This window comes from Pholcus phalangioides, unplaced genomic scaffold (assembly GCF_987345545.1).
Source record: "Pholcus phalangioides strain wild (caught in Gottingen) unplaced genomic scaffold, Ppha-v1.0 ptg000013l_1, whole genome shotgun sequence".
Lineage (NCBI taxonomy): Eukaryota > Metazoa > Arthropoda > Arachnida > Araneae > Pholcidae > Pholcus > Pholcus phalangioides.
The window spans coordinates 25,466,720-25,755,077 of record NW_028301606.1 but is presented as its reverse complement, the minus strand read 5'-3'; the positions used below and the strand labels follow the sequence as shown (position 1 = coordinate 25,755,077).

General features: G+C 35.9%; 7 protein-coding genes and 1 non-coding gene across 12 annotated transcripts; 4 read left to right on the top strand and 4 right to left on the bottom strand.

The window, feature by feature from the left end:
• Positions 1 to 42,003: 42,003 nt before the first annotated feature.
• Positions 42,004 to 94,222, top strand: LOC149078858 (uncharacterized). The gene is made up of 5 exons (XM_089240459.1): positions 42,004 to 42,503; positions 47,116 to 47,343; positions 65,773 to 66,215; positions 87,819 to 88,050; positions 92,309 to 94,222. Exons 1-5 carry the CDS (start codon positions 42,033 to 42,035, stop codon positions 92,780 to 92,782), a joined length of 1,848 nt encoding a protein of 615 aa, XP_089096585.1. The 5' UTR covers positions 42,004 to 42,032; the 3' UTR covers positions 92,783 to 94,222.
• A 17,149-nt stretch (positions 94,223 to 111,371) lies between these two features.
• Positions 111,372 to 119,381, top strand: LOC149078857 (COMM domain-containing protein 3-like). The gene is made up of 8 exons (XM_089241024.1): positions 111,372 to 111,617; positions 114,045 to 114,150; positions 114,356 to 114,419; positions 115,714 to 115,748; positions 115,869 to 115,929; positions 117,416 to 117,472; positions 117,742 to 117,801; positions 119,205 to 119,381. Exons 1-8 carry the CDS (start codon positions 111,500 to 111,502, stop codon positions 119,262 to 119,264), a joined length of 561 nt encoding a protein of 186 aa, XP_089097150.1. The 5' UTR covers positions 111,372 to 111,499; the 3' UTR covers positions 119,265 to 119,381.
• A 310-nt stretch (positions 119,382 to 119,691) lies between these two features.
• LOC149078856 (BRCA1-associated RING domain protein 1-like) lies at positions 119,692 to 131,966 on the bottom strand. The gene is made up of 11 exons (XM_089241023.1): positions 131,786 to 131,966; positions 131,614 to 131,670; positions 128,140 to 128,476; positions 126,663 to 126,878; positions 126,118 to 126,198; positions 125,765 to 125,937; positions 124,070 to 124,181; positions 123,817 to 123,943; positions 123,350 to 123,451; positions 122,281 to 122,402; positions 119,692 to 121,155 (listed from the first exon to the last, which is right to left on the bottom strand). The coding sequence occupies exons 1-11, from the start codon at positions 131,857 to 131,859 to the stop codon at positions 120,817 to 120,819; spliced, it is 1,740 nt and encodes a 579-aa protein (XP_089097149.1). The 5' UTR covers positions 131,860 to 131,966; the 3' UTR covers positions 119,692 to 120,816.
• A 1,794-nt stretch (positions 131,967 to 133,760) lies between these two features.
• LOC149078855 (RING finger protein nhl-1-like) lies at positions 133,761 to 146,278 on the bottom strand. 4 transcript variants are annotated; one of them, XM_089241021.1, is made up of 5 exons: positions 146,106 to 146,253; positions 139,195 to 139,261; positions 137,866 to 138,338; positions 136,285 to 136,512; positions 133,761 to 134,294 (listed from the first exon to the last, which is right to left on the bottom strand). In XM_089241021.1, exons 3-5 carry the CDS (start codon positions 138,316 to 138,318, stop codon positions 134,118 to 134,120), a joined length of 858 nt encoding a protein of 285 aa, XP_089097147.1. In that variant the 5' UTR covers positions 138,319 to 138,338; positions 139,195 to 139,261; positions 146,106 to 146,253; the 3' UTR covers positions 133,761 to 134,117. The 4 variants fall into 4 exon arrangements, with proteins under 4 accessions (XP_089097147.1, XP_089097148.1, XP_089097146.1 ...); XM_089241022.1 differs by lacking the exon at positions 139,195 to 139,261 and adding an exon at positions 139,878 to 140,165 and having other exon boundaries at positions 146,106 to 146,240; XM_089241020.1 differs by lacking the exon at positions 139,195 to 139,261 and adding an exon at positions 140,026 to 140,165 and having other exon boundaries at positions 146,106 to 146,237.
• Positions 146,279 to 150,417: 4,139 nt separating this feature from the next.
• PAN2 (PAN2-PAN3 deadenylation complex catalytic subunit PAN2) lies at positions 150,418 to 213,078 on the bottom strand. Of its 2 annotated transcripts, XM_089241016.1 has the most exons (28): positions 212,927 to 213,078; positions 210,616 to 210,695; positions 210,292 to 210,513; positions 204,284 to 204,453; positions 202,474 to 202,672; positions 200,276 to 200,394; positions 191,151 to 191,295; positions 183,316 to 183,460; positions 182,956 to 183,032; positions 182,209 to 182,333; positions 181,058 to 181,215; positions 180,795 to 180,952; positions 180,366 to 180,494; positions 179,275 to 179,424; positions 177,845 to 177,882; positions 176,898 to 177,040; positions 176,411 to 176,517; positions 175,864 to 175,959; positions 174,440 to 174,570; positions 173,916 to 174,021; positions 173,365 to 173,589; positions 172,877 to 172,967; positions 170,561 to 170,718; positions 169,272 to 169,357; positions 167,670 to 167,727; positions 160,688 to 160,867; positions 156,067 to 156,160; positions 150,418 to 150,996 (listed from the first exon to the last, which is right to left on the bottom strand). In XM_089241016.1, exons 3-28 carry the CDS (start codon positions 210,502 to 210,504, stop codon positions 150,821 to 150,823), a joined length of 3,477 nt encoding a protein of 1,158 aa, XP_089097142.1. In that variant the 5' UTR covers positions 210,505 to 210,513; positions 210,616 to 210,695; positions 212,927 to 213,078; the 3' UTR covers positions 150,418 to 150,820. The 2 variants fall into 2 exon arrangements, with proteins under 2 accessions (XP_089097142.1, XP_089097143.1); XM_089241017.1 differs by lacking the exons at positions 150,418 to 150,996; positions 156,067 to 156,160; positions 160,688 to 160,867 and adding an exon at positions 165,593 to 165,807 and having other exon boundaries at positions 212,927 to 213,075.
• On the bottom strand, positions 158,371 to 158,443 carry TRNAT-UGU (transfer RNA threonine (anticodon UGU)). The gene has a single exon. It is a non-coding gene; the product is annotated as a tRNA-Thr (tRNA).
• A 205-nt stretch (positions 213,079 to 213,283) lies between the features above and the next one.
• On the top strand, positions 213,284 to 228,692 carry Rpt5 (26S proteasome regulatory subunit Rpt5). Its single transcript, XM_089241015.1, has 13 exons — positions 213,284 to 213,415; positions 214,186 to 214,266; positions 215,340 to 215,465; positions 216,876 to 216,983; positions 219,021 to 219,083; positions 220,224 to 220,270; positions 222,625 to 222,715; positions 223,097 to 223,169; positions 224,401 to 224,610; positions 226,828 to 226,934; positions 227,067 to 227,212; positions 227,714 to 227,795; positions 228,484 to 228,692. Exons 1-13 carry the CDS (start codon positions 213,365 to 213,367, stop codon positions 228,592 to 228,594), a joined length of 1,296 nt encoding a protein of 431 aa, XP_089097141.1. The 5' UTR covers positions 213,284 to 213,364; the 3' UTR covers positions 228,595 to 228,692.
• Positions 228,693 to 231,243: 2,551 nt separating this feature from the next.
• LOC149078851 (cartilage oligomeric matrix protein-like) lies at positions 231,244 to 287,856 on the top strand. The gene is made up of 25 exons (XM_089241014.1): positions 231,244 to 231,563; positions 247,601 to 247,771; positions 250,287 to 250,504; positions 253,570 to 253,708; positions 253,828 to 253,904; positions 254,260 to 254,314; positions 254,406 to 254,561; positions 254,646 to 254,866; positions 256,061 to 256,201; positions 261,522 to 261,596; positions 266,222 to 266,374; positions 266,945 to 267,049; positions 268,288 to 268,395; positions 270,977 to 271,151; positions 275,872 to 275,990; positions 276,801 to 276,853; positions 276,945 to 277,030; positions 278,569 to 278,664; positions 280,455 to 280,633; positions 283,496 to 283,544; positions 283,707 to 283,794; positions 285,456 to 285,639; positions 285,762 to 285,859; positions 286,958 to 287,097; positions 287,181 to 287,856. The coding sequence occupies exons 1-25, from the start codon at positions 231,458 to 231,460 to the stop codon at positions 287,384 to 287,386; spliced, it is 3,198 nt and encodes a 1,065-aa protein (XP_089097140.1). The 5' UTR covers positions 231,244 to 231,457; the 3' UTR covers positions 287,387 to 287,856.
• Positions 287,857 to 288,358: the final 502 nt, after the last annotated feature.

Here is a 288,358-nt window from a genome sequence, read left to right as displayed (position 1 = left end):
GAATCCAGACAAAAGAGCATCAGAAAAAGTTCTTTGCCTGATGTGACCAACGATAGATGGCGCCTTCATTTCCCACCCGTCTCTACTAGTTGGAAATTGCCGTATGGCGATATATGACAGAAGTTGGCGTTCGGTAAAGTAAATTGATTAAATCGTTATTTACTAAATAATTTCTCTGAAAAAAATCTATTTTTTTTTTGTATTTAGAGAACTTAATTGTATTACTTAAATGACCTAATACAAATTTTCATGATAATCATTTCATTTCTTTATAATGTGGTACTGAAAGTGTTGATAAGACTAGAAGAGAAAGGTACGCGAGGTTTCACTTCCCTTTTTTAGGTTGGTTTCCTGTATAATTTTGTTAATGCTGCCAATAATATGCCAAGATATGAGCTAAAATGCATTTTTTTACGAAATTTCGGATCCGTTCCTCAAGTGAGGAATATTCCAATTGTAGCAGTTTAAAAGAAAAGTGCAAGTATTATCAGAAATGAATTTGATATCATATGCATAAAGTCAGACAAAAAAGAACGAACAGTATTCATTCGAAACCGTCTCTATCAGTTATAAAAAATGTAGATAAAAAGGTAGATTTTCCATATACAGTTGAATCCCGTTTTAACAAATACCATTATAACGAAAATCTCGTTTCAACAAACACTTTCTGATCCCCTAGATAAGTTCACATAGGAACAATGCAAAAACCTGGAATTTCGTTATACCGAAATGAAATTTTCTCTGGTCCCTTGGAGTTCGTTATAACGGGATTCGACCGTATTGCTTGAATTTGATTAAAATATGATATTTTAAGATTAAAAAATCGCAATGCTCTCTCTCTTTTCCCTTATTAAAAATTTCACTTCCAAAGTGCTAGAAGCAACAGGTAGTTTTAATCCTGAAAATTCTATTGTATCGTAAGTATGTTCTTATTTGAATATACCGTACAACACATGCACATGAATAAACTGGTAAAAATTTGAAAATTCTCAAATCAAAAGAATCTAAAAACTTTTTAATCCTACACATATTTTCTTATCTTAGTATTTTTACAGATGTTCCAAAAAAAAAAAAACCGCTTGAAATAAGCTTGTTCTATCAGATGAAGAAAAGAAAAATTGTGAATTTAATGTCAAAGGTGTTTAAAAAGAAGAATATATTTTTTTCTGATATATAGCAAAAGACTGCATATACTGAGATGAAAAACAATTCTAAAATTAATCGGCATTGATTTTCACTGAAAAATATGCGAAACACGAAACCTTCAAACCACTTTTTTATTTACTCATTAATGTTTCCTGAAATTTGCATTAGTTAGTGTTTTTATATGAAATCTTGAAACGTGTTCCGATTCCTTTTGACGTCAAGATGCCTTTTAGGCACTATTTTTCTAGTGAATAATTATGGTGTTTTTTGTTTTTTGGTAATGAAAAACTCAAATCGCCTAAAATGATGTATGAGAATACTGTTACTTTGAAGATATTTCACTTCAGTTCATTTTTTGTTGGTGTACTCGTAAGATTTTTTTTTCTTTAAATTTTTTTTCAATTCTTTTACTACTCAATATTAAGATCGAGAATCTGAAATCTTCGCTGATTTACATATTCACTAAAAAATAAAATTGAACTAATATAGCTTAGTTTCTTAGTTCATATAACAGAGAACTTCGATCTTTCACTACCCATAGTTCGGGTTTAATCTGAAAAATGGACAAATTTTTTTTTTTGGAAAAGGACTAGAAACATGATATGAATTGTTTGTCAAGGAAGGGATATGATTTCTTAATTCGTTTTAAAATTCAAGAAGAATATGAAAAATGATGAGTAAAGAAAATAAGTGTTCTGCGATTGTGTGATCAAAGAAATACCAAAAATAATAATTGAAGAAAACACAAAAACTAACGGCCCCAATCAAAAATTGTCCAATAGTAAAATTTGCGCCCTCTGTCTATCCCTGATGTTTTGGAAATTCAAAATTTACTGAAATATCAGGGATTGATATTCTTGATTTTTTGCCATTTTCAAATGCCTTACATTTTTAGGCCGGTATTACACTATAAAAGTTTGATAAAAGTTCTTTTACAAACTTGAAAAATGCAGCCAATAAGACTATTGATTACAGTTTCTAGAATGTAACCAATAATCTTATTGGTGGCATTTTTCAAGTTTTACAAAAGTACTTTTATCAAACTTTTACAGTGTAATCCCTGCCTTATACATTCTTTACACGAAAAACAACAAAAATAAGAGTTTTAAACGCGGATATCTCTGAGAATTGCTATTAGTATAATATCATTTGAGAGTAGGTACTACTATACACCAAGTTGGATATGAACAAATGTGTGATGATAGGGCTCACAAATCTAGATATCCCATCAAACACGAAGATCATCATAGAGCGACAAGATTTATTGCGCCAACCAAGTATTTGGGCGTCACCCTGGATGAAACACTCAACTTCAGGATCCATACCCAAAAACAAAATCAAAAAAGGTTCAGATCCTCTTGGAGAATCTATTGAGGTTCTGCGATCTGAAATCCGAACTCAGTTTGAGGAACAAAGTTTTGATGTACGAACAAATCATTCGCGAAGTGTTAACACATGGTGCCTCAGCTTGGCGTTTCGCATATAACAGCAACATGTACAAACTACTACGATTCCAGAATCGCGTCCTCAGGCGCTTCACTCTCTGGAGCACCAAAATTTTCCTCCTCACTGAACTACACAAAGTTTTGGAAATGTCGTCGATGTATTCCACATCAAGAAACTTATTCCCACATCAAAAGACTAGCTCGAATCTACTTCGAAAAACAAGAAAGGTCGTGTCGCCAACATCTGAAAGAGATCTCCAATTATGATGCTCGCGAGTTTCTGAAACATCTAAGGCCTAAAAACCTACAACATACGAAATATGTCTTCTAATTCGGAAAAATGTGTGTGCGCTTGTGTACATGCAGGATGGTAACTATCGACTTCCCAATAATTTTGCACATGTGATTCCTTGTCAAAAAATAATACAGAAAAGTGTTTTCCGTTTTAGGATCAGACGAATATTCAATGAGTTATAACATTTTGAATTTTTGTAACTGTCAGTTACGCACCAAACAAAATCACGGAAAGTAAAATTCTTCCTCAGCAGAGGGTTGCACGCTTTTTGAAAATGAACTGAAATATTTATTCCCGTTAGGAACCAAGGTCAGTTATCTTCTTTCATGATTGGCGCTTTTTCCTCTTTGTATAGAGTAATGTTAACCTTGTTATTCCGTGTTACATTCGCCTCCAACATATTGGCAAATTTATCACCAGATTTCTAAAATGTTAGCCAAACGAGATGTATTGTAAATTTTTTTTCCCAAAAGCAACACTTTTTTTTGCCAAATTGGTGATAAAAAAATAAAACAAATATGGTGATTTGTTCTCCTTCAATATCATGTCAAATTTTTTGAAGCAAGGTGCATAGTGTTTACTGAGCGATCGTTTTTTTTTTCACGCTTCGTTTTGATCAGATTACATATGTTGATTAATAAAACAGGACAATATTTTTTGTTATTTTAAAAGGTCATTGGAAATGTTATGCGTGAAAATCTTTAACGAAGATTGTAAAAATGGTAGTTAGACAGCAGTGACTGGTGCAAACAGTGAAATAATAACAACGGTTTATATATATAAACAGAAACTTTTAATCTCAAATTAATTATTTTATGAATTAATATATTACAAATAATTAGGGGTTTTGGGTTTTTTCTATTGATTATTCATCGAGGTTACATTGTCATACGAAAATCTTCATGTTGCAACGAACGTTTTGAATATCTTTGGGACTGCAATTGACTTTATCACTCACATGTTAATAAATTTGCTTTACCTTCAAACACACACAAGAAAGATTTTGAGGCACGACTTCGAAATTTATTTCAGCCTACATGATTCGAATAGACCATAGAAGTTAGCCATTTTTTTTCAGGTGTAGCTTCTTTACGGGTGTATTTATAAAGAGAGCTGTTGCCCCCGGCTCTTAGCAGAGACGAACTTCAGGCTCTCACCGCCCTAGGCACTACTAATTTTGAGATGATCTTATATATTCCGTTTCTTCTTCTCATTATTATTTTTTTGGAAAGAAAAATCACACCCTCCCCATCATGAAAGCCAACTCTTTACTGTTTGTTTTTCTAAACATGGATTTTGATATTGTTTCATACACGCACTCATAACATGAATGAGATGCCATAAACATTTTAAACTGTATTTGTTAGACCCCCATTGTAACTGTGATCGATAACTAATTTGTAACTGTGATCGATAACTAATTTGTAACTGTGATCGATAACTAATTTGTAACTGTGATCGATAACTAATTTGTAACTGTGATCGATAACTAATTTGTAACTGTGATGGATTTCATTCAGCAAGTGCTGTTAATCAAGTTAATTGTGTTTCAGAATGACAATCTCTCGAAAGCAGTGATGTTACATGTAAATCTTCCAAAACTGAATTTAAAAAAAAAAAAATCTCGTCTCAAAATTGTTAGGGATAGCCTATTTTATTCATTTAAAGAGGATGTCGTGATCCCTGAAGTCGATTTTTTAAGCATGACTTTCAAAAATATTTCATTCAATTGAAAATCTAATGCAAAATATTTTTCGATTCAATCGGGTTAATTTGTTTTTCCAAAATAAGATAAAATGAAATAATGAATTATAGTGTAAACGTAAACAAGAAAAAAACAGTTTGAACGCGATTTTCACAAAATGCAGTTTTTGAGCTCTCACTCTCATTCGCGTTTTAATTTAAAAAAAAACTACTCTACCAAAAATTCTGAAATTTTTGTAGAAATATTCATACATGTGTTAGGCCGGAATTTTTTACACTATAAAAGTTTTGTAAAAGTTATTTTATAAAACTTGAAAAATGCAACTAATAAGCGTATATAGTGACGGACTCGCGATGCGAGGATCCGGGTTCGAACCCCACAGTGGTGGTCGGCTGAAGTTGGTTTTCTGTGGTTCCCAACTTCAAGGCGCAAATACGAGCCGATCTCCCCGTTAAAAAGTCTCGTCACAGAGAGCAACAGTCCTACAACGATAAATCATTCAATCATAACACTTCACTCATAGTTAGAAAAACTGGTGGCAGATGGCAGCACTACACATAACAAGCATTACAGAGAAACAAAAAACTTCACGTCAGGTTTCATTACACGTACACGCATATTCCCGCATGTACCGATTCGTTGGGGGTTCCGCGTGGCGCGGCGCATGTGTGGTGTAGCAGTAGTAGGTAGGGCCTCCAAAAAATGGCTCGGGGATCCATGATGTTCTTAAGTCAGCCACCTCTTTGGGCAATTTGCCTGTTGTGGCGTTGTATTTGTATTGGTTAGGGGTCATACAAGTATTACGTACGCAGATTTTCAGCCATTTTTGACACCCCCCCCCCCTTGTCAGCAAAAGTCAGCATAACACTGACCCCCTTCCCCCGTGTCAGCGAAATTTCGTCAGCAGCTTAGAATAAACAGGGGTGGTTGATGACGTAAGCAACCTTCAAACCCCCCCCCCTGCCCCCTTGTCATCAAAAGTCAGCAAATCCGAAACCCCCTCCCACCCCCCTCGATGCTGACGTAATATTTTAATGACCCCCTTACATTTAAGAGAATGTAACCGAATAGGCTTATTGGTTTTTTTTTTCAAGTTTTGTACAAGATCTTTTATCAAAATTTTATAGCGTAATCCTAAATCCTAACCTTAATGAAATGAACCTGGAACATCAATATCTGATCATTCGTTAGAATTTGTTTTCGCTGATCATTTTCATATTATTAAATAAACGACACAATTTCTATTTCTATCGAACACAAAATTATAACGATTATAATTGTTTTTTTCTATTCAGAGACTTTTTTTCAAATGAAATTATTCAGCAAAATGGATCCTTCACAGAAATAAAATACAGTAGAAAAGTAATAGAAAAAACTAGAAAAATAAGAATATTCTAGTGATGCAGAAAGAGAAATATTAGAGGACGACAAAACATATGAGAAACAAAAACAAAGTGATATTTCGAAGGTATTTTTGTAATCTGATTCCAAATCTTTTTTTTTTTTCCATTATTGGGACTCAAATAATCTTTCTTCCTGCATAAAAATACGCACATGAATTTATACAATATTCATTTCGATAGCTCTACGCGACCACACCATTGATTTTTATCAATAGAAGAAAAAAAAATTCATGTTCAATATGTCAAATAGTCAAATGTAAAGAGAGTAAACAGAAACGAGATCTCGAAAAAGTTCTCTTGACGTGATATGTTTTCTCTTAGACAGAGTTATCTAAAATGCATTAAAGAGAACGGGAGACGGCGTAGAAATATTGAGATGCGAAGAAACCCTAGAATTACGGGAGCGTATTTTCTCGTTCATGTTTACTGAAATTAGAACTCTGTGTACGTAACTTATATATACGCTCGTCTGGGACTCCCTACTACTTGATTCTTTCCGACTCAGTGTGCCCAGTCTGTGCATACCTAAAAATTCCTTTCCAAACACTGAAAATAAACGATAAATAAAACGAAAATTAGTTTATGGATTACTTTGAACCTTCTTTGTAAACACTGGATAACACCACCACCCCACAAGCCGTCCCATACTTTTTGGTCTGTGTTTAGTTTTTGAAAACTCTTATTTTTCAAAGACATTGATTCAAATTTTTTAAAGATTTTTTTTGGATATAAAAAGGATTTCTAGAAAAAAAAATGATTCTACGTTATTTTGTTGGCTGTACACCAATATAAATACAAGGCCACAACAGGCAATTTCCAACTAGTAGAGATGGGTGAGAAATGAAGGCGCGGTGGTCGCCTCAGGCAAAGAACTTTTTCTGATGCTCTTTTTCCTGGATTCGAACCCAAGGACCTTACGGAAACCTTCATATACAAATACAAATACAATGACACAACAGGCAAAATGCCCAACGAAGTGGCTGAGAAAAAGATACCCCAAACAAATATGGATGCCATATATTTCAAAAATACAGCAACCCAATTAAAAATGCAATTTAACAATATATATATATGATGAAATATTATACAATGCCCATAAGAATACGTATGGGTTGTCTTATTCTAAGTATGGATAACTTCTCAATTTACTAATCTCTTCATTCTGTATAAGTTTTAACTTTTTATGTTGAAACCTCGCCTAATATGGAGTCCCGAATTGAAGGTGTGCCCAACATAGGCGTACGCAGAATTTTCTCGGGGGGATTTCAGTTTTTTTTTCTTCTCAAGGGGGAGGTTTACGTTTTTTCCTGCAAAATAACACTATAATCTCGGCTTGGGGAAGTCAGAACCCCAACCTCCCCCTTTTCGTACGTCAGTGGTGCCCAACCACAAAATTAAAACGGTGAGTACAATCCTTGAAAAATTATACCTGCGTACTCCTCTCTGGGCCTGAATAGACTGTCTACATTTTTTTTGAAATTCCAACTTTTAAGGGTAGCGTGCCGGAAAGGGTTAACCGACCGTACATGCACCTCGTGTACATTCCTCGGCGGAATTTCTAATGAATCGGTACCCGCAGGAACGTATGTGCGTGCATATATATGCGCGGCTCTAACGTGTATTTATGTTGTCCGAGTTGTGTTTCGTGTTCTTGCTGGTGCTGCAATCTGCTTTCAATATTTTCGAGTGAACATGTTAAACGCTTGAATATTCATGTTATGTAAGTACTTTTGTCATATTTATTTTATTTATTCACAATAACCTGCTAGAAGGCATGAAATGAACTTATACTGGAAAAGAATGAATAAATAATAAAAATAATCAGAAATAATAATCAGAAGGGAAAGCCCTTCGCACAAGGAGTCAGGTCGAAATCCTCCATGTGTTGAAGGTCTACCTCCGGGGTTATTAGTCCATTTGTTGCGTCCCAAATTTAGTTCGAAAGATCTTCTTAGATGGGCCGTACATCAAAACAAACATTTCTTCAATCAGTAAGCATTTTTAAATTCCAAATAGAGCCATGGGTCGCGTTGTTGATTTTGGGTCGCAGCTAAAAAAGATTAAGAACACCTGGTCTACCTGCTGTCCGAGGAGAGACTTTTTCAAATAGGAGACCGGCTCGCATTCACCCCTCAGGAGTTGGAAAACCAGAGAAAACCAACTTCAGCCAACTATCACTGTGCTGTCAACGGTGGTTCGAACCTGGATCCTCGCAACGAGAGTCCAGTACGAGTTCGTCTTGGACTAAAGAATAAAGTTCCACTCTTTTGAACGGTATCATAATGAATTTATTGCATCCTGAAGTAGACAAATTAGAGGAAAAACCTACGAATCTGCAAAATACATAGTGTTGGAGTTACATTTTTATAGTGGGGAGGTATTTCAATTTATATAGCTCAGCTAATATTGCACTTGGAAACGAGGGATTTTTTTGGCTTTGGATGACACGGTACCAACTTACTGATTGGGTTTTTGCGGACAAGGTGTAAGTATAAAAAGTCAATTTTTTTTTTTTTTGTATTTTAATAACTTTTAATAACTTAACACAACCCGTTGAAACACGAATGACGTATATGCCTGAGGTCTTCACATTATTTGAATACTTTTTCTAATTGGAAGTATGCCTCTGGGATCAATGGTTCGTCAGTTTTGAGATGCAAAGGTTTAGCTGCAGTATGCACTCTGCATATTTGGAATCTTATCAAAAGGTAATTTTATGATCAAGCAGGTTGAAACGTGGGTGACCATATGAAGTACCTGAAAAACCGGGACAAATCGCGGAATTCCTAATTAAAAACCAGGACAAAACGCGAAATCCATTAATAAAAACCGGGACAAAACTGGGAAATTTTAGAAACAATTTTTGGACGGACATTACACAGTATAAAACTGCAAACTTACAATGTATTACGAAAATATTATCGCACTGCTATATACAATACAAAACTAGCTACAATAGCCGGCGCTACCCGGGTTTTTTTTAATGAGGCTTTTTGGATAACGTGATATCTCCATCTATCCATCTGCCCGTTTCAGCTTTCAAAATGCTTAATTAAAGCTGTGTAAATTTTTCGATGTACTTTACGGTCCCATGAAAAATTTTAAATTATCCTAACCCACATGAATTTATGCAGTTGAGTATCAAAATACAATACGGAAACATTAATTTTCATGCTTGAGAAGATATAAAAAGTTGAAATCAATGTTATTGCATGAATACCAAACTCAAAACTAGGTCCGGCTAATTACTTCATGTTTAATCTCCTGGGCTTCATATATATCTCTAAGCGAACTCATATTTCAAAAATCGAGAATTCTATACAATTTTTAAAATTACTGATGTGGCGGAAAACCCCACTGAATTTCCGCATTTCTACAGTAAAATCGGCAATTTTAACACTGATTGCTATGGGGGATCATCCTTTGCCTTACCCTCAAAGTGATGCTGATAATGTTTATGGCATCTATTCAAAACACCTCATTACTGGGAGGATTGAAAAAGTGGCAAACCATTACAAAGGCATAAACTATTATACATATATTAAAAGGATTAGAGAAATGACAAACCATTGTAAAGGCACATATACACGTCTGAAACGCATTGCTAGGGAACCACGGTAACAAAAAAAACCGTTCAGAAAGTGATTGTTGAGGCCCAAAAACCATTGTTGCCCGACCGAATTTTAAAGTAGCCTATCGTTCAAGTCGGGTCCCATTTGGTATATATGCAAAATTTAGTGACGATAGATCTAAAGTTATAGATTTGTATAGAGAACACACGCACTCAGACATACAGAAAATCAATTTTGTATACATAGATTTCCAAAATGAGTAAAACATCAGGGTCAGGCTATGAATGTCGAACGTCCCGTACATACGGGATTGAAGGGCGTGCACGTGAAGGGGAGAGGGTTCTCTTTTATTTCATCAAACTTTTTACCACACATTAAACCAAAGCTTTTAATTAGTTGAACAAACAGAAATACTTTCTTTTCGGGATCATTTTTCTGATTTTAAGATATTCCAAGATATGGCATTTGTTGCAGACTTTTTACTTTCATTGAAAATGTTAGCGCCCTCCATATTGGCTCTACAGAGAACAAAAATAAAACAAAGTAATGGAATGTATGTACTTGAGACAGCTTAGACAGTTCAAGTCCTAAAGTCTGTGTTTATTAAGTCTTAACTGGCAATATATTTGTCATAATTTTCAAATGTTTTATCTAATAAAAATATTATGGCCATAGTGGTACATTTACAGTTGTCGTGTGAATCATTACATTCGTTTTAACGGGGGAAAAGTTGATATATATGTATAATTAAGCGGAGAACCTTAAAATTGCCCTTACGGGATAAATTTTGGTTGCAAAGGATTTTATCCGTTATTCAATTAAGCGGGACGGATCGTATTTGCATGAGATTCTATTTCATTTTATCTTTGATAGCACAAAGAAAATCTGGGACAAATAGGCGTTCCGCAATCCTTTTTTCAGGACAGTTAATTTAATTGCGAAAAACCGGGACATCTGGCAACTACCCAAAAGCAATTTCTACATATAGTTTCTAGACTAGTGATGGGCAAGAGGTTCGATCCCACCGCCGCAGATTTTATAATAATAATCTGAAAATTTTCAATTTCATTGTTTTAAAAAAAAATTCATTTAAGCGGTTGTTTTACATTTTTTGCACATGCAAAATATAGTTGTGAGAATTTAAATAGATTTTTTCTGAATTGTAAAAAAAATTGTCTTCATTGAGTTTTATAAAAAAATTATATTGACCTGCCAATTTGTTTTTTGTTCCGCTCCTAAGAAAGTTAACACGTATAACTGGTCTAGACCAGTTAAAAAATAGTTTTTATTTATTGCATCTACAAGAACCAAATCCAAGTTTGACAATGCGGACTGTCTATCCATATGATCCTCAGATAAAACATTGCTTAGATATAGGTTCAATAATCCGAATATATTTACATCACATGAAAATCGACTTATAAGATAGGATGGACCATGTTTGTATTTGTTTATGTCATGGTTGATATAAATTGATCAGAAAAGCTTTCAGGTACAAATACTTGCCTTTTTTTTTTTTTTTTGATATAATACTTGATGTCATTTCATTTCAAATTTGTTTTCTTCGAAGTCTATCGTAATGTTGCGTTTAAAAAAAATTTCGGCAAAAATAACATTTTAACAATATAGTGTTGACAACGGTCGAAATAGTGATGATGGCCTTTGTCCGAGTCTCCGGGGATAACAACAACAAAATGCCTTCTTTCATGTTTCCACACATTCCCTTCTTTACTTTCTCTAAGATCTAAAGAATGTGACAAGATAACAAATGACAATCGTCACAAAAGAATAAACCAAAAATTAAAATACAATTGTTATAGAGAAGAAGAAAAAAACAGCTTTATATATATATATATATATATATATATATATATATATATATATATATATATATATATATATATATATATATATATATATATATATATATATATATATATATTTATTTATTTATTTATTTATTTATTTTATGTGTAAAGAACTGAAAGGGATGATTTTATTCATATTCTTTTGTTATCATTACTTCGCCCTGAAGCATGAAGTTGGAACATGAAAGTTGTTGCACTTTGATCATCATCATCATCTCGTGTATAAAGTGTTATTTATTTTATTTTTTCGATTATCAAAGAAAATGTTAAGAGAAATAAGAGTAGAAACTGTCATTTCCAGGCGAAAAAATTTTTCATTGAACTGGAAAAATGCCAAAATGAACGTAAAAAGAAGAACCGAATTATGAGAATCCTATTTTTCTAATAAAAATTTTAAATTAATAAAAAAATTGTGAATGAAAGTTTTTTTTCTTTTTAGTATTATTAGCATAACCGTTGTTACATAATGAAAGTTTTATTTTCGGCGAAACAATTAGAGCAAAAAATAGAGGAAACACCTGAATCTGAAATTTTTAATAACTTATATAAGATTTTTTTTTTTTTGATGTCCTGTTTCGTGATGAATGTTCAGTCTGGGATATTATGTAAAAGTGTCGATTTTTTCATATACAATCGGATGTTTCGACTGCCACCGTGAAAGTTATTGTCAGATAGTGAAGTAATATTTAGTTTTCAGGAATAAAATAGTAACATAGAAGAATTACAAATTTTTCTTATACTTGCTCATTTGAAGTGCATAGTATTTACAATACTGGTGGTTTTTTGAATCATTAAAAGTTTGAAGATAGCTTGATATTTTTCAAGTTTTTAAACCTTTGGCAATATCTTTTTTAAATGCGTGGTTTCGTATTTTCAATGTACAGTGTGTTTCTATTTCATATGCGGTGGGATGTTCATTGTTCTTAAAAACGGCCGTTACACGATACAAAGCGCACAAAAGTACTACTACTAAACCGCACATGTAACCGCGTAAACACTCTTCTTGAGGATTTCAAAGGAATTGGGTGAATGCCAAGAAATATATCTATACAGGATGGGCAAAAAGTCCGTAGAAACATTAAAAATTAATAAAAACCAAAAAAATAACAAGTAAAAAACGGTTTGCAGTGTTAGCATCGCTAGGTTACGGGAATTTTTTTAAGACAAGGGAAAAAAAACTCAAAACAACCGATAGGTGACGCTGGTACGAGCGACTTCGGTGGAAATATGCAAATGATACGGTTATAAGAACTTGCGCTCCTAATCCACAAACAGTTCACCGTTGTAAACCGTGTATGTGGACCTGCTGCACTATGACGTTGCTGGATTTGTGACTCGCCTGCAATGTGTTATCCCCTGTGGTGGTTGGTCACGTGCAACACATACTGATGTAATAAACGATTTGGAGGTATTCTGTTCATTAATTGCGTATCTTTTCTTTGCTTTGTGTAAATCAATGCCACCTATATATATATATATATATGGGCTGGTTTTTTTTAGTTATTTTCTTCCTGTCAAAAAATTCCCGTGACCTAGCGATGCTAACCCTGCAAACCGTTTTTTTATTTCGGTAATTTTTCCGGTTTTTATGAATTTTTAAAGTTTCTACCGACTTTTTGCCCACCCTGTATGTATGAATATACATATAATTTTTTTTTCTTAATGTGTGTATTAATGTGCGGCCCTTACGTATTTATTATGTGTGGTGATATGAAAGGGTTAAAGTTACAGTGGTGTATCATCATCATCAATCGCTTTCGCCCCAAGATGGAAGCGCTTAACAAATTTAGCCCATTGCTTTGACACCGAGTAACATAATATAAATTGTGGGTCATATAGATGTGAAAAAGTATCCTTCTCTTTGGGGAATTCTCAGAAGTTTTTGCAGCAGTGTTTGGAAAATTTATGGTAACTGTTACCATTCTGTTGAATACTAGAACCTGTGAGTGGAACATTAAGTGATACTTGCAAACGATATCGGCCATACATAAGTAACTGAAGAGGTTGCTCCTATCTGCGATACCCTTTCACCGAAAAAAAGGAGCAGAGATCTCTTATGGATAGGACGAAAACTCAACATGAAGATATTGAAAAAGAGCACATTAGATTGAATCAGAGCACAGAATTGATCCTCGCCATGAATTCAGGTGTTTAGCATAATTAAGAAAATTTTCCAAAAATGCTGGCTGCATTTACTGCTTCACTTAAAGTAGTTCCCTCTCTGAATATAGAATGCAGGGCATTGTTCTGCATAGTGGAGAGGAGTTTCTTCTTCCCCGCGCACAGGACAGACAGACGAATCTTTGAAACCGCAATTATGTGTGGATGTTTCGCCAGGTTCGCATGACCAGTGATTACTCAGGTGCAAGTCAAGTCACATTTTTAACATTTCTAAGTCCAGAAATGCAATGCAGAAGTGCTACACTGTTGGGGGAAAAATGAACTAAGCCACAAGTTCAGTAGTTCGCCACTAAATTGAGAAATCCCAAAATTTTTAACATGGGACTATATTACATAGGACGGTTCTATATTAAACCCTTCTTTTCCCCTCAAGATGAGGATAATTGACATACAACACTGGAACTATGACATAGCACTGTATATATCATGTTTCATACATTCTACAATTTATGTGCATAATTTTTGTTTTACATAATTTTGAAAATATTTTTCCTAAATGCAACCTGTAAGTCTCATTTTCAATGGGATTGCCACGTTTCTTATTTTCTATTTGATGCGATTTTGACTTACGAATGATTCAACTTGAGGTCGGTACTCGGAACGGATCCCGTTCGTAAGTCGGGCTGTGACTGCATGTAGATAACTTGATGAAAAAAAAAAAATCTCAAGCGTATACATCTATAAAAAAATCCCATATATTTTTTTTATACAGTATAAATGTACAATTTTATTTGCATTCATGAGAGTGAACACATAATCGATTAAGAAAAGGTTCTACATGTGCTGCAAGGTTCTACAAAAATACTTATTGAATAATACGTACTCACATTTAATAATAAAAAAGCCTAAGTTATTCCATATCTAGACTCCGATGTTGCGTAATTGCTTTGAAATGTATTTTCGGGAACTTGTTTGAAAGACGTTTGATGGTCTACTTGGGAGAGAAACGTGTTCGCAATTCAATCTCATTCTTAAATGATTCGTTCACTTGTAGTTACAAAGAAAAAGAGTATTTCTCAAATATTATGTGACATTTTTTCCCCCAAGAGATTATTTTTTACGATGGTTTTCACAGCGTATATACATGTATGAGTTTTATTGCGACGCTATTTTCACCGTTCAATTAAGAAAATGACACTTTCAATAGCTTCGGGATACGTAACATTGAACATGATGCCGAGTGAAAAGAGCTTCAGAATTTTCATCAGCAGCTCATTGAAATTTTATCACAAAAAAAAATTTCTTTCCGCATTGTGACGTAAAAATCTCTTTTTTTCTTATCTCATAAAGAAGAATCATTTTAAAATGAATCATGTTTTTATAAAAAATTATATTTTAATAACCAATTTGTTTTCAATAAGAATAATCATAAATGAGAACAGAGAAAAATGTCGATTTAAAATCAATTTAATCAATTTATCGTTGATCTCTAGAACTTTAATGACATGATATTTATACGTGCGAGTGAAATATGCAAACATACACTACATATCAAAGAAACAAATATTTTCTTTACTTCATGCCAAGGTGAACTCGGAAAGAAAAAGTCGTCTGGTCTCCGCCGGGACTCGAGCCAAGGCCCTCTTGCATTCCGAGCATGCTACCATCTACACCACTGGAAATCCTTATTTGGTGTCATCCACTAAACTTGATTCTCAGGGGTTTCCGAGATGGGTCTTAAAAATTTACTCAGTCAGGGATTTTTGAGCTATGGGTCACGACCCAAACTTGATTCGCAGGGGATTCCCTTTCCTCGAACAACAACCGATTACAACCTCCCGTCAAACATTATTGATTGTACATCAGTTTCTGATTTCCTTTGTAACATCAATCGTCTCTGCCACACTTCACCACTGCATTGCCTTGTATAGGCCTTGGCCAAACAATATTGTATGAATAAATCAATAAATGCACTTATGGCGTCACTGGTTTCACTAATTCCGAAAAACAAACATACCCATGGGTAGCTAATCTGAACTTGTTGCTGTTTTTGCGATATCTCTTTGAGATGGGAAGCGGAGTGTGTCCGGTCCTTCAATGTTCAATGCTGTTTTTGTGTCGTGGTTGAAAAAAGGTTAAGAACCTCTGGTGTAGAGAGAGACCTATCACATTTCATTGAGATGAAAATTGATAACTTTTTCCAATTATCATCAATAAGAGTTTAGCATAGTATCATTCTGAAACGATGCAGTGTGATAGAACACTTGAGAATAATCGATCAGACCGGTCAGACCGGTCACCGTTTCGTTAAATATTGACTAGTCCGCGAACTGGACGAGTCAATATTTAACGAAATTGGTCAATTCGCGAATTGACCAATTTCGGGATTTGGCGCAGTAATAGACGTTTAATTTTTTACGGGGCAGGCAGCGTCTCTCTCGCCGGGTATCAGCTAGTAATTCGAGAAAAACCAAACTGAAAACAGCGTATTACTGAAAGGGTCGGATTATCGAGAATCTATTGTACTGTTAAAATCTTCAAGAAAGTCCGTAACTGCAATGATTTCAATATAAACTATAAACCGGAGACATATTTTTTTCAGTCATCTCAAAAAAATATCTTTCTCCATACTATGTAATAGCTTTAATTAGAAGAAAAATAACTGATTTAATTTCGACTTAGCATGTGTGAAGAGTACTTCTTTTTCCCATCTCAAGAGAATCGTCAGTGGAATTTTTCGATCATCAAACGAGCGGTTAATTGTTTAACAACCGCGGAAAGTAAAATTATCAAGGGGGAAAAAAAGCCTTTTCGATCCATAGCTTTTTTGTTTTCTTATAAGAGCTTTCCAAAAAATCTAAAGCTATTATAATTGGGTAGCTTTCTTTTGTTTTTAATTATAGCTCATTATTTTCTAAAAACTGTTATAGTTCCTCCCCCACCCCCCGCTTGAACTCGAAAAACAAATAAAACAGAATATTTTAGAAAAATACGAAGTGAAGAAAATTCTCATAAAAGTAATATAACACAGAGAACCTTATATCCGACTGAATCCTTCACTTCATCGAATCGGTAAGAAACAACACAGGAATTCTTTGAAACAATTATTTTAGCACGTGGAGAAAGTGGCATAAAACAAAAATTTTCCATTTCTTATTATCTCATAGAGTTTTCATTTTACGAAGGTTTAATGAATTATTAGGTGAATTTTTATTTCGGTGTAATAGAGAAAGACTCAAGTTTCACTGACTAACAAATTTTTGATTGGAGAGAGTATAAAAATTTTAGTTTGCGTATAATTGTAAATTAATCATTTTTTGGAGCTTTGATAACTATCACAAAATAATTCTACTCTCTTTAGTTATCATTTTTCATATTTTCTCAAGAATTTTAAAATAAAGAGTAAAATTTATAAATTTTTTTTGTAAAATTTGGGTGAAAGTGTAAAGTAAGCCTTTATAAGACATCATGAATACGTATATGGGATTTTAAAGAATAATGGGTAGTGTGTGTGTTTTTTTTCCTCAATTTTGTAGTACATATGCATGAAAGTCTTAATTCGGTCTTTATCTCATCGAACGTTCATCGTAGAGGTATGGTTCTAGTTTAAAACACGCTCAAAATGCGTTCAGAAATCACTCTGTACCGCTCCCGAGAGTGAAAATGTCATAAAATAAAAATGTAGATTTTTACACGACCCCCTATCCTCTAACTTCCAATGAGAAAGTTTTTACCCTATCTCTCCTAAGCCCAATCAAAGAAAATTCCATGATTTTAAGTGCAATATTCGCCGAGGTCTTTGAATTCAAAAATTAGAGAAGAGTTGGGAAAGAACAGCATAAATGAGGGAAAGAAGCATTGTTGGTCAGTTTATGCTGTTCTTTCTCAACTTTTCTCCGTTTTTTGAATTCGAAGTCCTCAGTGACTATTGCACATTAGAAACATTAAATTTTTTTTTTTTTGGCCTCAATTAGACTGGGCAACAACTTCCTAATTGGGTTTTTGAGGGCAGGATGACCGTATAAAAAGTTAATTCTTATATTTCAATAACTATACAACCCTTTGCAACGCGAAAGACGTATCTGAGTTCCACACGTTATTTGGATACCTTTTTTTTTAATTGGAAAGATGCCCCCCTAGGAACAACGGGTCGAATATAAGTTTGAATACATTCTCTAATTGGAAGTATGCCTCTGGGATAAACGGTTCTCCATTAAAATGCAGCAATGAGAAATATGAAATCACCATTTATACTAAGAGACTAATGAGTAGGGCTCGGATTTCTGTGCTTTTTATTTCTTTTTTGCATATTTCGCTACTTTCATATGATGAAGCATATTTTCAAAATTTCGATGAAAAAGTAAAAATTTTTTCCCCCGCAATTCCAATTCCGTTTCAGACTGGTTTTTTTCGGTTTCCGCCTCTGTGACGAGAGCTCTTTCTTCTTCTGTTATATACTTAGCAACTTTTTTGAAAATCATTACACTAAATTTAGAGTGCACCATTTAGGGTCTTTCTTTCAAACCGAGTACAACTCAGGTCTATCACCATCTATGGGCTATTTACTACCTAGCGAACTGCACTGGAAATGTAACTGTGCGTCTAACTAACGGTCTGAGTGCGTATGTAGTGCTGTGTTGGAATTTTTCAGTGTCTATATTTCAGAAGTGAAGTGAGTGATGTGTTATGACTGAATTACATTTATATTGTTTGTAGGTCTGTTGCTCTCTGTTGCGAGACCGGCTCGCATTCGCGCCTTGAAGTTGATAACCACAGAAAACCAACTTCAGCCGACCCCCACTGTGGCGACGGTGGGTTTCGAACCCGGGACCTCACGGCGCGAGTCCGTCACTATGTCCACTCGACCACCACAGCGGCAACATAAACATCATTGCTGATTGGTAAAAGATCCAGAAATTCACGTTTTTTCACCAATCAGCAATGACAAGGATTTTTCAGAGCATGAAAATACTGGCTCTCCAAGGACGTCTTTGCAGAAATCGTTTCTGAATACGGGGAGAAAATTTTCGGTACAGATGAAAGAATATTGTTTTTGCAAACTGTGCGATACTAAAGTTGCTGCTGAAAGGAAATCCACTCTGTGTATTATTTTCCACATCAACACTGAAAAACATGAACGAGGTCTTCAATGACTAGAGGAAGAGGGAAAAAATCTGTTTTTTACATTAAAGAATGTCTATCTGTTTGGTACATTTACTGTACGGGAAAAAAAATTGAAAGCAATATGTTATTGATTTTCTGCCACTCGTAGTGGTCAGTAAAAGGAAGAATTTTTGTTGATACATTAATAATTTTTGTCGCACCACGTTCATTTTCTGCACACGAGGGCTAATTAGACCGGCACCAACAATTTATTGCCGTTTCCGAACGACAGGCTTGTTTTTTATACTCATCGAGAGGTTGGTGCACTAACCCATTGATGGGGGGCTCACTGCGGTAGAAATTTTTTCTGCGGTCATGTCACCGTTTTTGTTGTACCCCTGTGTCAAGAAAGTTTTCTGACAAGGAGGATATCGAACTCGCGACCCCTCTAAACATCCTTTGGTACTTTAGGCGAGCATCTTATACACCTGGGCTACCGAGCTCCTTTGCTATTACAATAAGTAATGGTGCAGAATAGTTTAAACCGCATCAACACGTCTCTACCATATTATTTTGCTAATGTTATCTGAGATAGGAATGAATTTTTTTTAGGCTATATACTTTTCACACAAGAATGACGTCACTCTCCACTAACATGCGGAGGTTTTTTAACTACTGGCTGTTGCGAAGATATATTTTGGAAAGAGAAAAAAATTCAACCTCCGCTGCGAGGAATCGAACCCACGTCCTTTCACTTTCCGGGTAAACGCCCTAGACCACTAGACTACAGAGTCACCGAATCTCTCAATCTTTCCTTGGAGCTCGTGTGCACTGAAAGAGACCGTACATGGACGGCCGGACCAGACGCAAGCCATACGAAGGTATGGTAGCGGAGAGTGTCGTCATCCTTGTATAAGTCACCACCTGATGGCAGCGTCAGCAGTTGTGAGCTTGACCTGAGTCTGGTCCGGCTGCCTATGTACGGTCCCTTTCAGTGTACACGAGCTCCAAGGAAAGATTGAGCGATTCGGTGACTCTGTAGTCTAGTGGCCTAGGGCGTTCACCCGGAAAGTGAAAGGACGTGGGTTCGATTCCCCGCAGGGGCAGTTGAATTTTCTCTCTTTCCAAAATATATCGTCGTAACAGCCAGTTGTTAAAACCTGTGTGTGTGTGGTAGCGGAGAGTGACGCCATCCTTGTACAGATTATATAATGAAAAAAAAAATCCTTCCCCCAAGTTGAGGGGTGGAGGTTATTTAATGTCTGCTTTGCCCAAGGCCATGGTCCTCACATCCTGGAGCAGGGCTCCCCAGGCTGGGATCTTTCACGGGCCCCTGTATGATGAATTTATAACGTGAAAAATACTGAGAAGCGTCCCAGGCCATCTCCTCTGTATTCCTGGGCCCTAGGGCTGGAGATCTGTCAGCCCCACCCTCGTGGGGGCCATGCCCAGGGCCCTTGCAAAAGTTGGTTCCTGAGGTGTATACCCCGAGCAGGGCCGCGATTAGATACATTGTAATCCAGGACAAGCCGGCATTTTGACGCCCCTTGATGTAGAAGAAACAGTTAAGAGGTGAATTCGGGCCCCCTTCTGGTTCGTCCACCCATGTACGGTCTTTTTCAGTGTACACGAGCTCCAAGGAAAGATTGAGAGATTCGGTGACTCTGTAGTCTAGTGGCCTAGAAAGTTCACCCGAAAAGTGAAAGGACGTGGGTTCGATTCCCCGTAGGGGCAGTTGAACTTTCTCTCTTTTCAAAATATATCTTCGTAACAGCCAGTTGTTGAAAAATCTTCGTTTTATAGGGTATAGTTACAGTTTTTTACGGGCATATATGCCTTGTTTTAGAAGTTTTCAGGGCATAAAAAACAGCCCTACTAATGAGAGATCTTTGTTAGCAAAGTTCAGATAAGGCAGAGTTGATATTTCTGCTAGTTTCATCATTTTAAGTTATATATAAGCCTATGTATATTTATTTTCAATATTCAACGAAGAAATTCGCGTATTTTTAGAAAAAATGGAAAAATATATGTTTTTATTTTATTTTATTTTTTTTTTAAATCATGAAATTATTTTAAAAGGGGAATGTAATAGGAGCTGATATACCAAGTGCTGCAATGGAAAAGATTAATCGATCGCTCGATAGCGTGGGAAAAAACAAAATAATGAAATAGTTTTGCAGAGACAACACGTGTCTAGTCACGGTCTAGGACAGACGGGACGGTTATATTTATAGAGACCGGCGGCTATTAATTATTATTATTATTATTTTTTTTTTTTTTTTTGTGGATTCCAAAATAAATCTGTCGGAAATGATGAAACTTTGGAATGTAGGAAAAGTGAAAATAAAGTTTTTCGTCTCGAATTGATTCTCCGAAAAATTCCAGATAACTCCAAGACCCTTCTTGGACGAGAGTAGAAGTAGTCGCGTACCGAGTTTGATAATTCATCTCCCATAGACGTGGATTTTTAAGCTCATTTAAAACTGCCACGCTCTAGTGATCAATAACGTCTGGAAAAAGTTTTCTTGAAGACACGCCAAAGCTTTTTGATGATGGTGATAGTCTGTGAAGATTAATTACGGTTCGTGTGATCTGTGATCATGTGTGATCTTTTTAAAAGAAAAGGGAAAAATCTCTCATCTCTTTACATATAAAAATATTCGTTCTCAATTATCATGATTGGTTTCAAACGCTAAAAATATTCTTTCGATTAACCATAAATTGATGGAGGCGGATCGAAATCATGACATAGTACTTATTCAGACGCATTACTTTAAAAGTTTAGATTTTTGTACTTGTTATTAGCTTTTATAATAGATTATACAGGGTGCGTAGCTAACGGCGCATACCGCAAATTACTACTGGTGAACCGTTGATCCTAGTGGCATACTTCCAATTAGGATAATTATCCAAATAACTTGTGGGCCTCAGATACGTCATTCACATTGCAAATTGCAAGGGTCTGTATAGATATTAAACTGAAAAAAAAATTAATAACTAATAATTGAATTTGATAACAAATTTAATACAAAAACACCCTATTCTCAAAAAGCCATGTTGAAAGTTGTTGTCCTTTCCCTCCTAAGGCCAACAAAAACAATCCACGTTTCTAAGTGCAAGTGCAATATTCACTGAGATATTTGATTTCAAACATCGGAGAAAAGTTGGGAAGGAACAGCATAAATGAGGGAAATGAGAAGCGTTCTTCCTCCTCGCCTTTTTCAGCGATTTTTTGAAATCAATCTAACTGCAGTTTTCTTCTTCAGGTAACTGTAAGATGGTCGTACGCGCGAATAGCGACATATGCTTCTCCTTCAGCGTATGCAGGAATTGTTTTAGCAATTTACAATTTATCTATTTTTCTTTTGCGAAAGATAGATGGCATTCAAACGCAGTTGTATGAATGGAACAGAAACGAGAAAAAAAAAGAGAGGGGAGTACAGTAGAAGCAATCCTGTGTCAGAGAAAAGAGGAACAATAGAAAAAAAAAACTAGAAGATATTCGTGCGCCATCTATACGTCATTTTTTAAGTTTCCTTAAAAATCCAATTCAAATCATCAGGAGATTATTGAGCAGACTGATAAGGTCATCATCAAGCTGTTCGCGTGCGTAACATCCACCGACAACAACTCACAACCATGCAATTAACCGGCAGGAAAATTTACCGACAAGTTGATATAGTGTCTGTATGAGCGAACCAGTGAACAAATGAGTGAGTGTGAATGCGTGTATGTAAGCAAGTAAGGGCCGTATTCACCGACATGGTTTAAACTGCAATCACAATTTTTGGATAAGAGATCGGCAGGGATTGGTTAAAAATCTGAATTCAACCAATATCCGTGTCGATCTCTTATCAAAAAATTGTGACTATAGTTTAAACCATGTCGGCGAATACCGTCCTTACCCGCAAGAGAGTCAAAAATTGGTGAATGAGCAGGTGAGAAAATGACTGAAGGAATAAATAGGTGAGAAAATGACTGAAGCAATAAATAGGTGAGAAAATGACTGAAGGAATAAATAGGTGAGAAAATGACTAAAGGAATAAATAGGTGAGAAAATGACTGAAGCAATAAATAGGTGAGAAAATGACTGAAGGAATAAATAGGTGAGAAAATGACTGAAGCAATAAATAGGTGAGAAAATGACTGAAGGAATAAATAGGTGAGAAAATGACTAAAGGAATAAATAGGTGAGAAAATGATTGAGTGAAGAGCAATGTGGAAGGAAGTGAGTAAGTGAAAGAGTTAATAACTGAGTGAATGAGTAAGCGCGTGAGTGAGCAAGTGTTCAAATGACGAGTGAGTGAGTGATATGATTGCTTACGTGCTCGTTTGTTCATTCTCACTAACTTATTCGTTAGCCCCACACACATTCATTAGGTTGTTCGCTAGCGCATTCACCAACTCATTCAATCACTCAATCGCTAGCGCATTCACCAACTCATTCGGTCGCTAAGTCGCTAGCGCATTCACTCGCTTGCTCAATCACTCGGTCACTCACTCTCTAGTAATGAACTGTTCATGGTGAATCTCATGGTGGGTTTAATTGTTGTCGGTGAATTTTCCTGCGATGCGTTTCCCGTAAATCTGATGATATCCCTACTGATGTCAGATGGGGATATGTTCACATTAATGTGACTCCACTGCATAATTTAGGAAACGTCGATGTGTGTGCGTGCTAAAATATCCAATAAATCATGGCTTGACTACATGAGACTAGATTTTTGAAAGAAATTCATGGTTTATCTTCGGTTAAGTGTACATTATGCACATTCTCGTCTTGAGCGTAACAATACTCGGAAATGAAGCACTCGATTAGCAAAGCTCCGACGAATTGTGTGTGATGAAACCTCACAAATGCACTTACGAAATGTCAAAACGCCGGATATACATACATTAATTGAGGAAAGCCGAGAGCACTTCTATGTCTCCACTGGTTTCAAAACGTTGTCATCGTCGTGTCATTACCGTCCGCCGCCATTATTTGTTCAGAAGGACGCGCGATAATGGCGATCAGAGGACGCCCGTTTATGTATCGCGACGATAAGAGCAATTTCCGAGAGTGATTGTCTATTGATGAACTTCTCTGCAGAAATCCAAGGGCGGAGCGTAGACTATATATACCTATTCGCGTATTAAATTCGATTACCACACATTCCGCTTGAAGCACCGCAGACCACATTCAGTTATGTATTTGCTCGGTGCTTGGAGGAGCCAGAGTTACGTCATTATACGCCACTGTCGGCGGGATTTTGTGAACGAATTGCTCTAATAACTTACTATAGTATTTACACACGCGACGCGTGAGAATAATTAAATAGTCTAGAACCGAATTACGCAAGTATACGCTGAAAGAAACTTTGAATATTTGATCGTGAGGGTTGAGTTTGGACTCCATTTCAAGCACCAAGAATGTGTTTTTCTCAGTCACCTCGTTGGGCATTTTTCCTGTTGCGGCCTTGCATATACATTTGTAATTGTGACCTTTTCGGCCCCTGGCTATCGATGACATAAAATACAGTATAGTAATTATAATTTCGCAAAAATTAAAAGAAATAAATCTCTTGCTTACTCAGTTGCTCGCTCACTCCCTCACTGACTTGTTCATCTTTTTTATTGACTTGGTTATTTTCTGATTTACTTGTGGTCACTTGCTCATTTACTTGGTCACTTGCTCTTTCACTTTTTATTGACCCGTCTAATCGCTCACTGACTCGCTCACTTAGTTCCCTCACTAGCCGGCAGACCCTCTTTCAATCGCTCACTGACTCACTTTCTCATTCGCTCACTCAATTGTTCATTTGATTATACGCTCACTCACTGACTCGGTCAATCGCTTATTTACTCACGAAATCACTTGCTTATGGTGTCGGCCATTGTCTCACTCACTTGCTCACAGCCACTAGCTCAGTTACTCGATCACGGAACCGGTCACTCACTTACTCAATATCGTTCTCACTATCTCAATATCGTTCTCACTATCTCAATATCGTTCTCACTATCTCAATATCGTTCTCACTATCTCAATATCGTTCTCACTATCTCAATATCGTTCTCACTATCTCACTACCGTTCACTTGCTCAGTTACTCGACTCATTTGCTCACGGACTCATCCATACGCTGACTCAGTTGCCCATGGACTTGGTCACTCGTTCACTCAATCCTTCACTTTCTGAAACATTAACTCACCGACTCACTCGCTTTCTCACTGACTTCGTAAGTCACTCTCTCTCTCTCTCATTTGTTCAATAATTCACTCACTCACTTGATCACATTATTCATTGACTCACTGTGCGAACTGTTGGCGGAGAATTTTCCGGACACAATGAAAAAAAAAGTTTCAGTATCACGGTTAAAACTCTCTCTGTTTAAATTGGGTAGTGTACGATAATCGATACATGGCAAAATCAATGCCGTCGGATTAAGTTGGGTCGTGTATGATCTAATGGAATTGATTTTGGGCGCTACGCATCGATTCAATTAAATAGTTTGATCTAGATTTTTTTCTTTCATGATGAAATTTAAGAGCCATTTCAAATGCATTCAAAAAAATTCGACTTCAACAAAAAAAAAAATCGTTTTTTTAGGACCTTTGATCTTCCAGTTCAAAAGATCTAATAGAACAAACACAGAGATGTGATGGAGAGTAAAACATAAGAAGAGCCTATTAGAAAGAGAAGACTTGGAAAATTAAATCAACAGCATTCTCTAAAACACTGGTTTAACGAGAGTTTATAAATTCCCCAATCTTCTATACACGAATAAATCCGGCATTGATGGACAAGGATTAATCTCGGTGCTACCGTCATATTACTAGAGTTTACAGGAAAAGCTTACTAGAGAGTGCTTGATGAAACTATAAACGTTTTGGAATTTTTAATGAACGGAGGATTTCCCAATTGCCTAACATTGTCATAATTTCGCGCTTAATGGAAGGAAATTGCTCGCGGGATTATTACTGCAAGTTTTCGGATTTCACAATCATGTACTGGTGTAATTTGACTTTTCGACAAACGTTCCCACTGAAATCTCCAAGAGTCCCTGAAACTTGAGAATATTGTTATTGTTATAGAGAAAGAGTTGCTTTTGCTAGAGATAACATATGATCCTTTGAAGAGATCATTCATTAATTTATGAACCAATTAGTCAATGATTGAATCAATCAACACATCTGACGGTTTCTGATTACCAAATTATAGAAAAAAATGCAATGCTTTTACTTTAAAATTTGACAGCTCTCAGAACATTGACGGATTCCTAACTGAATTACGTGTATTGCCAGCGGTTTTAGAACCGCTTCACCAAACGCCAAGTTTGGTCAAAACGCAATATTGCAATTTACTGCGATTAATGAGACGGGTTAGAAATGAAGGCGCTATCTATCGGTGGTCTCTTGAGTGTCCAGTGAAATATTCCCAGGTCACTCAAGTGGTTGCAGCACATTTACAAATCACTCAAGTCACCCGCGCCATATTTAGAGATCACCGCGGCACAGTTTCAGAGCGCTTAAGCCAACCACGGCACATTAAAAAATCTCTTAAGTGATCTGCGGCACATTTAAAGATCTCTTAAAAGACCCGCGCCACAGTTCCAGACTGGCTAAGTGCGCCCTAGTGGCGTGATGGTAAGATACTCGTCTACCCCATGAAAGTTGCTGTCACGATCCTGGGTTCAAACCCAAGGGAGGATATAAATAAGATATTTGCCCTAACGCACTTGAAGCGACTACCATTAGAGAACGCTTCATTTCCGACCCATCTCATTAATGGCAGTAAATTGCAATATAGCGATATGGCCAGAGTTGGTGTTTGATGAAGTAGACCATCAAAATGGCCTACAGCATATTTGCAGGTCACTGCGGCGCTATTCCAGACCACTTAATAGAGTAGCCTGCACTCTTCTAAATTGAGCACCCTTGGTTGAGATCACGTGCTTTTCACAAATGGAAATTGCTTCCATTTTGGTTAATACGTCTGTAACGAAAATTACCGAATATAGAGAACTGGAGATTCACATCTCTGTTGAGTTGCTCTGCATTCAACGAAAATAGGTGTCTAATGTGGCAACCTGTCAAGGCGACAAGTATAATCGGCCATCTATTTTTCTTACGCAACTTCACATTTAGAAGCCTATCAAGACATTTGCCAGGCTGTTCATAGCCTCACCCGAAGAGGATGGATGTGATCACTAGGAACAGAAAGACAAAGTGAAAAACCTGTTATGCATCTAATTTCGCAATGAGAATGACGGAGGAATCGCAGTGAAATCCTTATTGACGGGCAGCCCAACAGCCGATGTGGTGGTCGAGTGGTCAGAGTGACGGACTCGCATCGTGAGGACCTGGGTTCGAGCCCCACCGGCGTCACAGTGACAGTTGGCTGAAGTTGATTTTTTTTGTGGTTCCCAACTTCGAGGCGCGAATGTGAGTCGATCTCACCGTTTAAAAGTCTCTCCAGAGACAGCAACAGAACTACAACGGTACAAATATTCAATCATTGCACTTCACTCACAATTTTAAATATAGATGGCGGCACTAAAATGTGCAGAAAAAATTAGTTCAAATCTTGGCAAATTAGTTCAGTTAGTTCAAATTATAAGTTCAAATCTAAGTAAATCACTGGAAAGATGCAAATCAGAGTCGTATGAAATGCAGGGTGTTAGATTAACAGCTCGGTTTTCAATTTCCCTGTTACTAGCGCTCACATAAGGTTTTCATTATGATATCGACATTGGAGCTGTTTCACCTCAGCCACGGATAGCCAACGAAAGATTTATGAACGTTTCGAACACATAAGAGAGAGATTGAAGAAAGGTTCAGCTTCAATCACTCTGATAATTTTTTTTTCTGTACTAAAAAAAAAAAATCTCCCTCCGTAAGGATAACTTTTTTGCAAACAGCATTCAAATACACAAAAAAATTCCTTCAATTTTTATGAGTTTCCTAACTATTTACGAATTTATGGGACTCCTTGCGTGAACATTTTTCAGATTAAACTCCCTCAATCTTACATTCGCTGCTTCTGGCGATTTACAGTTCTTCCAGCTGTGAAACCAGTCAATACACACTTACAGTCTCAGCTCAAAGAAAATGCTGAACGAAGGAGCTTCATAACCCCCCCATAACAACGAAAACATGAGGAATTCATCGATGTCAGCGAAAGAAGTTGTTGACGGATCCATAAAGCCGAATGAAAATATTTCCCTCATATCTGTAAAAACGGCATTTATCGAACGCTTCACCCGAATAGTATAAATCACAGTAAACATACGAATTCGATACGTCGTAAATACCAAAAAAAGAAAGCTAAAAGTATTCTCTTCCCCAAGTCGCTGTATATCTCTCCTAGTGACTTCGATAAAAATACACGTATCGGACCAATGTTCATCGGCTATCAAAAAACATCGCCACGTTCGGCTCTCAAGTAACAAGGCCAAAGTAATGGATATATATGTGTGTGTATGTGTTTTCTATTTTCTTCGAGAAACACTAAACTTTTCCCCCAGAAAAAGAAACTGGATTTGGGAAAGAGATGGTGAAAGCTTTCGCTGTATAGAATGTCAGATTTATTTATCTTTCTTTATTTTTAAATTGAAACCTTAGAGATTGTCGATTCTTTTTCCACCAGAAAGGATATGTGAAGTAATGTAAAAAGATCACGAAAATGGGATTTTTTTTTTATATATTTATTTATTTGAGGTGAAAAAAGAAGTAATAAAAATGAGAGATTTCGAAGGTTTTCACACACGGGAGGTTTGGGGGGAAAGAAACTGTCCATTTCCAAGAAAAATGGACATTTCATAAGAAGATAATAGCAATAGAAAGAGAATCGGGGGGAGAACCAAAAGATCCGCCAGATGGACAAATTCGTTGTCATTGATTGAAAAGAAATGTAAGAGAAATTTCTGCAATATATAAAGGACAAGGTTATACGGAAATAGCTCTGTTTTTTATTGGCCGATCCCGAGGCGAAAATATTCTTGTTATCTTTTGTTGTTGTTTTTGTCTCACATCAGTATTATTTCCTTTCTCTTATTAATCTTTACGTTTTATTGCGAAATGTTCTTCTCTCGGGTATGGATTTTGTTATCTCGAATCACATCATCTTCTTGAATCTCACGGATGGTCACCTTCTTTGGACTAATATTCTTAGGTGGTCATTCGTGTTAGGAAACGTGTTACTTTTATCCGTGTTATATTGCCATGGATAGACGACGGCATGGTGTTGTAGACGAGACATGACGACAGCTTGACGTTTTGTGAAACTCTCGAGACGATCATTCATCATAGCTGTAGGTTTATTGGACAAGTATTTACAATTTAATTTAAAATATCAATCTTTAGTAGTATTTGTTTAGGGTTTCGTCTTGTATTTAATGGCTGGCCGAGAAGAATCAGATCCAGGTTGAAAAAACATAACTGATGGAAAATTGGTGATTCGTCCTGTTTTTCATTCGATTGGTCCTATCTATTTGGTCCCATTTTTGGTGACATATTGTTTGCCCTTATTTTACTTTAATTGCCATAATGACTTTATTTGTTACGTAACTACCGAGTCAATTACTCCTGGGTCCCAATTTGCAAAAATTGTCTGGATATCCCGCTCTTCCTAACGAGATCATGGTCCGTCGCAACGAAGAGATCTAAGCAGGTGAACGAAGAAGACCTGGGCTACGCTGGAAAATGCGAATGTATGTGTTGTGAACCAACGTAAAGTTTGTTCCTGTGTGATGCTTGTTATAGTGTGTTCTGCCATCTTCCATAAATTTTTCTAACTACAGGTGAAATGTAATGATCGGTAACTGTACCGTTGTAGGCTTTTTGCTCTCTGCGACGAGACTTTCATCAGCAAGGTCGGCTCGAATTTGGGAACCACAGGAAACCAACTTCAACCGACCACCACAGCGGCGACGGTAGGGTTCGAAAGACAAACCCGTCACTATAACCACTCGATCACCACAGCGGCTGTCCGGATATCCGACTTTCATTTCAAAGTATGATAGCGATAGTGATAGGAACCGAAAGACACCTAGGCTCTATCACACTACGTGATGTAAGCACGTTGTACTAAAGGGATTCGGGTTCCTCCGGGAAACATAACTACTTATTTAATGCATGAAAATAACTATTCAAAGATTAATCAGCCATGAAGACTATCATTTGCAAGTTGAAAATCTAGTAACTATGAATAGAGCGTTTGGCTTTTCCTATCGTCTTATAAATTATTCCTCCCGGAGTTTTCTTAATTTATGATAAAAACGCGACCTATAAATCTCCTCAACAGAAATTCAGTCACATTCAAATTCAGTCAAAATTTTAAAACCACCGATGCCAGTTTTCTTCTAACTTTTTCTATTTGCGCACCGTTGAGATCAAATGAATAATTTCACAGACCAGCATAAACGGAAAAATAATTTGTGAACCGTCGAAAAAAACTAATATATACGAGGAAATATTTTCCTCTAAAAAAAAAGCCTTCCAACTTATATTTTATCATGTGAGAAATGAGCTGGGGGCACCTGCTGCCACCTGTCTATTAAAAACAAAGCTATTTTTTATGATTCAAGTAAAATTCGTTGTTGATTTTAACCAGTGTGCAGAACGAAATAAATGGTATATGGTATGATAACATTTGTTTTTTATCTGCACATTTTCTGCGTCATAATACTGGTTACTATGCTTTTATGCCGACATATTTTACACACAGCAAAAAAAAAAAAAAAGCAGTTATGCTGCGACTCCTGCTGCCCCTATGAAATAAAAACAAACTAATTGGTGTAATTCTTCAAGTAAAACTGACTGTTGGTTCGGACCTACCCCCACTTGTGTTATACAAATACAAATACAAATACAACGCCACAACAGGCAAAATGCCCAACGAGGTGGCTGATAAAAAGATGCCCATAAAAATATGGTTGTCATATGTTTCAAAAATACAGCAACCCAATTAAAAATGCAATTAACACAAATTACAAACAATATATACACATGATAAAATATTATACGATGTCCATAAAGATTACTTATGGTTGTCTTATTCTAAGAATGGATAGCTTCTCGATTTACCCCAACATGTTTATCGTATTTCTTTTTAAACGTGTCAATTGTGTTACAATTTACTACCTCCGGGGGTAAGCTATTCCATTTATTAACAACCCTATTGGAGAAAAATTCCCTGCGACACCATAACCTTGCATTGTCCCTCACCAATCGATACTGGTGTCCCCTTGTAAAAGCAGTCGATTGGCGGTGTACATGGTCCATCCTATCCATCCCATTGAAAATTTTGAACACTTCGATCATATCTCCTCGACACCTGCGTTCATCCAATGTAAACATATTCAAAAAATGAAGTCTTTCTTCATAACTCAAGCCCTGTGTGCCAATAAGGACACGCGTAGCTCTTCTCTGCACCCCTTCAACCAAGTCTATGTCCCTCTGTAGGTATGGTCTCCAAAACCTTACAGCATACTCCAGTCCAGGACGAACTAAGCCTCGAAAAAGCGGAAGAATGACTTTAGGAGAACGCGAAGAGACCTTTTTGAAAATGAGACCAAGCATTCTATTCGATTTTTTGACAACCGCTGAACAATGTTCAGAAAACTTAAGTCGCTCGTCAATGAGAATTCCCAAATCGGTGACTCTAGTTGCATCCGGGATAGTGACACCATTCAACTCGTAAGAGAACCGTTGGTTGTTCGAACCAAAATGAGCGACCATGCACTTATCTACGCTAAACGTCATGCTCCATTCATTTGCCCATGCTGCAATCTTGTTTAAGTTGGTCTGGAGCAACTCCCTATCGCTTTCATTCCCGATTACCCCCATTAGCTTCACATCATCTGCGAATTTGCTAGTAATTCCATCGATACCCTGATCGAGTTTATCGATAAAAAGTGAAAAAAGTATGGGGCCAAGGACACTTCCCTGAGGAACTCCACTTGTGACGTCTGTCCAACCAGAGAATTCCCCGTTCACCATAACTCGTTGCGACCTATCTCTTAACCACGATTCTATCCAATTCAGCAAGTTGCCCCCTATTCCAATCTCGTGTAAACGCTTCAAGAGTTTGCCATGTTGGACCCGATCGAATGCCTTCTGGAAATCAAGGTAAACAACGTCGACATTTTTGCTCTTACCCAAAGCCTTAGTCACGTAATCATAGAAGCAAAGGAGGTTAGTTACACATGACTTCCCCTTCCTGAACCCATGCTGATTATCCGACAATACATTATTCTCGTCTATCCACTTCACAAACTGCCTTTTGATGATAATTTCCAAAATTTTCGAGAGGGAGCTCGTCAAACTCACTGGACGATAATTAGACACCACTTCTCTACTACCCTTCTTAAATATCGGAACAACGTTAGCCAGTTTCCAATCTCTCGGGACGATACCCTCAGCAACACTACTCCTGTATATCTGTGCGACTGGCCCCAACAATTCATTAGCACCTTCCCTGAGAACCCTGGGATAGATATCATCTGGTCCTGGTGCTTTGCTTGCACATACATTTCTTAGAAGATTTAGGACCTCCACGTCTTCCACTTGAATATCGTTGAGCGTTTTATTACCCCATGCAACACCCGTATATCGAATATCATTATCTCCATTAAAAACCGACGCGAAAAAGTCATTGAAAGCACTACACATGCCTACATTGCTCTCTACTTTTGAGCCTCCTATCGAGAGGGGGCCAACTGTCCCCTTACATCCATTATTGACGTATCGAAAAAATGATTTTGGGTCAGAGCCAATGTTATCTGCCAACCTAGATTCAACTTGCTTTTTACTATCCCTTATCGCTTTCTTCAACAGTCTTCTTTTATCAGTAAACAATGATAGGTCACCTCGTCCACTTTTATACTCTCTGAATGCTCTTTTCTTTTCAAGATAAAGGTTCCGCACGCTATCCGTGAACCATAGAATGTTATGAGTTATGAGAATGTTATGAGTGTTATGAATATTATTTTCCTCTTATTAACATTTTATTCTGAATCTTAATGTTTCATTGCGAAATGTTCTTCTCTCAGTGTGGGTGGATTTTTTTTCATCTCGAATCACGCCCACGTCAGCTTGAATCTCACGGATGGTCACGTCTTCGGACGATATTTTTCGGTGGTAGTTCGTGTTGGGAAACGTGTTATTCTTATCCATGTTATTGTCGGATAGACAATGAAATGTTACAGACGAGACAGGTTTCGTGCAAGCTTCAAGACGATTATTCTTCTTAGTTGTAGTTTCGATTGGACCCGCAAGTGTAAACATCTTAACTTGAAACTTTCATCTTGAGCAATATTTATGCTATTTCGGCAATAATGAATTCTTTGATATATGCAGGCTAGATGAAAAGTCAACACATTTCAAAAGTAAATGAAATCAATTCACTTAAAAAAAGTGTGGTTTGCACGAAATTGCTAACTATGGCGTATATTCCCCCCGAATTCGAAAGATGGTTAGAACCTCCCTCACAGATGACGCCGTATCATAAAATCTCCACATGGCACATAAAAAAGCGGCATATCTAGTGCAGGTCAGAGGTTCTTAACTTTTTCTGCTCCACTGACCATTTACGCAAATAAGACGAAATCCAGGAACTTCCTCCCCCTTCTGCATGTAAGATGAAAGAGAACTGTGACCGAGTGTTGTGAACGGCAAGATGCTTGTCTTCCATTCTGAAGGCTACCGTCACAGGTCCATGGATTCGAATTCGGGCAAGAACATCAGAATCAAGTTCTTTATTTACCGAGCCTGGAGCGACCACCAATAGATGGCGCTTTCATTTCCCGTCCAACTCAACCGGTTGGAAATTGCCGCGTGGCGATATTTGACCGGAGTTGGTGAGTGATAAAGTAGTAAGATGAAAGACATGGGCCCCTTTAGCGAATAATATTCAGCATATGATAATGCTAAAACAATAAGTTAATTGTCTCATCAAAGCTCACGGACCCCTGCTAAGACCTACCGGTGTAGATGGTGCTGCTTATATCTTTTCGTTGAGACAGAGATGAGACATGATCTGGTTAAGAGGAGGTGTAGATGGTGCGACAGATCAACAAAATTTGCAAACCTTATTTTTCGAGATAAAGAAATGAGCTGTGTCGGACTTTGGCTGGCTTGTTTTCAGCCAGTTGCTGAGCACAATGGAAATATTGCCAAATTACAATCTGAAAATATTGCCAAATTACAATCTGAAAGTATTGCCAAATTACAATCTGAAAATATTGCCAAATTACAATCTGAAAGTATTGCCAAATTACAATCTGAAAATATTGCCAAATTACAATCTGAAAATATTGCCAAATTACAATCTGAAAATATTGCCAGTAAACTGAACTACAATGAGTGCTCATATCGAAACGTGGTAGATTTATGTGAAGCAAATCGTAATGAACACGAGTTATGCACTGTTTGGGTCGCATTTTATGTGTCATGTCAAGTATTCCGTTATACAGTGTCACCGCTGAGTGAAATTTTGAACTACTTTTAAAAAAATATTTATGAAAAAAGTCTATTCTCTGATGAGTATTTTTATGTAAACTCTAAGTTTTTTTTGAGTCCATTGATTAATTTTTAAATTAATTTTTTCAATGTGTCGTGTACCCGTAACACCCTCATTTATGAGGCTTCCCAATTTCTTGGCGCTTTTGCGAATTGCAGACCCAAAGCAATTCACACAATATAAATTTACAACATCGCCGTATTCGCTAACAAGGTAAATGTGAAACAAGATGGCAGCACCACTCACATCTTTGTACATGTCCAATTTTAGGAGGAAGGAATCCGACTTAAGTAATATAAGGCAGATATAGCACACTACTACTCAACCATACAATGCACCTCTTCAACTCAGGGCCGTCTAAAGAACATCGTGGGTCCCCGGGCCAAGTGATTTTTCTAAGGCCCTACCTGGAAAATTATCGAAAAATACAACTACTTCTCGTTCGTTTTTCTGAGGCCCCTCTTCTCTTGAGTCTTCCGGGCCGTGGCTTGGTGGAACCCATGCGTTAAGACGGCACTGCTTCCACTTTCCTCTGGGGGAAATTTCTAAGAATTGTGGGGTACATTCCGGTACGTGTTGTGTACATCTATATCGTGGCCCTTAACGTTTTTATGCGTTCAAAGTTGTGCTTGTTTCTTGTTCTTGTTGGTGCTGCTGTGATTGAGTGAAGATGGTAAATTCTTGAATTTGCATGTCGTGTAATTATCGTGATAAAGGTCTGCCTGGTCTCTGCGGAGAGGCTTTTTTCGAATGGGGGAGTGGCTCACATTCGCGCCTTGAAGTTGAAGAACCATAGAAAACCAGTCCAAACATTGCCGTACTTGACTTCCAAACAGATTCCTCGGAAGAAAATTCTAGTATATATTTGCCTTGATATATATATATATATATATATATATCATGAATAATTCCTAAAATATTTATACCCGATGTTTACCATTAGCTTTTTTTTTAATGTTAATACATATGAACATCCCGTGAGATTACAGCCGTGCAAAGTTAATATTTTCTCAAGCTAAAAACATCGAAAGTACAAGCGAATAGAATTTGAAATTTTTGAAAAATAAAATAAAATTCCATATAAATTCAGGAATGTGAGGGATTTCATTAAAAATTGCTGTTAGTGGGCGTATAAACAAGTTATTTCAAGGACATACAACGAAATATAGCCTAAAAGAAAATTTTTATTATAAACTAATTATAATACTCGGCACTGCCCGGGTTTTCTTGAATTAGTGGGAGGATTTAAAAAATGCAAACCTATAAAGGCATAATATATATATATATATATATATATATACATAATTGATTATGCGTGCGTGCGTGTGTGTGTGTGTTCGTTCTATATACAAAGCTACAATTTAGGTCTATCGTCGTGTGAAATTTTGCACATATGCAAAACGGGACCCGACTTGAACGATAGGCTATTTTAAAACTTTGTCAGACCTGTGCAAATGCTCGAAATGGGGGAAAACTGCTGAGCAACAATGGTTTCTCGACCTCAACAATCACTCAATGTGGAACGGAATGTTTACTTTGGTTACCTAACAATGCGTTTTAGACAATAGTTTGCCATTTCTTTAATCCTGTTAGTATATGTATAATAGTTTATATGCCTTTATAATGGTTTGGCACTCTTCCAATCCTTCCAGCAGTTGAAGAAAACCCGGGCAGTGAAGAGTATTATAGCTGAATGAATGAATGAATGAATGAACGCCAGGGTCTCTGCCACCGGATTTACCCTGTTGCCGAGATCTCTTCCAGCCTAGCTTCGTGGCAGAGTCTGGAACAAAGTGAGTGTGCACCTCACCTAACAGTCTGAGTGTGTAGCGTGTCTGATATTTCAGTGCTGCCATCTATACTTCAATTTGCGAGTGAAGTGTAATGATTGAATATTTGTAACGTTGTAGGCCTGTTGCTCTCTGTGGCGAGACTTTTTAACGGGGAGATCGGCTCGCATTCACGCCTTGAAGTTGGGAACCACAGGAAACCAACTTAAGCCGACCACCACTGTGGCGCCGGTGTAGCCGGTGTAGCTAGTTGTAGTATAATAAACTATTAAAATAAATTGAAATTGAATTGAAAAATAATACTGGCACCATTAAAAAAGTGGCAAACCATTGTAAAGACATATGCATGTCTGAAACGCATTTCTAGGGAGCCACGGTAACCAAAGTAAACACTCTGAAAGTGATTGTTGAGGCCGAGAAAAACCACTGTTGCCCGACAGATTTTTTGCCCATTTCGGGCATTTGCGCAGCTCTAACGAATTTTCAAAGTAGCCTATCGTTGAAGTCGGGTTCCGTTTGGTATGTATGCAAAATTTGGCGACGATAGATCTAAAATTGCAGATTTATATAGAGAGAACATACGGGGTGATTATAAAAAAACTATCCCGACATATGGGCCCCTAACTATCATACCATTCACAGAAACTGAATGAAATTTTGGCATAAGGTATTTTGAGGTATGCGCTCAAGAATGATATGGAAAACAACAGGGTCACTCTAACAGTTACGGTTACAGTGAGAAAATTTCGAAAATATCAAATGGCAACACCAAGTTTTTTGTATTGGAATGCGATCTCCATACTGAAAAACACTAAATAGCGTTGGAATGGCACCTGTAGCACGAAAATCCCCGGAGCTAGGCAAGGAAAAAGTAAAAAGGACTTTGCCCTGCACCAGAGCATTAATGTTCATTTCATTCGGCTGAGATCCCAGCCTGATTAGTCCTCCACAAGGTCATGTGGAAAATTTGTGAAACACAATAAAATGCTTTATTTTATGCTGCTTCTCTGTCCTTATTGGTTGTCCTCACTTTTAGCCTATCTACCGCCGGTGATTTTCATGCTACAGTTGCCGTTCGAACGCTATTTAGGGTTTTTCACAATGGAGATCACATTCCAATACAAAAAACTTGGTGTTGCCATTTGATATTTTCGAAATTTTCTCACTGTAACCGTAACTGTTAGAGTGACACTGTTGTTTTCCATATCATTCTTGAGCGCATACATCAAAATACCTTATGCCAAAATTTCATTCAGTTTCTGTGAATGGTATGATAGTTAGGGGCCCATATGTCGGGATAGTTTTTTTATAATCACTCTGTACACAGATACACACAAAGAAAATCAATTATATATATATATAGATAGATAATCTTTTTTTTCTAATATTAAACGACTCAATCGATACAAAATTTGAAGATATTTCACCTAACACTTCTCTTAATTAAAATTTACAAATTTCTAGAAACGTAAAAACTTATTTAAACGTTACTTTTTTCGAAACGTAAAAACTCCTTATAATTAGAATATTGTATTGAGGGGAGTGAAAACTCTCATACAATTGCAATATACCAAAAAAAAAGTTTGTTCTGTTTAATTTCTCTTTTAGCAATAATAATACAATTCATTTAAAAAATACCTTATATTGATTTTTTTTTTAAATTTTTTGTGAATGAAGTAGAGGGAAATTTTTTCTAAATAGACGTATGTTTCTCAATTTCTAATCGTATAAATTCTCCATAAAAAAATTTATGTTCTTTAAAAGAATAAAATTCGAATTTCTTCAAGAAAAAATTCATTTTTTAAAGAAAATGATATTAGAGAATATAAATATGAAGATATTATAAATTTATCCATAAAAAAATAAAAATGTCTGAATTTTTTTTTGGCTCTTTATTTTAAACGTATATATAGTTTGTATTCAATATATACATAGAACATTAAAATTTGTGAATCTACTAATTTGCAGTTCCGTAAAGCTTCGTTAATCCGGAAAAATTTGGAAAGTAAATCTGGATCGTTAACGTTGTTTTCCAAGGTACACATAAGAAATTTTTTTTCGTCATTAAAACAATTCCAATAAGTTTACTTCTAAGAAAACTAATTAGGTGCAGAGTAGGGATTAGAATTAGTTCGTTTCTTGAGTTTCCATTGCGATAATATGGATCAAAGGATTATTTCATCTCATGCATTTTCATCTTAGAGTTATTAAACTTAAATTCATAGAAATTGCTTCATTTTCCACTGATAAAAATAACACATTTATATGTACGTGGTAACTAAGAATGTCTTGAAAATATTTTATATATTTTAAATTATTTAAAGAAATTTGTAGTATTCAGAGGTATTGGGTAAAGTTATCCATTGAGAAATCAACTTGAAAAATATCCAGGTTCGTCAATGCTGAAATAAGAGGCTTTTATGTAGGCGAGAAATCTCGTCATTGCCGCTTAAAGGGTTAAGTGAATGATTTCGCGAACCGGTATGAGAATGGGGGAAATAGTTTCCGAAACAGCAAAAAAAACAATTGGACGAAAATTTCATCTAACCTTTCTACTTATTATATTTCATCATGTGAGAGACATCGTTGAGCAGGGCAACCTGCTGGTGCCGCTGTGCAGTCGTGTGGACATCGTGCTGGTACTGTCATAGTGAGGATCCAGGTGTTCGAACTCCGTTGGCGGCATAGTGGTGGCTGGCTGAATTTGGTTTTCCGAATTCCAGGAGTGAATGCAAGCCGGTCTACCATTTAAAAAAGGCTCTCAGCAGAGAACAGGCATTCTTACAACACGATACTGACATAACATGAAAATTCAAGCATTTCATACCATTACTTCGAAATATGGAACACAGATGGCAGCGCTAGCAAATACACGGAACAAGCAAAAAAAATTGGACAACATACATATGTTAGGGCCATGCATATATATATACACTCACAGCAGCACGTTCCGACATGTACCGATTTGTTATAAATTCCTTATAAGAATGTGTTTGAGGTGTATGGTCGGTTTAGTAGTAGTAGTAGTAGGGGGAACCTGCTGCCACCATGCCCGTCATTTATATATATATACAAAAAAATATATATACATACATTGAGTACATGTGCTTTTGCCCCCTCTCCCCCTGGAAAAAGTTGAAATGACGGCTCTGGCTGCCACTTATCAAATAAAAGTAAAAACTATTTGTTATAATTCTTTCAAGTAAAACTGGTTGTTGGTTTCAAACACGTGTGCAGCAGGAAAATAAATAGCACATTAGTATGATACCCTATATATATATTCTTTATTTTCATGCTACAAAAATATTAGTGTTAATATTATACCGGTTACAATGTTTTTTACGTTTACCACAAGGTAATCTTACGGAAAACATGAAAATATAGTAACAACCGGTATTAATATGGTGCATATAAATCGGTTTACATCGGTATGCAGCAGGACAATAAAAAATATATGTATCAATCACTATTTATTTTCATCCTGCACATCGCTATGAAACCAACGTGGTTAGCTTGAGCATGTTACGTTGAATTGTCAAAATTCATCATAACATAACATTTAACTTAATCTTAAAATAGTTTTAATTGTAGAGAAAAGAAAAGATTATTATATATTTAATGGATTTTTCAATTTTTAGAATCAAAGGTAAAATGAATTGAGAAGGGAAAGGATCAAGACAGCGCTGTTTCTGTGAAATAAAGCGCTGCAACAACTTCCATCGAATACCTCTCATTACTGCTTTTCATTACTAATACAGTGGGCAATTTTTTTTCACGTGAATAGCATCTTCCTCACCCCTCAACAATGCAGCTCCCCCCCCCCCCTAATCGTGTTGTTGATTCAAGAATATCGAGAAATCTTTCGCAAGAATGGCAGGAAATTCCTACGAACTACGCCAGCGATTGAAGAACATTAACCTACATGATTAGATACGTTGGCGTACGCAAGGGAGGGGGGGGGGTTTATATAAAAACGTAACCCCCAGCCTGAAGGAAACATTTCCAAAACCCCCGGGAGAATATTCTGTTTACGCTTATGACTAGACATACAAAATGCATCCATGAAAAGCTTTCACAAATTGGGGTCTTCCTTCTGCATTTTTTTCCTTGTTTTATACAAATTTATCCGTATTTGCTTATATGCAGCTGCAGAGATATTCGGGGTTATGGGGGGGGGGGACTAATTTTCTGGAGGTAATCCATTTTCTAACACATTTTAGATGTTGGGTTGAGCAGGGGGAACGTAAATTATTCAACTGCACTCAATGATGAAATAGACCGTAAATATACGAGCGTGATAATAATAATTCAATCCGTATAATGGAACGTGATGCACCGAAGAATTCGTTTTCATATCGTTTACATAAGAAAGGATTATCACACGAGTTATGAAGTGCCCATTTTCAAAAAATCGAAGTAAATAGAAAATTTTATTTTATATATGAGACTAGCCATAATACCCGGCGCTTCCCGGGTTTTCTTCAATTACTGGGTGGATTGGAAAAGTGACAAACCATTATAATGGCAGAATTAAAGATTTGACAAACCATTGTAAAGGCATATATACACGTCTGAAACGCATTGTTGGGAACCACGGTAACCAAAGTAAACGTTCCGAAAGTGATTGTTGAGGCCCCAAAACCATTGTCGACCGACAGTTTTTTGCCCATTTCGGGCATTTGCCCAGCTCTGACGAACTTTTAAAGTAGCCTACGGTTCAATCCCGGACCTGTTTGGTATATATGCAAAATCTGGCGACGATCGGTCTAAAACTGTAGATTTGTATAAAGAGCATACATACATACATACATACATACTTTCACATTTATATATAAGATGTAGCTCATCATAATCTTCAGAACGAAAAATAATTTGAGGATTACGATACTCTACGCAAATGCGAATCCCTCTCAAATAATTTTAATTGCATTTTAAAGAGAGAATATTTTTAATTATTTCATAGAAGCCATGATTTTGAAGTGAAATAAAATGTAAATACGGTATTCGATACGATTAGTAATTAGATTGTGAACACAAGCGATATTTCACATAAAATCTAATTAAAAAAGACAATAAGATCATTAATTGGAAAACTTTTGTAATAATTTTTTTAGTAAAATTTCGTAATAAAATAACTTTTGTAAAATAAAATTTAATAATAGTATTTCTTTTATTTGAGAGATTTGTTTAGGAATTCTTATAATCCTTAGCAAAAAAACTTTTAAGGGGGTTGGTGCAAGCAAATTTTCCAGAGAAAACGCATTTTCTCGAATTTTTCAATTTTCAAATACTACGAAATTTTCTGCGTCTAACTGTGTTCAAGTTTTTCTTCTGCCTGTACTACAAGTATTTATTAAACATTTTAGTATAAACCGCTGGCAGGTATTACACGTGCTAATGCTTTTTCACTAAAATTCTTTTTTCTCACAAAACTAAGTTTTTTGTTAGATAAGGAGCATTTTTTTCGAACACCACTCATTCAAATGTCTTGAAACTTTGTGCGCCTCTCAACACTATGATGTTACATACTTTTAAACTAGAATTTTTTATTAAAATTATTTAAAACATTTTTTTGGCACAAAATTTTAGTGGGTAAATTTTAGTGATTTTTGAAAAAGTTGCATGTTGTTAAAGTGAAAATTCAAGAAAAAAATAACCAACAATTAAAAATCCTAAAAGTTCGTGATAAAGTATGTAACACCATAGTGTTGAGAGATACACAAAGTTTCAAGACATTTGAATGAGTGATGTTTGAAAAAATGTTCCTTATCTAACACAAAAAACTTAGTTTTGAGAAAAACATTAGCATGTGTAACGCCTGCCAGCAGTTTTTATATTGAAATATTTTGAAAATATTTTTAGTACAGATAGAACAAAAACTTTAACACAGTTGGACGCAGAAAATTTCGTAGTATTTGGAAATTGAAAAATTGGAAAATGTGTTTTTTGGAAAATTTGCGTGAACAAACCCCCTTAAATGGAATAAAGTTTTATAAATGTGAAGACAGCGGAAAACCATTCAAATCTTCGGTTATCTTGTTTCTAGAACATTCCACTCACAGAACAGTGCAATTCAGAAGGTCATGTTCAGCAGCAAAGAAAATCGCCTCGCAGAACTATCGACGTGTTCAGTGTGCCTTGAGATTCTGACCGATCCGAGGATGTTACCGTGTCAGCATACATTCTGCTTCCAGTGCATCAAGAAACTCGCGAATTCCCACAAGGACTCTTCGAAAGTGCGATGCGCTCAGTGCAGGGCTCAGTACGCCCTACCGAAGGGAGGACCGGCGTCGCTTCCTTCAAACTTATGCATCCAGTCTCTCTTGGAACTCGTACGGCTGGATGTTCCTCCGCTCCAACAGAAACATCAGAAACCTACCTGTGGGATCTGCGACACCGAATGCGACGTCAAATCTTGCAGGCATTGCTCGAAACCGTTCTGCGCCATCTGCGAACAGCGACACCTCCTCCATCTGGAACAACAGCTCAGAGACATGACGGATCAGCTTCTGCTAATGAAAGGAAGAATCCTAAGGAGGATTAAATCTTTCGCGGTAAGTATGAGATCCTACCATTCAATATTATGGTCTAACTCGGTTATAACAACATCAGAGACTCATCGAAATGTTAATTATTATATAACCGTTAACATTTTCAAGAAATTTTATAACGAAAAATATAATCAGGTAAATCAAATACTGAGCATTAAGTTGTTATTTCGTTAATGTGACCATATATAACCGAGTGAAATACAAGAAATTGATATAAATTCGTGACATCGCCGATTCTCACCACAAATATTTTCCAATCGTCAGCGAAATCGCCAAATATCTCTTTTAAATAACACTTGACGAGAAATACAGAGCTACAGCAAGTCTGCAGTGATTTTAAGAAATTTAACATGGGAAAATACATGTTAGACTATTAATACATATTATTTATAGTCATATTAGTCATACTAATTATCATACAATTTAAAAAAATATGCAAATTACCTTCATTCCTGACTCTATTAAAGACTATCAATCAAAATACGCTTCTTTGAAAATAATGGCATTATTAAATTTCCAAAAAAGTTAGGAATATCAAAATTACGAGAAGCCAACAAAAAAAATCGAAGCTTCCAAATGCAATATTCACTGAGATATTTGAATTCAAAAATCTGAAGAAAAGTGGGGGAAAGAACAGCATAAACTAACGAACAACACTTTACCTCATTTATGCTGGGTTTCTTTCTTTCCCTTTTTTCTCCAATTTTTGAAACACTATATCTTAACGAATATTTAACTTAGAAACGCGAAACTTTTTTTGTTGGCCTCAGGAAAGATAGGGCAACAACTTTCTATTTGGATTTTTCAAGACAGGGTGTCGGTATAGAATGTTTACTTTTTTATTTTGATAACTGTACAACCCCTGACGTATCTAAAGTCTACGCGTTATTTGGATACTTTTTACAATTGGAAGTATGCCTCTATGATCAACGGTTCGCCAGTAAACGGCGGCAAGAGGGAATTTAGCAACCACTCTCCCGTATATATCACTACTTTAATATATCATAAAAAATTTCTTTATATTTAATATTTTCAATACATTGCAATGCAAAAATTAATTATAACTACATTTGAAAAAAAAATCCAAAAATTATTTGTTTTATTTTGGAACTTCTTATTGAATTTATTATCCGATACCGCAAAAAAGCATACTCGCTGACATTAGATTTTAAAAAAAAATTAAATTCTTGATTCATTATGAACTTATAATAAACTTGAATAGATGTAGAAAAATATTAGGGGGAAATTCATCAGCAAAATAAAAAGAAAGAACCAAAAAAGTTCATATTAAATCCAGTGAGAGAGAAATGAGCATCTCAGAAATTTTCCAAATTGAAAAAAATAATAAGATTTTTTTGTTGTTTTTGTGACATGTAGGCTGGATTTTCATAATAAATATGAAAAATGAGGATTACGTAGCTCGTTAATTTCCCCATATATCCCACATACCTTTCCCGCAAAATGAATTTTACCGCGTCTTTTCTAATTCCTTTCTCGAAAAAATGTGCCCAGACAAAAAAAAATTAATTAATTAAACGAAAGCATTAAGCATATATATCCCCATTTTTTTTTAAATTCCGCCCATTTTTTTTCCGCCCATAAATTTTATTTCCATTTCTTTGAATTAAAGGATTTGTCAACGGGTAAACATCGCGTTATGCGACACTAGCCACTTACTTCTAGGTGATTGCTCTGTTAGCTTACCATTGCTCTGTTAACAGTTTTTTGTTTCGTTTTTTTACCTTAATAATAATGAAAATAAAAAAATTAAATGCACGTCAAGTTTCTTCGAAAGGATTAAGAGAATCGCGTGGGAATCCGTAGAGAAAAAGGGCGTTAATTATTTACTTTTTTCTGTGGTGTCAATTTTTTTTTAGAATTGTTTGATCTGATTTTGTTAAAATTGTGAATTTCAATTGCGGATTGAATTTAGTGTCATCATATGGTTAGCAGTATCCGAACATTCACTTTTATGAAATCAGAGATTCCTGTTCCACGTATTAACCGTTTGATGGCCAATGTTCGCAATTGGGAACACCGGTTTTAATTATTAGAAAAAAATATATTTTTCTTACATGAAAAATATTACCCCCACACCATCAAAAACACCATCTTAATACCAAACATACCAAATACAGCTCTCATTCATATTTTGTCACCTCTTGTTGCAGGTCAGTACTTTGTACATAAATTTATATGTTACTGATAAAGCACGAAGTTGGCTACTTTGTGAACTGACCGACCCAGATCACACCCAGAAAATAACCGAAAGTCGGGCTTTGGCCGGCCTCTATATATCGATCCCTACGTTTCGCGGTCACTGCCAAGTTGGCGTATTTTTTTTATTTTGTGATAATTATGGCTATTTATAATTAGCCATAGCATTAGCATAGATTTAATTAGATGAATTTAATTTTGAAATAATTATGGTTAGCTATGACAACCCTAACGATCAATCTTCTGAATATCGGTGTTTTAGTGATCCATGAGTAGGGATATATAGGGCTCGACATATGGGGAGGGGGGGGGGGGCAAAGCCCAGCAAAAGCATTGAATTCGGACATTGGCAGGATCAACTGACCGGCCGGTTCACGAAGAGGCCAACTTTTGGCTTTGGACAATAATGTAACTTCAGACACATAGTGTGAATGTTTGTTGTATACTGTACCGTACGTTTTAAAAATTTATTACAGAAAAAAAAAGGAAATTAAAAAATATAAATATTGTTACCATTATGCAAATAGTTCTTATTCATCATTATTATGCTATTTTTCACCAGTAAATAATCATTATCTCATGTAAAAATGAAAATTAACGCATTCCTCTGTAAATATCGCCATTGGCAACAAACTTAGGGAAGTTTGGCGATAGCTCCGATGATTTGGCAACATCATGGCGCCAAGAGATTAGGCTAGATAGTCCGAGCTGGATAATCGAGATTCTACCGTAATAATGAAAAAAAAAATTAAATACATGTCAACACCTTCTTCGAAAAGATTAAGAAAATGTTAATAAGTTCTTTGATTTCTCTAATCATGTGGAAATCTGTAGAAAAGGGAAATTAAATTATTTATTTTTTCCTGTAGTGTTAATTTTTGATTATTTTTTTGAAATTTTTGGATCTGATTTTAGAAAATAATGAATTCCAATTGTGGATCGAAGTTAGTGACATCATATGGCTAACAGTATCCGAACATTCACTGTTGTAGAATCAGAGATTCGTGTATTGGCCATTAGGAACATCGGTTTTACTTTTTTAGAAAAAAAAATTTTTTTCTTCTATAAAATCAAGGGATTTTTTCCCCCCGGAAGTCGGAAAAAGTGTGTTAAAAATATTCAAAACATTTAAATTTTTCAAATGCTCTATTTTTAAGAAAAAAATATGTAATTTAATTTTTTTGTTTAAATTTTAATGTTGCTTCTGTGAACATGGGCAAGTCCAGAAACATACAGGAAATTTTTTTTTCTCGTGAGTTTTATGGTTGATATCTCTAGACTAAAGGATCAGAAGGGAAAATTACGGGGAAAAATCTAAGAAAATCAGTTCACTTCTTAATTTGTCCATTAAAAAGGTTAATGAGATGTAGTTCCTTATGTTATACCTTTAGGAGAGTGCGGGCCACTTTAAAACATATCGCTGCTGCTGAATTAAGTGGGAACGTGCTGCCTGACACAAGCTGTTTTTAAATGTACCATGTGTCACTTGAGTAATCTATAACTATGCCGAGGGTCTCTTAACTGCTTTGGGGTCATTCAAGTATTACGTCAGTATCGGGGGGGGGGGTTAGGATTTGCTGACTTTTGATGGCAAGGGGGGGGGGGGTTGAAAGTTGCTTACATCATCAACCACCCCTTTCTGAAGATGTGAAATATTCTAAGCTGCTGACGAAATTTTGCTGACGGGGGGGGGGGGGGGGGGTGAGAAGGTCAAAAATGGCTGAAAATTTGCTTACGTAATACTTGAATGGTCCCTTATACTGTATCTCATCTCATCTTCAGAATGAATGAATAATATCAGATGAGATGTTAGCACTTGGAATTCTGCATTTTCTGAATTTCTGAAGTCAGATACTTATCCCTGAACGGTCGAGAGGTTTTTTCCACACTTCATTGGTATAGTTCGTACTATGTAGCGCCCCCTCCCCCGCAATGAAGAAGGCCCTTAAATATTTGTCCCTTCACGATTTTTTGTATAGCTCATGAGTTCTGCGACGAAGCCAAATTCACAGTAGGGGGGGGAAGGGGCTTTCTGCTATCGTAAGGAGCCATTTTAACGATGAAGTACCGTTGTTTTCTGATGTAATCCCATGTCGAGGGTGGGCCAAAACGTTGCACATGGAATTGTTAAGTGACCCGCGGCACATTTACGGATCACTTACGTGACCGCAAAAGATAAAGAAACACCGATATCACAAAGATCTTACTTTAGATTTCTACGCTGACTGTTTTAAAATTTGAACTCGCTGTTTTAGACTCCATTAGAAAATAATTTGTTTAATGTCACATATAATTTTTCGGCAACACCTACGACCCTCTCACCTCACACCGGTTGAAAAACACTGGCCTTTATGCAAATAAATAAAATAATAAATAAATAATAACTTATATTTTCCAGGAACTCTGTGATCAAGTGAAAGATAGCGTCCACTTAGAAACCCAGAACAGGGTCAAATTAATTCTGGAAACCGAATCGAAACTGGTGCGAGAAATAGACAAAATATACGTGAAAGGTAAGGTCACCGGGACCGAGACCATGAACAAACTCGAAGCAAACGCCGAGAGAATCAAAGAGCTGTTGGAAGGGGATTTTGAGCCGTCATCAACGAAGACCGCTTCAGAGAAGGTAAAAAAATATATTAATTCTAAGATATAAACAAAAAACATTTTTCGCTTTCTTTGCTAGTTTATTTTTTACGTATATATTCATTTTCTTTTGTAACGTTTTCGAAATTTCCAGCTATTTTTTTACGAGATTATTTTCTCTTAGAACTTGAGTTATCTTTGATCATATGAATCAAACATGAGCCATGAAAACTTTAAGGGTCTTAATTTCAAAGAAGTTATATTAGGTTCATTCAAGTGCGTATGAACAAGAAACGTTAGAAGAAATTTCTCCTCATTAGTTCTGTAAAGAAATTTATAAAACATGAGTAATTTGTTGCTTTCGATATTTTTAAATACATATTTCGAACGATATTATTCGTGAATACAAGATATACTTATAAAAACGGGCTAATTACGTACGGATTTTTGGTGAAATCCTCATCTCCGCCGCTATCGGGACACGAACCTGTGATCTCTTCATTACCCTGCCAACTAAGCTTCTTTCTTTCTTTCAAATCGAGCACAACTCAGGTCTATCACCATCTATGGGCGATTTACTACCTAGTGGGCTGTGCCGGAAGTGTAATTGTGTGTGTGTGTACCTAACAGTCTGAGTGCGTATGTAGTGTTGTGTTTGATTTTTCAGTGCAGCCATCTATATTGCCAACTAAGCTATAGTGATCGGTGGAATAACTCTTTTTTGGAGACTTTATATATGCTGAATACCGTGCGATGGCCGTTGCTCCAAAGAGGAAGTGACCTAACTGTCGCTATAGCTTAATTAGCAGAGTTCTCTACCGGTAATCGAGTCGAGAGACCCGGGTTCGAGTCTCGGTACCGGCAGAAACGAATTTTTTTCCAATAATCAATATATCAACGTAATTATAACCAACCCTAAAATCATACCTACAAAAAGTTTTTCCTTTCGGGAATATGTAAAACTAAACAAGTTTCATTGCCGTACGACAAATATTGACAGAGATATCAAATTTTAAAGTTTCAGAGGGGATTCGTTCATAAATTGAACAGCAAATTTCTATAAATAGATTCATTTCAGTGTATGAAACACAACATTCGAGTTAAATTAGTATAATATTAAATATTTCAATCAAAGATCGCGTTACGATACGCGTTACGTATCCCAAGGTAGCGGCTTCCTGTGGTAGAATCAGGCTAGTTGTGCACAAACCCGCAACACATGAGAAATAAAGTCTCTCACCCTATGAATAGTGGGGAGGCCAAAACCTGGCAATCAGGCCATCAATGGGCCCTATTTGCCGTGAGTTTAGGATAAAAAATATCATATTATCTTTCAAACCATTTTCTTACCTTAGTGATGAAAGGAAAGGAACAATGAACTGAAGGTACGTCCACATTCAGCAACAAGTTGAGCAAAAAATCACGCAACACGTGCTGCGGGACTTTTTGTATAAGCGTCGACGTGTTTTGCGACTTGTTGCTCAACTTTTCAAAGTTGCAGAACACGTCCACACTCATACACAAAGTTTGTTTCTCAACTTGTTGCTGAGTGTGGACGTACCCTAAGAGGGTGAAACAAATGGAAAAATGAAAAAGTTTAAGATCAGTAGTGTATTTACGGGTGGGGGGGGGTAGGCCTAGCGAGCTATAGCCCAGGGCGGCAAGTTCAGAGAAGCAGCAAATTTGAAAAATGAGTGGCCAAAAAAAAATTATTATAATTTGAGAAGGGAGAAAAAATTTGTATATAACACTAAATAAATCCGCCTCTGCCGAAACAGTAAGGGACTAGGTAAGTAAGTGATCATAAGAATGACCAAGAGAGTTTTCAAACACATGAGTGAGCAAAAGAGTGATTTCGAACGTGAACAAGTATGTGAATGACTAAAAGTTAGTTACCCCTACAGTGTGAGGGACCAGGTCAGTGAATGACGTAGAGCATGTGAATGACCAAAACAGCGCGCAAGCGTATGAATGACCAAAACAGTGTAAAAGTATGTGAATGACTTAAAGGGTGACTTCGACAGTGAGAGATCATGGGAGCAGTGCCTTGGTGATTTTTTCCGTAAAATTAACATCACGTAGGCCCCGGGTGTACTTTCAGGAGGTGGGGGAGAGGAGGCCAGGCACAGGGTGGCGAATTCGTGGAAAGAGTAGTCAAGAAAATTAGACTATAATGGGAGAAGGGTGCCAAAACTATAAATCCTCATCTACCTAAGATGTTTTTAGCCGATATAAATTGATGATATAAATTGTCATCACCCTTATTCTCTTATACCAACCATGGCTTCAATGCATTTACTGGCATTGCATGAAATGCAATACTGCATTTAATTGGCAGAGCAATGATGAAGGGGGTATGAGCTGTTAAAGTCTCATCTACGGCACCCCGATATACGAATGAAGGTTCAAAGATTAGCGATTTTTAATAGTTTTAAAAATGAAGATACGCATTTATGTAACTCTGGGGCGAAGGGGTTATGCATGGGTCTCGCAGACCCAACACGTGCACTCGAGGGTTAAAAGAAGAAAATTGCGGCAAACACCGATTAGATATCGTTCATAGAAATTAGTACGACGTGCACGTGCAGTTAAAATCATAATCAGAAAAAATTCATATTTTGTACAATAATAATCACAAATTCCACAGAGAGAGAGTAAATACACTATTCTAAAAAATGCAAACACAAAAATTTTCAAATCTTATGATAAAAACTGATTTCCAACTTTATGAGCTAGCGCCATCTTAACGTCAGAAAAAAACTCATACATCTCATGCATTTCATATAATCTCAGCAAATTCATGAGTAAAAATATTCACAGCCAAAAGCCACGAAACTAATAGATTCCAAAAGAAATCTTTGATCAAATATTCCAAATATAAAAAAAAAGGCACGTATTAAAAAAATTTTCGAGATCGATCCCCCCCTTGATCCAGGTAATAAATAAATGATAACCAGTACCAGGATAAACAAAACATTACAGTATCCAATGTCAACAAGACCGGGAGGGAGAATAAATACATACATAGAAGGTCTTGAATAATTAATAAAGAAACGAAAAAGAGATTCCATTTCTTATATATATATATATAGGTTTCTCGGTCTCTCTCTCTCTCTCTCTCTTATTATCGTACAAACAAATATATATGTATGTATTTCCAATCATACGTGTAGCTGTTACGACATCACAAAAGCGACACGTTTCCAAATCTAATATACATATGTATATTTCGTACAAAGGATAATAAACTCCGCATTTTTTTTTATTATTTGCTCCATTGAATCATTCCCCTTGAGACACTGGCGTATTTTTTCCCCTATTGATTAAATAACTCAAGACATTCATGAAAAATGTATGAAACGGAAGAATGTTTTAAAATCAAACGATAGATTTAGAGAAAGATTCGTCTCGGATTGTAACGTCCCTTTAATATAAGAGCAAAAAAAAAAAAAAGACTCGAGACTGAGTAAACATCTCAATCTTTACTCTTTTAGTGTTTCTCATTTTGGTTTTATTTTTCTTACGTTTTCTTTCGGATGAGATGTTAAAACTTGAAAAGCAAACAGTTCCCTCGTTTTAAGACGATTTAAAATACTTCTTTTTTTTTTATTACTATTATTATTATTATCGATCCGGCGAACACTGTGTTTGAAATGTTTTAAGTAAATAATGTCGTCCATTATCGTTTTTCCTTTGATCCGTGATTTTGATTTATCCATCTTTGATCATGAATGATTGATTGTGATCTCAGAGGCGGGTCGAGAAAAAAAAATCTTTACTCGTGCGGTATCTATTTTGGCTTTTTTCAACCACACCGACCACGTTTTTTTGGTCAACAAAGCTTTTTTATTTGTCTTTTCAAACGGATTTCGAGCCTCTCTTAGAGCGGTGACAACGTGCGGCCCCACGGCTCAAGAGCCTCTGATATTGTGATCTTATAAAAATTTTATCTTCACCTATACACCACTTACCCATTAGTAATGGAAGTCACGGCTGAAATTGTACTTAGAAGAAGAATAAAAGCAGAGGTAATCGAATTCAGGTTTCTTTTAGCGGTTTCTAAAATTTCCCTGATCCGCATTTTAACTGCCACATTGAAAATCACTAAACCATGCAGAAATTGCCACCTATTTTCAAGAAGAAGTTTCTTTTCTGATTGTGAGCTGATAAATGCTGTCCCCCACATCACAAAATAATAATAATAATAAACAAGGAAGAGAGGAATATATTTCATTATATTTTGCATATTTCAGCACAACAATGAATAGGGATTTCCCTATCCAAGCCCACCTGGCATATTGTTTCATTTCCCACAATCGGCAATTTTTCGACAATATGGGCAAGGTAATAATTGACGATTTTTCGTTGATATTAGTAACAATTGACAATTTCACTTTTCTCTGGGATCGTTTCTGGCAATGATCGACAATTTTTCGGAGGCATTAGCAACAGTTGGCAATTTTATTTGGGTGCCTTTGACATCGTTTTTAGTAATGATTAGTGATTTTTCGGTGATATTAACAACAATTTGTAGTTTCATATGTGTGCTTTTGGAATCATTTTGGACAATGATTTGAGATTTTCCGTTATTTATTCGAGAAAATATGGTCAGCTTTTAGGTTTTTACAGCATCTTTTAAGTTCTTTTAGGGTATAAATGAATTTTTTGTGAAGCATATTTTGTCGGTTTTTAGGTCATAAAAATCCTAACCATAATCATTATTATAATTTTGAAGAGTAATTTTGCAAACTTCTGCTTTAAAAAAAAAGCGAATTTTGTGAATGAAGTGAAATATATTGACTTGGTTGTATCATTGTTGGCAATCTGACCTCATTTGAAATCAAAAGAAGTTGCTTACGCTCAACTGGCATTCATTCTAGAAAATTAAAAAATATTGCCAATAAATATGGTTAGCAGGCATCATACGAAGGTATGAGCGAGAGAGAGACTATATTAACTCCAACTCTTTACTACAGTAACGAAAATAGCAAAAATTTTCAAAATGTGGTGGAAATAGTGATAGGAGTGAAACAAATTATTTTACACATTGGGAAAAAAAATTTTTTTGGCTACTTCTTCGGAGGTTTAGCAATATGACAGGACAAATATTATCATTTTTTTCGATGAAAAAAGACAATATTTTGTTATTCATGGGCTTCATGGTCCAGTGCGAAACAACATCGAAAGAATATTCCAACATGTTTTCATGTTCGAAAATATTTTATTAGTTTTCTATAACCTTTATATATATTCTTCGACATACGGTAGTAATATGAGAAGCGTGAATTTTTTATTTTATTTTTTACGGATTTATGAATAACAAAGGCAGATTCTGCATTATAATGACGTGGAAAAGCCTCGCATGCGTTCGGGTTGTTATTCTGCTCGTTCAAAAAGTAGTGAACTGAACTAACAAGTTCGAGTTTTCTCGTGATTTCGACTAGAAAAATTGATTTTTGACTTTAAGATAACATTTCAGTTGATAAATGCGAGAATTTTATGCGATTCTGAAGACGCCGTCTCTTAAAAACGTATAAAAATTATAAAGTTTTTTTATTTTCATCTTCATAGTTTAACAAGGTTTGACGTCTCTTCAGTTCGCACAAAGCAATAAATATTTTTCTTAAACTACTGCCTATAGGGTATGGGAGTTCCGGGAAATTCTTATATTTCAAAATTTAGGCTTGATAATGTTAGAGTGGAATAAAATGAAATTATGCTTGTAAAGTTTGAATATTTGTTTGAATTTAATTTTTCTGATTAAATTATCGATATTATATTATTATTAGGGAGCAGATTGTATGCACTAAAAAGTGACGAAATATGCTTTAAAAATATGCAAATATTCATTTAAAAATTCTCAGATATGCACTTAAAAATGCGAAGATGTGCATTAAAAACGGAATAAAAAACAAGTAAAAAAATTCCGAAATATATACAATAAATGAGAAAATATTCATTGAAAAATTACCTTCAAAAAAGTATATACGTTTTGAAAATCCGTTTTTTCCATTCCTTAGTGCATATTCATTTACAAAAACATATGCCCATATACGTATATACTACTGCTACTAAACCCGACATGCACCTCGCCCATATTCCTCTGCGGAACTTCTAACCAATTGGTGCATGTGCGTATATACGTGTAGTGAACCTTCCATAAAATTTGTCTCTGTGTATTGCTTGTTATTTGTAGTGCTGCCATCTTCCATCAATTTTTCTAACTATGCGGGAAGTATAGTGATTGAATAATTGTACTGTTGTAGACCTGTTGCTCTCTGTGGAGACTTTTTAACGGGGAGATCGGATCGCATTCGCTCCTCAAAATTGGAAATTACAGAAAACCAACTTCAGCCGACCACCACTTCGGACGCATGTATATACAGTAAAATCTCTCTTTTGCGGACACCGACGGGACAAAAAACTTCGTCCTTAAAAGAGGTGTGACCGTTAATCTGGGGTTTAAAATGTATACTTTTATTATACAAGGGGGAAATTATATTATTTGACCGTAGAAGAAGGTTGATCGTATCTGAGAGGTGTCCGTTAAGAGGGGTTTTACTGTAATGCATATTCAAATAATTCGTACATATTTTAATTTTGGCATTTTTAATTTCTAGTTTGTTGTACAAGCTCAGTAACGAAAATTCCAGTAGCAAAAGAATTTCAAAACAATTTCTAAAAAAAAATTGATCACTTTTGACATGTCTCTAGAAATAGCCTTACATTAGAACGGTTTGATATTTGGAAAATAAATTGCTACAAACATTCCTATTAATTCACTAAATCCCAACCGCGGGAAAGAAAACCCGATGTAGAGAAAATATTATGAGCAACATTTATTTTGAAAAATTATTTTAAAAAAATGTGAGTTTGACCTTTAAATAAATTAAATTAAATTAATTAAGATTAAATAATACGCACATATTCTGTAAATTCCTTGATTTTACGCATTTTTATGCATTAATGATTAAAAAGACCTAAATATGCAAATACATTTGCATATATAATCCGGGTTCTAATTATTACAATATTTTTAAAACCTAAATTACATTTTTATAGGAAATATAATGAATAAGAAATATCAAAATATGAAGGAAATTTATTTATATGATAAAGGAAAGTACTGTTTTGACAAATAAACGATAATTCGCATTTAAGTACCCATTACTTTTTCCCTTTTTCTCAATATCGTAAAAATTTTCGCAATTTTAATTCCAACTGCTCTGTTAATGTTCGGAAAATAATATAAAATATTTTCTTCGAATTTTCTTGAAAACTTTAAGAAAAATTGCTATTTATAAAAAAAAAAAAGCACTATATAAATAGATTTTTAAAGCGGGGGAAAAAGAAAAAATTAGTTTTCTTATCATACCTGTGACTCAAGTTAATAATCTTTCTGAATCCTATTATACAGAGAGATCCGAAAGCACTTAGGAAGAAGTAATAGTAATGACAAAATAAATCTTTTATTTCTGAAAGATGTCGACACGTTCTGAATTCATGGAAATCAACGGAGACAGAAAATAATAATGAAAGAAAAAATGAATGCAATTATGATATTTGATTTGATGGTATGAAATTATTTTTAATGATCTCATTACCTATGACAGCGACATCCATCGTACTTCGATGAAATGCATCGCTTTAGTGAAACGTACAGATTCCAGGCTAATTGGGACACTAAAACTTCCCGGTATATCTATACTATTCATGTAATTGGGTTTAAATATATTTCTCCTGCAGGTCTGAAACATAATTAATACGTATAATCCGAAAGAAGATTCGTTTTTATTTTTTGGGTCTAATCCGTTTAATTTAGTAAGAAAAAAGTAAAATACATAAATCACATAACTTGTTTTCTACGTATTTTTTGAGCATGAATATCAAATTTAAAATAACTACTTCAAGTAAATTTAACGTCTTACTTGAATTTCAAAATTATTGTTTTTAAAAAGTGGAAGAATTATAGTGTCGTATGTACATTGATCTAAGTTTTTATTTTTTTGCTATAAAATGTTGTTTTGAGTCAAAAACTTTGCAACATTTTAATCATTTACTTAATAGTAGAGAACTATGTTAAATTATTTAATTTATATATATACCATTTCTTTTGATAATAATCTCCGAGTGCTTACTTGTCAGATTCGCCTTTATGGCCGGACTCAAGGCCCAGAAATTTAGTTTCGTTCCTTCGCTGTAGAACCCTGCGATATTCTTGTATTATAAGCAAAATATTTCAAACCATATGGTTTCTTTTCTGAAGAGCAATGACCAGCCTACTTCTACTGAGCCGTAAATTCACCTCATAAATATTCCTCTGAGAAATTTCCAACGAATTGACGCACGCCTTAAAGTGTTGTGTGTGTATGTGAGTGCTTGAACGTTTTTACGATATCGGAGTTGAATGTGTTTCTATAACTCTGAACTCGAGAACTGCTTTCATCTGTATTTCGTATCAGAAGTGAAAGTCGCATGTTCCTGAATTTCCATGTTATCTACGTATCGTGTGAGGATTACATTCCCCTTTCATCAATATGTTTGATGTTAGAATCATAGCTTCGTTAATAGATGCACTACCTTCGGGCTCATCAGAAGTGACTAGGAATATAACCAGGGATGATTACCCTGGTGACTTCTACAGGGCCTTACAGAGAGACAAAGCATCTTATTTCGTCAGTGTAATATGCCAGTATTTTCATGACTACTAAACCACACATGCACCTCGTCCATATTCTTCTGCGGAACTTCTAGCGAATTGGTACATGTTGGAATGTGCGTGTGAGTTTTGTGAACCTCGCGTGTAGTTGGCTGCAGCGATTGGCTATAGCGGTAATACTAATGTCGCATTTCTCTCAAAGATGGTGTATAAGTCAGCGTTTCTTAATCTATAGTCCGCGAACCGGGATTGGTCCTCACAGATGGAAGGTGAATAGAAGAAGGTGGAATGAAAGAATGAATAGATGGTTCGCAGGTTGATTTAAAAATGTACTGTATATACTCATGTATAAGCCGAGTAGGTTGTTGAAAAATTCGTATACTTTTTTTTGTGCTGTAATATTTTGTGTGTATGAGATTCTGTGTATGTACATATGATTGTGTATGATGAAGTTTTCTCCGACACGGTCTCGACCATTCACGCGGGCAATCACTAAAATTGGCTAAAGCCGACAGAGCCTAGGCCTTGTTCGGTTTGAAAGAAAGCACTATATAACAAGCACGGCAGAAAAAAACTTCACGTGAGGTTTACAACTCATGCACGCACATTTTCCCTTTCTCCCGAGAATATATATAAAAAATTTTGACTCACACGATTGAAATAAGCCCGAATTTTTATAGACCAAACATTAAAATAATAACTAATGCAATGAAATGTGAAAACATTCCTCACGAGATAAAATTCAAGTAAACAGTCGGAAAGGAAAAGAAAAATCCAACTTTTTAGTTCTTCGGAAATCTTCTTTGTAGTTAAAAGCCATTACTTTCAGCATAATCTTTGGGATCTAACGCATATTTCGAAGAAAACAAATCCCTTGTTCTGTCTTTATACATTTATTCACGAATTCCAAGTTTTCCGTAATTGGCTTGTAAAGAGAGAGAAGGGAACAATATGTCCACATCATATCCATACACCTTTATTCGAAAACAAAATAATACATACATAAAAATTAGTAACGTCTGGATGCCTCCTGGAAAATGGATTCTCATTGGTAGTAAACAACGACTTTTCCCATTGATTTTTAGTTCCGGAAAATACCCAGGGTAAAGAGCTACTGGGATAGAAAGAAAGAAAAAAATTCATTCCCTTTTGTGTCTAATCCGTTTTACCTGAAAGAGAGGAAATTCGCTTTCGCTTAAGAGAACTCTTCCCAAAATTGGTAGATGTATCCTGTAATAGAAACGGAAAAGCTCATTCCTTTGACAAAAAAAAAGGAATGATAAAAAATATATATATGTGTGTGTATCCTTTATGGAGAAGTCGAAGTTTCGGATACATTGTGAATTCACATTTCCGAATCACGCAAGTTCGAATTTCTCTTATATAGAAGTATGGCATATTCTCTAAGGCAGAGGTCTTCAATATTTCAGACACGGCGGGCCAAATTGAAACTTCCCACGAATCCCATGGGCTACCAACTCATGTAATTTGGTGACATCTTAATAGAAGAATCAATCGGAGCCCCCCCCCCCCCCCCCCGAGTTAAATAGGGACGAAGATAATTTAATAAGATTTTTATTTATTCTGAAATTATTTATTTTTACTAATTATCAGTTTCGATTAATTCTGGAATAATTTTTGTTTTCACTCATTATAAAAAAAGTTTTTGATTAAATGCTGATTAAATTGATTTATTCTGAGATTAATTTTAATTTGAAATCACTTTGAATGATTCTGAAGTGAAAATTATGTAATTTCTCTTTTATTTATCGTGAAATAATTTCTATCACAAATCACGAAATTATTTTTCGAGTTGATTTATAAGTTTTTTTTCATTAATTTCGAATTTATTTGTTTCAAAAATTCTGAATTTTCATCAATTCTGAAATCATTTCTTTCAGTAATTCTGAATTTTACACAATTTATTCCAGAATTATTTCTTTTATTTATTCAAGAAAATTATTTCTTTTATTTATTTTAGAATTCTTTCTTTCATCAATTCCGAAATCAGTTCTTTCATCAATTCTAGAATTAATCATTTTTAAATGTTTTCAACCATTTTCTGAAAATGATCGGTGTGACACGACAAAAATCTCTGAGGGCCAAATGTGGCCCACAGGCCATGCATTGAAGGCCCCTGTTCTAAGGTATACTCGACTACGTGAATGCGGAATATATATAGATGCAACCACTATGTCGGCCATTTCAACCCTTAAATACATAGCTTTGCATACGTGCAAATGGTCCTTTTTACGTTCATTACCACAACCAGTTTGCAGATAAAGATTCAGAATCTCCTTTGCACTTAAAATGACGCTATATTCTTTCCATTTTATACTCTGAATTTGCTGGTAGATGTCCCAGTTAACGGCAACCTCAGTTTTTTGCGCAGCATGTGTGGCTGTGATTTCACTAATTCATTAAAGTGTATGTTTTGTTTGCATTTCTTTCTTTTTTTACATTGAAGTTTGCAACCAGTTTTTTTTTTACACTAAAAATGTGGTTATACACACATTCGGATAGCAATATAACTTCAATACATTTATTTTATGCTCAAATTTTTCAAGCTCTGTACGTCCTTTTTGAGGCCCTGTGCAAGCAGTACAATTCAAAATAAATGTTTTAAAATTGTTTTTTCCGGCTTTTAACTCATTAACGCCGGTTAGTAAGAAAATTTACCGTTCTAAATTTTAAGTATTTTCTTTGCCAATAAATGGTGGAAGTGGTTAGACTCATTATTTTTTGTTTTTAAATAAATCAAAGTCGTCGTCAACGTGTCATAATTATGAAAAAATTATCAGCTTGAAAAAAAAGATTTAGCATCTAAACGTTAAAACTTAACATTTCCTGTTATGACAATAATCAATAATAAATTGGTATTACATTTATTCTTCCGAATACAGAAATTATAATACAATAATTAGAAGAGAAAGAAAGTGTTATGTAATGATTATCTTCATTCGCAAATAATAAAGTGAAATCCGAAAATGAACTGATTATATTCCAGAGTTAATGAGGTGTTCACTAATTGGTGATGAAAGACTCATTTGTTTTAAACATTCCGAAATCATTTTTTAATGATTTCTTTCACATTAATTGCATGCACAGTTGTGTAATTAATTTAGGACCCTATTACGCGAAAATTGGAAATAATTCAATTCGAAATCTTGTAAAAAAAAAAATTCTAATCGGAAAATCGTTAATATATTTGCTTTTATATATATGTATAAATATTAAAAGCAAATATTTTAACGATTTTCCGATTAGAATTTTTTTTTTTACAAGATTCCGAATTGAATTATTTCCAATATATATATACACTGCTCAAAACAATTAGGGGAGCACATGGTTGTAACAAAATTACGCAAAGATGTGTACCGATAAGTAACATAAAATGAATCATCCATAATTTAAAGCCTAGCAGGAAACGGAAGAAGAAAACTTCATATGCGAATCAAAGTTCATGACGTCAAAAACCAGAAAAAGGAGATAAGGGCAGAAATCGGGATGTTGCAAAAACGTGTGTTTCACTGCCGTAACTGTGAAATTCGATTGCGCAGTATTTTTTTTTGAGACAAGGTGACTTGAGGATGTCTCAACAACGTGATTTACCGGAATCCATGGCATGGCGTGTTATAGGCAGACTGGAATCCGGGCAAACACAACGTAGTGTCGCGGACGCTGTTGGAGTCGCCAGAAGTGTTGTTGCAAGGCTGTGGAATCGATTCCAAGAAACAGGAAATGTTAGACGTCGACCAGGGCAAGGTCGGCCACGCGCCACTACAGCAACTGATGACCGGTATGTACGGTTAACAGCCCGTCGAAACAGAACAGAGAATGCTACGCAGCTGCAAAGACGGTTGCTCTTGGCAACAGGACGAAGGGTGTCCAGCCAAACAGTACGTAATCGGCTTCATGAGGGAGGGCTCTATGCACGTTGGCCAATGGTCTGCATTCCGTTGACCCCACGCCACCGTGCGGCCCGAAGAAGATGGGCTGCTGAACATCGAGATTGGGAGCAACATGATTGGAGCCAAGTGATGTTTACAGACGAGTCCCGATTCAGTCTGGAGCGTGACATCCGACGTGTTCTGGTATGGAGGGACAGGGGCACTCGAAATAACCCCGCATTCGTTCGTGAAAGGTCACAATACAGACGAGCTGGTTGGATGGTATGGGGGTGGAATCAGTATAGGCGGACGTACGGACCTGCATATCATTCGGAATGGCACTTTGACGGCCCGAAGGTATGCAGACGAGATACTGCGACCTCATGTCATCCCTTACGCTGGAGCCATTGGAGATTCCTTTGTTTTCCAGGATGATAATGCCCGACCGCATAGAGCTCGTCTGGTGGAGAACATGCTTGAAGCTGAAACAATACAGCGTATGGAATGGCCAGCGTGCTCTCCTGACCGGACGACGCATTGCTGCGCGACCAAGGCCGCCTATTACTGTCCGAGACTTGGCACTTCTTGAGGAGTGGAACAGGATTCCCCAAAGTCTGATCGATAACCTCATCGCATCCATGGCAAACAGGTGTGCAGCAGCCTTAGCTGTTCGAGGAGACCACACGCCCTATTAAAACTCATGCATCATGTCTAAACAGTACTTTTTTTTATCGTTTACATGTAACCAAATTGTTGCCTTAAATCATCTTTTCATGTTTTTTCCATATTTTCAAAGAATTAAATCTTAATTCCAAATTTTTTTACGTCTTTTTTCTGTATTGCGCATTGATACGCGTGTACTATCCATTGTATGCCAATACGTGGCTGTCTCGCACGGTTTTCTTCACTTTTTTGCTTACTCCCCTAATTGTTTTGAGCAGTGTATATATAATTTTTTTCTTTTTTGCAAAAATATTGTACGTGTCCCTCAAAGTTTCGTAAAATTGCATAAACTCATTACAAAAAAAAACAAATAGGTCTTGACAATACCTTCTATACATACTAATGTAATCCTCAGCCACATCGTTGGGCATTTTGCCTGTTGTGGCGTTGTATTTGTGTTTGTATCTAGGTGGTGTTGGTCTTGATAAAACAATTAAGTCGTTGCATAGAATAACTCAAAAATTATTTTTTTGAATACTCAAATTTTTTGTAAAAAAGATGTTTAATTTTTTTGAGTGAAAAGAATGCTATGCTCAAATGATAATTAATTTCCATCCAAGTACGTGTAGGCATGACACACTGTAGAGGCTCTGATTCGTTTTTGATAATTTTCAATAAACTGTAGGTTATAAGGTCCTGATAAATTACAGGAAAAAACCTTCTTGAGCTTTTCTAACGATAATTGCTGATTCCTTTGCTAAAGATTTGCTTATTTCTTAATAATGAATTTCTGAATTTAAACAGATTTGAATTTTAATTTTCATATTAAAATTCAGATCAGAACTTACGGCCAAAAATAATAATATATCCACGGAAATAATAATATCCACCATATTTATACCTGTTCGCCGCCTGGCAGTCGAGGTGTTAGCATGCTAGCCTTTGGCTAAGCTGGTCTGGGTTCGAATCTTGGTTCTCGTGCTACTAACACTAACAAATTCTCTTGGGAATACGTAAGGATCGCGTTATATTAAATATACATTCCGGACCCTGCTTAGCGATCACGAACACTATATTCATCATTCATTCCATTGGATTATAACTACTGTACGGTACGGACACAAACATTTTTTGTTTGAATGTGTTCCTCCTCCCATAATATTCCTTGTTTTTATTTTAAATTCGGCCCATAAGGGTGTCATAAATGTCATTTGGTTCAAAGGTGACAAACAGAAATCACGCCGAGCCGAATCCGCTGAAGCTATAGGTATCAAATTTGGTTCAGTAGTTTTAGTTTATAATTTAGAGACTCGCTACGATGTGATTTTTCAAAATTCATTCCCTAAGGGGTCATTCAAATATTACGTCAGCACCGAGGGGGGGTTTCCGATTTGATGACGGGGGGGGGGGGGTCTGGATAAGGCTTACGTCATAAACCACCCTTTATAAAAAATATGAAATATTCGTAATGGCATCCTGAACTGTGTGGTTTGTGGGCACCTGAACTAACAATCTCCCTATTGATAAAAGTCTCCTAGAGAGCCACTTTAGTAATCTCTAAATGTTTCGTGACTCCTTGAAGTGATCTAGAAATGTGTTTGGGAGCCGCTTAAGTGCTCTCGAACGCTGCCACGCTTCATTCAAATGATCCGTAATTATGCCACGGATCACTTAAGTAATCTGGGGATGTGCCGGGGGTAACTTGAGTGATGTAGAGCCGCACTAGGAGTCGCTTAAGTGTTCTAAAACTGCGCCAACTGTCACTCAAGAGATTTCTAAATGTGCCACGGATCACTTAAGTGTTCTGGAACTGTGTCGTGGGTCACTTAAGTGATCTGTGAATGTGCCACAGGCCTTCTTGTGTGATCTGAAAATGTGCCACGGGCCGCCTAAATGCTCTGGAATTGTGTCATAGGTCACCTAAGCGATCTGTAAATGTGCCGCTTAGTTCATTTCTACGAAATTTGGTTTGAGGGTTTAGACCACATCAGATAACCCCCGGGCCACATTTGCGGGTCGAGTGTTTACCATACATGGCTTGGAGAGTGGATCACAATGAATTTTTGAAAAGGAAATTTTGAGTTCTTAGCCTTCGAATAGTATTGAAATTAACAGAAATTATTATAACATACAAAGGTATTTTCTTCCGCAATTTAGGTTTTGAAAATATAATTATTTTGCATTTAAAAAAATTATTTTTTGATCGTTAGGGGAGGGGGGAACATATACATTTGATCATTTTTGTCGCACCATGATCATTGGGGAACATATGCAGTCTTTGATCCCATCAATATGTGATAGGGGGGTCAGAGATGACGAGATTTTGCTGACGGGGGGAGGGGTCAGAGTTTTGCTATCAATGGGGGGAGGCGAGGGGGTGGAAAATGGTTGAAAAATTTCTGACGTAATACTTGAACGGCCCCTAAGGGGGTCATAAGGCGGTTCGAAGATTATATGCGGCAATCAAAGCCGAGTCGAAAGCGTTAAGCTATAAAGATTAAATTTTTTCACTATTATATTTTATGATATAGATACGCAATAAGACGGGATTTCTGAATATTCAACCCTCAAGGAGGCCATGAAGCCTTCAAATGTTATATGGGGGAATCATGATCGAGTAATTTTCAGATTATCAAATCCATGCGAGAAAAGCCGCGAGTAACAGCTAATGTAAAATAAACAAAACATTAAATAAAAAATATATGGTGGAAAAAAAAACTCGCACATACAATGGACAGCACAAGCAAGAGCAAATTTTCTGAATTAAAAAATATATATACATAATTAAAGTGGCAAAGCTTTAGTGTAAAATTTTAATGCTCCTCCTAAAGTTCAAAATAGGAGTCTCTACATCGTCTATTGAAATTAAAAATTGGAATAATGCTTCTTTAAATGCAGCGTGTGTGGGGCCTATTCTGTATTTCTTATGGTAAACAATTAAATAATTTAAATAATAAATAAATAATAATTAATAAGCTAAACAATAAAAATGTTCACGAAAAATTTCTTTCCTAAAAGTAGGAATATGGTGAATTATATCAGGTCTTCTTTGGAGTATATATTGTCTTTAAAATAGCGTAAGTCTTTATTGCGGTTTAAGAAAACAATAATACACACACACGGAAAAGACCATTAGAGTGCAAAGAAAGTAGATTTCTAAAAATTGTACAACAATGAAAATGACCCCCCCACAACCAAATCAAAAGTATGAAAACTCGTTTTTGAAGTGAAAATGAAGGTGATAAATTAGTTTTATATTCGCCACCCCACACACACATATAATTGTACCGTAATTTATAAGTGAATAAAACCATGCATAGTACAGGTCTTTTAAAAAATTAGAGGAAACTTTCTTACTTATACAATAAAAATATATAAATTTTTTATTGTATAAATAATTCTCTCTAATTCTCTAATAGAGTTGTTAGTAAATTCTAACACAATTAACAAGTTTAAAAAGAAATAGGATAAGTATGTTGGGGTAAATCGAGAAGCTATACATACTAAGAATAAGACAACCATAAGTATTCTTTATGGGCATTGTATAATATTTTATCATGTACATATACTGTTTCTAGTTTTTGTAATTGCTTTTTTATCAATTAGGGTTGCTATAATTTTGAAGTATATGGCATCTATATATATGTTATGGGCATCTTTTTATCAGCCACCTCGTAGAGCATTTTGCATATTGTGGCGTTGTTTTAATATTGTGGCGATTCCCGTATCCATACCCAGGAAATCCACGGGAAAAAATGCAATCCGGAAACTAACTTTAGTGAAGCACAGATTTACTTTTCAAATAGCGTCTTACATGTTGACAAATTTCACTAACTTTATTTCCAGACATAAGAGAATTTTGTGAAAAGAGGTATCGGAAAGAGTACAAGCAACGAAAATTTGCCTTACAAATTGATCTTAAGTTGAGAGAAAACAAAATGTTTCGAATAAAATAACAAACAAAAAATAGATAAAATAAACAAGTACAAAATTGAATTCAACATTTTCAACAAAACAAACTCGAGTAAATCAGAAAACCTCTCTCTACACCTAACATAGAAACGCAATGAAATCTCGTTACAACTTATTTCCGTATTCCTTATGTATGAGAAGCGAAATTTCTTCACGTGTATGTAGAGCAGTCCAGAATAATTCAATACAACCCAAAGAGCGTTAAAAAAGGTAAATATTCACGAAGATCAGAATTCGATATTTTTCACTATTGGCTAAACGTGTTAAAATCTACGGCCAACTGCGCGTGAGAATTACCTAATATTGATCCGGCTTTTCTGGACTGTTCTAAATATAGATGCGTTTTACATTTGAGAAACTCCGAAGGAATAGAATTTACATGTAAAAGATTTACGAGGGTATTTCTTCGAGGTGGTTGTCTTTGTTCTTCCCGTAACAAAAGGAAAATTTTCCAAAAGTGAATTTGTTGTTTCACGTTTATATTATTATTTATCATCGAATATCATTTCTACGTTTGAATTTTCTCATCCAATTCGTTCTGTTGTTGGAAATTCTTCGCATAGGTGTATTTCCTTTCAATTCCCTTTTCTTTTAGATTTTCCGATGTCGGAATAATGATAACAATAGTAATGACAAATCTCGTTGGATTACAGGACGATATTTTTAAATCTTTTGAAAGCAGGTAATTGGCTTTCAGAGGTTCATTACGGAATACTATAGTCGGTAAAGAGCGAGACATATCAAATGAAATATCGTCAGAGATGGGGTCTCATTAAGGAGTCTCTTATGACTGTGATTATAGTTGAGTAATCAATTTAAATATCAGGTAGGATTTCGGGAATGGAGAATGACCGCAGTGTGTAGTGATTCTCCGCTTTGAGATTTTGCTCAGTTTTCTTTGATTGATGTGAAACGAGGGATTGTTATTTGTCTAAGTTCTGAATAATAAGCTTTATTATTCAGAACTTAGACAGTTCTAATACTAAGCTTTATTTATATATTGATCAAATGAAGCGCGTTCCAAGTAGATTTATTAACTCTTTAAGCGATTTTTAAAATTTCCCTGATCCACATTATAATAATTGCCACGGTGGAAATCACTAAAACTTTTTAAAATCACTTGTTTAGCTTTAAGGTGAACGCGTATGAGCAAACACACGTTCATATTCGCGCGTGCGTGCGTCTTTAATGCAGCCAGTACATGGGGGGAAAACCCGGGCAGTGTGTTTTGGCAATAATAATTTTTATATTATGTCTTCTCCCCTAGTTGTTCTTTTGATTCTAGGTCGCTCTGTTTCTTGAAGTGCATCGGGAAACGTCGACTTCACTGGCAAGTGCCGATTCGACTCTCCTCGGGACACTGACATTCTCTCCGGACGATCTGAAGATATCAATCCCTGACGAACTGGTTGACACAGAAAACAACAGCAGCGATAATGCAACAGATGGCCGCAGACTTGACGACAATCCTGATGAAAACGACGCTATCTCTGGCCCATCTTCGCCATCCAACAACGGTTCGGAGAACGCTCATTTCTTGCTGTACCGGAGCCGACATTTCCAGTACAAGACTAGGCTGGGTTCAGCTTTTTTACAGAGACCGGCCGGTGTTGCTACGTGTCCGTGGTCCAACGAGATATACGTCGTGTCGATGGATACTCATCGAGTGTACGTTTTCGATATGGACCGGAAAAAATCTCTACGATCTTTTGGTTGTCGCGGGCAAAAGTAAGCTACGCTTTACTAAATGAACAATTTTCTTACAAAATTTACTCACTTCTAAAATGGCCGTCACCCCCCCAAATTAGAATTTAAAACTTCCAGCGGCACTGACGAGATATCTCACCTCTTATTCTAGCATTGACCAGCCCAGATATTTTAGCATCCGAGCTGTGCAGTGTTAAGCTACCTAATTCCCCACACACCAACTCATACCTCACTGCAATTTACTGCCGTTAACTAGCAGTGTTAAGATGCTCGTCTACCACCAAGAAGATCACTATCAGGTCCGCGGGTTCAATCCTGGGGAAAAAAACATATATAACAAGTTCTTTTCCCTCTATAAAATTTATCAGTCACAAAATATGCTTTTCAGAAAACAGCTATAGAGAACAGGATGTATTATATTGAGAAACATCATTAAACTGGAACTAATTCTGCCATCTATCAAATAAAAAATACAACCGTTAATTCTTCGATTTGGTCTAGGTGACAGGTTTTCGATTAATGAGCCGCATTAAAAAAAATATAATATGATATTAATAAATATTTTATAAGCAATAATATTAGTTGAGTTGTTAAATTTGCCAAACTTTTAACAGTTTATATTTTTCTACAGTGTAAAGTAACATTAGTGTTATTCTCAATATGTAATTTTGGGTTTGGACTCTCTGCTAATGCTGCAGTTATTATCACCAACAACAGAAAATTTTCTGGAGACTGGTGTGAGGATAATGCTAAGTGTCAGTTCATCTGGCTAACAAGAGCCAAATTCACTACAGCACCAATCTACCTGTCAAGGAAGTGAAATATTTGGGATGTATTCTAAACCCCAATCATTATCCTTCGTTCCTCACATAAACCACGTACGAACTAAGGCTACCCAAACCATGGGAAATGATGTCACGCATTACATTTCCAAGTGCAAGACTAACTCTTGAAAACAGTCATATTGTTTAAATCAATCATTAGACCTATCATGACCTAAGCCGTCCCAGTATGGGCTTATGTTTCAAAAACCAACATGCAGCGTCTGCAAAGTCAACAGAATAAAATACTGAGCACCCTTGTGCGCGCCCGAAAGTACATCAGAGGGGCTGACATTAGAAGATTCCAACTACATCCAATAAATCTCAGAGGATCACTTTGAAAGGATGAGGAACTCAGAATACGAGCATCTGAGAGAGCTGGTCGATTACAACCCACGTCAAAGACTAAAATTTCTCAGGCCTCAAAACGTGCTGCACGTGCCGTGGACGGTGCGTGAGGGTATGAATTACTGAGCTGTATAAAATCTTTGTCTATCTATCATAATATTTTTGTACTTTTATCTTGCTATCGAAATTATTGATCAAGCAGTGTTTCTCAACCGCCGGGCCGCGACCCAGTACTGGGCCGTGAGAGTGATTCGCAGTTTAACTTTCCTCATTAATTTCTTGTTAGTTGTGTGTATGACCGGGCCTTTCACTTACACAAGAGATTTACCGGGCCGCGGGCTTACAAAGGTTGAGAACCACTGCTCTATTGCATAGAGTAACATTGTGGTTAAATGTGCATGACTGATCTTTCATTGCACCAATATGTATAATTTCGGCTAAAACACTTGTTTTTCTATTACTTCTTTTGTTGTATGTTAGATTTATTTATTATTATTATTTTCTCATGTTTAATATATATATATATATTTTTTACTACTATTGATTTTGCTGATCAACTCTATTGCATAGAGTAACATTTTGATGAAGTTTGGCTGATCTTTGTGTATTTTACTATTCTGATGGTTGACGGTATCGGACTGTATGTTTGTTTGTTTTTTTTTCAATTAACGTACAAGCACTTTACATCTACACAAACACGCACAAACTTGTCTATAACCCCCTTCATAGCTAGCAAGAGCAGTCTGTAGGTCGCCAGGCAGCCTCTTCGGGCTGGGCAGCGACGAGAAAAATTAAATTCTGTCTGTGTCTGTGTAATCGAAAGTCTCCTGAAATTCAAATAAAGTTTTTTTTCTGTTTGTATATTTCGATAGAACAGAATTTAATTTATTTCGTCGTTTCCCAGACCAATGAGGCTGTCTGGCGACTTACAAATAGCCTTTCTGAGGCTTTGTGAAGGAGAAAGACAAGTTTGTACATGTATGTGTAAAGCATGAGTGTGTGTTTGTGCAGAGTAAACAGAAGTCCAGTCCAACGTCATGTCCAAAGTACAAATGTAGTATTGTTCTCTCTGTAATGGGTCGTAATCCACTATCTCATTGAGATGGCCAAATAGCTCCTTGATGAAGTCCAGTATAAGGGGTGTATACCCAGGTTTTTCCTGATGTCAGCTCCCCGTATAAATTTAGGTGCCCTCACAAGAGACCTTAGGATCTTGTTTTGCTGAGATTGTAGTTTTTTCATGTTGGTATGATTTGCTTAGGCCCAGACGGGGCTGCATATGTCATAATTGGTCGAAGTATAGATTTATATAGTATGACTTTATTCTTTAAGGAGAGACGAGCTTGAGGAAATGTCATTTTGGAGAGCATGCCTAGGGCTTAGATGGCTTTGTACCTGACACAGTCAATCTGCGTGTCAAGATGTCATTGGCCGGTCTAGAATACAGCCTAGGTATTTTAATTTCCTCACTGGTTCCACACGGCCGCTCCACTGATATAGATGGGAGCGTTTCCTGGGTCCGTTTTTCTTGTGAACCAAATAAATTGGCACTTGCTGTGGTTTAGCTCAATGGCGTTGATGCAGACTATAACCTGCTTAGCGTCCCCCCCCCCCTTTCCCATAACAAAAATACGTGTCTGCGTCACTATCTTTCGGTCGTTCACATGCTTTCACAACCTCTAGATCACTGTTTTCGTCCCTTGCTGACCACATCATTCTTTTGATCCCTCACATACCACACACTGTTTTGGTTATTCACATGCTTCCACACGCCCTAGGCTAGTCATCCAAGTAGTCTGGATTTTTTGTTTTTTTTTAACGCGATGTGTTATCTCGTGAAAATTTAAAACAAAGAACAGCTTTGCGAATATCAGCAACAAGAAAGTTTTATTCTTTGAAAGTTCCCCTGTGCAGAGATTTTTGAGGGTACCGTGACGTTTGATCATGCGGAACCCCGAAAAAACTGTCAAGAAACGCCAAGGTTCCACGGAACACCAGTTAGAAACCCGTGTTCTAATAAAACCAATACTATTACTGCCATTAAGTTCTGGTAATCTTTCTTACATCGACAGGCTTTTCGATGTCACTTTGAAACTATGTACCTATTAATAATGTAAAGATTCTGGGGCTCCGGCCTAAAAGAATAAATTATTATATTGACAGGTTGAAATTTTATATTATTTACAAGTAAATAAAAAACAGATTTTTTTCCCTTATTAACTTCAGCTAATTTAGAAAAATAACCCATATTGGGACAATGTCACCCTTGTCTGTAGGTAACTTTGGCCTACTTCACACTTTTTCTTATCTTAAATCATTAAACGAAGAACTAAGGTGTTTCTTGAATCTGAGCTCGTTATTAAACTTCAATTTTTGAAAGAAAACTTGTATTTCAGCTTATTTTGATAATAAAAGTAGCAATATTTACATGTGTGTTCTTAAGTTTTACAAATTGAACAAAAAAAAAACCTCTTTTGACAAGTTTTGCAGGCTAAATTTCAACAAGCCCATAATCACACATTTTGTCAACAAGACTAGCAAATGCTTAGTTCCTAAATCCTTTTTCCTCAGCACTGAAAACCTTGGGATACCAGAAAATGCATTTTCAAATTTGTTTTTAATGGTGCTTCAGTACATTTTTAAGATAGCTTGCCTTTGGTTTATTTCAAGAAATCTAATTGCATCTAAACATCGAAGGTCATTGATGTAGTCTGCATAACTTCGATTTCCAGGCTAATGCTTTTATTTATAGTTCATTTATATTCCAATCTGGAAACAAAATCTTGAAATAGGATAGACATTTAAAAAGTAAATACAATTATTCGATGCATAATTATGTTTTTGAATGTACTCACAAAAAAATTACCAAAGGGGTTAAAAAAAACTTGAAAATACAATCTACTATGCCCCAAAATTTTGATGGGGCCAAAGTAGGTCACATTTCTGAAGTTTTACCCCAGAGCTTAAATTTTCAATTAATGTTTTCGGAAAAAAAAATGAAAATTGAACAAAATTTAGTCATACTACATTAAAAGCCTATACCTAAGCCATACTACCTAATTAAAAACAGAATCTAATTAGGTACCTACATAACTTGTCAAAGCTGGATTACACCCCTTCCCCTCTCCCCCACAGTTGAAAGTTTTTTGAGAGATGAAAAAAACGTGCAATCACAGCATACAAAACCACCACTTTTGCTGTCTAGTTGGTGATCCGTGAACTATCCAATGTTCTCAGTTCCTTGCTTAGTACCCGCTACCTAGTATAAACTACAAAAAAACTAGTTCCGAGTTTGTTTTTTTTTTTCCTACAAGTAATTAGAGTACGTTTTATTATTTTACTGTTTTGGGCGAAAAAAGGATCCCAAGGGCCAAAGTCCCGCGATTACGGTACATAAATTCCAAATTTCACTCGACTGATTACTTCAGTTGATTAAAATGTTATTAATTAACCGACGACATCAATTAGCCCCCAAAGTTGAATGGAAAAATTCTGTTCTCTTACAATTGATAATAAATAATTTCAATGATATCTAACGAGTTTTCTATTAGGACTGTTCTCGTACAACAAAAGAATCACAGGATGTTATTAATGGACACAGAGCAGAGAGAGCTAAAAAAAAATATATTGCAACAAACTTGAGAGAGAAGAGAGAGCTCTCTCTCTCTCTCTCTCTCCTAATTAAGTTTGTTTCTGGTGGTGCCGGAGTGTTTACGCGTTCCCCCGTCTGCGCTACGAGCTAAACTTTAATTGATTATGTTTAATTAAAGCATCCGGAGATCCAAGAAGTTAAGCCTGAAGTTGATTATTAATTAGCACTTGTTTTATTCCGATTTCCCTCTCCACCCTTTAAGGAACAAGTGACACCGGAAACACTCGGCAAATTGTTGTCGTGCCTTTTGCTGTAAATTAGAACTTGCCGTTAAGCTTGCAATTAGCTGCCGTTAATTTGCATATGCATCAACGCGATTGAATGGTAAGGGTTTTGTTCGTGTATGTACATCCTGAATATTTCCAGAAATGTGAGATTTCGGAACACTTTATCGTACGACGTATGAATGCTATTACGCGTTAAATGTGAAAAATCCGGTGATTATGCACAATCACCGACCATTTTTGTGAGTTTGATTTTTATGTAACGAATTCATAATATTTACCGGATTATGCATAATCGACATTTGGTGTTTGCAAACAGTAAATCAAAAAAAAAAAAAATTAACATTGCTGTGATATACAGGATCGTTCTGTATACAGGATGACCCGTATATTCGTGAACAGCTAAAAACTTCAGGGAAAAAATTGAAGGAATCGGTATATTTGAATGCGGTTTGCGAAAGGGTTATCTTCACAAAATTAGAGTATTATAATAATAATGACATTTATTTATTTATTATATATATATATATATATATATATATATATATATATATATATTATTTATTTATTTATTTTTATTTTATTTTATTTTATATATATATATATATATATTTTTTTTTTTTTTTTTTTTTTTTTATACAGAAAAAAATAGTGCAATGTTTTGTCGATAGATGACACTGCACGAGAAGAATCACTGGAAATATGCAAATCAGAGTCCTGTAAAATACAGGGTGTACGATTAACAGCTCACTTCTGAATTTTCCTGTCACTGGTTCGCAGGGCCGCAACTAGGGGGGCAGCAGGCTGGTCTCGTGTCCCGGGCGCTGGACCAGAGGGGGGCGCCAATTTCATTCTCAAACCTCTCCTTCAGCATTACAAGGGGGCGCAAAAATGCTCAATTGCCCCGGGTGACGAAGCATCTTGTTGCGGTCCTGCTGGTACGTACACAAGGTACAAAAGCACTAGTACTGAATTTATTTTACCGCAGCTAGAATAGCGCCGGCTAGAGCTTTACGAAGGTTTCGGACACAGAAGAGATTGAAGAAAGGTTCAGGTCCAATCCGTTGATTTTTTCCATGCAGCGCCCTCTATCAACAAAAGTTTGAACTAAATTTTGTTTCTGTACCAAAAAAAATCTCCGTGAGAAAATAACTTTTTCGCAAACAGCATTCAAATACACCGATTCGTTCAATTTTTATGAATTTTTTCAACTATTTATATACGAATCTAAGGAACACCTTGATGTCCGAGAACATAGCCCCGATATACTGAACTCCGATTTGCCAGTTTTTATAGGTTCTTGTGCGTATGCATTCAAACTCTGATGTGAAGAACTCTCATATTTAATTAATATTTTGTAATAACACCCCGATATCCAAAATTCTCATTTAACGAATTCTTTGATTTAATGAATTTTCACAGGTTCTTGTGCGTATACAATTTGACACCGATATAACGAATTCTTACTTGAAATGATTTACAATCAAATCCCTATGTAGCGGACTCATGTTTAAAGAATTTTTCAATTTAACGAATTTTTTTCAAGTACCCGTACCCTGATGTAAAGAATTACATCATTACGTTAGTGGTTGCACATTCTAGAAAATGCAACCGGTGACCTTATTGGCTGCATTTTTCAAGTTTTATGAAAGGACTTTTCCAAACTTTTACAGTATAATCTCGGCCTTACACTTGCAAATACAGTATTTAGGAGTAATCTTAAAATTAAAGAAATACAAGTGTTTTTTTTTAAATACATACGTGCACATTGGGTAAGTTTTCCAAAGTAAAAAACATGGCCGGTCGAAAATTTTACATTTCCCGGTCATGTCGGGCAATAGATTTTGGTAGCCCTGGCACATACTTTACAGCGCCTCCCCTCACCCACCATCACAATTGCAGGAAAGCCCCTGGTTGCTAGCTTTTTGCCTTTTTTGAATGACGCGTGAGGTCCCTGCATCGAAATGAACCCTCTTTACAGAGGAGGCGCTCCGAAAACTCTTATATGGTGATTTTTGTACCACTATATACATTAAATTTCATTCACAAACAAAATGCCCAACGGGGTGGCTTAGAAAAAGCCACGGATCATAATAAATATGGATGTCATATATTTCAAAAATACAGCAACCCAATTAAAAACTACCACTATGACCACTAATAGTAAAATGTAAATGGTAGATCATTATGTTCACACTCGAAATTCACGACCATCACAAACAGAAATATTTATCTTATGGAAATAATAAATTTTCACTTGTGAAACATAACTTCCAGCGAAATGTTTCTCGACAATATATATTCGAATATAGCAATACATGTGTGTACATTGAAATTGAATACCGAGTTTCAAAAGAGAGGCGTCACCTAGGACTTGAAGGAATTCATTAAAAATGACTGTCAGCGAAGGATTCCTCGGGGAGGAATGTGGGGAATCCATGTTTGAATGAATGGTTAGGGATTTTGGGAAGCGCTCGTTTTGATTAACCATCATAGTCCTAAGAAGAAATGCAAGAGGGGGGGGGGGGGGTTTTGGCTCCACCTCGCACACGCTTTTCGATTAACTCCTTTCGCAGATCGTGAATCTGCCAAAACTCGTTACAGAATTCATGAGAGAGAACGCAGGGTGTGGGGAGGATATTTTGCGAAAATAACCTTTCTCTCAAAGAGCTCCTGACTGCTGCGGTGAAACTCTGGTCCGCTTCAGTTATCGGGGGCTTTTCGCTCTCCCTCCAGCAACAGCGCGAGATGTATTTTTCACGCATATCAATACACAAATACCCACATTTTCTAAGGAATTTCTCACAGAAAAATGGGTAACAACAGTTCGAATTCAAATATTTATCACAGAAATGCGTATGTTTTAACCAGTCGGAGCAGTTTCAGAATTTGCTCTAATGATGCTTCTTATCCCACAGAATTTTATTTCAGAATCTAACAATGTTTTCCCTCTGTCAAAAGAGTAAGACTTGATTGATTTCATGCTTCAAGATTCCAAGAATAGAGACTACCTTCGATTATCACTGACATGTCTAACACATGTGGCCCAAGGGTACTCGACCTTTTGGGGAATGTGGGCCACTTCATTGGTTTTGGAAAGTGTCGCGGGCCACTTAAATGATCTGGGAATATGTAGCGTGCAATTTAAGTGAACTGTTAATATGTAGTGGGCCACTTAAGTGATCTGTAAATGTATCGCGTGCAATTTAAAGTGGTCTGGAAATGTGTCACGGGAAATGTAAGTGATCTTTGGAAATGTATCGCTGGCAATTTAAGCGAACTGCAAATATGCGTCGCTGGCAGCTTAAGTGATCTCGAAGCTTGCCGCTGACCAATCGAGTGATCTGGAAATGCGCCGCCAGTTACATGAGTAATCTGCAAATGTTCCATGAGCCAACTTAAGTGAACTGGAGGTGTGTGAGTAGTGTACGCGTCGCTTGACCGCGATAATGTCAATTTCCGCCACCAGATGGCGCCACCGGAAATGTTTTCGCGCGTTTTTTTTTTTTTAGCCGGACTTCGAACCAGATTACCTGACCGATATATTTCGAACCGGACTACCTGTCGACAGTGTTTATTTTCAAAATGGCGGTATTTTTTTATGTCACTGTCGAGACGTTATCTTGACCATGGGATGTTTTCTGTGGTTATCAACTAATTCCCGATAATTACTATACTCTCTTTGGAGTTCAAATCCAAAGTAAAACTAAAAGGGGTCATAGCGTTATCTTGACCATGGGATGTTGTCTGTGGTTATCAACTAATTCCCGATAATTACTATACGCTCTTTGGAGTTCAAATCCAAAGTAAAACTAAAAGGGGTCATAGCGTTATCTTGACCATGGGATGTTGTCTGTGGTTATCAACTAATTTCCGATAATTACTATACGCTCTTTGGAGTTCAAATCCAAAGTAAAACTAAAAGGGGTCATAGCGTTATCTTGACCAAGGGATGTTGTCTGTGGTTATCAACTAATTTCCGATAATTACTATACGCTCTTTGGAGTTCAAATCCAAAGTAAAACTGAAAGGGGCGGGGTCTTACTCGTCCAACTGCGAGGGTTCCTTGATTTAAAAAACGTCGCTCCTAATTTTGATGTGCCTATGATCGACGATCGTCCACGGAGTTATTGGTGAAAAGGGCGCATATTGTGAACCATATCTACTGTTTTTCAATTATTTTCCACGAACCATTTTTTTAAATAAATTTTTAAAAATTTTCTCAAGATGGTCGATCACGTGACCCACGTTGATGACGATACTAGATGGCAGCACTACCGATATTTAACTTCCGTGAAAATTATTCACTATGTCGTTATATAAAAAAATTTATGAAATGTCGTCCCGATTTTCTCTTTGGACATGAAGCTGTATTAGAAATGAATTTAAAAGAGAAAAAATTACGTCTCCAAATTACGGCGAAAATGTCAATTTTGGCACCAAACTAACCAAGATTTTTCTCTAGCTATTTTCAAATCTCAAGTTTGAAAAGATATAGTTCGTTTGTGGTTGATGATGATGCTAATTAACCACTAGTGTTCAAATTATGCTGCTTCGAGAAGACCCTTTTTATAAAAAAAATATCCAAGTTAATCAAACATGATCCAAAAAAAACGCTCACTTTCCAAGCGTTATTATTTTTACCCATCGTCTTTGGATCTTTAAGAGATTAGATACCAAAAATATGCACAAAAAAAAAAAACCACACACAAGTTTTCATTGTCAACATTTCTATATTTCCTTCCATAACGAAACGAGATTTGTAACTACACCCTTAAAAAGCTTATTCTTTAGACATCACTTCTTATACCACATAAATAAGAAAGATATTGTGTCTTCCCGCACTTTATTATTTTATTTCTATTTTAGTTTTTCATTATGTCACTTTATTCATGGCTTTTATTTTATTCACTTCAAACACTTAAAAATTTATTTATTTCACTTTATCCAACTTATTCTATATTTAATTATTCAAACTTTTATTCAAAAATTTTTAATATTTTCTTTATTTCATTATCTTTTTCATTTCGTTTATTTTTAATCATTCAAAATTTTATTTTTTAATGTTTCATCGTTATTATATTATCTATTTGATTTTATTATCTTTGTGTGAACATTTTATTTTCATTGATATTATTTTTTTAAATTTAAACCTACTTTTAGTTTTTCATTATGTCACTTTATTCATGGCTTTTATTTTATTTTTTATTCACTTCAAACACTTAAAAATTTATTTATTTCACTTTATCCAATTATTCTCTATTTAATTATTCAAACTTATATTCGAAAATTTAATTTTTTCTTTATTTTATCTATTTGATTTTGTTATCTTAGTGTCATAATTTTATTTTCAGTGTTAGCTTATTTTTTCATTTTTATTTTATTTTTTATTCACTTCAAACACTTAAAAATTATTTATTTCACTTGTTTTAGTTCACTTTATTTCCATTGATATATATTTTTTTAATTCAAGCCTTTCCAACTTATTCTATATTTAATTATTCAAACTTTTATTCAAAAATTTTAATTTTTATTTATTTTATCTATTTGATTTTTATTATCTTAGTGTCATCATATTATTTTCATTTCGTTTATTTTTCAATCATTCAAAATTTCATTCTTTAATGTTTCATCGTTTATCTATTTGATTTTTATTATCTTTGTGTCAACATTTTATTTTCTTTATGTTTTTATCGTTACTATTCATCTATATATCGTTTTTTCATTATTTTTGTTATTTTATTTTTATTTACTTAAAATTGTTTATTTTGTCGTTTGAAGATTTTACATTTCTTAAATAATATATTTTTAAATTAAAATGTCATGTGAATAAATTTCACGCGTAGTTCAAAAAATGAGACAGACTACAAGTTTATACAGTTCAAATATTTATTCATATCAAGATATCGATAGCATGCTCGATAAGTTTATACATTTGTCTGGAATTTAAATTAATTCCTTTTATCGTCGGTGTGTTATTGACAAAAACACGAATGTCATAAATTGTATTACATTTCGTGAAAAAAACACCATCACCAAGAGGTTGGGAACGAGAACAGTTTCCTCTAAATTTGAAGCTGGGGTCGTCGTACACATTCAATGCAAGGCTAGATAACGTGATAATCACGGACACAACGATGATCCCGATCAAGGCTTTCCTGGTCTCTTCACGGCTAAAAAATTTTCTCTGGGCCGTCACAGCGCTATCCTTTGATACGTCTTGCATAACTCTGTACTTATCACGATCTCCACTGGAAATGACAAATGCTAGCGGGATTTCAGCAATTAATATGCTTCATTATGAAAAATCGACGTGGTCTTTCTAGTGTTAAACTGTATTTACGTTGAATTGGGTATGAAAACCGTGTCTCTGACATGTCTCAATGAATAAAATTTTCATAACTTAAGAAAATATTCATTTCCCGGCGTTTTATGAAATATGAATGTTTCTTACATTTCTGCTGAAAAGATTTCTAATGTTTATCAATCCGGGAAGTTACTCCGGCTTACGTACTATAAAATATTATATCTGTATGTTTATTAGAGTTTTTTTTTTCATGAATTTTACGTTCCTTAGCAGACATTGTTATAACGAGAGGCATGTTTTTTCGAATAGTGATGAGAATAACAAAAGGCTAAAAATAAACTACTGAATCCGATATGACTGGTGTCAACTAAAGAGTGGACATGACATTTTAACTTTTATTCTTTCTCGCACCAATTTTCTCAGAAGCATGTGTGTATTAAATAAAATAATAATACTTTTATAAAAAAAGGGATAAATAACATGAAAAAATGATAAAAATGTTAAAACTCATAAAAATGATAAAAATGTTAAAACTCATAAAAATGATAAAAATAACCCACTAGGAATTTTTAGCCAGCAAGACTTCAAAATGAAAGTCCTTTTTTTACTGTTTCTAAATCGCATGTTATATCGTGACTTAGAACGTGATCTACGTGAGTGGCACTTATTACTTTCAAAGGTCACGCTTAGAATGACCAACTGAACACATTATTCCGCCCTAACTATTCAGTGTGAATCCATTGTTTCTTTCATAAAAGTTCTCACAGTGAATGCTTTCCAAAATCAGTTTTTGGTTTCCAATCTTTAATTCCGACATATTCAATTTCTCGAGATGGACGAATTCTCAGCTGTTTTCTCTCATTCAATTTACTATCTTTTTACTAATTTTAACATATTCTATTTCAAATGAAATTAAATTTATTATTTCTATACATACAGAAAAAAAATTGAATTATGGGAAACATATATACCATCTAGAGAAAAATGCCTGTACCGACGATTAAAAAAATTACATTGTTATTAAGGGATAAATAAAATATTTATAAAATTAACAAAAAAATATAAAAAAACACAAGACAAAATTACTGATGTCAAATAAAAAATAAGCACAGAAAAAACACAATATATAAGGGAAAATTCTTAATTTATGATGAAAAATGCAAGAGAAACAAGACAATTTTACGTTCACATAAAATTCCAAGATTTAACGAAATGAAATGATTTTTTCAGCTGTTGTCGTAAAGTACTCCGGATATCACACTATAAAACGAAATGAGTTTTTATATATATAAGTTATTCTTCTTAGATTATTTTCACAAATTCAACAAAATGGGATACATGTCGTTCTTTTAGTTTTTCTTAGATTTCCACAGTGGTTTCAAAGGATTCAACCTAAACTTTGCGCTAGTCAACTAGTTGATTTGTTCTCCCACCCCCCAAACAAGAGCGACAATAGAGAAGGTAGTATGGATACAGATGATTGCAATATCAAAGATGGATAGACGAAACAAATACAGAGATGTTTGGTTTATGGTGTATGGATGAGATGAATAATGGTTTCTCAAAACTGAATTGTTCAAATGGATAAAGTATTCACGTAATTTTCGAATGATGTTCAATATGATGAGACTTAACAAACCTCTTTTATTATTTCAATGCATTAATTCCTTTTGACATATTTTCTTTGATTTCGTGATTTTTCCCCTTTTCAAATTACCGATTTTTGATTAAAAAAAAAAGACACAGTTGTATCATTTTCATCAACTTTTTTAACAGAAAATACTTTAACTACCGTGAGCTAATAAAATATGAATTCGATTATTTTACTCTTCGTATGCTCATTCAAACTTTTCCTTGGACTCATCATTCGCGACGTTTCAAAGAATTATTTTCCGATAAAACTTGCATTTTCGATGAAAAGATTTTTCGTCGAGGTTTCTTCCCGCTATCTTTCTATTGTTTATTAACCTATTGCCGCGAAGATACTTCAGCTTTAATGTTATAAAATATTATCTCTGTACATTTCTTCGTGTTTTTTCATGAATTTTACGAGTCTCAGCAAAATTACATCGGTACTTGATAACTCTCATATCGAATTGTTGAACATCAACGAGGTCACGAAACCCCCCATACCACATTAAATACTCAATATTTCTCACCCATATGAGCGTTAATGCTGAGAGTAATACTTTGATTTAGACAAAATTTATCACTTTAAATTCACTTTGAACGTATACGCCTGATAAAAAAAATTTATTACCCATACCAGACTATTGAAAAAGACGATTAGGTCAACAAAATTTGGGCGTTCACTCTTAACTTCGAGAACTTTGATGTCCTATATTACGACACAATCTTGATCAATCGATGGGTTTGTAATCCAAGAATGTCGTTCAGAACGGGTACAAATTTAGGTGAAAAGACGGCATATATCATCAATATAGTGGAAGAGAAATTACATCAAGCACAAATATTATAGAAAGGCGTTTATTCAGTAAAATAATTATACTTTAAAATAAAAGAGGTCGATAAAAATGATTTAAAAAAACATTGAAAATGGTAATAAAGAAAAAATGGTAGAAAAAAATATTACAAATTTTAAAGAGGATGAATTTGAACAAAAAGTGTGTGGGAGACTGCCATGTGTCTGCCTTATCCACAGAGTAATAATACTTTATATCTTAAGTCTATGGCCTTATCCTTGCAAAGGACTATCAACAAAGATGGATGCCCAGAGAATGGAAGAAGGGGGTCATCGGTTGCTACAAGATCTGAGTACTATTGCGAATGACAATAGCTACCGATATATATATATCATTTAAGAAATGTAAAATCTTCAAACGACCGAATAAACAATTTTATTTTTTTTTATTCACTTCAAACACTTAAAAATTTATTTTTTCTTTATCCAACTTATTCTCTATTCAATTATTCAAACTTATATTCGAAAATTTAATTTTTTCTTTATTTTATCTATTTGATTTTATTATCTTACTGTCATAATTTCATTTTTAGTTTAACACTGAAAATAAAATTATGACAGTAAGTACTGATAGTACTCAGCAATAGTACTCAGATCTTGTAGCAACCGATGACCCCCTTCTTCCATTCTCTGGGCATCCATCTTTGTTGATAGTCCTTTGCAAGGATAAGGCCATAGACTTAAGATATAAAGTATTATTACTCTGTGGATAAGGCAGACACATGGCAGTCTCCCACACACTTTTTGTTCAAATTCATCCTCTTTAAAATTTGTAATATTTTTTTCTACCATTTTTTCTTTATTACCATTTTCAATGTTTTTTTAAATCATTTTTATCGACCTCTTTTATTTTAAAGTATAATTATTTTACTGAATAAACGCCTTTCTATAATATTTGTGCTTGATGTAATTTCTCTTCCACTATATTGATGATATATGCCGTCTTTTCACCTAAATTTGTACCCGTTCTGAACGACATTCTTGGATTACAAACCCATCGATTGATCAAGATTGTGTCGTAATATAGGACATCAAAGTTCTCGAAGTTAAGAGTGAACGCCCAAATTTTGTTGACCTAATCGTCTTTTTCAATAGTCTGGTATGGGTAATAAATTTTTTTTATCAGGCGTATACGTTCAAAGTGAATTTAAAGTGATAAATTTTGTCTAAATCAAAGTATTACTCTCAGCATTAACGCTCATATGGGTGAGAAATATTGAGTATTTAATGTGGTATGGGGGGGTTTCGTGACCTCGTTGATGTTCAACAATTCGATATGAGAGTTATCAAGTACCGATGTAATTTTGCTGAGACTCGTAAAATTCATGAAAAAACACGAAGAAATGTACAGAGATAATATTTTATAACATTAAAGCTGAAGTATCTTCGCGGCAATAGGTTAATAAACAATAGAAAGATAGCGGGAAGAAACCTCGACGAAAAATCTTTTCATCGAAAATGCAAGTTTTATCGGAAAATAATTCTTTGAAACGTCGCGAATGATGAGTCCAAGGAAAAGTTTGAATGAGCATACGAAGAGTAAAATAATCGAATTCATATTTTATTAGCTCACGGTAGTTAAAGTATTTTCTGTTAAAAAAGTTGATGAAAATGATACAACTGTGTCTTTTTTTTTTAATCAAAAATCGGTAATTTGAAAAGGGGAAAAATCACGAAATCAAAGAAAATATGTCAAAAGGAATTAATGCATTGAAATAATAAAAGAGGTTTGTTAAGTCTCATCATATTGAACATCATTCGAAAATTACGTGAATACTTTATCCATTTGAACAATTCAGTTTTGAGAAACCATTATTCATCTCATCCATACACCATAAACCAAACATCTCTGTATTTGTTTCGTCTATCCATCTTTGATATTGCAATCATCTGTATCCATACTACCTTCTCTATTGTCGCTCTTGTTTGGGGGGTGGGAGAACAAATCAACTAGTTGACTAGCGCAAAGTTTAGGTTGAATCCTTTGAAACCACTGTGGAAATCTAAGAAAAACTAAAAGAACGACATGTATCCCATTTTGTTGAATTTGTGAAAATAATCTAAGAAGAATAACTTATATATATAAAAACTCATTTCGTTTTATAGTGTGATATCCGGAGTACTTTACGACAACAGCTGAAAAAATCATTTCATTTCGTTAAATCTTGGAATTTTATGTGAACGTAAAATTGTCTTGTTTCTCTTGCATTTTTCATCATAAATTAAGAATTTTCCCTTATATATTGTGTTTTTTCTGTGCTTATTTTTTATTTGACATCAGTAATTTTGTCTTGTGTTTTTTTATATTTTTTTGTTAATTTTATAAATATTTTATTTATCCCTTAATAACAATGTAATTTTTTTAATCGTCGGTACAGGCATTTTTCTCTAGATGGTATATATGTTTCCCATAATTCAATTTTTTTTCTGTATGTATAGAAATAATAAATTTAATTTCATTTGAAATAGAATATGTTAAAATTAGTAAAAAGATAGTAAATTGAATGAGAGAAAACAGCTGAGAATTCGTCCATCTCGAGAAATTGAATATGTCGGAATTAAAGATTGGAAACCAAAAACTGATTTTGGAAAGCATTCACTGTGAGAACTTTTATGAAAGAAACAATGGATTCACACTGAATAGTTAGGGCGGAATAATGTGTTCAGTTGGTCATTCTAAGCGTGACCTTTGAAAGTAATAAGTGCCACTCACGTAGATCACGTTCTAAGTCACGATATAACATGCGATTTAGAAACAGTAAAAAAAGGACTTTCATTTTGAAGTCTTGCTGGCTAAAAATTCCTAGTGGGTTATTTTTATCATTTTTATGAGTTTTAACATTTTTATCATTTTTTCATGTTATTTATCCCTTTTTTTATAAAAGTATTATTATTTTATTTAATACACACATGCTTCTGAGAAAATTGGTGCGAGAAAGAATAAAAGTTAAAATGTCATGTCCACTCTTTAGTTGACACCAGTCATATCGGATTCAGTAGTTTATTTTTAGCCTTTTGTTATTCTCATCACTATTCGAAAAAACATGCCTCTCGTTATAACAATGTCTGCTAAGGAACGTAAAATTCATGAAAAAAAAAACTCTAATAAACATACAGATATAATATTTTATAGTACGTAAGCCGGAGTAACTTCCCGGATTGATAAACATTAGAAATCTTTTCAGCAGAAATGTAAGAAACATTCATATTTCATAAAACGCCGGGAAATGAATATTTTCTTAAGTTATGAAAATTTTATTCATTGAGACATGTCAGAGACACGGTTTTCATACCCAATTCAACGTAAATACAGTTTAACACTAGAAAGACCACGTCGATTTTTCATAATGAAGCATATTAATTGCTGAAATCCCGCTAGCATTTGTCATTTCCAGTGGAGATCGTGATAAGTACAGAGTTATGCAAGACGTATCAAAGGATAGCGCTGTGACGGCCCAGAGAAAATTTTTTAGCCGTGAAGAGACCAGGAAAGCCTTGATCGGGATCATCGTTGTGTCCGTGATTATCACGTTATCTAGCCTTGCATTGAATGTGTACGACGACCCCAGCTTCAAATTTAGAGGAAACTGTTCTCGTTCCCAACCTCTTGGTGATGGTGTTTTTTTCACGAAATGTAATACAATTTATGACATTCGTGTTTTTGTCAATAACACACCGACGATAAAAGGAATTAATTTAAATTCCAGACAAATGTATAAACTTATCGAGCATGCTATCGATATCTTGATATGAATAAATATTTGAACTGTATAAACTTGTAGTCTGTCTCATTTTTTGAACTACGCGTGAAATTTATTCACATGACATTTTAATTTAAAAATATATTATTTAAGAAATGTAAAATCTTCAAACGACAAAATAAACAATTTTAAGTAAATAAAAATAAAATAACAAAAATAATGAAAAAACGATATATAGATGAATAGTAACGATAAAAACATAAAGAAAATAAAATGTTGACACAAAGATAATAAAAATCAAATAGATAAACGATGAAACATTAAAGAATGAAATTTTGAATGATTGAAAAATAAACGAAATGAAAATAATATGATGACACTAAGATAATAAAAATCAAATAGATAAAATAAATAAAAATTAAAATTTTTGAATAAAAGTTTGAATAATTAAATATAGAATAAGTTGGAAAGGCTTGAATTAAAAAAATATATATCAATGGAAATAAAGTGAACTAAAACAAGTGAAATAAATAATTTTTAAGTGTTTGAAGTGAATAAAAAATAAAATAAAAATGAAAAAATAAGCTAACACTGAAAATAAAATTATGACACTAAGATAACAAAATCAAATAGATAAAATAAAGAAAAAATTAAATTTTCGAATATAAGTTTGAATAATTAAATAGAGAATAATTGGATAAAGTGAAATAAATAAATTTTTAAGTGTTTGAAGTGAATAAAAAATAAAATAAAAGCCATGAATAAAGTGACATAATGAAAAACTAAAAGTAGGTTTAAATTTAAAAAAATAATATCAATGAAAATAAAATGTTCACACAAAGATAATAAAATCAAATAGATAATATAATAACGATGAAACATTAAAAAATAAAATTTTGAATGATTAAAAATAAACGAAATGAAAAAGATAATGAAATAAAGAAAATATTAAAAATTTTTGAATAAAAGTTTGAATAATTAAATATAGAATAAGTTGGATAAAGTGAAATAAATAAATTTTTAAGTGTTTGAAGTGAATAAAATAAAAGCCATGAATAAAGTGACATAATGAAAAACTAAAATAGAAATAAAATAATAAAGTGCGGGAAGACACAATATCTTTCTTATTTATGTGGTATAAGAAGTGATGTCTAAAGAATAAGCTTTTTAAGGGTGTAGTTACAAATCTCGTTTCGTTATGGAAGGAAATATAGAAATGTTGACAATGAAAACTTGTGTGTGGTTTTTTTTTTTTGTGCATATTTTTGGTATCTAATCTCTTAAAGATCCAAAGACGATGGGTAAAAATAATAACGCTTGGAAAGTGAGCGTTTTTTTTTTGGATCATGTTTGATTAACTTGGATATTTTTTTTATAAAAAGGGTCTTCTCGAAGCAGCATAATTTGAACACTAGTGGTTAATTAGCATCATCATCAACCACAAACGAACTATATCTTTTCAAACTTGAGATTTGAAAATAGCTAGAGAAAAATCTTGGTTAGTTTGGTGCCAAAATTGACATTTTCGCCGTAATTTGGAGACGTAATTTTTTCTCTTTTAAATTCATTTCTAATACAGCTTCATGTCCAAAGAGAAAATCGGGACGACATTTCATAAATTTTTTTATATAACGACATAGTGAATAATTTTCACGGAAGTTAAATATCGGTAGTGCTGCCATCTAGTATCGTCATCAACGTGGGTCACGTGATCGACCATCTTGAGAAAATTTTTAAAAATTTATTTAAAAAAATGGTTCGTGGAAAATAATTGAAAAACAGTAGATATGGTTCACAATATGCGCCCTTTTCACCAATAACTCCGTGGACGATCGTCGATCATAGGCACATCAAAATTAGGAGCGACGTTTTTTAAATCAAGGAACCCTCGCAGTTGGACGAGTAAGACCCCGCCCCTTTCAGTTTTACTTTGGATTTGAACTCCAAAGAGCGTATAGTAATTATCGGAAATTAGTTGATAACCACAGACAACATCCCTTGGTCAAGATAACGCTATGACCCCTTTTAGTTTTACTTTGGATTTGAACTCCAAAGAGCGTATAGTAATTATCGGAAATTAGTTGATAACCACAGACAACATCCCATGGTCAAGATAACGCTATGACCCCTTTTAGTTTTACTTTGGATTTGAACTCCAAAGAGCGTATAGTAATTATCGGGAATTAGTTGATAACCACAGACAACATCCCATGGTCAAGATAACGCTATGACCCCTTTTAGTTTTACTTTGGATTTGAACTCCAAAGAGAGTATAGTAATTATCGGGAATTAGTTGATAACCACAGAAAACATCCCATGGTCAAGATAACGTCTCGACAGTGACATAAAAAAATACCGCCATTTTGAAAATAAACACTGTCGACAGGTAGTCCGGTTCGAAATATATCGGTCAGGTAATCTGGTTCGAAGTCCGGCTAAAAAAAAAAAAACGCGCGAAAACATTTCCGGTGGCGCCATCTGGTGGCGGAAATTGACATTATCGCGGTCAAGCGACGCGTACACTACTTGTGTGGATCACTCAAGTGAGATTTGGAAATGTGCTTAGGGTTACTTAAGTGTTCTTTATATGTGCATTTAACATGAGAGACTCTGGTGATTTGATAACCTTTCATGGGGGCCACATTAGTGGTTTGGGTAATTGTCACGGGCCACATCGGACATCGGGTTATGGATTGATCATGCATGATCTTGTCTTTAATTTGAGCATAGAACGGTGTTTTTCTAACTATTTTCACTTGCATTAAGCCTTCAAAAGAAAATTTACTATTGATATTGAAAAGCAAAAATTCACCGGTCAGTTCAATTAATCATTTGAATAAAATTTATAAGAACTGCAGAAAACATAAAAAGTCTCCCTTTGAAAATATTGTGATCTCAGATGGCAACACATAACCTAATCACAAGCCAGTACTCGCTATCAGACAATTGTGAATCTGTATTCGGTATTCAACTTTTATGCCAGCAATCTACAGCGAATGCAGCCGAAAACGTTTACGGGGCAAAAGGTTACGTTTATGAGGAAAGAGAAGATGAAAGTTGAAGACGTTTTCGCGCCACAAGCAAACGGATGAAACGTAAGGAAATAATGAAAAAAATTTACGGCCACCCTTTTCTTTTCATTAGACACCGGCTAAGGAATCATCTTACATCAACGCTGAATCCATGTTGTAGGAAAAATTGAATGCATCATATACGCGTTGTAAAGGACCCTTGAGCAAGTTGTAGGAGACTTTTGAATTTAAGACAAAAATGAATTCTCTATTAGAAGTGTTGAAATATTATCAACGTTTTAGGGCGCGGTATAGGAAACAGGATTGGAACGGTATCCATATCCTAAGAAAAAAGGAGCGCTGCCACAAAACCTTTAAAAATATATGCATGATTTTGGAAACCCCTGAAATGATTTGAACTTGTATTTTTGCATGTTCTGGGAAGCCTTTGATATCCTACTACCTCAGAGGATCATTAAAATTATATCCACGTTCTCTAGGGAACCATTGAAATGACATCTATGTTCTAGGAAACTCTTGCATACACAAAGGAAACCTTTGCAATCCCGTAACACTAAAAAAAAACTTTCTTCTCTGCTTTCCATTACCTTCCCCCCACCATACACAAGTCATATTACAACCTTTTCTTTGTGTAACCAAAACCGATACTTACTTCAACGATAATAAGGCGCCGTTCAAATATTACGTAAGCAAATTTTTAGCCATTTTTGACCCCCCCCCCTGTCAGCAAAAGGCAGCAAATCGCTGGCTCCTCCCCCCCCCCCCCTAGTCAGCAAAATTTCGTCACACCTCTGCCCCTCTGAATCCTAACTCATATTTTCATAAAGGGTGGTTGATGACGTAAGCATTATCCAAACCCCCCCTCCCCCTGTCATCAAAAGTCAGCAAATCGAAAACCCCCCTTCACCCCCCCCCCATCGATGATGACGTAATACTTGAACGGCCCCTAAGACTAAACTTTTTTTTTTACGAACGCACACACACACACACTCTAAATTATCGTCTACGCTTATTTTTTGTAGAACTTCTCTCAATAAAACTATCAATTCTCCTTTAGGCTCGGGGAATTCATGTGTCCTTATGGCATAGCGATGTCACCAGTGACCGAAGAGATTTTCGTGACCGATAAATGGAAGAACTGCATCCACGTGTTCAGTAGAACAGAGACGTTCATCAGACAGATCGGTTCCAAAGGAAGCGGCAAACTTCAATTCCGTAGTCCAGAATCAATCTGCGTCGACAAAGAAGGGGACATATTCGTATGCGATACAATCAACAACCGTATTCAGGTACGATCATTCATATACACTGTAGCTAAACACTTGAAAAACTTTAGTTATTTCAATCACTGAACGCATTTTGTGATGAATAAAAAATCCGCTTTTTCTAATTGAAACTTAACTTGCGTCATTAATAAATCATTTCATTCTGCGTCGAAGGCGGAGAAAACAGCTTATTATGTTATTGGTATCAGAACTCAATCATCCATAGTTAGCCGCTATGGAGTTTTTGTAGCACAAGGGGGTGTCAAGACCCCTGAAGCGGATTTTTCAAAAATGACTTTAAAAAATACCTCATTTAATAGCAAATCAAATGCAAAAATATTTATGTCAATCGATTAGTTTTTTTCTTTCAAAATAAGAGAAACAAGTAATGTGAAGCAGTGCAAATGTATATGTTACTGCCAAAGCCCAATATTGAAACATTTGAAAATTGTCCCGGCCAATGTCAGAATTTTGGGTTTTGGCCAGCCAATTCGAGAAGTTTCTACTACTACTACTTATCCGTACATGCAAAATACAGAATGAACCGAGCACGTCCAGGCTCTACCGCTATTGCAATTTAAGCACAGTGATCATAAGACCGCAGACGTGACGGGACCGGTTTTTCCGCCACGGGAAAAAACACACACAACCGTACATGCACCTTGTCACATTCCTATACGGAATTTCTAACGAATCGGCACATGTCGGAATGTGTATTCTGAGAGTGTGTGTGTGTGCGGCTTTAACGCAGGGGCTCTCAACCTGTGGGTCGCGAACCAAACTTGGGTCGCAAGGGCTTCCGTGATGGGTCGTACAAATCCACTTACAGCCAGGGATTCATAGGATACAGGTCATGACCCAAACTTGATTCACAGGCAGTGCCGTCTTAACACATGGGCCCACCCCGGCATAGCCCGGGGGACCTCAAGAGTAGAGGTAGTCCTCACAAAAATGAGATCTGGTTGAAATTTTCAAGAGTTAGCATTTCAATTTGGTAGGGCCTCCAAAAAATCGCTTTGCCGGGGGCTATGATACTCTGGCTTCGTGGCAATGTGTACAGGTGCTTCCGAGATGGGTCGTACAAATACACTTTCAACCAGGGATTCATTCATAGGCTGCAGGTCACGACTCAAACCTGATTCACAGACTTCCTAGATGCGTCGTACAAATCCATTTACAGTCTATTATAAATGCACAGCGTCACTGGTTTCAGTAATTTCGAAGAACAAACTCTCCCATGGATAGCAAAGCTGATCTTGTTGATCTTGGGACGTGACTGAAAAAGGTTAGGAACCCCTGAATTAGCTCATCCCAGTGAATAAAAAAAAAACATAAAGCTCGGGTTCGAATGCCGATCACTCATCTACCTGGTGTGACAGCAACAATGTTATTCAACAAATGGATATCACATTCTCATTCTTGAGTGATATCTTACAATGCGCTTCTGTATATTGAAACGTCTGTTGAAAATCATTCGAATATCAGATTTCACTCCGGCAAGACCGTTCGCGTCTGGTCTCCAAGGAAAGGCCTCTCTTTGAGGTCTAAACCTAGACTAAAGTAAGTATAACAGTTTCTTGTGCTCGGGGATTGACATGGTTAGGTAGCTTCGGGAGGATTTCCCAATGTTTTCGTTTGACGTTTTTGTGGCTCACTGTCCTCCCTGTTAGATAGGGCTCAGCTCTGCGGATCAGCGAGGTACCGAGTTTCTTGACCTCCTGGCTGGTTGAGTCGAGAACCCTTTGTGTTCCCGAATATCTCTCGCATCATTGGAGGTCAGGTGCTCAGCCACTTACACTTAACATCGTCGTGGCAATGGTAACACGGGCTAGTGTCTTCTAGTCACTGTGCCAGATGGTGCCGGGTTTTGAGGTGGTGGGCTTACTGACTCCAGAGCTGAGCTCAAAGCATTCAATTCAAAACTATATACAAATGAACACATTTAAAATACGGGATTCCGTAGCTGAGGCAGATGTTACACATCCGCTTAATGTGCCGGAAGACTTGCCTGGGAACCCGTGATATTGTTTAGACCAGTGGTTATTGACATTCGGAAGCGTGAGGCCCATTTTTTAAACTGGAACCATATCTCTACGAAGGATGGTTGGTCAGATAATGGCCGAATCAGGACTTACAGGACACCCTGTATAAACTGGTTTAATTAACGCTCGTCGTATGCATAAAATAAAATGATGTGATTTCATTCAAACTGAAGTCATTTCGTATTCTTGTTGCGATCAAAGTCCTATGGTTCTTTGTCGAATGCGAAAAGTCCACCAGGGGTCTTCAATGCATGGCCCGCGACTCACATTCGGCCCTCGGAGGTTTTTATCGTGGCCCGCAGATCATTTTCAGAAAATGATTGACGACATTGAAAACGATTATTCTGGAATTGAAAGAAATAATTTCGGAATGGATGAAAGAAATAAAGATTACGTCGACGGGGCTCCAGTGTGTTTTCCTATCTATTAACAGTCACTCCCCGAGACTTTTTTTCGGTTCCGAGGGTGTCCGCTATTCAGAAGTGCTGTTGTACATAGAAATGGGATTCGTACTTGTGGCGTAGAATGGAGCGATGTTGTCGGATAGGGATCACTTTCTATATAAATTAGGACTTCTTTCTATTAACCTATGGGTCCAAACTTAGAAGCCCATGTGACCCAAGTTTCCCTGGTAGACCGCATAGCTCAAGATTCCCTGGCTCTAAGTGGATATGTATGACCTATCTCAGAAGCCCATGTGACCCGAGATAGGTCATACATATCCACTTAGAGCCAGGGAATCTTGAGCTATAGGTCCCGAACCCACAATTGATATTATCACGTTTTAGTATTGATTCTTTTGTGTTGCTTTTCAAGAAATGTTCAATCGGATTACTAGTCAGAAGGGGGTTTGGGGGGGGGGGGTGCAAACCACGAATGGCAAAACGGGGGTACGAAAGTCCCATATGGCTACAACCACAGGGAGCAGTCAAAACTCCCACTATTAGTGATTATTAGAGCTCAGATTTTTATGCCCCTAAAGATGAAACGTCGTAGCTGATAGGTTGAAAAACCTGAATTTACCGATCAACTATGACGTTTCATCTTTGGGGACATAAAAATCCCCCTAGTGATTATCTTTATATTGATTCCATAAGATACAAATCATATCACCGTCACGATATGAGAGAAAAAACTATGTGTATATCATTATAATAAATAGAGGGTTTTTTTTTCTCTCGAATTTCGCTTTTAATCTCTCGTCCACATGGAGATAGTTACTCTATCTCATGATAGATATTCTATCACTCGGATCAAAAAAAATAGGTGTGGGGCCTATACCGGAACGTCTTGCGTCAGCACATCGAACATTGACCAGGAATCTCCAGCCATTTCACGAATTGGCCGGCCAAAGCCCGAATCATTTATGCAAACTGGTCTTTGGTCAAACATTTCGTGAATTTACCGCACTTCGTTCTTTGGCAGCACAGGGCTTTAGACTATACAGGGTGAATCCGACCTATGCTGCCAAACGAAAGGGGGGTGACAGACAAGCCCAAGTGGACCATGAAACACCCCGCCAACCATGTCCTATCTCGAACCGTTTTCGAGTTATGGTAGGTGTTAGATTATGGAAGAAATTGTGTCAAGTCCTAATAAAACCAAATTTGTGAAGTTTCTGTGAGACCTACACCCAAACTAATCTCATATTTTGAAAGCGCAGAAAAAAAAAATCCCATAAAGTCACATCAATTTCATTGAAATATCTGGATTTAATGGCGAGATAAAGGTGCTGAAAGGTTGGCGAAGTTCAAAATCGAATTGTCGCAAAAATTTTTAATTTCCAATTCCACAAACACCCTTCTAGTGTCAATCGGTGAAATTTTCCAAAAAAAAACTTGTCCATTCTACCAGCTAGACGCATTTTCCCTAATAATCGAAATTTCACCATAACTCGGAAACGGTTTTAGATAGGACAGGGTTGGTAGGGTGTTTCACGATCCACTTGGGCTCGTTTATCACCCCCTTTCGTTGGCAGAATGGGTCGGATTCACCTTGTATATACATTCACACACTATAACTCATTATTAACTTCCTTTTATTTCAAAAGGACAAATCAACGGATTGACACGAAATTTTTTGCAATTTGATTTGCAATGAAATGAAATATTTTTAAGTCATTTTTAAAAACCCGACTTCATGGGATCGTTACACCCCCCCCCCCCCCCCATTATAGTCTACATTTATATTGTCTATAAACCCTCTTAAACTAACTCGTTTTTTATGCACTTTCCATTAAGGTTCTCAGTAAAGACGGTTGCTTCCTGAGAGAAATTGGAGTTGGTAACCAATCGTCGACCCCAGTCGCTGATCGACAGCAACCGAAACGACCAACGGTCGTCTTCCAAGAACCATCCGGAATCGCAGTGACAAGTAGTGGCGACCGGTTGATAGTATGTGATTCCTCGAACCACAGGATACACGTGTTCGGCACCGACGGTGGACATCAACTGACCTTGGGCCAGAGAGGATCGCAAAGGGGACAGTTCAAAAATCCCGAATGCGTTGCCGTCGATAGTTGCGGGTTCATGTTCGTCGGGGACAGTGGGAACTGCAGGGTCCAGATCTTTCGGCCTGATGGACGGTTCGTCCGTTCTTTCGGCAACAAAGGATCTCTACCTGGTCATTTCAACTGGATCTCTGGCATCACGGTGACAAAAAGCCGGGAAGTGATCGTCAGTGACTTCAAGAACCATTGCGTTCAGGTGTTTTAGGTACACAGTCACACACCATATAATCCAGTGTTTCCGCGTGATATCCGTTACTGTCTTGCCTTGGTGATCATCATGGTGCTGTTCTCTCTTGACAACAACCATTTAGTAGGCCGGATAGGCAATGTTGGACTCTAATTGAATGTAATTTTATGTACATGATGTCCAATTCGTAAATAGTTTCAAAATTCATAAAAATTGAAGGAATTGGTATATTTGAATGCGGTTTGCGAAAAATTTATTCTCACTAAGGCCGGTATTACAATATGAAAGTTTCATAAAAGTTCTTTTACAAACCTTGGCAAATGCAACCAATAAACCCATCGGTTACATTCGAGGGAATGCAACCGATAAGCTTACTGATTGGTTTCATCAAGTTTATAAAAGGTTGAGCATCAAGTTTTATAAAAGAAATTTTTTAAAACTGTTATAGTGTAATACCGGCCTAAGGGGGATTTTTTTTCATGCAGAAAAAAAAATGTATTCAAATTTCGTCGATAGAGGTGCCAGGGAAACTGGTCGGCCCAACCCCCACGGGTAAAATCGGACTTATATCCCGGGAGGGACAGAGCCTGGGCCGTATCTGGTCAGTCGGAAACTAGTCGGGCCGGAGTGATTGGACCCTTTATTCAATCTGGGTTCTGTGTCCGAAAAATTCGTAAAACTTCAGCCACAGCAATTCGTGATTTCAAGTGTCCTTTGTGCAATACAGAAAGGCTGAAGGCTGATCAAGCGGATAGGGAAACTGGGCTGGAATGTGTTTTCTTCCCCCAGGCTGTTGATGATGAACTAGATGTATACTACTTTCCCTTGCCATCATTTTGAGTTACATGGACTATGATGTGTACCTTATGTGCAACTTCCCCTAGCCTTGTGTTACTTTCCCTATTTCATGTGCCTAAGACGGCTTTTTAACGATGTATATTATTTTATTTCTGTTCTGTGCAGTGTTATTTTGCACGAGTTATGCACAAATAATTCTCCAGAGTATATGTTATGCACAATTCGTAAATTTAATTGTTCGTACAGTGTTTTTGCACCATTTTATTTTATATCTATTTTGTTTTCTGATCTTCTTTTTCTGTATGCAATATTTCGAACCACGTTTGCATATGAACCACGTGGCATGTTTGAATTAATAAAATTTTCATTTTGGGAACCCGTGATGTCACCATGTTGTCCGCCACGGATGTTGTCCTCACGTAATTTTTTTTCTGTCCATCGCGTCCCCTATACGTAAGAAGTTGCTCAGGAATATTGACGTGGGGACGCGTTTGGTTCAATAATTCGTGGCTGAGATAAAAGAACTCCACCTCAATAGTGTCCATCCACAAATTGTAAACACCTTATTTAAGGGTCAGTAACTGGAAAAGTCAGAAAAGAGCAGTTAATCGTACATCCTGCATTTTATGACTATGGAATTGCATATTTCCAGTGACTTGCTCTCATGCAGCGTCCTCTATCGACCAAAACTTAAGTTTGTTTAAATATAAATTAAACATAAATATTAAACATAAATTAAAATTTATGTTTTCCCAAATTTAAAAAAAATCCCCTTTCTTGAGAATAACGTTCTTGCAAACCGCATTCAAATATACTAATGCCCTTCAGTTTTTATGAATTTAAGAGAAATTATTTTTATAAGAAATTATACAAATAAAATTGAATATATTATATGCGAGTGACATCTATAGGCATATACATCATTTAATGAATTTCATCCTCAAAAAAAATTCTTTGTCATCTCGGGATTTGAGCAGGCTGCTACGCTCACCATGAGTGTGTGTGTGTGTGGATGATGGGAGCATATTTCACCTCGTAAAACTTCCTCTAATTTCTAATGAATATGTTGCATGCAGGAATGTGAGTATATGCGTGGCTCTAACGTATTTACGTTGACAGAGTTATGCTCGTTTCCTAATTGTGCTACTACATTACTGAGCAATTTACTGCCGATTGAGTTGATTTGCTTCAACGGTCAGAAATGAAGGTGGCATCTATCGGTGGTCGCCTCGGTAGGGAATTTCTTATCTATGTTCTTCACCCCGGTTCAAACCTGTGGACCTGACAGTAGCCTTCATGGTGGAAGACGAGCATCTTTCCACTGTACCACTCGGGTACTTCATGCTACACTTGTGTTGCCACCTGTCTTCCATTTTTTGAACAGAAAATGATAAGCGCTTGAATTTCCATATTGTGCTAGTATTGCGGTGAAGTTCTGCCTACTTTCCGCGGAGAGACTTTTTCAAATGGGAGACCCGCTCGCGCGCGCGCGCATTCATTCCTTGAAGTCGAAAAAACCACAAAAAAATCAACTTCTGCTGACACCACTGTTGCTATCATACCCCCCCCCCACCACCAAAAGGATGGAGCTGACACACCCGGGATCTCTTTTTTTTTTTTTTCTTGTTCACATTATTAGTTCACTTCAATTTGACACGCCAAAGATCCCAGCCTAGGGGGCCCTGCTGTAAAATTTGGTCAGAGGCCCGTGGTCACTATAACACATGGGCATTACAACGAGCATCGACTGAATAGACACTCACAATCATCCCGTCTAATTAATAGAATTATATACTGTACTTACACCTATTTCATCTAATTATTGATTGCATTTACTCTACTCGTATTCATGTCATTTGTTCGATATAATTACATTTACTCCAATCACAGTGTATAACGATCCTGTCTTCGTAATCAGTACGTTTACCCAACTCTGTTCCTCTAGAAACCTCTCAAATATCATGCCTCACCTGCAATTAATGTATTCGCGTTATTCATGTACGTGATTTTCCAATTCATTCGAATAAAAACAGATTTTTAGTACATGGTTCTTGACGTCATAATGTTCAGATCTCAATTCCTTCATTGCTCAGCGTTATGATTTCTCATTTGAGAGGAATTAGGAAAAATTACCTTAATTCCTCTTAAATCTATTCACATCACGTATAAACTAACATCAAAAACTCTTTTTGCATAAATTACAGCGAGCTAATTAATGGAATATATATATATATATATACATACATACATATACACTTTTAAATTTTGAATCACAAAAAATCTGGAAAATGCAGATTCTTCTGATGATACTCGGAACATTTCATACTGAAAAGAAAAGGATCGACTTGATAAGAAAATTACTCTAAGGGATACTTTTCATTTATTTTCTTCAGTGAATTTGCATTAATCACGAGTAATTAACGTATCAAGTATTCACTTTTTTTTTACCGAGAGCTAATTAATTAGCCTAAATTAACTAGGATTGCATTTTTTTGTGTATATTACGGGTATAAGTGGGTATATTTAGTGCTTGGTTTCACTTAAATCGATATATCCGTGTTTTTCTCAATTAATTATTCTTCATCGTTTCTAAAGAAAGTTTACTTTCAATAAATATTTCTACTAAAAAAATTCGTTTAATGAATATCGGGGAAAAAATATATCGTGGTTTTTTTTTTATACGTATTTAGGCCTATAATATCCTATGGGAGCAAAAATGCCAGTGAAGAATGCAGAGTTATGAGGAAATGTTTTTAGGTATAGCAATTAGTCAAATTTATATGAATAAATGCAATTACCAATTACTCTAGATCAGTGATTCCCAGCGTGGGCATTAACACCCCCTGGGGAGTGATGGAATGTTTCAGGGGGGGGTGGTAGAAACTACGGGTTTAACATAGGATCTCCTATGGGTTAAATTGCGTTGGGGGGGCGATGGGAGAAAAAGTTTCTGAAGAAGGGGGCGATGGGACAAAAAAGGTTGGGAAACTATGTTCTAGATGTAATAATAGGACTTTTAATGCTTCACAAAATCTTTTATATTATTTAAGTATTAGAATTATTTTTTTTCTAAGTAAAGCATATCGTGAAATTTCAACGTTAGTTGTCAATAAAAATATAAAATAGATTATCTATTGAACTTGAATAAAATCTTTAATTAACATCTATTCTTTGACTAGATATAAACTTAGTCCTTAAAATTATTCATTGCTGATTGAATACTTATAAATATCAAATATTTGCACTCAGAAATGATTATAATCGAATAATTTTGACTATAAATAAGTTTTCCCTCTATAATAAGGTTTTTCCCCTCACAGACTTGAATCAGTTTTACACGTACTAAAGATTTGAATGATTTCAATCAGAGTTAAATCCACATGGGATAAAAGTAAGAAAAGTGAAATATTATAGCAAAGAGTATAATATCTTAATCTTATATAAAATCATTATCAAAAATATATATCAAATTATTCTGTAATGAATATATATACAGGTTGCATAGCAAACAGGGCATGGGGCATTTTACTGGCGAACCATTGATTCTAGAGGCATACTTCCAATTAGAAAAAGTTTTCGAATAACATGTAGTACTGAGATATGTCACTCATGTTTCAAGGGGATGTATAGTTATTAAAATAAAAAAATTAACTTCCTACATATTCCCTGTGTGCCCCGAAACCCAATTAGAAAGTTTTTGTCCTGTCTCTTCTGATGCCAACAAAAAAAATTCCACGTTTTTAAGTGCAATATTCACTGAGATATTCGAATTCGGAAAAAGGAGGAAAATTGGGGAGAAAAACGTTTTATATACCCGCATTTAAACGCTGTTTTTTCCCAAATTTCCTCCGTTTTTTGAATTCGAATATCTCAGTGAATAGTGCACTTAAAAACGTGGAATCACATATCTCAGTCCTACGCGTTATTTGGAAAATTTTTCTAATTCGAAGTATGAATCTAGAATCAATGGTTCGTCAGTAGAATGTCATGCGCCCTATTCGCTATCCATCCTGTATATACGTAATGTTAGTTTCGAAAGATAATGAGTATTAGATCCCCTAGTATATAATATCCTTCTCAATATCGTAAACAAAATTAATTGATACAAAAAGTTTTATGATTTTAAAAAAAATTGTCTTTTCCAATCTATTCTCTATTTTATATTTAAATTTTTAATTGTAATCCTTTTTATCAGTCATATCAATTGATAAAAAAAAAATTAGTAACTTCACCTTAAATTATAAAATAGGCAAATGCAAATCTTTAAAGATTTGTGTGTGCGCGATAGTGAAATTCCGGAATATAATTCGCCAGTTTTTCAACTAAATGAATTTTAGAAATCGTTCCTTTGACTCATATGATAAATTTACAGTTACATTACGTGATAGTTGAATGAAATAATTGGTCCAGTAATTCCCAAGAAAAAAAAAATTAAATGATAGAAACGATTCGCATTAATAAATGGAAGTACATTTTTTTTCCATTAGGGATTTTGAAAATTCTTCAATTTTTTTTAAAAGGAAAAAAAAAATACCTGATTCACGTCATAGTCATATAAAGGAAAAAAAGCCTTTCAATTTTATTTGCATACCACAGAAAAATTCTCATGGAAAAACAGAAAGGAAAATATCATAAGAGGTATATAATACACGTGGGCATTTATGCAAGAGACAAAAATACCCGGAGTTTCCAGAGTTTTTTCTGTACAATTCAGATTAAAGTTTTAAAAAAATCAACGATCAATGTAAAAAGGATAAACATGTCCCTGCATTATTGAAAATAAATTATTTAGTTATTTATATGTCACACTGCATATATGGAAGACTCTTACTGCATATGACAAAAATAGAGGGGAATACAATCAATAAGAACACTGAAAAAAAATTAAGGAAGTTAGAACAAATAAAAAAAGAATTTGAAAAATCCAACATATACACTGAAGAGCCAAAAAAACTGGTGGTACATCTGCCTAATATCGTGTAGGGCCCCAGTGAGCCCGCAGAAGTGCCGCAACACGACGTGGCATGGACTCGACTAATGCCTGAAGTAGTGCTGGAGGTAATTGACACCATGAATCCTGCAGGGCTGTCCATAAATCCTGTAGGGGGAGTAAGGGGGTGGAGATCTCTTCTGAACAGCATGTTGCAAGGCATCCCAGATATGTTCAATAATGTTCATGTCTGGGGATTTAGGTGACCAGCAGAAGTGTCTAAAGTCAGAAGAGTATTCGTGGAGCCACTTTGTAGCAATTCTGGACGTGTGGGGTGTCGCATTGTCCTGCTGTAATTGTCCAAGTCTGTCGGAATGCACAATGGACATGAATGGGTGCAGGTGATCAGACAGGATGCGTACGTACCTGTCACCTGTCAGAGTCGTATCTAGACGTATCAGGGGTCCCATATCACGCCAACTGCACACGCCCCATACCATCACAGAGCCTCCACCAGCTTGAACAGTCCCCTGTTGACATGTAGGGTCCATGGATTCATGAGGTTGTCTCCATACCCGTACACGTCCATCAGCTCGAAGCAATTGGAACCGAGACTCGTCAGAGCAGGCAACGTGTTCCCAGTCCTCAACAGTCCAATGTCGGTGTTGTCGGGCCCAGGCGAGGCGCAAAGCATTGTGTCGTGCAGTCATCAAGGGTACACGAGTGAGCCTTCGGCTCCGAAAGCCCATATCGATGATGTTTCGTTGAATGGTTCACACGCTGACACTTGTTGATGGCCCAGCATTGAAATCTGCAGCAATTTGCGGAAGGGTTGCACGTCTGTCACGTTTAATGATTCTCGTCAGTCCCGTTCTTGCATGATCTTTTTCCGGCCGCAGCGATGTCGTAGATTTAATTTTTTACCGGATTCCCGATATTCACGGTACACTCGTGAAATGGTCGTACGTGAAAATCCAAATTTCATCGCTACCTCGGAGATGCTATGTTCCATCTCTCGTGCGCCGACTATAACACCACGTTCAAACTCACTTAAATCTCGATAACCTGCCATTGTAGCAGCAGTAACCGATCTAACAACTATGCCAGACACTTGTTGTGTTAAATAGGCGTTGCCGACCGCAGCGCCGTACTCTGATAGGTTCCATATCTCTTTATTTGCATACGCATGCCTGTACCAGTTTTTTGGCTCTTCAGTTTATATATGTTACTGCCAAAGCCTGAAGTCGGCCACTTCGCGAATTGTCTTACCCAGTTGATCCGGCCAATGTCCGAATTTCGGGCTTTCACTTGGCTTTGGCCGGCTCCTATATGTCGATCCATATACATCCCTGTGTAAGGATCACTAAGATATCGATATTTAGATTCCTTTGATCGTTAGGGTTGCCATAGCTAACCATAATTATTATGGTTAGCTGTGGCTAATTATAAATAGCCATAATTATCACAAAAAATGCGCCAACGTGGGGGTGACCTTAAATCATAGGGATCGATGCATAAAAATTGGAGATCGATACATAGAAATTAGGGATAGATACATAGAAATTAGGGATAGATACATAGAAATTAGGGATAGATACATAGAAATTAGGGATAGATACATAGAAATTAGGGATAGATACATAGAAATTAGGGATAGATACATAGAAATTAGGGATAGATACATAGAAATTAGAGATGTAGATACATAGAGTTTAGTGATCGATGTAAAGGGGTCGGCCACAGCTAGGTGAAAGCCCGAATTTCGGACATTGGCCGGGTCAATTGTTCGGCCAGTTCGCGAAGTGGCCGACTTCAGGCTTGCGCAGTAACATATACAATAAAAAAATGAAATTCAGACAGAAAAAAAACCAATGCAGATAAAATTAACGTAGATAATATAAATATAAACTATAAAAACGTAATGCAGACATAAATATATATATATAGACCATAAAAACGTAATGCAGACATAAATACAGACCATAAAAACGCATGCATTGGAGAATTATAATACATATTGTGTGGAATTTTATTTAATTATACTGTAATATATCAAAATCTGTCAAGTTTTTTTATAATCAGTGTACATATATCCTAGGTAAATTATATATTTATCAGGAAATTTTTTTCTAATTCGATGGATAAATTTCATTTTATCGTTTTACAAAACGTTATTACTTTTTTCGTTCAAAACTTGCTTTATTGTCGAGATAATGCGAAAAAGTTCCTAAATACGCCACCAGGGGGCATTGTTGTCGCTTTCATATCTTAGCTCATGCCCAATTTAATACACTTGGTTCTTTGCTCCATCGCTCTATCTTCATCCATTCACAAGTTATGAACATTTTAAAGTTCCTCCTGTATTGAAATACGCGCAGCCTCTTGCAATCATTTCCTAACTCTTTTGGAATGCCCGAGAGCAAAAGGATAAATGTTTCAGAGGAATGCACAACATGGAATTTCATTTAAACTTCAATAACTCTCGAACTATAGCAGGCAGAGTCATGAGAGTAATGTAGTATTATAGTAAAACAGACACGAGCCAAACACGATGAAGCTACTTAAAACACCACCTGGTGACAGGTTCAGGAACTTTTCTGTGTGATCTTGAAATTTGAGCAAGATATCGAAATACTTAAACAACCACGTTGTAGAACAGCGTAAAATTAATTCAATAAATATACTTTGCTGAGAATAACGTGCAAAAAAGCTGTTAAAAATGAAATAATGTTGTTCAATGGAGCTTTTCAATACTATAATAATAAATTGATTTAAACGCAATTTCATGTTTGTTTTTTGTTGAGAAGAAAAAATTTAATGTATTCATTAAAAAATGAATATATATATATACAATAGTCAGATTTTGGTATAACGTCTGTACCGTTAACCATTGCCCCGCTTATAACGCCTGTGTTTAAAGATCTCTACAAACATAGTTACCAAATCGAGCTTATTCGTTATTTAAGATCACTTTACTTATGAAGTCGTTTTTTAATTTAGTTCAAGGAGAAACGTTAAATCGAGGTCTTACTGTAATATTTTTGAAACTTGTAATATTGTCCTAGGCCTCAATGGCAGTTATCCGGCAAAATAAATGCCACTTTTGGACTGTTGGGCTATAGTCCGAGAAATCCACACCCTGACGTTTCGCCTAAATCTGTGTCGAGCATCTTTGGAGGTTCACTAACGGGTAGGTCACAGAAAGAGTCGTATATTGGAACCCGTTGAAAATTCAGACGTGTGTCTATAGTCAAACCTCAGCATATATATCGTAACCCCTTGGAACCGAATAAAAATGACTTACTTGATGACAGGAAAATTACAACCCCCTTAAACTCAGGAAAATCTCTACCCCCAACGGTCTCTACCCCCACTGGGGGTAGAGACCGTTGAAAACTAACATTATAGGCAGGGTGACGTTAAAAGTGATGAATGTTATACCGAGTTTTTCCTGTATAAGGCTATTACTCTTAGTAATCAGATGTGCGAAGCTCCTGTCGCTGGCTGCGGAACAACGAGTTATTAAACTGCCGAGGAGTAATTTAGAAAATAATGAAAAAAGGAGTAATTTAGAATTCACAGAAATTTTTTTCTGAAAAATACGTTGATGGAAAAATAATTTCAGAATTAACGAAAAAAAGGAGTAATTTTTAGAAATTAATCAAAAAGGAGTAATTCAGAAATTAATGAAAACCAAGTAATTAAAAATTAATGAAAGAAATGTTCGGAATAAAAAAAATAATTTCAGAATTTTTGAAAGAAATAATTTCGGAATTATTGAAATTATTATTCCGTGATTTTTTTTTATAATTTCGTAAAATTATTTCGTAATTGAGATAAAACTTTCTGATTAATGAGAGAGAATTGCTAATTAATTATTTTTGAAACAAATATTTTCAGAATTTTTGAAAGAAATAATTTCGGAATTAGCGATAAAAATTATTTCATAATTGATGGAAAAATAATTCCAGAATTATTAAAAGAAACTATTTGAGAGAGAATTAATGAAAGTACACTAATATTTTTAGACTTACAGAATTACCGGAATAAGTAATTCTATTGAATAGTTGTAAATTAACTAATTAAAGTAATTTCAGAATAATTAAAATAAATGATTGACCAGAAATTTTTCCCGCAGAGAAAATGGTTTCAGAATTAATTAAAGGTAAATTTTCAGAACAAATGATGTCTTCAATTACTTTTGGCCCGTTGACCCTTTCGTTGGGATAAACACTAAATGTGAACTGCATCTTACAATTCTAAACGCCTCAAGTTGGTGGCCCGCGAGCTCTGTGGGAAGTTTCAATTTGGCCCACGATGTCTTAAAGGTTGAAAACCCCTGATCTGCAATTAATGCTAGAAATATCCGGATGCCTTATAGGTCCCAAAATCGATAGATACAATTAGAGGAACTTTCGAAGTCCATTCGGAGAAGAATGAATGTAATTCATGACACACGGTTCCTCAACTTCCATATTAGCTACCAGAAACGTGATTTAATATATGCGCATAAATTACACTTTCTAATTAATTGTCTGACCAGAAGTGAAGTAACATACAATATTAATGAATTTTAATCAGGATTAAGTGGGCATTCAACAACGCCTTCTGCATAATTCTCAATATGAGATTGAACTGTATGTCAAGCTACTCTATTGACCTTTCTGGTTGTAGCAAATATTTTTCGAGAAGAAGAAAAGATATAAGAAACTCATACAATTCTTCGACGATATTATATATTTTACGAGATGAATTATCAATGGGTTCGCATTACCTCGAACTCAGTTTTAATCCGAATGTGAAATTCAAATTGCGACAAGAACTTGGGAGTTGGAAATTCTCATTGCATAATATTGAAATTATTAATGCTTCAAACTTCAGGAGGCGTAAGTAACGCGTGGAAACTCTTATCGAACGAGAGTGCGTAAAGGACTTCAAAGGACATACGAAGGAAATTATCGATCAATTAGATGTCGAAAGCTCCGATTTGAAGCAACAGGCGAAAATCTGCTATCCTTAAACCGTGAGAAGATTTTTTGTGACTTTGTGATCCAAGTGGTGTTGTTGACAGAGCTTTATGTAGACCTAACCCTAATATATGGCACCTGTTAATAGATGTTTGCCATTGGCCATAATCCAGTCGGATTTTTTTTTTTTTTTTTGCTTCTTTATTGCAAATATTACATCACTTTAACCCGTATGAATCAGTAATGGGAATAGAAAAGTCGACTAGTAGACTTGTATCCCTCTTCGATTTCAGCAAATACTCCTTACGTAGTAATTATTTATTCGTCTGACATTAATAAATGTGTTCCTCTTGAACAGGCTCACGGTAAATAATGTATATGCAAGTGATCTCCTCGCGGCTTTTCTCTCTCTCTCTATCTCTCTCTCTCTCACATCCTTCGTCCGGCAGTAACCTAATGCTCCATCCGAATGCTTGATATTACTTGTTTGCAGAGTTACGCAAAGCAAACGCGGAAAAGTCCATTCGTTCAGACGCTGAGCACACAAATATCGCCAGCAAGTCCGAATCGTCTTTCCAACGGAAACACCCCCAAAAGTTCCTTTCCTGTAATTCACAATGTTTCGAATATCATCGAGAAGCAATCAGGCTATGTAGGCTGCTATTTTCAGTTCGAATATGCCATGAAGGGATATGAAATTACACGCAACAGAACTGAATTTATTACAATAACTCCATCTCTCAATAGCATATTATTTATTCCCGTTGATGTTACTTCCATATAGATACATTGAAACTTTCTTTCTTTCTAAATAATTACCTTTTCCCCGGGACATCTAATGCAGTGTAAGTTCCAGAAACTTAAGAAGTATGATGCCACGCATTCGTCAAGTCAAAATTCATTTCAGGGCACAATAGAAAATGCCCCTTATGGGGATATTTTCTAAGAATATGGCGCTGTACGAATCTGTTGAGACCGGGATTGAAGACTATTTTATTTATAACATCGCTGTCCTGTGACATCTACTCAGACAACGGTAAACCCTATATACCAGTTTCCCATCAGCTTTTCTCTCTCGATGTGAAATAAAGAACGAGAAGAAAGAAACCTTTTAAATCCTTAAAAAAAAAAAGAAAGGATCGTGATGTCAGAACTTTCAAAGATGGAGTAAATAACAACAAAAAAAAAGTGCTGAAACTACATATGATGTTATAGGTACGGAAGACGAACCACCCGCGTTCAAGGTTCCTTTCACAATTCTCCAAATAGAAACCATCTCGTCTTGATCGTTAGTTACTGGAAGTGACAGTATGTAGTGTTGTGATCCGGTGTATTATCCGGCGCAAGAAAACAGCAGTTTCGTCCATTCCATTCCCCCCCCCCCCGAATCCTTGTCTGTTATGTACTGTACATCCAGGAGTTTCCACCGACTGAGATTCGAATGTTTGTGAAACAAGCGCTGGCTAGAAAATATCTGTCATTGACATTATGAAAAGGTTTCGCGTTTTTCTCTTCTTTTTCTTTCGAAATATAAGAATTGCATAAAAATGGAATAAATATAGAAGATGACATTCTTGTCGTTGGTATATGGAGTTATTTCTTGAAAGTTTGTGTATGAGGAAAATGCATGTAACTATCAAACATTCTACTGTAATATCGTAATTTATAATCAGTAATCATCAATTAATTTAATATCAATACATTAAATTCATCTTGCTGCAAGTGGAAAATTATACTAGTTAACAACTGCTAAGAAAAAGCCCATTTTTCATTTTGTGCAAATTGCGTCTCAAAATTCTCATTTTGTGCCTCAGTAAGCACGTAGATGCGGGGAAAGCATTAAAAAAGGTGTTGTTGTTAAATTTTCATCATTTGCGTGAAAGTAAGTCATTCACTCTCGAAATAAGATGAAATGACATTTACGTCAGAAATCTCATTTTCTTACACACATGTTGTTATTCTGCAAATCTCCCTTAGGTATCGTGTGTGTGTGATTTTCACAACTGTTATCAGTTGCGGTATGCTTTCAGGACATCGCTTAAATAAAAATAAAAACATATCTTTGCATTCAGGAAATAACAAGAAGAAAGTTACTCTAAAAACATTCTTGTTTGTCTTTTCGTGGAGTCATGTGTGTGTCAAGCTTCGACATATGGACCAAAATGCTCGCTCACAGTGGAACGTTGAACATTGAAGAACAGGACACCTCCCCCCCCCCACTTCCCATCTCAGAGAGATATCGAAGCGTTCCCCGAGGAGGGGTGTATCCGGAAATTTTTCAATTTATGTGAAAACAAACAATGGTATTTCATATATATACATACAATTAGGGATCTGGAATAAAAACTGTGATCATAGCATCGTTCACAGTTAATCAGTCCGTAATCGTACCATCGTCCTTATGTGGATAAACGTACAATAATCTTGCCTATGTAATAATAATCTATGATAAAATCTGGAATTCAATTTATCCAATCTGGAATATAGCAATCTCATTTATTTTCAGTGTAAGCAATCACGCCGAAATAAGATATATATATTGTCGTCTATATGGCCGGCGCCTCCATTTTATTCACACCCGCCAGAAGTGGATGAAACAAAATGCTTATCTTCTTAGCCGTAAATTATTTACTTTTTAAGAAGTATCAGTACTACTTCTCTTGTTTTCTCATAAGACGAATCCTCTGAGCTTGAATGTCGACCACTTGTTTCTACAGCTCGCGTCTTATTGTGGAATAGATGTAAGTTATGGTCCAGGAATTGTGTCAACTTCTGTAAACGTCGAAAGTTCACTACTAACACTGCTATACGCTCGTGCACCTCGTAAACATTCCTCAGAGGAACTTCTAACGAATTGGTGCAGTGCGTAACATGCCGTGTATGTGTTCTGTACCTAACATGAAGTTTGTTTCTGAAGAATGCCTGCATTGTGTTCAAGAAATGCTGCCATCTGCCTTCCGAATTCGGAAGCAACAACGTGGCTAGTCATTTTACATGTAGTATGATGCGTGATTGCAAAGTGACTTGCAAAACATGTGAAGCAATTTCACACTAGTACTTCTGGAACACTGTAGTGGTCGCCATTTTCTCCATTGAAATATTTTAACTTCTGAAAAGCACTTTCTTCGCTGTCAGTTCTTTTGCTTACCACTTTTTCATGTACATGATTAATACTGGTGCGCTTCAACTTAGTTTATATTGAATTGGCGCCCAGACATTAAAACATAAATGTAAATATCATTCCATTCCCACGGTTCATTTAACCAATCAACTTGGACTTTTTATTTTTTTGTAAGTAGAAGTATCTCTAAGTTACTCTCACTTTCTAGGCGGCTTTGCGTGTAAGGGTTTGTGTATTGCGTAGTTTCCCGAAATGCTCACGATTTTTGTGAGCGGGGACCCCCTTCCCTCCACTTTAAAATATTAAGAATATAGTCAAAGGGCTGTTTGACCACATTGAGGACCGACCGGAAGGAGGACGGTTATGACCAGCCTTTGGTGAGTACATTTATCTGTGTGCGTACGTGCGTGTCATTTTATAATGTATATATCACATTACATTTATATTTGTGAATCATTTGTTTTATTAATTAATTGATTTAATGAAATTCTCGGCTCAAGCACAATTAAATATTTGTTCAATTTGGCTGATTAATGAAATGATGAAGTCTGGAGCTTAAATAATTGCATTAAAGTTAATTTGCGGCACAACGTGATGTTTACATGTTTTTCAATGTCATTATATGGTTTTTTTTTAATTTAAAATATATCGCGATCCGGCCTCACGACAACAGTGAGAAGAGCATGAAAAACTTTGATTTCGGTTCAAGGAAGCTTACTTTCTACTGACACCACAACATGTAATGTCATTCATAAGAAATATGACATTTTTAATTGACGATGACATTATGCTCTTTGGGGGTGGGGGGGGGCAATTCTTGTTTTGAGCTCCTTGAAATATCCCCTGATGCATACGGTACTCTGTATTATTTTGAATTTTATAAAGATACCAAAGGTCTCTTCTAGTGTGGATTAGTTTGTTTTTCCTTGAACAGAGTCCACCAGAAGTTATTGCATAAAACCTCTCGTTCCTTAACAATCTGTTAGTGAATAACGACAGTGCGTATTTTTGTGTGAGTTTTTGTATTCACCATAAACATTTATTCATTTAATCACTAACTTTTTCATTGATTCAAAAATTTGGAATGATGGTTTTCTAAAGAACCAGTCTCACTGGCACATTTTTTAAATTGAACACGGTGGTGTTCCCAAAGAGAATACGCATTTTTATCAACAAATGAAAGAACTTTAGAAAAAGTACCAGATTGTAATCGAAATGTCTCGATACAATAAAACGTTATTTTAATACAGTTCTTTCCTCCATGGAGATCGCCATCTCTGCGATAGAAAAACGATTTGAATCTCTCTCTCTCTCTCGGAGATTACTCTTACTCTACTTCTTAAAGAAATGATAATAAAAGCTGTTAGGAAAATATCCCTTGTGTGAACGCGTTCTAGGGATTAAACGCTCAATATTTCTAGGTTCAATCGATTTCCCTTTTTTCTTTAAAAAGAACAAAACGAAGTTTCTTTTTCTTACATCATTTTATTGTATTGAAGAAAAGAAAACCTATAAAAAAATAACGATGATAATAATAAATCTTTTTTATTATTATTTTCTTTATCTTCTTAAGATGTCTATAGTCGTAATAGTCACTTTCCGTAACCCACGGGATGTGATAAATAATTAAAGCTTTTAAAAAAAACAGGACTTCAATTAAGCAAACAGTTCGTGAAAATTTAATGGGATCGAAAGTAAGTTCTTTTTGAATCAGATATTCGAAACAAAACACATACAAATACCAGTAATGGGTTCACGAGAATTTCTCCCATTCACCATGGTTGTATTTGCTTTATACTTGAACAGATATTAAAGATGGTACCGAAGTCATCTCTAGAAATTTATAGCCTTTACTAGAAATGACGCAAATTTCATAGTATCTCCGAACCATCATGTTCGATGTTTGTAAATCTTATGTTGCTCGAGGATCTTAGGCTATTCAATAATAAATGAGAAGTGTCGGACCTTTTCAAAATAAAACATTTGGGGAAGTATCTGTTATCCTTAGACAGCTTTTTGTCCGAAGTTGAAACTGACTCGTAAATCAGTTAAGATTTCGTTCTCGTCTTTCGCAGAGGACTAAGGAATGAATTCTCGATGGGACGAGAGGATGAAATACTGTTTTTATCAGAAAGCGGTATTGTTCTCCTAAGAATATACAGTATTATATACAGGGTGTAACTAAACTGATGGTCAGAACTGAAGAGGTGATAGAACTCGCCCAAAACAAACAACTTTCATCATACAATGTAGGATCGGAAGGCAAGTGACGAGCCACGAGAGGACGCTTTCTCTATAGTGGATGAAACGTCGCCTTTCGCAAAATCTATCATTCAACTGCTATTCTTGCGTCAGTGGGTACCTGATTTACTACAAAGTGTACCAGCAAATTTCCGAGCGTGATTGGGTTTCCAGCACGAGGGAGTGCCAGCACATTTCCTCAGGATTTTGAGATTTTTGATTTTCTACCTATGCATTGCCTTTCCGAACAGAATTGGCCGCGTTGGGCCAGTTGCTTGGCCTTCCAGATCTCCTGATCTGTTCTGCCTGGATTTTTTTTTGTCTAGGAACAATTAAAAATCGTCGTTTACGAGACGCCCATCGAGTCCCCAGACGACCTTGCTACCCGAATTAGCAACAGCAGATGTTCTTGAAATGCCAGGGATCTTCCAGCATATACGCGATTCACTCTGTCGCCGATGTGACACCTGTATTGCCGCTGGTGGTCGCTCATTTGGGCATTCGTTGTAAAGTTTTCGATAATAAAGATTCTTTATCCTTTATTATTCGTCTTTACTGTGTTTTCCATTTTTACCACGCATGTGTCCTCTTGCGGCTCGCCACTTGCTTTCCGACCTCACATTGTATGGTGAAAGTTGTTTGTTTTGGCGAGTTCTATCACCCCTCATAGTCCTAACCATTAGTTTAATTATACCTTGTTCTGAGCCATTGAGCCCTCCCCCCCTCCGCTTTTCTAATGAATGGCATAGGTGTAAAGTTATTGAAAATATTTTCAGGGCTTGGAATTATTGTGGAGTAGGGGCTCAAACATGATGTTTCTGTGGATTATTATGGAGATGGCGGCACATGTTAGGGCGGGGAACTCGGGCCATGGGCTGGATACAAGTGTTTACGCCTATGGATATGTTGGTGAAATAATACCTTATTTTTCAAATTCGAATGCCTTATGTAAATAAGGATAGAAATAAGTGTTAAGATATTGCAAAATTCCATAAATGATTTCACAACTAGAACTTGAAATCCCAATGCTGACTCATCCGCCATCTTTGCACGAAGTGTGAGATCAGTATTATCGCTATACCCTATCCTGCATTTTTCTAATAATCAGCCGTCACTTGAAGCAACACCGTACTAGAGTAAGACTCCTAGAAATGAGTTTGGATCCATCGTCCTCCATCACTGCACAAAAAATTAGTTCGCCCGCTCCAAGGAATGCCTAGGGCTTGGCTTCTTATGCTCTAAAGATGAAACGTCGTTGCTGATAGGTTAAAAACCCTGAATTTACCGATCAGCAACGACATTTCATCTTTAAGAGGCATAAAAATCCGAGCCCTACTAATATGTAATCGATAAAAGAAAAGCATGATAGGGAACAGCGATTGATTTTAGTGATAATACTGACGTCACAATTCGCTCAGAGATGGCGAATGAGTCAGCCTGAGGTTTCAGAAACACTACTACAGAATCTGTAGTGTCATTCTGAACAAAAACCAGTTTTTTGTTCAAAGGCGAAGGTGATGGAAGAGATGCCTGCACGGCGAGGGTGCTCAACATTTAGGAGAGTGTGGGCCACTTCTTTCATCTGAAAATATGTCACGGGTCGCTCAATCACGTGATCCGAAACAGCGCTGGAGATTGCTAAAGTGATCTGTAAATGTGTCATGGATCGCTTAAGTACTCTAGAACTGTGCCGCGTGTCACTAAAATGATCTGGGAATGTCCCGCGCAACAATTAAGTGATCTGGAACTGTACCATGGGTCACTTTGGTGGCTTGTAAACTTGTCGCAGGGGTCGCTGAAGTGATCTACAAATGTGCTGCCGGCCACTTAAGTGCCCTAGAATTGTGACGCCGCGGGTCACTTAAATTATCTGTAAATTTGGGCCATTCAAATGATGTGGAACTTCACCGAGGGTCATTTAAGTGATCAGAAAATCTGACGCTTAATTATTTTTTACAAAATTAGGTATTAGGTTTACATCAAGAGCCACATTTGACTCGAAGATTGCGCATTAGGTCGCAGCCAAATCAGATGATTCCGAGGGCCACGTTTGGCCCGCGGGCCGTGCAGTGTCTTCTTAAGCCATGGGCCTACCGGGGGACGGCCAGGGAGCCTCAAAAATGAGATCTGGTTGAAATTTTCGACAATTCGTTTGGTAGGACCTCAGAAAAACCAATTGGCCCGGCGGCCCATGATATTCTTAAGACGGCCCTGGCATGAGCATGTATGCTTTACGGTGTCAAGTAATAGATTCAATGTCAAAAATCGTAAAAGATACATGTTCGATTGTTTCTAATAAACTTTAAGAACAGGCAGAGGACCTTCTCCCTCCCAAAATTAATGAACATAAAATTCAACGCATTCTTTTCGCCGCGGGCTCCCCTTTTTGATGCTCGAAAGACGCCGTGAACAGAAAAGTTAAAAACCATTGCGATAAATGTTAAAAACAACCCTCATTAAACTACTTATAATTCTAGTCACAAGATGTCAGCAGTGACGATCAATGAGATAAGTGATGGATATCCAATACCTTGGTCACGGCCGACTATATTTACATCTCGGGCATCGAAACAACTGTGAGGGCGTATATTTATACCTTGATTATACTTTATTTTTAATCTTCATTATCGACAGAAATAAGTTTGTAAATAAGCGCCAACCCACGTGTGTCTCCAAGAATGGATCTCTGTCGAAACTCTCTGAGTGGCGTGAGTGTCTTGGGTGACGGCTCTGTGTCCGATGAGGCTTACGCCGCTGTCTTGGCGAGCGTCTTTGCGTTTGACAAATCTTCGAACGGTATTCACTTCAATTCTCTATTTCTTTTATAATAACTATGGAACAGATACCGTATAATCCAGACATTCGTGATTTTTGGCGACTTTTTTTTCAGCGCCAAACACGTCGGACGGCCTGACGAAAGTCGCCAAACCCACGCTAGGGATGCCGGAAAAAAACCGCCAGCATGGAAAGCATAACCAAAGTGAAAACCAACAATAATATTATAAATAATACAGTCGAATCCCGTTTCAACGAATGCCAGTTTAGTGAAAAAACTCGTTTTAACGAACACTTTTCTAATCCCCCAGATAAGTTTACACAGGTGCAATGCAAAAACCTAGAATTCCTTTATAACGAAGCGATATATTCGGTGTTTTGGAGTTCGTTATCAGTGCTGTCTTAAGGCATGGGCCCACCCAGGCGAGGCCTGGGGCCTCACGAAAATTAGATCTAGTTGAAATTTCAGAGAATTGCATGGTAGGTCCTCAGAAAAATCACTTGTCCCAGGGGCCCTATGATCTTAAGACAGCCCTGTTCGTTATAATGGGATTCGACTTTATTACAAATAAATATTCTCGGTATAAAAAAAAATAAAACCCGGACTCTTTTAAATAATTACCCGATCAGGGCATAAGTCTCTCTGTGTGTGGGTACCCAGACTCTTTTAAATGAACAACGTTACATCCTGTTGTATAGATAAATATTCTCTGCGTAAGAAAATAAAACCTGGACTCTCGTTTAAGTAATAAACCAATATGACAACAAATATTAATCAATAATATTGTTACAATCTGTAAATGGTCAATGACAAATTTTTAAAGGGCTTCTCAAAAAGTATGACAGTTTTATGATGGCAACAGCATACTGGTCTAGTTTTCTTCTGTTTTTTTTTTGTACCACCGTCCGATTGGTTGAGAATGTTCTGGAGGGGTTTCATCCTCAGAAAGTGCTGCCACTTTCTGGAAAACTGGAGAACTCTCTAGAAGTTTCTTTGGATCTATAAAAGATGCAAAAACAGATCAAGGGATTAGAGTTAGACTGTATGAGAAGTCAGTTGGTTGGACTCTGTGAGTTGTTCGCTCTTTGATTAGCTTGCAAATACGTGTAAATTGCTGTTTTGTAAATAAATCTACATTTGTCTATCAAATTGCTTGTTTTGCAATCTTGAAGTCTTGTGGACAAAATATCTTGCTACCGCATTTTACGCAACACATTTGCGACTTAAGGAAAGTTTCAAATCAAGGTCAATAGAAATAACGTCCTGATATTTCTTGACCACGCTAAAAACAGAAGGCACGACAAAAACAAACAAAAGGCAGAAGTAGCAAAAAAATAATAACAATAAATATATGGAAACAATACATCCTGGTTACGAGACAGTGATGCATTTAGACAACGTAATATGACGCTATTTCAAATATTACACAAAGGAAGACACCCTTTGAATAGCCCTTGATACTAGCACCACCTAAAGAGAAAGATCTAAAAAAGATATACCAACCCAAGGCCAATCTTTTCTTTTAAAAAAGCATAAAGCTTCTGGAATTTTTTTACCCATTTGTAAGCTTGTGAAGAACCCGTGTGGATAAAATTATGAAATCAGGGAAAAGACTAGCGTTAGATCTCAAGGTTAGAATTGCAGAACACAGTCCACCTTCATTTAATTCCTGCCATGATGTTTAATGCTATGATTGTTATGGTAACCCTACCACACAGGGTTTTTCAGATTTCAGGTCAGGTTTTTCAGGTCATTTCATCACAATCAAGTCGCCAACGCATCGCCAAAAATAGATTACACAATGGCTGACCTTCAAAAGTGACATTCTCAGACTAAATAAGGGATCAAAAGATTAGAAATATCACACCGGAGCCCAGATATCGGATTGAAAATAATAAAAACCTGGATTCTATTTTAAATGCATCCATCAGGGCGGAAAAAAAAAATCTCTCTGGGTTCAATAAAAACATGATTGTGGGGTTAAAATTATAATGGTTAGAATACAGAAAATTAATAGAAATCTGCAATGTACAGCCTGATAAAACAAATCCGAAACGACATATTCCAACAGGAAAAACAATGTAACGTGCTGCTGGGAAAATGGTATATACCAACACAAAAAAATTTCAGAAAAAACTAAATCTTTAATGGATGTGATTCAAATGTGGCAGTCGAAAGTCACAAGTCGCTTGTACCAGCATCACCTATTGGCTGTTTTTTGCATTTTCCCCCCTTAAAAAAATTCCAGTGACCTAGTGATGCTAACCCTGCAAACCTTTTTTTATTTCTGTTATTTTTCCAGTTTTTATTCATTTTTTAAAGTTTTTACGAACTTTTTGCCCACCTTGTATAACTGTCATTGAAGCTCTGATGTGCCATCGAGCACAACTATTACATCATAACAAATCTAATTTTTATAATCTCTTGTCTGTTCATTGGTACTCCAGTGTCTGACAAGCATCTGCAAAGCACAGAAGCAAAACAAGCCCATGCAGGTCTTCTGACTCTTCTTCTCGAAGCTTGTAAAAATGACAGCGACTCCAACATTGTTAGGTAGTATTTTTTTTCCCCTTCTTTCTTCGATCATATTGAAACTTCATAAAAATGTAAGACTGCAGTTCAACTTTTTTATTCAGCAGAATTTTATAAATTTCCCATGTTGGTGAACATGCTGATGTAAGTTTTTGAAATGATTCGCTAGAAAATTGCCATAATGATTGCCTCATAGTATACCATACTTTTCCTTTGTTTCTTACAGTTCCATATTGGAGGACTGCAAAGTTCCAGCAGATAGATCTGCAGCTTTCGTCAAAAAATATTTGGTGAGTTTATTTACTCTAGGCTAGGAATGAACAACCTTTTCAGTCAGCAGGCCAGATTTATGGTATTTCTGCAGCTCACTGGCCAGATACTTGTACATATAAGGATGACACATATGACCCGCATTTTACGAGACATCCTTGTAATTTTGGTCAATTTGACTTTTTATAAAATGTCTTATTTTTCACCATATTTTCAACGAGTCCTGCTTTAATTTTTATTCTTCACTGAAATAATAATTGGATTATTTTCATGTTGTTTAAATTATAGAGGATCTCGTTTATAACGTTTTGCAAAAACTGTCATGAAAAAACATTGTAAGAGAAAAAGCACTTTAAACAGGAAATGTTAATGAGAATTACTCAGAGACCACACACAAAAATAAGTCGTACTAAGCAGGAAAACATTACTACTACTAAACCAAACATGCACCTCGTCCATATTCCTCTGCGGAACCTCTAATTAATTGGTACATGTTGGAATGTTGGTGTATGTATAGTGAAGTTTGTTTCTGTGTAATGCTTGTTATGTGTACTGCTGCCATTTGCAATCAATTTTTTAAACTATGAGTTTTTCCTCAACTCATGGAGCATGAAGTATAATGAATGAATAATTATAACGTTGTAGGCCTGTTGCTCTCTGCGGCGAGACTTTTTAACGGGGAGATCGGCTCGCATTAGCAGGGAAACACTGCATATTATCATGATTATGTGACTCTAATTATTGTATAAATATATTCGTGTCACATATTTGTCAAACATATATATTTTTTTAATATAGCTTTATAGCTTTTTTTTCTTTACATGATGATTTTTTAAATGCATATTTTCTTTTCTTTATATTTTTTTTACTTTTTGACTTTTACAAGATTTCTAGTGCATATTCTGGGATGTTTAATGCATATTTTGGCATTTTAAGTGCACATTTTGTATTTTATGTGTTTATTTTTGCATTTTAAGTGCATATAATCCGGGCTCTATTGATGAGTAAGTTGCAATTTGCAGACGTTCATGGATCCAGGATAAATTAATTGAATAATTCAAATTTTTTCCCAGTGACTTTGGACTTCAAATTCACCAAGTCTGACTGTACCTTTTAAAGAACAATTTTTAAAATGAGCAGATACATTCAAGAGAAAATTGATGGTTAAAAAAATTCTTCCATTAAGTTTAAAATATTTAATTTTTTAAAGTTAATTTTTTTTTAAATCTAACTCTATATATTTTAAATGAATTAATATGTGTTAAATATATTATATATGCATAATGGACAATTGAATTTTCTCTTCTCACTCAGGAAAATAAGAATAGAATTCAGAATATGTTATCAAGGTGAGCAAAAATATCACTAACTTCAATGATTTACACAAAACAGCTGGTACCAAAAAGAAAAATGCTGAATAATTCTTGTGAACAATAATTTTTCTTTCTCCTCTTTCTTATTGACATTAGGATAGGAAGATCTCATGACCATATCGTTGATGTTAATTGGAGACAAGATCTTATTATTAAGGTAAAGTATTTTTTTACCAAACAATTTATTTTAATACTTCTTTGAAAATGTTTATGAAAAGCATGAATATTTTCTCATCAATTTGCTTTAAAATTGTTGTTTCTGTAATGTGAAACATTAATACATACTGTCCCAGAGCTGCTCTCATCATCTGGGGTTGATACTCGAGATACCAATTAATTATTCAACCCTTGTCCTCAGGTTGGAGTAAAAGATTAGTTATTTACAGCTTTAACAAATAATGTATATATAAGGATGTTTTTAAATTACATACTTATAAATCAGTACATATGTTTTATGCTACTACTCCTTAAGCGAGAGAGGAATGGAGAAAGCAATAGGTCAAGACTTACCCCAGGCTTTCGTCATCTTCCGCTCCTTCCACTTTTACCCAAAACCGGACAACCACCTCTCATCAAGACCCAGTTCATTCTGTCCCTTTCAACCACCTTCTCTCGTCCAATTTCCTCCTGTTTCCCTCTCATTGGTTCCGTCTCCTAAACGTCACACCCCCTCCCCTTTGGGTCCCAGACTAGAATCCCTTACTGGAATCTCGCTGCTGCCCCAATGTCTACATACCAATGATAAAATCCATCTGCCACTCCTTCTCAAGGTACCACTGCCCAAAGGGCAGGGTCAATTCTGAGAATCTGCAAAAGGCGTTGGAGGTAACACCTGTGCATATAGGTGCCTCACCTATTTCTATACACGATATCTGAATAAAAGTCCAACCCAGTTCCCAGATTGTCTGGCGTTGTAAATAAAATTATATTCTAAAAGGCTTCATTAAAATTTAACTACAAATTAATGTAACAAGTTAGCGAGTAGCTTGTTACAATACTCATGTAACATTATCTCGTATCTGTGAAGTTTGTTCATTGATCATAAGTAATTCAGTAGCATTGAAATACCGTCGGACCCTAATATAACAAAGTTGAAAAAAAAAAGCAGTGAAAATGTAATTATCTCTCATGTGTATGTTTCTCTCGGTTATAAAGATTTCCAATGCTCAAGGTCAAATATATAGCATAATACTATTCACTTATAAGTCTCTCTTACTTATGTATCTTTTTTTCCCCTGTTCCCTTGCACCAATACATAAGTGAGGGATCACTGTAACCATTATACACGGAATTCGTTATATGTGTTCACTCGATAAGCAATACAAAATCCACATGTAATGGAAAAATTTTGTTATATGTGAATATATATATTACAAATTACATAAGCAAGTCTGACTGCATTTGACAAAATCCATGTATTTGGTGTATGTAAGAATTCAGTTGTTCCTCGCTGTGAAACTTGGTTTTTATGATGCCACAGATTAGAACATTAATAGGTGCCAGTCCTGGCTGATTCTCGCAGCGAATGAGATTAACATTTTTTTTAAGCCCTTACCTGTGTTCATGAAATTGCCAAAAAATATGTTTATTATTACTGTATTCAAATGTCACCAAATATTCATACAAGTTTTTGTGCATTTCAGACAAACTCTTGTGAAAGAATTGGAGAGCAGAGCTATATTATATCATTTAAAACTCTGGTATGTTAATAGTTCATCTATCATTATGCATACATACATGATTCATTATGTTCTGTTAGTCAAATCATATGGACTTCTTCACTACAAGATTTATGTACATAATTGTATGCACAAGATATAAATATGGTCCAACCCTAGTTTAATGAATAGACTGAGATCTCAACAGCTTTACTCATTGAATCGAATCTCTATACCTGTTATTGAAAAATATTATTTTTTCTGTGATTTAACAGATAAGTAATATGGTTTTTTTTTTTATGTACACACAGAATCCTGAAACCAATTTACTGGATGAAGTTACTTTTGGTTGCTCTCTGGGGCAGTTGCAGGTATACTTTTACCATCAGTAATGTACAATTAATAATAATGATTAATAGTGTATGTATCTAAGCTGTTCAGACCTACCAACTTTCTGGATTTAGCCAGGCAATGATTTTGCAACGTTTACAGGGCTTCCAGATTATGAATTTATATTGCTGGGTTTCAATTATTTTCATCAATATGAGAAGAAAAAAAATGCATTGAGTTTGTTGTTGTCCACTGCTACTGTTTGTTTTCTTCAGGAAGTAACCCCTACCCCCTTCCACAACTCCAGGTGCAGCATTGAGTTATGGGGAAACACATATTTTCCCTATAGCTCAGCGAGGGTACCCTGTATGAATGATAGCCAAAGACACCCAAATTGATGAACATAAGTGAGTATGGTGGCCTGTTCATGTTCAACATGAACAGTCTTTTAAATGCACGGTTGAGAAAAAAAATTTGGCATGCAAAAATATGTTTGCCAGATTTTCGTAAGGAAGTTATAGGATGTTTACCTTTTGAAGGTTGGCAAGTCTGGTTGTTTGGTAAGTAAGGTAAATGATTGTTCTGCTCTATGAGATAGCAGCACGATTGCTTTCAAATCACTGCAACTGTAAGTATCACTCTTCAAAACGTGTCATAACAAGTTAGAGCACAAAGAGCTTTCCGGTTCATTTTTTGGCATCGTTCCAAGTTCAGGTTATAGCAGTTATTTTAGAAACATATAATGATAAATGTCGTGCAATGGAAGGGAAAAAAACATTTTGATCTAAAATAGTTGAAGTTGCTCAAATCACAAAGCTAAATAGGAATAAGTTCATGGAGACTTTGCACCATCATTAAAAACCATTTACTTTTGGATCAAGGAATATAAACGGGCTGCACATCTACAAAAGCAGAGCGTCAGGTTTGGGCAACCACCTTAGAAATCATAAAGTTCATGGTATTGTCATGTAAGATCCAAAAAATGTTGATGTTACATACATTGCACGGCAAACAAAGAACATATTCTAACACTTCATTGAATCACAAATTACGTTTTGCATTAGTCATTAAAATAGCTTTATGAGGATTGGGGCAGAGTTGAATGGCTCATTAGATTCCTCTCCAACAAGCCCATAATATCTCAATTAGATATAGGTCTGGCCAAATCGAGTATTTAAACGATGTCTCACTCTTTTTAAGCCAGTGTTTCACAGGAAGTCATTAAATATGTTGAGACACCTTAGTTGACTTCAATTTTGTTTGCCACACTAACAGTCCCTTCTTTCATAATTGGTAAATTAGTATGGTACAATATACCATGCAGTGTAATTTACACTGGTCTGTATTTCAAGTAATGTTGACCATTGCCATTATATCTACCGTAATTGGTAGTTTCCTTATAATGTTATTAAAAATCACTTTAATTTTCTTTATTTCATTGTAGGATCTGGTTTTCAAATTGAAAGACGCCAGTAAATGTATTGAGAGAACTTCCACACACTAATTGTGTATATGAAGCACCTAAAGTATCAAGAATTCCATTCTCGAATGTTCAGTATTCAAACTTGATATAGATAAGTGTATATTGTGTGTACAGAATATTAAAAATTATGTAAACAGATGTGCTATAATTTCTAGAGTTTTTGCATGATTTATTCTTGTATAGGACTGTACTGTATAAATTTTTACTCTCATAAACAGGTTTTCATTTTGAATGGCTAAATCATAACTGTACTTTGATTAGTTTAAGAGAAATTACTATTTGCCTTGAAGCAAAAGAAGTCAACTCACCAGTTCAAAACCTTTACTCCATAGTTTTGATCTGGTAAGTTGATCTTTTTTTGGATTTTAACAATTTCATTTCAAACTGATGCATCACAAATGTACGGAATAATAAAAAAAAATCAAAAAATATTCTTGTTCAATAAAAATAAATCGAACACTAATTTACTGCAGCTGATCACAAAGTTAAAAACAAATGTGTGACGATGAATGTAATATATAAATTCTCTTTGACTACATTTCACATTAACAAAACATTGTTTCAAATTATTTTCACATACTCAAATTTTGTACCAAAAAAAAAAAAATCAGCTAGTTCCTACTACTATATTCAAAAAGTTCTGAGACTTATTTTATTATGGAAGAATGAGTACAGATAGCACCTGATATTTGATGTTTCTTTAGTAACTACTCTGTTCAATTTTGCATTTTTGCCATTGTTCATACAAAGATGTAAATCACTGGGGTTTTTTTCTGTCACATCCTCTAGTGCTTTCATCACTGCTCTTCTTTCGAACCTGAGAATCATTGCCCCTTAATCAAATTCTGTATCGGAGGAAAAAGTCACATGGAGCAAGATCAGGGAAAATAAGCAGGTTCCTAGAAGTATCAGAATATGTTTTGGCAGAGATAATCGGACACTAGGAGGGACTTGTGAGCCAGAGCATTGTCGTGATGGAGCAGTCCAAAGAGATCTGGTTGCTTGCATCTCACCAAATCATGCAGACGTTTAAGGAATCACAGGTCTCTCCTGGTGTCAGGTTACTATCAAAACATTAATTTCAACACTTTCACAACCAGCTTATTCTCCTGGTCTTGCCCCCCCCCCAATGGGACTTTTTCCTTGAATAAAGAGAAGACTTAAGGGGGGAAACATTTCTCATGTTCAGCCGAAGTGCAGTGAGCAGCAACCGGAGAATGTGACGAAGAAAGGCTTACAATCTTCATTTACATCTTTGTATGAGCAATGGCATAATTGCATAGGGTAATTACTGCGAAGGAAATACCAAATAAACAGGTTCTATCTGTACTTATTTTTCCATAATAAAATAAGTCTTGGAACTTTTGCTATGTAGTAGTATATCCTTGAACGGTATTCATAGTACACGTACATACTTGAAAGCAAAACTTGAAGATCAGTTTTTAGTAGAGCCACCGGGTCTATATAAACATAATTCAATACTGAAATCTACATCCTATCAACTACATTTTTGAGTATTTGTATTTAATATTTAAAAAAAAAAAAAAAATCTATTTCTCTATATACACACACATTACTTTTTGTTTATAACTTCAGTGTCCAACAATTTGAACTGAGATATGCAGGCTAAAAACCAGTGCACGCTCACTGTACAAATATGATTCCTTCTTACATGTACACCACGAGGTTTGTCCTGGTACAGAATGAAATATCCTATGTCTGCCAGAGGGCTGTCAATTGCATGAAAGGGAATGAGGTGTTGTTCCAAGCTGATAGTCTCTACTCTAGGCTCTCTGGCTAGCACCCGTCCACCACCAAGCTGGATCAACTGCGACAGGTCCTCTTTACCAGGCATGGGAGGATTGATGTTCCCATGGATATAAAAATTACAGCCATCAAACAGACGAGGACACTAAAACAAACAAAACGTTGATAAAGTTTATATAATTATCAATCACAAATGTCAGTAGCCTTGTTAATTTTTATTTTCTTATACAAGAAAAATTCTAATTGAGTATAGTACATAATGCTAATATCCTTTTATCTTGAGAATAGATTGTTACACTGAAAAGAGTGAATAAATGTTGAATTCTTACTATGAACAAAAATTTAAATGCAATTAATAATACAGAGAAACGCTTATACACGTGGTCCTAAATTGTTCACACAGCGAATATCTCCAGAGCCATTGACTTTAGAAAAATACTTCCAATTACAGGAAGTTTCAAATGAAGTGCAGTGTGACGACTCAAATCAAAATGTCTTAAATTTTCCAAGCGGTCGTACACATAAAAAATAGAAAAATAAACTTTTTATGTAGGCCCTGTTCCTTTCTAAAACTTCCAATTAATAAAATGTAAATGCAGATCTGAGAAGTCATTTACAAAAAAATCTATATTTTCAAATGCAATATTAACAGAGATATTTAACTTTTATTGCCAATGATGCAAAGGGTGTGATTCACAAAATGCAAAGTGTAAAAATTCTGTTATTGTCAAAAAAATTTAATTAATTTTTACTGTAAAAAAATAAATGTGTGGGCCGAGTTCTTTCTATTCAAGTACAGTTCCTAAAAATGGCAACTTATAAGCCAATGAAAACTTGCCAACACAGTGATAAGTTACTGAAACATAGTGATTTTACATATTTAATATCTTGATAAATGTTGCAAATGACTTGTCAGAGCAGGATCTGCATTTCAATAACTGGAAGTTTTAGCCCACAAGGACTGTATAAAAAGTTTATTTCTTTATCTATGCGATTCCTCAAACAAATTTGGAGATTTTAAGCAACTGCAGGTCATTTGAAAACTTCTTGTAATTGAAAATATGGTTTCTAAAGTCATTGGTTGCAGAGTAACCCACTGTGCAAACAATTTATGACAGTCTGTATAATGATACTCAAAGGAACCAGGCAGACGTATCATTATAGATTTCATGTATGAACATTATGAAAAAGTGCATCAGAACCAGAGAGTAATATCATTATAGAGGGTATTGTTACACAGGATTTTCACTGTATTAAGAAATAAATTTACTTGTTTCATGAAATTCTCTCTAGCTCGTTTTGGACCAAATGAGTCAGGATGCTGTTTCGTGCCAGGTATCTCAAATGCCTCCTCTGGCAATTTCTTCTTGTACTCAAGGCACATTTCAATCCCTAATAGGATGTATAAAAAAATGAGTATGCCAACCATATTCTTTTGGTTTTTATGACACCAATAAAAATTCTATAATAAGATTAAATCAGGGTTTTTGAAAAAAATAAACTGATATAGAAGTTATTTTCAATTTTTGTTGATTAGTTAATTAGTCTGCTGTAATAAAGGAAGAAAGATACGGCATAAGAGCGAAAAATTGTCTTAGTCACAGCGTGCAGATGGGTAAATGCTCAGAATCCACCACTTGTGCAATAGAAAAAGAATTTCTGACATGCGCAGAAAAATGTTTTCTGTCTCCTGAAAATTTTTATTTCATAAAAGTGTTCTTCTTTCTCCAACCCTTCATATGAAGACTAATTATTGGTCTACTCAAAAATCAAAATTGATTTAATCACAGATGGATTCATTATAATTGAAAAAAAATCATTATGTGCAAAAATTTCATGAAAAAAAAGTTGATGAAAAAATATAAATCTGATAAGTTTTTCTTCTAAAATTACAAAAATGGCTCCAAGGCATGACCATAAAGTTGAATGCATGGCTCAGCTGTGGTGGAGGGATTAGGGGGAACTCTCTCAAGTAGACTAGATATGTCACACACTTTTCCAGCAGTATATGCGATTATCTTCGTCACTACCGGAATGACCCTTTCAAGTTTGCAGATCAGCCACATACCAACAAGTAGTGTCTTTACATTTCATTTCTGACCCGGTAAAGTATGATGGCCAATGTTTGGTTCAGTGTATGTGTGTACTATCACTGTAAAATTTGGCTCATCTTTTCTGAATCACCCTGTATATCATACTTATGTTACATTAATGTACACTCAGAGATCTTAATCAGAAAAAAAAAAAATTTACCACTTCGAAATTCAAAAGCATAGCAGGTATTATAATAATTTGTGCTATATATTCCTTATTTCTTGTAATAATAATATTCCACTTACATTTGTAGCTAACAATCCATTTACCACTGAGTATTCCTTGAAGGATTTTCAGTGTTCGATTGCACTGTCCATGTTCGTCACAAGAAGTGACAATATGTGAAACTGAAAATCACCAAAATTTATCTGCATTAAAAACCATTCAAACAATGATCAAACACTTTAAAGAGCACAGAAAAGAAAAATCCATAACGATCAGCTATTCTAGCTCAGATATGAACTAAGTTATCCTTTTCAATGAAACATATTTTCATTGAAAAAGTATAAGTTCAGTGATACTGATCTGGCAATGACAGCTATAGACTTTTAGATTCAATTTATTATCATACTATATTTTGCTTTTGACTATTTGGATTATATGTTTTGTCAACTGCGAGCAATGTCCGGGAATATATAATACAAGAACTATTGTCTGGCAGCTAATTTGAATTAAATGAGACTTGAAATGCAATGGCGTCACAGTCACAAACCTTCAGGTCCAAAGTCATCAACTAAGTCTGCTTTAATCAACTGGGCACATTTTTGGAGGTTCTCCTTTTGGTTGTTGTCTAAACTTGTATATAGGAATACCATTTTACTTTTCTTGGTTCTTGACGTCTAGAAAATTTTTTTAAGAACTCGATTCAATTCTTCTTCCCCTTCTCTTTCTTTCAAACAAAATACATTGTTATGTTAAAAAATGCTAAAAAGAATTGCACGCTAGTGGTAACATCTTGAAATTACCTGAACAGCTCCAGAAACAACTGGTTTAGAATGAGAGTTGAAAGCTTCTATCAAAGATTTCTTATCCTCTTCATTATGGCATAATTCAAGTGCATTGTTTCCAAGAGACGTCCTTAAAAGAGAAATTTTGCATGGTTAAAATTTTCCAAAGTAAATCACCAGTGTGTGTATAATTACATTTATTGTCATAATTTTTATACAAAGATTAAGTTTATTTCTAGAATTATATTTACACGGGTTAATAGCATGTAATTTAAATACACCTCATAGCTTCATCATGATTCGCTGTATGCATTTATATGCAACTCCTGTTAACTTAAATCTAAAAACAATAATTTTGAGAGGGCCCAAGATCCAATATCTTTTTTCTTTGATCTTGCAGTTGAAATGTTAATAAAATATGGTTCCAGAATCGAACTTCATTTTCCTTATCATGAAGAAAATCATGTGTATTTTACTAACTTTTGTGACTTTTCAAATCCCAGGCTACTAGGAAAATTGGTATTGGTTTTTTCTAAATGTGGTAGTTTAATTGGAGTCTAAGGGTGACACAAAATTTTCTTATTTCTAACACTACATCTTTTAACATAGGAAAAGTAAAAGAAAACTAATTAGGACAGTCTGTTTTTCATGAGCAAAATACCATGCTTGGCTCTTAAGAAATTGAGCCGGCACCTAAATATTTTTTCGATTTGTCAAGCCCTGGGAGGTGTATTACGCTGATGTCATTATGCCTGCGTGTCAAACATATTTGGAGTTTGTGGTGCATTGTGGGATAGATTTACGTCACTATCGTTAAAGGTTGATTTTTTTCACAGCGTTACTAGCAATCTTCGTTATCATTGCTAAGCAAAGCGTTAGCTAATGATTACTAGAAACCACTCATTGAGTTTGCATTACACAAATAAACATGATCACTCACGTGTGCATTTTTTGATGAAGCGGGAGCAATGGAGACAAATAAGTAGAATTGAAAATTATTTACTCATTAGTCATGAATTTGTTGATTATAATGAATAATAATTCTCCAAATTACGTTACTTAATTTAGTAACATGTTTCAGAGACAGCGTTATCGTTTAAAATGTTATCTAATTACACATACTGATTGGAAAAATTATTCACAGCGATACATATACCTAATTATAAAAATACTCTGTGCTACGATATAAATCCCTCTACAATATTTTTTCTCAAACCTTGCTTGGAAATGTCTTATTGTAATGCTAAACTCACCCTAATATAAGGATATTATTTTACTGGTAAATCTCGCTATCGCGATATATTTTAGAGATTTTGAAATCACTTCAATATTTTTTTATTTCTCGTTCAAAATCGACGTCAATATATTTTTAAACTCGTCTCTCCAGATTTTTTTTCTTCTTAATTTGTTTAATAACATCAGTATTTTGTAACAAATAACTTTTATCACTGATAGTGTTGATGTTGTTGGTATTGCTACTTTCTGTGCAGTACACAGAAGTGCAATGCAGTAAACACCCTTTAAAAATTGTTTTGGTGTCTAGATTTTTTTTTTTTTTTTTTTGCAATTTGTCCAGCACTGCCTTGGAGGTAGCTAGCGGTCCCTGCAGAGATGTTTCAGAAAAAAGCAGAAAAAAAAAAAGAAAAGATAGTGAATAGCTATCACTAACTCAGATAAATGCTAGTTCAAGAAAAAAATTACGCTATACATTACTTGGAATAAATGTCTCCTCCTTTGGACGCCAGGTAGCAAGCAATGGGAATCTGCTCATTCATGACTGCATCATGAAGAGGTGTAATATTATCCTCTCCCGGAACATTAACAACTGCTCCATTTTCAACAAGGACTTGAGTGATTTCGAAATAGCCATGATTCGATGCCTCATGCTAGGAGGAGAAGGAAGCTAAGAGTCAAACACTTATAACTCAAATTTATAACATAGCAATAACTTTTATATTCAGTGAGAAAATATAAATCATCCAAATCACATCACCACATTGAAATCTAACTGTAAAATATTATTAGTTACAAAATTCAACATCAAAATTGTATTGAATTCATCTTACCAGCGGAGTCCATCCAGCATTGTCTTTCACGTTTGGATTTGCTTGTTGTTTCAATAGCTGTCTCACTCTCAGATAATCACCCTAAATGAGAATAATGCAAACAAAATTGGAGATATACAGTGGAGAAAGTTACATTGAGTTATTTCACCTTTCATAATTCTTATGAATACGAAGTAAGCACACATGAAATATAAGCTTGTACATTTTTGACATGTTTTTTTCTTGTAACAAAATCACCTGAATTCTTCAATACTTAAGTTAAAAGATTACAGAGCCTATTCACAGAAAATTAATGCATAATTTTGTTTAACATTTCATTCATTTCTGATTGGTATTCTTTCACTGCTAAAACGCCTCTACTTCTAGATTTCTGACAACAAATTTATGATGATTAACTGCTTTGATATAAGTGAAAATTCTGCAAAACTAGAATCAATATTTTCATTTCGGAAAGAAGGAAAAAAGACGAGTAGCTATATCTACATCAATTTCATATCTCAATAAAAATAGAGAAGGGAAGATGATGTGATTTCCATATGCCATACCTTTATCACAGCAACATGAAGTGGTGTTTCACCCTTTGCATTTCTCTTCTCAATGGCAGCAGGTGAGGCCAAGCCATTTGATTTTGGACTCCTCAATTTTTTCCGTGTCACCACTTTCTGAGCAGAGAAGGCTTTGAATCTTAGAGGGGATCGTAATTTGTTACAAGGTGTGCTGAATGCTTGCCTTTTCTTAATGCCAATATTTTTAGGGGTGACCTAAAATGAACAAATGTGGAACTAAATAATATATAAAATATAGGCCTATAATACTATTTTAAAAATGCTATTAGGTAAATAGCAAGACAATTTTCAAAATACAGTCGCTGCTTTCTCTCTCTCTCTCTCTTCATGAAACTTTAATTTACAAACCTATATGCTTTTTACGAACAGTTCCAGTTGATGTATATATTTTTTAATATCTTTGCTATTCGCAAAACAATTTTGAAGTCTGTTTGGGTTCATATAAATAAATATAGACTGTAGCGAAGTTTTTCAAATCTACAGTTATTATAATTTCACTTTTACAAAAAAACAACATGGGGTCTACAGTGTATGCCTGTCAAGAGCTGACAGGCACCAAGTTGTCATGGTGACAGAAAAATTCGCATTCGCAACGAAAATTGTTTTGTGGTTAACAAATTGGGACCTTTAGAGCAATATAAAATTTCATGTTGGTATTCTTTGCTGTCCTCAAAAACGTCATGGAGAAAACTTTTCTCGAAAAAAATTATGCTTGGCTAATAAGGCTAGACAAATAAAAAAAAATTTAGGAGCAGGCCAAATTTTTTAGGAGCCCCAAGAAAGAATTTAATCTCAAGCAAACAGGTTCTACATATAATGGTTTTTCTATATATATGTATATATATATACACTTTTCTGGGTTCACATATTCTTTTCATATGTTAAAAGACAACTGTGTCATGAAATGAAAATTTTTTTTGTCCTTCGTAGACTCCAATTCAGCAATTACATACAGAAAACTTTTTAGGTGTCTATACAGCACCGTCATTTCAACTTTTTCCGGGGGGGGGGGGCAAAGCACATGTACTCAATGTATGTGTATATATATATACCATTTTTAGTGTATTTTCAAAAGCCGGGGACCGTTGCCCTCCCCCCCCTAAATGACGGGCCCGTGTCTATACTGATTTTATAGGGGCCAGTCAACATAGCGACCTGGTGCCTGGGACTTATGAAACCCTGTTTAAACAACTTTTCCATTTAGGAAATTATGATTTAGCAAACTAATTTTCCATGCCTATACGGATTCGTTAAAAACAAGTGTCAACTGTAAATGAAAAAGGCTCATAATGAGAATCTCCTATACAAAACGATTCCATGTTTTTTCAACAAACTAATGTTGGAGGTATTTCTACAAACAAAAAAGTCTGCGAAAAGTTTTCCCAGCTGTTGAAAGTTCCCGCATTAACACACTTTTCTAGTATGAAGTAATATAACAGACCATATGTTAGCATACCATAACATTTTCTTTGGCATCGCTTTTATCCTCTGGGCTTTTGGATCTTTCAGGAGAGTTGAATTTCAATAAGTCTGGAACATCGTTTTTGCTCCTGCTTTTAGGAGTAGATTCATTCACTATTGGTGTTTCCTGGACAAAATCTGAACTCTGTTTCTCTTGTAAACTTCCCAAGTATGTTTCCTCGATGGTGCAGCAACTGCTCTGGAACATTTCTTTCAGTTTCTCCAATTGTGCGAGAAGATCAATCAACTGTCTGTCTGGATACGAGTCTTTAATAGTCACTGGAAACTTGCAAACTGGACATTCTTTACTGGAATCGGAGCTGATACATTTCCTATGCAATGTACAGTAAATAGATTTGGCACTTACAAATCAGAAAGTTCAGATTCGCAAAAGAATGCATTAACCCTTTCAGACCCTACATGCACGAGTTGTTTTTTCCCACTGTAGAAATTTTTCCTTTCTAATCTTGGGAAGTTAAGCTCTTTTGGCAATTTATTCATTTATTTTGTTGAGATAAACATCTGAAAGCGTGAAGGAAAGTCAGGAAAGTGAAGCGTTTCGTCCACGACTAGAAACACAGCAAAACAGTAAATTTGCCTCAGGAGGGTGTTTGAACCAAATTGCACACTCCCCATATGTGATAAGAGCCCATTCCTGTAGTTTTCTCAACAATTTTGTCATCAAGGTATGGGTGGGGGGGGGGGGGAAAGAGTGTAGTCATCATCATCACTTTTCATTATTCCAAAATTTTACAAAATATATGTTTCAGAACAAAAGCTTATGCTGCTGCCCACGGTACACAGCACCCCCTCGCTTAAGCTACCTCTGATTGGTTTATTTTTCTAAAGAGAGTCTGAAGGAGGGGGGTTAACCATTTTATTACAGAGAATATTTACGCATCAGGAAGTACCATTGCTCATTTTAAAAAGAGAGTCCCAGGTTTTTAATTTCAGAGAATTCATTCCGAAACCATGTTATTGTTTATTTTATATTTTACTTGATTTCCGATCTGGATCCCATATTTAGTCTTAAATGTTTTTCAATCTCAATCCCCTCTATGGCGTTTTGTTTATTGTTTTTCCTTTTCTCATCATCGTTTTTTCGTTTCAACTGTTGTAGTATCATTAATTCTCTTTTAGCGATGTGTTGGCAATCCGCTTCACTCTCATGCTTTCAGATGTTTATCTTGCCAAAAATAAAAATAAATTGCCAAAAAGGATTATATCCTAGCTGTTCCAATCTTGTCACAGAGAGCAACAAGCCTAAAATGGTACAAATATTCAATCATTACACTCCCACTTCTGAAATATAGATGGCAGCACTGGAAAACCAGACGCAACATTAGATGGTTGGCTGAAGTTGGTTTTCCGTGGTTCCCAACTTTGAGGCGTGAATGCAAGCTGGTCTTCCAGATAAAAAGTCTCATCACAGAGAGCAACAGGCCTACGATGATACAATTATTCAATCACTACACTTCACTCACAGTTCGGAAAATTGATGGCAGCACTCATTATATACACAGGAACAAACCACATTAGGTTCACATCATGGACATGCACATTCCGACATGTGCCAATTCGTTAGAAGTTCTGCAGAGGAATATGGACGAGGTACATGTGCGGTTTAGTAGACACAACATGCAGTCAGACTGTTAGGTACACAGACTCTGGCTGGAAAGCTGGCTTGGAAGAGATCTCGGCAACAATATAAAGGCCTGTTTACATGTGTTAGGTGATTAAGTAGTTAAATAAATTTTAAGTTGTTGAGTACTTTAATATCATTTGATCATTTTTGTCACATCACATTATTTTGCACACACAAGGTCTAATTAGACTGGGACCTACAATTTATTGGCGATTTCAAATGGACGCCTTTTCTTTTATACTCACCGAGAGGTTGGTGTGCTAACCCCTCGATGTGAAAATCCCCGTGGTAACAATAATTTCCTGTGGTCATACTGCTGTTTCTGTTGTATCCCTGTGTCTGCAGATTTTCTGAAAAGGATGAACTAGGTGTCAAACTCTCAACATCCTTTGGTACTTTACGCAAGTATCTTATCGACCTGGGCTACCATGCGCATTGAGTACTTTAAAATGTATGCAGACGATAAGGGCTGTTTACACAGGTGTAGTTAGAACAACTAAACCAGACATGCACCTCATCCATATTCCTCTGCGGAACTTCTAACGAATTAGTACATGTTGAAATGTGTGTGTATGCAGTGAACCTTCCATGAAGTTTGTTTCTGTGTAACATTTGTTGAGTGTAGTGCTGCCATCTACCATCAATTTTTCTAATTATGCAGGCCCTTCTTAAAAGAGTTATTATTATGCAAAATAGGAGTAATTTTTTTTGCCCCCCCCCCCAATTTATTTAGCTCCGGGCCTCAGTCAACCAAGCCCGGTTACGGGTCACTGCGGTGGTTGAGTGGAAATAGTGACAGACTCGCGTTGCAAGGTCCCGGTTTTCGAATGCCACCGTCGCGGTCGGCTGCAGTTGGTTTTCTATGGTTCCTGACTTCAGGTGCGAATGTGAGCCAACCTCCCCTTTAAAAAGTCTCGTCACAGAGAGCAACAGACCTACAAACAGTACAAATGTAATTCAATCATAACACATCACTCCACTTCTGAAATATAGATGGCAGCACTGAAAAATCAAACACAACACTACATACACACTCAGACTGTTAGATACACAGTTACACTTCTGGCACAACACACTAGGTAGTAAATTGCTCATAGATGATGATAGACTTGAGTTGTTCTCGGTTTGAAAGAAAAAAAGCCCTCAATGAAGTATAATGATTGAATAGCATACCACTGTAGGCCTGTTGCTCTGGTTTAGTTGGTAAGTGATCAAGTAATTTAGCGGTTAAGTAGAATAGAATCTATTTTCTTTATTAAGTAGGCGTGATGCATGAGTGGTGTCGTATTATTCAATGAGCTTTACTAAATCACATAACCGTGTGGACACTTTTTTTGAGCAATTAACTTGAAATTCAGTTGAAGCCGGGCTTTCCTAAGAGTCGAATTTCTGCGCCGTGTGCAGCATGAAAACGCTGATTGGTTAAAAACCTGAAATTCAAGTTTTCTGACCAATCAACGTTTTTATGTTGCTCACAGCGAAGAAACTCTACTCCTAGGAAAACCCGGCTTAAATACTAAATCACTTAAAGCGTGTAAACGAGCCTAAGCCTGGTGACAGAGTCCTGGCGTTCATTCATTCGTGACACCCACTGTGAAACTCATTGACCAAGTGTATATTCAGTGTCATAGTCAGCTGCTGGGGGTGGAGTGGGGATCAATGCAGTGTTTAATACCCAGGACCTGTATGCTTACCTTCCTATATCTAATCACCTTGGGACCCCCCCTAAAAGCTTGGGGGGATTTCCCACCCACGTAAGTACATACATGCCCCCCTAATTACATCAGTAATTCAGTATCAATACAAAATAATAATAATACTGACTTGCAGAATGTATGACTGCACCTTCCGACAGCAGTAGGTTCTTTCATAATATTATTACTGAAAGTAAAAAAATACAGTGTATTTTATTATTGAACTGAAGAGTATATTCATCTCTCTCATGACTTCATTATATTTATTACGGCGTAATTTTTAGAAGACTAAAAAAATGTACCACTCTGAACACAGCAGCGTTTTCTCCAATGCCTCGATCTGGTATAATACTGCAGAGATCTTCTCGGAAGCCATCTCAGAGAGAGAGAGAGATCTTTTTGTTTTGATAAATCTTCAGATCTCGATAATTGCAGGGACAAGAAGTTTACGCGCCAAAATTACTCTTGTTGTTTAGCCTTGTCAACGGCTGTGCTTAAGTGCCGATTTTTCGAAGTACCATACGTCCACCACATTCAAAACGCTTGGCGAATGAGACGTTATATAGTGTGTGCTGCCATCTAATGATGTGAAGCCGAAACACTTGTTTGCAGTTTCTCGTATACGCCTTTAGGTGGCAGTAGATGTTCCATAATTAGATGAACTACTTAACGCGGTAATTTCAAATCGTTCACAATTCTGATTCAACAAGATAACTCGAATCTCTTGATGACAACATCTATTGTACATCCAAATAAAAATACAATATAATGCAATTACACAAAAATTTGTATTTCTTTTTGCATTTTCCTCCGTGTTTTCTCAATTTATGCTACGTGTTTTAAGCATTTAATGTTATTCCTTTTTTGTATTGTTTTTTTGCATTTTTTTATTGTTTTTGTATATTTTTGCATTTGTACATTGCTTTTTGAATTTTTACATTTTTTGAGCGAAAAATATTTTGTATAAATGTAAATTCCACGTATATACATTTAATTGGGTTTAATGAAGTTTTCTCCTGACTTGGCCATTTGAGAGGGGCGTCAATGGTTCCCATCCCCGACTTTGACCCTCCGGCAAAGTTGAAATGATGGGCCTGCCCTTGACAAAGGCAAAACCGATAGAGCCTTGGCAACATCCCCCCCATAGATAAGATCTTATCTATAGCCGTGTTTGGTTAGAAATAAAGGACGTCAACAAGACAGACGCGTCTTCTTCAGTTCACGAAAGACCCCATATCCTGGAATGGGATATTTAGTTCATGCCCAGATTTTCCCCAATCCCCTATATTTAGATGATTAATTAATAAAATAATATTGAGCCTTATTAATTATTATTGAATTTGTGATTGTGATTTCCCTACCGCCTTCGGGATAGAACCCTTTTAACCTCTCTATCGCCAAGCGTACATGAAGCAGTGCCGTTGTAACTATGGCCCCACGCAAAGTCGGGGTAGCAGTGACAGGACCCCGATACAATTCTTAATTTAAATATTAACCCCTCTCTGGTTATTTTCTCTATCCTTCTCTTTTACTATGTGCTTTTCCTCCATCAATATGAATTTTTTTCCTTCCTAAAAGTAACAATATTAGTCGTAATTTTTGTAACTCTAACCTCTTCGCTCCACTATGAACGCAGCATATGAAAGAGCGAACTCATCGGCCGTTCAATCTTTGAACTAAGAAATTGTTTTTGCCTCTCTAAGTTAATCATTAAAAAAAGGATAGGTAACAAGTAACATTGATAATGCTGACGTAACACTTTTGCTCGAAGATGTTGGATGAGTCAGCCTGGTATTTCAATCAGCTCTGGGGTTAACGAAACCGAGGAGCCGAAGATTTTCTTAGGTTCCTCAATCTTGATTTGATAATTTTTAAAAAATCGTTCATGTATATCAATAAAAATCTTCAATGATTTGAAATCCTGCTTAGCTAGTGAAGGGCACCAGACTCCTTTAAGATAATGGTTTTGGAGCTAGGGGTGCATAAGCACTTACAGTATTTTGCTGAAGTGAACGTTAAGAGGGGTTTTACTGTAATTACGCTGCATCAGCATAATTCCAATTGAATATATAACCAGTGCCGTCTTACCACATGGCCCGGAGACATAGAAAGAGGGTGGCCTCACAAAAATGAGATCTGGTTGGAGTTTTCTGGAAAAAAGCCAGTAAATTTGTCTGGTAGGGCCTCAGGAAAATCACTTGGCCTATGGGCCCCATGATGTTCTTAAGGCTTCAATGTATTCAACACAATATATATATTGTTCATTTTAATCCACTATTAAAACAAAACCATTTTATTAACATGATCACATTGGAAACGATTCAAAACCATTTTCCAGCAGTACAACTGCGTTGCTGATAACAATACTGATACACTTGTCAGGAGATATGCCGAGTCTATCGGTAACGATTGTTCGCATTGCGACATATCATCCTCACATTGGAAAAGTGACATTGGTCAGCAAGGATATACCTCAAAAATTTTCCTTTTAAAAGTTCTCGATGATAGAGATTCTTCCGAGTGAGGTGCGCCGACAAAGAACGATACCATTGGAAGGCACAAATTAAACCAAATGTCTCACAGATGTGCTTTTTTTAAATTCATGTCTTATCTCAATTCTCATCATCTTCGCAATCAATCACTGGCGTCACAACTTTGGGCACTTTGTTCATTCAGATCCTCGTCTGTTTTGTCCGGATGAGTTATAGAGAGACTTTCCGCCGAAAACGTCGGTGTCTCGAGTCGAGTCAGACTACGAGCATCTTCTATGACGGATGACGATTCGAGGTGGGCGTCCAAAAGAATCGCTACCTAAAGATGAGAAATCAAAATTCATGAAGGTTATCTCAAAGACATCATTAAGAGAAAGGCCAAAAATCATAAGTCAAGGCACATTCCATGGCGAGGTGATTTTTTACCGACAGGATACCGTCTCATTTACTCGCTAACACAAATAATATATAATTACCATTATTATTTCAAGAATAATTATAAATTTAGGTATTATTTGTGAAAAAAAATCAAAAATGCAAATTCCGGCAAAGCATGCGAAGTTGCTTTGACATGATGGTTTTATATATGACTTGCTCAATATGTCATTGTGTTGGGCTAACTAAAAATTTTTCACAAAGCACATTCAATGAAAGGAATTTTTTGCTTTGTGGGTTAAACGAATTTTTCCGCCCTCCTTCTTTTCTAGTCCAATTTTCTTGGCCAAATTTTCCGTAAATCAGAACTTGCTGCTCTGTTGCCAATACGCTTAAATATATGCCTCATTATGTGACTTTCATTCGTTCAGAGACACGAGGGAAAATTAACAAAATTGCAACACGTGGAAGCATACTGGACTTGAGTTTGCCCAATATGTCGTTATATTGCGGAAAAAATAACCAGACTTCCCATATATATATAATTCATAGACAATATTTTATATTCCTTTGCCCTATGCCCTTAGCTGGTATCTTTATTCGGTCTCCAAACCAGACTTTTCACGGTCCCTTCTATAGTTGATTTATAGCATGAAAAATGGTAATATTCCCGGGCTCATGCGAGATCCCAAAACAGTAAGCATGGCCCACAAGGAAGGAGGACTAACTGAACCTGGGACAAATACCATTTTTTTTTTCCGTGCTTGTAAATTCACTATAGAAGGGCCCGTGAAAAGTCTGGCTTATGGGGGTGGGCTCGTCTAAAATCCCAACGTGGGGCCCTGCTCCAGAATGTCGGAGGTCATGCAAGCATGTGAGTGATCAAAAGAATGACTCAGAGATACAAGGGGAGGCTGGGGTCAAGCGGGTTTTTGCAAAGGGAGGCGAATTCGAGAAACGAGTGGTCAAGAAAATCAGACTGGAATGATAGAGAGGCGGCAAAATCATTAATGTGCGTCTGGTTGCAAGCCACGTCAAATGACTACGAGGGCCACATTTGGCACGAGGGGCCATAGATTTAGCATGTATGGTCTACTCTTTTCTTCTTCATAGAACTGTCTGGGCCCGTTTTGTAATCCCACCATCAACCGTAATGATGGGCAATTTTTTATTATTGAAATTTTTACATAAATTAGTGTTATATATTTTCTTTATTACCAGAAGCGCGGGGGCCCAGTGCAGCACCTCCGAGAGATAGAAGGCCTCTGCACTGTTTGCCATAAACGTCATTCAGACTACCTAGCAAGTTTGCCACATTCTGAAACACAGCATCCTATTTCGTTTCTTCTTATTTTGGCGTACAATCTTCCTGATAGGTTCACAAGTACCTCATAATGATTGGATGTGGGGCATAGAAATCACCAATTCTGAGCCCGATCATTTCTTTTCCTCACAACGATGATACTGGCACGAGCACAGAATTTTTTTCCCTGAACTTTCTGAGGGAAGATGGACTACTTACTGACGTCACAAGCAGACTGCGGAGGCCTTCTATCTCTAGGAGGTGCTGCTCGGTGCGACCGCACCTGTCTCACACCACTAAGAGCGGCCCTGGACCAGAGAAGGTCCGCGAAGATGAGATGGGTAGCTGGCTCACAGACAGACTTGAAAATTTAATTACAGTATTTAAATAAAAATTATGTTCAATTGCATGCTACAAATACTAGTAAAATTCATGTAGGTTCAAATAAAAGATTAGCGTAACATTTTGTCAATCGAAATTGTTTGAAATTTTACTGGTCGTTTGGTTTAGATGGATTGGGAGAGGCTGGAGGTATTTTGCGCTTGAGCGGAGAGGTTTAGAGGTGAATTACGTTTATGTGATAATATCAAAAATCGGAGATCAGATAGAAAATATATTGCGTTTTAAATACCTTTTCGGAAGTCGATTTTTTAGAGCACTGATCCCAATCGTTGGAAAGGATCTCTATGGTCCTGGTCGTGTTGATTTCCAACTTCGTGAGAATCTCCGACCCGTTTTTCTGTCCAGCTTCGAGAATACTGTCGATGAAGTGGAGGAATTTCGTCTCCAAGTTATTGATCAGCTCTCTTCTTTTCCCCATTTCACGACGTACGCTCTCTTTGACCTCGTTGCATCTGTTCTAGAAGAAAGAAGGGGGAAAAAAAATTCTCATTCTTATATAGACTGTCAGAATACACTTGGAAGCAATGCATAACAATATGCCGCGTTATCCATTCATCAGAGACATTACGAAAACCTCATAAGACAAAGCTTTAAATTAGTGACATCGAAGTGTTGAGTCAGGGATTGAGCCGCAAAATAGCTGCTTTTCCCCATATTATTAGCCGCCATAACCCGTCCGTACTCGATGCTGTGAGAGACGATTGCTGCAATGTACTTTTGTTCCATAACAAGGAGGATTGCATCTTATCTTCATCCCCTTTATGGAGATCAGTCTGAATGCAGGATAGGCCTATGCATGAGGCTAAAATTACTGACAGTGGAGCTACGAAAACCACCATCTCTTGGAGTCTGGTATGCGATAACGAGAAGAGAAAATAATTGATCCTCTAGTTTTTGACACAATTCCAGATGCAGACTCCTAGCAACATAATGGCCTTATTTGAAAAGGGTGTACGTGACTGCTACCAGTGCCGTCTTAACGCATGGGCCCACCCAGGCACGGCCCGGGGGCCTCAGGAGAAGAGGGGCCTCACAAAAATGAGAATTAGTTGAAATTTTGGAGAATTTGCCTCGTAGGGCCTCAGAAAAATCACTTGGCCCGGGGGCCCATGATGCTCTTAAGACGGCCCTGACTGCTACGTATATCTAGACCTGTGGTTCCCAATCGGGGTTGCGGAAGAGCAATTCTGCGGGGGGGGGGATGCCCTCGACATGCCCCCTCCCCCGTATCTCTGCCCATGTCTCACTATAATACGAGGTATGTATTTTTATGCATGTATTTGCATTAATACTTTATCAAGATGCTTTTCCCGGTGGTGGGAGTTTAGCTGCTGTGATGATCGAGTGGTCATAGTGACGTGACGGAATCGCACCGCGAGGTCCCGGGTTCAAATCTCACCAGCGCCAGTGGTGGTAGACTGAAGTTGGTTTTCTGTGGTTCTCAACTTCGAGGTGCGAATGCGAACCGATTTTCCCGTTAAAAATTCTCGCCACAGAGAGCAACAGGCCTACAAACGGTACAAGTATTCAATAATTACACTCACTTCACTTCTGAAACATGGATGGCAGCGCTGAAAAATCAGACAGAATCCTAGTAAGCACTCGGACTGTTAGGTACACACACTACACTTCCGGCACAACTCATTAGGTAGTAAATTTCCCATGGTGATAGACCTGAGTTGCACTTGGTTTGAAAAAAAAGAAAGTTTTTTTCTGATAGGTAGACACTTTTGAATTGAATGCACGGCACTGATGTTAAGAGTAGCATGAAACGACAGAGATGCCACAGAATTTCTCTGCATGAACTTACCTCGAAGTCCTTCAACTTCTGTGAAGTTTCTTCCATCGTCATCAAGAGCCGATCAACGTTCTCGACGAGCTGAACTTCCAAGTTGTGCATGACTATCTTCTCGCAGCTCGAACAGCGCTCACTGCAAACTACGCAAGTCGGGCAATCGATATTGATGATGTCCACCCCTCCTTCGGCTAATGACAACTTGGGTTTCTTTAGTAGACTCTCCTCCGCTAGTACATCCACCACGGAACGCAGGGATGAATTTGTAGGAAGCCCAGATACACCTTCACTTGGTACGTCGAAGCCAGCCCTGCACTGCGGGCACGAATGCGAGGACGAATTTCCGATCAAAACTCTCAAACATTCTGAGCAAAAAGTATGTTGGCAAGGCAATGTTTTTGGGTCTTTCAGGAGTTCCAGGCAGACCGAGCAAGTGAGGATTTCTGACAGGCGATCTTTCAGAGACATTTCTTACGGACGTACTTCAACTGAAATTGGTAAAAACACTTATATATTCTATGAAATAATATAGAAAATCTCTTTGGGGTGCGAACATAGTGCACGCTGGTTTCTGATCTTAGAAGTTGGCACCGCTACGGATTGGTTAAAAACCTGAAATTCAGGTTTTAAATCAATCGGCAATGACACCAACATGCATAATCGGAAATCAGCGTGCACCACATGTTCGTGCCCTTTTGAAATTAACTTTTATAGCACGTATCTAAAGAACTCAATAATTCGATCGCCATGAACAAAGGCAAGGCTGACAAGGCTCTGGACTAAACCTGGAAAGTGGAAAAGTGATTGATCTTATATATTTTCGAAAATCTTGCCATGTTGGTTTTAAAAAAGACGAGAACGGGACATCTAGACAATTCCCACCAAATGTAATTTATTGTTCGTGAAAAATTAGCCTTTTTTTGTGTGTCAAAAACAGTAATACTTCCAAAGTTACTGTATAGGTGGGACCGACGATAACCCGTAAGTCAGAGTATGATTTTGCAAGCAAATGCATTAATATTGGTTAATTGAGACCAAAAGTTCGTGCGAAGTGACCCTCCGGGTATGTCGGGAAGCTAACTATCGGCTCCGAGAACATGTTAATAATCTTGGGTACAAGAACCTAAACTTGGCTACGTACCAGCATTAAGTGTACCACATATTATATTAAACCACATTTCCACAAATTTCGGGAGATCTGTACCTACTCAAAAATGGTCGACGGCATCAAAGGTTGATCCTGCGTACCCCCGAGGAAGGTAGAAGATAATTCTTTCAAAGAAATTTTGAGCAATTAACCTTCAAAAAACTTTTAAAAATTAACAAAAATTGATAAACCCTTACAGTGACAATGACGAAATATTTCGTCTAACTTGATGCACTTTATTTTGGCAAGCACGAAATGTCTCGGCTAAATAAAATTGAAACCGAAATTAAAATTTATTAAACACATCACAGTTAACACAGATACAAAACACATATTGCATTCTAAAGATTACACCCAAGGGATCAGACGATCCGTCCGGGTTTCCATAATATGTATACACTAGGAAACAGACCATTTTTTTTTTATATTTGACAGTACTCAAGTTATAATCATGAAATGTATACACACATTTTGGTTCTCAATTTTCTACTCAACAGATCTGGTCGATGCAGTGCCGTCTTAGGGCACAATCCTGGGGCCTCAAGTGAAATGGGCCTCACAAAAATGAGATCTGGTTGAGATTTTCGAGAATTTACGAGGTAGGGCCTCAGAAAAATAAATTGGCCCGGGGGCCCATGATGCTCTTAAAACGGCCCTGGATCGATGCAATGAACTAATAGTCGTTTAAATTTTTCACAACATTTTTCTGATTTTACTTCATGATTTAAACTTATATTCTTTAGGTGCAATGTATAAAAATTCTTTTTGTGTGAGTTATAGGGTTTTATAACTCCATATTGCATGACAGTTTGTCAGACCGTTTTATTTTGAACCAGGCAGGGTTTTTACAAACGAAATTAAAGGTACTCAATATGTCCACCTTGGGATGCACGGCATATGGTGTCTATACGGTATTCAAATTCGTCCCAAACTTTTGCGAGCATATTTGCTTCCACGGCTGCTGCTATGCGTATCTTCAGTTCGGCTAATGTGGCTTTTATAAACCCCTACAAGAAGAAATCGCACACTGTGAGGTCCGGCGATCTTGGAGGCCAGTGATGTGTAACTGAATCGTCAGGTCCCGTACGTCCGATCCATCCTTTAGGAATGCGATTGTTCAAAAGTTCTCGAACGACCAAGCTCCATTGTGTGGTGTTGCCCCGTCCTGCTAGAAAATGAAGTCATCAAAATCGGTTTCTAAAAAAGAGGGGGGGGGAAGAAGCCAATATCGGACAAATACTGAAGTGGCTGCCGAAGTAAGTGCGTTAGCGCTACCTGTCGGCAACTGCATGAAACTCGAGATTTCAGGCTTTCCACCTATACATTATTCGATCAATGATTTTTTTTAAACCGGATGATTATTTTTACAAAATACAGGGTGTTTCAAAAAGAAAGTTTTTGAATATTGAATCCATAATCGTTATTGCAGTCCTGGGTGATGGGGATTTTTTGGGATATATTATTAATTACTTTTTGCAAAACATTTTTGACCATGTCGATATTAGCGTCATAGTCCCCCACACCCCAAACTGTAATAGCATATTGTATAATTGGCAGAACCCAAGCAAATACTATATTGTTCCAAGAAAGATTAGGGAAATGATATTTTTCAATGAGTAGATTCTAATATTGATGAATTTAAGTTTATTACTTATTGCCCCAATTGCTTAGGATTTCCATTTAACGTTTGTTTATTAACTGTAATACCCCTAGTAGTAAAATTCGTTGGTTTCCGATATATGTTTACAGTTACAACATTCTCTCATTATAACCCTCACATTACGGAAATAGCGAGCCCCGATGATTCATTGAAGTTGTTTTTTTACAGTCATACATGTTTTCATTCCCCTCTCAACCTGTCCATCAACTACTAGTTGGCGGAGTCAGCTTTTATTTAAAGTTTGATAACAGAAAAGAGATTGTTTTCTTCCCTATATATGCGTACAGAATGAAACTACAGTATTTCTCTTCCTTGTTTATTATTATAATTCTCGGTTTCGGGGAGCAATATCATCGCACAAATAGGGAAAAAAATTCTTAAAAATAGGTGGCAATTTCTAGGAGGTTTAGTGATTTCCTCTGTGGCAATTATAATGCGGATCAGGGATGCTTTAAAAACAGCTTAAAGCAAAGGCGCACCATCTCCGGCCCAGATATACTTCTTCCATAAAAAATGTGGGACATCGCCAAAAAAGTTTCCAAGGCAAGTAAAATTGTCAATTACAGCCGAGAAAATTGTCATTCCCTTCCTTCCCTTCTTTTTTAACACATTTTTTCCACTGGGTTATACGCAGGAAAATAGTGTCGATTTTCTGAGGCGATACTATAAATGTACGTATTTCCAGATTTTATATCAAACACTGATAGGGGGTTTCCACATCTGGGGGGGATCAGTGCCCCCACCTTCACCTTTTTAATGGCGTCCGGCAGGGCCGTCACTAGGATTTGTGTTTTTGTGGGGAAGCAAACAATTTCGTAGCCCTCACCACTACTTGACTGCATGTACACCTCGTATACAACGAACTTCTGCGGAAGTTCTAGTGAATTGGTACATGCCTAAACGTCTGGTTTGAGTGTATAGCCTACCCTACAGTTTGACGACGTCTCCTAAAGTTTGCCGCTTGGGGAAATTGCCCCCCATTACTTTCCCCGCCCGCTGGTTCCGGTCCTCTATTTCAAGCTCCTTTTGAAAAACACGATTTTAAGGACTTCAAAAATAAAATTGCAATTTGCATGATCGTTTCCGGCCAAGAATTTTTTTAGACATGTTTGCCGGCATCACGAGTGTGAATTCCCCCCCCACCCCAAGGAATTTTCCCACTTCCTTTTTTGCTGTTATTTCACATCCGTTTCCGCACAACTTCCTCATCATAGCAAATTGTTTTGTTTTTCCGAAGCGAATAATTTGAAAAAAAAAAGTTTTGTTTTGTTGGATTCAAGCATTTGCGGATATTCTTCCTTTTCAAATCTTCTAGGAAATATTTTGAATATTGAATATAAACATGGTAAGCAAGAAAATTGTGTTGGCAAGCGATTCGAGACGCCATACAAGGGAATGATTTTACTATCTTCGAAATTTATTAATGCTTCATTTGGTTTGAATTAATGTCATTAATGTACGAGGTGGTCATAAAATAACTTTGCCGGTGCACGAGCCCCTAAAGGCCTCAAAAATCAACAAATTCGAATGAAATTCGCTCTCGTAAATAGGGGCCGTTCAAGTATTACGTCAGAAAATTTTCAGCCATTTTTGACCCCCTCCTCCCCCCCCCGTCAGCAAAACTCCGACCCCCTCCCCCCTTGTCCGCAAAATTTCATCAGCACTGTCCCCTACATACTAACGCATATTGGTGGGATCAGAAACGTACGCGGGAGGGGGCATAGAGGGCTCGGGCGCCTCCCCCCCCCCCCAGACGAAAAATAAATGTTTTTAATGCAAAATATATTTTTTAAAAAAATTAAAATTTCGAAAGAAAATACCTTTATGTGTTATTATAATCTATTTCTGTTAATTTCAGTGCTATTTGAAGGATAAGAACTCAAAATTTCTCTTTAAAAAATTCATTGCGACCCACCCTTTAAGCCATATATGGTAAACCTTTGGTCCGCGGACCAAATGTGGCCCTGAAGGTTAGATGATGTGGCTTGCCCCCCCAAACCTAATTTTGTAAAAATGAACTAAGCGGCATGTTTACAAATCACTTAAATGACTTGTGGCACAATTTCAGAGCATTTAAGTGGCCCGTGTAACATGTTCAGATCACTGACGTAGGCCTCAAAGATCACTTTCACATTCAAAGATCACCTAAGTAACCCGTGACACAGTTACAGAACACTTAAACGATCCGTGGCACATTTACAGATCCCTTGAATGACATGTGGCACCATTTTAGAGCACTTAAGCGGCCCCCAGTGCGGTTCTACATCACTCAAGTTGCCCACGGAACATTCCCAAATTACTCAAGTGATCCGCGGCATAATTACGGATCACTTCAGTGATGCGTGGCACAGTTCCAGAGCACTTAAGTGGCCCGAACACATTTCCAGAGCACTTGAAGGATCCGTGAAACATTTAGATATCTTTAAAGTGGCTCTGTAGGGGACTTATCAATAGGGAGAATGTTAGTTCAGGTGCCCAATAACTATCAAAAGGTTTTTTCCGTTTTTGGCGAACCGAATAAGATGCCATTAAGAATATTTCATATCTTCATAAAGGGTGGTTGATGACGTAAAAGCATCATCCAAACCCCCTCCCCCTTGTCATCAAAAGCCAGCAAATCAGAAACCCCGCCGCCGCCCCCCCCCTCCATCAAATAAAACCAAAATACCCAATATAAAAGCATATACAGTGGAACCTCTCGTTAACGGACAGTTTTCTGATCCCCGGTCCCGTTGAATAGGGCTTTAATGTACTTCACTACTCAATAGCGGACAGTAAAATCAGGGAAACTAATTTTTTCCAAACTAATTTATTAATTTTTGGCCACAAACCGAGAATTTAAACCGACGAACTAAGCCTCGGAAAAGCAGAATGGCTGTAAGAGAACGCGAAGAGACCTTTTCAAGAATGAAACCGAGCATTTCATTCGATTTTTTGGTAACCGCTAAACTACTGTATGTTCAGAAAAAATAAGCCGCTCGTCAAAGAGAATTCTCAAATCGGTGACCCTAGTTGCATCCACGATATAGTGGTATCACTCAACTCGTAAGTGAAACGTGGGTTGTTCCAACGCCATCTATAGCTACCTGTAGGTGGAGTTGGTTATTCGCAGGGCCGTAACTAGGATTTTCGCCGTCCGTGGCAAACATTATTTTGAAGCCCCCAGAAGTTTAAAATTTGTTAATTTTATAACGATGTTCTTTGTTCCCACCTAAAATTGTCGCCCTCCCCCCCTAAATTTTGCTGCATGAGACAGATGCCCCCTCCCCAGTTCCGGGCCCTGGTTAGCTTCACGTCGTATGCGAATTTGCTAACAATCCCATTGATACTCTGATCGAGTTTATCGATAAACAGTGTAAAAAGTATAAGCCCAATGATACTACCTTGAGGGACTCCATTATGACACAACTGTCCAATCAGAAAATTCCCCGTTCACCATAACACGATGTGACCTACCTCTCAACCACTATTCTATTCAATTCAACAAGTGGAGGCAGTGTACTCTGGCATAACTTAGGACAGCCTGACGACAGTGCCGTCTTAAGGCATGGGCCCACCCGGGCACGGTCCGGGGGCCTCAAGAGGAAAGGGGCCTCACAAAAATGAGATCTGGTTGAGATTTTTCCTGGTAGAGTCTCAGAAAAATCATTTGGCCCGGGGGCCCCATGATACTCCTAAGACGGCCCTGCCTGACGACCTGATAATGTGTGATCTCACACATTACACATACTTCAATACATTTCTACATTAAACACAATCTTTCTTCCCTTTCCTAGTCAGTTTGTATACCGACTGTTCGTCCCTGAGGGCTGGGTCTCGGTTGAAAATTCAATTCTGGTCTGGCCCAATTCAACAAGTTGCCTCCAATCCCAGTCTCATGTAAATGCTTCAAGAGTTTACTGTGTTGGGCCAGCACCTCCTAGAGATAGAGCAGGCCTATATCTAGGAGACGCTGTTGGGCCCGATCGAATACCTTCTGGAAATCAAGATAAACTGCGTCGACATTTTTGCTATTTCCCAAAGCCTTAGTTGCGTGATAGTAGAAGCAAAGGAGGTTGGTTTCCCCCTTGCTGAACATATGCTGGTTTTTCGGTAATACGCTATTCTCGTCTATCCACTAAAGGAGATGAGAAATAAAAACCTAATTTCTTCCGGTTACGGTTCCGCAAAATTTCTAAAAATTGAAATGGCCACACTCACTTTTATCTATTGCGAAGTGTGGCGCTGTGAAAATACGTGAATTTCGTTAGAACAGTAGGCCCACCTGTAGCACCATAAGTGTAAGACGCAGGCTAAAAAAAAGGAGCTCGTGGAGCAGGCTGGTGCGCTACCTTTCGGCTGCGACTTTCCGCAAATGTGCATTACTTCCTCAACAGAGCGGTTAGCGCACCAACCCCTTGATGAGGTCTTCTCTGCGAAGGAGTTTATGGTGACGCAGGTACCACTTCAGCACCATGCATGGTTTTTTACAGCGTCGATCACTTTCCAATGCATGAGAGTGAGTTTTAATATTTGAATTTTTTCGAAATTTTGTTTCTATAACCGTAACCACGGGAGCTAGAGCTTTGTTTTTCTTATTCTCGAGCGCATGCGTACTCGGAAAATCACTTATATCTCTAATTTCATTCGTATTAGTTTATTTATTTACGGCCACTAGGGGCTTGTTTATATCGGCAAAGTTATTTTCTGACCACCCTGTATTTAAGCATGCAACGAGATACGCATTTCAGGTATAAGCAGGGGCGTACGCAGGATCGACTTTTGGAGGGAGCATAAGGAATCTCCATCAGAGCAATTGTTTCTAACATTCACAATTTTTTTTAAAATAACAAATTGATTGAAATAGCATGTGAAAGTATTTTATTATGGACCACATCAGATGAGTCCGAGAGTCATGGGTTGAGCGTGTATGATATGCACCAAAGGTGCTCAATTTTTACGAGTGCCAGCCATTTCATTGGTTTGAAAACGCATCGCGGGCCGCTTAACTGCTTTGTAATAATTACAAAGCACTTGAGCTGCTCGCACTGGAGTCACGGGTCATTCTAGAGATCAATAAATATACCGCAGGTCACTTTAGTGATCAGGAGTTGTTCTACGGGCCACTTAATTCATGATGAACATGTGCCGTGGGCAGATCGAGTGAACTGAACTGTGCCGCTTAGATCATTTTAAAAATTAAGTCTGAGGTAGCGGGAAACGGGTTGAGTACGTATGATTTACAGCAAAATCCTAAATCTAACAACAATATAACAAATCTTGAAACCCATTTCTTTGAGTTACAGCCTATGCATTTTATTTCAAAACAGGGATTTTCGTTGTCCTTCGTGAAGGGAAAATTCCCTTTTATAATATAATAAACATCTTGTTATCAAACCAAACGTTTATCAAAAACAAAACAAAAAACTGTTACTGTAAGTAAATATTATAATTGATCAAAACACTTACCAGAGTCTAAATATCCGTGATTAATACGATCTATTTTGTATATTAACGTGCAAAAGAAAAAAAAAAGTCTGTCTTAACTCCGAAATAAAGCTCAAGAGAAAATAAACACCAGTTTTACTTCTAGTTTTGTCTCATGAGACACAAACGTGATAACAAAGGCGGGAACTATTGGCAGCTGCGATGACGTCGGAATCACGTGCACAAGGAGCAGCAGCAGCAACAACATCTTTTTCTACGCTGCACGCGGCTCAATTTGCGCTTGCCTTTGACTTAATGATGACGTCGCGTCGGGTCAATCCAAAGCTGTTGATTTTGTGATCATTCATCTCTTCAATTGAAATCCTAATAAACGGCTATTTACTCTTAATTCTCCTTCTTGTAGTTGAAAATAACATGTTAAACATGGAGCATGCTGAACATGGAAGTTTTATTGGGAGCTATATTTATACTGAGAAGAAACAAAAAGACAACGCAAACATTCAGCTGGCTTTACCTTTACCAGGGCCATCTTAAGAGCATCGTGGACTCCGTGCCCTTGACATGGCATCGTATGAGAATTAGGTCTACAGGGCTCTAGCATGGGGGAGGGGCAGCATATAGCCCCCTGCATCTTACAGTAAGGCCTCCAGGCCAGATTTTTAACCGGTCCTTTTGGTCCCACCCTTGTGGGAGACCATGAGACACGGGATCATATAAGATTTCTGGGTTTCATGGCCATATATAGACCTCAAATATCTCATTAATATTGCGAGGGGTTGTATAGGTAATTAAATAAAAAATAATTTTTTATACGGAAAGCCTGTGCTCAAAAAACCCAATTAAATGGTTGTTGCCCTGTCTCTCATGAGGCAGCAAAAGAAAAAAAATCATGTGTCCAAGTGCAATATTTGGTGAGATATTTGAATTTGAAAAACCGTGGAAATTTTGGAAAGAACAGCGTTTAATGCGGAAAAACAGTTTTACCCGCATTTAACGATGTTCTTTCCCAAATTTTGTCCGTTTTTCGAATATCTCTGTGAATATTGCACTTTAGAAACATGAAATATTTTTTGTTGGCTTCAAGAGAGACAGGGCAACAACTCTTCAATTGGAAGTTAGAGCACAAGGATACCGTGTAAAAAATTAGATTTTTTTTATTTTGTTACACACTGTATTTTCACTCTCAAAACTGGTACAGGGTAATATTTCTGAACGCTTGTTGAAATTTTTTTAAATTTGAATCATACTCTATCATTTTCTATGATGGAAAGTTGATGAGATAAAGGCCATGCTAGCACATATATATATACAGGACACCCCTGTATACCTCCTCTAAGGGGAGGAACATGGTTCTCGAGATCGACGTAATGGAACTGTTGATTAGGGCAGAGGCGGATTTATGACTACTACCTGCAGGCGATTCAAATTTCACCGCCCTTCCTCGTTCTAATTTGATGTTCTTGACCATCAACTACGAAAATTTGCCGCCCCTTCGAGCTTGTCGTCCTGTGCTATAGTCCACTTGACCCATCTGCAAATACGCCTCTGAATGAGGCCAGTGCCGTCTTCACGCATGGGTCCAGCCAGGGGTGTCGTAAAAATGAGATATGGTCAAAATTTTCGAGTATGTGAATCAGTTATCGGGTATTCTCTTAGTCAGGTGAGAGAAACCCTTTCCCCCAGAAAAACTACTCTGCCCCGGGAACTATGATACTGTTTAAAGGTGGGACAGTTAATAAATTGGTTTTTATAAAATTAGCTGGAAGATATCGATAGGTTTTAGCACATCTAACGGTCACCATTGATGCTGTGGAATTGGTTCTCCCGACCTCGAATTGCGAATATAAGTCCCCCACCCCTTTCTTCCCTCGCTAAGGTTTCGCTCCAGTTGTGTAGCAGAACCTTTCTTTTCTTTCAAACCGAGCACAACTCCGGTCTATCGCCACAGGCAATCACTACCGAGAGAGTTGCGCCGGAAGTGTCCATGTGTACCTAAGTCTGAGTACGTATCTATTGTTGTGCGTGAATTTTAGTGCTGCCATCTATTTCTCAAACTATGAAGTGGAATGACTGAATATTTGTACCGATGCTGCTTTCTGTGGAGAAACTTTTTGACGGGGAGATCGGCTCGCATTCGCAACTCGAAGTTGGGAACCACACCTCGCGATGCGAGTATCAGCACTGAACATTGAAGGGCGACATACCCCGTTTCACATATCGAAACGTTCCCGAAGGATGGGTGTAGCCAGATACTTTGTTAGCAGAACAAAGTTTATATTTTATAAATAAAATATAAATTACGCCAACGAGCGGGCGATCAGAATTATAAAAATAATTATATGGTGTGATGGGGCGTATAGTCGTCCATCCTATAGGAATATAGTAATCGTCAGTTAAATTATCGTCGATAATCTTGGTGTATAAAATTTTTTGAGAATATACGGTAAATAAGTTAATCAGTCATCCCTGTAGTCATATCGTCCAGCTTCTACATATCAGTGAGTATCGACAGCAGAACCAGTTGTTTTTGTCCAGCCGTTCGGAATCAGCTGTTAATATTGTCCCACGATCTCTTTAGATTAGTTATCTAATAAGAGGTCGTGGCTGTTCGCTTTCTAATATTCTCTTAAACCGAAAGATGCAAGTCGAAGTCTATTTATTCGACCTATACGGGTCTCAGTGCATCTCCGTAATCTCTCTCTCTCTGATAACAAAGCTCAGGTATTGCTCCAAAATCAATGTAAGAAAAGAAAAAGCTGATTCCACAAAATGTTTTGAGAAGGAAAGAAGATAATTGTGCACAATGTTTTAGAAAGGAAAAAGATTCTACAATGTCTTGATGTCGTGCCCAGAGCCGGATTTCCCCCCCCCCCCATAGGCTAGACAGGCTGCAGCTTGAGAAATTACTCAAAGATCAATTTCTCCAAAAAAAGATAATGGGCAGATAATAATCGGCTCTCTAGCCGTGTGTGCGCTCCAACCTATATGTGCCCTCACAACTGTATTTTTTTGCTGGGCAGCGGGCACTATCGCTCATATTTATTGTCGAATGGCTTTTTAATGACCATGAAATACATTGAACATTGAAAGTTCAGACACACCCCGCTTCCCATCTCAAGGAGATATCGAAGCGTTCCCGAAAGATGGGTGCATCCGGAATTTTATTAAATATGTATATGTAGACCATGAAATACAGTCGAACCCTGATTTGATGAATAGGAAGAAATTTATAACTTTTCGTTAAATCGGGGTCAAATTGATCAGTAGCATAAGTAGACTTAAAACGGTAAATTTGAAAGCTACATACGTTGGGATTGGTGTTATAATTTATTACAAAACAATTAAAAATATTATAAACCTGAGAATATAAGTCATGAAGAAATTGCTTGATGGAAGTTTGTTTGGTTTTTTAAAATCAAATTCTGACAAAATTGCCATTTGTTCACAAAATGAAAAACACTCTCTTCAGATGACCAGCCATTCTTTTCTTGTCAAGACAAAGCACAAATATGAAGTGTAACTTCAATTTTTTTTCAAAAAATCTAAACATGTCGACAACACTATGTTTTATGGTATTATTGTATGCAAGTTGGCTACTTGAAACCATCTCAAACACGCCTAAATGACTTTATTGTCCCCTCTATTCAAAAAGGAATAGATTCCTACTCTCCCCTTTTTTGTTTGTCTCTAAAGAGCTGAAGGTGAAATCCTGGGAAGTCAAATATTTCCATTTTGGCTTTGAGTGACTAGAAATTAGCAAAAAAAAAAAAAAAAAAATCAAGGATAGTTATTAAAAAAAGGTTATATCAAGGGTATTTATTCATTGAAAAGTTGGGTTGACTTTTATTTTTGTTAAAATTTCAGAAAAATCTGTTAAACCAAGGAATTTGTTGATTCGGAGCTCATTATATCGAGTCCAAATATAGTAGTCTGATGTTTATTCTCGGGTGCCCATGTAAACCTGGTGTGCACAAGTCTGTTCATGGTTACTAGGGGGAGGGAGTAGAATTGGGAAACAAAGTTTTAGAAAACTGCAAAATACTTAAGCCAGTCCTTGCTTGTGATGCACATCTATTGTCACTAGGACTGCACAGTGGCTGCATATCTACAACACATTTCTATTTTATAATAGACACCAAAAAAAATTCTAATGCTTTTGCTAAAAGACTGAATTTTCATAATAATTAGGAAGTTAATCATTTTCCTAATTCTGGACTGTTTTGCTGACTTGATACTAATAAATTATACCACAATTATAAAGTCTAACCACGCATAATTCACACATATTTGCTAACTGATTTTACACATAAGTACACAAAATAAGCACTTTAAATGTAACAGCGAAAATTATTTAATTTCAAGAATAAAATAAAAATTGAAGAAATGAATACAAAAGGGTGAAACCTGACTAAAGATTAAAAGGTTTCAGTAACATCAAAACATTAAAAAAAAAATCCTTCATGCTATTAACATAAAGACTGCTGAATATATTTACACATGGAAGAGTTCATCTTTGTCATAGTGAAAAGGAAGAATAAAATTTCTTGTGACTTTACAAATAAAATCTTGTATCAATTATATACAAGAAAAAAACAGAGCTTTTCCCTATTCCCTTTTGTTTCCATATACACACACTTGTCTTGTTATACGCACCCATTAAAATACAACTTTATTGGAATGATTAAAAACAGCTGCAGTTCGATCACAATAAAAAACATCCATGACGCTTCCACATTTCAATCATTGTCCAGACCAGGTATTTTCCACTGTAGTGTCCTTCCAACCTCATAGAGTTCCTTCAAGGCCTCATTTACCTTGCCATTTCTCTTCAGATCAAGATATCGCTTATAAAGCTGAAGAGCTGTTTTTGCATCCTCAATAGAATCGTGAGTTTCTGCTTGAATCTTCAGATCTTAAAATAGAAATACAACAATTAACTCTTTGAGGGGTGCTTTGTATTTTATACAGTATTTAATGAAATGACTTGATAAATGTGTGTGAAATGTGGTGAGAAATTATTTTTTGAATGTCTGAAAGGGGAGGTGGGTGGTGGTTTCCGGGTGTAACCACACCCTTGTATAAATGCAAAAACCATAACAGGCAAATTGCCCAACCAGGAGGGTGAAAAAAGATGCCTATAAAAAATATGGATGTCAAATGTATCTATACTATGTATCTATCAAAAATACAGTAACTCAATAAGAGCAATGAAAAAAATACAGCAAACCAAAAAGCTACTGTGCGGTTGCGCGGGCATTGTGCTGGATGATCCATCATCCTGATGATCAAGGTTCGAGCCCCGTTGCTGGCACAGTGGTGGTTGGCCGAAGTTGGTTTTCTGCAGTTTTCCAGCTTCAAGGCGAATGCAAGCTGGTCTCCCAGTTGAAAAAGTCTCTCTGCAGAGAGCAGGCAGACCTACAACACAATACTGATATAACATGAAAATTCAAGCATTTCCATTTTTACTTCAGAAAATGGAAGACAGATGGAAGCATGAACAAGCGCAACTCAACATTAATACGTTAGGAGCCACACACACACTTAGAACATGCATTCCGGCATGTGACAATTCTTTTGAAATTCCGCAGAGGAATGTGTAAGAGGTGCATGTATGGTTGAGTAGCAGCAAACCAAAAAAAGGGCAATAAACAGCCAATAATTATGATAAAATATAATATAATAAAAAAAATGTGTTGGCTGTATTATTCTAAGTATTGATAGCTTCTCGATTTATCCCGAAATGTTTATATTTATTTTTAAACGTGCCAATTGTGTTAGAATTCACGATCCCCGGAGGTAAGCTATTCCATTTATTGACAACCCTTTTAGAGAAAAAAACTCCCTGTGACACCACAACCTCGAGAGTTGTCCCTTACTAAACAATACTGGTGTCCCCTTGTCGAGGCAGTCGACTGACGGTGTATTAACCACTTACCATCCATCTTATATATCCTGTTGAAAAATTTTAAACACTTCAATGATATCCCACGATCCCTGCAATCTTCCGATGTAAACATATTAAAAAAAACTAAATCCCTCTTCATAGCATAAGCCCTGTGAGCCATTAAGAGCATGTGCCATTATTGCTTTTCTCTGAACTTCCCATAAGTCTATGACCCTCTGTAAGTATAGTTTCTAAAACCCCTTCAGCATATTCCAGTCCAGGATGAACTAAGCCTCGGAAAAGCGGAAGAATGACTTAAGGAGAAGCCAGGAGAATGGAAGGACTACTTTAGGAGAATGCAAAGAGATCTTTTTGAGAATGTACTGTATACTTTTCTGACCACTGCTGAACAATAATCAGAAATATGATAATAATACAATACAAATATAACATGATATTGATGAATTTTCAAGATGTTAGTTTTACATCAAAAGCATATAATTATCATTAATTCAAATAATGGTAAAAAAACTGAAAACTCTTATTAAAAAATATAATGACGAATCTAGCACTTAATCTGATTCTATTTTGTACCAACTAATACCGAACATAAAAAAATGTGTGAAATAAAATCATCAAGCACATAAAGTTATTTAGAATTATTCAATAAGAATTTGAATACAAAATTCATTCATATTACTCATTTCTTCTTACTTTTTACAAAACATGAAATTTCTGAAAACATGGGACACCCTTCTGTTAAGCAACATCTGGCACTTTACAAGTTTTACAACCAGAATCGTCTCAAGAGCATCATGGGCCCCTAGGCCAAGTGATTTTTGAGGCCCTACCAGGCAAATTCTTCAAAATTTCAATCAGATCTCATTTTTGTGAGGCCCACCAGGCTGTGCCTGAGTGGATCCATGCCTTAAGACGACACTGACTACAACTACTTAACCGTAAATGCACCTTGTACACATTCCTCAACGGAATTTATAATGAATCTTCACATGCTGGAATGTGTGTTCTTAGTGTATGTGTGGCCCTAACGTATTTATGTTGTCGAGTTGCACTTGTTTCATGTTCATGCTGCCATCTGGCTTCCATTTTCTGAAGTAAAGAATGAAATGCTTGAATTTTCATGTTATGCTAATATCGTGTTGTAGGTCTGCCTGCTCTATGCGGAGAGACTTTTTTAAATGGTAGACTGGCTCGCATTTGCACCTCAAAGCTGAAAAACCCACGTACTATGTACTGCACATAGTGCTTGTTCTCAGTCACTTTCATTGTTTTAGTTGTTTTGATCTTTAATTCAATTTTTTTAGCAATAGTGACTTCATCTGCTTTCATGCCAAAAAAAAGTTTGTTCATAAAAATATCCATTCACTTCTATTTGATTTCTTTGTTTGGTTGTTTTATTATTGACACAGCTGAACATTATTTTTGTCACATACAGAAAATTGAAATTTCTCATAAACATGTTTTTCTTCTTTGCCACAATGCAGCTTCCCTCCAAAGAATTCCCCAGAGAAATTATTTTATAATTGCAGAGGAAAAAAGATTAGAATTGGGGCTAAAATTTTCTCAGCTTGGTGGAGGGGTTGTTAGAACCCCACAACCTCCCCCCCCCCCTCGCATATGCCACTAATGGAGAATCATAAATGCTAGAAAAAACAATTTGAGAATTGATAAGAATTCATACTTAATGAAAAAAAAATTTCAGAATTAACAATAAAAGTATTAAAAGATATATTTTCAGAATTAATGAAGATTCACATTTAATGAAAAAATAATTTCAGAATTAATGAAGTGATATTTCATGAAAAAAATATCAGAATCAATGAAGTGATATTTTATGAAAAAAATATCAGAATTAATGAAAACTCATGGAAAAAAAACAACTTTAGAATAAATAAAATTATGAAATAATACAGTGCCCTCTGTTTAAGTTGTAGTCATGAGCGCTGTTGAGCCCAACCATTAAGACATCAATATGTGAATCTAAATTCATCCATTTGGCCCTCTCGCTATGTGGATTTTTTTTTTTGGCTTTAAATTTATCTGAAAGATTGAAAACCCCTGGTGTACTGTACTTAGAACCCATTCCCCTGAATAAGAATTACAAATTATACCTAATTTTCTTTTATTAATAGAGTAAGACCGCTTTCTATAGAGAGACGTGGATAGAACGAGAGATAATTTCCGTGGTTCCAGAAATACTCTCTCAGTAATCATAAGCACTGATAAGGGAATCGTCTCCATTTCGTCCTCCTCCAAACAAAAAAACCACAGGAAACCGCAGCAGGAAGAAAAAAAGAAAACTGCCATCAACACCTCACACCACGTATTCCTTTTTTTCTCATCAACAAAAAATTTACTGCAAATTCCCAAATAGAATTCTCCCACACTCCACCCCTTGAACATAAACCTTCATTCTACCTGCTCCATTAAAAGTTTCGATCTTACCACTGGTATCCTCACCCTGAATTAATTTAATCAGAATACGACAGACCGATCAATAAAAACCGCTTACCATGGGTGACAGAGGCGGGTCTGAGAGATTATCTGTGGTTCTAGCTTCTCGCTCAGTAATGCCTCCTAGATGATGCTAATAGCTTATACCTAGTGGCATTGATACCACACCTCTGATAAGAGAATTGTCTTCCAGAAGAAACCAACGAAGACTGCACAGGGAAGAAACCCCCACACCATCATTCCACTTCCGCTGCTCTCGTAAAACCAACCTTATCTTCAGAGAGAAGGGTATGTTAACTTTTATTCTTTTAAAAGAAATCGACCCATGCTTCTCTAGAGAATATTATCACCCACGGGTGATACAACGCACACCTCACCGCTCCATCTATTCATCACCACGACGGAAAGTTCGATCTCATCAATGATTGAAGATTTGATTAAATATGAATTCCCTTCCCATTAATAACAATTTATTCAATTTAAATTTACTTTTATTTAATTATTTACTTTTATTTAATTTTTAGATCCCTTCCCGAATCTAAAATACAGTACAGTTTTGTAATATGGGAATGAAAACCTTTCTGAACTAATTACTGATGTTTATATATATAAAACACCAAGCTGGGCCGGAAGAGATCCCTGCGATGGGATAAGTCTGCTGGCAGAGTCCTGGCATTCATTCATTTTCATTCATGATGGATATGAAAGCCTTTATATACATGTGTATGAACAGTCAATGAATGTCCATTGTTAAAATTCAAACACTTGATATGATTGTTGAATGTTTGCCAGCTAGAATTTTACAAAAATTCTTGGACTATTGTTGGTGCAGCAACAATGCATATTGTGTAATCTTGAAAAAAAATTTCTGTGGAAAAACAAGAAATCTTGAAAATCAATATCATGCTGTATCACGTCTTCTTTTAATCATTTCAAAGATAAAAAATCAGAACATGCAAATTATGAGCCAACAACAATTAATGAGCCAACACATAGGCATTGACAAACAACACATTGACTTGAGCACTTATTTGGTGATGGAAAGCTTTATTGTGATCTCTGTTAGAGTGATGTCTGTAAATGTGCAGCAGGCCGCTTGAGTGATATCAACTGCAATGTGGTTCATGAAGTGATCTGCTAATCTGCGCTACTGGTTTCTTGTGTTCTGGAACTGTGCCATGGGTTACTCAAAAGATCTGTGGATATACGCTGGTCCCTTGTGACCTTAAAATGCGCCGCTCAGTTTATTATTACAAAATTTGGTTTGAAGTTGCTGATTACATCAGATGATTCTGAGGGCCATGGGTTGAGTAAGTATGATTCAAGTGATTCAATGCATATCTTATCACATAAGTGACCTGCAGGGCTGTTTCAGATCACTTAAGTGGTTCATGACATCTCTCCAAACCAATGAAGTGGCCTGCACTCTCCTAAAGGTTGAGCAGCCTTGCTGTATAGTATTTTCCGCTGTATTTATTACATTACATTAATATATAATGTAATGAAATGCAATAAAAATGAAATATAATAAAAGTTACATTTTATTCCATTTCATTAGTTAAAATTCCTTTTATATTTATAAAATAAAAACAGACTCAACAAGAAAATAAAATGATCACAAACCCAGAAAATGCCAGGCTAAAAACTGAAGGGATATCATTCTTTTGTTTGGCAATTGGAAAAGATATACTGTATCAACAATTTGCTGAGCTGGAACCTAATTAAATACCGAAATTGAGAATTAACATAAATGGCATGCATGAAAATTTTTGTACCAAACTTTAAAAATTCTAAATTTTGATACATTAATACATATGAACACAGGCATCCCTTGCTTTAAGCAGTTTTGTGTAGCACAATTTTGAAAACTTAATTTTTATAAATTGTGACCTACAAAATTTGGTCTATAGTTTGATTTTAATCCTGGAAATGGGCTGGCTAATTAGAGGTATAAAATGGTTAAAATGAAAAAATTCATTGGACTTGTTGATATAGATGAGGCAAACGTGGAAAAAATGCTCTGAACCACTCTCACCAGATATCACAATTGAACATCATTTGTAACATAACAACATTGCCATCAGACTTTTAATTGAAGAAAACGATTCTAATGAATCTAGAATTGTCATGTTTGCAAGGGATATTCTGAATTTTCTAACTTGCTGAAGTTTTTATAAATAGACGAAGACTGCTATTTGTCAGCTGAATCTCGACTGATTTCACTGAAAACTTATCAGGCTCTTCAGAAAAGGAAGCATCCACATTCACACTGGAATCAATCAGAAGTAGTGAAGACAGAAGTAAAAAAGTATTAATCAAATTTATTCATTTCACCTAAATTGACAAGATTTATTCATAAGTTATGAATAATTAATTCATTCAAAAAAATTAATTTTGCTGCTGGAAGTTGGGTTTACCTTTTTCTTATCCTTTTGAAGAAAACCACCCATCCTTCTCTCACACACGTAAAATTTAATTCTATTTATGCAATTTTGTCTTACGCAATAATTTTGCAGAACCATTAATAGTGTAAATTGAGGGACGCCTGTAATTCAAAGTCATAGCATACAAGTGATTCAATGAAAAAAAACCAATTCTTAGGAACAAAATTTTGACACATATATGTAGATGACAAAAAAATACTACACTGGTGTAAGAAATTTAGAGAATTTGCAGACTTGGTCGATTATCTCTAGAACTACTGTACCGATTTTAATGAAATTTGATATGTACATACATTGATACAATACAAAACAAATAACCACTCAATAATTGTAATACACACGCATGATCGTGCGTAATACTCGTTGGAGTCGGAAGGTATGACACAGCGGTTGCAGAATAATAAAAAAAATGGGTTAATAGATGGGTTAATAGGGGGTATGGTCCCCTCTTACAGATATACAGGTCCCACAGCGTGATTTCATACTTGAAATAAGGCAGTTTATCATTTCCTGAGGCAATTGGTCCCACTCGTTCAGCAACATTGTTTTCATTCCCTGGATGGTTCCCGGAGGGGGGGTTGAAAGTTGCAATTGCCATCCCCAGAGCGTCCCAGACATCCTCTATAGGGTTAAGGTCTGGAGATCTGGCTGGCCAATCCATCCGGCGAATATCCTCACTCTCTAGAAAATCATCGAGCAGAAGAGCTCTATGTGGCCTCACGTTATTGTCCATTAAAATAAACTCAGGGCCAACTGCACCACTGTACATTCATATGGTTCTCTCCATATGAACGTACGGCGAGAATTGGTGCTTAGGCTGAACCAGGACTCATCAGTGAAGAGAACGCCCATTGATCCATACTCCAATCTCTATGCTCTCTGCACCATGATATACGGATTCTCCTGTCCGTAGAAGTGAGCGGGATGCAAACAGCAGGTCTTTTTGCAAACAACCCTGTCTCATGAAGTCTTTTGGAAACAGTCACCCTTGATACAGTGGTTCTTGTGGCTGCATACAAGTCACAAGAGAGCTGAAAAGCTGCAGCACTCCTGTTACGTCTCGCTATAATCGACAAATGGCAATCTTTTCTGGCCGTTGTGGCTATTGGACGACCTTGCCCAGGCTTTCTCTCGATGGATCCGGTATCCTGCAACTGTTTCCATAAGTTACACACGACACTGGGCTTTAAATTGAACTCTCCCCAAATCTGGACTTGAGATTGGCCTGCTTCTAGCCTCCCCACAATTCGCCACCTCATTCCATCATCTAAACGTTGGTGGTTACTCATTTTTACTGCTACAATTTGAAATTAATCGATTGCTGCAAAATAACACCAAGAAATTCGCCGAGGTGTACTAGCAAACGAAATTCGTCTTAACTTACGTGTGCTTATAAAGCCTGTTTCTCTACTACTTCACCAAACACCAACTCTGGCCATATCGCTATATTGCAATTTACTGCCATTACGAAAAACTTAGCGCAAGCCACCAGTGAGGATTGAACTCACGACCCCTGGTTTACAAGACCAGTGTTCTAACCACTGAGCTATGGTGGCACATCTGTGTGCTATCTGTGTGCACATCTATGGTGTTTCTCTACTGGCTCCGCCTACACACACAAATACAAATACAACGCCACAACAGGCAAATTGCCCAACGAGGTGGCTGACTTAAGAACATCATGGATCCCCGAACCCTTTTTTACCCTACCTACTACTGCTACACCACACATGCACCCCGCCCTCAACCCCCCAAGGAACCCCCAACGAATCGGTACATGCGGGAATGTGCGTGTACGTGTAGTGAAACCTGACGTGAAGTTTTTTTGTTTCTCTGTAATGCTTGTTATGTGTGGTGCTGCCATCTGCCACCAGTTTTTCAAACTATGAGTGAAGTGTTATGATTGAATGATTATTCGTTGTAGGACTGTTGCTCTCTGTGGCGAGACTTTTTAACGGGGAGATCGGCTCGCATTTGCGCCTTGAAGTTGGGAACCACAGAAAACCAACTTCAGCCGACCACCACTGTGGGGTTCGAACCCGGATCCTCGCATCGCGAGTCCGTCACTATAACCACTCGACCACCACAGCGGCCGTGTACGCTTACGTATTTGACGTACAAGATTTGCATTTTTGTCTAGAAGCAGTGGTTTTACATTCAGTTCAGTTCATGAAATTCGATAAAATATGCAAATTCTCTTAATTTATTTCACCAGTGTGGGTTTGCTGAAAAAGTATTCAAACGTAATTTTTTGTGCATAAAGCCAATGAAGCTAAGGAGGCATGGTTTATTGCATGTATGCAGGTGATTCTAGCGTACCGGCAAGAATTTTTACCTCTCTGCAAAAGCTACCAGTCGCCGGCAGACCAGCGATGAATGAGGAAGTTTAAGTGAGCACCACCGCCTTTTAATTTTTGATAAAATGGCAGGGGAAAACATGAACACTACAGCATTTAATTCTGTGTGAAGCTTGGAGATTTCCGAGAGGAAACAATCCATAAGATTCAACAGGCGTTTCGACACAAAACAATGGACACCCTCACCATAAAGGAGTGGTATAACCACTTTATAGATAAAAGCACATCAACAGACAAATACATTCTGATAGGCCCTCAACAAACAGAAATGAGATTGCTCTTGACTAAAGTGAGGACTCTGGTAATTCAGAATCATTAAATTATGGTCAGAACTTGCAGACAAGATGAGCATTAGCACTGGATCTATCTATTCCATTTTCAATGATGATTTGATCTTCAGGAGATGCCAATGTCAAAGCAGTGTTGTCTTCTTCGATTCCAGAGGCGTCAACCATCACCAAAAAGTACTACCAAGAGGTTCTGTGTTACAACTGGCAGCTTCTTCACAATTAATGAATGCAGTAGCATTGTTAAACTTTTTCCTTTGGCTGTCTGCCGGCAGGAAAAAAAATCAAGCATGCACACTAGGATCACCTACATACGTGCAACAAATTAAAAAATTCAAATTAAAAAACGTTCCAGCTCAAAATGTGTTCAAAAATCCCCCCGTACCAGTTTTAAGAGTGAACATGCTGTATGTAGCAAAATAAAAGAATCATATAAAAATTTAGGATGCCCTGTCTTGAAATACCCAATTAAAAAGTTGTTGCCAGTCTTTTCTGAATCCAAAAAAATAAAAAAAAAATTTATAAAAAAAATTAATGTTTGTAAGTGATATTTGAATTCACTGATCTATTTGAACTCGAAAATCGGAGATAAGTTTGGTAAGAACAGCAGAAACTAATGGACAGCGCTTCTTTTCCTCATTAGTGCTGTTTTTTTTCCTAACATTTCCCAATTTTTGAATTCAAATGTCTCAGTGAATATTGCATTTAGAAACATTAATTTTTTTCGTTGGCCTCAGGAGACACCGCACAATTTCCTAATTGGGTTTTTTTAAGACGGTGCCCATACAAAAATTTAATTTTTCATTTTGTGACTTACATTACATGTTCACTATTGAAACTGGTACAAGGAGATTGTTTAACACATTTTTAGAAATTTTTAAATTGAAAGCATTTTCTATGATAAGTAGAGAAATAGCTTGGACTGAATTAACAGAATCATCCAAAGTATCTGTTGTCTGAATTTGGTATCATTTCAACCAGTAAATGCACTCTACAATCCTCTGAGTTCGCACAGATTAATTTTAATAACTCTGTATTATACAGTCACATAGCTGATGCAGAGATTACTTTTTATATTTTCATGTGCCAACAAGTTATTTTTGTTAGTACGAAAGAAAAATGAATGAATTAGAGAAAGGGGGAGGTCTATACTCACAACTAAGTTAATCACTCTGAAATCATTCCGCAAGCCATGTCCCACAAATATCACCCCAGAATCGACAAGGTAGCGCAGCTTTTGGTAAGTGGCTTTAAGAGTTGTTAGGTGTTTAGAAGATATTGCTGCATCAAGGTCTCCTGGTTGAATGCCAGAGAACTTTGTGAGGTAGTCGACAACCTAAAACAACCAACCACAAAGAAAAAAAACTATACATTTCCATACACAAGACATTTAATACAGTTCTCACAAATGCATTTTGATTATTAATCTGCATCTTCATTTATTCACCTGAATAGAATAAAAATTTAAATTCATTCAAAAATATATTTCCTTGCTTCATCATGAAACTGTGAAAAAAATAATCATAAATAATTATTTGTGATACATTTTTTTCCTTCACAGTTTCATGATGAGAAAGAAAAATATTTCCAAAGTAATTTAAATTTTTATTCTATTCATATGAATAAAGATGCAAATTAATAATGATCCATAATTTAACATTTCACAGTGAAAATTTTACAGTTAAAAATACCCAAGCATTTTATTCTATACTGTGTGTGTGTGTGTGTGTACAGATATAAATATCCCTTACTTTCAGTTTTTAAATATTTTTATGGTAAATTACATTTCATATTTTCCCTGACAACAATATGTTTTGCTTTAGTCAGTTTTGTGCCAAAGTTGCACGCAGGGTGATTTTCGGAATTCCCTGTTCCAATTTGTTAGGGAATAGCCAAATAACGTGATTTCACATAGGAAAGCATGACAGCAAATAAATGCATGATGTAGTAGCAGAGGGGATGTATGTCTAAAATTTTGGTTCATTAAATCAATTTTTTTGATTTTATCTCTAATCAATATCTTTGTGTGTGAGTGCCATCAAAACAACCCTTGAGTATGAAACTGCTGTCCATAGTGACAAGGACCTTGTAGCACACCCATCAGTTGCTGCTGGCAACATCTGTGAAATGCTGGGCATTTTCCATAATGTCAGACAGACAGTGCAGCTGTGCAGTCTAGCAAATGGTCGCAACATTGAGTATCTGCTGTAAATCTGTAATAATAAAGAAATGAATTTTATTTGAGTTACCACTCACATGTACTATATCCTTTCTTTAATCCCCCTTCTGGGAATATTTTGCCCCTCTAAATGTGAAATTATATTCTTATGCTATTTCGCTACCTCCCCACCAAATTTGAATGTATATGTACTTTTAATTTTTGCGTGCTCTATTACGGTGGGTCACATAAAGCTTGCATTTATGTACTTTTAATGTCTTTAAGTTCCTCTTTAAAGGTATATTCAAACACATCAGTCATGGCTCCCCTTCATTCCATGAGATTGGTCTTGTCTCAGTTGAAAAAATATATATATATATATTCCTCCAACTAGCCTATTAGTTCATACTTATTAGGTGCAGTTCAGCACCTGATCTTGATATGTTTCATGAATGAAACAAATCTCTCGGAACAGACATGAGGCATGACTGTTGTGTGTGCAGAGATGTATTTACGGGGAAATTTATAGGGAAGTGGGGCTTATTGGGCCAAGGGTGGCAATTTGTGAAAAGCACCAAATTTGAGGAATGAATGGTCAAGAAGGTAACTCCACCTCTGCCTAGAGAGAGTGAGGGGCTACATAAGTGAGTAACCCAACCACCTGACCTACAGAGCAAGAGACCAAGTAAGTGAGCAACCAAAAGAATGGCCAAGGAAGTGTGAAAGCACATGAGTTGTTAAAAGAGTGATAGAGATGAAGCCTAGCGGATTTTAGCAATTAGAATAGAATGGGAGAAAGGCAGCAAAATTTGTGCAGTCCACAGGTAGCAAAACCACAAATCTGTCCGTGTGTGTGAATGGACTTTGAATGTTTTTTTTTTTCAATTTCATATCACACTTTGTAGAAAATCAACACAAACATGAAATGGTGAAAAACATATTAGTAAAATATTCCTGACTGCTATTTCCTATAACCAGCATTGAATGATTACACTTATTTAAAAGCAGAATCAACAATTCAAAACACTCTTTTATTATAGAATTGGTACTACTACATCTGAACAGAAAAATTCAATAATTCTCTTACCAGGTGCATATAAATTCATGTTCATGTAACACAATTAGATTTGAAATCTATTGAAACTAAATTTACATTCCTATTTATAGATATTGGCCTGATCTGAATAATTTAGGATTTCCAACTAAAATTGATATAAAGCAAAATGATTATTTCTCAACGGACAATCACTTTTATCTTCTGTGACTGAGGAAGATGTTTCCCTCCCTCTAGGCTCTGCGCCCATCACATTTTATACATAAAAATAAAACTTTTCTTGTAACTTAAAGACAATAAAATATATAATGCAACTACATTGTACAAATACAGTAAATCCTCCCCACTTAACCAACACCCTTCAGATGCGGTCACCCCTCTTTTACTGCCAAATAATAATTTTCCCTGCATAATAAAAGTATGCTTTCAAACCCCTGATTAACAGTCACTCTTATTTTACGGGAAATTTTTTCTGTTCCATTGGTGTCTGCAAAAGAGGTTTTACTGTATATGGAGGGCTCAGCAGCCAATCAGTGTGAATCAGACTGGACAAATTGCAAAAAAAATCTAAGTCATAATTTTTTAGGTGCCAAAATTTTTTTTACCCAAAGAAAAAGGGTCAAACAATATTTATTTCAACTTTTTTCTAGTCATAGTGACTCTTTCATGTCAGCAGATATGCTGTATATTCCAAACATTTTAGGCTGCTCTCAGGCTGAAATTTAGTAATCACACAAAGAAAATTTTAGGTGCCAATACCAATTTTTTAGGGGGCCTGGCACTTGGGATTTGTCCAGCCCTGGTGTAAATCAATAACATTAAAAATGAGATAAAATAATCTTTCTATTCCATGATCAGTGTAAGTGGCGATATCTGTTGTTGCAATATAAAGATAGCACCTTGAATGCTTTGGCAACTGAAATTTTTAACAATGAAGTGGCACTTGCAATACCAAAGTTATTTTCAAAAAATTGACTTACACTGTCTGGCTTCTGAGCCCTCCATATACAGAAAAGGATAAAGAAAACTGAGCTGGCCAATATAAAAAAATAAAATAACTTCTCAACAAATAGAGATAATAGAAAATCGATAATAAAAACATCTTGAAAATCAAATTCACTAGATGCGCATAAATTACTCATGCATATTTAACTCAAAGCATAGTGAAATCATCACTACCACCAACACAAAAAAAAAAAAGGAAATAAAAATAATAAAAAAAGATGAAAAAATCAGTTATTTTTTTACATACTTCAGCATTCAATAGTTTGACATGCTCATAAAGAATATGAATATTATGAGAATTATCACATTTATAATGAAGGTTTTCCATTTCCCATAAATTTAATATTGCTCATCTATGCTTATCAAGTCAGTAGGGATGCAACGAAATTCATATATAACAAATATTTTTTGCTGTTTTCATTTTTACTTTGTCATAAGTGGGGCCCGACTGTATATACACTGAGTGGCCAAAAAAGAACATAGTATAGTATGCTATACCTTCTGCCCAAGCCTTAGAAGAAGTGTTATGATCTGAGTTGATTTTGTTGGACTAGATTAGTCAATACCGTGTTTATTACACAAAGGTTTCTCAAGCAGAAACAGCAATCAGTGGGAATTGATGGTAATGACAAATACACAGGCAAAATAGTCACTATGAAGGTTTTGGAAGATTGGCAGAATAGTCTATTGGAAAAGATGCAAACTATTGTAAAGTGATGGCCTCTATAAGTGAGTTTCTTAGATAGAATGAGAAATGGGCAAAGACTGATGAAGACTTTGAGAAAATACTGTGATCAACAGAATGAAGTCAACTGAAAGTCCCATCATATTTAATGAACATGTGTAGCCATCAATGGATATTTTCTTCTACTAAGGCAGTGACATGCTGCACAATGATGACAAACACTGAGATATATTAATCTCACAAGCTGTAAAAAAATTGATTGAAAAGATACTATGACTACTACTTAACCACACATGCACCTCATACACATTCCTATGCAGAATTTCGAATGAATTGGTATGTGCAGGAACACGAGTGTGAGAGCTTGAGTGTGAGAACATATTTATGATGTTGGAGTTGGATTGTTTTGTGTTATGCTGGTGCTGTCATCTGTTCCCTATATTTTTAATTCGAAATGGTGAATGTTTGAATTTTCCATGTTAGGTATTATATTGAAGATACACCTGCTCTTTGCACAGCAAAATTTTTAAATAGGAGACACAAGCTTGTATTCATACCTAACTACAGAAAACCACAATAGTTGAAAGACACCAGGCATTATTTGTGAAACTTGAATCTGCCACCACCTTGCCCCAACCTAAGTTCAATAACGAACCTATTAACTTTATCCAAGAGAAATTCAAGGAGTCACTGTAGTTTCTTTTTTGATCCACCAATGATATAGGTGAAATAATAGTGCAAATTAGGCTAGAAATAAGTGTTCAGGAATTGTGCACCTTGTAAAGTTAATGTCACAACAAAATCAATCTGTAGTTCATGCTAAAAAAAGCTCAAAGATAATATATTAGAGAGCAAGACATATTTTTTGGCCAGGCAGTGTAGAAAAATACCATATTATTTTATGTTAGTTATCCCTGGAAATAATGACTCCAACAATACATAACCGATATATTGACAAACACACATTAGTGAATATTGAAAAATATTCTTTATAACACTTCAGTGACTGAAATCATTAGTGGTTTTGTGATCAGAACTAGTGAGTAATCTAGTCTAAATTAAATAAATTTAAGTTAGCAGGAGATTAATCAAAAAATTAAAAAAAAAATTCATTCTTAAGTAATCCTAACTTTTCGATAAAAAGAAGGAACAACAGTCAAACAGGAATATCTTTTTTTATTGCACGGCCTTTTGACAAACACACACAATAGCAAACTTATTCGCAAATATGTATTTACGTAACTTCTAAGTAAACAGGAATCTACAATAGTAAACAGGACTACAGAAAAAATCTTGTCATCTGGACAGAGGTTGTGACATAAAAAAGAATGGACTCGTAGATATAAGGCTTGGGAAGACCTCATTATATTATAGCTGAAAGAAGAGAGAAAAAAATGACAGGATAAGGAGCATACAGTTTTAATATTTTCCCTAATTTTGCTTTCTTTTCAATAACTGCATGCAGGAAGAAAAAGGTAGAATACACAAAAGAATCAAGACACAAAAGAAAAATGATTTTACTGAAAAAAAATTGGAGTGCTTCGAAAGAATAGAGTTATTACATCTTAAAAAAGCTGATTTCACCTCTTTAGAGTACTAAAATTCAATTTTTTTTTACAAATATTTTGCCTAAATAAATTTTCAATAAGTATTTAACGAACTATATTTTATCAGATCTTTTATTTTAAAGTTCAACATATAATCAAATAATTTATATAATATCACTCTTTCCACCTAATAAAATTAACACAAGCAAATACACTTAAAACATAAAACCATTATATTTTGTAGAGCCATGTTCTCACCTGCATAATTTGGCAGCACTAAAACTGGTTGTGGGGTGCGGCTACATAAAATTGACTATTAAAATCACCAGCATTGGGCTATAGCCACAACTCAAAACTCATTTTCGCAATGCAGAGTTGTGCAGGTGTGGACCCACCCAGTTTTACTGAAATAACATGCTATTTATCTTACTATCGCAACTGAGTGACACAGTGTTAAGATGCTTGTGTACCATTGTGAAGGTTGCCATCACGTTCCATGTTCAATCCTGGGGAAGAACATAGTTAACAAGATATTTCCCTGCACAAGCCTGAGGCAACCACTGATAGATAGAACATTCATTTTCAACCCACCTCATTAATGGCAGTAAATTGCAATGAAGATATGGCTAGAGTTAGTGTTTTGGTGAAACAGTAGCAGTAGTTATCCTACAGATTCTACCAGTTTCTCATTTTTTAAGAGGAATAAGTTATATTAGTGATGTACACCCCATTAACTATGCACCCTGAATATATATTTGTTAATATATATTCAGGGTGCATAGTTAACAGGGCGTATGGTACTTTACTGGCAAATCATTGATCCAAGAGACAAACTTCCAATTAGAAAAAGTGTCCAAATAATGTGTAGTACTCAGATATGTCATTCATGTTTACAAGGGGTTTTATAGTTATTAAAATAAAAATGTTAACTTTTCATACAGACACTCTGCGCTCAAAAACCTAATTACACAAAGGTGTGTAATTAGGTTGTCTGTCTCTCCTGATGCTAAAAAAACCATGTTTTTAAATGCAATATTCACTGAGATATTCAAAAAAAAAAAAAAAAAAACCCAGGAAATTCGGCAAAAAACAGCATTAAATATGCTGTAAACCATTTTATCTGCATTTAATGTTCTTTTTTCCCCTCGACTTTCCTCCATTTCTCAGATTAGAATATCTCAGTGAATAATGAATCTAGAAGAGTGGAATTTTTTTTAGTTGGCATCAAGAGAGACAGGGCAACAACTTTTTAATTGAGTTTTTGGGGTATACAGGGAATGTATAAAAAGTGTTTTTTATTTTAGTACCTATACAACCCCCGTGAAACATGAATGACATATTTCAGTACTACATGTTAGTTGGGCAATTCTTCTAATTCAAAGTTTGCCTCTAGGATTAAAGGTATACTATTAAAATGCCATACGCCCTGTTGCCTATGAACCCTGCATATGTGTGTGTATATATATATATATTATAGTATATAACATAATTATGGTTTTCATATGAAATAAATAATGAAAAAATATAACAGGGTATTTGACCAGAGTAAAGTTTCTCTTTTGACATTTCAAGATCAACTTTGGTGAGTTTTTTTTTGTATTATAACACTTTTCTTTTAACAATGAAGGCTTTGTTTTGACTTGTTTTTTTACAAAATCGATTGATATTTCGAGTATATAATATAAATACCTGTTCTTGTGTCGATATATAATCATCAATGAAAGGGACTCCTTCCAATGGACCTTCACTGAAAAAACAAATATTTGAAAACCTTATTAATATAGCCCGTGCAGTACAGTAATATATTTTTATCTTTGGTTAGCAGACAATATTTTCTATTGGTTTGCGACTAAAAAAGACTGAATATAGCAATTTTATGCTTTAAACTCTGGTGTTATGGTGAGGGGGGGGAATCAATATTTGAGAATTGATCATTTACCATTGGCTGAATGAAACACTAAAAATGACAAAAAAAAAAAAAGAAGTTTTTGAACTGATAATTTTTCTTAAATGCAAATAACTTTTAGAATACAAGTCATGTATCTAAACATTTCACAGAAAGTAAAATTTGAGTTAAATAAAATTTTAAATTTAAAAAGTAGTAGGACCTTTTTCTCATCTTTATCCCCCATCTACGCTTTATTTTCATGTTTTAGCTCCCAAAAGTACTTATGATAGTTTTGATTTATTCTAACTTCAGATGCTCATTTAGATACTGTCGTTCTCATATAGATGCTCCAAGTCGAGAATTCTTTGGTGAAGGTGCTCTTTTAGGTAAGCACCCAAGATTTCTTTGAATTTTTCGAGATAAGCGTAGAGGATGTGATGTGATGTGACATATGTACTGTAATTACAGCGAAGAATGTGAAATACAAAGAACAGTAAAAAAAAGTCAAAGACAGATAAAGAAGCTTGAAATATATCTGTTCACAAGCTTAATAGGTTCTTCAGCAAAAACTGTACCAAAAACCATATTCAGCTTGTGGAATAACAAAAAAAATGGAATTTGAATTTTTTTTCCAAATGGCACATCACGTCCTCCCCATGCTCCTTTTGAAAAATTCAAAGAAAGCATGGGTACTTACCCAAAAGAGCACCTTCAAAGAATTCTCAACCTGCAGCACCTATATAAGTGAGAACATATCAAAAATATCATGGCAATCAGGAGTTAAAACATGAAGATAAAGTGTATATGGGAATAAAAATGGAAAAAATCCCATTACTTTTCAAATTTAAATTTTATTTTAACTCTTATTTTCTGTGAAATGACCAGATACATGACTTGTATTCTAAAAGTTATTTATGATTTTTAAAGAATTATCTTAACAAAATTATTAAATTTAACAAAAAGTTATTTTTTTTGCCATTTTCAATATTCCAGTTACCAAATCAGCCAACGGTAAATAACAAATTCACAAACATCAATCCCCTCACCACAAAAACAAAGTTTGAGGGCAATAATCATTTTCAAAACTATTCAGGTCACGTAAACACAAGAAATAATTTTTACCTAAAGACAAAGAAAATCAAGTTTTTGTTACATAGTGTCAGTAAGTAGGCCGTAACTAGGCAGATGCAACAGGTGCACCCACACAGGGCCCAGAATGGGCATAAGTTCAAATTCTTGTACAGGGCACAGGAATGGCTAGTTAAGGGCCTTCATAGTGTAGTTAAATGCATGAACTAGACTGAAATATGCACACAAAGGAAAAAAATTTGGGAGGGGGAACATACACATATATATATGTTTATTTTAAGGCCTGATAATTAGAGAATCAAAAACCCACTTACCCCCGAATACAAGATATTCTTGCTACTGATAGCTGTGAAGGTCTGATAGTGGATCGAGTCCCATCACTCCTGATTTCAGCCTCCTCCTATCAATTAAATCTTAGGTTACAACTTTTATCATAATTCATAACTCATTTCATTTAAGTTATGACTATTTTCATAAATGAATATTTTCTAATAACTGAGAGGCAGTGGGGGAGGGGAAAAGGTCTGACGTGGATTCAAATAAATATAAAACACAGATACCGTTGGGATCGGCCCATATTAAATGATGTACATCAATCTCAGTGATAATAAGTGAATGCAGTGGTTCTCTACTTTTTCAACCCACAGCTGAATGTCCCCCTTCACATCTATTTTCTTCACTGTGTCCCCAGTTTTAGCTAGGATTCATCCATCATCATCCAAGAGTCAGACCCTTTCTACTGAATTGAATTAAATCAAAACTAAATTCATAATGGACAAAAATTTCATAAACAAGATCTATCTCAGGAAACCTGAGCTGAGATTCAGAAGGTGGGTGGGTGATCCTCCCTCCCTTCCTAGTGAAATTATGCAGGAAAAATAGTCTGTGTATAATGCGAACAAACCTACACAATAAATCGACCCTCCCTGACATATCAACCTGAATCCTCCCCTACTTTGGGCTAGATTTCAGTGGGCTTCCTTTTTTAGGGGTTTGATGCATGGCCATCTAAACATCATGGGTCCCTGGGGCAAAGTCATATTCTGGGCATTTCCCCTGCCATACTTAGCTGGAAGTAACAACTTGCATACTTACATTCAAAAACCATAGTACCAGATCTCATCATATGAGGCCTCTATGGATATGAGGTTCCAGGCCAGACCCATGGGATAGATGTCCCTGGTTCTATGGATAACTCTGCTGGATTCTGAAAGTAGTCCCATTTTTGCCTACCATATTTCGCTTGAAAGCTTTATTTTTTAACAGAGCTCTATGGTTTCCTTCACCGCTTCTGGTGGCTTTTCCATTCATCTGTTTTTCATCTGCGACCCCTTTTAGAACACTCCAAAACCACAAAGAAGCCATATGGTCCCAGGTTGAGAGCTGCTGAGTTATTGCAGTCATGGTGTCACTTAAACATTATCTTACTCAAAGTATTATTACCAATCATAGAACCTCAACTGTAAACACTCCTCATTAAGAACTGAGCAAATAACAACGCAACAAACAAAATACCACACAATCTTTGATTGAATTTTTTTTTCCATCCGAAAAAAAAGTATGACCAGAAACTTTTTTTGAAGAGTTAAATAAATTAGATTACTTGGTTCAGTGTAACAAATTCGGCATCCATTGCAACCATTTGACCTGGATGCAAACTATCGTCAGGAGTTAAAGGAGTGAAAGTGATATGAGATTGACCACTTCGAGCTGCAAGTGACACATCCTCATGGAAAACATTCTCTCCAATTGGATTAAATTCTACAAAATAAAAATTATTCAAGTTTAAAAAATACATGTAAATTCTTTGTAACTTTTATTTTTCATTGCTATTATATGTATTAATTTAAACTAAAGGATGTCCGGATCAAATTTCCCTATTTTTAATTAGTTTTTACACTTTACAAGTTGGAAAGGATAAGAAAAATATATACATATCGATAGCAAAACTCAAAAAACTTTTGTAAAAAAATCAGTGTACTTCCACATGTGCTCCTTTTGTTGCTCTGATGAAAAATGGCCCAATGACCCTATAACATGAAAGCATCCACCACACATTTATCTTGTGATTTGTTTCTTTACAGTTAAAAAACTGTACGAGGATTTTCTGAGCCCCAAATCTGTCTATTGTGTTTATTAACCTTGTTGGACACATGGAATATTGCCTCATCTGAAAAAAAGATGCTCGAGTGAAGAAGTCAGGTTCACCATCAACATATCAGGCCATAACTTTACCAGCCAGGGCAAGCATGTTTTTTTTGGTGCCATGTATAATGTAGAAGGAGCAGCTGAAGGGTGAATTCAACGCCTCTTTTTTGGATCCAGTGCCTGGGGCACTAGATTTGACTGCTCCCTCCCCCAGTTGCTGCCTTGACTGTCGATGAGAGATAACATGGCTAAAGAACAATTTGTGTCTTCTCTTAATCTAATTTTTTTTCTTTGCTTGGTATTAACAATGACATAATATGCAATGTTATCCGATTTTTTTTTTGTTAAACTCACAGAATTGGGAAGCAAAGTTTTTTTTAATATCGTCACCCTGTGTGACATTACTGATTTTTAATCAGTTTGAAATTAGGGACATTTGATCTAGACAACCCGTACAGTACAACTTTGATTAACGAGCGATTTGGTTTATAGGTAATTTCGTATAACTAAGAGAAAATTTTGACTTCATTATTGAGTGATGCTTTGCATTATGAGAAAAAATTGTGCACTTTTTTATTTAGTTTCATGTTATCGCAACTGAGCTGGTAGTTTTTCGATTTTGTTCACACTTGTGCAATGGCACTGTGAGTAACAGTTATTCTTCCCTTTGGTCTCGGATCAGCGTGCCTCATGTGAAAAATTAACATGTGTGAGCGTGATTGTTTACAATATGAAACTAGATGTAGTATTATAATAAGTTTTTTTTAAAATTCTGATTGGAGAAAACTATGGACTGTATACATTATTGGATGTTACTGAGGGGTTAGGCAACAAACAAGAGCCAGCATTTGTTGAAGAGATTGTGTTCCTTGAGGAAGATCATGGGGCTGGAGGTACATGTGGATGACATTTGAGAACTAGTGGTAGAACATGGCCAGGAGTTGACCGTAGATAAGTTAATGGATCTTCATTGCATGCAACAGCATGAGTATATGAATGGTATATCATCTGACTCATATCTTCTGGTGGCCAAGTGCTCCAAAATTAGTTAAAAATTGACTAATGACATTTTCATGAGAAAGAGAGAAGTCTCTCATGCCAAATGAGATTAGAGAGATGCATAATATATGGGAATCTGCAAAATTTTGTAGAAAAGAACCAACCAAAATAAAGCTGTCGCAAATCGAGCAATGAATCTGTACAATGAAAATGCAATTCCCATTTCCAAGAAATCCTAAAAAGGAGGCAAAAGCAAGTGTAATTGGACAGGTTCTTTCTCTATGTCACACAAAAAGAATGAGTTTGAAAAAAAACAGAGTCCGTAAATTGTCCTACATGATAGTCTTCCTCTCTTTTCATTTAGAATAAGCCAATTTGTAAACACTATAGTATTGTACGTTTTTTATGGCATTATTGTATAGATTATATATATTTTATTGTATTATCCATTACATATTATCATGTTGCATTACTGATTGAACCATTTTTATGTGAATGAATAGTTGTGTAACGAATTATCCAAGTTTCCATTATTGTTTATGGGGAAGTGTGATTCGGTATACGAGTGATTCGGATAACGAGCACGTTGGCAGAAAGAAAATTAAGCTTGTTGATGGAGGTTTTGCTGTATTACTTTTTTAAACTAATTTTGCAAAACAAAGTTGCTGAGTGAGTTATATGAGTAAATCACATAAGATTTTACATATCACAAAAGCGTGAGATGCCATTTTTATAAAAAAATCACTTTAAGTTAAAAAAATAAAAAAATCACCTTTAATGTTGTATTTGTTATTCAAGTCATTTCTGACAAAATATAAAACAGAAGGCCATTTCCAATCAAAATTCTGGAAGACTGCTTCATCCTTTGAAATGAAATTAAAAAATACTATAAGCAAAAGATGATCATGTGTTTGCTTGTCAACAATATAAATTTTATACAAACAAGGATCAATTTCAAATGAATAAGGATTTTTTTCTTCAAAAAAACTGATACTTTTATTCCCCATAAGTAAAATTCATGGGAATGATTAAGTCTGCTAAATCATATAGATGCATCATATATCCCATACACACCACAAAATATTGTAGAACCTACATCACCTTCCATTATTTAACTAGAATGAAATATCTCTCATTTGAAAAAGAATTTTTCACTAACTTTATGGTCTTTTAATGTTTAGCATTTCAAAATGTAGCATTTTTTCTAAGATTATCAATAAAAAGGGAGTTATAATATCAATAATATTAGAGATAGAGTACCTGTGTTACTGGGACAATATTGAAGTCATTGAACAGATACCATTGCGAAGCTGCACTACCTTTCCGCCGAACATGATAGCTAGGCCCAACTTTTATGCAGCTCACAATATTATCTTTACCACAGTCCTGGTTATCCAACACAACTGAGACAATAGCAAAAAGTTCATAAGAAACTGGTGGGCAATTGTCTGTTTCAGAGCATGAATCATTTGAATTCTCAGATTCCTGGAAAGATTTGACACAAAATTTGAATAAATAATAACCACTCTAATGCATATTTTTTTAAATGATGTTTATAAATATTTAATGTTTTCATGACCACACCTTTACATAAGCAATTGCAGTTCAAGTAGTTCCATGTAATTCAAACATTTAAAATTTTTTTCAGAAATTATAATATTCTTTTATTTTGAAACTTTTAATGTCCCACTTTTTAATTTTTCATTATGGCCTTCATTACATTCCACATAAAAGCTTTTTACAATTAAAAATAAAAACCATTTTAATTAAACTCGAGATCAACTTAGGCTAATCCATCAATGAATACTTACATTTCCCTTATATAAATTTGTAACAAGAACTTCATCTCCTTTCAAAGACAATTTAATGCCAAATGGTATCCAAGATGATTCTGGTGTTGAACCTGGTGTGCCACAACTGTATGAAAATGCGGGGGGGGGGGGGGATTTTCATATCATTTTTATTGCCAAATGAGAAACAATACATACAAAGATAAAAAAGTGCTGTCAAAAATTTGTTTGACCTAAACATTATAATGTGAGAAAATGGCTTATTATATCTATAAGAAGTAGAGGGCACCATGTCCATTTTTTTCAATATTGGAATAACACTATTAATTTGCTGTACTGCCGTTACACTACACAGAGGTAGAGGACACTAAGTCCTATAAATAACGGAGATATTCATTGAATAAAAACAAGCAAGCTGTATAGAAAGATGTAAAAGACCTTGTGAACTGTTCTTCTATAAAATTTCCCTTTTTTGACATGGTGCCCTTTACCTCCAGTATATGGATATATATATATATATATATATATATATATATGCCTATTACCTTTTGGGTTTGTGAAAATATCTGCAATCAGTACGTTTACAAAACTTTCCATAACGGCACACTTTTTTTCTCAGTGAAGGAAATTCTGGCAAAGACTTCATAACAGTCAAATTCTCAGTCTCTACAAGGAACTAGCATAAGAGAATAAATGATAATAATCAGAATGAACAGAATTCCAGATTTAACAAATTTAACAGGACTAAAAATTTTATTAGTTAAATCAAGAAAACCATCAAATTAGTGTTCTACTGTGCATATACAGGATCAGTTTCCACCTCAAATAATTCTTAAACCATTGGCTATAGAAACATACTTTCAATGTAATAAATTTTTCAAAATAATGTGATCCTCACATATTCCCCAGAAAGATCTGTAAGATCCGCCCATGAAATTGTGCGTCCATTTTAATTGGGTTGCTGTATTTTAGGAACATATGGCATCCATATTTTTTATTGGCAATTTTTCCTCAGCCACCTCGTTGGGCATTTTGCCTGTTGTGGCCTTGTATTTGTATAATTAGTTAACGTTAGTAGACATCAGGTCCGTAACTAAGATTTTTGCCACCCCCTACAACTTTAAAATTTGATAATTTTATAAGTGTTCTTTGTTTCCACCTAAAATTGTCACCGCCTCTAAATTTTGCTGCCTGCGGCAGTTGCCCCTCTCTAGTTATGGCCCTGGTAGACACCCATGCCCAAACACAGATTCAAACCCCAGACATGCACAGTCAGAGGCTAGCTTTCTAACCATTGGACTGTCAGGTGGCAATTAGGAAAAGTATTTAAATAATGTGCTCATCTTAGATGTATCATTCATTTTACTAAGGGCTGTATTTGGGTACCACGATACAAAATTTAATCTTCATACATCCCAGTCTTTTAACTCCCAGTTAAATTTGCTGCCCTGTCTCTCCTGAACTAAAAGAAATTCATGTTTATAAGTGCAATGTTAGCTATATTTCAATTCAGAAAAATCATTGAAAATAGGAAAAGAACAGCACATAAAGTGTACAATGAGCTTTAGTTAATGTCGTTCTTTCCGACATTTTCAGCAGTTTTAGAATTTGCAGCAAATATTTCACTTGAAAACATAGAATATCTTTTGTTGAGCTCAGAAGAGACAGAGAAACAACTTCCTAATTAAAAGTTAGACGACAGGACATAGTGGGTGAGGGGGAGAATCACATAAAAAAAATTAAATTTTGTTTCTTAGTACATATGCAGCCCTTAATAAAATAAATGAAATATTTAAATATTTTTTTTAATCGAAAGTACGTTTCTATAGCCAATGGTTTATGAATTATTTGCGATGAAATGGACACGTTTTCACCCAAAACATTAAAAGAATCAGAGTGAAATAAAGGTATATTTTTGAATTCTATTCAAAATTTAAATTTAAGTGAATGAATAATCTGTAAAAAATACCTTGTGTTGCTTCTCCCAAAATGCCATATCTTGCTTGTTTTCTCCACAGCTGACCACTAATATGTCTGGAAGAGTCTTTGGATACTTAGTTTGTATCTACAAGAAATAAATGATTTACAAACCGTGTGATATTTAATGACTATTATAAAAGTAGATAATGTGGTAAATCTAGTAAAAGATAATAATAAAAAAACACTACCTAAATCATGGGAAAAAATATTTAAAAAAAATCAGGCACAAAGAACCAAACTCTGAAAAATTTGACTTTTTTTCTAAAGCCTTTAAATTATCCAAACAAAAATTATCACCAAAAATTAGCAGCAAAAAAACTCCAGCATCTTTCACCAAAATATAAAGAATTTGAAAAGAGTTATTCTTGCTTTCATTCTATTTGATTTAAAGAGTGCAGTGTGCCACAATTCAATTTTCAGGTAAAATTCTTTGTTTTAAATTAAAAGAAACTTTACAGATTAATTTATCAGAGTTAGTGCTCAAATTTGTTCAACATCAAGAGTGACTTCATAATATAGACACAATATAAACTCACTGTGCTAATGAATCGTTTGCATGACTCGCACCATGCACTTATTTGCTGTTTTGGGCAAAGACTCCTTTGAACGATCTCTTCAAAAGAGTACTTCTGATTTGCATTGGCTGTGGGGGAAAAATATTTTAGGTAACTATAAATACATATACGTGCCGCAAAAGTATATGAAATATATATATTTTTGAATAGAATAAGAATGAAAGCAATATTCATTGATATATACACAACTACAGAATAAACAAATATGGATCTGTACAATAATTACAATGTCCATACAATAATTCAAACTTCAATACAAAGAAAATCAAAAAACATAGCATTTTTCTTGCAATTGACATCATGATTGAAAAATTTGTCAACTCTGTAAAGCATAATTTTTTAATAAAGTTTTAATTTTTTAGACTGCATTCTAAACCTACTTTTTTTTATCATTCAAATTCATGACGGAATTATCTAGAGAATAATTTTAAAATATAATTGATCTAACCAGCATCAGGATACATCAATCTGACAGACAATGTTGTAGTTTCTTGGCAAGTATCTGTTTTGCATCTACAGCAATTGCTTGTAAACATTTTGGCACCAAATAGTTGATTCATTACAGAATCACTCTCAACCTCCAATACTTTTCTAAAAGAATACAAAAAAAAGTTATTTCATTCGTGTTTTCAATCACTTTGTGCATGACAGTGAAAAAGGTCAGTGACAGTGTCAATTATTGTATCATGACTTACATGATGTAAACTGGACTATTTTTAATGACATTTTATTTGTTAATGGCCATATATTCACCGACAGAGTTTTAAACTACAATCACGGGTAAAAGGATTAGAAATTGACACAGATTGGTAAAAATACAGAATTTAACCAATTCATGTCGATCTCCAATACTTTCACCTGCAATTGCAGTTTAAACTCTGTCGGTGAATATGGCTGTAAATGTTTCAATTCAGTAACTAATGTAATACCTGCAGGATAGTTGATGCAATAGTTAGCAAAAGATGAATCAATGGCAATATTTAATTATTATGCATGATTCCAAACGTTAACTTTGATTCACAAGCAATATAATACTATTAATATATCTCATTAAATGTAAGAAGTTTTTGAAATAAATTCTATTACCCTGTTTGAATAAGTTTCATTTGCTTACCATATACCACCCCACCTCCGCATTAGCCGGCATGCCGGGAATACCTGCATTTCCCAGCATGCCAAGAAATTCCAGTTGCAGATTCTTGAAAAATTCATTGTGATCCTTGTTAAACCTAGATCTTCCTGGCATGCCAGGAACGAACCAGATGCCAATATTCAAAAAGCTGATGTTACCAGAGTTTCATGGCATGCCGGCTAATACGAAATAATATGGTATATCCCTGAAATTATATCAATTGAATTTTCTTTGAATTTAGGAGTATTAAAAATTACACTCACTGGTCAGGTGACATAGGGTCAACAATCTCAACAGTTTCCTGAATTGAAAATAATATATACATTCAGTAATGCCAATGACATAAAAATAATCCATAGATTAAGTAGGACATAGATAAAATTATTGGGTAGTATTCAACTGCACAAGGATATTCAATATGCTATTTTGTCTTAACACTTTCACTGCCCATTAAATTTGGTAAAACTATACTGGCAATCCAACTTTTATAAATATTAGCATATTATACCATGAAATGATGATTCACAAATATATTATTTTACGGGAATTTGACAGGACCCCCAAAAAAGGAAAAATTAACTTTGGCTCACGTCCAGATCCATTGTCTAAGCTCTCTTTACAACTTGACTGAAATAACATGCCATTGAATACAATGCATGAGATGACTAATAAACTAGACATCGGTCTGTAAATTGAAACGTGATATTCAGAGCAGAGAAAGTGTTAAATGACACAATGATTGTGAATTGTTTCTTCTATCAATCTGGGTAGTGTTCCTGTCTTATCTCCATAAGGATGCTTAGTTATCTTTTAAATAGAAATTTAATGTAATCAACTTTAATAAAATTTGTTTGTTTTCAAACATTTACCCGACTGTCATTCTCACAATTTAAAATGCCAAACACACCCTTGCCTAAAAATTTTTACTCACTCATAGGATTTAAAAAATAATTTCTGGGAAACAAATATTTCAACTGTATTTTGCAAGAAAGATTCTTTTATTCGCCTAAAACTTGTGCTAAATGTGATTCAATCCAATATCTTAAGCTTAGAAATGGATAATGGGAGATAATCCATGCTATCCTTGTAAAGTTCATTGATGCCTTGGTTTAACATTATGTATTGAAAAAAAATCAACTTGATGGATTATAATAAATTTAAATTTTATTAATATTATAATATGAGTATGCAAGGACAAGCAGATAAGGAACTAAGGTCCTAAGACCATTCCCAATAGCCTAAACTCTTATATTCTACTCTAGTAGGGATATAAAAATTAAAATTACAGTATATGTTGTACACTTGGCTGCTATGTAATAAATCAACTATTCACCATGACAAAATTTATAGAGAAATAAAATTCATGTACACATAACCTTTTTTCAATAAAGCTAAATTTGAACCACTTGTAAAAAATCTGAAATAAATTAAGAGCGTGCTGATTATTGTTTACAGGAATTTTTTTAAGCTCCAGGATGTCCCCAAGAGCTGCATAGTGTATGTATTGTTTTGTTGTCGTTTATTTTATATTGGTATTTTTGTTTTGTAAAGCATGGTGTCTGTGTTGTGTGGTTAAATTAAAATTAAAAAATAAATAAACCATGAAAGTCTCTCAAATATTGCACAGATGCAAAAAAAATCTTTTAAGGAAGGAGAAAAAAAATCTTTACCAACTTATGTTATACTTGCTTACTGTATGCAGCTGTTGGAGAATGAAGCGTGTCCAGTTTTGTACCAGAGTCTGTAGCTTGCCTCGTTTTTTGGTTTCTTGCAAATCATTTATAACAAGACCATGAGCAGAAGCTTCAGGAATGGTACGGAAAGCTCTCAAAAAGTTACTTGCCTGTAAACAAAATATTTTATTCTCCAACAAAAATGGAACATTTGGATAATAATTTGACAATCTATATAACAAATATCTTAATCAGAATATTGAAAGAGTAAATTTTAAAACTTTCCCCATAAGGTCCATTCCTTGTTTTCGATGAACTTTGACACTAATGTATGCCACTATAACCTGAAAAAATGGACAGGAAAAACAGTTGTTTTCTGGGAAAGAGCTCTAATTAGGAAAGGGTTAAGATTAAGTTAGAAAACGACTTGTAGTTCATAGCCAAATGGCAGCATTCAACAATTTTTTCTCCCTTCTGACTGGTGGAGGTTGTCCCTCCAGTCAGAAGGGTTGTGCACTAACCCTTTGGTGGGAAGGACTTCCTGTGGTAGCAAAATGCCTTTGCAGCCATCTTTATATTGTTTTCGTAGTAACTTCACATCAGGAAAGATTCTGACAAGGGCTAGTTATAGATAGGTATCACACTTGCGATCATGCCCCCCCCCCCACCACATCCTGGAGCAGGATCCCTAGGATGAAATCTTTGGCGGGCCCCAAGCCAGACTCACAGGCCCTTCTGTAGTGTGTGTGTGTGGGGGGGGGGGGGGAGTGTTTATGACAACCCTGATGAAAATCATATACACAGTTGTTGATTATCTTATAGGCTTGGTCTACTGTCCACCATTTACATATTTCCTTTTTAACTACCAATATTCTCGAATGAGAACCTATGCTTAAAAAAAAAGACAAAAAAAACATTCTTTTATTCTCCTGCAGGCATAAGATTACAAACTGAATTCAGAAAACAAAGATTTCATTCAGTTCAGCACATCAAATTATTTCTTGTTTTACATTTATGCGAGACATTGATTTGGAAATATAGCATGTTATAAGAACAAATCAAAACTACCAAAAATAAAATTCATGATAAAACATATTTTTAATCCACTCACTTGACATGGCAATCCTTGAGCTGTATCAAGCATATGAAACAAAAACCCCAGTTCACAAGACAAACAAAACTCACGTTGACATAAATGGCTCAGCAAAGCACTTCTTAAGGGTTCAACAAAATACAAAACCTGAAGCAGAAAAAAAACCAAACATGTAATTTGGATGACATCCTAATTTTTCTTCATCTACTTTTATTGAAGAAAACAATAATATAAGTGAGACAAATATTTACAGGATACATTCAGCACAGTGCCAGATTTCTTTTATACAAGAGTGTTATACAAAAAAAAAGAATAAATAAAAAATAAATCTAAAACTGATAGTTTTATTGATGCTTGATAACATATTGTTGAAAAACCCTTATAGTCATGCAAGACAAGATTTAAAATTTTCACAAACATTTCTCTATTTTAAAATACTGAATTAACCTGTATCATGTTGTTGCAGTAAGAATTAGGCAGATTGGTTTCAAGACCTGAGAAACAAGTCCGATTGAAACGATTGAAATCAATATCATCAACTCCCATCCTGGTGTACTTTAATTCTTGCTTCAAATATCTAAGAGGAACTGAATCAGCACTGTTATCTGCAATATAATAAAAGATGCATTCAGGAAAAAAAATTCATTTATGAATAGAAACAAAAATTGAAAAAAATCACTTTCAAAACATGTATTTAGAATGTACATTACCTTTTAAATTTGAGTCATGAAGTGAATTCTTTGATTTGCTATTATTCAACTGATATGGCACTTGGTTTCGAAGCCTGTTTCCTGGATTAGGAGCATAGCCAATAGAACCAACCATCTTCATGGTACTTAAAATTTGAGGGTCAATAGGCGGAGTTGGCCTTTAAGATATTCAAAAAAAAAAAAAAAAAAAAAAAAATGGATTGGACAGTAACTACATAAATTTATTCAGAAAAATCAAGTTAGTTCAACTAAAGTGATACAATTCAAGAGAGCCTCGAAATCAAATACGAGGATAATTTAATATTTTGATTTCTATGAAATAATGTAAGTTTTTAAAAACCTAAATATACTACTAACACTTTTCAACTACATTCTAACTGAACTAAAAGATACATAAAATCTTCAGACTTGAGTTAAATTTTATGGACATATCTCACAGAGAAAGGGTACAAAGGTGTCATCTTCAAAAAGTTTAAAAAAAATTACCACTAATTCTACACATTAAAATATGCACAAAACATAAAATATCCAGTGGAATTATGAGTCACTGAAAATTGTTTTTAACATTAATATTTTGAACCCCAATACAGGCAAAAAACGAAATAAAAATCCTGCAACTCTTGAGTGAAGCCATTCAAACAGCATATGATCAGGTACAGCAGATACAAAGAGGGGAAAAAAGTCTCTTGAAGAGAAAAAGAAAAAAAGGGAGAGCTAGAGTGGAAAAAAGTACGGAAAGAATTTTTTATAAATCTTGCCAAGGAGCTGGAGAGGCGATGAGCAGCCAACTGTTGTCATTTTTATTAATTTTTCACAGCTTTATTAATTGCACTCTGCCGCTAATGTTTTGGTCTTATGTTTTTTTGGGTGAGACGAATGTACTTTAATTTTTTCACAATTTTTTGAGGATGACACCTTGGGACCCTTTCCTTGTCAGCCCCATTACACATTAAATGAATTCAAGAAAAAAGGATAAAGTTTATAATTTAGAAACGAAAAAAATTACAGAATTCCTCTTTTCCAATATTTAAAAAAATGATTTTTTTTCATTTGTATTCCCTACAGTTGCTAAACTCATGCGAGACTATTAACTCATTCAATAAAGATTAAAAAAGCTACATAATAATTAATACATTTATGGTAGTACTTACCTATATATAGGTTGACAAAATTCTTCAGGCCAATCAGACAACAGTTTCCCTTCACAATATGGAAGTGGAATAGAGGAGAGAGGTGTAAGTTCATCATTTATATCTATAGAATGCAAAGGCTCAACCTGAAAAATTTTAATATTTATGGATATTATACACCAACATCAAGATGAAAATTATACTTAGTCACATGCATTTAGTTCATTTAAAAAAACAAATGAATTTATGAATTTACCATAACACTAAAATTAAATTTGCATTAAATGCTTCCTTTTATTGTAAGATAAATTCTCCCAAAAAATTGAATTAGATATCAGCCCAGCTTAATGACTCATTTGTGTTATACACAGAATACACATTAAAAATTTTGCTTCAGACTAGGACTAAAGCCTATTGGGGGGGGGGGGGAAGAATTGCAATCAAGTTAATTGCTCTTTCGTAAAGTATTAACAATGCATTTTCATAAACAGCTACTGAAAATGTGGATTGCTACATAAATATCAATTTTGTAGAAACTTCTGCATACATAATTTGACATTATGTATCATTTTTTTTTAACTATCTTGAAGAAACTATCTTTGAAAAACAATACAATTATGCTAAAACTGATATCAAGTGGGTCTATATATTTCTATGAAAAATTAATTTTTACTCAAACAAGGCACATCGTTTACCATGAGCCTTACATTTTAAGTAAATGAGAAAAATATGAAGAAAATATCACTAAATTATTGTTTAAAAACTTACATTATCAGCAAATTCAATAGGCCTACTATATTGATTGAATTGAACTTGGTCACTAGTTCCATACACATGAAGATAACCTTGACAGGAATAAAATTCATCATTGATGACACTCAAGAAACCAAGTAATAATAATAATAATATTTATTGTTTAGGGCCAATTGCCCCGTTACAAGGAGAAAGAAAATATAAATATATCCAAGAAACCAAGTACAAGATTGTTAAGAAATTACTTTAATTCTAACGAATAGTTCTAAAAATCTCAGATTCAATCAAAAAGCTTCAGTTTACCAACTATGCAAACATAACACAGGTAAAACATCAACTTTAATTAAAATAATGAAATGTTAGGTAAATTTTTACCTGCTGAATCACCAAAAGCAAGTGCTTGACAGGAAGAAGAAAGATCAAATGCTAATATGGTGGCACCAGCTGTTTCAACTTGATGAATATAAGGTCCATATTGGTCAGCACCACTGTCTGTATCCACCAACTGAAACTGACCATTCTGAAATGTATGTATGTATATTTTGTATTAATAAATTTTGATATACCTTCATTGTTAAAGCAGTTCTGCTAATTTTGAATAAAACTTAAAAAAAAAAAAAGACTATAAAATAAGAGATGAATGAATAAATACAAGACAGTTAATGAACAATTTACAAAAGGATTTTCAACACTTAAAATATGTTTAAAGCTAGAAATAAGTTATACATTGTTCTGTTTATCAAGACACAAAACCGATTGAATACAAATATTAGATAATTTAACAAGGGCGAGATTTTTTTTCTCAGCCCAATGTGGATGAATGAAAGATATTTTTTCTGGATATTATAACAGTTCAACTCGGAAAAAAAAGTCATTTAATCTTCGCAGGGATCGAACCCAGTCAACTTGCAAATGGGCAAGTGAGCTATCTATATACAGTGGAGACAGGACTAATCCAACTATGCCTCTACTTCAGCACAGTGTTGTAATGTGCTGAAATAGAGGAGTGGTAGACTCCCCAATTCCAGTAATGGCTTCTAGGCGGTGGCAGTAGCAAGAGTGAGAAGATTTTTTAATCATCTATTATTATTATACTATAAAGAATATAATGTCTTTCCTTCATTAGATACTTTACTCATTTGTTGAGTGATAGCTAATATAAGATGAAGAAGACTGGATGTTGTGAAGATATTTATTATTTATACAAATACAAATACAACGCCACAACAGGCAAATTGCCCAACGAGGTGGCTGACTTAAGAACATCATGGATCCCCGATGGAGTCCCTACCTACTGCTACACCACACATGCACCCCCCCCCCGCGCGGAACCCCCCAACGAATCGGTACATGCGGGAATGTGCGTGTACGTGTAGTGCAACCTGACGTAAAGTTTGTTTCGGTGTAATGCTTGTTATGTGTAGTGCTGTCATCTGCCCCCAGTTTTTCTAACTATGAGTGAAGTGTTATGGTTGAATGATTTACCGTTGTAGGACTGTTGCTCTCTGTGGTGAGACTTTTTAACGGGGAGATCGGCTCGCATTTGCGCCTTGAAGTTGGGGACCACAGAAAACCAACTTCAGCCGACAACCACTGTGGGGTTCGAACCCGGATCCTCGCATCACGAGTCCGGCACTATAACCACTCGACCACCACAGCGGCAAGTCGAGATATTTGAGATATTAATTTTTTAAGGAAGGAAAAAACTCATCTCTGCCTCTACCCGGAGTCGAACCCGGGTCCCTCGATTGCCGGACAAGTGCTCTGACCACTAAGCTACAGAGGAGATAGAGATTTTCCTTCGCTAGAGCGTATATATGTGCCGAACGGCCGATTAAACGTGCCTCGATTGCCGTAATCGAGGGACCCGGGTTCGACTCCCGGTAGAGGCAGAGATGAGTTTTTTCCTTCCTTAAAAAATTAATATCTCAAATAATAAATATCTTCACAACATTGTCTTCTGTATATCTTGAATTAACAAGTGGAGAGCGACATTGATGTCATAGATAGCTAATATATACATATTTATTTAATTACTCTAACAGGGGTGCAAGCGTCCCTCATCCATTTTGGAGCAGAAATTTTGAAAATGGAGCAGAACTAAAAACTAACTGTATCTGCAATATAAGGAGTAATTTTTCCATGTAATGCCAAAAGTTTTGCCAAAAATGGTTGGAACAAATAAATTCTAAATAAATTTCCTTCACAAATTAAAGCCTGTTTAAATTTTTTCTGAAGTACCTCATCTGTCACTACTAAAACATGAATTACTGAAATGACGAATAAAAATTATTAGACTCTTTTCAAATTAAGCACCATGAATACTGAAACCTAGGCAGCAAGAATTTCTGCTGCTTGAACACCAAATCTTATTCATCCTGATATGGCAAAAAAAAGTGCATAGGGAATATAATAAGGGTTTCTGTGAAAAAAGTTAGCTTCTCACAGAATTTAAAGAAATGATTAAATTTAAAAGTGAAATGCAAAAAATGAGAAAAATATAAATACCTTATTTACTTAAACAATTTCTCAACATAATAATGTTAATAAATTAAAGAAAAAATTTCTGCTGTTTTTCTCAGCCTGAAGCCTCTTACAATATTTTCTAAACGAATGAAGAGTCGCTTTCAGAAGTTCAACATCTTAATGACAATTTTTTTCGAATTTTTCATGCCCTTGAACATAAGATTTTGTGTGTCTTATTCTTTTAAAGCATTGGATGGACAGATTTTTTGCTGTTCAAACAGACTTTTGTTAATATTGAACTCTCTTTCACTGTCTGCATTACCATGTGCTAAAGATAAAAAAAGCCTTCACCAAAACTGGCAAAATTGTGAACTTTGTGCTGCTTTCAAGGTTACAAAGTTTCAATATGTCTGCCCAATATCTATCTATTCTCTGAACTGATTTCATTTCTTCTAATTCTTTGCATTGTGGTGCAACCCATTCATCACTCTTAATTGATAGTTCTGTTGGCGATACAATGTTAAGCGACATCCTAGCAATACGTGAAGGAGTAATGTACAATCCCAGCAATGCATGAGAGTGAGTGCGAAAAACAAGAGAGGGTGCAAATATTTTATTCTCTCCAACAACATGTTTTAGAAAGGTAGGACATTTATATATAATTGGTATCTCACAGAAGTTATGTATATATAAAATGAGCCTGCTCCTAGTATAAACTCCTTCCTTTGACTATTGTTAAGAGCATGCCCCCCCCCCCCTAATGCAGGGCGAAAGTTGCGGCCATATTGGGCGCTTCTCTAGGAGAGGTGCTAAATGGAGTTGAAAGGGTGAAAAAAGCTTTGTCGATGTAGTGTTCTGTAGCGCGTCTCTCAGTTGACAACCTTGACGAAACAATATGGTATAAGGCTCGAGAGCATAAGAAGAAGAAAAGCCTCAGGAGACCGGAGGTTGCAAAAACAAAATTGGACATTCGAAAATAAACAGAGAGAGAGAATGGTGTGGAAAAGCGATCGAGTAGGATCGTCGTCTCATGTTAACGTTCTTATTTTATTTTTTTTTTATTAATAAATTTCTGTTTATGCTTGTCATCATGAGTGCTCACTATTCAAAGAACATAAGGTCACTACATTGGCGCAGTCGGCAGGATAGTGAGCAATAGATCGGACAATATTTAACGGAAGAACTTTCGTCGTGAGAAGGCGACGCGAAGAGAACTTTTGTCGTGAGGAGACGATACGAAGAGCACTTGAAGAGTGTTGGAAGAACGAAGGAAAAGTGCGGTGAGTGTTTTTTTTATAAGAAAATTCGCTGGTTTTCTTTTCTTTGAGAGAATCATGGCTTTCTTAGCCAGAGGCAAAAAAGAGGACTTACAGCAAGTCGCTGAGGAAATGGGGCTTGAAAATGTTATGCAGATGAAAGTATTTCAACTCAAATCCGCAATAATGGAGGCAGAATGCTATGACAAAGAGTTCATCGAACAGTTTTTGAACACCGTAATTGAGGAGAGAAAACGGACAGAGATGGAAGCAAGCGAGGAGAGAAAACGGAAAGAGATGGAAGCAAGTGAGGAGAGAAAACGGAAAGAGATGGAAACAAGTGAGGAGAGAAAACGGAAAGAGATGGAAGCAAGTGAGGAGAGAAAACGGATGGAAGCTAGTGAGGAGAGAAAACGGATGGAAGCTAGTGAGGAGAGACGAATGGAGTTCGAGCTCAGAAAAATGCAACTGGAAAATGAAAGGATTCGCATCAGCGCGGCAGGTGAATCCCCCGATTAACTCAATGGCAAGGCTAGAGCTACAGAACATTTTACAAAAGTTCGATCCGAAGAGCAACGAGATTAGCCTCTACCTGGTGCTGTTTGAAAGGCAAGCGAAAAGAGCCGAAATAAAAAGGGAACTTTGGGTTTCATATCTGATTGGACTATTACCTTATGATGTGGCGCAAGTCATTGCTAGAGAAAATGAAGAGACAACAGATGACTATGACCAAGTCAAATCCATTTTGCTTAAGAGATATAAGCTTACTCCCGAGAGGTTTCGACAGATGTTCACGAAGCACAGTAAACGATCGGAAGCAACGTGGTGTGATTTTGCTTATGAACTCAGAAATTTCTTCACTGAATGGATCCGAGGCCTAGAGATTACCACGATTGAAGAACTGTCTGATTTGATTATTACGGATCAGATAAAATGCAAAGTACCGTCAGAGATTCGAGATCATTTTATTGACGAGTGGTCTCAATTCAAGCGACCCGACATCCTTGCTAATAAGTTGGATGACTATGAGAACGTCAGGGCAGACATCGGCGGGGATAAGAAAGCTTTTTACGGAGAAGAAAAGTCATTGTTACAGCAACAACACTTCAGTTATAGAGAGGGACGAGGAACATCGACAAGAACAGCATATCAACCACCAACTCGGAAATATCATAGCAATAAGGACTGGAACAAGACCGAAAACACGATTATCAGAAAAACCCCAAAGGAGTGTTACATCTGTGGACTGAACCATTTCGCTCGAGATTGTGACAGAAGATATAAGGCTAACACAAAAGAGAAATCGGAAGATAATGTGTTGATCGCAGAAATTCGATCGGAATTATTTAATTCCAGTGAATCGAGTCTGGATTTGAACCCTTTACGTTATGCTGATATTTGCGTAGACGATAGAAAAATCAGAAGCTTAGTGGATTCTGGTTGTCAAATCCCAGTGATTCATTCTGACTGTATACAGGGACCAATAACTAAGAAAGGGAAAATCATCTTAGCGAGTGCATTTGGAGAAAGAATTGAAGCATCCCTTGTGAATATCAGTGCTTCGCTGGAAATAGGAAATAACGAAGATTTTTGTAAACCTGTTGAAATTCTCGCTGCAGTAACAGATAAAATTCGAGAACAATGCATTATTCCACCAAACGTACATGGACTACTTTGCGAGGCCGCAGACACCGAAGAAGGGCGATTGTCCTTCCCCACTATAAGGGAATATCACAAGCCTCCTGCGACAGAGCGAAGGGAGAAGGGCGTGAGTGTGAATATTGTAGAGGACAAGATGTCATCTCTACCCGAGGACAAATACAAAAGACAGACTGAGCTGGTGGATGACCTGACTGAGCATTTCGACACCACCAAAATCTGCGAAATCAAACGCGAGAAGGTTGGAGAAACTCACCATCTCAATACAACCAAGAGCCGAAGCAAATCTGAGTGCACCCTACAAATGGAATTGGATCTAAGAAGGATCATAGCGGAAGCTCGTGATTATGACGAAATGGCATACTTGTGGACATCTTGGAGAGACGTCACTGATAAACCCGTCAGGAAATATTTCTGGGAATTTGAGAAGCTCAGCAACGAAACCGCGAAGCTTAATGACTTTGAAAACACCATATCCATGTTTCGGGATAGCTACGAATGTGACATACTCGAAGACGCCATATCTAAGCTGTGGAATCAGGTGAAACCGCCATACAAGCAACTCCCCGTTTATGTCCAGTGCACGACCAGGAACTGTTATGGTAGCGACAAGATTCAAGAATGCGGACCCGTACCGGCGTATATTTTAGAGGACATGTGGACCCAGCAATGGGGTAGCAATATGGACCACGTGAAGCAATTGACCGAGAAGCCATCGGTGGACGTCGCTCCGGCGTCTAAAGCGGAAAATATAACGGTGCTGGAAGTGAAGACGGCTGAAGAGTTTTTCACTTCACTGAGATTGAAGCCGAAGACGAAGGTCTTCTGGAAGACGTCTATATTCGACAGATCCAAAGGCAAGAAGATAGTTTGCCACGCGTCTGTCCACGAATTGTCCAATGGATTGGACTTCTGGATCAAAATGTTCGCAGACAGAACCGAGGGTGATTTCATCACTATTCACCATGAGATGGGACACATTCAGTTTTTCATGCAGTACGAGCATCTGCCACACGTTTTCCGGGGTGGAACGAATCCTGGTTTCCACGAGCCCACCGGGGACATCCTCGTCCTGCTGTTGATAAAGGGCTTCGACATGAAACACGAGGGTTTAATCACGTTGATGTCCGACGTAATGCGGTCGTTTCTGAACATCGACGTGAACGTGCTTATCCATGCCAATCGGTCCGACGAGTTGACGTCCGAGAAGTTCTGTGAGTGTGCCATACATTGCAGGAACGCGGCGACTGGAAAAGTGCTCAAGAAACTCCTCCAGACGGATTTCTTCCGAATCTCGGTGATACGCGACGTGGAGATCATCGAGGTGATAACGACCAGGGCATCTAGAGAGTTGGTTGATGCTGGACCGTTGCTGAGATACTTCGAGCCGCGTTGTTGGAATTCGTCAAAGAACAGAACAAACAAGAGAATTCAGTTTGTGTTTATAGGTAAACCCAATCTTGCGTGGGGGGTGTAGTGTTCTGTAGCGCGTCTCTCAGTTGACAACCTTGACGAAACAATATGGTATAAGGCTCGAGAGCATAAGAAGAAGAAAAGCCTCAGGAGACCGGAGGTTGCAAAAACAAAATTGGACATTCGAAAATAAACAGAGAGAGAGAATGGTGTGGAAAAGCGATCGAGTAGGATCGTCGTCTCATGTTAACGTTCTTATTTTATTTTTTTTTATTAATAAATTTCTGTTTATGCTTGTCATCATGAGTGCTCACTATTCAAAGAACATAAGGTCACTACAGTCGACCAAAAAAAACATTGTCAGTAACAGCAAAAAATTGTTCTGCATGGGTAGAGACCTTTTCCTCGAGCCGGGCCCTGTTCTCCAAATTCGGATTTTCGCGATGTGAAATTGTCATATTCGGCAATCGCCGACGATAACCACACGACCGCATAGCGGCTAGACGACAAAACTATGGATATTTCAGCTGGAGTTTTTACATATCCCGTTTTTTCCCAACGATCTCCGAAAAATTTCGGTAATTTAAACGAGTAAAGCTATGTCCCCTTTTTGATTCTTCGCAAAGGCGCGGGTACAATCTTGCGGGAAATAAAGCGAATTTACGGAATTTACGCCGTAGATACGCTGTCTTTGAACGCAGGTTGGTAGCGGAGAAATTACCGTTATTTTCAGTATATAACCCGAAGGAGAAAAAACGCTCTTCGAAATCGGAAAATTCGGCATATTCATTCAGGGCCTTTGATAGCCCGCGGGTTATACCAATAACGGTACGGGACCGTTATTGGACTACTTCCAAGTAGTACTACTTTCCAAGGTCACGAGATGACTCGATTGTGGTAGATGGTGGTAAGTGAAAAAAATTGGAAGTTTCCCTTCCATATCTTTTTCCTTGTCTCGGAAAGACCGCGTCCCGTGAACAAAATTTTCATGCTTCTTTTTCCTAAATTCCGGGTATTTGACGCACCACGCGCATTAGCGGTACCTCCGCGAACCACAAACAAGAATTGGCGCAAATGCGCAGGGATTCGGCGCCTTGGCGCACTATGTAGCAAGAGAACCATTTCGGCGCAGTTTGGCGCAGCTCTTGCACCCCTGCTCTAACTTTAAATTGTATAAATAATCTTGAATTATACCTCTACATATTACACACAAGAGGAAATTCCCTTTTTTTAGCATTAGAAATCAATAAGTGATATTATATCAGTTTTTAAAAGTTAAAACATCAATATCATAAAAAATATGATATTTTTATTAAAATAAACCTTGAAAATATATTCATTACAATAATGAATATATAATTTTAGCAATATAGGCAAATTATAAATTTGGATTTCCTAAAGTTGTCATATACTCACCTGAGAAACTACACAAAGCCGGGATGAGTAAGCAGTAACAAATCGCAACAGAAGTGGAGGAAATAACAATTGAATTGGAACAAGGCTCCTCATTGCTCGAAGGTCATATATTTTTAAGAATCTTTCCACAGTCAACTCCCCATGCCTTCAAAAAAGGAAAAATAAATCTCTCTAACAAAAATCTCTAACAATAATTATTAAACAAATTATTAACAAAAATTGGATCCATGCGAAAACCTCCCAAATTCTCATTCTCCAAAGTTGGCAGCTATGTTATGAATATCACACAGGAAGGCTGTTAGGACTAAACTTGAATCAAATTGGACTTACTATAAGGAAGTCCAACGAAAGTTCAAGAAAGAAATCAGAAAAGTGAAAAATAGTTCTTGGAAGAAGTTCTGTACAGAGATGAATTCACTGTCAGAAACTGCCAAGGTTACCAAATTGATCAAAAACAATTCCTATGATAAAATTAATGTTATAGAACGACCAGATGGTAACTATACTGCCAGCCCAGTGGAGACGCTGGAATGTCTTCTGGACTATCACCTAGGTGGACCAACGGAACCAGACTGTGGTGTACAGGCTACGCCCATCCTGGAACCAGTAGACACCTCAATAGCCAACATGATAGTTGAATATGACAAATGTACCGAAGCCTTGAGGGGATTTTCTCCCTTCAAGTCACCAGGCACAGATGGAATATATCCTATCTTTTTACAAAAAGGATGGAAAGTTATAGGCATTGAGCTGATTCGCCTCTTCAAAGCCAGCCTAGTTTTGGGATATATACCAAAAGTATGGAAGAGCTCCAGAGGTGTCTTCCTACCAAAACCAGGAAAAGACACCTATTATAAATCATCATCCTTCAGAATGATTACATTATCTTCTTTCCAGTTAAAGTTACTGGAAAAACTGATACTCTGGCATCTTCAAGAGATTCCTCTCTTAATGGGTAAGATTAATGTGAACCAGCATGGTTTTAATACAGGGTTTTCCACTGACTCTGCTCTTCATCAACTGATTTGGAGAATTGAAAACACAATTATCAATGGACAATTTGCTGTTGGTATTTTTCTGGACATCGTTGGAGCCTTTGACAACGTTACTTTTGACTCTGTATGTAAGGCACTAATAGATTTTAACATTCCACCTATGTTAACTAGATGGATTGATCATATGCTCAGGAACCGAACAATCACTGCTCATGTTCTTGATGCCCAAGCTGAAAGAGCTATCAGAAGAGGATGTCCGCAAGGAGGAATCCTTTCTCCCTTTCTATGGAACATGGTCTTCAGCTCCCTGATCTCTGATCTAATGAAAGGACCAGGGTATACACAGGCATATGCAGACGACTTAGTCGTGCTCATTCAAGGGCATGATTTATCCACAATGAGGATTCTTGCTCAACAAATTTTAAACTCTGTCAGCAGATGGGGTGACAAACACCAACTAACATTTTCCACGGAAAAAACCAGAATTGTGATTTTCACATGGAACAGAAAATGGGAAATTGGAAACTTAACCCTCAAGGGACAAGAATTAACCATATGTGACAGAGTGAAATACCTTGGATGTCACTTGGATTCTAAGCTCTCCTGGAAATCCCATATTCATGAACGAGCTAAACGGGCCACTAATATACTTATGCTGTGCAAAAGAATTATTGGTAAAGCCTGGGGTTTAAACCCTAAAACCACTCAGTGGATTTATACTGCCATAGCACGCCCAATGCTGAGCTATGGTTGTGTGGTATGGCACCAGGTGTTATCAAAGACCTCTTATGAAACTGTCTTGCAAAAAGTGCAAAGACTAGCTTGCATTCTTATCACGGGAGCCTTACCCAGCTCTCCCTCCATCGCCCTTGAAACTACTCTTAAGATACCACCTCTGAGATGGTACCTACAAGGAGAAGCGTTTAAAACTATGTATAGGATGGAAAGAAATGGTACATGGTGCAATCGACCATATATGGGATACAAACCTTCTTTCAAGAATCATCTTGACAGCTGTCTACTGGGAAAAGCGGAGATACCCTCTCTACTAATGCCAAAAGACTCCTGTTCCAAAACAAAAAATTTTACTAAATGCTTCACTATCCACATACTCAGGAGAAATGAAGTTGCCCACATAATTGATAGCATCTCAACAGGAGTTATTGAATGTTACACCGATGGCTCTAGGATTACTGATACTGGGGCTGGAGCAATTTTCCGCATCTTTGGAGTGGATCACGACTACCATAAGATACATTTGTATCTAGGCAAAACGTCGACGGTCTTTCAAGCTGAAGTATTAGCAATAGCCATACTGGCTGAAAGTCTGATTACCAAAGGGTATCATGGAAAACAAATTGTTATCTTCTCTGACAGCCAAGCAGCACTATTGGCTCTTGACAACTTCCTCAAGTTTCAACTGTGTGTAAAATACTGCACTGACATGCTGAATAACTTGGCCGCATTGAGCAACAACATCAACCTTTACTGGGTTCCTGGTCATGTAAATTTCCAGGGAAATGAACTCGCAGACCAGATAGCCAAAGAGGCAGCGAACATGAAGCTATCTGGTCCTGAACCTTTCTATCCTGTTTCGATGTCAACCATCAAAGGAGATGTCAAACAATGGATAGAAGACAAACACATGCGGCAATGGAACTCAAGGCAGGACTGCAGACAGGCCAAGCTGGCCTTGGGAACCCATCCGAATATTGCTAAAAAACTTATCTCATTGAACAGGAAACAAATTCGACAGGTTATACAGATCATCACTGGTCATTCTAACCTAGCGAAACACCTACACAACTGTAGTTATACAGATTCACCTATTTGTCCTGCGTGTGGAGAAGAAGACGAAACTCCACTCCACTATGTGGGACGATGTCCCGCCTTCTCCATCCCGAGAAGGAACTACTTCGGTGATCATCAGGTGACTCTAAGTGAAGTTGTGAATGCTCCCAGCATTTACAACTTGGTAAATTTTCTAAATTACACTAAACACCTAAATTCATGGTGAGTTTCAATTCTGCTTTAACTTGAACTTTCATGCATTACTATTTAATAACCTCATGTTGAGTTCTCAGCCATATCCCTGAGACCTTCTCTGCTCCTTTTCTAAAAGGGCACCGCAGACAGGAGCAGCCTCAAATTCTCTGACATGGCTTTACTGGTTGCGGTTCTCCTTAATGTCCCATACAGAGACCCAATACAATGTGGTAATAGACACCATAACTCTCGTCCCCGGAGCAGTCACCAAACTCTGGGTATTTCCACAGAATAATATCTTTCTTCATTCTTACATGACCTACAACTCATGTTGAACCACTTGGTGCTAGAGCAATGGGCAAAATTTGCCTAAGCTCTTCCCCTATGGGACGCCAAATGATGATGATGATGATGATATGAATATCACCATATATTCATAACATAGCTGCCAACTTTGGAGAATGAGAATTTGGGAGGTTTTTGCAGGGATCCAAAGTCTGTACAAAAATAAATGTAAAAGGGATCTTTTAAATTTTTTATAGGGATTTTTCACTAGTAAAAGGGAAATTTTAGGGAATAATTTCCCATTGCAAAAACCGTGACACCGTGCAAGCCATCGCCAATCATGACCAATAGTAGGTTAAAGTCCTTGGATTAAATACTGCTCAAAAATCATATCTCACAAACCAAAAAATCTCAGTTGGGCCTGAAACAGGACACATGTATAAAGCAGAACACAGGATTGTGCCAATTTTGGATTTCGAAAGGCCAGATCGACGATTGCTGATTGGCTAATTTAGTGTTTTTTCCCCAAAAATGAATTTTTTTTTGTGATTTGACAAAATGGTGACGTTTACAAAGCAGCAGTGTTTTTGGTTCTTTTTTCAGGTAAATTCTTGGGGAATATTCCCCAAAAATGTAGGAATTTTTTACAATCATGGACGAAATTCTGGAGACATAAGAATTTTTCGAATTTTTCTGGAGATAGAGTAGAAATTACAGAGACTTGGAAGCTATATCATAAGATTTGATTAGAAGGACATTTACATTTAATCATACTGTTATTATTAAACATTTCAGGTTCCAGCAGTTTCAAAACGCCAGAACATTGAGTTGGTAAAAAAACTTTTTTTAAAAAATTGTAGTTATCGTTATAATTATAATATTTAATACAAACAGCTATATTTTTGAGACAATTGAATGAACGAAGTTATTTGAACCCAAAATTGCAAAAAGAACCACGGCTATACGCGTTTCAGAACTATAGGAAGTTCTTGCAAACGGTTTCCGGGTTATTAGGCCATGGTCTAGGAGATTTTCTTCCTGACGTTTCGCCCACATCTGTGGCAGGCATCATCTGAGGTTAATTCGACGTAAGTCTCCGCGGCAAGCGAGAAAGGCTTCGTACATCTACTGTCATCGACTTGTTCTCTATATGCATTTCTGAGACTTGGCCGCAGAAGAACCGCATTGGTTGGCTTGTGGGGATGTGTTGTGCGCCGATTGGCTGTCGAGGTCATTTTCTCTCTGGCATTCATCGGGGGCACATCTCAACTCTCTGCGGCGCTGAAGTACCGGGACCCAAGTGGGATGCACCTTCATCGTCTCCTCCTTTCGATTCATGTTGTGGTGCTTGAATATTTCAATGGCTTCTCTATGAAGACGAGCATGGTAGTGCACCTCCGACGATATTACCTCGGTCTTTTCAAATTCAATTTTGTGGCCGGTTTCCCACATATGTTCTGCAATGGCTGAACTTTCCGTTTTACCCAGGCGACAGCTCCTCTGGTGTTCCTTTATTCTTGTAGCAGTACTTCTTTTTGTTGTTCCTATGTATACTTTTTCACACGAGCATGGTCCAAGTATACATAGGAACAACAAAAAGAAGTACTGCTACAAGAATAAAGGAACAACAGAGGAACTGTCGCCTGGGTAAAACGGAAAGTTCAGCCGTTGCAGAACATATGTGGGAAACCGGCCACAAAATTAAATTTGAAAAGACCGAGGTAATATCGTCGGAGGTGCACTACCATGCTCGTCTTCATAGAGAAGCCATTGAAATATTCAAGCACCACAACATGAATCGAAAGGAGGAGACGATGAAGGTGCATCCCACTTGGGACCCGGTACTTCAGCGCCGCAGAGAGTTGAGATGTGCCCCCGATGAATGCCAGAGAGAAAATGACCTCGACAGCCAATCGTCGCCAGACACCACTTGCAGCCAATCGGCGCACAACACATCCCCACAAGCCAACCAATGCGGTTCTTCTGCGGCCGATCAAGTCTCAGAAATGCATATAGAGAACAAGTCGATGACAGTAGATGTACGAAGCCTTTCTCGCTTGCCGCGGAGACTTACGTCGAATTAACCTCAGATGATGCCTGCCACAGATGTGGGCGAAACGTCAGGAAGAAAATCTCCTAGACCATGGCCTAATAACCCGGAAACCGTTTGCAAGTCATTTAACGCCGGCCATGAAAGCCTCAGACAATATAGGAAGTTCCTTCATCAGTAGCAAAAACAAAACAACATAAGAAAAATAAAAGAACAAAAAATTTCGAACATCGAAAGAAATAAAAGAACGTTGAATTTTTGAATTAGACTCTTGTCTACAACAGCGAGTAACTCACGCTATAAGAAGTATTTTTCGTTCTTTTATTTTTATTATGTTGTTTTGTTTTTGCTACTGATGAAGGAACTTCCTATAGTTCCGAAACACATATAGCCGCGGTTCTTTTTGCAATTTTGGGTTCAAATAATGTCGTTCATTCAATTGTCTTATCTAACCCAAAAGGTAATTCATTTTTTAGCTATATTTTTGCAAAAATAATTCAAGCTTCAAATAATGTGATAAAATAAAATGCTTATTAATTTATCCAATGCTATTTCTATCTTGATTAATCTACAAATATTTTTTACATTCCTTTTTTGATAATGTAATAAATATAACATCCACATTATTGGTAATTATTTGAAGAAAAAATAAAAGATGGAGTTTATGCAAGAGTGAAATGGAACCTATTCAGTGGGTTGTTATCGTCGGGGGAACCCCATACATGCATAAGCTCCATTTTGTATTCTCGTTTTTCTTCAAATAATTACCCCTTGTGTATATATATTTTTTGAATGAACAAAATGAACAGCACTAGTACTTTTACATTTAAAAAGCTATTTTTGCTATTTCTTTGTTCTCAATCTTCATATCTCTAGATTTTTTCACAACATAATTTTTGTTCCTACTTTTCTATCCACATTATATATATATCAAAAAAATCATCAAAGTTAAATGTATTAGACCAGTGGTTCCCAACCAAGGGGGCTAGAGGATAATCTTGGGAGTGTGAGAGAGCCATTTTAAGACAGAGGAACTTCCTGATGTGAATTATTTAAAGAGATGCAAAAATTTAAATCAAATTTTATTGTGGGTAAGGTCTAGTAAAAGGGTAAAGAACCAATGAATGAATGAATGAACACCAGAACTTTGCCACTGGACTTATCCCATTGCTGAGATCTCTTCCACAGCCCAGCTTCGTGGCAGTCTGGAACACTTTATTTTGAGTCAAAAGAAAAAAAACACGAAATTTTTACAACATATTTTCCCCGGACAATTGGGTACTGTCGCGAATAACAAATTTTGTATTGATTACAGACGAGATGGGGTTTGGTGTTGAGAAAAGTTTTGGGGTGGTTAAGAACCACTGTATGAGAAGAAATACAGTATTTTAATTCAGCCTATTTGTCATTTATACTATCTAACAGACAGCATACCTTCAAATGATCATCTGTAAAAACTGAGAAAAAGTATTTCACAATAAAACAATGGGAATTTCGAACTACCTAGAATGACAGTAGCGGTCATTTTGACTTCAATAGGAGAAATTCAACATATATTATTTTTCAGCGCTTACATCAACTTTTTTCATTCGCATTTTTTCTTTTTGGAATTTGGGACAAAATGACTCTGAAAATGAACAATAATCTTGTGCTTTTATACCACAATATGGGTTTTGATTGTAATTCGTTCAGCTCTGGTAATTTGTTGCTTAATGTTCACTTCATAGTCCATTGACAAGGTTTGATGTATAACAGTGTCCGAAAATTTGCCAAGAGATTGCTATGCAAGATAAAAAAATCGCGAATAGCTGCAAAATACATAGGTGATACATCTTTCCGATGTTGACCGCATTGGGAACTGTGAACAAGTTAATTTTCTGAAAATGTTAACAGCACATCCATTAGCAGAGCAATAAAATTCATCATTTCTGGCAGAATTCTTTTTCGTCCATGATTTTAACAGTATATATGGTGTACTCAAACCCTATATATTATGTGCTCACTAACTGTAGACAATGAAAGTGATTTAGACATTCACCACCAACCTTTGATGAGACGAGTTCATCAATGTTGTATTTTGGCAGCGGTTCTCTGGGATTTGATATAAATGATACATATTTTTCCATCACTGAGGAATTTTGTATCAATACAAATAAATTTTAAATTGTGTTGTTTCTTCAAATATGGGGAATGACGATTTCCAAATAGACAGAAAAAAAGAATTTAGCGTGCCTTTTTCCAGATTTTCCACCATATACTAAATGAATGAGAATCATGTCTCAATCATTATTGCAACAAATATAAGTCCTGTTTGATGTTCTTATCACTTGAAGAGTAAATTGACAATTTAAAAAAAAAAGAAAAAATAGAGGTTGGTAGCTTTAGAGTGAGGGCAAATTTATTGTTTAATCAGTCAAAAGCATGATACATGGTAAAATCATGGCTCCCTGCATCATCCAGCAGGGACCCTTAGGCTGAGTTATTTGGTGAAACCCTGGGCCTCTCTACAGTGAATTTATAGTGTGAAAAAACAAAACATGCCAAGAATTGACACACCCCCCCCCCCCCCACCAGTTCTTGTCAACCCCATCCTTGTAGGGCATGGATAAAATCAAAAGAAATGAAGATGCTTTTTTTCATGTAATCTTTTTCCAGTAAATGCAATTTACTGATCCTGATTACTCCATATAGCGGGAGTTACTCACTGTGAGGAGCAATATAGCTCCCGCTATATGGAGTATTTGCCTTTAATTATTCTTGGCTACTGAAGAAGGAACTTAATAGGTTCTGAAACAGGTCTAGCTGTTCTTCTCTTTTTATTTTGAGTTAAATGACATTGTTCCTCTAGTATATTATCTCACCCAAAAGGCAATTTATTTTCATTGGTACATTCATCAACTGATGAGAACATCAAAAATAGCAGACAAATGTTGTCATGCAATACAGGTTGCTAGTTATTCAGTACACTTACACTATGAATAATCTGGGAAAAAATAAGCTGAAATACTTGTCGGCTGTTGATTTTGAAACCATATCAGATCCCATATTGTTGGTAAGCAGTGAAAATCCAGGTATCTTAAGTATCAGGCATAGATAAGTTAAAATCACACAGAAGGCAAATAAATGTCTCTATTATGTGTGCCATAGATGTTTTTAACCAAATAAATTGCTTGTGTGCACACTGCGACCAGCATCGAAAAGCTGTCTTAGGCCAAGATTACACTATAAAAGTTTGATAAAAGTAATTTTATAAAACTTGAAAAATGCCACCAATAAGATTATCAGTTTCATTTGCTCGAATGTAACCTAGGAGCTTTATTGGTTGAATTTTTTTAGTTTTATACAAGGGATTTTATCAAACTTTTATAGTGTAATACCGGCCTAATATACATACCAATATACTCAATGTTCAGGATTTGACAGCTATTATGATTTTTTTATTTCAAAAATGCAATCTCTGCAAATTTTTCAACCAACCTCTTCAATGGACTGTCAAGTGAAAATGAAGCCACCAATTACAAGAGTTCGAAAAAACATAGTCAAAACTTTTCTAAAGTAACAGAACACGAGATCAGTTTTTGCCATGACAAGCCATTTTGTTCAAAATTCCAAAAAAAAGTACATGTATAAGGGTTTATTTTAGAAGGTGTGAATAGATGCTGTTCTAAGTAATTTCAGTAGAGAAAAAAAATTGTGTTCAAATTTTCCTATTATGGTTAAAATCACCACTTTCCATCGCTCTAGGTAGTTTGAAATTCCCCTCATTTTAGTGTTAAACCTAGTTATGTGTTATGTAAAAATAACCAGACCTCAACATGAAGCCACAAGTGATAAGCTGATTTCCATGCACATCAAAATCGGAGAGCATCCCAGAGTGAGAGTCTATGACATGCTCCATTTGCAAAGTGTTTGGATCATAGAAAGATACCTATCACATGCAACAAACACATATATTACCATTTTTGCATCAACACAGTCAGATAAACAGTGTGTATGCTTCCTGAAATTGAGCAGGATATATCTCATTGGTATTTCTTAAGGTGTACACACACACACATTTAAAGTAAAAGTAATTAAACTGTGAACCAATAGCGTACACAGAAGAAATTCACAGAATGCTCAGCAATATCATACATAAAAAATTTAACACTAGATAATCACCAAGATTATTTAAAAGTATAAATTTAGACAAAAGCTAAAGAAAAAATTAAATTTTAATTATTTTACAAAAATTTGAAATTTATTTAAAATGATATAGTACTGGGAATTTTTTTTTTAAATGGAATCAAATCATGAACTTTTAATGCAATGCCTGACAAAGAAAACGCAACACCATGAAAGAGTGAGTACAATGCGATGAAAATTGACAGACAGAGAATATGCATATAGAAATAAGTGATTTTAATTTCAAGCAAATAATGTAATACAGGGACTGAACATACAGGTTAGTCAGTAAGAAGTAGGACCACATCTTGAGACAATACAAGCAGCAACCCTTTAAGTTACATATGAAATAAGCATGCAGATGGTGTGTGTGTGTGTTCCGCTTTCAACCATACTTCACAATTTGCCCTTCAATTGAGGTTGAAGCAGATCAAGAAAATAATGACCAATCACATCCTACACATGCACAATGGGTGAGAGATCTGGGGACATCGCTTGCCAACTAAGCATCCGCATACCTTGCAGTGCTTGTATGCTGATGATTGCCGTGTGAGGTTGAGCATTGTTTTGCTGGAAAACAGCATTTTGCAACCACTGAAGGTAGGGGTGTGCAAATGGCTATAGCACTTTACTCATGCACTATTGTGTCGTCAATGTGTCTTTGATACGAACTGGGGGGACCGGCTATCCATGGCGATAGCACACCAAACCATGATGTAACATTGTCGAACAGTAGGGCATTCAACAGTTACAGCAGGATTGGAATTGTTTCTATGTCGCCTCCACATTCTTATTCGGTGACTATCACAGGTGAAACAAAAGTGAAACTTGTTGCTGAACACAGTTATTGTGCCATTCAGTCGTTCAAGCAGCTCTGGCTTGACACCATTGCAAACTATGGCATCTGTGTGTCAATGGCAGTAATCGTAATGGCCAGCATGATTGAATGCCGCTTCTGATCAATCATTGAGAAATTGATTTTGATGATATTGGGCATCCAATGCATCCTGCAAAATATTGACACTCATGGATTGTGGGCAGCCACTGCATGCCTTCAGATGAGTCGATCCAAGCATTCTGACATCTGTTTAGATGCACCAGTACCCCTAGCACAATTCAGATTTTCTTTCTTTCACCATCTTTTTCACATCCTTTGAACAATGGACATATGTAGGCTTGTTTCAGCTGTGATACGATGGAAGGACTGACCAGCCATCCATATGCCTAAAACAAAACCCTTCATGAACAAGTCTGGTAACTGAAAAAAACTGGCTTTGTACTTGTCAGCCAGGCATATCTTCAACTGCATGTCTTCTGAGACAAAAAAAAACAACTTGAAAACCCGCGGTTTCCTTGGTGATAGAAAGTAACAGTTGTTGACTCATCTGCCATTTCCTTCCCATTTATCTCTCTAACTAATCATGTGACAAATTTGCATTTTGGATCACTTGCACAAATTGTTCAGCTGCGCATTCTTGGCAATTTGCATGAGATGCAATTTCAATATTTATAATTATACAATAAAATATTAATGGTGTTGCATTTTCTCTATCAGTCAGTATATAATAGAGAGTGCCAGAGTGGCATGGTGGTAAGATGTTCGTCTACCATCGTGAAGGTTGTTGTCAGGGTCCCGGGTTCGAACCCAAGGGAGGATATAGATAAGATATTTTCCCTAGCAAACTCGAGGCGACCACCGATAGACAGCGCCTTCACTTCCAACCCATCTCACTAATGGCAGTAAATTGCAATATAGCGATATGGCCAGAGTTGGTGTTTGGTTCAGTAGTATATAATAGAAAAATTTAATTAAGTTCAAACTCACATCGGCAGCAATATTTACCTTTCCACCAATATCACCAGAGCAGATAAAACGAGGATGCTTTCTTAAAATTGCACAGTTGTCACCTTTGACCTGTATTATCTTCAGTTCTTCTCCAGTGGCTAGATCAAATTCTATAAGATTTTGGTGATGACCTCCCATCAACAATGTTCCTGAGGGCGTCAAAGTCATGCATTGCATGTCCTGAAGTTGTTCTGAGCTTCAAGGGAAAAAAATTGCTGAGATTTGTAACATATTAAGGATTGTCAACATTAAGTATTACAAATTTTTGACACACTCAGGGCTCCCACAAAGTTGCTCTTTGTCTCTCCTTCAAACAGCTTTTAAAAAATTATAAAAAGTAGGAAAAAGTAAGACGGGGAGGGTGCCCCCCCCCCCAGACAACATAATCTTAACATTTTCTTTGAATTTTAAATTAATTTTTTTCATAGCACTATTCCAGTATCCTGTTACACAATCCGATAAAAATAAGTCAAGATGAACTGGGTGATTTTACTATGTTTTCTATCCTTTTTTTAAAAGGATTTATTTACATTTTACTGTTCAATGCCAGGGTAATCGTTTTTGACAAATGAAGCACTTTCATTTCTAGCTCTTTCCTGAGCATTGTACATATTGTTTATGCCTCTGTATGTCCTAAAAATACAGAAGACAATTGAATGCTACAAACCTAGAATAGGCCTATGTATCAAAACTGCTTTGTAATGCAAACTGTTGTTTCACTTATACACAAAATATGGACCATACTTTTGAATGATGAATGTTAGTTATTGTACAAGACGCTGTAGTAAATGCAAAATTATTTTTTCCACCCAGACTTAAGTTTTTAATGACTATTCTACTTGTTAAACCCTTAAACTAAGCAAATGAAAAATTAATAAGTTAATGACCCTCCTCCCAAATAACCTTAAAAACGATACAATTTCTACTTTGGCAGAATCATTATTTGCAATCTAAAACATTTGTAATATTTGGCAATATATGATTCCCTCCTCATATTAAAATCAATTACATGAATTTTGTTGATAGGATTCGGTAAAAACTGAGGAAAAATAGGACAAGACATTTTGGCGAAAAGTAAGACAAGTTGGAGCTCTGTACACTCATTCTTTAGCAACAGGAAGTTACATTGAAGTGCTGGACACATCTCAGAGAGATATCAAAGCTTTCCCAAAGGATGGGTGTATCCAAAAATTTATTAATTTATGAGAAAATAACAAGCATGATTTCTTTTATACAATGAGAAATCTGGAATAAAAAGTTTCAATCGTTGATTAGTCCGTAATCATACTATTGTTTTTGTGTAGATCATACAATAATTTTGTCTTGTACATGATAGAATCTAGAATTGAATTTATCAAATCTGGAATATGACTATTTCATTGATTTTAAAAATAAGTAATCACACAGGAATAAAAAATAGCTTGTCTCATCTCCATGTCATGAACGCCAGTAGTGCAGAAACTTACAGAGCATGGAGTACTTTGTAACATTTTTAAAATGGGAAGGGGGGGGGGGGAAGTAGAGAAATGGTATTGAATTAATATTTTTTTCCCCTCTTTTTCTCTTTCTTTGCTGATGTGAGAGGAGAAAAAAGCAAGGAAAGGGCCTCCTGATAGGGTTACAATGTATCATACCAGTGTAGCGCCTAAGAGAAATGATAAAAAACTTTTTACCATTACAGCTGAAAATCACCTGCATAAGAAATGAAAATAAGATACGAAAGATATTCTATAAAAACTGAAATTTTGTTAGATAAAACTTTTTTAACATCAAAATAATGAATAATGTATCATTAAAAAATATGTACCAGTGTGTAAAGATAGGAAGACCTCTTCTTGAGGATAGACGTAATGAATCACTTGTAAGACACAACACACCTGCATCATGAGCTACAATTTCCCGAATTTCATTACTTGCATGTACTTGGAAGGATGTGTATTTGTGCATTTCTGGAGCAGAATAGGATGTGACATGCCCCTAATGAATTTAGAATTAAAAAAGGTGTAATCCCAAAAATAAAACTTTAAAACCAGCAATTGAAAAAAAATGCTACGTTAAGTTACATTTATGACATTTTCACAAATAGAATAAATAAAAAAGAGAATAAATAAATAAAGCAATGCTCAATAAATTGAATACTCATACAACAAAGAGGGGATTATAATTGAAAATAAATTTGGAAACAATTGTTTGATATAACTGACTAAATCCCCTAATAACCCTTTAATTGTACTGAAATGTTAACTTCTTGGCAATAATCACTTGGAGAATATTTTTATCAAGGAGAGTATTTGAGAATATTCTCTGGAAGAGCTAAAATAATAAATAACTTTATCTTAAGGAATTAACTTGTGAATGGTCTAAAAGTTGCTATTAAAAATTTTTTCTTATGAATATTTAAAATATTTAAAGAATATTTATAAAACACTACATGTTTAGTTTAGTTACATATTTTAAAAAACAATTAATAGTAAATTGATTACATCAGTAAAAGAAAGTACTTTTTTGTTTGATTTCCTACAACCTAAAAGTATAGGCCTATTGTATAAAAATAAATTAAACCGAGCACCACTATTCCCTGATGGCAAAGAACTATTCTCAATGGGCACTGATTATAATTATTCACAATTAGTATGAATAAAGATGTAAAATTTTCAGTAATAATCTTTTGAAGAATATTCTCTGGAAGAGCTCTACAATAAAATAAATAATTTTGTATCAACTTGAATTAGTTAATGTCACAAAAACGTTTCGGAATGAAAAAATAATAGTAACCTGATTACATCAGAAAGAAAACTATACCTTGTTTGATTTTTCTGCAAGCAAAAGTGACAGTACAAACATTTAAGTTGAACATCACAATACTCAAAAGAGACAGATGATTAGCCATGACTCAATGATTTGCTATTCGCAGTGATTAGCTATGACTGTTCCCTGACTCTTACTATTCACAATAGTAACGCAATTCTTGCATTCCAAATTAAGATACAGTAGGACCTCTCAAATCTGGACTTCTTGGGACACAGGTAATTCTGGATTAAGGAATCTTCCATATTATATGGATCATCTTTAATTTATTTCCTAAGTTTTCGTATTTAAAGCAGCAATATATCTCTTTGAGCACTTTGATTCATATATCCTATTAAAGAAAATTAATAAAGCAATATAGATGCATATAGTGAAAGAAAAGTTCGTTTGGTCATGACATTCACTGAGACACTGTTGCCATCATTGTTTCCCAGAAGCTCTAAAATTGCAGTGGATGCCTACAGTAATGGTACAAAAAATAAATAAAATGGCCCATGCATTAGGAAAGGCTGAAAAAGAATTTGAGTGAAGAAAAATATGAATGTCCAGATTACGAATCTGTCCAGATTTGGGAGCAGGACCGTCGTTTAAACTTTTTCCGGGGGGGGGGGGGGGGGGAAAGAGCATGTACTAAAGGCACGCATATATATATACAGTACAACCTCGATAAGTCGTCACCTCAAGTTATCGAAAAATTATGACGTCTTAAGCGGAGTGCCGTCAGTTTTAATGTGCAGTTATGAAAATCGTATAAATTTAAAGTAATATGACATTTATTAAAGTATGAATCAAAATAACAATATTAATAAAATTTATAGATTGCAAAAGAAAAATAATAGCAATTTTTCATATTTGTTATCTATTACTACTTAAATTATTGCGGTGAAATGATTTATACTTGAGTAAGTTTTAATTTAGACTAAGAGAGCACCTGTTTGAATAAGTAGCTTTTCTTCATAACAGAACTTTCTATTGCACATTAATTTTACATATACATCAAATTTAATTTTAGGGTTTGAATTCTTCATCAGTAGTTCATGATACAACTACAAAGTAATCTCGAACACTTTTGAATTGGTGGAGGGACCCTGGGCAGGGAAAAGTAAACAGAAGACCTCAACTTGGGAAAGAATGTCTAATTTTTTTCAACAAAGATATTTTGTGTAAATTTCAAGCCCTAAATCAGTAGAGTCCATGCTTTCCACGGTTATTATTCGTGCTCGTTGCACTTTGACTTTAACTTGATTAATTTGATTCTTCAATTTGTATAATTTTTGATTTCCTTGCACTATATTTAATCTTTGACGTATCAATAAATTTTGGTTTTGCTGGAGATGCCCTGGTCCCCCTCCCCCCGGGAGGGGGGAAGTGCTTATGTTGCTTCTTGCGACAGAGCCTGGGTGTCTCACGGTTTGTCCAGTCTCTCCAGTGGAGCCCAGGCAGAAATGAGATCTAGTTTGAACAGTCCCCAACGTTCCAAAAACCTTAAAAGGCAAATGAACTTCCCCAGCGTAACTTTCGTTACTTAAACTGTTCCGTTTGGGTATATAGGATTTTATGGTGACTTTTAAGCATATGGCAATGCTGCTAATAATCCCCTTTTTTAATGGGAGCCACAAAAATAGTCTGTTCCTCTTTCTCAAACTTTTTCATAGTGACGACTTAACCGAAATTAGCGACGAGTAAACAAGGGTTTAATAACATTGTGGTCTATGAGAGCTGGAAGGGTCTGAAAAAAAATGATGACTTAACAGGAGTGACGACTTAACAAGGTTTTACTGTATCAGGGGTGCAAGTGCCCCTCATCCATTTCGGAGCAGCAAATTTCATTTTTGGAGCAGAAATTTTGAAAATGGAGCAGAACTAAACACGAACTATATCTGCAATATAAGGAGTAATTTTTCTGTGAAATTCCAAAAGTTTTGCCAAAAATGGTTGGAACAAATAATTCTAAATAAATTTCCTTCACAAATTAAAATCCATTTAAATTTTTTCTGAATTATCTTTTCTGTCATTAATAAAACGACGAATGACAAATAAAAATTATTACTCTTTTCAAATTAAGCAACATGCATACTGAAAACCTAGGCAGCAAGAATTTCTGCTGCTTGAACACTAAAATCTTATTCATCCTGATATAGCAAAAAAAGTGTGTGCAGAATATAATAAGAGTTTCCGTGAAAAAAAAAAAAATAGGCTTCTCACAGAATTTAAAGGAATTATTAAATTTAAAATCAAAATGCAAAAAACGAGAAAAATATAAATACCTTATTTACTTAAAGAATTTCTCAACCTAATAGCATGTTAATAGATTACGAATCACGATTCGCTTCCCGAAGTACAGCATCTCATGACTATTTTTTATGCCCTTGAACATAAGATTTTGTGTCTTATTCCATTAAACATTAAAGCATTGCATGGACAGATTTTTCAATGTTTGAACAGATTTTTATTTATTTGTTAACAATGAACTCTTTTTCACTATCTGTGTTATCATATGCTGAAGATAAAAAAGTCTTCACCAAAACTGGCAAAATTTTGAACTTCGGGCAGCTTTCAAAGTTACAAAGTTTGAATATGTCTGCCCAATATCTATCTATCTATTCTCTGAACTGATTTCACTTCTTGTAATTGTTTGGATTGAAGTGCAACCCATTCATCACACATAATCAATAGTTCTGTTGGTGATACAATGTTAAACAACTTCTCAGCAATACGTGAGGGAGTAATCTACCATCCCAGCAATGCACGAGATGGAGTATGAAAAACAAGAAAGGGTGCAAATATTTCATTCTCTCCAACAACATGTTTTGGAAAGGTAGGACATTAATATATATTAGGTATCTCGCAGAAGTTATGTAAAATGAGCATGCTCCTAGTACAAACTCTGACTATTGTGAGCATGCTCCTCCCCCACCAATGCAGTGGCGGACCGTGCGGCCATATTGGGCGCCGCTCAAGGAAGGGTGCCAAATGGAGTTGAAAGGGTGAAAAAAGGTTTGTCGACCAAAAACATGTGGTCAGTAGCGCCAAAAAAAAGGTTCTGCATGGGTAGAGATTTTTTTCCCTCGAGCCGGCCTCGTTCGCCAAATCCGGATTTTCGCGATGTGAAATTGTTACAATCGGCAACAGCTGACGATAACCACCAGACCGCACAGTGGCTAGATGACAAAACTATGAATATTTTTGCTGGAGTTTTTACAGATTCTATTTTTTCCCAACGATCTCCGAAAAATTTCGGTAATTTAAACGAGTAAACCAATCACCTTTTCGATGTATGCCGTCTTTGAACGCAGGTTGACAGCCGCGAAATTACCGTTATTTTCAGCATATAGCCTATAACCAGCAACAGAAAAAACGGTCTCCGAAATCGGAAAATTTGGTATATTTATTCAGGGACTTTGATAGAACGCCGGTTATACCAATAACAGTACAGGACTTTATACTTCAAGGTAGTATAACTACTTTCCAAGGTCACGAGATAACGCGATTGTGGTAGATGGTGGGAAGTGAAAAAAAAATTCTCCCCCCGTATCTTTTTCCGTGTCTAGGAAAGAACGCGTCCCGTGAACAACAATTTCATGCGCCTTCTTCCTAAATTAAGGGTATTTGACGTACTACAGTGCATTAGCGGTACCTCCGTGAACCACAAACAAGAATTGGCGCAAATGCGCAGGGATTCGGCGCCTTGGCGCACCGTGTAGCAAGAGAACCGTTTCGGCGCAGTTTGGCGCAGCTCTTGCAGCACCCCTGCTGTATATAACATTTGTAGTGTATTTTCAATAGCCGGGGGGGGGGGGGAACGGCTCCCCCTAAATGACGGGCCTGTTTGGGAGGTCCTACTGCATATTTATGCTGTCTAATTGTGAAATGCATTGGAATCTGCCAAACTGACAATCGCTATGGTTGTCAAAGCATTTTTTTTTAAATCAACAAAAGCTTGAAAAGCTTCCATTGACTTCCCTCTTGAAAAATGAAGAAAGAATAGTTATTAAAACTGTGTGTAAAAGAATGTAAGAAAACAAAACCAACATGACAGTTGAACCACTTGCAGAGAAACATGAGCAATTCAGAATTTTTGAGTACGTTCAATGAAGAAAATAAGACAGTTCTGTATCTTCTTTGAATGAAGGTGATTATATGAACAGCTTCCTTCGTCAATCAACCTCTCATCATGGCGGAGAGAATATTCTCAAACTTAAAGTTGTCATTATGAGGAATATTATTCACAATTTTTCAATTTTTATATCCAGGAGAATATTCTCTTGCCTCAAATCTGAATTGTACTTAAACTATGAATTATGATGTGTCAAACAAGGAAGAATTTAATTGTAGCAAAACAATAAACTTGGGAGCTGCAAAACATGAATAATAAATGTTGGCCATATACAGTAAAAAAAGTGTTATAATGAGTATGTCTTATAATGAGAATCTCAATATAACAAGTGATTTGCAGGTGACTGTCATAGAACTGATGTTAAAAAAAATTCCCTTATAACGAAAAGTCTGTTATAACAATTTTTTCCATCATTGTGAGCTGTGAATATAACAGACTTCTACTGCCCATCCCCAAAGCAGAATGTTTAGCACTGTTCTGCGAATAGCCCTTGGCTGACTGGAAATGTTCTGCGGTAAAAATCCCCATATATGTAAGTGTTTTTTGCACTTTGCACTTTTTCTTAAAATTGTTCTGCAGCAGCGCCAATTGTTCTGCGATGTACATCGCAGATTTTGGCACATTCTGCGTTGGGGCTGCCCACTATAACGACAACTCACAATCACGGGAAAAATTGTCGTTATAACAGACTTCTTGTTATAGGCATATGTTTTTTGTAACATTAGCTTTTTGACAATCACTTGTTATATCGAGATTCTCATTTTTATATGAGACTCTTTTTTTTTTTCTTGTATTTGAGAGTTACTGGCACAGATGAAAATGAAAGAAATTAATAACTGATTAAATTGAATATAAAATGCATAATTATGTACGACAATAGGTAGACTTACCCCTTGATTACCCATCCATAGCAGCTCTTCCAAACAATCGAAGGTTTGGGTGGAGACTCCAAATTGTGTACCTCCATCGACCAATATGCTACGCAAGAGACTATATTCTTGCCCCAAGGCTCTACTATCACAGCTGTAATTTGAAATAGGCATCGTATTGGCAAAATCAATCTGCCCGCCATCAAGGGCAGAATAGTCTTGCAAATACGCCATGTCGGATATCTATAAATAACATATTTCTAGTAAGCAAAAATACTCATTATTCATTCAGAGTGTAAATGATAGTAAAAAATGCGAGATAAAGCCCTATGTATACTTCACAACCTGGTGCTAACTATAATGACATGATCCTTTAATCTATTTGTCACATTTCTCTTATCATAGAAAGATGAGATCCTTGAAGGCTAGAAATTTTATAAAGAAAAAAAAAAGTGTTGGCCTATTACACATTACAACTTATCAAATTGAAAAAATTCAAGACACACTAAATTAAAAAAATTACAGCGATTTCCAAACAAAACAGTTGTATTTTTTTATTTAGTGTCGCAACCAGTTAATTATTACATATCACTTTTCAATGGTATAAAATTCACATTCTTGTTGGAAGTGGATCTACATTTGTCATGCTCACCAGGTTTGAGCTTTTGACAAAAACTCCTCTGGTTTTATGTTTATACAGTGATACCTCCGCTATATATATATACTGCTATTAAACCACATATTTGCACCTCATCTATATTCCCCCAATGGAACCTCTAATGAATTGGTGCATATTGGAATGCGAGTGTATATGTTTGTGAACCTAACATTTTGTAACTCTTTTTTTAGCTGCAATGTATGACACAAATGAGCTGACTGAATCACAAATGGATGGGGATATCTACAAACTCGAACATCAAACCCACCTTTGGTTGAACACCAGTTTCAGTGGACTAAAACTGGTGTTGGTCAAGTTACTTACATACCATGGTTTTCCCAAAATAAGACCTAACCAAAAAATAAGCCCTAACAAAAAAATAAACCCTATTTGAAATCATCAGCAAGATGGGTGCACACACACACACACACATTTTTATGTCCTTTGAATTCCTACAAATTATTACGTCAAAAATTTGACGAATGCAGAGACGATCTGGAAATGGAACAACGGCTGTTTTGAATTTTTGAAAAATGCTGTGAACAAAAGAAAAATCCTTTTTGGTGAAGCCACGCCACCTGGTATCACCCAGCGAAAACTGAAAAGATGTTAAAAAATACAACCCAGAGCACCATTATGACCGTCTTGGCGACTTATCATGAGGAAAAAGTCGCTAAAGTCATGGCGAACCATACTGCATCTGTTCCGCAATGAATTCCAACTAGAACAATATTAAATTTTATTACTTTGTTACTATCTGTTTATTAAATTTATACTTATATATATACATTATTAATCAAATAACTAAATATACAAATGGTGCTTTAGACGAGAGGTAGATGCTTAAGTAAATGCATGTAATGAACAGGATTCATGCAAGAATGACAGCCTATCTCGAGACTTGTATATTGTAGGCATATTAAACAAGCTATTGGAATCAGAGCCGTCTTAACGTTTGGAGCCTACCCAGAAATCAAATCAGCGATAGCTGTATTGCAGGCCCCACGTACAAGAAATGCTCATTTTAGGATAACTTTGTGCACAGTTCATCCGTCATCACCAAAGCGATGAACAAAAAACAGTCATGTGGCGACTTCAGCAATACAGCAGATAATGCCACATTTTCACAGTCAATAGTTACAGGAGACAAAACTTTTCATCTCCGTATAATCATCTCTCAACAAACTCATCTCTGTACACATTTTCTATCATTTTGTGGGTTTGGGGCCGTTCAAGTATTACATAAGCAAATTTTTAGCTATTTTTGACCCCCTCCCTTGTCAGCAAAAGTAAGCAAAACGCTGACCCCCCCCCCCTTGCCAGCAAAATTTTGTCGTCAGCTCTGCCCCCTCTGAATCCTAACTTATATTTTCATAAATGGGGGTTGATGACGTAAGCATTATCCAAACCCTCCCCCCCCCCATCAAAAGTCAGCAAATAGGAAACCCCCTCCCCCCCACCCCATCGATGATGACATAATACTTGAACGGCCCCTTTCCATTAGTTTTACCCAATATGGAAAAAAAATTCATATTGATTCTCTGCTCCATTACACACTGAACTAACAACTTTTATGTTACAACTACTGTGTGAACAAACCACTGCCGAGAAATTTTGAAAAACAAGCGCAGATAACACAGGGAAGAATGTAATGCTCATGTGACAGTGCATTGGCTTGCTCACATTTTCGAAAGAAGGGGGTAATTCACCATATTTACTGGCCACACCTTGCAGCTTGTGTTACATTGAAGAAATTTCAGAGCTATAGCAGCTAATTGGAGTGGTAAAAATATCCCTAGATTTGCTGCTACGTAAAAATTAATATTTTATAAGTAACGTGTTAATGGTATTGATTTTAACAGCGATTAACAATTCAAACTGAGTGGTATAGTGCACTTCATTAAAAAAAAAAAATATGCACTAAAAACTTCTAAAGAATTTTCTTAAAAGTAAATATCACAAAATAGGAAAAAAAATGAATGAAAACAAATAGTTTACAATCAAAAATGGCTTCGGAAGAAGCTTTCATTTAGCTACAACAGCACTCCAACCCCTCAGCTGTAACTAAAATCTACTTTAACATTTAAAAAAAAAAATTTAAATATTTTTTACAGCAGTTTTTGCATGCCACAATATGACTTGACTAGACTAAGTCTAGTAGACTTACAGATAGTTGTGAGATAAGGAAAAAAAAATGAAAAAATATTTTTATTGTAATTAAGAGCATGTAAAATACATTAAGAATGAAAAATATGTAAAAATATTAATATAAACATAGTGGCTACATATCTCTTTTGAAAAAGAATCGACGAGAAATGAATTAAAATATTTTCTGATTATGCCGACTCATGGTAGAAAGTCAACGTCGTCCAAATCAGCGGATTCTTATTCATTGACCTCGGTTGCTAAAGGCTTGAAGAAATTTGTAATTTGAAGATGTCTACTGCCGCTGTCGAAGAGAAGCAGCCGTGGGAAGATAAAGATGAGGTTTGTCAAACATCAATGATGTTTATTGAGAATCATTATTTATGAAAACTATTTATCAAATTTATGAGGGAGTCGCGTCCATGATTGTCAACTATTACAATGCATGTCACTGTGCACAGTGAAACCTCGATATAACGATACTCTGCGGACCAAGAAAAAAATTTAGTTGTAGAGGGGTTATCGTTATATCGAGAGGCAAAATTATGATTGCGTACCGCCAAATTCATACTGGGAAAAGCTATAGTAATAGGGCTGGGCAAATCCCAGGTCGCCATGGCGACTAAAAAATTGGTATCGGCGCCTAAAATTTTCTTTGTGTGGTTACTAAATTGCGGGCTGAGAGTAGCACAAAATGTTTGGAATTTATAGCAGCATATCTGCCAACATGAAAGAGGGCGGCTATGCTCTGAAAGAGTCAAAAGAAGTAATATTTGAGAGCTTTTTCTACGGGTGAAAACATTTTTTGGTTCTTAATTTTTTTTTTTTTTTTTGTGATTTGGACAGCCTCCTATAGTATAATCTTTTTTGGTTATGCGTTGCCGATTTTTTCCTTTGGTGAGGGAAAACGTCCGAAAGCATGACGAAAAGTCACCAAGAGTGAAATAGAGACATGCTTTTGGGTGCTTTCTTGTGAAAAAAAAATCGCCAACACTGCTAAAGAGGGACAGGTGTAATAAATAAAAACAGAAGTCCCAAATGTTATGTTTTTGAGTTTGATATTTTATGGCATGTATGATTGGTAAAAGTTTTTTTTGTTCCGTTTTCTTTAGCCTAGACTTGGCGAAGAAGTTCTTCGCATGTCTACAGATGAAATCATCAGCAGGACTCGTCTTATGGACAATGAGATTAAGGTACCAGTATTTATTATTTTTTCTTTCCTCTTAAAAATTCTTGGCTGTCGGGAAAAGGAACAAATTTTTAGTTGAGATTTCTTATTTTGTCATTTGCTAAGCAGCGATTACTACTAGAATGGTGGAAGCTGTCATTTTGAATAGGGCCCAATTTCAAATAACGAAGACCGGTATTTGCTGGAAACAATAAACTGCACAAGTAAGACTCTTCTCACTTGAGGATACCCAAATCGATCTCGAATAGCTTCAACTTGAGAGTCAAGTTAACTCAAACAAATCAAGTTTTCTGCTCTCCCTCATACATACATAATACCCTAGTGTAATTGGTGAATTTGAATAATAAAAAAATTCACAATGAGTACAGCATGTTTGATGAATATAAACAGACCCTGATATAATGAACTTGCATTTGATAAATTTCATGATTAAAAATTTTTTTTTTCCAGAAACCTGCGCTACTTAAAAAAAATCTCAAAGCCCTGGAAATCAAGTAAAAACTACAGTTTTTCGTTCATCTTATCTCCCTGTACTTTATGAACTGAATAGAAAAAAAAATCAAAAATACAGTGATTCTAGCAAGCATGAAGATATTATAATTACTGTATTAAAAGTTATTATTATCCTACACTATATATATATTATTTCCACTATAAAGGGAGGAAATAAAAGAAAATTATGGGTACATTCACATTGCCGTCTTAAGAAAATCCTTGGCCATCTGGCAATTAAGCCTAGCAAGACACGTTTACTTCCAAACATATTAATCAGATCTCATTTTAACGAGACCTCCTCTGTAGTTGAGGTGCTTGGATGGGCACCTCGTGTTGAGATGGCACTCTGCATTCATGCAATGAAAAGAATATTTGTTGTAGATTATTCTTTAAGTGCACAGAGTTATACAGGAATATGATTCCAAATTCATTGTATTCTGCGGAATGGGGAAAGAGATTTTTCTTATTGCTGTCAAAATGAATACTTTCTGTCATTCTGGATAGTTACAAACATTTCATCATGTTCACGGAATTCACATTCTGTTACAGAATGTGTCAAATGCTTTTTCATTTATCTTTCAGATTATGAAGAGTGAAGTGATGAGAATATCTCATGAATTGCAGAACCAGAAGGAAAAAATCAAGGAGAATAACGAAAAAATAAAAGTCAACAAGACACTTCCTTACCTTGTCTCAAATGTCATTGAGGTCAGAAAGTTTTTCCTTGTTTTTCAAATTAAAAACTGAAAGGGAAATATATTTTTTTATTTGGAATATAACATAATTTTGGTGAAGTGCAGGTTTTATTAGTGAAAATAATCTAAATGCATTATGAGTCAAACCCTCAATGAAACGCTAACATTTAAAAAAAAGAAAAGAAAACCACATTCTGAAGGGATATCTAGGACCTAGACGTCTGGAAGATGGAAAAAATAATTGATTTTTGGTACTGATAGTTTAAAAATTTTAGGTGTACATTCAGTACCTAAAAAAAATTTTGTTTGCTCCAAGTTAGATGCAGGTACCCTAACTTGGGACAGTATAGATTTTGTGTGTTGTCTTATATTTAAGTAGGCTATCTTAGTTTAAACTTGGGACAGGTTGGATCTTTTTTTAAAAAAGTCCTAAGGCAACTCCAGAAAAATTGAAAACAGTTCAGAAATCATTTTATTCATCAAAAATAACATCGCAACCCTTAGGACTAAATCACAAAGTTCTCTTTTAAGAAAATACCACACACATCACAGTATAAGTGTAAAAAAAGGATATAACGAAATTCAGAAGTAGAAAAAAAAATTAGTTGAAACACTGAAAAAATGTGAACAAACTTAAAAAAACAATGTGTATAGAGACTTTGGACAACACCAGTGAACAAAGAACTAAACATTAAAATGTTTAAAAAGCTAGTGGGCAAAAGTTTAGTGATCGCAGCGGATGCTAAGAGGTTTCACAATTCTATTTCTCACATTGTATTATTTTATTTATTGAAACTTCATCAATGTCATCAACATCAGGAAATGAAAACCCATTTATTTTGCCCATGTACGTTCTCATGGATGTGAACTGTTAAAACGGATTGTGAACTGTTGCTTACATTAAGGAATGTGATTGATATGCGATATAAAAATTCGAAAACATAACAATAATAATGCATTTTCTAACATGGGATAACAGTGCTTAACATAGGACAGTATCCCAAGTTTAGACGAACTTGATTTTTTTCTCTCAAGCTGAGCTGTACTTAACAATAATGGCAATAAGAAAAGATTGAACAGGCATTTTTTATGGAGGAGACTACCAAACATTACCCTAAATTAGAGACGCCCCCCATGTCTGAACGTAACTGTGGTGCAAATCTTAGTAGTTTACTGAAAAAAAAAAATTTACTGATTATAGGGAAAATGTGTGAAAACCTTTTTCTTAACTAAACACATTCTACATTACTGAAACTATTATGAAATGTTAACACAGCAAACAAATGTGATGATCTGCTTTAAACATAGCTTGCAAAAACCATCAGGTCTACCAACTTAGGTCGTTGTCCTGAGTATGGATACTTAACTGTAATTCTATGATTGTGACATAAAAATTCAATTTTTCATACATGTATGCATATAGCTATTGGATGTAGATCCCCAGGAGTTGGGCGAAGAAGATGGAGCTAATGTTGATCTGGATGCTCAACGTAAAGGAAAATGTGCTGTGATCAAAACATCTACTCGTCAGGTAAATACTTAAGAACAAATTTTTAATTTCATTTATCTTAATTTGTTTTGTATTTTGTCATTATGGTTGCCTTTTATTGTAGTATTTTTTCCATACTGAAGAATTCCTTATAGAAACAAAAATAAAATTGCAGCAAGCACCTTTGTTATTCTCGGGTATTGTTATCCTTATTAAAATATGAAAAGAAATCAAAAAGAAAGCATAAACTAAAGATTTGTTATAGATGTGAGATGTCAATTCAAAGAATTTGACAGGCTAATAATTGAATCAGTAAGAAGAACTACAGGTCCAAATCCCACCTTTTTTCTCTATGAACTAATTTGATAAATGTAGATCTATTCATTGAGTGTAAGAGCAGTACTCTGCCAGCTTTTTTCATTGTTTCCAGGCATGTTTTAAATTCAAATTAGTAAAAGAAAAGTACCAGTTTTTTTTCTGAGATAAAAAAATTTTCACTGTTCTCAAAATTTTGTTGAAATTAAAATTGTTGATAAAACTAATTAAAAAAATGTGTAAAAAATAATAAATATTGATAGCCATTTCTGTTGTCATGGCACCCTCCTCAAGAGTTAGGATGACGGCTCCAGCTCGGGAGGCATAGGATGATTCTTGTTTTTTATTTCATGCTATAAGTTTACTATAGAAGGCCTCAAAATGTTAGTATGAGGGCCCACCAAAGATTCCAGTCTGGGGGGGGGGGGGTTATAGTCATTATAAAAGCTTGCATTACCTTATTTTATGGCAGATACTGAGAAATCCTCAACCTATTTTTTGCTAATTACTTTTTCCCCCCTCAAAATTCTACAGTTTTGTTTCTGAGCTAATTTGTGTATTTATTTTCCCGTGCCAAATGTGCTATGATTATAACGTGAAACAAATTATGAATAACTTGCTGCTGTATTGCCGTTTTTTTATTTTTTTTTCGGGTCTATCTTTAAATATTTTGTAATTTTTCATGGGCTGTAGCAGTTCCAATTTGATGAGGGAGTTGTCTAGTACTTTGTTTCTTTATTTTAACCCAGGGCCGCAACTAGGGGGAGCAGGCGGGTCTCGTGCCGCGGGCGCTAGACCAGAGGGGGTTAAAATTTCATTCTGAAACCTCGCCTTCAACATTACAAGGGGGCCGTCAAAATGTGCGCTTGCCCTGGGTAACCAAGCATGTAGTTGCTGCCCTGCTTCAGCCTGTTGTTGATATCCAGTTTCTGCCAAGACAATTTTGGTTTTTTTTGTACACGCTTACATTGCAAATCATGAACCCCCAACATCCAGCAGCAGAGGCCCTTGGACTAGGATCTTTAGTGGGGGGGGGGGGGGCAAGCCAGACTTTCTCACTGGCCACTCCATAGTGGATCTATAGTGTCTGTCACAATGAGGCTAACTGTATCAATAATGAGTAGTACGCTTTCGAACTAGGTTTTCAAAACTTTGTCTTTACTATCTCGTGATAATCCCTGGACTTTTTTTGACTGACCACCTGTGACGAAACCAATATCACTACCTTCTACCCTTCCCAAAAAGCTGCTAAAACAGTGTATTCACCAGGATAAGTGACCTTCCCCCTCCCTTCCCATTATATTAACCTATCTCTGTTCTTCTTTTCACCGATTCAATTAATCATTGTTTTAATGTTGTATACAGTAAAATTTGTTAACTGATGAAAGACAAAAACTATGTATTCCTTCTACTTGTTTGAAATGAAGGAATAATTTATACTTATCCTCTTGCAAGTAGAATAATACAATCCATATGGAAAACTGACCTTTGAAGATATATTGATGTTTTTTTTAGGAAAGGAAAATTCATCTCCGCCCTCCAGGGAACGAGATTCCTTTCTTAAAAAATATCAATATCTCTTCATAAGCCAGTTTTCTATGTATATTTTATTAACAAGTGGAGAGGATATCTTCCTCTAAAAGAAGCACAATGTTTCTTGAGAAAACAATAAGTTAATGTATCATAAATTTACATAAATTTATGATACATTAAATTATGATACATTTTATTTTCATAAATTTACTGCATATTCCTTGTTTTCAGACATATTTTCTTCCCGTCATTGGCCTCATCGATGCAGAAAAGTTGAAACCTGGAGATTTAGTTGTAAGTTTTTTTATTGTTTCATTCTGTGCCAAGCATTGTACAGAGGGAAGGGGGAATGAGACCGCTGTGTGAGTGAAATCATTCATGGGTCTGTAATAGTGGTGCAACTCAAAAAGTTCTTATTTTTAGTCAAGACATTCCTAATCAAGACTACTTCCAGAAATAATGTTCACCACTGTGCAAACTGCTGTAAAGGCAATTTCACCTGATGGCAGTACCCTAATATCTTATATTTATAACCTTTGTAAACTAAAAACTTATTTTCTTGCGTTTTAAAAAACTTTTTTTAATTATGTCTGTATTGTAACCCATGTATGATAGAGGAATGTATCAGAACTTCAATTGAGCTGAAATGTCTAGTTTTTGAGCGATTGAAAATTTGAATTAATTATCTGTGTATGATGCTAGAATGATGATAATGCAGAAATAAGAACTTTGTTTTATAATCATATACAGTTATAATTTCATTGTGTCAAGCATAATTATCAACTGTTTTTAAGAGAAAAAATATTGCTTTTTTAGTGTATTTTTGAAATGATTGTCTGTTTTATGAAGGAAAAAATCCTTCACGAAATGCTATCAACTTTAATTATGTGTATGTCAAAAGTTCTTTGACTCTTCACCTTCATCACCAAAATACATTTTTTTAGAGATTAACGCTTTTGCTGTTTAGTAAAATGCTTTCTTACATGTATTGGACAGTGCCTGTGATAATCTGTTTACCCAGAGAAAAGACTTACTCTCATCTGTGTCACGTGATATTTGACTATTTCTTTATTCTCTGATGAATTTCACATGGTCAAGCATGACTATCAAACTCTTGTTTTTTTTAAATCATTTTTACTTTATTTTGGTATCATGATTTCAAAACAAAATATGTGTAACAATTGGATTTGCAGGGGGGAAAATGTTTGTTTCATTGCAACCCATAAAAAAAATTAAATCTCTCACAAAAATACGAAGGTTTTTTCTTACTGTAGAAAAAACAAAAAACAGTAAAAATCGCGACTCAAAGAAGGAGGTTCTGATTCTCTTCCTGCTGTGTGTATGCTAGTGTTTGCAGTGTATTCTAATGCATCAGATATTGAAAGTATAATATAGTGTCGTACTGTTCTGTTACATTTACTATTGTATTTACAGGGTGTCAACAAAGATTCTTATTTGATTTTGGAGACACTTCCCCCAGAGTGAGTACAGATTTATGTAAATATTTCAAAAAAAGCTTTTGAAATTTTATTTTTGTGGGATGTAAAATAAATATTATATATATGCAAATTCCATTTGTTAGATAATAGGTAAATTTTGCAAATTCTATTGTTTGAATTGAGTAAATTTTTTTTCTCTGGTTATGTGTGGTTGTTACCGATCCTGCATATATATGGATCATTTATACAAAATTGCCAGATTCAACAATACATAATAATTGGAGATATGTTTTAGTGCATTTATATCATCATAATCAAAAAATATTTTTCAATTAAAATCTTATCACCATATAGAAACTGACATTTTTAAAAACTTTAATTTTTTACTTTTCAGTTGATTCTTTCTCTTCCATAATCTAAGAAGGGTTCTTGAATTTTTAAAAGGTTGCTGAAGGAATAAATTTTTAGTTTATTCTCCACTGAATGTTAACAAGAAGTAATGTGTTAGAGATGTTCAGGACTTTAATAAGTTTGAAGCAAAATTCAAATTTTCTTCAAAATTAAAATAAATATACAGGTCTCTCAAGTAATCGTCTATGAAAGGCACTATACAGGAATTTAAATAAAATTGTCTGTGTGACTAAGAAAAATATCTGTATGCTATTTTTAAAAAAGTAACAGCAAGGGGGGTTTCTTCTTTATTATGTTAGTACAACCCTCAGACTGGAACATTTGTTTGTTTTTTTTATACTCAAAAAAGTATATTGAAAACATAAATTTCAGAAAAATCTTTATTTTTTTTTTTAAATTTAAAATTTTTTTTCTGTCAAATTTTGGAGCTTCATAACTTTATAAGTGGGGAAATAATTCACCTCATTCAAATTTTTTCAACCAAAATGATGCAGGGTATATTTGTATTCACATACAATTGTTGTTGTTTTTTTTAAATTTTATTGCTAAATTTTATGTAATACATCACATTTACCTGACAAACTTTCTGCTGGAAGCCATTTTGCAGAAACATAAAATTCAGCTTTAAGTTCTGCCCCCCGATGAAATCCCCTGAAGTTCGAATTCACCATATTTCTCACTCAAATCACACACAATCCTTTAAGTCAGAGCTTAACTCCCTGAGGTTGAAAAAGTTACCCATGTGGGTAATTAAAGAGCCATAAGGAGCTCACATATAAATTATACCAATTATGTGACATCATATTCATTATCTTTCACCGATTGGCAGAGATATTATTTAGCAGGTATGCACTGCATCTCATTTCAGTTGGCACCGCATTATCACCTTTGAACCAAGGTTCAAAGGTTGAAAAATAATTTACAGTGAGAAAAATCAGCCCACACATTTGTGACTATTGAGTCTGAAAAGGATAAGAGATGCAAAATTTTTACTTCTCCCTTTTCCCTTTTTTTTTCATTCCCTTAATCCACTAGCATCCATAAACTGAATAATCCATAAATTGTTAGTGGCCTATATCACCCAGTACAGAATGATGCATTGTTCAGTAGTCCTATATGGAGCTGGTCACTCATTTAAGAAAGTCTTTCTGCAGAGAGCAGGCAGACCTACAACACAATACTGACGTAGCATGAAATTTCAAGCATTTTCCATCTTTACTTCAAAATGTGCAAGACAGATGGCAGCACCAGCAATAACATGAAACAAGCACGATTCTGGCAACATGAATATCTTAGGGCCACGCATATACTCAGAACACGCATTCAGACATATAAGAATTCATTAGAAATTCTGTAGAGGAATGCGTGAGAAGTACATGTACAGTTGAGTTGTAGTTAGTAGATCCACATAACATTTATTTCAATATTGATGTATGGTGATACAGGACAGGTAAAATATTTAAAAGGGGGGATGCAAATAGTTTAACAATTGGATATATTAAAAAGCTCAACAAAATAAAAACTTATCTTTCTGCATTATACAGATTTTTGTGATGCTTAGTTAAAAAAACAAATATGGTGCAAATTTAATTTATCATAAAATAGTATATCAATGATTGATATTTTACAACAGTCATAATCATTTAATTTTCAGTAGCTTGTAATAACAAATGATTCTCATGGTACCAACCCATTCGATATTAACACGGTTTCAATTAAAAACAAGCTTAAGGTGCTTTCAAAGTAAAAACAAATTGAGCTCTCTGCAAATCAGTAACAAAATCTCCATTAAATCAAATGCATCAATATGCTGTATTTACTTGCATCAATTTATGATGATCTGTATCACCTTCAACTTAATTACAAAGTGGACAAATAGAATTTTATAGATTGGTATGTTGTGATGTGTGAATCTTTATTTTGCTGGATTTATAGTTTAACTGATCTGTCTGTGTTGGTAATTTTCACTATTTATTGTGTTATAGGTATGACTCTAGAGTAAAAGCTATGGAAGTTGATGAAAGGCCCACAGAAGAATACAGTGATATTGGTGGCTTGGATAAACAGATACAAGAGGTGAGCTGTTCAAGAATCATAAATCCTCATTGCAACAAATGTTGTTGGGTGTGTGTGTGGGTGCCTAAGTCAAAACTTACTATTGGAAAATGTTTTTTTTTTTTTTTTATTTATGTTTATTGTATGTCAAAATGACTTTTAAAAAGAAAAAAAAAAGATTGATTAATTAATTTGGGCTGATATCCTTACTAAGACCATTTGAGTTAGGTACACGTGTGTACCTAAGGTCTTAACTAAAAAAACAAATCATTAAAAACCATTCGTTTCTAGAACGGAGAGGATAGAATACGAGGATAATAAATGATTGTGTATTTTCAGTTTTATGCATTAAGTGTCTACTGTTTTTGATGCATGATATACTTATTTCCGTCATTTCTCTAGTTGATTGAGGCAGTCGTGTTGCCAATGACACACAAGGAAAAATTTGAAAATCTGGGCATACAACCTCCCAAAGGTCAGAATGTTTGAAATATTTTGAAAAAAATTTTCTCGCCTCTTCTCTCCATGAGTTCAAAATGACAATTAATTAGTGTTTCAGCATTAATAAAGTTCAATATAAGCATTCTTCATATCTTTTCAGAAACTTGTTCTTTCATTTGTATTTAAATTCATAGCTTCATGAGTAAAATTGTTCATTATCATAAGTAGTTGTGATTTCCTTAATCAGGAAAAAAAATTAGTTTATATTCAAATGTATCTTTTAGTTGCTGCAGGAGAAAATAAATTCATAATTTCAAAAACCATTTTAGTGCAAACAGTTTTAACCTAGTACATATTTGAAATGCATGCCAGAAAAGTTATATGTGGTGTATCCTTAAATATAAATAATGAACTAAAAGAATAAATTGATAAAAAATAAGTAAAAATAAATGTGTTTGCATATAATCCTCAGATTATGTATACATTAAAAAACATCTGAATTTGCTGACTCAGATTATATACTGCTGTGTCTGCAGCCTTTTTTTCTTAGAGGGTGGAATATAAATAAGTATTTTTAAATTACTTTATTAAGACAAAAATAATTTTTGGAAGGTAATATGGGTAGTAAAAAATAATGGACATTTTTCACAAAAATGCGATCAACAACCTTTTCCATTCCTTAAGATTTCATTATATGGTGATACATAGGAAAATATGGTACTACATAGTTAAAAATTTCAGTAACATATGAATTGTTGAGCAGTGTTGTATTCCCTATTTATGAGCCATTCTTTGTATATATGGGTTACTGGCAAAGCCTAAAATTGGCCGATTCATGATGGGCCGGCCACTTCGCAAATTGGCCAATTTCGTTAAATATTGATGCAGTCAATGTTCGAAACTTGAACATTGCTCGGCCAGTTCTCTCGTCACATGGAGCTAATCCAATAATGTTGCTATATATAGACATATATCACCCGCTGGCGATTAAAAAAAAAAATTCTCCTACTGGGCCATGTTACATTAGCACATTGAGCTTTGGCCAGGGATTTCTGGCCGCTTCCACAAAATGGCAGGCCAAAGTCTGAATCATTTCTACAATTTGGACTTCGGTCAATTCGCAGAGGGACCTGCCTCGTCGCTGCACTTCTGGCTTTGGCAGTAATATATATATATATTACTATGTATATTTGCAATGTGTGTGTTCTGCATTGAAAACAGAATTTAATGTTTGTTCTAATCAGTTTGATCTGCATACCTTTCAGGTGTTTTGCTGTATGGACCTCCTGGAACTGGCAAGACCTTGTTGGCCAGGGCCTGTGCTGCTCAAACCAAGTCCACGTTCCTGAAATTGGCTGGCCCACAGCTTGTGCAGATGTTCATCGGTGATGGTGCGAAACTAGTTCGAGATGCTTTTGCTTTGGCAAAAGAGAAAGCTCCCTCCATTATATTCATAGATGAATTAGATGCTATAGGTAATGCTATGAAAATAAGTTTACAGCTTGCTTAATTGATAATCACTCAACCAAGTTTAATATGTACTGCAGTGAGACCTGTATGAAATGGATCATCAAGGGGCCAGAATAATTTTTTGTTTCAGACAGGTTTTTGTTCTGACATTGCTGGTCAAAGCACTGATTGTAGATAATACTGCCTTTTGATTTTGTTCAAGACACATTTTTATCTTGTGTGATTGTCTTAGACATGCTTCACTGTATCTACTTTCTCTTAAATTTTAACAATGTACTAGCTCCTTATGTATTGAAAGGTGGCGGAGAAAAGTTTAAGGGCAACTGAAAAATCGCTATGTCTCGAAAATCTGGATATAAATATTTGAAAATTTTAGAGCAATAATTATAAGTGAGACTAAACATTTTCCGGTGAATGTAATTTTGATCAGTGCTGCACTGCTTCAGAAAAAATTGTTCAAATTATACAATAAAAGTCAAAACTTGGAAAAAAGTATGAGGACAATCGAAAATTACTTGCAAAAATTTTGTTTTAATGAAGGAAGATACCTTTTCATTTATAATCTTTGTCATTCGGGATGTCATTGATTGAGATAAGCCATAAATAACTAGTTTTGTAACTGTCTTCCAAACTTGTTTGATGATTTCAATAAGATTATGTTTGTTTTCATACTGTGTATCATTTCTATATTCTTCATGTGCCAAAATGCAACACCAGAGTACTGTACAAGATTAAGAAAAAACTGAATTACCACTCAGGTTCCACCTGAATTGGCTTCAAACTAACACCTTTTTGACTTGGAAATACGTGCAGGATCATTATCTTGTTAGAAACAATTGTCTAAAAGTTGTGAGAGGTGCCTCAGAAAATAGAAATTTTGCTGAAACTGTCTAGATATGCCTTTATTTCCATTTATTTCCAAAATATTTCTCTGTCATTGCATAGGTAATTGATTTTTTTAAACCACCCGGCCCATCTAAATTGCTTCTCATAAAAAGAAAATTCTCTTCCCACTTGGCACAGAAAGATACACGCTGTTTGGCTAATTCATATTGCTTTTCTCTGTGCTGTTTTATAAGGGAAGGTTGTGCTTCTCAGTTTTGGATACCAGACATTTGAATTTTTTTTATCACATTAGGCACAGTTCAACATGTGCAAGGCAAGCTATATTTCTCCTTAATCACTCAGATTTTTTTATTCATGTAAAAGCTGTGAATAATCTTTTTTTTTTGATAAATAGTAAGAAGAAAGATGCCTTCTTATGCAAGCTTTCAGTCCATAATTCTCTAGCTCACTTACAAAACTTTAAGCAGCAGTCTTCATTCTTTTGATTGTTCTTGAAATTTCATGACTAGGCATCACAGTTTCTCTGAGAGCAAGCATTTTACGTTTTCAATGTCCAATAAATATCTTGTCTTTGGCCATCTTGATACTTTCAGAAAAAATTTGATTTCATGGCACATAACTAACAAATCAGTCTTGGCTGTTACCTCATGAGAAAAATGCAAATTTATTTTGCAGATGCCAAAAAACTCATGGGTACTTATACCTGTTTCCAGGTTTTGGCCTTTAGTATAATTTTAACAATTTTTTTTTCTGGAGCCTTGCATCACTGACCAAAATTATTTTCATGGGAAAATGTTTAGTTACACTTGTAATTTTCGTTCTAAAATTTTCATAAATTTGCATCCACAAGTTTTTGAGGTATGGCGATTTTTCAGTTGTTCTTAAACTTTTTCCTTCCACCTTATACAAACATTAAATTTAGAGCAATAATTATAAGTGAGACTAAACATTTTCCGGTGAATGTAATTTTGATCAGTGCTGCACTGCTTCAGAAAAAATTGTTCAAATTATACAATAAAGGTCAAAACTTAGAAAAAAGTATGAGGACAATCGAAAATTATTTGCAAAAATTTTGTTTTAATGAAGGAAGATACCTTTTCATTTATAATCTTTGTCATTCGGGATGTCATTGATTGAGATAAGCCATAAATAACTAGTTTTGTAACTGTCTTCCAAAGTTGTTTGATTATTTCAATAAGATTATGTTTGTTTTCATACTGTGTATCATTTCTATATTCTTCATGTGCCAAAATGCAACACAAGAGTACTGTACAAGATTAAGAAAAAACTGAATAACCACATTTTTAGTGAAAATGTTTGAGGTCATGCTAGTGAGATTTAGTAAATATATAGTGACAACAGTTTCATTTTTTAAGGCACAAAACGATTCGATAGTGAAAAGGCTGGAGATCGAGAAGTGCAAAGAACTATGCTGGAGCTTTTGAATCAGTTGGATGGTTTCAGCTCGAGCACAGATATAAAAGTGAATATTTAATATTGTATTTAAAGTGAGAAATAGATCTAGTTAGTTTATTCTAAAATGACTACTATTATGTATTATGGTTCGTCCTTTTTTCTTTTTTTACATTGCAATAAATGAATTAATTTTTTCCAGGTTATTGCAGCCACTAATCGTGTTGATATTTTGGATCCTGCATTGCTGCGATCTGGTAGGTTGGACAGGAAAATTGAATTCCCGCATCCGAATGAAGAGGCAAGATCTAGAATCCTACAGATTCATGCCAGGAAAATGCATGTTGAGTGAGTATAACTATACATATGCAGACACAAAGCAATCCATTTTATCATTGTAATCATCAGATAGGATTGTTGGAAACTTTAATAAAGAAAAATGAAACTGTATGGATTATATAAAACCTTTAATGATTATAAAAAAAAAAATCTTTCTCAATATAGTTATAATTAGAAAACTTTTACATTAGTTTTCACTTGTCTGAAACCATTATTAATATCATTGGCAGTACAATAAAGTAGAAACAACAGTGAAGGCAAATAAATTGAAGAAAATCATGCGTTTCACAATGCATTTTAACATACACATTACGATTCTAAATTTCCCTTTTATCTTTGGGCTCTTCTTTATCATATAAGTATGTATTGGGTAAAAAAATCCCATGTTTTTTCTCCAGTATCATTAGTGTTGAAAATTCACATGAATAAGGATTTTCTTGTAGATCTATACAATAGTATTTTTATTATTTTTCTGTTTTGATAACAATGCAATTTTTTGAATTTTTTAAGCCCTGATGTCAATTTCGATGAGTTGTCCAGATGTACTGATGATTTCAATGGAGCGCAGTGTAAAGCTGTTTGTGTTGAAGCTGTAAGTATCTCTATATGAAATTTTCAAAGAGATTACATTCTGTCACTTAGTTTTTTTCTTGAAAAGTTCTGTGGTATTAATAATTTTTATTTCCTTGATACATCTTAACTGAAAATATTATGTTAATGGGTGTTATTTTTGAATTGATGGTTTGCATTAAAGATGCATCTTAAGTTTTTGAGCAGATTTAGAAACAACGTTAAAAGCAAGTAGATGAGAATATTTAAATGACATTTATTCTTCACATATATTTTTAAATATTTGAAATACATTTATTAAGCTAAAGTTCAGCAACACAAATGGACTAAAAATTGAATGTCCTGAAAATTTTATTTTTTTAAGTAATTTTACTTGTCCAATTATGTTATTACAAGCTACTCAAATATAGCAGTCTAGGACAAGGCTTCACAGGGCTGTCACTTGTCCTACTTTTTTTTACCAGGTCCTGTTAACGAAATTCATGTAACTGTTTTTAAATGAAGAGGAAATCACACGCACACACAATATTTTGTCAAATAATACAAATGTAGTCGATTGCATTTAATGATTCTGCCAAAGTTTCATGGTCTTGGACTATTCATTATATAGTTGCTAACATTTGTCATTCAAAATTATTATGCACATTTTGTGTATAGGTGAAACAATAGTTTGCATAACAAAAATAATTTTTATTTTGTTCTCCTTTTAGGGCATGATTGCATTGAGGAGAGGAGCTGGTGTAGTTGTCCATGAGGATTTTATGGATGCTATTTTAGAAGTTCAAGCGAAGAAGAAAGCTAACCTGAACTACTATGCCTGAAAAAATATCACTGGACTGTTGTTATTCACAAATATTTTTTTTTCATTTTTGGTCTATTTTTGTTTCTATTGTGCTAATAAAATGGTCTTAAAAATTTAGTTCAGGGTTTTTTTAGACCACAGTGTGTGAAATATTTCACCATTTTTTTTATACATATAGTATTTTGTGCTTGTATTCGATCATTAAAAACTTTAAATACATGACTTTCTCGTCTTGAAAGATTACTACTTATTAAAAAAATACTTTCACATCATTAGTATAATGTAAATTTTATGTACATTAACCTGTGTTTATCGGACGTTTCTTTTTTGAAATTTATTAATGCTTGGAACTATTCTTGGTTAAAATAAAGTTAAAAAATTACTTTTAATTTTTTTAGACCTTTAAATAGTGTTATAGTAATGTTATATACGAAACTTCCTGAGAAGAAATGAAATTTAGTTATCTTTTACTCTTTTAATTAAACAGGTAATTTTATAAATTTCCAGAAAGAAAAAAAAAGACCAATTTTAATTCAATGTTTCAAGATCATTCACCCAAATTCATACAATATAAAATCAATCGTTTATTTATACTTATCTTTAATATACTTCTCTCAACATTATTTTTTTTTATATTCTAAATTCAAACAGAATTAGAGAAAAGTCATAGTGAACCACAAAACATCGCAATGCAGACCAAACAGTAAAGAAAAATAAACATGCACTTGTATTGCATTTTACAAAATCCTTCCGTTGGGTCTAGATGAGATATTAATTTGAAATTCCTCACTAATTCACAACAGCATTGGTTACAACAATATTTTAGTTATGATATTGCGTTCATTAATCATAAACACTGAGGCAGATTAGTGAGAGATCAAAGTATACGTTTTTGTTTTATGACATACAGTGAAACCTCGCTACAACAATACTCAATTTAAATCATTCTGCTATTATTATAAATATTTTTCCAAGTCTTGTTTGGAAATGTCTATACTCTAGTGATAAACTGCTGTGCGGAGTATTGTTATATCAATGTTTCATTGTAATTCAGAAATTTTTTTTTGAATGGAAAATGGTAAATTGCTGAATAATCTCCAAGTTTATTCGTGATCCAAAATAAGTAACAAAAAATTTGTTTTAAATCTTTTCCTATATATATATATATATATTTTTTTTTTTCCTCATTCTATTTTCCTTCATAGCAGTGTTTCACTATTCCAGCTATGTTATTTATTGAAACGTAACTCAAAATATTTAGTTGATCAGAATGAAAATTTTATGGACTAAATTACTTTAAGAAGCAAATAATCGAATAGGGACTTATTCTGAATGTCAAGTAGTTACCTTTGTAATTTATTTTCAAGTAAGGTTGTAAAAACCCTGTATACCAAAGATGTAGTTTGTATTTCCTTCTTGCAACTTTTTCAAGCCACATGAACAAGTTTGGGGGTCCTAGGGCACCCACCAATATTAGGGGCACTTTGGAGCCTAATTAAAAATTGTTTACATATTAATGAATTTTTTAATAATTTGAGCTACCCTGGCCTTTTTTTAATCCAGAAGTTAAGATAAAAGCCACTAAACTTTGTGTTTTCTCACCATATTGTAATTATCTTAATTTTTTTTATCCCTTTAGTTGTTTGGAAGTTATTACTAACTAAATGCAGTGTCAGTTCTTAATGTAAAAAATCTACGCATCTATAACTATGTTGCATCACAAATTCATTGACATGAATTTTATAGCTGATTCTCTTTAAATCGGGGGATGTAACATCAATCATAGAAAATCAGTTATTGACATGCTGTATGACTAGTTCTCCTTTCCGAAAAAAGGCTTTCTTACATAATTTGTTTAATTCAACATCTTGATGACCAATTTTCGGTGATTTCACCCAGGGTATAGGAGTCCCAAAATGAAGAATAAATTGGGGAAAATTTGAGTACTTGAAAAATATAGAATACATGGAAAGATATACATTGTGCATAACGGTTGGGAGGTGGCAAAATAAAAAATCGTTTAATCTCCAGCGCTCCAAAAATCGTTAGTTTTGCCGCAGTTTGATTGAATGGAACATTAACAATGTTTTCTCGAAAGGATAAATACGGAACCCTTTTCATAAAAACGCAAGAGCTTCATTAGTTATCTTTTCCATTGAAGTTTCCTTGCTTTCATCAGCCGCGTGGGCAATATGCGAGCTTTGAAGTCGCACGCTATTCCCCGACAAACACTACTTGACACTGTGGAGAAGTATCTTCTCCGACCTTCTCGTAATTAAGAAATGTAGATAAATCACATCTCCTTGATCTTGAGCTTCATTCTAATGAAATTCAAAAGCATTATATGAGCTGCTAGTCTGGCTTTAATCTGAGCAGGAAGTGGGAACTGTGAAGTACATTGAGATGAAAAAGGTTTGGGGATGCAAAAAAAAAAAAAAAATCGACGAAAAATTGTGTCAAAAGATATGGAAAAAGAAATACTCCTACTACAAGCCATCTCATACCCGAAAATGTTCTTCCTATAATAATTCTCTTCCAACGACTTAACGATCAACAGACTTGACCTTAACGGGAGGGTCAACTGACATGTCAGCAGATAAGTATGACCTCCATATTCAAGCAACGCGGATTCATGTGCTAAAGAAAGTAAATAAATAAAAGATAATTCATTAAAGAAAGGGACCTCTTTTTTGTAAGGCGCGTATTACTCAGAAAAAGCTCCATAGGAAGCGGATCTGGGATTAGAACAGCGAAAGAAAAAAGTGAACCAGAGAGATGAAAATGTGTTGTTCTCTGCGCGGATTTTTCTAGACGAAGAACAAAATACGATATTACTTCTTTTCTAGTCATTGAAACTGTTTCCAAATAGATTTCAAGTGAAGATGAAAATCGAAATATACGTTCAAACTATGATTAGTGCTGTTGCACTATTATATACAATTCATCTAAGTCAAGTTTTTTGCAAGAGTACGCTCAACCCCGATACGAGTAAGTTAAGATTTTTTTCGTCTATTCTGATAGGTACCTAGGGTAATAAAACCAGTGCATTTATTACTGATTTTTTTAATCAAATATGTAGATTGTCAAAATATATCGTACAAATATATACTACTCTTAAAGTCTCCGTTAAAAGCGTTGTTAAAAATTCTATTACCGTGCTCAGAATTTTGTTAATCGAGAAATAAACCGCGAATTCAGTAAGAGTGTCAACGCCATCCAAGATGTTACCGTGTACACGGGGTGATGTACTTAATTCCCCTTGCCGCATTTCGCCGTCGATCCTGGAGAGGCATACTTCTAATTAGATAAATTATCCAAATAACGTGTAGACCTCAGATATACGTCATTCATGATGCAAATATATTTATTGAAATGAAAAAACTTTATACGAACACCCTGTTCTCAATAACCCAATTAAAAAGCTGTTCTGCTGTCGTTCCTGAGGAAGAAGAAAAAATACTTCAATGTTTCTAAGGGAAATATTTACTGGGATATTTGATTTCTCAAAAATCAGAAGAAAGTTGGGAGAGAACAGCATAAACAGACGGACAACGCTTCTTTCAGTTATTTATGCCGTTTTTTCGCAACTTCCCTCCAATTTTTGAATTGAAATATCTCAATAAATATTGCACTAAGAAACGTGAAATTCTCTTTGTTGGCCTTAAGAAAGACACGTCAACAACTTTATAATTGGATTTTTGAGGGCAGGGTGTCCATATATATAGGAAATTTTTTAATTTTAACAATTTCACAACCCCTTGCAACATGAATGACGTATCTCAGTTCTACACGCTGTATGGATACATTTCTGAATGGAAGTATGCCTCTAGGATCGACGGTTCACCTGTAAAATCCGGTAAGAGTAATTATGGAATCACCCTGTATATGCTACGGTAAAAGTGATAAACCAGTAATTAAGCATGATCATAAATCGTCTCAGTAAGTTTTGCTATTTTTGATAATCCCCGCGAATGGTGTTGGTAAGTTTAATAAATATGTAAGAAATCAAATATCACCTTCACACATTTAACCACTTACCATTTTTATCTAACGTGTGTGATGCGTGCATTACCTGTATTTTTCTATAAAAATTGAATGAAAATAAGTGAAGAAGATGTGTAAACTTAAAAAAATTATTACACTTATCAATCTTGTAATATGTTGGCTTTCCTCACATATATCAACATGTGCAAACATAACCAACATTATCGATTCGAGAATTCATCATCCTAGATTGAAGTTCATCCATAATGTGCCCGATAAATTTAGGTAATTCATTGACGATTCATTACAATAACCAACACGAGTTGGGGATTATTCTTAATCAGCCACCTCGTTGGGCATTTTGCCTGTTGTGGCGTTGTATTTGTATTAATTAAACACCGGTAAATGTGATAAGTTCGTGACGTATGAACAAATACAATGAAAAACCCGTGCATAATTATCGGATTATCACTTACACCGTAACGTGTAAAGACAAACGTTTGGAAAAATTTAATCTCTACAAAGTTTCATACTGGTGATGCTGGCCATCCATGCCTTTAATCCCTTCACATAAATGAACGAGATATCTCGGTCCTGATTAATTAGAATAAATGCATTCGAGCTCTCTCTCTCCTTTCTTTTGGGACTCTTTGTTGATTATCCTGTAAAAGAATGATCTTTTTATTTCTTCTCCTTTACCTCAGCATTATCTTTTTATTTTTTCTCCCTCTTAACGGTTTGGCAATAAAATAAAGTATAAGATACGTAGAGAAATTGTAACATATATAAGGATAATGAAGTATATCGCACATGGGGATATAAGGATTACGTAGTTGTGTGGGAGAGGGAGAAACACAACAATACCTGCTCTCCTTTCATCTTCTTTCCTTCATTCCCCATGTGTAAATAATGATACCAGTTTTTGAGATTTATCTCTCGTAGTTCAACTGCAATGGCCCGACTTTGTAGCCAAAAGAGTGTACGTAAATCCATGGAATTGACAAATGAAAAATATGTTTCATGCTATAAAAGTTGGGCAATAAAAATCCATTGAGATTTAATGTCTCAAAATAAGGTGGACACAGGAAGAGGGTGTGGTAGCCCCTAACCACCCCCCCCCCGTTCCCCCAAAATTTGTATTATTAGCATAGGTGCGAGGATAAAAATGGAAAAACCACCCCCTCCTTGTTCACTATTTGTCCGCCCCCTCTCCCGTTCGAAGAGCTTGTTTAGCCATCTAATTTGGCTTCGAGATCGGGCAGAGAGCTGCCATGAAATATTTGGAATTCCCAACCATGTAGGCGAAAAGTTTGAGAATGTCTAGATCAAGGGCAATGCGTCTAAACACATGAACCCACCTGAGCACGACCCGGGAGGTCGTGCATACTGCTTCCTTTTAGAGGGCCTCATGAAACTAAGATCTGATTAAAATTTTCGAAAGTAAGCATGTGAATGGGAAGGTAGGTGTTTTTAGTCAGGCGGGGCCCCTCAGAAAAATCACATTGCCTTGAAGCCCATTATGCTCCTAAGCCGGCCCTGATCAGGGGTTTTTAATCTTTTATGTTCCACTGAACAAATAAAATGAACTTCACGGATCCCCTTTGAGAATAATATTCAGAACATGATACGAAAATGATGAGTTGATCGCTTTCTCATACAAGCTCACACGGAACCCCCAAAGTCTTTCCAAAGATCCCTGGTCTAGATAAGGTCTTCATGGAAGGTTTCAGATTCGAGGACTTTATATAGGGGATTAGTTCTATGCAACTTAACACCTTACAGTACTCTCCAGGCTTTATCACCCGTGACAATCTGATACGAGAAAAAAAAGTACATTCATGGAAATATGACTTGCGAATTGAAATACTGAAGTTTTCCCTCTTGTGGCAACCGATTTTAAATTCCGCTCTTTGATAAATATAATATTTATAGCAAGAAGAACAAGCCTGATAGAACAGTCCTGAAGAACAACCTTTGATAATGAGGTTAACTAATCAATTACCTTTTATCTCGCGTTTGATTTTCTCTTAATATAATATAAACTCTACTTATACACATATAATCCGTAATTTTTTGTTTTATCTCCAATTGATACGAGAGAAAATATGTATTATATCTACTATAACAAACTTACTTCACGAAGGCCTTTCGGCATATTTTCTCGATAGTCCAAAAACGTCGTATGGGCGGAAGAATTTTCTTGCATCGCCGATTCGTACAACAAAAGGTATAAAGTTATAGCTATACACCAAAGTTAATAAAAGATGGGCACCACCGCGTGGATTTATTCTCCTGAAATGGGATGAGGGACGAGGAGAGGAAAATCTGCTTTAGGCATTCGCCAGCTAATTAAAGCTCTTCCTTTTATGAGGATGAAGTGACAGCAGCTGGTTAGGAAACTCGTAATTGCTATAATGAACTAGTGCCTCGAAGCTATAGTCGAGCTCGTGTTTTATTATTAGTAGTATTTGGAGTGAAAGAGAGTGCGAGAGAGAGAGACACACACACAGAGAAATTCAATATTATATTTATATACATAAAGTAAAGACAATTGTTTTGACACCCCGTTTAGAGAGAACCCTCCACTGAATTATTCATGCATAAAATAATAGTGCGTGGCATCTATGATAACATACTTCGACCGAAGCCCTTTGAAATGCAAAGCATCTTACTGATCGATACACGTCCGAAAGATGTTTCATTAAAAAGTTATTTCATCTTTTTTTTTTGGTAGAATCAGTGCGTACAAAGTGTGTAACATATTTTTCAAGTATATAATCCTTTTACTACTCTTTTTCTTACCCCTGTATTATTTTTCTCGAACTCTTTCGGGATTATCATGATTTATTAAAGCCTTTATTAATTATTATTTTGTGTGTGTGTGTGTGTGATTTCCTTCAGTTTTTTTCTTCTAAAGAATGTGCTTTTTTTATGCGAAACATTAAACTTGTCATTGAGTCTCAGGACTAGCAGCATCTCTTATTTTTCCTGTAATCTAGAGGCTTTTGTAGTTAGTGGAGAATGAATATTTTTTTAATGTATTTCCAAGCAATAAATTTTCTCAAACTGTAATTATTAATAAGGCTGGGAATCGATTACAATTTTTAACTGGTTAATTAAATAATTTTAATAGTGCCGATTCGATTAATTGATTAATCGGGTCGGTTAATCGATCAATTATTAATCGCAGTTAGAAATTTTAGATTCGTGATCAAAGTTTTCATTAAAAGTTTGTAAATTAATTTGATTTCAAAAAATCGATTGAATGTTCCGCAAATTATTTTCCTTTGCGTAGCATTTTGGGAAAGTATTTAAAAATATTTGAATCAATATTTTGATCAAATTTTTGACAAGTCGATTCAATGGAAAACTGCTCATTTCAGTTTCAAATTGTGATTGATGGGAATTTTAGAAGACAAGATCAAAATTTATTGTCTCCTTTATGAAAAGTAGTTTTTCATATTCTTGGAAGCATACTCTTTCAACAAGTACCATTTGGGAGGAATTTCTAGGAAAAACAGCAACCGAAAGTAGTTTCGAAACCAGTGAGAAACCTAAAATTAAATATTATATGGCTACGAAAAATATGCGATTAAAATTCAATTAGTCAGCTGACTAATCGATTAAAAATTTTTGATTAACAAGTCAAAAAATTTCATCGACTACCAGCCGTAAATATTAATCGATTAACCGACTGATTTGTTGATTTTTAATCGAATATTTTTCATAACTATTTAATATTAATTGATGATATAAATATGTATTTTAATCATTTCTGTAAACAAATATAAGAATACATTAAGAAATTAACGCAGCCCACTTGAAGAAATTTGATATGCTGAACATATTTTGTTGACATGTCATTTCTTCACTTGGATCTTTGTCGTTCTTTTTAATTGATTATTTTAGGTTACTGATTTAAAAAGCACTTTTCGATCGTAAGCTTGTTCAGGGCCGGAACTAGGGGGGGACTGCCCCGGGTGGAAAAATTTAGGGGGCGGCAATTTTAGGTGAGAACAGAGAACACCGTCATAAAATGATCAAATTTTAAAGTTGTGGGGGCGGTAAAATTCCTAGTTAAGGCCCTGGCTTGTTCGTCTACATAGAAACTCCTCTCAAACGGTACATGTAAAGAGATAAGCTGATGCTTCTAAGAATTCAAAAAACTACTATTCATAGTTTTGGTTCTTATCTTGTGAAATTCCAATTAAACTTAATTTGAAACTGAAATCATTAGTCTTCGTTAAATCGACTTTTATATCCCCATGTCAAAAAATTTGATCAAAATATTAATTCAATATTTTTAAAACTATGGTTACACACAAATTATAATACATCTAATCGGTTTCGTAAAAAAAAAATTCACGTTAATTTAAATATTTTAATAAAAAATTTAATCGGGCCGCAGGTTTTGCACCCCTGTTATGCGATACTATGATAAATAACAATAATTTAATAGATTTAAGTTATATTAGTCATAAAAACTTGTCATTAAAATAATTTATTTGAGCGTGTTTTTTATCTTTTTCTATCTTAAAATATTTCGATCGATTCCTTGTAAGATATTTTCGGTTCATTACATCTCAAAATCATTTTAGGGAATAACATTTAAGTTTAAATGTTCTTTATTTATATATATATAGACAAGACAAAATCAAAAACATACAAGACAGAAAGACAAAAAGAAAACTACAAAACAAACACTATTTGACCCAAAGGGATATAATCCTTCCATTAATTCTATAAATTATTTTTTTTCTCATGACCATATTTCATAGTACTTTGCCATGTTCCAGGTGAATTATGGGTTTCTAAAACTATTTCTGTTATAAAATTAGAAGTACTACTCCTGGAGGTACCACTTAGCTATATAATACAAAAATCATCGAATTATTTCTCAAAGGAAAACTTTGCTTCAATATATTTCGGGAAAAATATGTATTCAACGTATAATTTCTAAAAATAAAAGTTAATTCTGACTGCAGCATTGCAAACCAATTTAAAGTTGCATTATTAAAATTAATTATTATTCACTTTTTCAATATGATTGGAAATTAGAATAGAATTTCAAATAATTTCTTCCATTAAAATCAGGTAACATTTGTAAAAAGTTTAATCACACTTTCAACGGAATTTCTTTCGACTTAAAAGTAAATTATCATTTATTTTTAAACTATGATAAATGATAACGATATTTTATAAAATATACATTGCACAGATACCTGTTTTTAAAGTATGAAATCGTATCATGCATCTCCGATACAACGGTATAAAAATACATATCATGAACATGATTACAAATTATAATTTTTAATCGTAAATAGATTTTTCTTCAATTTTAAATTAATTTTTTTTTCAAACTATGATCAATGATAGCAATTTTTTCTAAAATATCCACCATACCGATAGCTTTTTTTTCTAATATAAAATCAATCGTGCATCTCTAATATAGCATAATTAGTATTAAAAATCATGAATGTAGAAAAAAACAACTCGATTTCAAGTTCTAATCCAAAATTTACACGAAATTATTTCAATAATTTGATCACATAAAAGTTTAGATGAAACAAATATGGACATCAACAACGAAAACGTATTAGTACTGGAATAAAACAATATTTTCCAAAACAATCTTATGAAAAATTAGAATAATCAATTCATAGCAGTTTGAAGAATTAAAAACAAAATTTTTATTCGATTTTCCAGAATCATCAGATAATTTCTTTACGACTTACGATAATCATTATTAACAGTCGTCGTAAGTTAATGTATTATATCATTTTTTTCACTTCATGCTGACCGTAATCACGCGTTACATAATAGGAGGGGAAAAAAAAATAAAAGTGCTTAAATTGCACGAAGATATATCCCAATACATAAAGCTTATCAAGACCTCTCTGGTCTAACAAACATCTCGTAAATGTTTAGTTCTACAAGAGTACTGTACAAAAGAAAGAGCCGCAACCAACAGGGATAGATAAAAAAAAAAAAAATTTGCATCACAGCCATTAAAATTCTCGAGCTTAAAAGTTTATGAACTTTTTATCTTCGACACACAAATAATAATAAAAAAAAAATTTATGCACACAAAAAAAATAAATTTTAGATTTTTTTTTTTTTTAAATTACAAAAAAAGATTGATAGGGTAACCATTAAGGAAAAAAGAAAATACAAAAATCTAAAAAATTTAAAAAAAAAAAAAACTTTCGAGATAATTTTAATGAACTTTCGGAGTAATTATCAACAAGACAAGAATAATAACAACTGCCGGGGAAAAAAACACGAAAGCATTGGCAATTTAAAAAAAAAACAAAAAAACAAAGAAGTTTAAAAAAATTTATCAGCTTATTAGCTGTTTTTTCGAATATTTATACACTGATAGCGGTATCACCCTTTCCCGAAGTAAAGAATACGTAATAGAATACTTAAAGAATACTCGTATAGGATACGGAATTTAAATAGAGTGACGCGTTGGATTTATTACTGACATTTCCAAACAAGGCTTGAAAAAATGTCGTTGTAGAGGGATTTATCGTTATATCGAGTGTCGTTTGTAGTACTAAACCGCACATGCTCCTTGTCCACATTCCCTGCGGAACTTCTAACGAATTAGTACTTCGTTGTACTGAGGTTTCCCTCTTTTTTTTGTATACGAGATGTTTCAGAGGAGTGCATTTAAGGCAAGTGAAGGTAATATGGTCACAAGCTAAGTTTCAGTGATTTTTGCTGAGTCCAGATAAATTCTATAAAACAGATAATGTTAAAAAATACTAAATACTTTGAGATGTTAAATAATAATAATGATTCCCGGTATGATCTCCACGACAACGCCCACTGTAAGTTCGTGAGGGCATCGTGCTGAACTCTCATCGTGAGGATCCAGGTTCGATCCTCTGGGGCGGCACAGTGGAGTTCAGCTTCACTGGAGCGTTCGATTCTCCCCCTACAGGCAGCAAGAGTAGAGTAGAGAAATGACCAGTGGCATTCGAAAAGTCTAAAGACTGCTTAATCTTGTACCCCGAGGAAGTAGGATGGCTTCGGAATAATATCGATCACAGCTACCTAGATTTATTCACCGCCATTCTCCCTCCTCCTAACCACATCATGGCTCGCCACTCTATCTCAATGACGAGATATTATCAGGTGGTCGAAGATGACCTGGACCCATGGTGAAAAATGTGCGCGTAAGGCCGAACACGCAGTGAGGCGGCCACGAGGTATGGGAGTGCATAATGGAGACTAGGGACGAAAAAAAATTGTATTGTTTTGTTCTAAACCGCACATACTCTCGACAGGAAGAGAAAGATGCACTCAACGAGGTGCAGGATTCGAACAGAAGTGTTTGTTTTCCCCTCGAGGTGGGGATTTTCGCTATCTGTTGATTGGTCCGTTTCTCCCCTTCTTTCCTCCCCCTCTTCTGTGAGGTATCATCGTGATCACATCCTTACCCCCATTTCAGAAACCCTCCAACCATTTTCTCTCTCCTCTTCGTCTTTTACTATGAGCGGATGTGTCTTCCTCCATCTCTATGCATTTTTTCTTCCTGGTCACAATTATGGTACAGCTTATTTCTTCGCTCTACTATAACCGCAGCCTATGTGTTATGAGCTAAACGTGAAGTTTGTTTTGGTGTAAATGCTCTTTTCTTTTCTTTTTTTCTTTGAAACCGAGCACAACTCAGGTCTATCACCATCTATGGGCGATTTACTATCTATTGAATTGTACCGGAACTGTAACTGTGTGTGTGTACCTAACAGTCTGAATGCGTATGTAGTGTTGTGTCTAGATTTTTCAAAGCTGCAATCTATATTTCGAAGTGAAGAAAGTGAAGTGTAATGATTGAATATTTGTACTGTTTGTAGGCCTGTTGCTCTCTGTGGTGAGAATTTTTAACGGGGAGATAGACTCGCATTCGCGCCTTGAAGTTGGGAACCACAGAAAACCAACTTCAGCCGACCACTCGTTGTAGTGCTGCCATCTGCCATCAATTTTTCCAACTATATGTGTGAAGTGTAATGATTGAATATTTGTTTCGTTGTAAGCTTGTTGCTCTCTATGGCGAGACTTTTTAACGGGGTGATCGGGTAACATTCGCTCCTCGAGATTGGGAACCTCAGAAAACAAACTTCAGCAGACTACTACTGTGGTCGGGTCCAGCCGGGTCCTCGAGATGCAACCGCCATTCTCCCAGGGCACACACGGAGGAGTATTTCTGGCCCTAACAGCCTAGAGGCGATTCCGAAGATGTATTTGTTTATTTGTATGCATTTTAAACATGGCCGGGAATGATCATTTGATAATTTTTGTCGCACCACGGTCATTTCGTGCACATGAGTGTTAATTAGACCGGAACCTGCAATTTATTGCCGAATCCGAACGGCAGCCTTTTTTTATACTCATCGAGAGGTTGGTGCGAATGCGAGCCGATCAACCCGTTAAAAAGTCTCGCCACAGAGAGCAACAAACCTACAACGGCACAAATATTCAATCATTACACTGTACTCATAGTTAGAAAAATTTATGGCAAGTGGCAGCACTAAAATGAGCATTTACACAGAAACAAACTTCACGTTAAGCTCATAACACATAGGCTGCGGTTATAGTAGAGCGAACAAATAAGCTGTACAAGAATTGTGACCAGGAAGAAAAACATGCATAGAGGAAGAAGCGTCCACGCATAGTAAAAGAATAGGAGGGGAGAGAGAAAATGATAGGAGAGAGGGGGGGGGGTTCTGAAATGTTAGGGTGTGATGAGGGACTCCTTGCGGACTCCCATCTTTTTCCGTATTCATATTGCCGTTTCTGTTGTACCCTTGTGCCAGGAAAGTTTCTGACAAGGACGAACCGGGTATCGAACTCACGACACCTCTAAACATCCTCTGGTACTTCAGGAGAGTATCTTATCGACCTGGGCTACCGCACCTGGCCAGGAATGTTTGGGCACCCGTTATCAAAACATGACATGAACTCGAGCAGGTAGTTATTGGGACATGTCATAATTTCAGGGGAGAAAGAAATATATTAATCTTACGTAGGGCCGCAAAGGGGGGGCAGGTGGTCTGATGCCCTGGGCACAGGATGAGAGGGGGATGGAAATTTCACCTTTTAACCTCTCCTTTAATATTGCAAGAGCGACAAAACTTGTGCGTGCCCCGTCTTCTATAGCTTATCTAATTGCGGCCCTGATGTTAGGCACAAAGAAGATTCAAATCACTGAATGAAATTAATTTTCAAGCATTGAAAAAAGAAACGTCTTTTAATTATAATTCTCACAATATGTGATTTAGCACGTTCATAAATAAACATTCACCATTGGTATTTTTCGAATTATGCCATCCAGTGTATATTGAGGGGGGAGTAGTAGCGTGACGTTAGACAAGTCAATGGCTGTGTCCGTATGATTGCTCTTCGAGGTTACCCTCGAGCATTATCCGACGATCCGTTGTCAATTTTCAATTTAATCTGCTCCAGTCGGACCCTCAGGGATGAAAAATCGCTGTCGGAGATGCTTCCCGAATACCGACCTAGAATGTCCGCCCTCAGTGAATAGCTAGAAATCCCACATCGGACGTTCTTCTTGCAAGCATCCAAGTAGAATTGGTAGCGTTCCAGGAAGGATTTTTCCATGGCGTTCCTCAAGAGTTTCGGCATGCCACGCGAGTCACTCGTTTTGCCTTCCAGCATCTTGCACACGGCCACTCTCATCGTTTGGTACCTCACTTGCTCGTTGTATTCGGCGTAACGGATGTGATCGTTGTCCTCCATAAGTGACTGGATGGATATGAGGACGCTGCTCAAGCTCTGGGTCGGGTTCCAACTGGGTCCAGACCACGTATTGAGGATACTGAGGCACACTTGACCGTTTGAGTGGAGGTGAGCGTTGATGGCTACACGGCCCTGGTCGGTTGTCCGAAACTTCACTTCCGGCGGCTTGAAAGGATAGGTCTTCGGGAAGGTCAAGACGAAATAGAAGAATCCACCATCGTATGGAGTTCCGGATGGTCCGATCAACAGGGCGTGGACCTTGGTCGCGTCAGTCTCGTCCGGTTCCACGAATATCCCGGGAGGCGGATCGTTCCTCAGGATCGTGATGTCGCGGACAATCCTTTTCAGACATACAGAATTTGTCATTTTTTGAGGCTGGACGATCGAAATAATCTCAAGTGGAATACTGGGGGTTATGGTAATTTGTGAGTGGGAGTAGGCAACCAACTTTTTTAAATCAAGATCTCTGTTTGATTGAATTCAATTGCAAGAAAATAAGAACATAGACCGTGATGAATCACCTCTTTTCATCTGCTGAATCCTGAGGAGAGGAAAAAAATAAAACGTTCTACATCTTTCTCTTTAAGGCTGGTATTGTTTCGGTGATTTCTTCTCAAGCCTACAGTGGTTACAGCTTAGAAGAAATATCATGTCCAATAACAAATCTTACAACCAACAGCGATGCACACACAACCACCGGTCCAAAGTTGAAACGCGGTCCACAAAAGGGTTCTATCCCCGGCCGGCGAATGTTGTTCCGGTAGAAAAGTATCAAAAGACACAACATGATAAATACGTAGGCTGACTATATTTCTTTCATGAAAATACGGGAATCATCAAAAAATTTGTTAAAGGCAAGCAAAATGGTAATTACAGAGAAAAATTAGCAAATTCAAGTAAAGTTTTCATTTACTGGGTGAAAAATTCGTCAAAGGCAAGTAAAGCTGCAGTTATGATGCTTTTTTTCCTCTACTTTTCTCGAATTTTAAACTCAGATATCTCAGCAAATATTGCACTTGGAAACGTGTAATTTTTTTAATTGGCCTCTGGAGAGACAGGGTAACAACTTTTTTTACATGGTTTTTGAGTACAGGGTGTCCGTATGAAGAAAAGTTAACTTTTTTATTTAATTTTCATTTAACAAATACAGTGAAGCCTCTCCTAAGGGACACTTTTCTGATCCCCGGTCCCGTGGAGTAGGGCTTTAATGTATTTCACTCCCCGTTAGAGCGTCCTCTCGATGGACATTAAAAACTGGCAAAACTCGTAATTTTTTTTCCCAGACTCTAAAATTTATTCATAAGTCGCGAAATCGCATATTCAACGGTGATTATGCATAATCTCAAGCTCATACTTGTAAATATGATGATCCGTCGATTAATTACTTGATTAATTGAACATAACTACGGTCCAGGATAGTGATTCCGAATGATAATGTTGATTTTGTTTGCACATGTTGGTACGTGTAAAGAGAGCTAACATTACAAGATTGGTAATAGTTTTTATGTTTTTATCTTCTTCAAACGTATTTTAATTTAACTTAATTTTCATTGCAAAATATGTGTAGTGCACGTATCATGTAAGGGTAAAAATAACTGATTGGTTTAATGAAGAGAAGAAAGATCATAAAACTTTCCGGAATTTATCAAACTTTTTCCATTTTCATTTGGGAATTATGCATAACAGTCAGTAAAGATGATAAAAAAAATGTAGTGAAATTTCAAATCAAACTTTATCCAGACAATTGGTGATTACGCATAACAACTGCGTCGGTGTTCACTTTTATGCAGTAACATTTTAAAATTAAAATTTACAGGAACCGATTGCGACCGAAGCAGAACGTTGTATAAATGTGGAAGTCGTATAAACGTGGTTTTACTGTATAATCGGACACTCCCCGTTAGCGGACAAAATTTTTGGTCCGATGGCTGTCCGTTATCGACAGATATTTTACTAATAACTGTACAACCTCTTTGCACGTTATTTGGATACTTTTATATATTGGAAGTAGTATACATTCACCGTGCTGCTAATTATGCACCCTGTATATCTGTTACTGCCAAAGCCCGAAATTAGCCAATTCGCAACAGGACCGACCACTCCGCGAATTGGCAGACTTCGTTAAATGTTGAGACCCGGCCAATGTCCGAATTTTGGACATAGGCCGGATAGTTCGCGAAGTGACCGGTGATTCCTAGCAAAAGTCCGATAACAAAAGATATGATTGGGAATCATCGCCAAGTTGCCGTATTTTTTCGTGATAACTATGCCTACGTTAGTTATGGCAAACCACCACCAAACCACAGTCATGATGCGGTAATAACTTTTTTCTCCAAAATTTAGAAAAAATATATATAATTATATAATTATTTTTATAGTTTTTCCTCATCTTTCGTTTTTTTTCTCTTGTCACATGGAGCTAATCCATTACAGCCGATATATAGACATGTATCACACGTTGGTAATTAAAAACAATGGATTTTTTTTTTGGCTCCTACCCCGAGCTCTCCATCGAGCTTTGGCCGGGGATCTCCGGACACTTCGCGAAATAGCCGGCCGAAGTCCGAACTGCAATTAGGACTTTGGCTATAACTTTATGCCGATTCGTGAAGTGGCCGGCCGCGTCGCGAATTGGCTGCACTCCGGTTTGACAGTAACACATACACTCTCTGTATTCCTAGAAAAACGCTGAATTGCACGTTGCAACAATTTTGTTCTGGGAAATTCGTGTTAGGATGAAACAGCCCCCCCCCCTCATTCTTTCTGATGGAAACCGTATTTATTTCGAACCCTGGTTCGTAGAATCAAGTGAAATCTTCGTGATGAATATTTTATTGGATTTAAAATAACGGCTATTTTATTCGAACGGCCACTGTGTTTACGCTATCAAAACGGATAGAAATCGTGGATCGATTCTTGGAAACCGGCGTAGCGATGGGATGTGTGTGTGGGCAAATATTCATTCATCTATATTCAAATGTTTATTTATCTACAGTGATATCGAAGAAATATTGATTTTTGTTAAGGAAGATTGATATGCATAAGAAATATTGATAAATATAGTTTTCGAAATAATTATGGCTAGTCGAGTGTTTTGAGAGTGTACTTTTTTGTATAGTTTAATAAATTTCTGTTAATTTAAATGCTTTTTGAAAGGTGTTAGCTGAAGATTTTTTTGTATGAAATTTCTTGTGCCCTCTTCAGACGTCTATCTTGCGTTCACCCTGCACTACACCAACCAAGAACCCCCTGCTTTGTTCCCACAAAGCAGTGTTTTTCAAGCTTTTGTCACCCGCAGCTTCTTCACCCAATTCATAGTTCGTTTGCGGCTCCTCGAAATAGTTTGGTGGATATTTTCCCATAGATAAGGGCCACTTCAAAGCATAAATAGGCACACAAATCAATATCTTTGACTCGCCGTGATGCTCCTGTCAAAGGTTGGCGATGCCCACTTTGCTTTGAGAAACACTGCCATAAGGGGAATGTAAGCTGGAAGAGAGAGAGGATTTGGGTCATGGTACAGAAAACAAAATAATCAAATGAACATTATTTGATTATAACTTTTTGTTTATCTAATTGTTCACAACGATTTTCAATTTACGAGGCTTGTTCTAGAAGTATCCGACCATTATTTTTCCGGCGTAAACCAATAAAGCAGGCGAAACGTGGTTTGATGCAAGTACGTTGGTGATCCTAGTACGCATGTGTTTGAGCTTTTTCCTACCCACAGAAGCTGCCAGTCACCGGCAGCGCAGGTTTTGCAGACCATTTTTTACGGCTGCGTTCATAGTGGAGCGAAGAGGTACGAGTTACAAGAATTGCGACTAGGAAGAAAAATGCATAGCGGTTTAGGAAGCATATAATAAAAGAGAAGGAAGATAGAGAAAATGGCCGGAATGGTTCCGAAATATGAGGGTGTGATGATGATGATCCCGCCGTAGAAGAGGGAAAGGAAAAAGAAAAGGATGAAATAGACTAATATATCAGCAGATATCGAAAATCAACAGATCAAGGTGAAAAAAATACGTTTGTTCGATTCCCGCACCTCGTTGAGTGGCCTGTCTCTCTTTTTTTGTCTCGCTTCTCGAGTATGTGCGGTGTAGAACAAACTAGTACAATTGTTTTCGTCGCTAGTTTCTATTATGCACTCCCGTAACTTCTGTTCGCCTGACTATATGTGCTGCCTTAGTGAGGAAATGTGAGTGAGAACCCCGTGTATCTCGGATTTTCGTTTTCTTACGAAATGGCAGGGAACACTTGAACACACTACTTGATTAAATTTTTTGCGAAGCTTGGTGATTCCCGAGTGGAAACAAACAACAAGATTCAACAGGATCTCGGGGACGAAGCAACTGGCACCGCACTGATAAAAGAGTGGTACAACAGCTTCAGATATGGCCACACATCAGTTGAGAGTGAAGCACGTTTTGGTAGGCTCTCAACATCTGGAAATGAGATCGTTATTGTCCATGTGAAGACTCTGGTGATGCAGAATCATTGAATCACGGTCAGAGGTCACAGAACTTGCAGACAAGGTGAGCATTAGCATTGGATCCGTTTGTTTCATTTTCACTGACGATTTGGTCTTCGAGAGATGCAATGTCAAAGTCGTGCTGACCGTCTTCTTTGGCATGGTTCACCTCGAGTACGCACTACACGGCACAACTTTCAGCAAAGAGTACTGCCAAGAGGTTCCTGCGTCGCAATTGACAACTCTATCACGATTAAAACCACGTCTCCCTAGCTTCGTTGGTGTCAAATATGTTGCTCAAGTAACTAGTTACCAATAAATAACCAACAATAAATTACCAACAATAAAAAAGTTGCGCAATTCGTCATGAATTGTGTGGAGGAGCGGCCAAAAATGGGTTTTAAACGAAAGGGTCACTGCACACAACTGTATCAGTGACATCACACGCACCTGCCGGAAACTCTCACAGAACATTACACATGTTAATAGCCTTTGCAAATTCCGCCAATTAAAAATGTAGGCCCATGTAAACTTTAAACCGAATTAGGCACATATAAGAATAGGGAGGCTAATGTTTTTCTTAACTGGAACCGAAGAGTAATTCGTTACTGGACGCGATAGTCTGGCCGTGACCTAAAAAAACCCAACTCGGATGAAAACTGATATCCTTGGTCAAAGGGTTAAAACAAGACCTGATAATGGTATAATCAGTTTAATGACCTACAATTAAAATTTCACGAGCGACTTATCTCCAGACGCACTTCATAATAAATGTTTATTTTGATTCTTTCTCTCTTTCTTTCAGAATTGACGAACACGTTGCTTTCGAGCCTATCAACTCCAAACTGTAGTTTTGCGATCTCCATCCAAGGGACTCCTTACAAGCCACGCCCCTACACCCACGTTTTCCTTACCGTCAACTTTCTCATCACGGACCATAGCTTGAATTTCGGTTTTGATCCTTCCAGAGCGCAGAGTAAGTATATAAAATTGATCTGACTGCATATAGTAAACATTGTGTCCCCGAACTCTGGAATGAGAATGGGGATATATAATACACCTGAAGACAAAATTTTCGTAATTAGACCCAGGGTCTAAACCGATGATTCCCAACGTGAGGCCAACGCCACACAAGGGGGCAATATGAGTTTTTCTGTGAAGCTTGGGACCTCCAGAACTCCCTTCATTTCTGTATCAGTTCAAATTTTTAAACAATTTTTTGATGAATTCTTTCTTTTATTTTTCTCTTTCAGTAGAAGAGGTTTGACTAAGGGTGCTTAATGTTTTGCGTTCCACGGAAAATTTGTGCCAGTAAAATTAATTCCGTAAAAGGCTTATATCCCGAGAGGGACAGAGCCTGGGTCGTGTCTGGTTAGTAGTAGTAGTAAAATTAATTCCATAGACCATAGTTTCCCAACCTTTTTTGTCCCATCGCCCCCCAAAGCAATCTAACCCATAGAATCCCATGTTATACCCGTAGTTTCTACCGTCCCCTTGGAACATTCCATCGCCCCCGGGGGGGGGGCGTTAACGCCCACGTTGGGAATCACTGCCATAGACGGACCCCTGTGCCTGTAAAATAAAGACCACAAACTCCTTTACAAAATAATACTCTGTATCTAGCAATGTACAAACAATGAGTTAATTGAGAATAAGGATTTACCGGACTATTAGGCCATGGTCTGCTTTTTTTCCCCGATGCTTCACCCGCAGCTGTGGTGGGCAATTATAGAGGTGAGTCTGGTACTACTAAGCGCCGACGAAGTGCTCTTTTTATCAACCTTTCCGGCTTCAATTGTCGAAGTTCTTCAACCGCGTGCTTACTTGTATACTTCATGTTCTACATTACTTGTGCTTCACTCGTATACATTTCAACAATTATAGATTGTTGCCGTCAGCACTCGGTTGTACCAGACTCACCTCTGAAGATGCCCGTCACATAGCTGTGGGCGAAACGTTTGAAAGAAATAGCAGCCCACATCCTAACAGCCCGATAAGTCCTTATTCTCAATTAGACGCCGGCCGTCAATGTCTATGCTAACGCAATGAGTGAATTGGTTTCTCATCCATGCTAACGGACCCCCCCCCCCCACGACCCGGAGTCCGAGGACCCGTGATTAAGAACCACTACTTTTGACTAAGAAAAAGCAGACAGAAATGGTTGGGCGGGGGTGACAATGACCCCACGTTTTGAAATTTAAGGCGGTAAAGCAAAAACGAATGGTTCTTACATTAAAAAGAAAAAAACCCTTTGTTATGAAACTTATGAAGTTTCTAATCACGGAGAGGGGGGGGGGATTTACCCCTGAAAAAAGTACGAGGGGGACATCAGGTTTTCAGAGATGCTTTGGTGGGGCATGGCCTAAAAAAGGTGGGGGGAACCATTGGTCTAAACTTACTTATTCGAGGGAATACGAGCATGACTTCACTTCAGAATTCGCCAATATTACAACCTTGCTCACATCATGAACAGCGAAGAGAGATTTCATAATTTCATAAACGTATTGGGGGGGGGGGACAATGTATTCTTTCCAGTCACAGACAATTACGGAAAAAATAAAGCCAAAAATCCCCCTTTCACCCCTATAGGTATTACGTTGGGGGAAAATAATTTTTCTCCGTCACCTGGGTTACTTTAAGACTATTTTCCCTCTCTTTTCAGGCATCAGCGGCTGAAATTTCATGTTAACATGGTTTTAGCATGTGAACTTTTCTCCAGTTTTGGAATTCAAATATCTCAGCTAATCTGTTGCACTTGGAAACGTGGAAATTTTTTTGTTGATCTAAGGAAAGACATTGAAACTTAAATTTTGAGCACAGGGTGTCCGTATGAAAAGTTAATTTTTTGATGTTATAACTACATTACAATATGAATGACGTATTTGAAGTGTACATGTTATTTGAATTATTTTTCCAATTGGAAGTATGCCTCCAGGATCAACGGTTCGTCATTAATTTGTAGAGAGAGGAGATATAGCTATGCATCCTCTATCCTCTATATTCCGAATAACATGATCACTGAAACGAATAAAATGAAAGATTTACCTTAATCAAAATCATTGAGTATTGTACTTCAACTTCACTTGAAAATAATCGAAAAAAAAAAAAAATCACTCTGAAATTCGCCGACAGCCATTCAATTTTCAAAGGGAATGAAAAATATGAAGCTTTAAAATCCATATATATGCTTAAGAAAATATAAGTATTTAAATTTTGATATTTTGGAAAAAGGATTCTTATCTCAATTTTTAACGTTTATAGCCCGAAGGAAATTTCTTATTGAAGTATTTTTGTGCTTTAAATTTGCATATTTTTGTCATTTTTCGAAAATCTTCTCTCTTTAATACTTTTTCTTTCAAATTTGCATACGCTAGAGACAGAAATAATATATATATATGTATATAAATTCTAAAGGAAATATTTTTCCTTCGATATTTCATTAACATTCTTTTATTATAAGTCATTCAAGAATTTTTGGGGATTTGTTACAGTGTTGGTGACAGTTAATGGTCCAGGACACGAAGGTAAATACAGGATAGCGGTGAATATAACGGCAGGAGAGCAAGTTCTGATCGTGTCTTCCAGTGAAACACCCGAAGAGTCATCCAGGCTGAAAGTCATAGTTAACTGTACGATACGTGAAACAATACAGCTTCCCTTACCGATATATGACATGCTGAAAGAATCGTCACCTGCTGAGTTGTTGGTGGTAAGGTCTGTTTCCTCCAGTCTTTTCTGTTCGTTTTGTCTTTCAGCGCAACTGGATTAATACACCTACGTACAGGGTGTCCGATATATTCATAAATAGTTAAAAAAATTCATAAAAATTGAAGGAATTGGTATATTTGAATGATTGACAGACAGACAGACAGAATTTTATGTGTGCGTGAGATTAGTTGTCTTATCTTTACCGGTCACAATTTGGTGGCATTAATATATATATATATATATATATATATTTATAACAAATACCCAGAAGGGCATTACAAAGATTTGAAAATAAATGAATAAAATAGTGGATTGCATTTTCAATCAAATATATTTATGTTAAAATACATGTAAAAACCTTAAAAATACTTAATGAATAAAATAGCGGATTGCATTTTCAATCAAATATATTTATGTTAAAATACATGTAAAAACCTTAAAAATACTTAATGAATAAAATCACTAAAATATATTAATTAAAAACATAAATACAAATACAAATACAACGCCACAACAGGCAAAATGCCCAACGAGGTGGCTGAGAAAAAGATGCCCGTAAAAATATGTCATATATTTCAAAAATACAGCAACCCAATTAAAAATGCAATTAATAAAAATTATAAACAATATATACACACATGATAAAATATACAATTTTATCATGTATAATTTATCATGTTATAGATAATAAATATAGATAATAAAACATATTATCTATGTTTTATAAAGAATAAAACATAGAAATATATTAATTAAAAACATAAAAATATATTAATTAAAAACATAAAAATATATTAATTAAAAACATAAAAATATATTAATTAAAAGCACACAAATATATTAATTACAAACATAAAAGTACATTTATTAAAAACATAAAAATTACAATAAATAAAAACAAAAAAATACATTAAACACACACACGCACACACACACGCAAACATGAAAAAATTCATTAGAAATGAATTTGTGTTTTAAAATACATTAAATATTTAAAATTCATTCACATATTCACTTTCTGCGAGAACAACTCTTCAATCTTTGCGTAGAAACGATAAAGTTAAAAATTGAATGGTATATTACTTAGGAGATGTTCTTAAAAATCATTTAAATCAAATGACTTGCAAAGATTAGATAAATGTTTCTGTCTGTGTGAGCCATAAATGGGGCAGTTGAAAAGAATCATGACGCCAGGTTTCAACTTATACAAATCTAAATAAATTGAAATTTCAAGAAAGGGAGTCGAGCATTGCTTCGATTAAGACGAATTACAAAAAAAAGCTTTGCAATATATAAAAGAAAGAAACATCATAAGAACAAATAAACGTGTTCCCACGCCCACTTGAAAACATCAGCTGTTGAGAACGAGGTTTATGAAATTAGTTGAAGAGAAACACGTGGTGGCAATAATTCTTTTAAACACTTACGTTTTATACTCGAACTGACTTCCTGGAGAAAAATTGAAGACACATATTTCGTCTGGTTTTGCAACTACCATTGCTCTAACACTTCAATGAAAGTGCGAGAGCTGCATTTGCCATCTGACATTTATAATCAACTCATCATTTTTTTGTACAACAATCCAGTTCATAAATTCTCCCAACGTTAGACGGATATGCTAAGCTTATACTAACAATAACTTAAAATACAAATTAATAAACCAAACACATATGCTTACTTTGAACTTAAACCTTTAAGTGAGGGGAGGGGGTTGAAGCTTTTTAAAATTTTCCTGATCCGCATTATAACTGCCACGGGGGAGATCACAACCTTTTAGAAATTGCCACCTATTTTCAAGAAATTTTTTTATCCGATAGCGTGAGCTGATAAATCCCCCCACTCCCCAATATCGAAAATATTTCTGCTATTTATACGGTTCGCATAATCCTTTATTATCACGAAATGAAAGGAAAAACATCGTCTCTCTCCTTCTGTCATCGGACTTCGAGCAAAATCTGATTCCGCCCTCTGGGAGATGATTGACTGGTTGGGGGGAAAGGGAAAGGAAAACATATTTTACGGATGCGAGGCCTTTACAAGGCTGTGTGGGCTCGTCAATGCCGAAATGAGAAGGTTTGTGGAGGGGAGATGTTTCGGGATTGCTGAATTGAGAGTGAGAGGCATCATGTTAGACGAAATATCTCGTCATTGCCTCTGTATGGGTTAAGCATAAGTGAAAGTTGATTCCAAAATTCAATATTAGTCTCAGAATTTTTTCTTAAATCACTCACATTTTAAAGATCCCATCAAATTTTAGGCTGTACAAATTTAAAAACAGTCACGTGTTCACAAACTGAATTATGACTGGTTTAATTTCGACGCATCTCATTCGCACCTATGTGTTACTCAAGTTCTATTTTTTTCCATAAAATATGCGTTTGGTACTTACGCACAACTAAACTAGAGTGATTCTCAATTTTCATCAGAAAATTATCGGGACACTTTATCATTCCAATGTTTTTGACGTAATATTACGTCGGGAATTCTATGGGAGAAATACAAAATAGTACCATTCTTTCGCTTGCCAAGTGTATGTGTCGATATAAGAAAGTAACCTCGAGAAATTTTTGTGTGCGTAGATGGAAAACAAATTTTTTCCCTGTTTTTCATTGTCTTGTCTTTGCTAAAGGGTATGTATACTAGAATACTTTTTTTTAGAGTGAGAATTTGAAACAGACTAGCGTGGGTGGGTTAACAAATTGGAAATAATGCTCACTACAATACGCGAAGGCGTGAAATTTAAGGCTGGACAAATCTCCAAAAATTAACATGCCCGAACTTAAAATAATAGATGCCGAAATCAATATTTTACATGCTCGAGAAATGTTATCATTGGATTTACTTTGGTTTTACAAAATTAAGTTTCATGATTTTCTGATTAGGTTGTAGACCGTCAAGTGTATAGTAGACACTATACACATATAACTCGACCTTTTTTTTTTGCCACGCAGTGTATTGCACATTGATAAATTTACGGAATTTCAGGTTCTGGAAGCAAATGTCAGGATAATTTATAACAGGTTTTTCGAAAATTAATCAAAGCTTGTTTTTAATTGCTCGGTATAGGAGCGTGACTGGAAGATGAACGTCACAGTACATTCGAATATACCATGGCCACAGGTGATGGAAGCCATCGGGTGCGCAAGACCAACATTCTCAGCTCTAAAGACTCAACCAGAATATGAAGTATACTATAACGTTAGAGGTAATGTATCAAATCTCATCCCAATAACACGAATTTGTTCCCCGAAAATTCGTATTTCTGCACATATTCTAATACGGATAACTATTTTGACTAATTATGAACGTTAAATTATATTTTAGAGCATGAGGAATTGCTCAGGGCTATGAACGAATTAACACTGGCTCTGAAGGAACTTCGGGGAAATATGGATACTCAGGTCAGTTTTTCAAAAATATTCGAATCGTTTTTGTATTTGAATTCTTTAGAAAATGTTTTCCATCTGAATTCTTTTGAGAAACTTGTGTATCTGAATTATTTTGAAACACTTTTGTACCTGATGTCATTAGAAAATTTTTTGTATTTAAATGTTTCACATTAATTTTTGCATTTGAATTCTTCACATTATTTTTCCTATTTGAATTCTTTACATTTTTTCTATTTCATTATTTAGAGAATTTTTTCTAATTGAATTCTTTCAAAAATGTTTTGAATTTGCATTATTTAGAAAATACAGTAGTTTGGTATTTGAATTGTTTAGAAAATATTTCTCCTGAAATTGTTTTTGATTATAGATGCGGGAAACTAAGTACCTGAGGGAAGCTATTCAAAGCTGCGCAATGTGCAGAGGTGAGTTATTAGTTTCAAAAATTCAATATGAAAAAAATTTAAATGAGTTAGAAATTTTTTAACTTACGGTATATCATATTGTTATCTAAAGCTGAGAGGAGCTGTAGAGACCGGCCATGTTTCCCCGGAGTGTCTTGCACCGACATCCCAGGTGGTTTCAGGTGTGGCTCCTGTCCGAGAGGTTTCTATGGCGATGGCATCACTTGCAAACCCGAGGTGTCATGTGCAGACAGACCTTGCTTTGCAGGTAAGACTTTTCATTTTCATTAATTGACATACAGTATTTTAGACGATATTTATTCTAACTTGATTCTCTTTTTCCTGTTTTCAGGAGTTCAGTGCTATGACACAGACACTGGCTATCAGTGCGGACCATGTCCGCCCGGTTATACGGGCAACGGAGTTACATGTTTACCCATGGATAGATGTGCTCAGAATCCTTGTTATGCCGGTGTCACATGCACTAACATTGACTATCCCCCGTGGTTTCGATGCGGACAATGTCCGGAGGGATTCACTGGTAACGGCACGTATTGCGAGGACATTGACGAGGTGAGCATTGATTTAACGTTGTATGTATGTATGTATTTGTAAAGAATCGCCTACGAACAACTAATTTCTACCTTGTTGAGTGATTCAATGAGCGTACAAATAGAAAAAGCATCAGAGAAGGTGTAGTTTAATTTTCACCACCATCTATATTTCTAGAATGAATTTTCTTCGGATATATGCACTGAAGGCAGTTTGAGTGCTTTACGTCATAGTTGGCTGGATAGCGTTAATTTTCTCTAAGTTGGATGTTGGTGGCTGTGCATTACCGGATGAATCAACTCTTCAGGCGAATTCAGACTCGCTAAGGTGATGGAATCCTGGGTGAACTTGGTTCTTCAATTTCAGGTTAATCCAGGGCCTGACTTTTAAATCAGAAAGCCCTGGGCAAATCAGTCACCAAGAGGCCTCCATGACTAGGGGTAAAATGTTTGGTTAGTCAGTGAACACAATATCGTATAAATTTGGCTTAGATATAATTTTGATAAAGCTTTTAAGGGTTCAATAACTTTGGCCATCCCAGAACAAATGTCCAACTTTCGTATGCACAAATCATTCTCAGGATAAATCCTAGTTGACCATGAAGAGTGATTCTGAGCATGAAAAATTATAAAGCAGAAAACACTTTACCGATGTATAATGGTGTGGGAAAAGACCGTGCATATGGCATCAGACTCAGCAGCTGCAATAGAAAAATAGACTTTCTTCAGAGATTCTTCTAGCTCTTGTTCGGCGGAAGTGACAAATCTGAATTTTCGGTACACGTATGAAGAAAAAATCGCAAAACATTTTTCGAATAAGAAGTCTTGCATTAATCCGCAAAAGTATTTCTCAAATCAAAAATTTTGCATTCATTAGAAAAAAAATTTTGAATCATAATTTTGATGCATAATTCGCAAAAATGAACTAAACCAACGACACAATTTTTTTTACAGTTTAATTACGAGGCCAAAAATTTAAGTGCATATTGTACTCAGTTGAAAGCTCTAGGATTAAGGTGCTCAGCAAAATTATACAATCTATTTTTGCTTCTAAAGAGAAGGTGTACTTACCGCATCTATTTCGTAGATACAAAATTACATATATCTAGTCATAGCACAAAATCTTGCTGTTTATTAGCGGTTTTCCAGCTCATTATTAGATATCGTTATTCATTTCATGCATTTATTATAATTACGAATACCCTCTTTTCTCTAGTGTGATCTAGCTGATCCATGCGCACCTGGTGTGGATTGCCTAAACCTCATTCCGGGGTATCGATGCGATCCATGTAAACCTGGTTTTACAGGACCAGCAGTTCAAGGTGTTGGAATGGAATATGCAAGAGCGTACAAACAGGTAAATACAATACAAGATTCATCGAAAGACTGGTTATTTGTGGAGATGAAGATTACAAGGAAGAAAATTCATCACTGCCCCCACGGGGACTCGAACCTCGTTCTCTCGCTTGCCGTTCAACGGTGCCTTTCAACATATATATAAGCTCCAAGGTTGAAATATTCTATCTGCTTCCATAGCTTCGATGGTAGAGCACTCGTCCGGCAAGCGAGAGACCGGGGTTCGAGTCCCCGTGGGGGCGGTGATGAATTTTCTTCCTTGTAATCTTCATCTCCACAAATAACCAGTCTTTCGATGAATCTTGTATTGACAAGTGGAGAGGACGTTTCTATAGGTAAATACGAATTTATGCAAAAAAAAAGTTGTTTAAGAATTTGAGCAGAAACTTTTATTCAAAAGAAACACTTCGTATTTAGTTCTGATTAAAGAAAAAGCGCGTACATTCTTGTTAGAAGTTCGATTAAAGTGATTTTTCGGTTACATTTCACGCTTTAATTTTTTTTTATTTCACTTGGTATGTATGGTATGAAAATAAACTTTTTGATGTCAGTTCAAAAGAAAGAAATTAAAAAAAAAAATTTTTTTTTTTCAAAAAAAAAAAACTCAAACTGCTCACAATTTTTCTTTTCTCGTCTTACACACTCGAGTAATTTTCTTGTCATTGCCTTTTTTAAAAAAAAAAAATGCTTTTTCCCTATTTTTTTACGGATGAAAAATAAAATCTAGCCGGTCGACTAATTCTGGGAAATTGTTTCCAGTTTCCACGGAAAAGGAGAAAATTTAATCATTTTTTTTAATATTATTATTATTATAGAGTGGGTGATGTGAAATATTTTGTTACCTCATTCTACATTATTGGAAAATTCGGAAAAATTTGATTTTTCGGATTTTTTTTTATGGAGAAATCTAAGTTATTTTTCCTTTCCGGTGAAAATAAGAGATTTTTTGTGATGAAAACTGTAAAAAAAAGTATTTAATTTTTTTGACTTTTTTGTGTTTCTTAATGTTTTTCAGTGAACATACGAATAGTTATATGTATATACAGTATTTAGACTTTTTTTTTAACCTTAGCGAATGAAAATAATGTTGTAGATATTCTTTAGACGTATTGTTGTGTGTGTGTGTCTAAGGCTGGTCGCACATCCGTTAGACACGACAAGACAGCCTGAGACAAATTTAATCATTTTTGTTCACATTGATTTTATGATGCAACGTTTCAATTTGTCTGACTAACCGACTAGCCGGCGTGCCATAAAAATCAAAGTAATAACGTAACAATAACTAAGCTTGTCTGAAGCTGTCTTGTCTAGTCGCGTCTAGCCGGCGTGCGCTCAGTCTTAATGTTGATGGTCAAATTAGATCTATCAATGTACGTCGTGTGGTTGTGTGCAACGTTTTACGAGTAACGAGCATCGTCTGTGGCAACATCAGAAGAAGAGCACCACTCACTTAATCAATTGAAATTAGCATTTTATGCCTATTTTTAACGATACTGTAATAGGGTTGCTTAATTCAGTCTAAAAGAGGGTGTCTAACGCAGTCAATCGATTGCTCGTGAGTACGAAATCCGACATAGGCAAAATACACGCTTCGGTGTTACATCGTAAAGTTCCAATTTCTTTTTCCAGTGTGCCTCTCGATATAGGTGTCAAAGTTAATAAATTTCGAGAAAAGGCTGTCTTTTTATTTCAGGAATAACCCAAAACTCGTTCGGTTATCAATTACATTGACAACTTTTTCCTCTAAATTTGTGGAATTTAAGGCCTTTATCGAGAGACACACTGGAAAAAAAGTGTAACTTTTCAAGCAGGGTCTTCAACCCGTCTCGAGTCGCGAGCACTGCCCATCACGAAACGCAGAGCACCCCGTACAGCAACTTTAACATACTAATGCCTGGAATCTGCATAATTATAATTCTTGAATGCAATTTATATGGGGTGTTTGAAGCGTTGATCAAGTGCTCGTGAGCACTAAATCGGACTCGAACTTTGAGCACTCCTGGTGCTTAGAGGAGTGCCATACTGCCTGCTCGTGAGCAACAGGTTGAAGATGGCTGAATTACAGCCATGATGCGTTTGGCTCCACCTATGTATTCAACTTCCAACGAGTCATACAAGTGTGTATGCTAAAACTCTAAAACTTTTGCTCTAGTCGCCTTACTTTATAGGAAGCATTACTCCTTTTGAGCATGGGACATGATTCTCAACATTACTTTCGATGAAATCGTCTTGTAGTCATGAATTTCGGCTCTCTCGAATGCCAGCTTCACTTAAATTCGCTCGAGTGGCGTGGTGGTAAGATGCTCGTCTACCACCGTGAAGGTTGCTGTCACGGTCCTGTGTTCGAGCCCGCGGGAGAATATATAGATAAGATATTTTTTACGTAACGAACTTGAGGCGAACACCAGTAGACAGCGCTTTCATTTCCAACCCATGTCATTAATTGCAGTAAATTGCAATATAGCGATATGGTCAGGTTTAGTGAAGTAGTAGCTCTACTTAAATGAGCTAGTCTCGAATGTCAAATACTCATAGACAGGCTTTTCTCATGCATCAGAGCGCAGTTCTCGTGAACCATAGGATACTTGGTCCAGTAGCTTGAGATAGACAATTCCATAATATCAAGTTTGCTTGCCTAAGAAGTATTTAATCGATATTAACTATAATGAAGCCTGGTGGCAATAACATGACGTCATAGGCAATTTGCATTAAATTGTCTTTGGCCATCATAACATAGTGGTCATAATTAGTCACTTTCACGATGTAAATTAACTTGATGATAAGAGGAAGAATATTTAGAGCAAGGTTAACGCTCAACTTTTCTGGGAGTGCGGGCCATTTCTTTGGTTTGAAAATGTGTCGCGGGCCACTTAATTAAGCCATCTGGAACAGCGTTACAGGTCACTTAACCCTTTAAGCGGCAATGACGAGATATCTCACCTCGATAAAAGCCTCTTATTTTAGGAGGGACAAACCCAGATATTTTGTAAAGTTGATTTCTCAATGGAAAAATTTTTCCCTATACCCCTTAATTTGCACGTGCTGAAAATCGGAAGAAAGTTTACTTCGTTAAAAAGATATGATATTTTGAGGGGGGGGGGAAATTTAGTAATTTCTAATTGCCGATTAAAGGATTAAGTGATCTGCCAATGTGCCGCAGGTAATGCAAGTGATCTATAAATTTGCCGTGGGCCATTTGAGTGGTATGGAACAGCACCGAAGGTCACTTAAAGTGATGGAAATGTATCGCGGGTCACTTAGGTGATGTGAAAATGCACTGCCGGTTACTTAATTGCTCTGGAACTGTTCCACAAGTTACTCAAGTGGATTGTTAATGTGCCGCGGGTCACTTAAGTGATCTGCATGGGTGCCGCTTAGTTCATTTTTACGAAATTACGTTTAGGGTCGCGACCACATCAGATGACTATGAGGACCACGGGTTGAGAATATATGGTTACGAGCACCATTTCAGGTTACGGGGAACAAGAATGCTACTCCGTGGACTTGAATTTTTCGGACGATAGTTTGAGATCTTTGCTTTTTATCCGGGACACGGAAATGATGTTGCATATTCATCTGCATAGCCGTGGCATTTTGCCATTGCAATTTTCAAATGAAAAATTCTTATATACGCTCTTTTTTTTAATTCCTTTATTTTATTCATTTTTAATATTTCATCGGACGTATTTTGTATATTGTTACTCGCTTATTTTATATCCATTTTTGATATTTTTAATGTCCAACTGAATTATTGTACATTTTCATTCTTTTTTTGAATTACTTATTTTACATTTTTGGGATACTTTTATTTTAAATATTTCTATTCCATTTTTTATTTTTTGTTCATTTTTTATTTTATTTCTCCAATTGTAACTGGATTATTTCTGTAGTTGAATTGACGAATGTAAATAAAATTATATGAATTTTTCTTTATCATTTTTCATATCGTATCGACGCCGGCCATAATGTCATATTACGTTTTGTACTAGTTTGAGTCAGGTTGGTTCCCATCTAGAGCAGCGTGTCTCGTCCTATGGTCAGCGACGATGGTCAATAGGCAGACTTGTCAGCTCAATTCTTACTGAGTGAAACAATATTTTATCGTTGTAATTGATTTCTGTAACATCTTTATGGGTTCAAATAAAATATTAGACTTCCATACTCAAAGACGGAACTGGAAGGGGCCGGGCTGGGGGTAACTTCCCGGGCGGTAGTTTTAGGTGGAAACAAAGAATACCGTCGTAAAATTATTTAATTTTAAAGTTGTGGGGGTTGCCTCGGGCGGGAAAAAAAATCCTAGTTACGGCCCTGTCCATGTATAGGATAACCATATCTCATCGAGAAAATCACAGAAAGTTGCAACCCCAAATACGGGATGTCACTAACCGTAGTTATAAAATGAAATTTTTGACAAATCTGCTAATTATTGCTGAAATCGCTAAAGCCTGAGAAAAATGCAGGGCCGCGATAAATCTCAGAAAACAAAAATGTATTTTTTTCGGGAAAAAAAACTTTGCTCATGACAAGATGGCCATATTTCATTGAGGAAAACGAATGAAAATTGCAATCCCAAATATGACATACGGCACATCGCCAGTTATCACCAAAAGCGTTACAGTAAGTCAAAAACCCACTAATTGTCACAAAAATTACTAAAAAAATTTACCAATGGTTTGCGAAATGATAGGGCTACTGCAAATTGCAGTGAATTAAGATGAAGTTCAAGGAAAAAATTTTGAATATGAAAAATAATATGAGATGAATATTTATATAGTAGCCATTTTTATAATAATGTGGTATAAAATTTATGAAACTATGTCCGTTTCTCCAATTTCAGTGAAGGTTATAAAATCAAATAAACTTCATTGGAAAAACGGAGCAATTTCGTTGACGTTGGAAAGGCAGCAAATCTCCCGCAAAATTCGGGCCGAACAGTCACACTACTCATAGTGTAAAGTAGTGGTCCGTCGAAATGTTTCGGATTTATTACTGGTCCTTGGGTACAGAAAGTTCGAGAAAAATTTAAAGAAATTATTTCTAGAAAATGTGAATTGTTGGATGAGACCGCAGTCCCTGCCTATCATTGTCAATTCAAGTGCTTTTGGAGCCCGTGAAGTAGCGGAACCACATCTGCATCTTCTCAAAATGTTTATTCTCACATTTCATCTTTACGGAGAAGAAGTTAATAAATGAATATCCATATTGAAACAAATCGTACCTTATTACCTCTTTGCAGAGTTTATTTTTCGTAAACTATTTTAGTTATAATTATTACATAGTGAATATACAATATTTCTCATTGTTATTTTTCCACACTTCAGATATGCGAAGACGTAGACGAATGCGCAACAAACAACGGAAGATGCGCCCCAAACTCGAGGTGTGTCAACACACATGTGAGTATCTCGTAGAAATTCCCCCATTTATATACATTTTTATGTGCCTTTTCCGAAGTTTTACGTACAATCGGACCCGAGATGATACACTTATATCCGATATTCGGCGGAAGAAAAAACCGAAGAGGGATCGATTGTAATGCAATTAAGTGGAGAGGAATTCCGTATCGAATGCTCGGTTCATTTTACCCGATGACGGATCGAACTGTTATAATGATGCTCCTTTTCCCTATGGAAAGACAGATAGATGTTTGTTTAAGGAAACGATCAATCGGTAAATTTGATCTTCCGATTCCGATAAACTGATTTCGTGAAAGATTATTCGCAGTGACTGTGTTACGAGATATTTGACTAATGATCGTCTTGATGGCAGTGCGGTCTCATCTGTCCGTAATTCTGCCTGAGATGAATTAAATGAAGAAAATGGAGGATAATTATGGCGGTCATCACATTGAATAGATGATTCGTTCTCAACCTTTTTTAGACCATGATCCCACCGAAGCATCTCGGAAATCCTGATGCCCCACCATATTTTTTACTTTTTCACGCATCTCGTTGGGCTTTTTGGCTGTTGTGACCTTTGTACTTGTATTTAAATCAAAGATGCCGTGCTCTGTGTGACATGGTCACGGTCAGCTTGTATTGGTATTCTTGTAGGCTCTGTAACGTTTTAATTGAGTAATAAATGTTTAATTTCACCTTACTCCTTCTCCAATTCGTACTCTGAGCGACCAAATTCTTCTTCATTCTTTACTCGGAAAAATATGTTCTTGGGGTATTTCTTCGATAATAGATTTGTGTGTGCGACATTCGAGATTTTTCTTTCTTTCCTTATACAATGGAACCTCGTTTATGACGTTCAAGAGGATCAGTCAAAATGATGTATAAATGTGCAAGTCGAATAACAGACTTTTAAAAAAAAAAAAGACTTTTACTCCTCACAGACACACAAAATATAATAAAATTCAATGTGTTCGTGTGATTGCATCTCCAATTCTGTTATTAAAAGAAATATCATTTCAATCATACGTGAAGGAAAAAAAAATTAAATCGCATTTCAAATCACAAAGAAAAAATTTAACAGAAATTTTTAACTTTTGGTACACAATATTGCATAAAACATTGTGACAAAGTCTTTTCGACTTGAGAAAATTTCTCATCTTTGACTCGAATTTTTTTTTTTTTTTGGCAGTAAATATTTGCAACCAGCAGCAGCTTGGTATTTGATTCTGTTTTTCTGCTTTATAATTGTTTTCAAAGTCGATACAGGAATATTCAACTCTTTTGCAAGACTAACTTTCCCCATAAATTTATAATTCTTGTTGAAATCCTTCCGAAATTTCCTCTTTTATATATATATATATATATATATTTGGTACCTACAGCATAATTTTGGGATCTGGCCGCGTCTGCGTATTTTCAGAAACAAGCAATAAACAAATCACTTAAGTGTCCGCGCTAAATGGTTGATAGCCACTTAGCGTGGCTATTTTCGTTTTTTGTCATCAGGAACCACCCTAAAATTAGTGGCTTTTGAGGTGAAAATATGCAAGAAGAACTGTTACAGCAACGCGTTCCCACTGCATAAAAAATTGTGCGCATTTGATGGATATAAATGCCGTTTTTTCAAAAGATTCGGAGTTCGAATCGAAATAAGTGAAAACGTCGAATAAATGAGGTTTCGCGTCGAATAAAAGAATTATTTCAGCATTAAAATATAGGAACCAATTGCGACCGAAGTTCAAACGTTGTGTATCCGTGAAAGTCGTATAACTGAGTGATGGATGAACGAGGCTCTACTGTATAGTATTTACTTCACCTCTTCCAACCTGTATCAAAAGCAGAATGGATGTCATGTGTTTTTAAAATACAGCAACCAACTCCCAATTAAAAATGCAATTATAAAAGCTAAAAAACTATATGCACATGATAAAGTATTATACAATGCCCATGATAAAGTATTATACAATGCCCATGATAAAGTATTATACAATGCCCATGATAAAGTATTATACAATGCCCATGATAAAGTATTATACAATGCCCATGATAAAGTATTATACAATGCCCATGATAAAGTATTATACAATGCCCATGAAAGTATTTATGGTTGTCTTATATGCTCAGAGTTCAACTCTTAATTTGATTTTGAATACCTGAATGTAATTGAAGACTTCGCTGCAAGGCAACGCAATCTCTAGGCACATTAAAGTGCCACGCGACACACCGTTGGAAATAACTGACCTAATTGGTATCTTTTAATGCTATGATATTCTCAAGATGTCCCGAGGCACATCTGACGCGGCACACTATTTAGAAACCCCTGTGCTAGACGCTTATTGGCTATAATTAACTGAATGTCCCGTTTTCATCTCAATGAAATACAGGTAGACCTTTAAATTCGAATTTCTGACATAGAAATGATTCGACTTATGGAAATTAAGTCGGTGAGTATACGTATATGCATATCTATACATGTATAAAATCTGCAAAGGATGTAAGACAGGATGTATCTGGTCTTTCGGCTATACATATACTGGGTGTCCTGTAAGTGATAATGCGTCGGGTACATCATCAATCGTCCATCGAAGAGATATGATTACAATTTGAAAAATGCTCGAAAGGCGTTCAATAATTATCCTGTACCAGTTTTGAGAGTAAAAATACAGTTCGTCACAAAATAAGAAATCTAAATTTTCATACGGTCCTCCCCGTCCTCTAACTTCCAATTAGAAAATTGTTGCCCTGTATCTCTTGAGGCCAAGAGGAAAAAAAAACATGTTTATAAGTGCAATATTTGCTAAGATATTCGAATTCAAAAATCGGAGAAAAGTTATGAAAGAACAGCAAAAAAACTAACGGACAACGCTCCTTTACCTCATTTATGCTGTCCTTTCCCAACTTTTCTCCGACTTTTCGATTCGAATGTCTCAGCGAATATTGCACTTATAAACTTGGAATTTTTCTTATTGGGCTCAGAAGATACACGGCAATAACTTTTTAATTGGAAATTGGAGGCAAGACAGGGGGGAACCGTATAAAAATTTTGATTTTTTTTATTTTGTTACACATTGTATTTTTACTCTCAAAACTGGAACAGGGTAGTTTTTGAATTCCTTTTGAGCATTTTTTTAATTGAAACTATACCTCTACGACGGCCGGTTGATGAGACGAAGGCCGCATCAGCAGTTACAGGAGACCCTGTATATTGTACGGCGAAAAGTTAAAAAAAAAAGAAAAAGAAATACCGGCAACAGAGGAATTCACACTTTAACACACTAACTAGAAGGTAATAATTTGAACTGAAATTCCTGTAATCGTTGGACTGAAGTAAAGAATAGGAAAGAATTTGGTCGCTCAGAGAGCACTACGATATTTATCTTGATCGCTCAGAGCACGTACCCCAATCAAATACTAAAATCGGTCATGTCAATTTTGCTGACAATTGGCAACATTTCTAACAAGAATTAGGGATGTCCTGTTTTTATGAACCTGAGGTCTCGTATTTTCTCCTATAAAATACAGTCACCCTAATTATAGTTAAATAAAAACTTCAATTTCGCACTTTCGGGCATCTAATAATATATTTTTCATGATTCAAATTTTTTAGAAAACGTCAACCTCGGTTGTAACAACACCTCGGTAATAACGACAAAATTTCGAGGAATCTTGTATGCCGTTCTGAGTTTAATTGTTAACCGATTACACGATAAAAGACTGACTGAATTTTAAAGTTACTCGTGTTGACAGAAAATGTGTATTTTAATGACAAAAAATAATTACTAACCGCTAAAACATGCACTTACAAAAAGCGCTCAGAACTTTCAGGGGATGACCGTTCTGAGTAGTATAATAACTTTTTAAAATCAATTATATATATACAGGGTGATCAGCGAATAAGCCCTTATTTTAAAATTAAGTATCTCTACAACAAAGATCAATGGAATTATGCGGTAAACGGTACGTTTATTAGCAAAACTGTAAGAATGTTGTACAGAAATTTCGAAAATTTAGTTTTTTTTTAAATTTTTTAAAATTAAAAAAAACAAAACAAAACTGGAGATTTTGGGGTTCCGAAAATCCTCATTTGTGTGAAGAGAAACCACTGCATTCGCCTTAAGTTACTGCATGGGCTGCGGTATGCGCCAGAGGCATTATCGGCCCCTTCTTCGTGCGAGAAACGATTACTACTGAACGTTACGTTACAATTTTGGAACAATTTGTCAGCACACATGGCGCATACCGCAGCCCATGCAGTAACTTTAGGTGAATGCAGTGGTTTCTCTTCACACAAATGAGGATTTTCGGAACCCAAAAATCTCCAGTTTTTTTTTGTTTTTTTTTTTAAATTTTAAAAAATTAAAAAAAAAAACTAAATTTTCGAAATTTCTGTACAACATTCTTACAGTTTTGCTAATAAACGTACCGTTTACCGCATAATTATATTGATCTTTGTTGTAGTGATACTTAATTTTGAAATAAGGGCTTATTCGCTGATCACCCTGTATTATCCCTAAAATTATTCTGATACAATATCAAATGTAAACCAACGTGTTTGAACCGAATTTTCTGAAATTTACATTTTCCATATGAATGAATATGTTTCCTTATCAATTTTTATATAGGGATCATATCACTGCGGAGGATGTCGTGAAGGATACTTAGGAAACCAGACAGTAGGTTGCCATCAACATCCCGGTACATGTCCCGATGGAACAATATGCGACCCGAATGCCGATTGCGAGAGAAGACGAGGATACTTACACTATCAATGTAAAGTAAGTTCATAAGACCATGAAAATGTTTCCTTCTTGTTACACTGTACATCAAAACGTCTGTGTCCATTTTGGAGTTTAGACATTTTCTCGAATTTCTAAAAAGATACTAAATGAATCATTCTGAAATTTTGGTCATGAAGACTAGGGCTGATCCGATTGATCGATTACTCGGGTCGGTTAATTGGTCAATTGTTAATCGCAGTTAAAAATTTAAGTTGAGTTAATCGATAAAAATTTTTATTAGAAGTTTGTAAATTAACTCGATCTGTTTGTGTCCTATACCCACGGTCAACAAATCCCAGGCACCAGGTCACCATAGCGACTAAAGAATTGGTACTGGCACCATGTGTACCTTCGCGAATGTATACATATATGCACATGCTGCTTTCCCAAAAAACTATATACAATTATTACACTTGTGAAAGTTACAAGTCATTTGCAGCTTTTTTATGATACAAGGCTGATGAAAAACATTTGTTTCTCCAGAGTGGACACATACGTTTAACTACACAGTGTATGTTACCTATGTAATTATCGAGGTTTCATTGTACTGCTTGTTTTCGCTCACAGTGTCGCATCGGATGGGCCGGAGACGGACGGACATGCGGGCCGGACAGTGACTTGGACAAATGGCCCGATTTCGACCTCCACTGCAGTGATCCGAAATGCCGAGCCGTGAGAATACAAATTTCCGATAACTAACATTGATTTTTCTTATGCTAAAAAAACCCTATTTTTTCGGGAAATCACCTGAATTTTTTCCTCCCAGAAACTCATTCATAAAAGAACCATTAAAAGAAAAATCAATTTTCCAATATGAAGGCCGTTGAAACAAAACTTTTATCAATTAACAATTTTTTAAATCGATAAATGAACATATTTGATATTTTTAAAAAAGGTAAAAATCTCATGGTTTTATTTTGTTTCATTATCGATCCAAAGCTAACGGTAGCTAATTATTTGCTCATGGTAATTGATTGCTTATTCGTTTAAAAAAATATAATGAATTAGGAGAAAAAATACATAAAATCAAATATTGATTGTGATATGTAAATCAGTTTCTCCCACATTGTAGGTGGGGGGGGGGATATGGTAGAATATTGGTAGATAATATCTGATTAAAGGCGTGCAGATGGAAATAAGGAGATGAGGCGAAGCGAGGGCGCAGGCCCTTAGCAGATGTGGGGCCCGGTGCGAAAACGATTTCGGGCCACCTTAGCCCCGATTTTCGTTCAGTATGTGCGGGCGCTTCTACCTCCACCCCGATGCATTTTCTAGTCGCCCTCTTTTCTCGTCGCTGTAGTGTGTTCGGCCTTAGTAGTAGTAGTAGTTGTAGAATGTGGGCGTAGCAGCATACGGTTCAGCGCGTGCTTAGGCTTGCTGAATTTAAATCAGTGACGCGTGTGCGAATTAAGCGAAATGTGAAGCCTCTTTCGTGATTTGAGACATCTTATCTCCGCAGCAGTAGATTTAATAACAGCTCAAATGCTACTAAACGTTTGGCAAGAGATTCAGGCAACATCTAGAGTCACTGAGGGGGTGCTCATATTGAACTTTATTAACCTGCAAATATAAATTTAAGGAGGTGCTCTCTTCAATGCAATGTAAATTTATCGGTAATCATATATGGTTTTTCCCATTATAAGTCATTATTTTTGGATGCATTTATCCCGGACACCTTGTATATTGAAAACGGTGCTTACAATCTATTAGGTCCTTTACTTAGACTAGACATAAAAGAAAGAAGACTTTTCTGCTTTCTCGTAGCCCAATACAAAAGCTAAAACCAACCGCGATCCTTTCTAACCACGATTCATTTATTCATCGTTAGTTTGCGGATATTTTAGCCGGTGGTAATCGTAGGAGTTGAGATCCTTCCGGATGAGTTAACGATTCCCATCTCTCTTTTCCAGGATAACTGCCCAATGACCCCAAACAGTGGCCAAGAAGATGCCGATAACGATGGATTAGGTGATGCGTGTGACAAGGACGCCGATAACGATGGTGTTCCCAACAATCCCGTAAGTTACACTTTTTTTACGCGGGTCAATTTCAGCCTCCAATGGCGAAAGTTTTTGTTTTATTCTTTCTTCTGGGCGCAATGCCAGCGTGAATCTTTATCTATTTCTTACAATTATAATGGTACGAAACCTTAAAATTCGACGCTATATAATGACGTCTGCCAAGTTTTTTCAAGATGTCCCAGTTTTTTAATCTGTGTTATGTCCTGGTTTTCACCAGGATTTGTTCTGCGTTTCTCAGTTGCAGGATCTGGCTACCCTATAATATGCCCGCGACTGCCTCATCATCATCATCATTTGGCGTCCCATAGGGGAAAAGCCTAGGCAAATTTTGCCCATTGCTCTAACACCAAGTGGTTCAACATGAGTTGTGGGTCATGTGAGAATGAAGAAAAATATTATTCTGTGGAAATACCCAGAGTTTGGTGGTTGCTCCGGGGACGAGAGTTATGGTATCTATTACCACATTATATTAAATCTCTGTATATGGGAGATTGTAGAGAACTGCCACCGGTAAAGCCACGTCAGAAAATTTGAGGCTGCTCCTGTCTGCGGTGCCCTTTTAGAAAAGGAGCAGAGAAGGTCTCAGGGATATGGCTGAGAACTCAACATGAAGTTATTAAATAGTAATGCATGAAAGTTCTAGTTAAAGCAGAATTGTAACTCACCATGAATTTAGGTGTTTAGTGTAATTGAGAAAATTTACCAGGTTGTAAATGCTGGAAGCATTGACAACTTCACTTAGTGTCACCTGATGATCACCGAAGTAGTTCCTTCTCGGGATAGAGAAGGCGGGACATCGTCCCACATAGTGGAGTGGAGTTTCGTCTTCTTCTCCACACGCAGGACAAATAGGTGAATCTGTATAGCCACAGTTGTGTAGGTGTTTCGCTAGGTTAGCATGACCAGTGATGATCTGTATAACCTGTCTAATTTGTTTCCTGTTCAATGATATAAGTTTTTTGGCAATATTCGGATGGGTTCCCAAGGCCAGCTTGGCCTGTCTGCAGTCCTGCCTTGAGTTCCATTACCGCATGTGTTTGTCTTCTATCCATTGTTTGACATCTCCTTTGATGGTTGACATCGAAACAGGGTAGAAAGGTTCAGGTCCAGATAGCTTCATGTTCGCTGCCTCTTTGGCTATCTGGTCTGCGAGTTCATTTCCCTGGAAATTTACGTGACCAGGAACCCAGTAAAGGTTGATGTTGTTGCTCAATGCGGCCAAGTTATTCAGCATGTCAGTGCAGTATTTTACACATAGTTGAAACTTGAGGAAGTTGTCAAGAGCCAATAGTGCTGCTTGGCGACTGCCTCAAGTCCGGTCTCATATAGTGAGACGGACTCGCATTGTGGGGACCCGGGTTCGAACCCCACCGTTGCCGCAGGCAGTGGTGGTCGGCTGAAGTTGGTTTTCTAGGGTTTCCCGCTTAGAGGTGCGGATGTTAGCTGATCTCCGTGGTGAAACTTTTTTCCACGGAGAGCAACAGGCCAGAACGATGCAATTATACAATTATTATCCTTACTAGAGCCCGGATTATATACAAGTGCATATGTATTTGCATATTTTGGCCTTTTTTAGCGTTAACGCATGTAAATGTATGAAATCAAAGAATTTTCAGTATAAGTGCATATTTTTGAAGGTTTATATAATTGTTTAATAATTTTTTAAATGAATATTGTTCAAAATATTTTCATAATATCAGGTTTTTTTCCCTCAGGGGAAATTTAGTGAATTAGAGTATATATTTATAAAGCATTTTACCAATATTTACCGTTTTATTTTGTAAGGCTATTTCTAGATATATGTCAAAGTGTTAATTTTTTTTAGAAATAGTGTCGAAATTCTTTTGTTGCTGATATTTCCGTTATTGAGCAGCTACAACAAACTGAAAATTAAAAAATGCCTGAACAAAAATATGTAAAAATTATTTGCATATGCGGTGTGTGTATGTATATATATATATATATGGGGGTTATCTGATGCGGCCCGCCCTCCTCAAACCTAATGTTGTAAAAATGAACTAAGCGGCACATTTACAGATCGCTTAAGTGTCCCGTGGTACAATTCCATAACATTTAAGCGGCCCGTGGCACATTTTCAGATCACTCAAATGACCCGGGACACAGTTCCAGAACACTTAAGCGATCCGTGACACATTTAGAGATCCCTTGAGTGACATGTGACGTAGTTTTAGAGCACTTAAGTGGCCCCCCAGTGCGGTTCTACATCACTCAAATTACCCGCGGCACATTCTCAGATTATTTAAGTGATCCGCGGCATATAATTACGGATCACTTGAGTGATGCGTGGCACAATTCCAGAGCACTTAAGTGGCCCGGCCACATTTCCAGAGAACTTGGATCCGCGAAACATTTAGAGACCAATAAAGCGGCTCTGTAGGGCACTTATCAATAGCGGGGAGGGGGGGGGGATGTTACTTAAAGTGCCCACAAACTATTGAAAGGTTTTTCTCGTTTTTTGGCGCATCGAGTAAGATGTCATTAAGGATATATAATATTTTCATTTTATATAATATTTATAATATTATTTTCATAATTTTTCTTTATATCTGCTGACCAGCCTTTGGACAATTGCCCTTTGGTACCGAACCCGCTTCAAGAAGACACCGATGTCGACGGTCCCGACAGGCGTGGCGATGCTTGCGACAACTGTCCGAAAATACCCAATCCGGATCAAACTGATTCAGATGGTGATGGAATCGGTGATGTTTGTGATCCAGATTCTGATGAAGATGGTGAATAGTGTGTTTTTTTAGTGTTACAATATTCGCATCGAAAATGAAGTCGGCAGTTAGACGGATTAAATTAACAACGTCGATTCCATTTGGAGTCCATTTTTGAGTCATAATAATCAGAGTTGATGATAAACGAGCAATTAACTGGACAGTGGTGATTAATCAGTAAATTTTGTTAAATTCTGAAGAATAGGAATCATATGAATTGAAATTTGTACTTTGTGGGAAAACACAATTACAGGTGAAGAAACAGTGTCAACTCATTATGAACTTACCTTCGCTTAGCGAACCTTTTTATGTATCGGTCATATATGGTACAGGACCACATCATGTGCCAAATTGTTGTTTTGTGAAGAATATGATAGGCCTATATCAGTACATTTTCTCTGTAATATGAAACAAAGGTTCCTAACCTCTTTCATGCTGCAAACACTCTAGAAATGCTAAAAGGAGTACGTGCAGGAACAGGCAGGTTCGTAGCCCAGGCGCTGTACCGCGAGGGAAGCTAAATTCACTTGCTCGTTCATTGAACTGTGAAGGTACGCAAAAGTTCATGCTTGCCGTCCTGATCGAGTGTCTAGTAATGGCGATGGGAGGGAGTATCCCTAGAAACACATGAAAAGCATAAGTCCCCTTCGAAATGTGATTCAGGCTTCCATACGTCACAATTGAGCAGAAGGCTTGAGTACCTTCATGAATTGGGCATGAGTTGGGCGCTCTAAGAAAGGCGTATAAAGCTCGCATACTCCTCTAAATGCGTACAAAATGTGGATACTCCTCAAATTGCGTACAAAATGTGGATACTCCTCAAATTGCGTACATAGTTTGCGTATCTTTAGGAATACGAAGAACAAGGATTGCGGATCTTATCTCTAGAAATCTACAGGAGCCTCGCTTGTAAATGAGCAGAAGACTTTATTATCTTTTGACTTGCGTACTATTAGAAATACTTTGAAGACTTGCGTACTATTGGAAATACGTTGAAGACTTGCGTACTATTGGAAATACTTTGTAGACTTGCGTACTATTAGAAATGCAGAGGTAGTGTGCATGCTCCTAAAAATGCTTAGCAAGCTTGCGCTGTGTATTTCGCCATAATTTAGACCAATTGTTATCTTTAGTCTGCGCACTTACCACAGGATGGAACTAACTGTCTGGCACGAGACTCAAGAAGTATCACGAAATCACAAAAAATACAGTCGAATCCCGTTTTAAACGAATACTGTTATAGCGAAATTTTTATCTATAACAATTAACAACTAAATCTCGTATTTATAGGGTCACAATAATTGTGACCCTATAAATACGAGATATCACTAAATTTTGCCACAATTGCAATTTATTATTTTGAATGCAATTTGCCAATTGCTGCTAAAATTGCTGGAGAGTGTGGAAATAAAGGGGTGGTACAAATCACAGTAAACAAAAATGTATTTCACGGAAAAAATAATCAAATGATTTGATGGTCATATTTAATTGAGAAAAATAAAATTCGGTAAATGATAATCCGTAAAATACGGGACGTCGTCACTTGCCATCAAAAACAGTATCAGAAGCAGGCACAATCGTAATTGAAACTGTAAAAAAATTTAGGACAACTTTAAACCCGGCAAAAATTTGTGAGATAAATATTTATAATTTTTTGAATAATTATCATAAAAAAATTAATATAACGAAAACGTTGTGTGTGTATTCACAACTTTGGTTAATATTACAAATTCAAATAAGTACCGTTGAAAAAACGGTGCAAATGTAAAAAAATAAGGAACGAAAATTACAGGTATGTCCCGTAATACGGGATACAAGTGGTCCGTCTAATTTGTTTCAGACATTTTACTGGTCTCTGTTTTCAAGAAGATTGAGAAACACTGCTATATACCAAGTTTCATCAAAATACCCTTCATCTGAATCTACATACGTCTGAGTAGTGTCAGTTTATGTATAACCACCCTGTAGAGTCATTTCAATCTGCCCTGGAATTTTTCACAACTTCCTGATGTTTATTTTGTATATATAATGTAAAAAAATGCCGAAGACGTCACCAATATAATCCAATAAGTGAAGAAAAAGACTATCATACCATCTTCGGCATTTAAACATTCGTCGAAAACATCGAAAATTCCATAAAAAGTGCATTTTTCCTAGAGACATTTTCATCTTATATATCCTTAAGATGGAATTACTACTTCCTCCGAAATTCCATCCATTTGCTTCTTCTCTCTGTGTATCCATTACTTATCACACACATGTGACGGTCTCGTATATATTACACATGTATATTTATATGTACATATATCGGTTGCTCAAATTCCACTTTCTCCCGCCATGAATACATAAAATAATATTCAGTTATGTATCTTACTTTTTATCCTGGAATTTCCCTTCCGTTTTTTTTGTTGTTCTTGAGGGAAATGCATCCACCAGATGGTTTTGAGTGAAAGTGGAAAGAAATAAAAACGTTTTCTTTGGACCATTCGAAGATGTTCTTAATGGGTTTCTGATGGCGTGGAAATCTCGTACTCTTTTACCTATATTAGTGGTCAATACGTTCCTCCGAGATTCGATCTGTTTGATGTATCTCGTGTGGTAGGTATATCCTACTGTAATCGAAATCGAATACTATAGGGGAAAAAAAAAATTTCCCAACCTTTTTCCAAGCAGTTTTAAAAATGCGCAACGTTCATGAGCATTCCTAGAAATACGCAAGCCTCGTGAGAATTTCCAGAAATACGCAAGAATCACAAGCATTTCTAGAAATACTCGTCTCACGAGCATTTCTAGAAATACTCGTCTCACGAGCATTGCAAGAACACTCCAGTCTCACGAGCATTGCAAGAACACTCCAGTCTCACGAGCATTGCAAGAACACTCCAGTCTCATATTCTTGCAATACTCCAGTCTCATATTCTTGCAATACTCCAGTCGCATATTCTTGCAATACTCCAGTCTCATATTCTTGCAATACTCCAGTCGCATATTCTTGCAATACTCCAGTCTCATATTCTTGCAATACTCCAGTCTCATATTCTTGCAATACTCGTGAGACTGGAGTGTTCTTGCAATGCTCGTGAGACTGGAGTGTTCTTGCAATGCTCGTGAGACTGGAGTGTTCTTGCAATGCTCGTGAGACTGGAGTGTTCTTGCAATGCTCGTGAGACGAGTATTTCTAGAAATGCTTGTGATTCTTTCGTATTTCTGGAAATTCTCACGAGGCTTGCGTATTTCTAGGAATGCTCATGAACGTTGCGCATTTTTAAAACTGCTTGGAAAAAGGTTGGGAATTTTTTTTTTCTCTAGTGGTAAGATGCTCGTCTGCCACCATGAAGGTTGCTGTCTGTCGGTCCTCGCTGTCTATCGGTGGTCGCCTCAGACCACCGATAGACAGCGCCTTCATTTCCAACCCATCTCAATAATGGCAATAAATTGCAATATAGCAATATTTGGTGAAGTAGTAGTCTCACGAGCATTTGCCGGAATATATGTACCCTGCGAGCATTTCTGGAAATATGAAAGCCTTTCTAGGAATATACATGTCTCACATGAAGCATTTGTAGGAATATGCGAGCATTTCATGCAAATTCACAAGCATCATGAGCATTCTAGAAACATACGCAAGCATCATGAGCATTCTAGAAACATACGCAAGCATCATGAGCATTCTAGAAACATACGCAAGCATCATGAGCATTCTAGAAACATACGCAAGCATCATGAGCATTCTAGAAACATACGCAAGCATCATGAGCATTCTAGAAACATACGCAAGCATCATGAGCATTCTAGAAACATACGCAAGCATCATGAGCATTCTAGAAACATACGCAAGCATCATGAGCATTCTAGAAACATACGCAAGCATCATGAGCATTCTAGAAACATACGCAAGCATCATGAGCATTCTAGAAACATACGCAAGCATCATGAGCATTCTAGAAACATACGCAAGCATCATGAGCATTCTAGAAACATACGCAAGCATCATGAGCATTCTAGAAACATACGCAAGCATCATGAGCATTCTAGAAACATAACGCAAGCCTCCAAATCCTTTCTAGGAATATGCAGGCCTTATGAGCATTTCTAGGAAATTCACAAGCTTTTATGAGCATGTTGGGCACGTTTTTTTCACGTATTGCTTGGGGTACACAAGTCTCCTGAGCAATTCTACGAATACACAAACTTCATAGCAAACTTCTTGAAACATACCTTTTCAAGAAGTAGGTCTTTCCATGGGTACGCAAGCTTCCTACGCATTTCAATAGTTATTTGAAGCACAAGGCTGAAAACAGCAGCTATGGAAGTTGCCATAAAAAAAAACACAAAAAAAACCACTTATATATATATATATATATATATATATATATATATTACTCCAATATTACTCCCTTTTGTGAGTCAAAATATTCTGGGGGAAGAGCAGGAGGGCACGGGTGAAAATTAAGTAAAAGAGATGGTCGGGATTCCGAGGAGCCATACAAAGGGAAAAAAAACACGTGAAGCAATTGATTGAAATATAGCGGGAAATAGTGTGACTGTTTTTGGAATCCACAGTAGAAATATCGAAACACTCCATCCCCACACAAGAGTGAGGCCGGCTTTCAAGATTGTCAATCAGTACGCGATTTGTCAAAATTAAATAGAATGGACTTAAATTATTAGTTAACGATCAATACGAGAAGCAATATGACTTTTACGTAGACAATTTTGCATAATGTTTTAGGTTTTGGCGATCCGAACGACAATTGTCCAAGGATTAGCAATCCAGATCAGCGTGACTCCGACGGAGACGGTTATGGTGACGTATGTGACAACTGCCCCTTTGTATCCAATCCCAATCAGGTAAGATTTATTGAATATCTGTGTACAAAATAATAAAATATAAAACGTTTTTGTCATTTATTTCTCTACAGGGCGACCTGTAAGTCCTAACTCGGACTTCAGCTCATCAACCGTTTCTCGTAGAGGTTAGATTCCACTTTAGAAAATGTTCAAAACGTGTTCAGAAATAAATCTGAACTAGTTTCGAGAAAGAAAATATACTATGTCGTAAAATAAAAAAAATAATTAAATTTTTATACGACCCCCCGTCCTCTAGCTTTCAATAAGAAAGTTGCTGCCCTGTCTTTCCTGAGCCCAACAAAAAAAAAATTACCATGTTTTCAAGTGCGATATTCGCTGAGATATTTTTAAATTCAAAATCGGAGAAAAGTCGGGAAAGAATCATTGTCGTTAGTTTATGCTGTTCTTTCCCAACTTCTCTCAGATTTTTGAATTCAAATATCTCTGTGAATTGCACCTGAAAACGTGGAATTGCTTTACTGGCATCAGCAGGGACAGGACAACAACTTTCTAATTGGGATTTTTAGGACAGATTGACCAAATAAGAAATAAATTTTTGTATTTTGTGACACACTGCGTCAATCTCAGAAGTGGTAGAGAGTGATTTCTGAACACATTTTGAGCATTTTTTGAACTGAAACAGTACCTCTACGACGAACGTTCGATGAGATAAAGGCCGAGTTAGGACTTACAGGACACCCTGTATAATAGGGAAAACATTAAATTCGATAAAAAATATGAATCATTCAAGTTGGATACGCCATTGTGACGAAGAGCACGTATCATAAATTTATTTTCTATTATTTCCAGGTTGATTTGGATCGTGATCTTGTTGGGGATGCTTGCGATAATAATTTGGACATGTAAGACAATAAATAATTGTTGCAATATTCAGCTCGTGTCGAGAAGTTGTTAGAGCTTCCATCATGGTTTTTTTACTATCTTTTATTCTAGCGATTCGGACGGAATACAAAACAACGTGGATAACTGCCCTGACATACCAAATAGTGACCAGTTGGATACAGATGGGGACGGCAAAGGTATATCTTTATGCGTGATATAATGTTTGGGTGTTAGTTTCTTTCGTATTTAGTGTTCAAAATAAATAATTATGGCCTGATAATTATTACAGGGGAAAAAATACTGTAGCTCGAAAGAGAATACGACGTTTTCATTTACGAAACGTGATTTATGTATAGAGTGAACCAAAAGTCACAGAGTTTTTAGGAGTTAGTTTTTAGTTATTAATAATCGTGGAGTATCCGACTTGCACAAAAATTCATGTCAGGATTTCGGAGTTTTTTTGGAAGAAAATAATTTACGCTGATAGGCGGAGCTTTTCTATAAGAAGTGTTTATTTGCAATGCAATCATCTGTGAAATGACATTGTCTTTATTGCAGTTAATTTTATTATCTGGAACGTAATTTTCTGCTGCGGTATAAGATGTATTAGAGACTTGATATCGTGAAATAAATGTCAAATGAAGCAATTGTACGTCAGTTATAGAAATTTCTTACGCTCAAGGTTACCAGGGGTACTGGAATTCTATGAAATGAGGACGCACACTTGAGTCCATTTTGTGTGAAGTCACTTACTTCAATTCTCAATACATGGCACCATGGTACGGCAATATTTTCTAATGGTACGTCATGTAAGGGATGCCATACACAGCTGGGGATATTGATTTGTGTGCCTGTTTATGTTTTGAAGTGTGAAAATATCTACTAAACTATTCTATAGGGAGCCGCAGATGAATTACGAATTTGGCAGCTTGACAAAGTTTTGAGAATCACTGCTCTGTGTACAGGAAAATAACTAACATTAATTCTCCAAGCAAAATAGAACTGCGGTGTTCATTTTTTCCGCATTAAGCATCAGACCAGCCACATTCTAATTCCATTAATGACACAATCATGCCATATGGCAGGCGATTATGAACGAACCTCTATCTTTTCAGCCTAGTTAATCTGGAGTTCAATGTAAATTTAGATGTTATTAGTAATAAGAATAAGGACGAAACATTAAAATTGTCACAGAATTACGATATTTCGTGCTATCCAAAAAAAAAAAGCGGTATATCGTATAGTTCAACGGACAAAGCCGAACTTAAGACGGTCTTGAAGCCAGCGTTAGTTCACGTTGTTTTTTTGTCAATTTCGACTGAGATTGGTACAAATATGTTAATATGTATGAAAAAATATCATAACCACACAGAGACGTGTAGATGTCTGCTTCGTAGCGTGGGCAATAAGGGCATGTCCTCAAAACAACGATAATTGCTAACGTCTGCTTTCGTTCATTCGAAAAATAAGATGACTGGCCCGGGTACCATCTAACAGAGAGAATTCAAAATATTTTTTGTTAAATGAAATACGAATTCACATCAATTTCGGTGTAAACCATATTCGAACGATCTGCTCAATTTTTATGAATTTTTGAAAAATGGTCTAGTGCACTGATTTTTGGTATTCAACTCGTATATTAGAATTTTATGCTTTGCGAATATTATGCTGTTGCAAACAGTCATAATTTCGATTCCGCTGGTACTAATCATTACTGTACTCTTCATTCTCATAGGCGATGTTTGCGACGACGACAAGGACAATGACCGAATTGTTGACAGTGAAGACAATTGCCCTTTGGTGTATAATCCCGATCAGAAGGATACAAACAGTAAGTATAAATGCAGTTTTGGTTTTTTTTGGGAGATTTTTTTTACGATGCAGTCGGCCCCACTTAATCAGCTAAGGATGCAGCACTGCCTAACGGAAAATATCCTCGGGCACCAAAATTTCTCCCATAGACGCAATGTTAAAGTTCCCCATGTGAAATGATAATTCCAAGTTTCTGCCAGACCAGACCAGAACTGAGCGTTTCCGTCGCTGCTCAGCCTTTGCAGGCTGTCTGGCGACTTACAGATCACCAGGGGTGGTATGTAAAGGGAAAAAACAAGTTTGTGCATGCAGGGCCGCAAACTAAGGGGGTGCAGGCGGGTCTGGTGCCCCGGGCGCCGGACTAGAAGAGGCGCAAATTTCACTCTTTAATCTCTCCTTCAACATTATGAGGGGGAGCCAAAATGCGTGCTCACCCCGACTGACCAAGCATCTAGTGGCGGCCCTGTGTGCATGTGTGTAAGGTGTATATATGTGTAGAGAATGAAAGAGCCAGGAGAGTATTGTTCACAAATCTTTGCGAAATGAGCGCTGATCGAGATAAAACACAACACAATCGAAGAAAAAAGGGGAAATGTCATATAAGGGAAGTAGCTGATGATATGTTTTACCCAAAAAACCCCAAGCATTATAAAGTTTTATATAATCGAGAGACACCAATCACAGATGTTTAAATCAAGAAAAGATTAGTTCATGCCAACATTTTTGTGTAAACAAGTTCATTCGGCAGTACAGATACAGTATAGAAACGGCATCAGTCATATAACCATAATCAAGAACGTCAAAGAAAAAGTTACAATGAATACATGACACACACCATCTCTGTATTGTAATCACATCAATTGCAATATCGCATGAATTCGATGCATTATTTGTTAAACCAAAAAAATAAATAAATAAAATAAAGATAAAAAAATAAAAATAATAATTATTATTATTACCATTATTATTATAACAATAATAACCAATATATGGAAAATAACCATATTGCTGACATTGCAAAAATAAGGAGCAAATGCAACTGTAAGCTATGCACAAATAAGGCAATGCAAGAGCAAATCACGAACAAATGAGATAACTGTGATTAATTGCGAAAAATAAAAAAATAATTACAAAAAAAAAGGGATAAAATAAAATAAAACAAACTCGGATTTCTCCGCTAGACCGAATGTTACACTTCACATCAACTGTTTTTTCATACACATCAACCAATATATACACACACGTTTTTATTGAATGGAACATTTAGAATTAATGGGAAAATATATTTGATTAAGTAAAGATAAATACATTTGACAGAGGTATTTCCTCTAAACAAGTATTCAAGTTTACTTCAATACGAACATTTAATTATTTTATTTTTATTCTCTGTTGAGCTAATAGAGGGTAACAAAATAATGAGAAGTAAAAATCTTATGTACTTCTAGCAATGTAATGAAATATTATTTCGATGTCTAATATTTATCAATATTGGTTCTTCATTAGTTTTCAATATACAAACTATACTAACATTGTAAAATGACATGTGAATTTTTCCCCGCATAATCGGATAACCCGCTTAACAGGATAATGCGTGCTGCAATCGTTGATATCCGATTAAGCGGGGCCGACTGTATTTAATTCATTACTCTGGTATGAGTAAGATATCCCTGTTAACTAGACCACGAGTGGTTATTAATCAGTTCGGTGCACTTTAAAAGAAAAAAGAAATGGCTATGATGTCACTGTCACAAGCTTTGACACAAAAAGATCGACTTATTTTATTTATTTATTTTTTTATCAATTTGACAGACACAGGCGTTGGAGACAAATGTCGGAGAGATTTCGACGGCGATGGTGTCGATGACGAGTTCGACGTGTGTCCCGACAACAGGATGGTCTATGCGACAGATTTCAGAGCCTATCAGACTGTCGCCTTGGATCCCGAAGGAGATTCGCAAATCGATCCTCATTGGGTCATTTACAATCAGGTGCTTATCTCGTCTCTTCTCACGTTTTCGCCGGTGATCAATCAATATTGATCAAGATCCGCCCCTTGACACGCAGATTATAGATATCTAAGACAGCGAGCGGGTAATCATTTACATCATCCTCTCCGGGAGACACATTGTATCATATTCGATGCTCTGTTGTTACCTCTCTCTCGTCATCCTTTTCAAGCATTCAAAAGTATCGATGAAGTTTGTACAATGTGCAAAAATCGCTTTTTCTTTTCACACGTGGATCATTTAAGAACTTAAATGAATTAATATATAAAGAAGTTTATAATTGAAAAACTTATTACACCCTTTGATGATTTGAAAATAATACTTATTCGTCAAAAAATATGTGTAAATGTGCATACTAAACATTTTTGTTTTAAAGAAATGTACAGGTTGGTAATAGATAAACTGACACTACTCGGATGTTTTTTAGTGCCCATTATGATGGAGGTATTTTGATGAAACTTGGTATGTGGGGTATATGAACCATGAAGAAAAGGAAGATTCAATAAAAAAAAGTTCAATTTTTGACCACGAGGTGAAAAAGTGACGCTTTTTTTTCAAAGCAATTACCTTTTTTCCCATGGTCCGAATAACGTATATACCAAGTTTCAATGAAATATGTCCACCACAAGGGACACTACATAATGTCAGTTTGTTTATAACCTACCTGTATTAAGGTTGTATATAAAGTCTTTATGTATGTCCTGGTAAACCGTGGTTCATAGAAACGCACATCCAATTATAGATCCTTAGATATGTTATTCATTTTTATATGTTAGTTTTAAAATACAAATTTTCATTTGTTAAACCCCCTAACCTCCCGTCTCTACAACTTGTCTCTCAATGTATCGATGTTTCTATATAAGGTCGGGATTAAACTATAAAAGTTTTACGAAATTTCGTTTGTAAAACTTGAGAAATTCAACCAATAAGTACATCGGTTACATTCACTCGAATGTAACCGTATTGGTTGAATTTTTCAAGTTTTATAAATGAACTGGTCTGAAACTTTTATAGTGTAATCCCGGCCTAAGTGAAATATACACCGAGAAATCACTCATTGCGGGACATTTTAATACGCTTTAACTTGACATCTCACCAGAGAGAACAGTTTGATGCAATATATTTTGGCTATATCTGTGCAGCTTATTCAAGATTATTCTCGAGAATTTTACATCTCTAGGTCGGCCGAAGTTGGCTTTCTGTGGTTTCCAACTTCAAGGCGCGAATGCGAGCCGATTTCCCCGTTAAAAAGTCTCACCCACAGAGAGCAACAGGCCTACAACGTAACAAATATTCAATCATTACATTTCACTCACAATTTGAAGTATAGATGGCAGCACTGAAATATCAAGCACAACACTAGCTACACACTCAGACTGTTAGGTGCACTCACTTTGTTCCAGACTCTGCCACGAAGCTGGGCTGGAAGAGATCTCGGCAACGGGATAAGTCCAGTGGCAGAGCCCCTGGCGTTCATTCATTCATTGCAGCTTATTCATAACTGTATCTCTTAACGTGTGACTCTTGAGTTGATGTACATTGCCTCAACTAGATGCTCAGTCAACCGGGAAGGGCATGCATTTTGGTGCCTCCTAGTAATGTTGAAGGAGAAGTTAAAGAGTGAAATTTGCGGCCCCTCTGGTCCACTGCCCGGTGCACCAGACCCGCCAGCTTCCCCTAGTTGCGGCCCTGTGGATGCGTAATTTTTTTCACGGGTTTAAAGTGTGTTTAAGTTTCAAACGTACAGGATCTTCATTTGATGTTGCATACCTAGCAGCCCCCCCCCCCCCCCACAAAGTAGGAATATTTGGACTGTGATGGAAGTGATGAATTTAAAATTTAATATTTCACTTCGAAACATGGAGTTTCTTTCGATCACTTTCGGTGATAAAATGTCATAAATACAGTTGGTAATTGCATTGAAGGAACATATAACACAATCTGCTGGTGATATACATGGAATATATTAGAATATATACACATGTGTTATGATGACTTTCTTTCCAGCTTTTGCATAAGCAGGGGGGGGGGGCTTCAACCCCTTTACGATCACGGACGAAATATTTCGTCCAAACACCAGTGGAATCAAAGTTTTTTTTTTCCTCCGTTTCCTTTTCTTTCTCCTCACTCTCGGGAAGCTTTATTGTAATTCTATGAACAGAAGTTGTTTTTTCCCTTCCCGTTTTTACTATACTCATGTTAGTGATCCCCCTCCATATCCCCATATAATGTATTTTTCTACTATACACGTGTGAGAGAAAAAGAACATACGAGGTCTATTATACTGTTTTTCCTTTTTCCTATTTATTTAGTTTCCTCTCTTCCTTTTCTTTCATATTTTTGTCTCTTCCCTTCTCTTTCCTTTTTTTCAAACGTGTTGTTAGTTTAGGACAAGGTTACCCGATTTATTGCCGATTCGTCAAGTAGAGATCATCTAAATTTGTTGCCAGAAGCTTGTACGTAAAGGGTTATAAAATAAAACTATGTTTTTTAATGCGGAACTCTCGTAAACAAAACAGAAATTCAAAATCTACACGTTATTTGGATAATTTTTCTAATTAGTGCTTTAAGACGAACGATTTAGAAGATCGAGGATGTAGAAGGATTTTATTTGGCAACCCCTATATAACATATAGCCATGAATATAAAATCGCGAATCATGGGAGCTAATAAATTTCAGGCATTTCGATAACCCTGGTTATAGATATTTTATTGAAAAATGGATGGTTTTATGACCCAAATGCGCCATAAAACATATCTTAGTACGAAAATCGATCACTTCTGTCTTCGTTGAGATGATTTATCGGAGAATGATATTAATATTTTTATTTATTTATTGAATAGGGAGCCGAAATTGTGCAAACAATGAATAGTGATCCCGGTTTGGCTGTCGGTAGGTATCAGAAATTACATATTTGAATGAAATTAAGGGATGTGAGCATAGACGACAGACTTTTTTTTTATTATCTATGGGTTGTAAACCTGATTTCGGTTATTGAAACAAGCATATGCCATTGTTTATTACGATTAAATAATTGATTATTATTAATCACAGGCTTTCATGCTTTTGGTGGAGTGGATTTCGAAGGAACTTTCTTTGTGGACACCGAAATCGACGACGATTACGTTGGATTTGTTTTCAGGTGAAAAATTTGTTGCATTATTCACATCACACACAGTGTATTGAAGTTGAATAAGAACTTGAATAACGTCACAGTCTAATCTCTTTAACCCGTCCAGTGTTTCTGACGTACTATTACGAGTTGAATTGAAGAAATAGGGTACCATTCCTTCACTGCTATTGTTATGCCGCGTGTGTGCGCCTAACAAAGCAACCCTAAAACTTTTCGTGCAAGAGATTTAGTTAAAAACACGTTCTTTTCACTTCGGCGGTTGTGTTCTTTAATCACGGTCCATGCATAGTTCGAAAAATATGTGGTAGTTGGCAGCACTATAACAAGCATTACACAGAAACAAGCTTCCCGTTAGGTTCACTATACGGACACGCACATTCCAACATATACCAATTCGTTAGAAGTTCCGCAGAGGAATATGGACGAGATACATGTGTGGTGTAGTAGTAATCACGGTAGTAGCCACGGACCAATGATTGAAGAATATTGGTTCAAACGAAGCTTCCTGGCTCAATCGTGTGATATCTCTACGGCAGTATTGCCACAATGGAAAAATAACCCTCGCGATTATTATGCTAAGAGAGAAATGATCATATGAAATATCTGCAGATGGCAAGAACTAATGAAACACCTCCGATATTTTATTCGGTTATTTTTCAAACCAGGAAATTATCGGGGAAAATAATTACAACCAATAACTTTCACTGATCAAACTCAGACTGTCCTATAAATGAAAATATAATTAAACCCACAAAGACACAGAATCGAAGCAGTTGCCTCCTTCAAAGAAAATGTCATCTTTATCCAGTTCAATTATTATAATTACTAGCACATCTTGGGAATAGAAAGCATTGATAAAGCAATGCATAAAAAACATAATTTTTCAAAGGAAAAGGTAATTATTCTATAAATGCTTTTTCCCGGAATTAATCATTACTACTACTACCACTAATTAAAAGTAAATAATGTTAAGAAATTCGATCAACCATTCATTAGATAAGAAACTATTTTTCGAATATTCTCGGATTTTGATATCTCTTTGGTTCCTAATATCTTTCGGGATCCCATACCACTGTTATCCTCTATTATTTCTTTCTTATACATAAATTAGTGATTATTATCTTCTTATATTAGAGATAACAAAGATATTAAAGATATTCGAGTCTGAACTGATATCGAATAAATTTAAATAAAACAGTCATAAAAGTAAATATGGGGGACAAAAGAAAAATCTTTGATGATAAAATTCCTATTAAATATTTAACTTTAAAATTTCGAGATCTTTTTACTTTCTAGTTCTTTATCGTCATTATTTGATGTTCTTTGAATATATTTATCTTCAATTTAAGGAAATTTCTAGAAGAATTTTTCTTATTTATATACCTAAAAAAAAAGTTGAATTATAGAAGTTTCATTTATTTGCATAGTTACGCTATTAATTGAAATCATAGAACAAGGGGAAAAAAGATTAATTATTTACCCTGATTTAATTGTATGTTTGAACTTTGGAATTTTTAAATTTAATTTCTGAAATTCCTAATGACATTTTTTTCTTTTTATTTCCATTTCATTTTGTTTTAGTGTGCATGAATATTAATGCTTTTTGATGGTTTCGTATTGATTATGCATATTTTAAAAATGACTGAAATTCGATTACAATTTTCTTCCAGTTATCAAGATAATTCTAATTTCTATACGGTCATGTGGAAGAAGAAGACTCAAACTTATTGGCAAGCGACGCCTTTCAGGGCAGTTGCCGAACCTGGCATCCAGTTGAAATTAGTGACATCTGCGACTGGTCCTGGTCAGATGATGAGGAATGCTCTGTGGCATACCGGAGACACGACTAACCAAGTGAGATTGTCGTTATTAAAATCAATTCTAGTCAAAAAACCATATGCTGAAATATTTGAATGATTATCACCCATTGCTCAACAATAAGTAATGTTCTGTCCTAATTGTTAATTATTGAATAGGTCCAGTTGCTGTGGCGTGATCCAAAGAACGCCGGTTGGAAGGAAAAAGTCGCTTATCGGTGGCTTCTTCTCCACAGGCCGAAAATTGGCCTCATCAGGTTAGTTTTCTCATGTTAATTATTCATAACCTGGCCACGTTTTCTGAAGAAAAATACGGAAAATTGGGATCCCAAATGCGAGAAAATACAGGAAACCACCAGTTGTCGCCAAAAGAAGTTTCCAAAAATAACCAAAGTTGCCAATAATTACCTAAATGACCGAAACCTTGCTCTCTTATGGTGGGAAATGAAGCACTACTGTAAGGCACATTGGATTAACATGAAATCTACGGGAGGGGGGGGGGACACTTAAAACTTCTTATGCGAGTGAATTTCAGCTTCAGTAATGAAAATATTTTATCCCTTCCCGTAGGCGCAACACTGTTGTGATACTATTGCAACTCTGTCCAAGACAAGATTTCTAAACGTATACTGTCCATGGTATATAACAAATGTTATACACATACCGACATATAATACATACACCAGACACATACATACAGTTGCCGATACACTATACGTTAAACTGTATATAGAGGGTAGTAAGGAATGTCGTTAATTGATCAATGGTTCACCAGTAAAATGAGGCTTAGCAACGTTCCTTACTACCCCGTATAGCCACAGAACCGAAATACTCTATCTATCCGCATAATTTCGTTACCAACTTAAATAAGACAAAGAGAAGGGACAAAAATCGATTTCAAACACCGTTTCTTTTCCCTGTTTTCAAAATGATAGCAAAAAATAGTGGCCACACGCGGCAGCTTTCTCCAGCTAAACAACAGCCAAATTCCAATCAGACGAGGTTGGACTAGAATCTGTACCTTGCGTGAGATGTGTTGAAACATGACAAATATTATGAGATTAATATATAATCGTGTTTATAATCTTAATTATCAAAATATAGTTCATAAAGTTGGGAAAATAATTTTAATACTCGATTTCAGAGTGAAAAATAATAACTCAAGAGTTAGCTTCGTTGAAAATACGGGGAAAAATATTCCACGTCTTATAAAAAAGTCACGACGACCGAAATTGCCAGCAAATACGTAAATGTCCCGGGAAATACTGGTCAAATACTCACCCCCTAATTATACAGTATCATCATCGATAGTTGCCCAAAAATGATGTTATGATAAATAATGTCTTTCTTTAAAGGTTACGAATATTCGAAGGCGAGAATATGGTCTCAGATTCCGGTAACATCTACGATAGTAGATTAAAAGGAGGTCGACTTGGCGTTTTCTGTTTCTCTCAGGAAGCCATCATTTGGTCAGATCTAGTATACAGGTGTAACGGTAAGTATGTGTAAAATTTACAATTAAAAAAAAAAAAACACTAATAGAACTATTGTTAAACGATAAATATATCTATATCGCAGAGGCAGTCCCGGGAGCAGTTTACCAAGATTTGCCAAGACAACTGCAAGCGCTCACCGAAATAGACAACACCAGGCCGAGTGACATCATACAAGTTGGCAGACGTCGAATCGGTGATTTCCCTGCCCTTGCTGGAATCCCTCAACACCTTTCTGATCAGCCACTTTCAGAACGGGTGAACAACACCATCGATGACCATAGAAATTAGCCATCAAAAGGGATTTCAAAAATCACCATGAAATGTATCACTCACGTGTGAAGAGACATTTAGACTTCAGAAGCGATTCGATTCGTAAGCCATTGGTGGCACCACAGTTTGTACCAAACTACTCGAATCTTTGACTTAGATCTTAGACTGGAATTTAACTGATAAGGTCATATCCGATAATTGTAAAAGTGTATCTACTACGATAATAATCGTATGTAGATATTTTTTAAAACTGTCTGGCGAGATAATGCGTGGCTTGAAAAATATTTTTCGATTCATTATAGATACCTGAATTTCACGAATTAAAACATTTCTGTGCATTGTATTGTAAAAATATAGTGTGAAAAAAATTGGTGCAATATATAGTATATTTATTAATCATTTTGTTTAAAAAGTATATGACGTATGTTCAAATTTGTAAAATTTTCTTATCAATTACTTGAGTAAATAAATCCATTGATTCAACTTCAGATATGATTTTTATTCATTGGGAAGAAAACTGAATAAACTTGCTTTGAATTTATGTCAATTTTTGTTTTACTCAAGATTATGATTATCTGTAGCAGTGATTCCCAACTTGAACAAACCGCCATGAACAAAACAATTACGATAATTTCTGGAAGTGAAGAAAAATACTTCGAGGTTATAATTCGTCTGTGATCAACATTCAGAAAAGTTCAAACGCAGCAGTTTTACCAATTTTCTTCGCCAAATCCCGCCAAAACCGGCATTGTACTGACAGCATATTAACCCCCAAGGCGGCGGGAATAGTCGGAGAGAAGATGTTCCCAAAACGTCTGTGTAAAAGAACTTTTCTTTTTTTTCAGTCGTCTTTTGTGAGAGATAGATGGCACTCAAACTCATACATTGCAAATACAGCGATACCTCGACTGACGACGATAATTCGTTCCAGAATCACGTTCGTTAGCCGGAAACTTCGTAAGTCAAGGCGTTCATTAGCCGAGGTATCAC

Coding starts and splice junctions, on each gene's coding strand:
- LOC149078858 (XM_089240459.1), top strand. CDS start 42,033: ATGTTCAGCAGCAAAGAAAATCGCCTCGCAGAACTATCGACGTGTTCA. Junction 47,344..65,772: donor CGAAGACCGCTTCAGAGAAG/GTAAAAAAATAT, acceptor TTTTGATTCTAG/GTCGCTCTGTTTCTTGAAGT. Junction 66,216..87,818: donor TTTGGTTGTCGCGGGCAAAA/GTAAGCTACGCT, acceptor ATTCTCCTTTAG/GCTCGGGGAATTCATGTGTC.
- LOC149078857 (XM_089241024.1), top strand. CDS start 111,500: ATGGATCTCTGTCGAAACTCTCTGAGTGGCGTGAGTGTCTTGGGTGAC. Junction 111,618..114,044: donor GTTTGACAAATCTTCGAACG/GTATTCACTTCA, acceptor TTGGTACTCCAG/TGTCTGACAAGCATCTGCAA. Junction 114,151..114,355: donor AGCGACTCCAACATTGTTAG/GTAGTATTTTTT, acceptor TGTTTCTTACAG/TTCCATATTGGAGGACTGCA.
- LOC149078856 (XM_089241023.1), bottom strand. CDS start 131,859: ATGGCTTCCGAGAAGATCTCTGCAGTATTATACCAGATCGAGGCATTG. Junction 124,182..125,764: donor GGAGGAGACATTTATTCCAA/GTAATGTATAGC, acceptor TTCTCTTTTAAG/GACGTCTCTTGGAAACAATG. Junction 122,403..123,349: donor ATGGATTGTTAGCTACAAAT/GTAAGTGGAATA, acceptor ACATCCTATTAG/GGATTGAAATGTGCCTTGAG.
- LOC149078855 (XM_089241019.1), bottom strand. CDS start 138,318: ATGTCTCTGAAAGATCGCCTGTCAGAAATCCTCACTTGCTCGGTCTGC. Junction 136,513..137,865: donor AGAAGTTGAAGGACTTCGAG/GTAAGTTCATGC, acceptor TCTTTCTTCTAG/AACAGATGCAACGAGGTCAA. Junction 134,295..136,284: donor AAAAATCGACTTCCGAAAAG/GTATTTAAAACG, acceptor TCTCATCTTTAG/GTAGCGATTCTTTTGGACGC.
- PAN2 (XM_089241016.1), bottom strand. CDS start 210,504: ATGGCGTATTTGCAAGACTATTCTGCCCTTGATGGCGGGCAGATTGAT. Junction 173,590..173,915: donor CAAATTTATATAAGGGAAAT/GTAAGTATTCAT, acceptor AAATCTTTCCAG/GAATCTGAGAATTCAAATGA. Junction 169,358..170,560: donor AATTTGTTACACTGAACCAA/GTAATCTAATTT, acceptor TTTAATTGATAG/GAGGAGGCTGAAATCAGGAG.
- Rpt5 (XM_089241015.1), top strand. CDS start 213,365: ATGTCTACTGCCGCTGTCGAAGAGAAGCAGCCGTGGGAAGATAAAGAT. Junction 219,084..220,223: donor TGAAACCTGGAGATTTAGTT/GTAAGTTTTTTT, acceptor TTGTATTTACAG/GGTGTCAACAAAGATTCTTA. Junction 227,796..228,483: donor AAGCTGTTTGTGTTGAAGCT/GTAAGTATCTCT, acceptor TTCTCCTTTTAG/GGCATGATTGCATTGAGGAG.
- LOC149078851 (XM_089241014.1), top strand. CDS start 231,458: ATGAAAATCGAAATATACGTTCAAACTATGATTAGTGCTGTTGCACTA. Junction 254,867..256,060: donor ATTGCGAGGACATTGACGAG/GTGAGCATTGAT, acceptor TCTTTTCTCTAG/TGTGATCTAGCTGATCCATG. Junction 280,634..283,495: donor ATTGGGTCATTTACAATCAG/GTGCTTATCTCG, acceptor TTTATTGAATAG/GGAGCCGAAATTGTGCAAAC.